Raw genomic sequence first — 271642 nt, 5'->3', positions numbered from 1 at the left:
TGTCTCTCTCCCCTCACCCTGTACTTTTATCCAGCCCTATTCAACAATCAGAACAAGGCAAGCTCCAGTCACAGTTAGTGCCCAGGATCCACTCTGGCCCCCTTTCTGGCTCTCGGTCATGTTTCCTGCTCACTGGACATTCTTGATCTTGGTTACCAGGATTGCTCCTTGGAACTCTTTAGGAGAGTTTACTTGGACTTACCTCTCAGGATATGCCCACTCCTGGATGCTTTGGGAATACGATGCCCCATCTCTGTCCACGAGGACCCAAACCCTAGCAGCAGATGGCCCACTCATGGTGGGGAACAGCTGGTTTGGACATTTGATTTGGGCCTTCTCTCTAATAATAATCCCTCCTGCCCTTGCCCCTTCTAACCTGGTATTTAGTCTTGTGCTTGTGAGACTGTTTCTCAAGTCATCATCCCCGGCTTTGGCCCCATGTTTAACACCTAAAACTCACCTAACTTTGCAGGGCTCAGTCTTCTTTAGTTAGACCTAACCTTTTTGGAACCCTGCTATGGTGGGATTTATATTGTGCCTTCAGGATAACATGATTGTAGATTAATAATGAGAATGTTTTCTCAAAGGAATAGAAAAACTCAATGTATAATGTTATTTTCTTGATAGCATTTAAAGATGCCATTAAAACAAGTTCTATCATACATTGAAATTTGAATGCCTTTTTTCTGAAGTTTAATACAAGAGCATAGAGATTTATTCTTAACATACAACAAAAACACTTGAAAACCCTAAAATACGAGTTAAAAAATAGCAGGAAACAGAAGTTATGTGTGAATTTCCTGTCATGCTAAATTACTATAAACATTTGCCTGTTTGGGTCAGAATTTTCTCATTTCTTGTCTTTCCAGCTGCAGCAAAAACCCTCCAGAGAACCATGTTTACAGCTGTAGTCATTCTGGATCTTAACAGTAAGAATCAGTGATCCTGTTCAGTGAGTAACAGTTCGTATGGTGCTCATAACATGAACAGGCTCTGAAGCTGGCGGCCAAGAGGAGTTCAGAGGTTAGTGGTGTGAATGGTTTAATGAAAGATGACATGTCACAAAATCCTTCAAGTCCAGCTGGTGGTATAAGAAATCCAACTGGAGAATTAAGCTTACCAGGAGTATGAAAACTGGGTTCATTTAGGTTTACCATGATTGAATAAAAGTATAGGGTTCTTTGTTCTAGCATGAAAGAAATTAATTTTTGTAGTAAATGAATCTACTTATAAAGTGAATTGAGGACTATTCTTTTGAGTGCCAAGGAAATTTTTAATTTCCCATCAAAAATGGAGAAAAGGTCTTAAGAGTGGAAAAGCAGTATTTATCCCCTTATATTAAAGGTTTGAAACACTTTTGACTTTTCCCAGGCAAGCACTTTCCTTAGTGCATTTTGCCATAAGAGGGTGCTCTGGGATAATACTTTTCAGCAAAGCCGCTGTCTTTTCTACTTGGCTACCTGAAAAAAAGCAAATGTATAGGCTTGTTAATTCTATTCATTCAGATACACTAACCTTCCAGAGGTGTCAATTTAAGTTAAAAAGATGGGGAAAAAATAGTGAAAACTATTTAAAATATAAATAACCAGTGTCTGACTCATAAGGAAAAGACAAACATTGGAGAATAGTTTGTGTAGACTCTTATTTTCATTTTTAAGAAATGAGAATCATAATAAGCCAAAGTTGCACCCAAATTCTGCCGGATGGGGAATGAAAGTCATATTTTTAGGGATTAGCGTATGCTCTTTTAGTTTAGTTCTTTTTGTGACATTACTTTCAGTCTTTGGCCAATGCTGTGGGAATACATTGTAGTTGACACTGCTTTCTTACAAAGTTCTGTCAGTGTTTCTGTAATTAACCTATCCTTAGGGCAGGAGGTTAGGAACAGAGAATTCCACAGTAGTTTCACTGTTACCTCTGCCACACTTATTGGTCAGTTCTTAGGTTCTACTCTTGCCTCCCTAAGTGTAGGGAAGAAACTCAATTCTGTTTTTACAGTTCGGAAGGGAGAATGAGCGGCAATCACCATAGCTATTCTAAGCACAGAATGCTGTGAGGGACTACTAACTAGTCAAGGTCACCAACAGGACTTTTAGAGAGATGGCTACAACATCTAGTGGCCAGAACAGAGAATTCTCATTGTTTTGGTCAAAAGAACTCACTGGGTTCTACCACATGGTGTCTGAAGATGTTGGCTTCTTTCTGCCTGGATAGCAAATGGCCCTGGTATATAGTAGAGGAATAGGGAGAAATATTATACTTTTGCTTATGAAAAAATAGTTCTCTCTATATATTCTCTAAACTCATTTCCTTAGGCATAACTAGGTGAGGCTTATTTAATCATCTCTATGACCATTTAACTCTCTACACACAAAAGGGAAATTTGGCTAAGTATTTATATAGTATTACTTGGAAGATTTTGAGAATAATGTCTAGTTACTGTCCTCTTTATGCATGGTATTGATTAAAAAAACAAAATATACCCATATCAAGATCTATATTTTATTTTATTTTTTAACACCCATATTGTAGTATAATTCCTGTACAGTAAACTATACAATAACATCTATATTTTAAAAATACATTTTAAAAAAATATGTGTTAAGTTCTGCTTCCCAGAATCAGTTACTTTTTTTTTTTTTTAGAGATAATATAGAGAAAAGAGAAAAAGAAATTTCTGGGTAAAAGCAAATGTATATAAGCTTTTTTCCCCTTTATTTTAAGATTTAAAATAGTATTTTCCTTGTTCTTTCTACTTGTGGGAAATCTCTGCCCCTTCAAAATTTTCTTAGATTCTTGATTATAGTAGAATATCTCAAGGAAAGGACTTTCTTTAAGAGTCTAATATTAAAAACCCTAAGAGGTTATCAAATGACCAAGAGCTAAAACAGAAAGAAAGGAAATGTTCTCTAAGATTTTTTGTCACTGCCTTCCCATCTATAAATTTAAAAATTTTAAGATTTAGAGTAAGCCATACTCCACATATCTGATAGTTGTCTCATACATTTTGTGGGCTGATAAAGCACCAGAAGGGGGATGTGCAATCACTATGCTGGCCCTGACCTGCACACACATTTTTTTTCCATTAATCTTTTGCACAGAACAGATGCTCTGGGTGCAGCTTTAGGCTAGAAGAATGTCCAAAATATGTGGGTGTGAATTTGGCTAAAGAGTTAATTGAATGAGGAGCACAGATACCAGCCTGGTAACAGGTCACATTTTAATGAGAAACGCACATTCAGCATGGCATTGTGTTTTTGAGAGAGGTGATTCCCAGTCACGGAGAATATAAGGGAGAAACAGGCATTCATGTGGGACTGCTTTAAAACAGAGTTCTTGTATATCCTGGCTGGTGGGGCAGAACTCACTAGTAACCCTTGGGAAATGAGATAATGGAATTTTGCTAGGAATAATTGAGTTTTTTAAATCATCAGTCATAATTCCTTAAAAAGAAAAAACCCTCTACAATTGAATAAAGACTTCAAAATTATAACTGGCTATGCTAGAAAAAAAAATCTTTCTAATGTTGTCCCATTCACATGCTGAGAACTGTGAATATACAGAGAAACAGAATTTTCCTTATTCCACTTAAAAAAAAAGATTAGTTAAGAAAACGAAGTGACCAAAGAATATCTACCTTTACATGTTAAAGAGTGAAATATAAAAGTCTCTTAGATACATGTTATACTAGAAGTGGTTCTATTTTCTCTCAAGAACTCTGTGTGTGTGTGTGTGGTGTGTGTGTGTGTGTGTGTTTTGAACCATCTGGGATAATTTCTAAGTACATAAGCAACATAATTGACGTTATTTTTTAAGAATGAGAGAACTATAGAAATACTAGACTCAATCACTTTTTAAATAGGAATAGAGTTCTATTTGATAGTGTTAACAAATAAACATTTAATTTTATGTCATTATTAAGGCTAGTCATAGATGACATACAAAAACAGCAGTGGAAAGTGGCTTTTAAAAAAGTAAACACACTAATGAAGGTATTATATCTGAGGTAAGGAAGGTGACAGTATTTTCTACTTTCTGTTGGTCAATTTTATAATTCAGAATATCAGCCCCTTCTTTCAGAAGAGCTAGGATGATGAGAGGACATGAAATTAGGACATCAAGGAAGAATGAAAGAATCTTAGTGTTGTTTAGTCTGAAGAAGGCAAAACTAGAAAAGTCAAGAGGAGGAAGAAGGATCAGGCTTCTTCTCGAAGGGCCCTCCAAGTTCAATTTTGTTCAGTAAATGGAAAAAATAAGGATTGGTCAAATTTTGATTCAATATATGTATTTTTGAAGTATAGTCAGTTTACAATGTTGTGTCAGTTTCTGGTGTACAGCATAATAGTTCAGTCACACATATACCTCAAGAGTTAAACGACATTAAACAAGTCACAAAAATTACTAAACATAAGGGAAAAATTGACTACACTAAAATTGTGTCAAAAGACAACATAAAAAAGCAGAAAAGACTAGACACAGAATGGAAGAAAACTTTTGCAAAACAAAGAAAGAAGACAACCCTACAGAAAAAGAGCAAAACATGTGAAGGGCATTTCACTGTTTCATAATAAAGGATATCCAGATGGTTGATAAAATTTATGAAAAAGGTGCTCAACTTCATTTCATAGCCTCAGGGCTATGTAGATTAGTGGGATGCCTTTACACACACACCAGACTTGCAAAAATTAGTAAGTTTGACAATATCAAGGGTTGGCCTGGATAAAGAGCAGCTGGATCTCTCCAGTGTAAATTGGCAAACTGCTTCTTTGTAAATTAGTTTGCATTATCAAGTTAAGTTGATGGTACTCATATCCTATGACATAACAATTCTACTCCTAGGAATATACTGTGAGCTTATGTTTTTGAGAGTGGATCTAAGAGAAGAGCTATCTATAAATAAGGTATTATCTAGAGTTATCAGATTGATATTTTGAAATATTTTAGAAGATAAATTCATATTCAAGACTAATTTAGTATGGGCTTATATTTATGATTCATTTATTACCTGAATTCTTATGAGGGTTGGTGATTGGTAAAATTGTAAAATAGGCCAAAAAATTAATTTTGGCTTTCTGGCCCTCTCCTCTCTTGATTTTATCTCCTTGCCCAAATCCCGCATCTCATTTCTAAATTATTTTACAAAGACGATAGCTGCTCTCTTGGCTTAAGGGATTAACTCTCCCAGGAATTTGTATTTTCAGAGAGTTTTTTTTTAGAAGACTGAAAGGATTTAAAGTCTCCAATAAAATCTCAGATAATGGAATTTAAGCTATGTTTTAAAAATGTGGAGCAATTTTCCACAAGCTAGTTCACTTGTAAGGTTTTGTGAGTAACAATCAGCCTCTGCTTGCAGAAGGCCCACCAAAGAAGAAACCCTGTCTAGCTTGGAGTTTGGTTTCTTTTGAAATTGACAAAGATTTAAAGCACCTTGCTTGAAGTTTTTGCTGTGTGAGAGGTGAAATCTCTACTAACTCAATGAATTGTAAATAGAGGTACACTTCTTAGTTGTCCATGTATGAGATGGCTATTTTCAGTTCAGTCAAATGAAATATAACCAGCTGCTAAAATATGAAACTTTAAGTATGAAGTCCTTCATAAAAGAAACTGAAAAAAATCATAGTCTTGCCTGGAATGGAATGAGTTTCTTTGACTTATAAAGTATAAATTGTTAAGATCACTAGTTTGCCAAAGGTAGAAAAGATGTGTTATTATGCATAAAACTTCTGTTGAAGTTGCAGTGCATTTAAAAAAATAATTATCCTCAAGATTGGATCATCTCCTTGGATGGAAACAATCATTAGAGAATACTAAATACCTAACTGATCAAGTAGGTAATTTGTGGAGCTGTGCTTGCAGCTAACAGAAGAATTTTAAATAAGTTGGACTTTATTCTAACTGTTATTCACAATTCATTACATGACAGTAATTGGTAATCCACTTCAAAATTGTTGGTGAAAATAATTGCTCCTACATTGGTTTAAGTGTTAGCTCAATAATACAAACAAGTGATAAAATACATACAGTTGACCCTTGAACAACACAGTTTTGAACTTCGTGGGTCCACTTACACACGGATTTTTTTCAACAACTAAATATTACAGTACTTCGCAATCTGAGGTTGGTTGAATCCACAGATGTAGAACTGCAGATACAGAGGAATTTTGGATACTGAGGGCTATTAGTTAAATGTAGCTTTTCTACTGCACAGAGTGTCAGCACCCCTAACCAATGGGTTGTTCAAGTGTTAATGTAGATTCACACACACACATACACACACACACTCTCTTTCTCTCTTGAATTTCATTAGTTCCTTTTCTGAGTGGTAAAGTATACCTGTAATAGATTTCAAAATTGTTGCTAGAGTATTTTGATGCATTTTTGTTTGTTTCAGAGTTGCCACAGTTAATATTTTATTTTCTATTCCTATTATCTAACTTTTATGGATATAAATGAGCTAGAGTTATAGTATGAATGATGAATGTTAAAGGATTCCCATTCCTACTACTTTATCTTCCTTGTCTCAGCCTATGCATATGGCCTCATGGGGATTTCCCTTTAATCAGTTGACAGGGAAAGAGAAATCTCAGGCCTGGTTTATAGATGATTCTGAACAATATGCAGGTGCCACTTAAAAATGGACAGCTACAGTACTATAGCCCCTTTTGGGACATCCCTGAAGGATAATGATGGAAGGAAATTCTCCCAGTGGACAGAACATTAAGCAGCACACCTGCTTGTTCATTTTTCTTGGAAGGAAAAATGGCCAGATGTATGATTATGCACTATTCATGGGCTGTGGCCAATGGCTTGATGGGATGGTCAGAGACTTGGAAGGACCACGATTAGAAAAATGATGACAAAGAAATTTGGGGAATAAGTATGTGGATAGACTTCTCTGAATGATTGAAAAAGTATGATGTTATTTGGTTTTATGTGGCCGTTTAGCAAAGTATGTCCTCAGTAGAGGAGGTTTTTAATAATCAAGTAGATAGAATGACCCATTCTGCGGAGACCAGTCAGCCTCCTTCCCCAGCCACCTTTGTCATTGCCCAATGAGCTCATGAACAAAGTGGCCATAGTGGCAGGGATGGAGGTTATGCTTGGACTCAGTGACATAGACTTGTACTCAGCACAGCTGATCTGGCTATGGCCACTGCAGAGTGCTCAATCTGATAATAGTAGAGACCTACACTGAGTCCCTGATATGGCATCATTCCCTGGGGGGATCAGCCAACTACCTGCTGGCAGATTAATTATACTGGACCACTTCCATCATGGAAGGGGCAGTAATTTGTACTTAGTGGAATAGACACTCTGGGTTTGGATTTGCCTTCCTTGCATGCAATGCGTCAGCCAAAAATATCGTTCATAGACTTATAGAATACTTTATCCACTGTCTCGGTATTCCACACAGCATTGCTTCTGATCAGGGAACTCAATTTACAACAAATGGAGTGTGACAATGGGCCATGCTTGTGGAATTCACTGATTTTATCATGTTTCCCATCATCCTGAAGCAGCTGGCTTCATAGAATGGTGGAATGGCCTTTTGAAGGCTCAGTTATTGTGCTAACTAGGTGGCAATATCTTGTAGGACTAGGACAGGGTTCTCCAGTAGGCTCTATATGCTCTGTACATTCTGCTGTTCTCCCATAGCCAAGATTCATGGGGTGGAAACGAGGGTGACACCGTTTGCTAGTTCCCGTAGTGAGCCATTAGCAAAATTTTTTCTTCCTGTCCTTGTGACTTCATATTCTGCTGGCCTAAAGGTCTTAGTTTTAAATGGAAGAATGCCTTTACCAGGAGACACAACAATGAATCCATTGAATTGAAAGTTAAGACTGCAACCTAGCCTGTTTGGGCTCCTCATGCCTCTAAACAGGCAAAGAAAGGAGTTACTGTACTGACTGGGAGATTGATCTTGATGACCAAGGGGAAATTGGACCACTACTTCACAATGGAGGTAAGGAAGGGTATGTGTGGAATACAGGAGATCTCTTAGAGTGTCTCTTATTTTACCATGTCCTGAGATCAAAGTTGATGGAAAAGTGCAAAAACCCAATTCAGGCAGGACTAGTAATGACCCAGACCCTTTAGGAATGGGTTTGAGTTACTCATCTGGTAAAGAACTATGGCCAGCTGAAGTGCTTGCAGAATACAAAGGAAATACAGAATAGGGAGTGGAAGAATGTGTTATAAATACCAACTCTGACCACACGGCATAACAAGAACTGTGATTGTTATGAGTATTTCTTCCTTATTTTTAGGAATATGTGTGTGTGTATTTGTAGTCAATATCTTTGGTTTTCTTCCCTCTCTTATCCTTTTATCATATAACATAAGATATATTGACTTTACATCCTAATATTCAACTTATACAATATTAATAAGAGTGAACATCACCGAAGGACTTTGTATCTTCTTCTGGAGAAAGGGTTAGTGCTTTTTCAGTTCAATGAAGGATAGTTGTACCATGTTAGGTGAAAGTATAACCTTATTGTTATGTATTGAATGTTTGTGTCCTCCCAAAATTCATATGTTGAAACCCTGCCTCCCCAGTGTGATGGTATTGGGAGATGGGGCCTTTGGGAGGTAGGATTAGATGGGGTCAAGATGACAGAGCCCTCAGGAATGGGATTAGTGTCCTTATAAGAGTCATAAGAGAGCTTCCTTCCCTTCCCTACTTCCTGCCATGTGAGGATACAAGAAATCAGCAGTCTATAACCAGAAGAGTTGCCAGAAGAGCAGTCTCACCAGACTTGAGCATACTTGGCACCCTGATCTCAGACTTCTAAACTTCAGAACTGTGAGAGGTAAATTTCTGTTGTTTATAAGCCACCCAATCTATGGTACTTTGTTATGGCAGCCTGAACTAAGATATTTGTTATTATTTCTATTTAGATATTAAGTGTGGCTTAGAGTGCCAAATTGACAAGAGGTGGAAGTGTGATGATTAACTTTATGTATCAACTTCGCTAGTCTATGGTGCCCAGATGTTTGGTCAAGTACCAGTTTAGATGTTGCTATGAAGATATTTTTTAGATGTGATTAACATTTAAGTCAGTAGTTTGAGTAAAGCAGATTACCTTCCATAAAGTGGGTTGCTGAGCAACACACAGAGTAAATTCCATTTTTATTAAAAATTTGTATTCAAACATATACACATCTATAAAAGAGTAGTCATGGAAAAAGTTCTGGGAATAATGCACACCAAACCAACAGTGATTACCTCTGGGGAATGGGACAGGGGTTGAGGTGAGGAAAGTGGTATATCTTTTCTTTTAATTTTATTTTGATGTCTGTAGTTAAATTTTCTCAATAAGAATGTATTTCTGATGTTTCTCCTTTATTCCAGAGGAAGGTCTTACTTTTCTTTATTTTGATTTTAATTTGGGTAAGAGGATCAGTTATCAGCCTGACACATTTTTGTTTCCCAATATTCACCTTCAACTGTATGCTAGAACTAATGCAATGCTCTGTGTGTCAAAGCACAGCTATATTATGACTATCTTCCCTCCAACCTGCAGGCTATGCAAGTATGTGGAATAAGACTAAGGTAACTGTTTTAGATTCCATATTTTACAATAACAAAATTTAGTAACACAAATTATTGAAGATGTGAGAGATTTTTTGTGAATAAAGATGGCTTTTTATTGGTAGTGTGCTTGCAGCATTGCAATTTGGGTTCCCCAGGCAGCAGACTGTGAGACACAGCTTAGTATATAGGATGTTAATTAAGCTGTTCCCTTGGGATCAAAACTTACTGAAACATGGGGAAGAAAGCAGAGGGGTAAGTCCAGCTGTGATGCGCACAAACCATAGTCTCAGCCGACTCCACAAAGAGCTCTTTAGCTAGAATGGCCCTTCAGGGTTGTCCCAAGTTGGCCTTAGATGGCTAAGTCTTTATACTCCCACATCAACCAGTCATTGGATATGGACCAATGGTTGTCACTATTGTCATAATTATTGATACCTTTATTATTATTTTCACCTAGTTGGCAGATGTCTTGAAAACAACATGGCATTATTTCCCAAGCTTTGTTTTTTTTTTAAGCATGAAGAAGAGTTAGCACAAGTGGGAAAGAATATTATAACATTTCTGTTGAGCATACATTATATCAAGTTTATTCTGAAAAAGTTTTAAATTTTAGGTTGTTTTCCTCTGGTATGAGTGCTAATTCCTTTCACATGTTAAGGGGAATTTTATTCCTCCCTTTTCATTTTATAATCTATAATTCAGTGTTATTCGATGATTCCTAAGGAACGCTCTTTCCTGGTTTATTGAGAAAAAAGCTAGGTCCAGATTTTAAATTCATTCCCTTGACAAATGTAATCCCATCATAAATCATAACAATAAGTGAAAAATTGACTTCTGTTCTAGTAAAAAAATAGTCACATGAGAGTATTATGTTAATGCTGTTGACATTTGGTTTTGTACATTTGACCGTTATGCTGATGAAAAATACCTGTTAACTGGGAAAAAAATAGACTAACACTTACTGAGTACTTTACCAAGTAGTTTACCTGTGTTATCTCATGTAAGTATCATATTAATCTTCCAAGGTAGATACTTTTATTGTCTCTTTTACAGATGATGAAACTGAAGATGAGAAAATTAAGTTGATTATGGCCAAACATTTAGTCAAATGCTAGCATAGGAATTAGAACCTAGGATTACTGGACTGTAAGATTCATACTTTTAATCATTCCACTTTACTAACATGAAGAACTGATTTGAGTCCATTTCTCTCAGTTTTTTGCTTACTGAAAACATACTGTGAACCCAACACAGCCCAGGACTGGAAGGATTTCAAAATAATCAAGGGGAGAGTTTCCTATACCTTAATAGTTTATTTACTGTTTTTTCTGTTGTCATGCATACCACATGAAGTATTACTTTCCCCTCTCTGAACTCTCGTTTCTAAAATTTGACTTGTGCACTAGAATCTCTTCAACTGTGTTAAAAAATCCTTAACAAAAGACATAGTTTTTCCTATGTTCTTCATACCTTCTTGAAAGATGATTTAGTACTTTGTTCAGTACAATAGGAGACTGAAGAATGGCATATTAGTGGTGACTTATTTCACTATTGCATATAATTCTAGGTAACTTAATAATTCTTCAATTACTTATTATTTTATTCTTTAAAAACTCACAGTTGAGAATAATTGATCAGTAATGAACTAATTTCGAGGATGATTACATAGCAAAATAATTCAAAATGTGAGAAAAATAAGATCTCTAAGATTTCATAGTTTATCTTAGATTTTAAAGGGTCCATTGGATCTGTATGGTAACTGCAAGATATAATGAGTTTTAGCCTACAAAATAAAAAAGCAAAATTTCTCTTTGTTTTCTTTGAAGACCTCTAAAATAAATTAAAAGTCAATCTTCTTAGAGGAAAACCTCTAAGAAAAATTAATTCTTATGAATAGAACTGCTCAAAAGAGAAATTAAAAAAAAAAGAGTCCAATGGACACTGACATTATACCAAGGTTATATTTTGAAACAATTTTATGAGATATATTCTATTATTTCCATCTTACAAATCAAAAAACTTAAGTGTTTAAATTAAGAAACTTGCAGTCAGTCCAACTCCACAACCTGTAATCATAATTACTTACTATTCTATAATAGTTCCCCTAGCCTCTTATATTATCCTATAGTTTTCCTTCAAAAATGATATATACCTGCAGCATTTTTACCATAGTATAGGGATAGAAACTATATTTTGCTGACCACAGTATATCATTGCATATAGTATAGTACCTAGCAGAGTCAGTGCAGTGACTATCAATTGAATTGAATAAGTGGACAGTTATTTAAATCGTGCTTAGCATCCAATCAGTTAGCATGGGCAAAGGTATCTAAAAACTTTATATATTCTGCATATATTATGTTAAGAACAAGTTGCAGTCAATGGGAAAAGATCAAGGTATAGCCCTCAAGAAACATTTGTTTGTTTGTTTATTTATTTATTTATTATTTAAAAAAATTTCTTCTTCTTCTTCTTCTCCTTCCTTTTTTTTTTTTTTTTTTTTTTTTGCAGAGGGAGGTCATTAGGTTTATTTATGTAGTTTTTTGATGGAGGTACTGGGGATTGAACCCAGGACCTTGTGCATGCTAAGCTCTGTGACTTGAACTATATCCTTCCCCAAGAAACCTTTGATGTAGGTAGGATTTAGGGCAGGAAGCAAAGACAGGGGCATAAAAAGGGTTAATAATTACACAGGTGGGAAGGTATAGATGATTGATCTATAGAGAGCTTGCTTCATCACCCCCAAGGAACTTCACAGCTTCACATGAAGGAGTCATCATAGAGGGTTCCTTTTTGTCCAGAACAGAGAAAATGTTCCCACATAGAAAGAAAAATTTATGCCTTCTTTTTTTTTTCCAATCCCTCATCTCTTCTAGGAAGTTATTTCAACCTAAATCTTATATAATCAATTTAAATAGACATCTTCCTTGAGAATAGAAATTGATGGTGAATATTCATATATAGGCTTTGAGGATCATTATTAAGTCACTTTCTCATCTTCTTTTCTCCAGGCTGTATTATTGTTTAAAAATTTTCATCATAAATTTTATTTCCTAGCCTCCAGTCATAATTCTGCTTTCCTCAGACTTATCTCCAAATTTCCAGGTTTCTTTTAAATTGTGAAGTTGAGATTTGAACATGGTTCTTATAATAGGATCATTGTTTAACTATTTCTGCCTATTTTCCTTTTTCTTCTTTTTCTCTTTTTTCCCCCTATGTTGACCATGCAAAACAATTCTTTTTTTTCCCCTATGTTTTACTATATTGACATATTAGAGTCAATTTTTCCTCTAATTGATAGTAATATAGAATTAACTTTGCACAAGTCACATCTCTTCTGTGGAAAATTGAACCATGACTTCTGATAGTCATGCCCCTGTGTGGTATTTTCCTCTTGACTCTGGGCTGGCCCTGAGATCTACTTTAACCAATAGAATGCAGAGGAGGTGACACTGTGCTCATTCCAGGCTTAAGCATTAAGAAGACCTAGCAACTTTCTGGGATGAAGCCAAATGCCATGTAATATATCTAGCCTGAGACTGCTGTGCTGTGAGCAGTTGTCCTCCACATGGCCTCTCCACAAGCCCAGCCTAGCCACATGGAGAGGCCATGTGGAGGAGACCAAATCCCTGGCCAACAGCCCTAGCTGACCATGCCAGCTACACCAACTTGACTGCCTGTGAGTGAGGCCATCTTGGAAGTAGACTGATTCTCTAGTCATAGTTGTGCCACCCCATCTGAAGCCACATGGAGCAATGACAAGCTATCCTTGCCAAGCCTTGTCCAAACTGCAGAATTGTAGGCAAATAAACAGCTTTTTAAAGCCACTGTTTTTCATGGTAATTTGTTAAATAGCAAGAGATAATTGAAATATACTCTCTCTGCAAGACTTTTTTCATCTGTAAAATGAATTAATTGAACAAGGTAATTTCCACATAGTATAAACCCTCCATTAGAGGGTCCACCTTGTTCAACACACTGCCATTCAACTTCAGCCCTATGTTGGTTGTGTAGACTCTTCATACTAATTTGTGACTGGTCTTGATGAAAGTTTTTCTTTTCTGTTTCTTAGACCCAAGTCTTTAACTTGCCAGAGTCATACTAAATACTGATTTTGTCCTCCAGTGTGCTGAAACTGCTCTCAGCTTGGTGGTGTGTCCATTTTATGAGCTTGCTTTCTACTTCATCATTTTCTCATCATTTTCTTCAGCAGTCTCACAGCTGCATTCTCACAGCTGGACTGGCTGATTCACTGTCTTTTCTTGGCCCTCAGAAAATTCTACTGGCATAGTTTCTAGGATTCAGCATCCTGAAACTTGCCTTTCCCACCATTTTGCTGTTTCTGGCTTAAGAATACTCCTAAATGGGTCACTTTTCCAAGATGTATCATGCCTATTCTTGTGATTTTTTTGTGTGTGTGAATAATGTGTGCTATTAGAAACTTAATGAGAAAAATACTTCTCTTTTTTGGTGGAGTCTTGGCTCATAATATTTCTGAAGCAATCATCATCAGTTAATTATGCCTCAAGACTTCTGTGATATGGATGTGAAGCTAGTAATTTTTTTTCACATCACGTCTCAATATTACAGCACATCTGCTCTCCCTGAGCTGCACTCATTCCAGGAGCAACATATTTCTTAGTAAATATTGTCCAGTCATTTTTGAAGGACCTTTAAGCCTGGAGAGTATTAAAGTAATTGATTCTCAGCATTTTTTAAACTACTTTCAATTTTAGCCACTGCTGGCCATCTGTTTATTCATTTCAGAAAGTGTTCCAAACATAGCCTAGAGTCATCATGAGTAATCTTAACAGGCTCAGTGGAGCATATGCTGTAACCCCAGTCTTCCCAGGATTTCAAAGTGCTTTAGGAAAGAACTGCATGCCACATTAGGGCCCACTTATCCTGTCTCATAGATGATATACTCAGAATATCTAGGAGTTAAACATATTATCTGAAGCAAGAACAAAATAGAAGAATTGATGTATGGGTCAGGCAGCCTGTAAGGTTAACAAAACACGGATTCCCATGATGTAAGGTGACTAGTTCCAGGGCAGAAGGCCACTGTTTCCCTTCCCCACTAACCCTTTCAAATTGGAAGAGCACTCATTGTCACAGGCTCCTTAAATACATGCATAAAGCTCTGAAGTAATTGGATTTACCTGATGTTCTGTTTTCCTCCTGCTGGACATTTTTCTTTCCTATCTAACATCCTTTCTTTACAGAAATTGCCTCTTCTCTACTTCCTGTGATTATGGGCTACATTTCCCAGGGGCTCATTCATTTGGCCACAGTAATGGCACATGAACCAGGCTTGGCCATTCATAATAACCTTTTCTAAGCACTATGATTGGTTCAGGAGTGGGAATTGATCTAAGCGGGACCAATCAGAGACCTTCACTGAACTGATAGATGGATGATGGTAGAGAGGATTCCTTCTACAGAAGCTGCTAGATTAGGATATAGCATGGAGCCACACATGGTAATCTTTTCATGGAGTCTGTCTTACATTAAGAGAAAACTAACACACAGGAGCAGAGTGGAGAAACAGAAAATGAAAGGTGCTGATATTGGTCTGATCTCTGGGTACAATTGTATTTAAACTTTTCAGACAGCCTGGTTATTTGCCCTTTTGCTTCAACTCATTTAAATTGAGTTTGTCTCATTTGCAATCAAGAATCATAATTAATAGCAACCTAATCTTTAAGGAAAATTTATGCAACCTTAAAAATACCTTTCTTATCCAGCAATCCTACTTTTGGGTATATAGCCAAAGGAAATGAAATCATTATCTAGAAGAAATATCTGTATTTCCATGTTTGTTGCAACATTATTTACACTAGCCATGGTATGGAAATAAGCTAAATGTCCATCAACAGGTGACTGGATCAAGAAAATGTCTCTCTCTCTCTCTTTTTTTTCTCTCTACACACACACACACACAGACACAGCGAGAGGAATATTACTCAGCCATAAAAAAGGAAATCCTGCCATTTGGGACCACATAGAAGAATCGAAAAAAGACAAATACTGCCTGGTACCACTTATATGTGGAATCTTAAAAATAAGGTCAGACTCACAGTAACAGAAAGTAGAATGGTGGTTACCAGAGGCTAAGGAGTTGGGGGGAAAAGGGAGATATTGATCAAAGGGTAAAAACTTTCAGTTATAAGATGGTTAAGTTCTGAAGACCTAATGTACAGCATGGTGACTATACCTAGTAATAATGTGTTGTATACTTGGAATTTGCTAAAAGAGTAGATCTCAGCTGTTCTTACTACACACACAAAAGGTAACTATGAGAGGTGATGAATATGTTAATGACTTTGATCATGTTAATCATTCCCCAGTGTATACATACATCAAAACATCATGTTGTATACCTTAAGTAAATACAATTTTTATCTGTCATTCATAAATAGTTAAAATTCAGATACAGTTTAACTGAAAATCACTAATCAAAGTGAAAAGACAAAATTCAAGCAAAAGAAGTGGGAAAGGAAAAAGTAGAAGGGAAGAGACATTCTTAAACTTGGAAAATCTTGGAGGATTATGGCAGTTTTCTTTGTAAAGATAAAAGCGTATAATTACACAGCTGGCAGTTAGAGATGAACTAAAATCAAGTTTACTGATCATCTGTGCTTAGAAGTGTCCTTTTACCACTTCTAACACACCCATCAGAAAGTGGCTTATGCTCAGTGGACTCATCACATTATCAGCACATCTTGAAATCAAAATCACCTATCTCCCAGTCATTCCTCAAGAGGTACATGCCAGAGTTCCTTAATTCTAGTTACTTCTCTGGGTCCTATATTTCTAATATTTCAGGCTAAAGAGAAGCTAGAACTATATTCCTTGAGCTAAAACCTCCCAGTTGGTAACAGTACATTTTTTTGAAAGAAGATTAGGATGGAGAATCTTGTTAAACAAGGCTCTAGCTATCTGGATTAAGGAAATCACTTCCAGCTGTGGCACTCTTGCCTTATGAAAAATTACCAGATTATATGAAAATTCCATTCTGGATTTTTTTTTCTAAAATTTTAACAACTGTCATTTCTATTTCCAAGAAGGCTTTTTTTTTTTTAAATAATTGGAAGTTTGAACCCTTTTACCAGCCACCCCCTATTTCCTCCCACTCAGCCCTTGGCAACCAATCAATTTTTTACTATGTGTTTCTATGAATTTCATATTTTACAATATCAGAATGGAATACATAGATATAGATATATATATGTAAAATTTCATATTTTACAATATTGGAATGGAATACACATATGTCACATAGGAATATACCTATGTCACATTTTCTTTACCCATTCATCTGTTGAAGGACACTTAGGTTGTTTCCATACCTTATCTATTATTAATAATGCTGCATGGGAGTATAGGTATCTCTTCAAGATAATAGTTTTATTTCCTTTGGATACGTACCCAGAAGTGGGATTGCTGAATCTTATGGTAGTTCTAGTTTTAATTTTTGAGGAACCTCCAGCCTGTTTTCTGTAGTGGCTGTACCAGTTTATATTCCTAACAACAGTGCACAGGTGTTCCCTTTTCTACACATTCTCACCAACACTTGTTACCTTTTGACTTTTGGATAGAAGCCTCTCTAACAGATGTGAGGTGATATTGCCCATATTGTGGTTTTGATTTGAATTTCCCTGATGATTAGTTATGACAATCATTTTTTCACATACCCATTGGCCATTTGTATGTCTTCTCTGGAAAAATGTCCTTTCAGGTGTGTTTGTATTTTATATTTTAAGATATTTTAAACACATTTTGGAAGTACAACAAATACACATACATTCATACTAGATAGGGCTGGAGACTTCTGGCAAAATAGGAGGAAGTATTAACTAAAACATGCATTGCATTTGGACTCAATCTTATTCTCTAAAAAATTAACAAGCACATTAGAGAAGCTAGTAAAAATGATTCTTTTGATAAATACTTAGCTAAATTAATAAAATATGATTGAATGCCTGTGTACAACAGATCATGCCAAATATTGAGAATAAGAAGATGAAAATGATTTGATTCTTTGCCTTAAAGGATTTAGTAAGGGGATAGATTTGATTTCCCAGAAAAGCAAGAACTAATACTTCTTCCACTGGGCTCTCATTACACCTATCTCTATTACAGCACATGTAATTATTTCTTTAGGGATCCATGTCCTCTTTTAGAATAAATATTTTACAATGGGCCAATTGACTGTCTTATTCATTTTTATATTTTTAGTGCCAAATACTGTTCCTGGCACAAAAGGTATTTAATAAAAGCTTATGTTGATGCAACTCGTGAAATATACAACTCAAACTGACTTTAAAAATGAAGAAGTGTGTTAGTTCATGTAAGAACAACTCCAGTGGCAGGCAGGGTGGATCCAGTGGTTTCAATACGTTATTAAAGACAGAAGATCTTGATATTGCTCTGTTCTGTTCTAATCCTCAGGCCGGTTCCTTTTGGTGTTGGAGGATGGCAACTGGAGCAATTAGGCTACATGCAAATTTAGCACGTGACATGGGAGAGAGAGAGCAAGAGGGAGAGAGAGGGAGAAGGAAAGACAGAGACACTCCTAAGCTTCTTTTTTAGAAGAGATGAAAAACTTTCCCAGAAGCATCTAGAAAACTTCTTCTCCTATTTCTTTCGTTGGAATTCAGTCACATATCATTACCCCTCATAAGAGGGATGGGATTCCTTTTAGATTAGAGTTTCTCAGCCTTGGCACTATTGGCATTTTGGGCTGGATAATTCTTTGTTGTGGAGGACTCTTCTGTGCATTGCAGGTTGTTTAGCAGCATCCCTAGCCTTGACCCCCAACCAGTTATGACAACCAGAATGTCTCTAGACTTTGCCAGATGTCTCATGGTAGGCAAAATCACCCTGAATGAAAACCACTGGTTTAGATAATTTAAGATTACTCCAAAAGCTGAGATTGGATCAGCTTTGTATAAGGCAGATGGGGACACAGACTTGAACCTATCAGTGTATTGTCATGAAGGTAATGGATCTCATGAGGTAATCGACTAACAATGTCCACTATGCTTGTTGAACATAGAGGCATGACAGATTCAGTGTGCAATTTAAAATTTAGCTTTCTTCCATCTCACATGTCCCCAAAACTAATTTCTAGAAAGTTCAGTAAAATCAGAAGTAAAAAAATGAACTTGTGTTAGAGGGATTGGGTCTTCTCTCTTAGCAATTTCTTACAAAAGTAAAACTGAGTCAGGCCACTTTAAGTTGAAAATTACCGACACCCAATCCCAACTGCTTATGCAAAAATGGAACTCACTGGCTCATAATAATAATCATAGCCAGATGTTATCAAGTGCTTTTCATATAACAGGAATTGTTCTCAATACTTTCCATGTATTAACAGATCTAATTCTGGTAACAATTCCATGAGATCTTTACTATTATTTTCATAAGGAAACTAAAGCACAGGGAAGTTAAGGAACCAGTAACCAGCCAGTAAATGATCACAATTTGTAGGTACTATTGGAGCCCCAAGGAGGAATTGATTAATTCTGACCTGGGTATAATAAGAAGATCTCATATAGAAGGGGCGTATTTACTTTGCTTGGAAGGAAGGGTAAAACATTTATATAATTAGGTTGTAATTATGTTGAAGGTAGAATAGAGAGGAGAAAAATTAAATTCCCTCTCTGTGTGTTATGCTCACTCTGGGGTATACTCTGGCAAAAACTCTAGATCCCAAAAGGTAGAGCTCTACTCAGTTTACTAGTCCCCACCTAATTCCCTCATAGGCACACTCATAGCGCTGATGTGGCTGGTTCAGGATAGATTCTGATGTTAACTGCAAAGTACTTGGAAGTAGCACTCTGACTTTCAACCCTTCTTGTAAAGGTTGGCTCATGAGTCTACACTCCTTCTACCTTCACAGTGAGTGTCTTCTAAAGGGTCTCCTTGCCCTTTTCTGTAATCTGACTTCAATCAGGGTTAGAGTCATCACAAATACCCTTGCAGATTGTGTACTATACAATTTCAGGTGCACCACTTACGGAAAACTATTAAATATCTGCAAGAAACCATAAACCTATGATTTTTCAACCGTGATACAACTCCTGGGGCCTCTGAGCCCACACTGCAGGAAACATGCTGAGAAAATTTCAAATCTCCAAGAAGGACCTAGTTTCCAGTACTGACTTCAGATGTGGCCACAGGGGATAATATTTAAAGAGACACCCCCCTCCCCCCCGTATGGCAGAATCAGAGGTGATCAGAAGGGCAAACCAAGGGACTTACTCTTTGCCAGGGCAGGGGATCTTTGCAGTTCTGCTCATTAGGATTTGACAGTTGCTGTGGACCAGTGACTACTGTATATTTCCCATTCTTTCCTTTTCTGGCTTGGAGTTTTTATTCTGGTTATCTTGTCTTTGCCATACCACAGCATATTGGCTCTCTTATGAGTCACTACTCCAAAAGAAGCCACATCCAGACATGATGGAGAGGACTGCTCAGTACTCAGAGATGTTGAACTCTGAGATGGATGTGGTAACTGGGTGGGACATTGGATGGGTTTCCCATGGGAAGGAGGTGAGTGTGTTTTTATGTATCAGAAGGGTAAGTATCAGTACTTGGGTGGCCAAAGAGGTGTTCTGTAGAAGAGCCTGCTAATTGGCCTATGATATCCATTCCCTCAGTCTTTCTTTTATTAATAGAACGTCCAGTTTTTAGTGGGGCACATGGCTATCAAGCTAGAAACAACATTTTCCAGTTGCCTCTGAAGGTAGGCCATATAACTAAATTCTGGCCAATGGGATATGAAAGGAGATGATCCTTGTCCTTAAGAAATCTTTACTTTTCTTTTTATCTTTTCACACTAGCTGCGATGTGGTGGTGAATCAGATTTGTGCAGTAGAGAGCTTTGTTTAGTAAAGTTCTTTGCTGGGGTTGGCAACTTTTCTTAAAGGGCCTGATAAGAGATATTTTGACTTACAGGCCATAGGGTCTCTGTCACACTACTCAATTCTGCCATCATAGCTCAAAATAGCCATAGATAATACATAATTGAGCATGGCTGTTCTAATACAACTTTTTTTTTTTTTACAAAAACAGGCGACCACCTTACTGATTGTAGTTTCTCTACCCCTGCTCTAGTGAAACAATAATATAGGTGAAATCTGGGTCCTTGGATGACCTATGGAAGAAAGCCACCCTACACTCCACATCATCTCCCAGCTCAGATTTTTATGTGAAGGAGAAATAATTCTTTATTCCTAAGTCACTATTATGTTGGATTCTGTTAAGGTGTTCAATCCCATGTCTTAATGCAACTATATCTTATTGTGAGGAATCGCTAAATATTTATAATCATGATCTACTAGAAGTATTATTATTTTATTTTAATCACTTATCTATTTCTAGCAAAAGGAGCAATGATTTGGAAAATAACCTTCTCAAAAATTCCATGGTAAATCTGGATGGTACTGAGAAATGCTCCCATTTCCGTTGATTCTGAAGATGCCAGTTAGGAGTAGTAACTAAAGATAAAGTTTTTTGTTTTTGTTTTTAACTTGAAATCTTTATGAAAGTGCTTAGGATACGGCAAATGACCTCTGAGCCACTTATTTACTAGTGAGGATATAATGAATAACATTTCATTAAATGCACCGTAGTTCAGGTTCTTACCTGCAATTCTGGTTAAACATAATATCCTAAAGGCAGCATACTTGTAAAGGAAATTCCAATATGTTGCATAACATTCACATTTTACCCATCATTCAAGGCCTTGTATTCACTTTTAACTTCTCTAATCACCTTCTTTATTCATAATCAATATGAAATTGAGAGTAACTTCATGTTGCTGACAGCCCACTGTTTTCTCGAGAGCAAGTTAATCAAAACAAAAGAATTTGTCACTTTGAAAGAGAAAATTTACTAAATGAAGCAGGAATGGTTCTAAGTATTTTTGAGAAAGTTTGCATCATTTGTTCATATTAAAAAGATCTTCAGAGTATTCTTTTTATTTGCCCTCTCTTTTTAGTGAAGGCATCTGTGTGTACTCAGTTCTTATATCTGTAGTAAGTAGCAAATTCATTCATTTACCTATTTTCATCTTTTGGCTCCATAGTTTTAAAAGTGCAAAGTGATGCTTATAATACCAGTTTGGAGTTTTGCTGCAGTAGGTGTGGTTGCCTTAAAAAAGCTTTTTTGGTATAGCGAATGTCATGTTCCCTATTTGTGTGTTATTTTCTACACATATTCAAGGCAGCACCCCCTGAGACAGCTGTGACAATAATGCCCCACCATGACAACAGAGGAACAGTGCCAAAGCTCAGCAAAACAAAATTCACTTGGCAGGGGAGAGAGAATAGCAGCTTTTCACAGCTCTTTGGAAATGCTAATAAGGTCTCAACCTTGAACCATGCTTACTTTTTATCTGGGAAACTCTTTCCAGTTATGATACCATCTGTGTAAGTAGAAGGAAGAGATTCCAAGTTGGGAGTTTCTACAGTAGCAGATTTATGAGAAGGGCTAGTCCAAGAGCCAGGTGCTTCCTTTCTACCTTGGAGAACACTATTTGGGGACATTTTAAAGTCCATAGTCAACTTCTTTGGGTCATTAAACTTAAGACAGTCTGGAGCTTGGCAGGCATCACCACCAGGGGTGGTGTTATGTTAAAGTGGATGAAATACATTTAGAATGTGTAAACAGCTGACTCAGAGCTCAGATTTTTTTCTCATGAATAGCTTTTTTAAGCTTCCCTGCCCTTTTTGTCCCATGTTGCATAGTTGGAGAAAAATATTATTGTTATTTGATGGCTCAATTTAAAGATCCACACTAATGAAATTCAGCCTTCACACTCCCGCCCTCCCTTCAATATCTGGCACTAATCTTTTAAATAAGTAGTCAGAGGAATACTGTTTTATGGGTGTGTTTAAACTGGTCATGGTGTTATATCCCAACAACCCATGAGGCTTGAAACTAGGTTGTTGGGTGGAAACTTTCCCCTTCCTTTCTCTGCCTCATCCTCATTGGAATAATTAGATGGATGATGTTTTCTTTCTGTGATTTATCTGTTTTCAGTGGCATAAATCCCATGAAGAGATGGGCTATTAAGAATTCCAAAAGTCAACACTTTAAATATATCTGTTTGAAAATTTTATTCCCTTTTTGCTGTTTGTAAAAGACTAAGAACCTTGAAGAATAAACTGTAACACTCCTTTTAATCATTTTTAGAGTTAATAATTTATAGCCCCTAAATTATATAAGCTAACACTGTTTAATATAAAGACAGATATTACAGGATCATGGGAAACCCGAGTTGTTTCATTGCATAGCAAAGGTCATCTATTGGTTATGATTAGCTATCTTAAAATTTATCTTTTCCAACAGAAGAAACAATATTATTAGCAGGCTCCTTTGAATGCTTATTGTTACTATTCTTTAGTAGTGGGCGTTGGGTAACATTTTCCTCTATATTATTTTCATGCATACTCAAATAATAAGAAAAGCAGATGAGATAAAAACAATATAGGAATATTATTTATATGTCTATGCAAAAGAACAAGGCTTAAATAAATATTTTGTGATAAATTAGTAATGTGAATAATAATATGTAATCACTCAGTCTCCATAATAAAATGTTTTTTTCATAATAAAATGTTTGTATATTTATACTGATTTTCAAATTAAAGTGATTTAAGGAACAAACATACTTCCATAATAAAATCATTTTTCAGTATTTCAGCAAACCAAAATACATGTGTATATCTATATGTAAGTAAAATAATGCTTATTGTAGAAAATTTGAAAGAATTTCACCTAAAATTTTATCAGAGATAAAAACAAATATTTTGTTATATATCTTTCCAGTCTTTTTAAAGAAATGCACACAACCATTTTTTCTTTTACGAAATTTATTGTTTTTACAAAATTCGTATCAAAATCTATATAAATATAACAATGTTTTACTATCTACTTTTCCTCTCACCATATATTTTATACATTTTACTATTTATTTAGCTATTACTTGGTAATATAATTTTAAAGCTTAATCAGGTGAACATGCTACAACTTACTTATCAAAATTTCTATTGTTGAACATTTAGACTGGGCTCAATTTTTCCTTTTTTATATAAACATTCAGCCACATACCACTGAATATAAATCTTTAGATGTATCTTTGTTATTTTCTTAGGATAACTTATTAAATTTAAGACTAATGGGTCCAAAGTTTATAGTCACCTCAGTATTAATGAAATAATTTAAAAACTTATTTTCAAGTCAGTAGTTTCTTTCAGTTCCTATATGTGAGAAGGAAATTCTCTAACTCAGTAATTTTTTTTAATGGTAAAGATAGTTTTGACTTGTCCAACAAACGAAACTTGATCAGTGGCTGTGTGTATGTGATTTTGTAAGCATTGCAAAATGTATTTGGGGAACAGATTGGCTTGCACCTTCTCTCCTGCACTCCTGCATGAGTGCCCCATTGCTTCATTCATAGCAACCCGTTTGCAGCTCTAGGGTTTCCATTATCAGTTCCATAATTTGGGCAGGGTTTTGGGTGGAGGTAGACCAAAGATAGACTAGGAATTAATACCTTGTCAGGCAAGAAGGACTCGAGTAAATGGTTAGAATTGAGGTTGGGCAGAGTGGGTCTGAGAACCAAAGTAGATATTTTAATCTACTTTAATGAATACTAATCAGCTGGCTGAGTAAAAATCTCCTCTTGATATGCCAAGATACAATGGCTTGTGCAAACATTTGATAAACCTTTCTCCAGTATTGGATACAGTTTAGTCATTAAGAGTGGTCCTGGGAACAGATTGCATGGTTATATTCCTCCTCAATTGTTTACCCTTCCCCAACATGCCCCCAAATGCAGCTATGTCAATCAAATTAATTATTAAAAATACTTATTTCAGAAGTGGTAGTGTTTTGAGTTCAAATTAACCCAAAGGTAGTGGGCAAGAAAAAATTAATTTTTAATAAATAACTTTTATGCATTGAACAAAGCCAGAAGGTCTAAGAGCTGTTTTGTGCTTGCACTGCTACTATGGAACAATGGGAGACTTTTTTAAAAAGGAATAGAGGACCAGCCCACTGAGAAAATGTTGTTACCTAAGACAGTCTTTTTTCCATCTAAAACCAAAGAGTAGGCATAAATAATCTCTCCTCCCAAATTAAAGCAGAAGTCAGAAGGATAACTGAAATCTTGTGAGTCAGAGTTTATCAGAGGTGATATGGTCAGAGATGAGCCCAGCGAGGGAGAGGTATATTAGGACCAAACAGATGTAGTCACTGTTGTCACTGATCCAGTGATCCTCTGGCCAAGATTTTAAAAAAGCGAGTACCAAAAAGTACTCTTATAAGAAATACTGGTTGAAATACCCTGTGTACCCCTCCTTTGTCCTTCTCCTGTGATAACCACTGTCCTAAATTTAGTGTTTATCATCCCATAAAATATTTTAACATAAAATATTTATATGTGTTGACAGTTGTTTCTCTCATACATTTATTTAAACTGCTGTCTAGTGTACCATCCTTTTTATATATACCAGTTTACCTATTATTCTCTTGGTGGATGTTTAGGTTTTATACTTGATGTGTTTCTTTGTGTACATGTCTGAGAGCTTTTCTATAGTATAAACCAACAAGTGAGATGTATCTTTAACTTAAATATTACCAAATTGCTCTGTTATGTCAATTATAGTGCATTAGAGTTCCTATTTTTTCCACCTCTTCAGTATCACTGGGTATTATCAGACTTCTTAATTTATGCCAGTCTGATGGCCTCTCATTCACTGTTTAAATTTACATTTCTCTGACTACTAGTGATATTGAACATCTCATCAGATTTACTGATCATTCTTCTAAATCCCATATTTTTTTCTAACAGTCTCAAAGTTTTGCTTTTCATATTTAAAATTTTAAACTTTCTGTAACTGGTGTGTGTGCGCGCGTGTGTATGGTGTAAGTTTTTTCTAGATATAAAACTATTTATACATGTTCTTACATGTTTTTACAGTGCAAATAGAGTCATATCTTTCCAGGGTTTTTCCCCTCTTTTTACATTTTAATGATTCTGAAATTGCCAATTGCCAACAGAGTTGTCCATCAAAAGAAATTTTTATGTAGTTACCATATATGTGTACTTGGAAACTTAGCCCTGTATAGAAATTCTTATCATCTGATTGTCACATTGGTTGAGTAGTACCATACATTATGGTATATTTGCATAGTACCATAAATATTTAAATTTAAATTTGAATCCCTCAGTGTAACTTAAAATAATTTCTAAAGCATAGCACTTTAATATACCATTGAAAAGTTATTGTGTATTCAAAAGGACATGAATATAGATCTATGAGATACATATTTTTAAATGAGGGAATAAAAGTTTGTTATTCTAAGACTGGCTTGCTGTCTATGTTTTCTTTTTTTTTAAATTTTTTTTGGGGGTCGAGGAAGGAGTTAATTAGATTTGTTTGTTTGTTATTTTAATGGAGGTACTGGGAATTGAAACCAGGACCTTGTGCATGCTAAGCATATGCTCTACCACTGAGCTATACCCTGCCCCCTATATTTTCTTGATTAGCAAAATTCACATGCTTGGTTCCAAGAAGGGGAGCCACACACAAATATTGTTTCATTTTGGTACTTTGACATGTGCCAAAAGATTATGTATCATGGGCCCGACAATGCAGTTAAAGGCAGTGGAAATTGCCAAATATAGGAGAGATTTGAATGACTGATTCACACATCACGAAAGACTCAGGCACTAAATTTATTTCAAAATTTTCTGGATAATAGTCAAGGAAAGCTGTCTGACTTTTACAGTTATATGTAATTTAACTAAGAAAATAAAAACAAATGCAGAGTACAGACTATATCCCAGCTTTCTTTAATTAATGTGCTCTGAAATTATCCTATTAATCCTAACAGTGGTAAAGAGGATCAGTAAGTGTTATGCCAAATGGAGGTCACTGTTTGATACCACATATCAAGTTGTTTGTAAGAAGTATTTTTGGGAATGGAGATACACTTCAGTGATAAATATGTGTGCTTAGCATGCATGAGGTCCTGGGTTCAATTCTCAGTACCTCCATTAAGAAAAAAGTGATTTGGAAGTTTTGAAATAGATAAAATCTCAAACTTTGTAATATTGTATAATGAAGTAGAATGAAGTAGAATATGAATAAATATATGCTATTTGTCAGTGAGTAAAACATTTCTGTGTACATTTAGTATATTGCTCTATTTTCATGCCCTTTTGAACACACAGTAACCTTTCAATGCTATATTAAAGTATAATCTTTTTGAAATTATTTTAAATGACACCGAGGGTCCTGAATCTAAATTTAAATATTTATGATGATTTGTAAATAACTGAAAAACACCCTGCATCATATTGATATTCTGTTTGAGAATTTATGGCCTTTTAGAATCAAAGAATTTGAAATGTCTTTTCCAGGTGTGGATCAAGACTCCTCTGTCTGTTACTTCTTTTTCTTGGGGAGATTTGTTGTGTTCTAATTAAGTGAGATTAACCACATACTCTAAGCCAGGACCAAGAGAACTACAGGAAAGGGATATAGGCACTATATTTATCTTAGAACAGAGGAGAGACTATAAAAAGAACTGAATTAGACTTGGTGAAGTCAGCTTGGGTGCCTGAACTCTGGTGTTATTTGGGAAAGGAATGACCCAGGCTTTTAGAAATGTATTGAAGTAATTATTCTTGAGACTTTCAGAGCAAGATCATACCTTCTTGGGTTGGGGGTGGTAATTTCCATGATGACAGTGGAAATTTGTCATTTTGGAAACTTAGTCATCTTGGAAGAAGTGGTTTCTGGGATTGGAAATTAAGCAGGACTTGGGTGAGCTTTAGACAGGATGAAGAGAGAACTCTTCTCTCACTGGACCTTGTGGCATTTTTTCTGGGTTTTTCTGCATGCACACGTCAGTGGTGGGGGTGAGCCAATATTTCCCACGTGAATGCAGTTGATAACTAGCATGGTTGTACTCTGAGGGTTCCTTGTGTTGGCTTCTGGTCCCTGGGATTTGAGAGGAGCCACATCCTATAGCAGTTGTAAATTACTTCCTACGCTGGTGATTCAAATATTGGTGTGCATCTTTATCTCCTGGGGACACATCTGAGACCCACTTCTAGAAATTCTAATTAAGTATAAAATGGGGCCCTTAATTTTGTTTGTAACAGATACTCCAGATAATTCAAATGCATTTAGTTTACAATTTAACAGATAATCTTAGGCTCTCTTCCAGTTGGTTACTTTTGATCCTTTGTTGAAGCCTTGTTATAGGGGGTAGTCTGCTGTGATGAATTACCAGAAGGGCCTGTTGCATGCTTCAAATGTTGTGGCAAAGAGGAAGGTGATGCTGCACCTCCAAGACCAGAGCAGGGGAAGCATTGATGGTGACCATCTGAAGAAAGCTATGCTTAGTAGAATGGCTCTCACATTAGGGGCATCATGAGAAGCAGCAGCCTTAGTCAGGCCTCTGGGGAAGTGGCAAGGTTGAAGTCGCAAGGGTTTTTCAGGGGAAGAAATAAGAGGAAATAATTTGGAGTCAAGCATCCAGCCAATCTGGGATAAAAGCGTTCAAGATCACACAGTGACTTCCAAAAGAAGAAAAGACCACCATTTCTTCTTCCCCATCCACCCCTAGATGTAAGTAGCCAAAAGAGACTTCAATTTCCCATAAGGGTGACAAACCGAAAAAGAAGACAGAGCTCAACATTGCTGCTACTGGAAACTATTCTTATCCGCCAGGCTTCCTTGGCAGATCCCAGTTGTGTAGGTGGTCTTGGGGACTTTCTCCAGTCTGTGTGTTTGGTTCCTATCCCCCAACTCCTTCCTAAACATCCTCACTTCCCAGTGACTAAAAACCTCAGTGTCACCTCTAGAGGGCGCCTGGGTCTGTTCCAAAGCCTTCAGTGGCCTAAGTAGTTTGGGATTCCATTTATCTTCTAAGAAATTCCTTTTCTGGGGTTACACAAGAGAGGCAGGCCTGTGGAGTCCTAATTGATGTCCTGCTCTCTCTGTCTTCTTCAGTAACAGCTCAGGGCCAGATTCCTTCTCTCTTTCTTGGCTCAGGAAACATTCTTGAATTTTCCATCAGGTACCCCCTTCCTGGCACTACACCTGCACTGCAGGGTGTTGATGGTAGAGCCCATCAGTTTCTCTTGCCAGACCCATTCTCAGGAGTCTAGAGGTCTGGGCAACAGCCCTAATTACCTCTTTCTGTGTTACTCTAAGTAGTATACAGGACCACAGAGGTAGACTGGGCTCAGGTACTGCGGTAGGAGTGGATCACAGAGAACCCTAATGTAGATTTGCAAACCAAACCTTGAAAATCACCCCCAGGAGTCACCACTAATATCAATTTCCAGGCAAGAATAAGTGAAGAAAAAGTTCTTCTATGTGAACCCCAAAGAAAGTCAGTTTTGACCTTTTGTCCTCAGTAGATTATTTGCTTGAAATAAGAAATGTTCACATGGAATAGCTGCCATTAATATGGGTGACCTAAAGGTTAATATAGCCCAGGGAATGCTTTTCATTGTTTTGTATTGTTTGTTTCCCTTTTGTGAAATTCTGTGGCCAGGGAACTGCATAGTTCCAGTATGCGGTCCAGTAGCACATTACTAATTGCATTCTTTAAAATACAGATTTATGTTGGTTTGTTTGGCCATACCAGGAGAGAAACCAGTGTAGGGGGTTGTAAAGTGTCAAGGTTATAAACTTCATGGGGCTTTCAGACAAATGAGGAATTTTTATTAATTCTTTAAATGCAAATGTCTAGTAATGTCTCCACTTGTCACACCCCCTGCAGCGCTCTAGTTAGGAAAAGACTGCAACCTGCTCAGTTGGGGGCCAAGTGGAGGGAAAAAAAATCTGATTATTCAGAGGCGCTCCATTGTCAAAGTATATGGCTGAATTAAAAAGACCCTCTTTCTCCCCTTACTCCTCTCCTAAAAGGACACGTATCAAATACAGATGCAAAACAGAAGAATCCCTCTCATTTGTAGCCCCTGGCAGGACACATTTTGGAATGAAATCAGCAAGTAACTTGGCAGGCACCCAAGATATCAGGTAAATTGTTAACTATCTGACTATTCTTTTACAACACTAAAATTGAGTGTGATATTAAAGCAAAACCTTTTTATTTTAAACTAATTGTTTATAGTCCTATTTTAGATGGCCCTAAATAATCCTTCCTAAGAACTTAAAAAAACATACTTTTCTTTTTCTCCTTTTGTACAATAGCACCAAAAGTCTAAACTAGACTAACAAATCAACATGTATCAATCATCTTCACATTTCTATCAAGGTTATATTGGATTACCATGAAAAAGACCCTAAATCTATCTTCTTATGACCAAATCATCATGGGATGAACTTTTCACACTTTAGCATGTTACCTGTAGCCAAGTATTGTTCCTAACTTGTGTTTTTGTTTATAGTGCATACAGTACAGGTTTGATGGCTAAAGAAGGGGGAGATTGCTTTGTACCAATAGTTCTCAACCTGTGAGCTGAGGACTCTTAACCTGGGGAATTAGAGGCAGGGTTTTCCAATCAGCATGTGAGACAGTGCTGTCTGTAGATCAATAAATAACAGCTCTTACGTGGTTGGGTGCCATATTGGGTTTTGCTCACTTTTGTGTCTTCAGTGGCTGCTTTAGTGCCTAGGACATATTATGCATTCTGTAAATTCATAAATAAAGGAGATAATGACCATGATTTTCCTAACATGCATAAATGTTATATAAAGCACAAATTAATTTAAAAAGCATTACTAAATTCATATTTTGTCACCATGATTTTCTAATTGTAGTAAGCTATTCATAATATAAAATTTACCATTTTAACCATTTTTAAGTGGACAGTTCCATGGCATTAGTCATCATGTTTTCTTAATAACTACTAAGAGCACAAAGAGTAACCTGAGGGATTCTAACTAAACCTAAAAGGGGTCCCTATACTTACAAAAGTTGGAAACCACTTGTATTCAATTTCCCTGTTGGGAACTCGGCCAATATTGACTGTTTCTAGTGTCATAGATTTCACTTCTTCAAGGTGTGGCATGTTTTCATGTTTGGGCCAATAGAAGTGTTAAAAAGTTCTTGCTTGTATTAAGTTGAAATTAGTCTGCCTGTATTTTCCTTTTGGTCTTACTGATTCTAGTTGAAAGAAGCAGAATCAATACATTATGCCTTCTTCCAAGGAACAGCCCTTATTTATTGTAAGCTTTTGGGGTTTTTTTCTTTTTTCTTTTAGAGCAACTCATTACAGTCTTGATTAAATTTAACCAAAATTCTTCCTATTGAAATTTAAAATTAAAGACTTAAAATTTTTTCTATCAATTCTGGGCTTTAAAAGACATGGACAGTAAGATAAAAAACATGTAGGTTGGACAGTCTGGGTGTGAATTCCTCACACCCCAAGAATCAAGCCCTAGTGGCACAGCTCAGACCTTTGCTTATGCAGGGCAGGCCTTACCCAAGACAGAGCCTCACTCACTTCCCTAGTTAGTACTAATGAAGCACGTACTGGGCTACCCTAGACCTTCCTGCTCTTCTTCACAACCAGCCAAGGACAGAAGAGACTTGGTTTTCCCCTTGCTATCCTATGTGTGCCGCCTTTTAAAAACATCTTGAACCCAAAGCTATCACTATAATTTATTTTCCCTCATTTTCCTCCTACTCTTCTGTTTTCCTTGTCATCACATATTTGGGATATTAAAAAACATTATTTCTTTCTCTCACCTATTTTCTTCTCCTACCATTCTCTTTTCTCCCCACTATTTTGCCTTGTGTCCCGTGGCCTACAGAGTTTCTTCTGTGATTTGTTTGCCAACAATAATGTCTTTCTGAATTATCCATCTTAATTAAGAGTGAATGTCAGTGTTAAACCAGACTCCTGGCTTCATGTTTTGATGAAGAATTATTATACTCGGAACACAGTGGGTCTAGTGCTAGGTCACACTCCAATGAATGCTGAAGCAAGGTTGATTATTGAGTGAAAGACAAAATAACAAAACAAGCTAGTTGAAGCTGCCAGTCCATACTTGGCTGCCTTTTGTGTTTCCCTGATTACCAGCACCAGAATTAGCTATGAGTGGGAGACCATGCTTTCTTTTTCCAACTCCCACATGGCTCACATGGACATGTCTAAAGGATCCCTAAGTCCAAAATAATTTGCAATGAATACAAATACTTCAATTCTAATTCTGACCTTTAATTAAGTCTATCAAGCAATTTTGTACTTGATGGTTAAATAAAGCATATGGGAACCAATATCTAAATTTAACTTTTTGACTTGCTTCCAGAAGTCAGTTCCTGGAAAAGATCTTGACAATTTAGCTCTTTGGTTGTTATTTTCATGAGTGATCCTTTGGCAAAACTTATTAATAACATGGTATGGAATCAATAGGAGGTATCTGGTTGTCTTTTCTCCCATCTCAAAAAACCACTTATGTTCAATTGGAACTTGTCAGTATCCCTTTAATTCTTTTGGGACTTGTTCTAAAGAATTACATGAAAGAACTGATGAAGACCCACTAGTTCTAGCTATGACTTCAGAGTTGAATTTAGCTAAACCAACCCAATTGGGCCATCAGTTCTAAGGCCAATATAGGTCTAATAACTGATCTGTCTCCTTTTCACTAGGACAGGAAATAATCTTATCATTTCTTACCAATAAGAAAACATTTCTGACTGATCTTGAACAGAAAACAGGAATTCTTTTGGTCATTATCCTATGGTGATTATCTAAATACATATCTAATGATAGGTTCCAGAGAATTTTAGGACTGGAAGAAAGCCCTCAGGTAATATGGTCTGTTTTCACAATAGTCCTTTATGTCCAGGTTAAAGAGTCTAAGTCTGCTCTTGGTGATTGTTTTCTCACCATGTTAAGTGGCATTTTCTCTTCAAGAGTTGATAGTGTTAAGCTCCTGTCTTGGAAGCAGAAAACATTCCTCTTCTTTTTCCTGAAGGCACTTGGAATGTGTCTACAGTACAATATATGGGCTTCTTATCCATTACATATGGAAGGAACATTACTACCCTGCCATTAATAGAGCAAATCCTCCAAAGGACAATTTCTTCAAAAACGAGAGTCATGGGGGAAAAAGTAAGGGGAAGGGGAGGTACTGCTACAGATGAAAGGAGACCTGAAAGCCATATTAGCCAACTGAACTCTGTGGGCCTGGGTTAGATCCTGATTTGAGCAAAATAATTGTAAAAAGATACTTTTGACACAACTGGAAAATTTGACCATGAAATGATTGTTAGTTTTGTTAGATATGATCATTGTGTTCAGATTTTGTTTTTAAAAAAAGTTGTTTACTGTTAGGGAGACAAACTGAAGTATTTATTGGTGAAATGAAAATATATTTGGGATTTGCTTTAAAATGATCTGGAAAAATAAGATAAAATAAGGTTGTATAAATGCTAATTTTTTTGTTTTCTTTTTTAATTGAAGTATAGTCAGTTTACAATGTTGTGTCAATTTCTGGTGTACAGCATGATGTTTCAGTCAAACATATACATACATATATCATTTTCATATTCTTTTTCATTATAGATTACTACAAGATATTGAATATAGCTCCCTGTGCTATATAGAAGAAACTCGTTTATCTATTTTATATATAGTACTTTGTATCTGCAAATCTCGAACTCCCAGTTTATCCCTTCCCACCCCCTTTTCCCCTGGTAACCATGTTTGTTTTCTCTGTCTGTGCGTCTGTTTCTGTTTTGTAAATAAGTTCATTTGTGACTTTTTTTTTTCAGTTTCCACATATGAGTGATATCATATGGTATTTTTCTTTCTCTTTCAAATGGCTTACTTCACTTAGAATGACAGTCTCCAGGTCCATCCATATAGCTGCAAATGGCATTATTTTATTCTTTTTTATGGCTGAGTAGTATTCCATTGTATAAATATACCACAGCTTCTTTATCCAGTCATCTGTCAATGGACATTAGGTTGTTTCCATGTCTTGGCTCTTGTAAATAGTGCTGCTATGAGCATTGGGGTGCATGTATCTTTTCAAATTAGTGTTCCCTCTGGATACATAGGTTATATAAATGCTGATTATTGACAATGTGTGTGTACATAGAGATTCATTAGATTACTTAGTTTAATTTGTGTATTTATCAAATTTATTTTGAGAATTTATCAAAATACAAAGTTTTTTTTTTAAGGAGAGATAGAGTATTTCCTTTATTTTTCCCACTATTATTATTATTCTAGTAGCAGAGAGGAAATATTCAATCTGGGTCTTACCCATATTGTTTGCAATAATGATAAAATAATACAAAACTTAATCACTAAGTTAAATAACTGCAATGGCTGGTTATTTTCATTTTTTTAGTGCTAACTACTGTATTTCAGGTGCTTTACAAATGTATCATTTAATTAATAACTCTGTTAAGTATGTTATGTTGGTTTCCTTTTGCAGTTGAAGAAGTTGAGATTCAGAGAGCTTAAAGAACTAGTACAAGGTTAATGAAGCAGCAGGTGTTGGAGCCTGATGGACCCATCTGTCTCATTCCAAAGCTCATGTTCTTTGCACTACCATCCTACCTCTCATCCAGCTTGTAGTTTGGGGTCGTGTTGACTAGAGGCAGCCAGGTCAATAGGCTAACTAGGAGTGATTCTCTTAAAACATAATCCAGAAAACCTCCCAAAGATTTCCCATCTCACAGAGAGTGAAATCCAAAATGTTTATAGAATCTACAGGGCCTTGCTTGATCATCTCCTTCCCTGCTACCCCATTTCATCTCATCTCTTTCAACTCTCCCTTTTACTTATTCTGCTGCAGCCACATTGGCATCTTCAGAGCTTTTCTTTAAATGTACAGAGCATCCTCCTTAGGCCCTTCACTTAGTGTTTTCTCTGCCTGAAATGCTCTTTTCCTGGATATCAAGGGTTTACTTTTTCCCCCCTCCCCTCATTTCCTTCAGTCTTTGCTCAGATGTCTTCTTGTCAGAGAGGACTTCCCTGACCATTTAAATTGAATAGCACTCCCACTGAAGTTTTCTCTTTTCCTCTTTACCCTTTTTAAAATTTTTCTTCAGAGGGCTTATCACTACCTGGCATTATTATGTACTTATTTGTTTGTCTGTTCCTCATTATTAGAGCGTAAACCCAGTGAGGACAGGGACTTTGTCCATTTATTCATTGCTGTATCTCTTAGATTTAGAACAGTGCCTGGCATATAGTAGTTGCTCAATAATATTTGTTATGACCGAATGACTCTGAGCCTCATCAGCACAGTAATCTGAGTCACCAGGTCACACATATCATGTCCAGTAGCTAGGCAATCTATGGGACTGAAATGGAATCACTGATAAAGTCCAGTAGCACCCTCTGATGTCCTGTTTTATGATGTGGACATTGTGGAAAGGTTAATATTCCAGATCCATCTTTTCCCAGCTGCCTGACTATGAGCAAATTTCTTCACTCTTTTTAGTCTAATTTCCTCATGTGTAAAATGATATAATTATTAGATAATTACATGATTATTAGATACTCATGTAGACATGTAGACTACTCAACAATTTGTGCAGTTCAAATCTTCTTTTTATGGTAAATCGGAAGTTCCTCCCTCAACCCCTCTCCCCCCCAAATTCTTTGCTTTCATAATTCCTGATCTCTGATCAGGCAGCCAAAAGCTCTGAAAGGCCTTTGGCTGGAAACTGAGGATTTATTAAAGCCAATGTGCTCTCCCTTTTGTTTGAGCATGTAGATGACATGAAATAACCTCTCTGATTTATTAAATTAGCTTTTTCATGGTGGTTTATGCTGCCAGATGATCACTTCCCATTTCGATAAAAATCACTTCATAATGGGAATTAGACGGTACAAGATGACAGTGATCTCTACTGGATTAGTCACAGTCTTTTTTTTTTTTTTAAACTAAAAATCTCTAGCATGCCAAAAGTTTGCACAAAGACTTATTTTTATAATTTTCTAGGACTTAATAAATTAGTCATTGTTATGAGATAACCTCAAAACATGAAATTATCCTAGCTAGGAGGTAAAAAAATAATTAAAAATGGAATAAAAGTGTGGATGCATTGGTAAAAATATTTTTTAACCCTATGTAGTATTTTTTTTCAAGTTTGAGTGGAAAATAGTGTAACCACAGGAATGTACGTTAACAAAAGCAATAAGCTAATTAAATAACACAAATGTTGTATTGTCTGGGTATTAATGCTTGAAGGTCATGTCTTATTTTAGGGAATTTATTAAGGGAGGATTATTTGACAGGAATCTTTTTGTTCTACAAGTTATGTGCAGGTTAAGATAATCAACAGTTCTTTTTCTCCTTTTTTTCTATAAGAACAATAAAGAAGAGAAATATCTGCAACGTATAATTCTTGCTTGTTATATTATGGTATTTGACTCACAGGCTCTTGGGAAGAGAAGTAAGAAGAGAAGAGGAGAGGAGAGGAGAAGAGGAAGACACTCACTGGGCATTAGGCCGGGGTTAGTGTTCTAGTCAGTTGGCTGTAGTAAAGGAGTCTGAGCCTTGCACAGGTTTCTGGGGTTTAATACCTAACAGAGCAGGAAGCAAATGAACACTGAGCCATGTGGCACCTTTTTCCTGTCATCTTTAAACAAACATAGCAACAGTCCAAAAGCACAAAGGTGGATCTGGCATATAGAGCTGGGTTTCCTGGTGACTTTATCTCTGTCTTGGCATTTGCTGTGTTTACAGTCTAAGTAGCAGATATGAGGTAATGAAGCAAAGGAGGGAAGTACAAAATAATGACCATAACACAGAGGTACTGTTTACTTTGAGCTCTTTTGGACGGTAGAGGAGGGATGGAGTAGTCAGCTGTATTGCATCTGTCTTGGGTTCATCTGTGGCCCAGGCTTGCTCTATTCAACAGCCCATAGTTACCTGGTATTGCACCATAGCTACTGGAGGGCAGTGAGGGCTGGAAAAAGCATGTGATGTAATCATGCTTTCAGGGAAACCTGTCAGGACTAGAGACGATAGGTGGGTGCCAAGAACTCCTTGGTATTAGGCATGAAGAAGGCGCTTAATAAATCTTTGAAGTAACTTGGCTCTAGTCACAGACTCCATTCTTTTACCAGTATAACCCAGGGTGTTGAGGGTCTTTGTTAGGAGAACTCAGAAATATTAAAAGCTGCTTTTGTGTATGTGTTCCCGTTTCATCTCGGGGTGGTAGTAGGGGAGGTGGTTGTGGAGGAAAGGCCAAGAACACATTCAAAGACATGGGCTAAAAGAGAGTCGGTTGGTCCATGTCCTGCTTCAAAGACCCAAATGACAGAGTCAAGGGGCAGCTTTGAGTGTGACTGTGGTATGTTCCTTTAGCTTCTCTACTTTAATTTTTTTTAGGGCCGTTTGCAAGTTTAATTAAAAGAGGTTTTTTGAAAAGAACTATGAGATATGATCTATGCAAACAATATGTATATTCAGTGAAGAAAATGCTATGAGCCACTCTTTGACAGAGTTATTGCAGAATTACTCTAAGAAGTGTTAACTAACTCCTGAGGTGACGCAGAACATCACCGTGTAGAAGAGCTTTGCCACTAGGGAGAGCCATGGCTGAAGGGAGCAACAGGGAGCCTAGGACTAAAGAGACCGTGGTCCCCACCAGACAAGAGTAATTCAGTCTGATTATCCCAAAGTCTGAAGTAAATCAAATAATGAAACAGTTTGAGAGCAGAGACCAGAATTAAAGCTATCTCTGAAGATGCCAAATGTAATGTGAGAACAGGCAGCTCTGAGTGGCTCTGTCACTAGGTAGTAGCAGGGCAAAGAGTATATTTACAGGGCAAAGAATGAAGAAAGAGGCAGAGACCACAAAAAGATTTTGTGCAAGGAGATGTAACTGAACCCAGGAATAGTAAAATCAGAGAGTTCACGTGTCACTGGAAATTTCCCAGTGAGCACCACAGCCAGGTTAAGTCCTGTTGAGTTCAGGGAAATAAATTTTTACTAACTGGCAATGACCAGGCAGTTAGCTGTTTTCAACTTTGCCAAATTCAGTCCTTTGCTAACAGTGTGAACCAGGATTAAAACAGAATACAGCCGGCTCTCCCTATCTGTGGGTTCTGTAGCTATAGATTCAACCAACTGAGGATCAAAAACATTTGGAAAATTAATCCCAGAAAGTTTCAAAAAGCAAAGCTTAAATTTGTTGCACACTGGCAACTGTTAACATAGATAGTATTCATAACTACTTACATAGCATTTGCATTGTATCAGGCATTTAGTAATCGAAAGATGTGACAATGAGTGTGTATAAGTCCATGAATGACTGAAGAATTGTGCTGAACACTGGAATTTGACACAACATTGTAAAATGATTATAAATCAATAAAAAGTTAAAAAAATAAAATAAAAAAATAAAAATGAGTGGTAGAGATAAAAAAAAATAAAGTATATGGGAGGAATGGAGGATGTCTGTTGGTTTTATGCAAACACCACACGATTTTATGTAAGGAACTTGAATGTCTGTGGATATTGGTATGTTCATGGGTTCCTGGAAACAATTCTTTGCAGATACCAAGGGATGACTATATTTGTTTCCATACTGTCTTTTCCAATTTGAACACTAATGTCATTACTTCCTAATTTCCAGTTTTATGATTTTCTCCATTCCCCACTAGGACTAGTCAGCCAAAGAATACTTACTTAACAGACAACAGGAGAATACCATGCATAGCAACTGAAGATGTATTATGGAACAACATCATGGCCCCATAAAATCAACAAGGAAAATCCTAGTATATACCCAATAATGACTTCTCATTTTAAACTATAGCTTATTTCAAGTAATCCTTGTGTTCTAGAAAACAATGCCTGCTCATCTTTCTGTAGATCTGTAGGAAGCCTTGGCATGAGAATGTAGGAAAAATTCTCCAAGCCAAGTTACTATATAATATCAAGAATAATATTTCACTATGTGAGACATTGTTGTGTTATTGGAAAACAGAAGTGGCTGCTTTTCAGGGTCACTGCTTGCTCATACCCTCTCCCCACCTCAACCCTCTGCTAAGAGTCCCTAGAGGGGCCAAGTGGGACTTTAAGTAGGAAAAGCATTTGCACAAAGTGAAAAATCTCTAAATGTCAAGGCTGAGGTGAGGAGGACTAGAGAAGAAAGAAGAGAGCCTAAGCTAGCAAGGTGGGGGCTATCACCATGTTCTGAACTCTGTGAACTTCTAGTGTGCTGTGAGTAATCTGGGAGAACAGATGGGGATGGGCTGGGGGAAGGAGAGCAGCAGGGACCAGAGGACAAGTCTGAACAGCAGCAGGAATTGTGAACCCAGCCTAACGACCTTTCTACTCTCTGTTTTTATGAGTTCAGCTTTTTTAGATTCCGCATATAAGTGATACAAAATATTTGTCTTTGTCCAGCTTATCTCACTAAGCCTAATGCTCTCAAGGTCCATGTATGTTGTGCAAATGGTAGGATTTCCTTCCTTCTCATGGCTGAATAATAGTCCACTATATATAGTAGAATACACACACACACACACACACACACACACACATATATATATACACATACACAGCACATCTTCTTTCTTTATCCGTTCATCCACTGACAGACACTTAGGTTGTTTCTGCAACTTGGCTACTGTGAGTATCCTATGGTAAACATGGGAGTGCAGATATCTTTTCCACATCCTGTTTTCATTTCCTAGGACTTTCCCAAGGCCTCGAATGTTTCCTCTTGTCCTCTTGAGCCTCTGCCATTGCCTTTGCCTGGCTGGCTTGCTGGTCCCAGGAGGATGAGGGACATACAGAGTAGAGCCACCCACCTGACGCACAGACCTACAGATAGAAACAGAGATGCCTAGATTAAGCCCCAGACAATCTGCAGATGTGAGCGAAAATAAATTATTGTTGTTTTATGCCACTGAGTCTCCTGAATGTTATGTGGCAAAAGCAACATCTATTTACCTATGACTTCCAAATATAAATCTTTAGCCTGTGGCTTTTCTTCTTTTGTGCTCCAGATTTGTATATCCAGATGACTGCTTGGCGTCTCCACTTGATGTCTAATAGGCATCTCAAACCAAAAAAATCTAAGATGGAACTCTTTATTTTCATCCCTAAATCTGCCTTTTCCCATCTCAGTAAATACCATCATCTTCTACTTGTTCAAGCCAAAAAACTAGAGTCACTCTTTTTTTTTTTAACATTTTTTTAATTGAGTTACAGTCATTTTACAATGTTGTGTCAAATTCCAGTGTAGAGCACAATTTTTCAGTTATACATGAACATACATATATTCATTGTCACATTTTTTTTTGCTGTGAGCTACCACAAGACCTTGTATATATTTCCCTGTGCTGTACAGTATAGTCTTGTTTATCTATTTTACATTTTGAAATCCCAGTCTGTCCCTTCCCACCCCACACCCCCTTGGCAACCAGGAGACATTCTTGAGTCTCCTTTTCTTCACTTTCTACATTTAATCCATTAGCAAGCTCTGTGGGGTTTCCCACAGAGTATTGCATATAAATACAGCCATTTTTCTCATCTCCATTGACCTATCATCTCTTGACTGGAAATAACCAATAATCTTTTTTTTTAATTGAAGTATAGTTGATGTATAATATTATATAAATTATAGGTATACAATGTAGTGATTCACAATTTTTAAAGGTTATATTCCATTTATAGTTATTATGAAATACTTGCTATATTCCCTGTGTTGTGTAGTGTATCCTTGTAGCTTATTTTATACCTAATAGTTTGTACCAATATATATATATTTGTACCTACTCCTATATTGCCCCTCTCCCTCTTTCTCCTCACTGGCAACTACTAGTTTGTTCTCTATATCTGGGAGTCTGCCTCTTTTTTGTTATATTCACTAGTTTGTTGTATTTTTTAGATTCCACATATGATATCATACAGTATTTGTCTTTCTCTGTCTGATTTGTTTCACTTAACCATAAGGCCCTCCAAGTCCATCTATGTTGCTGCAAGTGGCAAAGTTTCATTCTTTTTGATGGCTGAGTATAATTCCATTATATGTGTATACATGTGTGTGTGTAGCATATTTTCTTTCTTCATTCATCTGTTGATGGACACTTTTGTTGCTTCCCTATCATAATGCTGCTATGAACATTGGGGTGCATGTATCTTTTTGAGTTAGTGTTTTTGTTTTTGTTTCAGATATATACCCAGGAGTGGAATTGCTGGGTCATATGGTATTTTGTTTTTTTTTAGTTTTTTAAGAATTCTACATACTGTTGTAAAATTTCAATAACCTTTTAATTGGTATTTCTGCTTTCACTTTTATCCTTTGTCGATCTATTCCTCCACATATCAGCCAGAGGCATCTTTTAAAAGAGTAAATCAGATTCCTTCTTCCCTCCAACTGCTATTCATTATTACCTGGAATAAAATTCAAACTCTTGCAAGGGTCTCATGTTCTGGCCCCTGCTTTCCTCTGAAGACCTCATTTTGTACCACTCTCTAGCCTGACTGGCTGTTTGCACTTTGAACTCTCTCAACATATTCTGCCCTGGGGGACACTATACTGGATATTTCCTTTAATGAGAATGCTTTGTCTCATTTACTTCTATGGCTGCCACTTCCTCACTATATAGTTATCAGTCTAAATATTACCTCCTCAGAGAGGCCTTCCATGACCATTTTGTCTTAGGAAGTGAGCCACCCCCACCATCATATCTGCTAGGTGGCGTGCAGACTGGATTTTGCTGCCCCAAACCCTTCAGTGGCGGCCCTGTTGCCCAGCTGCTGTGAGTGCCGTTAGCGGACAGTCGTCAGCGGTCAGCCCCTTCAGGGACTGCTTCAGCTGCAGAGAGCAAGGTCAGAGCCCGTGCTAGGTAGCTCACATCCAGAGAGGTGTCTGACGGCCTGGTCACCTTAGACCGACTCAGGACAGCCCCAGAGGATCAGCCTCCTCCAGCTGTCCTTGTGGTGTGGACTGAGGCTGTCACTGGGCCTGATTTGTAGTGCAGCTTCTCCTTCTCCCACTTCTGGTCCTGTCTTCTCCCTTCCACAGATGTTGACCTCAAGAAATCTCCTTAGTAAACTATGTTCTACATGTTAAATTCTACATCAGTGTTGTTTTCTCAACACCAGGAAAAGTGTAATTTCCTTCATAGTGTTTAAAACCATTTGAAATTGTTTCACTGATTGGTTTGTAAGTTTGTTAATAAACGAAACTACTAGACTGTAACTTATATGCACACAGAGACCTGTCTGACTTCTTCTCTATTGCATCCCCAGTCGTTATCATCATAATAGCAAACATTTAGTATTTATTATACTCTAGGTACTGTTCTAAATACTTTTCCTGTGTTAATTCACTTCGTCCTCACAAAACCCTGTGAGGTAGGTACCATATTTCCCCCATTTTATAGATTGGGAGTATAAAGTACAGAAAGGTTATTTGGCTAGCCCAGGACCACACAACAAAGTGAACCAGCATTTGAATCCAGGCAATCAGGGTTTAGATTCTGTGTACTTAAGCACTCTGTTATGCTGGGTTTCTTTGTAGCTTCTGTACAAGAAATGTTGAATGATTGAATAAATAAGGAAAAGGAGGTAGTTGAATATGCTTTTTAAATTTGGAGATACCACCTATTTATTCATTTGACAAATATTTCCTGTATGCCAGGCAGTTTGGTGTGCATAGGACATATAATATGAATAAAACAGATATGATCCCTGCCCTCAAAGAGCTTGTACAATCTAATGGTAGAGACTAGACTAAGTGAGAAAGTGAGTAAATATGTTATTATGATGTGTTACCTCCCCTCTTTCTAAGGTGGTAGTGGAATTACTATTGTTACTATCCAAGATGTTTGGTTTCCTTTTAAGGCAATCAGTTCCATAGAGTGTACTGTTAGATAATGGGACCACAATGGTGCCATTTCCTACACTCAGCGATTTTTTTTAAAAAAGACTGTAGGGAAGTCATCATTTCCCAGTCTTAGTAGGGAGAAGAGAATGGAGATGCTGAAACTGTTACTGACGATGGTGCTTAGCTGTAGGAAGAGTTACCAGGTTCATTGTCTCAGGAGTCAATTCCTGAGTCCTTCTAGCAAATGATCCAGAGGACCAGAAGGAAGAGAGAGACTCAGGGAGAGCCAGAGCAGTTGGCTGCCTCTGCAGACTGAGGAAGCACATGTTAAGGAAGAAGTGCTATGGTATGATGACTAAGAGCACAGACTCGGGGGCTCAGACCTTGTGCTCTTGCTCTGTCACTTACTGCCTGTGATACAAGGGCATAATTGCTCACTTGGGCTTCCTCTTCCTCATGTGTAAAATGGGAATATAATAGCACTTGCCTTAGAGGTTAGCATCAAGCTGTTGTGAAGATATTGCCTATAAAGCAGATCTCAGTGATAGTGGTATTTGGATTTCAGGGAAGTTAGGGCATCATAGTCATCCCAGTCATAAACTACAATGTAGAGTCTATCCCTTCTGCCTAGTTGAATTCAAAAGTGGAGAATTGCTGACAGATCCAGTTCTAATCACCTTCTCTATAATGTCTCCCACAATCTCTCATTCAGGGCTTCCTCAGCACTACTTACTTGTGGTTCATTAACAGCACTTACCCCAGTGTGACAATCATTGCTAGTTTGTATTGTCTCCCCAATCAGATTTTTGGTTGCTAGTATTTGAATTGCGTAAGTCTTCTCCCTCTTCCACCTCTCAATTGTTGGAGTAAGGGCACAGGAACTCTATATTGAGGGAAATGCATACTCAGTCTGTGACACCGTAAAGAAGTGGTTTCTCTTTCTAGAGTGTAATAAGGTCATGTTATTGAAGTCACTGTTTTTCACTCCTAGTAACAGTAGCCTAAGTTTATCAGTTGAAGCTGCTTAGGGACACTTCTTAATGATGAGATCAATTTTTTCTTTGCCTAGAGAAAAAGTGGAGCAACTTCTTTTATTTTTCTGTTTATTCTTTCCCCTTTCTTTATAGAGAAAGAAATAGGCAAAGAGGAGATAAGCAGGAAGTGAGTCTTCCTAAAAAGAATCACAAGTGAGAATGAAATTTGCAGAGAAAATTCCAACGGGGGTGACTTGGAGGATGCAGTTGGGCCTAGAAAAGGACACAGGAGCATTTGGTTTCAGGACTCTGAAAAGACTGAAGACTGCTTACAACAGCCATAAGAGGTCATAGATGTAAAATTCCTTAAAAATTTCCAGATCACAAACAATTGTCTCAGTGCTTTGGAATAGCAATGCTTTGTGTTGAGAATCTTCAAACTCCTGAAATGTCATTGCCCAAAGCCTGTCTCCCTGTAGGATCAGCTTGTAGTTCATGATAAAAAAAAAAAAGGCAGAAAATTTGTAGAGTTCACTACTAGAGGCCTTGATCTATTAAGTGTACAAAGCACACAAGGATGGTGCTGAAGCTTTGACATAAGTGGAGGAACTTGAATTCTTTTGCAGCTGGAATGTGCTGGAACTTCCCAGCAGCTTGAAAGAATGACTAGAATTTCTTTTTCGATTATGGTCACTGTTATTTCTCACAGAGGCAAGTGACTCTTCCCAAGCTGCCATGACTGAAGAGGATGAGCCCCCAGCAGACTTGTGGGGAGCAAAGCTGGCCAGCGTGCCATGGCTTGAGCACACGGGGTCCCTGTGTTTCTTGCAAATGGGTGTTAGGCAGAGCTGTTGTAAATCTTTAAAGCCAACAGGAAAATTAATGAGAACTGCACAAAGCAGGACCTTGTCAGCTCCATAATGGGTGGTGGGAGGAAGAATTCTGCTGCTTCCCCCCAGGCACTTAGTGTAACTCAAAAAATGCCTGCTTTGTAGTTATTAGCCAATTTTAACAGCTTTCCACTCTGAAGAATTTAGTAATTTATTGCTTTCAGTTCACCCAGGGGAAAACAGTATTCAATACAATCAAGATGATGGGGTCTATTGAGTTGAATTTTCCTGTTAGTGATAAGAAAAGAATATTTCTCTTAAATCATTTAGGGCATTGAGTGCTCCATAAAGAATCTCTACAGTGAGAATATAGAGCAGGGATTATTGTATCTTCTGAAAGGCCTCCCGCACTAGAATGTAAACTCTATAAGAGAAAGGATTTTGTTTTGTTTACCATTATATCCCTTGTACCCAGAACAATGCCCACTGCATAGGAGGGTCATAAGAAATATCTGTCTTCAAAATGCTGTCTTGAGGATTAATTAAGGTAAGGATTGTAATGGTGTTTAGCACTCTGAAAATGCTGGTTCTACCCCTACAGTCCATAAATCATGTTGTTTCAGTAAGGAATTTACATAACAGATGACCTACTCAGTAGGAAAGTAAGCGAGGCAAGCATCTATTTATTGTCATAAAAATAGATTTTAAGGAACTCTGCATGATGCAGGGTACTTATTGTTTTGTTTTTACACATGTGTTAATTTTACTTTCTGCTTCAAAAGGAAAACATATTTCATAAAGATATTGAATCAAAGTTTTGAAAAATCAACTGTGGCCAATAAGAGGCTTTAAACACCACCTCTCAGATAACTTTTACCTAATCCTCGTAGGATAACATTTGGGGGCAAGTGAAAACTTGCAGGAATATTTCCTAAAGTTAGTCTTTCCTGAGACATTTGGTGAGACTTGTAAAATTTTGGAGGATGCAAATTAATTATACTTGTAAATACTGCATTGAAAACAATGTATTCAGTGTGTTTTTGCTTCCAACTGCTTAGTACAACATTTATCAAAGGCAGAGAACACACTGATAAAAATATCCAGTTGTGTATTCTCAATTGTTATAAAAAGCTCTCAAGGATGCTGAAGGTCACTGCCGGGCAAATCTCCATGTGTAAGAGGTTGCAGGATATACATGTGTGTAATGAGTGTTTCTGAGGTTGAGGAATTCTATTTGCTATAAGGCAAATTGTGTACATTTCCTTGATTTTTCTCCCCATATGTATGAAGGAAGATGTTATCCTAGATTTTATTTTTCACCTACAGGAGTGGGAAAGAAAAATGTGGGGTCTGTGTGGATTATTATTTTATTTGTGGCTTGAATCCTTATTTCTGAGAGAAGGTAAATTATGAGATTCCCAATGCTTTCCTTTCCCAATGTCACTGCTTTTTACCTTTCTCCTTACTTGTTAAGCCTCTGAATGGGTTATAGTTGAGCATGTGAGCAGAACTGGCACTGCCTAAAGGGAAATTAGGAAGCTGCCTAAGTGGCCTGATTTATGAGGCATTGAAAAGCACAGCTGACCAAAAATATCTCCTCCACTGGCCTGCCATCAGTGCCTGAAATTTCCATGATAAGAATCACTCATTTAAAGTTTTCTGTAGACATGCATGGTTTATTTGAGTCTATAAAACATTATGTTCCAGAGAAAGAGGAAAATGGGAAAGTATCTCATTAGAATGATTTATTTTATCTTATCAATCTAGCAATCTCTTGGTCAAGAGTAGCATCTTGACAAGTGAGTATACTGTTTAAGGCTGGTAGGGAAGTTGGGAGTTCAGAGTTTTGTGTAGCATCTTCGTGTAGACTCTGAGCAGTGTGAAGTCAATAAGCACCTGAGAGGGGTTTGCCTAAAATGGACCGAGGAGCTAAATATCGAAGACAAATTTAGGTGTTTTACAATTCGGTTTCAGGCCATGTTAAGAAGTAGGGTACATAATAGTTGGAAGAATCTCCTTTCAATTCCCCTTTTCTACCATCTTAGTTCCTGGGTAACTATAATAAGACTCATGATTTGGTTATCCATAAAATAATATTTGTGATGAAGACCAGGTAGATTTATGACCAGAGGGAGATACATTTGCAGAAAAAGAACTAATAATAATTCTGACTTTGTTGAGACTATTCTGTAAGAGTGTCTAGAACAGTGTTTCTCAATGTCTTGTCTATAGACCATCTGTATCTGAGTCACCACTGGTGCTCATTAAATTGTCACTTCCTGGTCCTCACCCAGACGTTCTGAAAGAGACATTCTGAGGTAGGAGCTTGAGACTCTGCGCTTTAACAAGCATGTCTGCTGATTTTTATGCACATTATTTGAGAATCATTGGTTTGGAGGCTTCAGTAGATCACAGAGGTTAAAAATATGAATTATAAATGTAGGTAAATCAGGGTTTAAAATCCCAGCTTTGCTGCTTGTTTGGTGACCTTGGACAAGGTATTTAACCTCTGGTCCTCAATTTCTGCTTACTAACAGTACCATCTTCACAAGGTTATTAAGTGAGGTCTGAGGAGATAAATCATGTAAAGCTTAGCACAGCACCTTGCAGCCAATAAGGGCAAAAGTGATAACCATTATTAAGATGAGTATACTTATTGGAAAAGACTCCAAGGCAATGCTTACTGGTATTAAATAATCTGTTGACTATGTACTTTGTAAAACATAAATTTAAAATTATATTTCAATATATGGTAAAACCAATTGGTTTCCTAATTTCTTAATTACCATTACCTAAGGTTTCTCTGTTGCTTTAACTTCTTTAGCTTTTCTGGCTCCTAAAACATAACTAACAGCAAAAGAATTGGATGGATAAATTTTGTAACAAATATTAGGAACCATCTCATATAAATCATGATATCTAGCAATGGAAGAATTGGTTGAGTATGTTCTACTTTGAAATATTTTGCATATTCTTACGAGAACAGACAACCTGGTTTCTTTCCCAGCTCTTGCTTTCCTTTATTCTCTTATATCTTTACCCCTTGTTTCTTGCCTCCTGCTCTCTCTCCTTGGGTGGCAAAGTGCCTACATTCTCTATTTTTTTCTGTTTCCTTGTCTCTTTCTGGTGTAATTCCTTCTCATTCATCTTGCAAGCAGAATTGCTCTAAGCAGCAAAATTCAGAGCTGAGAGAATTGATTTGAAATGCTATTGAATTGCATATGAGCTTATTCAGGTTCATTATTGATAAATGCAAAAGTGGACCTTATGCCTAAATAGATCTCAGAAAATCAGACCAAGAGGAAAAGAGCAATGATAAAAATAGACTCTTATTATTTCATCTTAGTATAATGGTAAACAGTTTTACCCTAATGTCAACGTAATAATGAGAAAGATAGTAGAAAATTATGTAATCGCAGGATAGAATTATGGGATACATTATAATTTGGAGTGTGGAGAAGGAAAACTGGGAGAAATGCTGACCTTCAGGTTCCCTCAACTACAGATGAAAAGGAACAGGTGCAGTTGGCATCATCTCACATGGATTCCTTTCTAAATGTCCCTTTTAGTGGTTGAAATGTGAACTCTGGGAGTTAAGATGTGGTTCAAACCCAGACTTCACATTCATTAGCTGTGTGTTCTTGGACATTCATTTAGTCTCTCTGTGCCACAGTTTCCTTATCTGGGAAATGGGAATAATAATAGCATGCACTATAGGGGTGCTTAGGAGGATCAAATAAGAATAGCACATGTAAAGCACATAGAAAATTGCCCTCTTGTAATAAACTCTTAATTATTGATTACTATTGATGTTATTATCTTATCTTTTAATTCATCAAACTTGAAATCTTTGATGGTGTCCTGGCTGAGGAGGAGGTGTCCAGGAAGTTTCTGGGCAGACTATTTTGCTCACACTGAAAATTTGCTGATGGTGGTTATTTTTCTTTCTGGAAAGCAGGACTCTCTGCCTGGCTGCCACCCCCTTTTTTCAGATAAATGCATTATGATTTGATCATCCATAAATCTTGGATATTCTTGGATTTATAAATTAATTCATTACTAATGATCACACTTTGGAAGTTACCCACCTATGACTACTTATTAAGGAAGTAGCAATGTATTCAGCATTTACTAAAGCCCTCTCTTAACAGAACATGCATCTCAATTCTGGAAATACCTATTTTGGCTCAGTGCATATTTCTTTCTCTCTCATAATTAGCATTCTTCTTTTATCGTTATTCAGCATGTATGAACTGACTAATATTAAAGCTGAGAATTTGTCATTTAAAATATTGCAGGTCTTAAACACAGTCAGTAATGCTCAAAAAGTAGAGAAATGTTTAAATCTCTGTGGTGGAAGTGTAGGAAAGCCAGGAGCAAGGGCATCGTTTTTCAAAAAGTGTTCTCAGACAAGTCATTCTCTGAGAAATTAAAAAAAAAAAATCAGTCATGCAAGGCACACCCCTTTACTTCTGTTCCATTTTTATCATACCAATCTCCTTTGCAAAACTGAGGTTGTTCATAAATATTTTCCTTCCAAGCTGTGGGAAATAAGTTGTGAGTAACTTTGGCTCTTTGATAAAGTTAGGTTAGGGGACTGCTTATCATTGAAACAATGAACACAAAAGCAATTCAGTCCTGGGGCCTCTGACAAAACTCTTAGCAGCCAAGGCAGTGCTCACGCTCCCTGTTCTCAGGCATTCCAGGGGAGTGGCACAGGGACAGCCTGCACAAGGAATTCTCAAGGTTCTTTTTCCCACCCTTCAGAGTTGATAAGTCTCTAATCATTTAGAAAAGGATTTGTTCTGCAATAACCCAGAGTATCCCAAAAACCTATGTTTACCCGTAACAGGCCTTGCTCTCTGTGTAACATAGCCAGATGAACACTGCTTTTTGGACTCATGGTCACATCCCCACAGATTTCACCTCATTTAGTAGACACTATTAAAAGATTATCCTATTATTGAGAATTTCCATTGCATCAAAGACTAAATATTAGTAACATTCCTCTATGGAGAAAGTGATGTAATAAGAGGGCATAGAGTGGGCTGACCTCAGGCAAATTATACAGATAGGTATGTAGAGATTATGCAGCTGATCTGCTGACTGATAAAGCCCAAAGTACAAGGAGTTAAAGCTCTGAGGGCAGAGACTCTCCCACTAGCTCTTGAAGGAAGTATTCATGTTCATCTGAAGCCATAGATGGAAGTTTTATATATTCTGTTGCCTTGGTATCATGATGGTTATTTTGAAAGCTGTCAAGGATGAGAAAGTGTACAGAAGTGTGGTGGAATGGTGGAATGGGAATGGGGTCATGGGATGGCTTGCTCACACTTCATTTTGTTGTTTACTTTTACAAATGGGAAACATAGGGTTTCTTTCTTTCTTTCTTCTTTTCTTTCTTTCTTTCTTTTCTTTCTTTCTTTCTTTTCTTTCTTTCTTTCTTTTCTTTCTTTCTCCCCCCCCCCACTTTGGAAGCCAATAATGCTCTTAGGAATTTAAAACTGCAGTGGAAGAGCTGTAAGTGATTTCAGAATTAAGACATTAAGAAATGATTATAACAATGACCACCTTTTTGGAATGTTGCCAGAAAAGGTGTTGACAGAGTACTGAAGGAAGATTCTAATCAAAAGGACAGGAAAGAATGTACGGGCCTAGCAATTTGGTAAATTAGCTAAATTAAACTTTCAGTTACGATTTTGCTTGAATATGCTTTAAAAACAATGGATTAAATTTTGATTGGTTTAAAAAAAAGAAACAAAAGCAGTACGTGATCAGTGAAAGAAAATCAAGCAATGCAGACATGTGCAAAATAAATGGTGATGTAAAAGGTGATCTTTCATACCTTCTGAAATGCTGTACATATTGTAAATGTGTTTGGGGCTGGGGGCTAATACTGTATGTACTGTTCTGTAATTTTCTTTCCCTAAATAATACATTAGGAGCATCTTTCTATTCTTTAAAAAAAATAGACATTATTTGTATTCTTCTTTTTGATGGGTAATAATTATTTTTTATAAAGTGAAATGGGAAAAGAAGGCAACTTGGTGATTTTGAAGCTTAAGAAAATCCTATATTATATGTATTTAAAATATTTTCTTGATATGATATACTTACCAACATATCTTGTAAGTTGCTTGTAAATGTGCCTACAAGATAGCATTTCATCTACCAGATAGGAATTGGTTAGAAGCTGAGAGACATGCTACAGGTTATAAAAGCAGATTTCACAAGAGTACATATAGTATAATTCCAATTCTGTAAAAGGTATGTCTATGCATAGAAAACAGTCTAGCAGCATTGAAACTCAAATGCTAACAGCTGTTATCACAGAATGGTTGGAATATAGATTTTTTTCTCATTATGGATTTCTATATTTTCAACAATGAACTTTTATTACTTTTTAAATTAGTTGAAAAGTTAATGTAATATATAACATGCAATGCATCTGATGAAAAAAGTTCACATCCAATGGCTATAGAAACTAAATTCATCTGAGTTAGTTTCCACTGCATCCCCAAACCCCAGAAATATAGAGTAGAAACACCAGGCCCTTGTTTGATTTTCTTAATTTAAGGAATTAGATTTGAGTTCCCTCATTAAGAGACAGTAATCTTTTCAAAGAGTTGATCAGGAATTGAGGCAAAAATCAGGAGATCATATTCCTTTATTACATATATAAAAAAAATTAACAGCAATATATATATATTTTTGTAAGTCCACAGGACCTCAGGAAAAATATTTTCTGTATGTGAAGTTAATCTTATGGCACTGTGGTTCACGTTTTGTATATTCAAGTACAAAAGAAATGGTATATATAGTGGTTATTTATGCATGGGTACAGAAGAGGAAAAACAATGAAAAACTGTAGGTGAACTATCACATACACTGTGTCAAAAAGTGAGTAAATAGAATGGCCATATACTGTTCATAAAGACAAGGAGGAAACTGTTTCAATATTCAGGTTTAAATACTAAACATAAAAATAAAACAAATTCTGTGTCTAAAATAATTTTTGAAATGTATACAAGTGCATTACAAATAAATGAGCTTTTTAACATTTAAAGTCCATTTCCTCTTCATCCAAGCATATTTCGACACTTATAACTCTTTTCACTTATTTTAAAGTCTCTTCTTGTTTTTCATAAAAAGTTTCATCGTGGCCAGTATATGTGGAATCTAACCTCTAGCCTGAAGCTGAGACTTCATGCAAACATATTCTCCTTTCAGGTTGCATCTTCACATAGTTTCTCCAGGTGTTCAAGGTTAAATAGTACAACTTCCTTTATATGGTTACTTTTTTCCACATGTAGTGGCAGTGCTTCTGTTTCAGCAGGTTTTCTTACGTGCCCTTTTATTTTCTTTCTGTCAACAGCAATCTCTAAACTTTCACAACACAAGTGGTAGGTAGTAAAGTGCTTTTTACAATGAAATACTATATACATATGGAGAGGTTCCATTTAACACCCCATAGACCAAAGTTCACACACTTCACACAAGAGAAGGCTCTTTTCAAGAAACACCTTTTCTGATAGTAGGGTTGGGAATTCCTTAAAATCTCATTAATTACTTCAAGTAGCACAAATGTAAATAACGTAATCTGAAGCTGGGAGGAGTCCTTGTTAGATGCTTTGCCCTTAATGGATTACTGCTAAATATCATACTGCTATTTAAATGCTCTTAATAGTGATGACTTTTAGAATCAATTCCATAGAAAACAGGTATCAGTATAGGATTTTTCATTCCTCTTTGTGAAACAAACTGTATTTAAACAGGGGCCCAAAAGAGATAGATTAGACAGGCCCATGCATTGGAACATTTCTATATATTTTGGCACTTAAAGAAAATTCCAGTTTCATTTTTGAAGTCTCCTTTCCATTAAGTTTGTGTTTTGTACATAGAGAAGTGCCATTATGTGTTATACACATTTATTGCTACTTGCACTCTCTTTTCAAAATATCCATGACTTTTCTTCCAAGAGATGGTTTCCAGTGCTGGACAAAACTTTTCATATTCACAACTAGTTTGCCTGTTCTTACATCCTCATGTCCTGCTACAAGGTACTCCAGACCTAAAAGAGAACAAAATCAGGGGCCATTAGTATAGTAATTTGAAAGGGAGGAGATGTGACTTCAGCAGCTTTATATATATATGTTTTATGGGTTTTTTTTAAAATTCATCTTTGAAATAGGGAGTCATGGGCAGTAACAGCTGATATTTAGTAAATATTTATTATGTGCTAAGTGATTTAAATGTATTATTTCATCTTGAAAATTACCCTATGAAATACATATTGTTTTTCTCCTCTCCTTATTTTACAAATGAAGAAACTGAGACTTGGCTAGATTAAGAAACTTGTTTAGTGTTTCCGGGTAAGAAACAGCACTCTGACTCAAGCTCAGGCCTGTCTGATTGTAGAGCTTTTACTCTTTACTATACCACCCTCTATGGTAAAGAAGTGAGAATTCTATGAGTACTTAACTTGCTGCTATATATCAGTATTTCTTGGAGACTCACTATGTGTGCTAGTGTACATTAAGGAGGATTTTATAAAAGTGAAACAACCATTTGGGAAAATATACTGGAAGAGAGTTATGGATTATACAAAATAACACATTTCCTATTTAACGTCAATGTGATTTTGGAATATAGGATATAGGAATATAGGAATATACTTTAAAAAAAATGATGAGGCTTGACCAGACCTTGTGCTGATTCTATAATTCAAAATTCTTTTCAGGCTTCAAGTAAAAAATTTTGGCTAACACACACAAAACAAAAGGACAGTCTCATTATCTATACATTAATAAAAAGAAATATGATAATATTCCTCAGTTGATGTTTCTAGTAATATTGATATTGGTATTTTGAAACAATTTTCTGTAATATTATAGGATAGAGCAAATAAGTAATTATTTTTATAAAATAAAACTTTCCCATATAAGATAAAGAAACATTTACTTTAAAACTCACATTAAGAGAAAGCACGATTATGTTAAAATTCAATTGAAAAGTATAAATTTAAACTCATGGTTTAATATATATATTCTTGTTCATTCACTGAAATGGTTTTAAAAATGTCATCCCAGTAAGAATGAACACCTGTAACAAACATAATGTGGTCCCTAATAACATATCTCACTAAAAACAAAACAAAACAAGCCTTCTTAGAGAAATGCTTATTCTAGGCCCACAGCAGGAAAATACAAGATTAGCATGGGCAATATCTTATTGTTCTAAAAAACAAAGAAGCTTTCAAAGGTTAATGGGGATCATTTAAAAGGACACAGGAACCATCAGGAGAGGGTTAATAACTTGTCAAAGTCGTGATCATTTGAGCACCAAGATTATAATAAATATGTATGTTGAAACATACTGAATCAACAAAAATCCAAAGTTCCAAAATGATACTCAAAAAAGAGAAATACAGAGAAAAATTAACTTGTCATCTTGAGATGGCTGTTTAAACCATTCTTTTCTTTGGAAGTTGGAAATTAAAAGGAAAGAATTTAGCATTTATCCTGCTTTTATAATGGGAACTATATTTCATGGTAACCTACTAGCCCAAGTTGGGAGAGAAAGTCCCTTTACAGAATAATGTCAACTAATAAATGAAAAGAATTTGATGAAATTAGAAAAATAGTATTTCTTAAACTCTAGTGAAATTATTCATTCAGGAAGGGATTGCCAATTGGTGATAAAATCATTAAATGAATGGTTAATAGGAAACTGGATATTTGCATAGTGACTAAGTAACTCACTCTCATCATTTTCTAGTCTCAAAAGGGAAAACAGAACTGCCCAATGGAGATCAGACTATCATCACTCTAATCCAAGAGTCAAGTTTAGCAACCCTTATGGTGGGTCATCCAGGTGCTATGTGTCTTGTGATGTAATTTAGCATGTATTACACAACAATATATATAATGAATTCTTGCTAAAATGTTATCTTGAGTCTATCAAGCTTTTCTTTAAAGATTATATGAAATATAGGAAGTAGAGTGACAAGCTAAATGACACCACAAAGAACCAACCAGACAAATGTAGAAGGTAGGATAATTTATAGAGCACCTGGCCTGGTTTCTTCAACAACAATAATTTCTTCAACACTAAAAAGAAACTGCTTCAATAAGAGATTTGAAGGACTTAAAAGCCATATACAGTGTGTGATCCTGGATTGAATACTGGCAAGGACAAACTAGCTCTAAAGAACATTTTGGGATCAGTTGGGAAATTGGAATATGATCTGAGTAATAGAGTATATGAAAATAAACTAAAATTAAAGGTAAAGAGCATTAACTGAATAAAGTAGGTTAAGGAATGGAGCATATACTATGAATTCATTTTGGTTAAAAAAATACGATAAACATATGCACAGAGAAAGATCTGGAAGGATTTGCACTAAGATGTTAACAGAGATGATCTCTGGAGGATAAAAGTGTAAAATTTAAAAATTGCCCCTAAATGTCTATAATGTACATGTATTTCTTCTATAATAATAAAAGGGTCATTTTAAAGATTGTTAAAAGAAATCAGTCCTAAACTTAAAAATAGCTATGATGGTGTTTTCAAAAAAAGAGACAGGGGAAAAAAAAGGAAAATAGTGACATGGGTTTCAAACACTGGAGAGCACAAATGTAAGATGGATTGTAAAGTATTTAAATTCTTTAAAGAATAACCGTAGCTTCTCCATGAAAAAGAATCCCAATATTTGACTGACAGATTAGTTAAAACACAGTGATCTTGATATTGTTTATATAATCTCTAAAATAATAAAAGCCTCATTTGAAAATCCAATAAGTAATTTTTAGGAAAATTTCAGTGTTAAGTCTAGTATTTTAAATGAGTTTACTTCTAATTATAAACAGAACAAATATCACAGGAGTTTGCCATTACTTTAAAGTATAAATACAAATTAAACTACTAAACATAATGCTCACTAAATCTATAAATTATGGAATAGCATCATGTCAAAAATTACGTGGAAAACAATGTTACCTGTTGCATCATCACTAATTAGCATTTACATTTTATTTTCCTATCTCTGTGCTTTTGACATCTACCTTATGACAAGTTTGAGGGCACAAAGTTTACTTTGTATCCATAGAAAAAGAAAATATAATACTTTAGTGCTAGTCTTGATGTGCTAAAATATATGATTGATGAATGAGTAACTATATGTATTAATGTAGGAATGAATGAATTTTCAGGGAAGCCAGCTAGATTACTCCTTTTCAAAAGTAACAAAGGAAGCAAGTTGGTGTGTAAGGTTTCAGAGTTTTCTTATCAGCTTTTTTGGCCTTAGCTATTGAACTTGTGAAAATGGAAAAACAAAGTGAAATGAAAGAGTGTCTGGTTTTGCTTTGGCAGGTTCCAGTCTTTTCATCAAAGTGAATAAACATGTTTTCAAGAATTCTTTGAATAACTGTGCTTATGTTTTCACTTGTGATGAACTCAGTTGATTCTTTTACTCTGTTTGGCAGAAACCTGATTAGGAAGTATAGTTCACTTCCTGGAGGGTGGCTCAGATGGTCAAACCTTTTGTTTTTAAGGTCTTACTAAAAAACTGGGTGGATTTCATTCTTTATTGTTTTTTTTTCCTTTTGCCAAGATAGTATAAGTGCTTATAAGAAGACCCCCTAGACAGAGGTCATTGGGAAACAGACTTAAATTAATGAATGACTCTCAGTCTCTGGTATTTAAAATACAAGGTTCTGATTACTTCATTTGTTCTTTGGAAACATATTTATTATTTAAAATATCTTTTTATTTTCCTTATTAAGATTTAAATTAATTAAATAGAATACAGAGAGGTATAAAAGAGTTTGAGAGATTAGATTAGTAAACGGTCAAAAAAGTCAAGAGTTTTACACCACTGTTTAAATTGTTTAGGTTAAGGGGGATATTTTATTGATAGTTTCTCTCTTTCTCTCACTCACTCAGTTACCTGTTTGCTTCTCTCAAATTGATTAACCAAAGACTGTAAGTGACTTCTTCTTAACGTAATTGTGGTTTTCTGGACTTAAATTTGAAAAGAATTAAATCCAGAACACAAATTTTGCACCTGTTTCAGCAGTGCCATTAAGACACAGATGGCAACTACATAAACAACAACATAGAGAGGATTTTAAAAATATATTATTTGTTTTACTAGAACTTATTATCTGGGTACTATATTACTATTATTTGGGTACTAATGGTAGGTACTAGAGATAGTACGATCAAAAATCTAAATCCCATCCTCAAATTTAATGAGGGAGACAGAGAGATAAGCAACTTATGACTCATTATGAAGAGTAAACTTGCAGAGTGAACAGGTCAGAATCCCATGCTTACTTGCTTGTCTCCATGTTTGCCGTAACATGTTAAAGAGCAAATTTCCCTCCACTCCAAGTTTCTCTAAGAGTCTGTAGTTCTTGTTGTTGTTGTTGTTTGTTTGTCTTTGCTGTTTCTAATTTGAAACCACAATGATTGTTTGATGAAAAACAAGATGATGAGAACTTGAGAGTTGTTTTCTATCCAGAAGAAACAGATGCTTCTCACACAATAGTGAAAATGAATTCAGTATTATTTGCACAGATGGGATTTTACATTTGACTTCCTTTGGGAGAAAGTTCTACCCAGGGCACTGTAACAGGACCTAGCTTTCCAATAAAATGTCAGTGGCAGATAAATTCATGAAAGTGCTTTCTTTGCTACTGGGACCTGCAATCAGTCTGAGACTTCTCTTTTAGGACAGAGAATATTATATTGCTAGATTTTAAAATATTTTACTTTTTAGAGCATGTAAAAGAGAAGAAAAGTTTTGATGTCAGTTCAAAGAATTCCATTTGGATTTTTCCCCAGAATTCACATGGCAAAAAGGAGAGATGCTCTTGCTGAGTTTATTTAGGTTGTGGCTCAGAGAATGTAAGATAAGGAGCAAATCAGCAGAGACACAGTAGATATCAAGCTAGGAAAGTCTAATGCTCACCAGGATTGAGGATTGGACAAGTACAGCCTCTGTTAGTCCATGATTCTGGATATAATGTCCGCTTTCCTCGTAAAATTTTCAATTTGGTAGATTTTAAGACTTTTTTAATCTTCACATTGACCTCAGCATGAGATCCTTTATCATGAGCTGATAAAATCTTTATTTTTAGCACTGTAACGACACAATTCCAAAAGTCAAAATGCATAGAATTTCATATTATCATTTGAACTTTGAACAACTTAAAGATGCATTTCAGAGTAAAATGGAAAAGTGAACTAATGATTATAATGTGAAAATTTGCTTTAAAAATCATTAGGAGATTAAGAGGTACAAACAACTATGTATAAAATAAATAAGCTACAAGGATATATTGTATAACACAGTGAATATAGCTAACATATCATAATAACTACAAATGGAATATACCCTTTAAAAATTGTGAATCATTAGTTGTACATCTGAAACTTACATAATATTGTACATCAACTACATATACCTCAATAAAAAGAAAGAAAATCATTAGGCTCATTGATTTTTGCACTGATTTCATCTCATTATCTATATTACCTATTCTCTTCTTTCTTATACATTTTCAACTGCTGTTTCTTTCCATGTCACTCTAAGAGAATATCAGCCATTTGCCTACTGCAAATAAATCTTAAACACATTTAGCTATCAAACCTAAATAGAAAAAAGATGCACAGGAAGTATAATTGTTATCCTGGTTTTTATCTGGATTTTTACTATATTATACTCTTATAACTAGCTTTGTGTGATGTTATGACAAGGAGCACAATGTTATTGCCAAAATATATTTTACATATTTAAAGAGATTAACTAATATTATTGATCACTTAATTTTCTTTCCTTGGTGTGAAATGAAAACTGGCTGAGGTTAAGGAGGCTGTCCTTTTATGTGATAGCAGAGCTTCAGTTTTCTATATGACTCATGATTCTATTATGCTCTTTCATCTATGAAATGGATGTGGATAGAGATTAAGTAATGGAACAAAATGGGGTGGGGAAGAAAGTAGACCTAAGGAACATAGAATGCAATGTTCTATATTATTAGGAGAGTTCTTACTGGCTCATTTATATGTTGGTGGAGGACTGTGTGTAATAAGAGAACCCTATCTTGGCTACTGCCATATCCTGAGAATATGACTGTTAGGCAGCTGCCTTGTCTTTATAGATTCACCAAATTTTTGACTTCTAAGGGATCTTAAGAGCTCATCTAGTCTTGTTTTATGTATGAAGAAAATAGTTTTAAGAAATTAAGTGAACTGCCCAAGTTTGTATGGCTAGTTGGTTACAAGTAGAGTTTGGACTAGAACCCCACAGATAAATGCATGAAGGGTACATAGCATAGTGCCTCGCATGTGCCCAATGCTCAATAAATGTTCACTAGTATTTTTTACTAGACTGTAAGCTCAGAGAGAACAAGGACTTTATCTATTCACTACTATAGCTCAATAAATATTTGCTAAAAGAATAAAATGAACCAAGTATTTTTTCTATTAAGTCAGAGAATGGGGAGGGGGAAACCATTCTGTCCAAGTCTATAGGTGTATTGCACTTAGTAAGACCAAGGTATTTCATGACATCATTAAAAGCATTTAAGTTCTCTTAAGCAGAGAGTAATGCAGTTGAATTAAAAGATTCTAATGTGGCTGTTGGTAAATTCAGTCAGAGAGCTACTGAATCTATGTGATAATGAAAACCAGTTGATATTTCTGCTGAACTGCCTGACTTTGGACTAACTTGTCTTTTTTTAAAATTTCTTTTAATAGTACATACTATTCCCTCTAAATTGATTTTTCTTTATTATACATTTCAAATTTTTTGCTTCTATTATTTAGCCAAATTGGCAGGTGAGGGGAGGGAGATATGCACATAATTTTAGATAAGATTTATGAGGTTTTTAATATTTACTTTTTTATCTTTTATGAGATTAAATACAGTATTATCAAGGACCTAAACACTTGGTTTCAGAAATCATGACTTAAAAATTTCTCTTCATTGTAATGTATATTTCAAGCTGTATAAATTATGGAATAATAAAAAGACTCAGACACTAGTCAATAATACATTGGCAAGATAAGGTATCTTTCATACACTTAATAATAAACATAAAGCCATTTAGAATTTGAAGATAGCAACACTCTCTGCTTGGGGCACTGACATTTTCATTTGTCCATACACTTTATTTTCCTGATATTTGAGAGGTAGAGGAGTCTAGAGTATATAGAGAGAGCAGGGAAGAGACTCAGGCAGAGAGCTAGTCTCAGTGCCTCCCAAATATATTTCCTCTTTTTCCTCCTATCACTTACTGAGCAGCTGAGCTTTTGAAAAAAATCTCACTTTTTGGGGAAGGTGGCATCATCCCTATTTTACAGATGAGAAAGTTGAAGATGAAACCTCTGGAGAGGTTAAGTTACCCACCTAATAAATCAGAAATAAAACTCATGTAGGTCTGAGCCCAAAGCCTGAGCTTTTTAAATTAATTAATTAATTAATTATTAGTTTTTAAAAAATTAATAGACTTTAGTTTTTAGAGCCATTTCAGGTTCACAGCAGAATTAAGCAGAAAATACAGAGAGTTTGCACATAGCCCTCCCCACCCACACATATATACTCCCCTATCCTCAACATCCCTCATCAGTGTGGCATATTTGGTGCAATCGATGAACCAACATGGACACATTATTATTAATCGAAGTCCATAGTTTACATTAGGGTTCACTCTTGATACTGTACATTCTATGGGTTTTGACAAATGCATAATGATATGCAGCGACCACTGTAGTATCATACAGAATAATTTTATTACCCTAAAAAGCCCCTGTGCTCTAGCTGTTCATTCCTCCCTCCCTCCCTTTCCCCAAGCCCCTGGAAACCACGATCTTTTTATTTTTTCTGTAGCTTTGCCCAAAGCCTGACCTTTTAATTGCTGTGAAATATACTGCTTTAAACTGATTTCTGCTTAGTGTTACTACAGGATAAACTGGCACAGGAATCATTTAAGTGTCTAGAGACTTCCCTTTTAGATTACTTAAAATAAGAAGCATCCATAAGAAAGATGATGTTTCATGATTTTTCCCCCTTTTTGTTGTTTGCCTCTTTTCCATATAGTAGGATAACCTTGCCTTTCCTCTAAAAGTCTCTTGCTCTCAACAGAACATTCAACACCATTTCTATTAGAAAAATCTAGGTCAAGACCAGAATACTGTGTTTACTATTATTATATAAGACTAGTGCTTTGATTTATTGAGAATGTCACAGACCAGGCCACTCATTTCCTAAAAAACTCTTTGTACTTAGTTTGAATAGATTCTTAAAAGCATTCAAGGACTCCAAACTCACCATATGAATATTTCATTCCACAGAATGCCTTGGAGTTTCCTAACACCTGTTCCTTACACTCACATTTACCTACAGAAAGTAAATGAAAAGTATTGTTAGTTGTTTAGAAAAAAAAGTGGAAAAAAAAAGAAAAGAAAAGAAATAAGTAACACCAGGTGGCATAACTCTTTAAGGCTTGAGTTATTCATACAATATAATTCATAAATACTAAGAAACCATGGAAAGTTACTCAAAAGAAATAGAGTCATCTTTTTGAATTGAATTAGTTATCATCCAATAAAGTATTGACCTAAGAAAATACAGAAATGTAGAAACAATGATATATTTTAATGCTTATAATTGATGTTATGATAAATATAGTCTGGTATTAATATCCCATGCTAATGGAAAGGAACAACTGAATGGATACCCTATAGGAAAGACAATTGTCTTTTTACTATTAATGTTCATCATAATAAACGTTAAATAAAATAAAATAATTGAGCAATCCTTTGAAGGTAATGCTATATTCAATTTTAAAAATATTTGTTAAGCACCTGTTATGTGCAGGACATGGTGCTATCTATGTACTTCAGGGTATATAAAGATGAGCAAGATACAATTCTAGCCTGAAGGCTTATAATTCAGTAAAGTGAATAAAGCAAGTGTGTAAACAGTGATAAGTTTTCTAGGACAGGTACAATATGCTCGGGTAAGAGGGCCACATGTCTGGAAAGATGGAAAAAAGGCTTCATGGCTGATTGAAATGGACTTTGAATAATTAGGATATTTTCTCCCAGCAGTTAAAATTATGTACTATAATTATTACATATGAAAGATTTGCCAGACCCTTGTGGAAGACTTTCAGAACGCCTTTGTACATAGTCTATAACAGCAACCTTATACTTATTTATGTATCTGTTTCCTCTCCAGACTGTGATCCTTGAGGACAATGGTTATGTTTTATTCATCTTTATATTCTTAGAGCCCAGAATAGATAGCATTTTCAGTCTTACTGATTTAATAATTAGATATAATTTTAGCCCTTCTCTAACCCCTCTTCTCCTGCCTTCACACATTGCATTTTATAAGCATTGAGTGGGATAGCAGTAGGTAACTTTCACTGAGGAGCACTCACTATGTACCAGACCCTGTTTTAAGTGTTTTACATTTATTTACTCTTCTAAGATTTTAACAAGTAGAAATTTGACAGGAATACAGAGATAAAAGTATGAGCACAGAAATGTAAGAGAGAAAGGGCAGATGTGTTCATGGAATATTCAGTCACTCTGTTTGTCCTGGATACAGACTGAGTTGAGAATAGTGGAAGGTATCATGGAGGACCCTAGTTGATAAGCAGTTTGGGCCTGAATTTAATATGTTAGATAAAGGGGGATTTTCAAAGCTATCAGCTAAAAGAAGTTACATGAATTTAAAAAATCATATATATATATGAAATAATATGTATATATATATATTACATATATATATGTGTGTGTGTGTGTGTGTGTATATATGAAAATTAATCAGGCATTACTGTACCAAAACTAATGGAATGGAAAAAAAATGGAGGCAAGGACCCGTTAGAGGCTAGTGAAACTGGTAACACAGTTAACTAAATTGAGTACCAACTATAAGCCATAAACTTTGTAAGGAATTTTATCCATGTGATTTTATTTAATATTTATAATAAGCTTATCAAATAGGTATTATTAATAAATGAAAAGAATGAAGGCTCAGAGAAGTTAATTAGCTTGTCCATGGCAGCATAGCTGACAAGTAGAAAAGCCAGATTTTAAGCCTCGGTTTGAAAGAATCTGAAGCCTCTGATCTTTCCACTCTACTGTCTTTCTAAGGCTGATGGAATGTGGGTCTGAGAGGTGGTCATGGTGTAGATAGGAAGACATATCAAGGGATGCTGCAGAGTTAGGGTCTACAAATCCTGTCAATGAATTGGATAAGGGCAAGGGAAGAGGAAGCATAAAAATGTACCTGAAGCCAAGGTGACAGAGAGGATTGTAGTTTCACTAACAGAAATTGGGAAGTTAGGAGAAGTAGAGCATTTTAGGGGTGTATAATTTAAGGTTTTTAAGGTAGTAATTGTCTAACTTAATTATTGAAAAGATACTGAGTAGCTCATAGGCGAAAAAGCCAAAGAACCAGAACTCTGAAAGGACAAAAAGCGAGAGCGCTCCAGAGTCTCTTTTATGATTTTGCCATTGGAGTCACGAACTCTAATCATTTTCAGACTTTGTCATGTTCAGCTCAAGGTTTAAATTCCAGGGGGAGAGCATCTGATTGCATCTCCAAGACTGTATTAAGTGGGGGAAGAGTGGTTCCCCAAAGAAGAATTGGATTGAGCTACCACAGAAATAGCAGGAAAAAAGGGGAAATGGATCTGATCAGGCAAAAAAAAACAACAGAGCTCTAGTACAAGGAGAATATAATGAATTAGAGATGCTAACAAATATTTGAGTGGAAATGAGTATGATTCTGGTGAGATCAGGTAGAGGGACATAGTGATGTGGAAACTATTGACATATTGACTCAACCTAAAGTTTCCTGAGAATCATCCTCAGAGAATGAGATTTGCAAGTGGAAACTCCCAGGGGAATTAAAAAGTAAGAAAGATACATCAAAGGTGCTTAAAGTGAGTTGTTGTGATTTGTTCAGTAATACTGCTTACCATCTAAACAAAGCAGAGGATTTCTCATTTGGAAATTGTTGTAACCTAAGTGAATATCCCTCAGCCTTTCATGATTCCACCAAAGCAGGAGAGTATGGTAACTACCATGGTATGAAACCTAATGTTTGGAATTTGCAGATATTATTATAGATAAACAACAAGGTCCTACTGTATAGTACAGGGAATTATATTCAATACCTTGTAATAGCCTATAATGAAAAAGAATATGAAAAGGAATATATTATATGTATATATATGTAACTAAATCACTATGCTGTACACCAGAAAATAACACAACATTGTAAACCAGCTAAACTTTAATTAAAAAAAAGCTTAATGGAACTCCAAATGGCAGATCTTATTCCTCAACATGATGTTCTTCTCTTTAGTCCTTCAGTCTATGAGAACATGAATAGGTCTGTTATTTGAAGATCTTTCCTTGGCTGCTTTCCAATGCTCCCTTTTCATATGTTAAGAAATCAGTCATTAAAATTTGCTTTTGAATAAATCTTTGTTGATTAGGCTTCAGCCCAGATGTGTTTTCTTAAAAGAAATCTGGAAGGCGATGAAAATCTGTTTAGTTTTACTGGGTTATTAGAATATTTCAAAAAAAAAAAAAGAGAGAGAAGCATTGTTTACAATTCTGTGGTAATAGCTGAAGCCAGTTTTGTTGTAGAGGAAGTGAAATTTTACATCGGATGTTCTCTACCCCACAAGAAGTGGTAGAAATTAAGAGTGTCTTGGTATAGTGCATTATACTTCTAGTTATGGAAACTTATGGCAGGTAAATAGGTAGGTAGGTACATAGATTTGAAAATGAACCACAGTGCTTAGAAAACAGATTATCACATTTTTTGTTAAAGAAAGTGCCCAGGGGTACTAATCTATACCCAATTGGAATATTGCTGTTTAGCAGGAAACTGAATAACGTCTTCCTCAGTCCAGAGCTCATCTAGATGAATTTCAGAGACTCTCTGGGGACACGATAGACCTAACAGCTGCCGTGGATGTGAGAGGCTGGAGTAGGACTGATGGCAGCACGTTATGTTCTTCATTGGTGTGCTGCCAGCTCCCTACAAACATGATGATTGGCTTAATGAAAGTTCTATGGTACTAGAACTTTGCTTTTTTACCGATTTGGCTTTGTAGACAAAGTTAGAGAATTCTGAAAACTGTTGTGTTAGAAAAATAGAAGAAATCTTCCAAAAGTGGTTATTAAAGTTAACATCATAGAATTCAGACTCTGTAGCATTAAGGCGCAAAATTAATGGGAAAGAGTCTTCTTTTTCATATGCTAAAAAGATAAATACAACAACTTCATATTACCTTATCTTTCCCACCTCTTTTCCTGTTGCAAATTTAACTGAAACCATTAGGAAAATGATCATAAGATTAAGTGAAGAAACCATGATACAGAACTGCAATACCAGTGTTCCTCAAATTTGAGTTCTTGATTCTTGAAAGATCCATAAGTTCTTGGTGAGAATGTATTAAAATTATGGTTTCTTACTCTGTTCCAGCCACTCTGGCCTTGCTGTTTCCTGAATAAGCCAGGCCTAGTCTCACCACAGGGCTTTTGCACTTGCTGTATCTTCTGCCTAAATTCTCCTCTGTTAGCTGTATTGCTCACTCCCTTACCATTTTCAGAGTTTTTTCTCAAAAATCCTTTCATAGGACTTTTCTTATCACCCCATTTAAAAGTATGTCTGTCTCAAGCACTTATTATCCTCTGCTTTATTTCTCCATTATACTAAACATCATTAAATACTTCGCTTGTTTCTTAACTGTCTTCCTGTACATGAATGTAAGCTCTTTGGAGGCTGGGATTTTTGTCTGTTCAATTACTAAATTTACAGCACTGGCACATAGTATGGGTACTCAATAAATATTTGTTAGATGAATGAATTCATAAAGAACTCCTACAAACTAGTAAGAAAATTAAATAGGAAATTCACAGAAAAGGAAACCTGAATGGCCAAGAAACTGTAAAAAATTACTAATTAGGAAAATGCAACTTAAAAATGGTAAGATCTCATTTCATATCCATCAGATTGGCAAAAACTTCGAGGTTTGATGACATTAATTTTAGAAGTCCAATAGACAGTAAGTAAGTTAAACTGCCTGAGTTAGTAAGTTAAAATAGTGTTTGGCCCCTTGTATGTGCTATATAAACATTTGTTAAGTAAACACAAAGTATTAGTGAGGATGTAGAGCAACAGGATGCCATTTTTTGCTGATGAAATGCAAATTTCTACAACCACATGAGAGAGCTATTTGGTAATAAGTGGTAAATTTGACAATAAGAACACTTGTGACCCAACAGTAGGTCACAGTAGGTTATGCCCTAGAACAAGGGTCAGGAAACATTGTTTTAAAAGAAACAGATGGTAAATATTTCAGGCTTTGTGGGCCAAGGGGCAAAATTAAAGATTTTATGTAGGTATTTATATAACCATTTAAAGTGTAACCATTTAAACCTTAGAACAGGTAGCTTGTAGCCTACAGAAAAACAGATGGCAGGCCACATTTGGCCTGAGGCCGTAGTTTGCCAGCCCCTGCTCTAGTGAAACTCCTCAAGTATACAAAGTCACATGTAAGAGAACATTCATGGTAGCATTATATATAATAGTGGAAAATTGGAGATTGGAAATAACCTAAATGGCAAACAATGTGAGAATAAGAAATCTCGTATTCTATAATAAAATGGATAAATGTAAAAAAAAAGTAAGTATTTAAGTCAAAAAATTTTAAAAAGGTAGGTAAGTTATCATGTGCCTGAGATTTTAAAAACATTATATAAGGGGGAGGGTATAGCTCAAGTGGTAGAGCACATTCTCAGCATACACAAGGTCGTGGGTCAATCCCCAGTACCTCCTCTAAAAAGCCTAATTACCTCCCCCCACCAAAAATTTTAAAAGAACTTAAAGCATTATGTAAATATATAAATTATAAACTCTTTAGTGTATATATATAGTAAAATAGTAAAAATATGAAAATGAATGATGAGCACCAAAATTCAGGTTAGTGGTTATTCTGTGGAGTAAGGGAGGCTAGTGAGTTTGTAGACTGGTATACCAGGGGCTTCAAATGTATCTATAACATCTTATAATTTAAGTGAAAATATGAGACAATTATAGCAAAACCCAAGATTTGAAACATAAGATTTGAAACATTAGAACATATGATATGGGTGTCCATATCATATTTTTGGCATTTGTAATGTTTAATAATAAGGAATATTTTAAAACTTACTGTAAGTTTAATTTGGATGATTTGGTGAGGATTTTACAACAAGATGCTGACACTAAGATTTCATGCCCACATTTGTGTTTGTGCTAAGAGTAAGCTGGTGCTAAATAAAACTACTTGATTTTCTGTGAGAGAAGAATAGAGGAAGGCTGAACATAGAAATTATGTATCCACACCAATATCACAGCATTCTCCTCAAATGATGAAACAGAGAAATATCACAGGAAAATTGAATCAGAAGAAATTGTACTATAGACCAGGTAACCTCAAAGAACCATATTTATGTAGTAAACAGTGTTTTGGCTTCAGTAAAAATAATTTTTTATATTCAATTAATATTATTAATTTGAAATTTACTAGTTTTCGACTTATATTTGTTTGTAAAATTATTTTTGTTTTCTAGTGTAAAAAAGCTAAATATAAGGTGTTCACAGCTAACTTTTGCATTGTACATATTGAGTTACACTAGGTCTGTAAGAATATTTTTCCTTTAAATGTGTCTGTACATTCCCATAGAGTTAGCTCTCATCTGTGTAAAACATTATGCTTTAGAGACAGGGAAACACACCAAAGTATTAAGAGTGGAAACAACGAGATTTGGGTATATTTTTAACTGTGATGTTTTGCATTTTCCAAATTTTCTATACTAATTATATGTTACTCTAACGATCAGAAAATAAAGAAAAGCTTGTTAAAATACTCTTTTAGCTATATTTAACAGTTTTATACTTATGCGGAATCACTACTTTGTTAACCTCAGAACTAAAGAGTTCTTATAAGATCCAAAATCTGTTCTCTGGTTTGTTGTGAATCACCATTACTGAAGACCAGACAGTGGAAATATGATACCTGGTTCTATCATCTCACCTGAATGTCGAAGTGCCGAAAATCCTTGCTCATCCTCCCACTCCCAGGTTGGTTCACTCTTATTGTGTATGGAATGGAAGTCAGGAATTTCATGATACCAGTCTATGTCTGTGCTGCTAATAAAGTAGAAAATGATGAAAAACTTATTAAGGATTTCTTAGAACTTGAATGAAATGAATATACTTATAGAGATTTAAGCCTTATCAGCTACATTCCAATTTTTTCACTTTTCAGAAATAAAGAGTGTTGTAAGGGCCTACTGTTAAAAATAATCATTTATTTTGCAAAGTGAGCCAGACCATCTCTAGAATCTTGCAAGAACAAATAACTTGACCCTGCAATTTGACAAAAATTCTTTGAAGAGATGTGTAGATACATCTTTGCTCCACTAGTGGCATGCAAGGTTTTGCAAATCACTACCAGATCTTCAAAAGAATCTGAAAGACACATAGATAAGAGCAAGAGCCATGCACATTCACCTGCTAATGCAGTCTCCTGTGAGAGGGTCGCAGCTCCCTGCACAGTCACAGGGCCTGCAGCCGTAGTCTCCGAAGCCCCAGTATCCCACCATACACCTGTCACAGTGTGGCCCTGCCACCCCAGGCTTGCAAGGGCAGTCACCATTGCTGGGGTCACAGAAGGTCACTGAGCTGAAAGGAAGGACAGCTGATCCAACTGGATGACAGGAACACACTACAACAGAGAAGACACACAAGGACTGATGAGTGACTAGATTATCTGTGGAGATTAAGCCCAGCAATCCCACACTGACTTTCCTTCACCACACAGCATATCTCTGAGGCTCCTCCTGTACCCACTTGTTGTGCTCAGAGAATAAAACCTAATTAAATTAGAGATAAGAAGATATCATTAGAAAAGCACATCTGCTGCAAATGAACCACATACTTTATTTTAAAATTAAGGGCATTAAATATGAATGGCTTTTGTTTGGGGTGATGAGAATGAATCAGCAAAGAAAAAAAAGAAGGAGCAGTTAGTAAGGAAGGAAAAAAATCATGAGTGTGTGGTGTTCTGGAAGCCAAACAACGAAAATTTCAAGGAGGTGGACAACATCAACTATGTTAAATGCTGATAGGTCCAAGAAGATGAGGAACAGGATGAACTATTGCACTAGACAACATGAAGGCCATTGATGTCCTTGGCAGGAATACTTTCAGTGTAATAGTGAGTGGCGAGCCTCACTGAAGAAAACTCAGGAGAGAGTGAGAGGAGAGGAGCTGAGCATGAGAACAGATAGCTCTGTTGAGGAGCTTTTCTGTAAGGGCACGGAAGTGTGGTGGTAGCTAAAACTGAATAGGGAGATGACCTGATGTGAAGGTTTGAGTCTTTGTCTTGTCTGTTTTAAGATGGATCTATTACAGCATGTTCAATACTTTATGTTAATGGAAATGATCCAGTAGAAAGAGAAAAATTAATGACTAAAAGAGAGATGGGAGAATTTTTAAAGGGATACATGAGTAAGGAAGAAAGGATGGGATCTGGTGTAGAAGAGGAGGTGTTGGCCTTGGGTAGGAGGGTGATTAGTTCATAGTAACAGGATGGAGGCTAGAGCATGTGGACAGAGACACAGGGAAGTGGATAAAAGCAGTGGTAGGAGCTGGTGGGATTTTTCTTCTGATTGCTTATATTTTCTGGATGAAATAGAAAGTGAGGTCATCAGGTGAGAGAGGTGAAGAGTGGGAGTGGAAGAAGTATAATCGTCAGGCCACATGGAGGCCACCTTTTGAGGTTAGTAGTCATGAATTTATAGTGACACCAGATAAAACGATTGGTAGGTTCTCTAGTCCTGTACAACTAAGAGAGTTCAGGTAGATACAGGAAGAAAGCTTGATTTCATTTGCATAGTGCTGTGGACTGAATGTTTGTGTCCCCCACAATGTGTATGTTGAAGCCTAATCCTCAATGTGATGGTGTTTAGAGGTGGGTCCTTTGGGAAGTTTGGATACAGTCTGGAGGAGATGAGATTGGTGTCATCATGAGGGGATGAAGAGTGCAGAGCTCTCTTCTTTGTGAAGGATGTTAGGCAACAACAGAAGTTGGCAGGCTGCAACCCAGAAGAGAGCTCTACCAGACCCGAACTATGCTGGTACTTATCTTAGACTTCCAGCCTCCAGAGCTGTGAGAAATAAGTGTTTGCTGTTTAAGTCACCCGGTCTATGGTATTTTGTTGGAGCAGCCTGTATGGGCTAAGACAGTTGCTCAGATTAGAATCTATAATCAGCCATTTCTGCATGTCTTTTCTATTAATTGAATTCTTCCCCTCAGCCCTCTCCCAGGTCCTGCAATCGCCTACCACTCACAGTTTGACAATCCCCAACACTTTCTTTGTTCCTGGAACAGCAAAAATAGCTGAACAAAGTAAAAAAAAAAAAAAAGTGCTTTTTGGGTATATCGCAAATTTGTGTAACCTAACTTCAGTTGGGTCCTCAGCTGGGTCCCCTACCTGATACTCATTAACCCTATTTATTCAATTTTACCTGACCTTAAAAAAAAATTCCTTACAGTGGCTGTCCCAAAATTTCTTCAGGTTTTTTAATTCACTCTAACCACTTGGTCTGAAGATTTTAATTCACTGATAAGGTCCTCTAGATAATCTTTTCTCTATCTCAAAAATCTCTGTCTTTATCTTTCCATTCTTCTTTCTGAGAATCAAATGAGAAAGCTGGATTTGATCTTGCTTTATGGCCTTGACTCTCACAAGCTCTGTGATCTTGAGCAAGAAATTTAACTTTTCTGAACGTCAGTTTCTCGATTTGGGTATTTACATCTCATGAAGACTTCATGAGGATGAAACTATTGTAAATGAAATTATTTCAGCAACGTGCATAGCACAGAGTCTGACACTTACCAAGCCGACTCTACCTGTGGAGTCTTCTCAACTAACATTTTAGGTCCCACTCCCTCCTTTATCCCCCTGGAAACTGATTTTATTAATTACTTTATTTGTCATTAAAAGCTTCATTTGATTTCAGTCTGGCTTCGGATCATTTACTAACTGTGTGACATTTGACAAGATACCCAGCCTCTCATTATCACAGTCTTGTTGTTTCTAAAATGGAAAAGAGAGTAATATCCAGCCTCCTACAGTTGTTGTAAGGATGAAAGGAGACCATGTATGTAAAGCACTTATTGTAGTGTCCGGCACATGGTTAATTAATAGTGAATTAACTAATGAATTCAATAGCTAATTCTTGTAGAGGTGTAAGGTGTCTGCTTGCATAAGTTATGGTGTCAGTTCATGAGGAACTCATAGCTTGTGAGGGAAAGAGAGAAATAAACAAAAAATTTCCATATACCGTGATTAGAGGTTTATAAGAGCACAGAGGAAGAGAGCACAGGCTGATGGAATCACATAGGATTCACAAAGGAGGGATCATTCTGATGAGCTGTAAAATAAGGACAATCTGCACATGCCTATTTCTGTATTTACCAAATTTATTTCACTTGGCTACTCACTTTTTACTCCCAATCCTACTAATTTCTCCAAGAATTAGTGTTCCTGGACCCTTCAGGAAATGCTTTTTTGATCTGGTATTCTTTTTCCTCCTTTAAATCTCATCTTCATCAAGGAATTGCTTTCTTACTTATTCAGAGGCCATGATGTACACTGGACATTAATATTGCTGAAATATTAGGTACATATAAAAATAGCTATACAAGATGGATGAACTCAATGATATATGTTGTCCATGTCCACAATGCCTAAAACTCAGCCCAACAAATCAATCAAAATCCTTCCCACACTGAACGCCAACTGCTAATTATGCTCACAGTCAAATTTAGTGAGATGCTTCTTGCTAAGACCACAGTCACAACACTCACATCCTACAAATACTGAATACGATAGTACTTCACAAAGTTCTTCACCCACAGAGCTTATCCTGAAAGATGAGTAGGAGTTTACAAGTTGAAAAGGAGGGGAAGATATGCAGTTGCTTATTCTAGCCTGTCTTTAGATACTCTCCCCATTGAATTTCTTTTTTTTAAATTTTATTTATTTATTTATTTATTTATTTTTGGTGGGGGGAGGTAATTTTGGAGGAGGTACTGGGGATTGAACCCAGGACCTTGTGTATGCTAAGTATGTGCTCTACCACTTGAGCTATACCGTCCCCCACTCCCTTTTTTTTTTTTTTAACTTTATTTGCCAGTTGAATTTCTTTTAAATAATTTTAAAAAATGTAATTGTGGTAAAAAAACACATACCATAAAATTTACCATCTTAACCATTTTTTAAATATATATTTTTAATTGAAGTATAGTCAGTTTACAATGTTGTTTCAATTTCTGGTGTACAGCACAATGCTTCAGTCATACATGAATATACATGTATTTGTTTTCATGTGCTTTTTCACCATAAATTCACACCATACACAAAAATAAACTCAAAATAGCTGAAAGACTTAAACATCTTAACCATTTTAAGTGTACAGTTCCTCTCCATTGCATTTTATGTTTCTGCATTGTATGTGGAAGCTCTTCCTGCTTCCTGAAAATGTGAAGCTCTCTCATGCCTCAGTGCTCCTGGCTGTGCCTGCATTGCCTTTACTTTTATATGCTTCCTTGTCCCACACCCTCCAGTTAACTACTCTATCCTCTATGCTGCCTCTGTTCTTTGTATATATTTCTGTTTTGTGTGTATCACAGTACATCATTATTATTTGTTTATGTGCCTGTCTCTCTTATTACTAGACTCTGAAGTCACTGACAGAAGGATCTTTATCTTCTTATTTTTGTTTCCTAGGCTCCCAGTGTCTGGTACATAGTAGATGCCCAAATAAGCACTTATGGATTTGACCTGAAGGCTGTGGGGATCATATGTGAAAGGGCACGGCCTATTTGGGGAATGAGAAGTTTAGTGTGTCTAGAGTGTACGTTGAGTGGAAACCAGCTGAAGCTGATGAGGTAGAAAAAAAGCTGTAGTGTTAGGTTTGGAGCCGATTGTGGATAGGCCTAACCAAGAAGTTGAATTTTATCTTATGGGTATAAAGAATCATAAGAAGTAAAACATTAAAAAAAAAACAGAATTATGACATGGTTATAATTTAATTTTGAATGTTACTTTGGTGGTATTGTGTGAAATAGACTAGAGTAGGAAGAGACTGATGGCAAGAAAACCAAAGAAATGACAGAGAATGAGGAATTGGACCAATACAATATATGTAGGAATGGGAGAAAAAGTTGGATGTGAAAAACTTTTTTTTTTTTTAGATTGGATTGATAGGATTTGGAGACCATCTGGGTGAGTAGGTAGAATGCATTGTTGAGGGACAAACAGAAACTGAGGAAGATTTTAAGGTTTCTAGTTTATGAAAGTGAATAGCTAGTGACATTACTCGCAAAGATTTAGAATACAGGGCTAGAGTAGGTTGGGGCAGGTAGATCCATGTAGGGGTGGAGATAGGCAAGGGAGGGAGAAGAAAATGAGTTCAGGGTTAGACATATTAAGTCTGAGATGCCTGAAGGATACACTAGTAAGTTATAATAGGCAGCCAGAAATAATAATCTGAAGCATAGGTGGAAGATTGGAGTCACAAATACAGTTTTTTTTAATTGATAATAGGCAAGTAATAATGTCTAACAGGAGGATATTGGTGACTTGTGAGAGAGAACAGGAGCTGAAGAAATGCAGGTACTGATGGTGTACTACTCTGTTTAGGTCTCTGTGTCTCTTTTTTTTAAATCTATAATCACTAAAACAGTGGTTCCCAAACCAGGAGAAATGTGAAAAATTTGCATAAGTTCCTTACATCTTATCTCTGTGACACACACCCTTTCTCTCCCCTCTTATGCTCTCCTTGGTTGAGAACCACAACAATAAATAAGAGTATGGAATGTTGCTTATTTTTTTTTTAAACAAAAGGTATAAATTATCTTTTTAGGAAGAATCTCATTTATTTGTTCACTCAACCAATATGTGTTAGTTAATAACTCTAATGTTTGTGAAGCATTTGTAGTTTACAAAACACAATTACCCCTTAGTCAAATATTTAAGGGCCTTTACAGTATGGCCGTAGTCTACATTTACAGTCTTTCCTCTCTAGTTGCCTATAACCCTGCACTTGCCTATAGCCCTTATTCTAATTGAATAAGATGAATTCTTGCAGATGGCCTTTATTCTAATTAAGTGGAACCCCAATCTTTCCTGTTTCTGTACCTTTATTAATTTCAACAGGGAACTCTTTCCTCCTAAATCTGTCTTTCAAAATTCTACATGTCCTTTAAGATCTATTCAAGTGTCAGCCCTAAGGTTTGTCTCTGGAAGGTGTAGAGTTAGGGTCAAAGAGATTCAACAATTTGAAGAAGTGGAAGTTCTCAAGGTAGGAGATCTGTTTGCATCTTTCTTGTAAAGATAGAAATTCTGACATTGAAATGTACTGCTATTCAGGAAAGAGTGAGATGCAGCATGCTTCCCTCTTCCACCCTCTCCCACCTCACCAAGTATGAAGCCCAAGGCAGCCATTCCAGTTACCCATCTAAGGGACAAGTTTACCTTCTTTTATAAGTCATTTCTTATTCCAATTCAGTTAAACATGATTCATCCTTTATTTGAAACCCTCTAGTGGTTTAAAAATAATGTTTCTCTTCTTATAGCTCTGATCACTTCTACTTTGCATTTCAGATGTTTTACTTTGCTCTGTGAAACCAGTCTGTAAATTCCTTGAAGGTGTACATGGATCTCACTCACCTATCCCCTGAAGTGTTTAATGGAGGCAGACTTCTTAGCTAAATTTTTACCTTTATGAGTCCCACATTTCTACTTTACCAGGTTGTATTGAGGATTAAATGAGACACACACAGTGTCCCTAGCACTTAAAAAGCAATTAGCAAATAGAAGATTATGGCTGCTAAAAAAAGACTGTTTCATTGAATTAAAAGGCAGTGATGAAAAAGCTATTTACAAAGGGCAGTGGAGAAAAACACCATAATGGATGTTGTTTGAAAGGATAATGGTGTGGGTGTTTTGTCTAAGCAGCATTTATTTATCCATTCACCTATTCAACAGACATTTAATGTGTATCTGCTATGTGCTAAATACTGAGCAAACTCCTGGGGATCAATTTTAATAAGATAGTCTTGGCTCTTAAAGAGATCCATAATTTAGAAGAATAATTATTACAAGATTTTAAAAAACTTACCTAACTCAATGAAAGAAGTAAAGATTTTGCCTCTAACCATTGAATTTCTCAGGAGACCAGTTTTATTTCAGTTCATAGAGTTATGGTGATTGCATTAAATCCCTCTGATTTCTTTCTTTTGGTTGGATTTCATTATGAAAACATCAGACATTTTCTCTTGAGATAGAAAAGCAGTTTTGACTTGTCATTTGTTTTTGACTAATAAATAATTTGGAGAGATTATATAATATGTAACATATATGTATCAAAATGCTTTGTAAAAAAATGCTTTGTGAAGACTTTAAATTAAATCTCGTAATCTAATATAAACATTTCATCATTCTGAGGTGACTAAACCAATAGTTACTGTATCACTCAGTTAAGTCAACTTGGTTTTTTACAGCAGATAGGGGAGCCAGAAGAAAGACAATGTAGGGCTCCCATCTAATTTATTATACGGTATTCCACCACCACCACCATTATCTTTTGCTCTAGTAGAAAATGGAGTCCTTTCTAGGATTTGACCTCTCTGTACTGTCATATATTTTAAAACTCACACATTATTTCAGGAATGGCCAGAGAAGAATGTAATTCTGTCACATGTGCTAGTGGATTTCTGTCAATGTGACTTTTCACATAATTACAAGATAAAAATACCATTTGGAAACTATGCAGAACTAGCTCCAGGCAGAAGGCCCTGACACCTTTCATGGCATACTTTTTTCAGACTGCACACTAAGGCTTGCCTTGCATACCTATCTTCTGAAGTTTGTATAGCAGGCAATATTTGACACACGTAATCCACATTTCTTATTTTCTTCCAAAATGCAAATATATTTTTTTCTTACTTGAGGGAAAAAAGGTTCTTCTTAGATTCTAGTTCAGGTTCTGATTCTCCAACATATGTTTCTTACTAGTTGTTGATTCTAAAATGCAACCCAAGCACTTAATTTTTATGCATTCATTATGATGAATGTCAAAGTTAGAACCCAATTGAAGTAACATAAATCCTTGACTTCAGCTTTGTCTTCCTCTTGTTAAGCATAAAACCTAATAGTAAAGATTGAACTAATATCATATACTATTATTCTTAACTTAATTATTTTTTTCATTATAATTTTTGGTGTATTCAGCTGTGGTGATTGTTCTTGACAGCCAAGATGGTGTTTTGGGTGGTAGCCAGATATATTTAGAAGCTACATGGCCTGTCTGGGTAGCAAATCATTCATTACTAGAGTAATTATTAGAACTACCCTCTAAAAGAAAATTTGCCCTAGGCTGCTCTCCCATGACCATATTGGAAAAACAAAATTACTAAAATTGTCATTTTAATTCCTAAATATTGTCACAAGATTTTTAAAATAATTAAAACAACTTATTTTAAGTAGTATATTCTGTACCGGTATGTCCTGTTACAAGAAAACCTGACATAGTAATACAAAACTTTCAGAAAAGATGGGATAGAGGAAATGGGTACTGTACAAAAGATTTTACAACAGTTTTCCTTCAAATGATAAATTTAGATAATTGCTGAATGTTGTAAAATTTTATTTAGAGATACACGGTTGTGGCATTATATCTATTATGTGAAGTACTGTCCCCCCATAAGGTATTTACAGAAAGGATTTAGTATATGAGGCTGCTTTTCCCCCAGGAAACATAACTGTTAATGAAACAATAGAACATGTTTTTAAATAAACCTGTGTATCTGTGAGGTTCTGAAACTAATAATTGTTTCAATCACAAAGGCTGACAATAAATACAGCTGTTTGGAAATCACCTGTAATATCTCTTAGGAAGACGTAAAATAAAACAAAGGCAATATAACTGAGTTGGTAAGGTACAAACTTAGGAGTCAGACTAGGAGAGTTCAAATTCTTGATAATGAGGCTTACTCCTTATATGACTCTGTGAAATTAACACCCTCAAATCTCAATTTTCTCATCAATGAAGGAAGAGCAATAATACCTATGCCATAGGGTTTTTTGTGAGAGAATTAAATGAGATAATGTATGCATGTAGCAATGTTTCACAATTTAGTGGCACCAAATGCTCAGATAATAACCGTTATTATTATCTGGTTGAAACATATTAGTTTTTAAATGTCCATCATTCATTCATTCATTCATCACAGCTTCACCAAAGAGTTCTTGAACTCTAGGGTTAACATGAACCATACTAGGGGCTGAAGATACAAAGATAAATACAGAGTCATATCTCTTCACGGAGGAAAGAAAGACATGCAAATGAAAATTACGAGGCAGTAAATGTTAGAACAGAGGTAGTCCAAGGTGCACGGAAACATAGAAGAAAGAATAACAGCTGCCTCATTGCAAATATAGGTTATTTTTAAGGGAAATTAATGATCTAACTGGCTTTCAGAATAGGATGAAATTCCTTGCTTTGCATCTGGGAGAAATTTGGTGGCAAACAGCTTTCCTGACTAACCTAAGTCCTATAGAATTGGGTTACTCTCTTGTTCCTTTATTTGGTTAAGAAAATTAATCAGCTATTACTCTCATTTTGTGGATCAAAGTATGTTGAGAAAAAGTAGGGTGTTATCTATGGTCCTGCTGCTTATAGGGAGGTACCCTGCAATGTAATGCAGGATAAGAGTCACAGCTGTCAATCCACTTGAACATAATAGGTATGTGAATATGGGTACAAAATGGCCAGGAACATAATGGAAGAGTTACGGCTTCCTTTATCTTGATGGGGTTGCTAAAGCCTTTGGTGGTGGAGTCACAGGAAACCACTGCTGTCTTTTCATCTTTATTCTTACCTTCATTAATGCTCTAGGAGTCTGCACATCTTTCACTCAGAGAGTAATCCACGATGCCAAGCATGGGGTAGGAACAACCTGCTGATTTCAGTGTCTCACATTTTCTAAATTGCCAAGACTCCTTATTATCACCTGATGGCTCTAGCATTTGCTATTTAGTTAGTAAAAGCTACACTGGGAGCAAAATATCCTGAAAGTATCTGTTCCTGATTTAGCTTTTCTAAAAACAGAACTCAAAGTTCAAGGCTCTCCACTGGGAAAGAAGCTGCTATTGAGCCCTTTCACCAGGGCTCAGCGGCCACTCCTTCAGCAGTGCCTCCCAGCCTCCCAACATTGTTTTCTCCTGAAAAGGCCGAGACTCTACAGAATTTCTGATGGGGAATTTTTAATATCAAAGCCATCTTGAAAGCTGCCCAGTTTTCTGCCAAATTTCTTAGAAGGAAAGGGAGATGACTTTGAGATGCAGCTTCAAACAGAAAGGAGACAGTATGAACTGTTATTACTATATTAAGTGTGAAATTAAATGTTAGATAAAATGAAGTCTTCTACCTTTTTTGGGTACTGTTTTCTCCTTTCCTTCTACTATCAACTTTTTTTTTTTTTTTGGCTAGTGGATGAATAGCTATAAAAAAAATAAAGGAAAAAATTGTAAATGCACTTTACTCTGTCAAAGACAATTTGATTTACCTCTCTACTCTCCTAAGGAGCATTTTTCTTTGCATCCTTAAATGTTATATACATTGTGTTAAAAAATAGCTAGTTCCACAATATTCAAATTATATGTTAATTTAAAAATTACACTAGAATAAATTTAATAAGAAAATAATCTAAATTAAGATGTGCCTTTCAGTTACTGAAATACAATGTCTTCTTAGTTGTACATCCCACACAAAAGAAAGAGATCAATTTATGCTTGAAATCTAGTCATTCCTGCCTCTATTGAATGCTTTTAAAAAATAAATATTAGGTATTTCCTATCTGTCTTCTATAAACTTTCAAATGAGTAATGCAAATAAATACCAAAGTCATGCCTGTTATTTTTAATGCTTTACTACGTGACCACTGCTCAGACCCTCAATTTGATTTCTATATCATTCCTTTCCTATTTACTAGTTGTAACTAAGCCAGTTACTATTTAGTCCTGGGTGTATCTAAGAGATCAGCCAAATAGCCAATTTTATATTCCTGAGTTGCCACTTCAGTTAAAACTGAAGAAAGTACTTTTGAGTGTACAGAAAAATTTTATTATGAGAAAACTTTTTGGTATAATTTTGGACACCATATTTTACTTGGGAGAATTTGGTAATATTATGCTCCATTATCTCTTTGTTTAAGACAGCCTTCTATGTTCCCAGTCCACTCAGGCACCATCCATCTAGGCACTTAGTCAGGAACTGAAGTACCTCTAGCTCCTTTTTCCTTTGGGGAAAGAACCCCTATTGACTCCATTTTTATCTCCATTGAACCGATGAGCTAGACCCTGCTATAATCTGTCATGGTACCCTTTTCTTCTTAATACTTAGTGCAGTTTTTAATTACATATTTACTTGGATAAATTTATTTATAGCCTGTTCCCATGGGGTAGGGACTTCTGTTTTGTTGTATATATCGTGAGTAGGATAGGCCCACCACGTGGTAGGCACTGAGTAAATCTGTGCTGAGTTTAAAAAAAAAATGGGTTAATTATAGTCACTTAATAAATATCTCTTAATGATTGATAGTGTTCTGGCCTCAAGTGTAATCTCTTTATGATTTTCCACCTCACTGCTGTCTCTATAGCACATTGTGAAGGTTTAGAAGGTAGGAGAGCCTTTTCATTACTGTATCCCCAAAACCTAGGACATGCCTGACCCATTTTCAGGACTTAATCTCTGTTGAATAAATGTGCCTCTCAATGAGTGACAACCAGGAAATGATTTTATATTTTGATGAACCTCCTAAAAGGCTCACTTTATTTATTTTAGTATCCTAGTACCACAACACTGCAACACTAAGAAACAAATAGAACAAATAGGGGGGCGGGGGGTGGAAAGGGACACACTGGGATTTCAAAATGTAGAATAGATGGATGGTATTGTGCTGTGTAGCACAGGGAAATATATGCAGGATCTTGTTGTGGCTCACAGCGAAAGAAAAATGTGACAATGAATGTGTATATGTTCATGTGTGGCTGAGAAATTGTGCTCTACACTGGAATTTGACACAACTTTGTAAAATGACTATAACTCAATAATACATAAATAAATAAAAATAAAAATAAAATTCCAGATTCCTTAAAAAAAAAAGAATAAAAGTCCTAATTAAACTAAAAAAAAAAGGAACAAATAGAACAAATAAACAAACATAACAAATGCACAGAAAACTGAAATGGTCAAACAGAACAGAATATTCTGGATCTTCCTAGTGCAAGACTGTTCCCTACATGAGTGCAAGACTATTTCCTGCCTTCAGTGCTTCACTCAATTGAGTATTATTATTTATTATTTGTAATAAAAGTTCTATATTCTAACTCCATGGGACATTCCCCACCCATAAATGCCTATCACTGGCAGCAAATCTTTTTTCTCATTAGTCAATTTTCAATTCCTTTCCTCCAATTATATCTAATTATGACTCTTTGTTCTAGGAAAGTTAAATTATTCTTTGCCACTCCCTATGTCCCCTTATACCTGTTGAGTATGTGTAGAATGTTGTATTCTCCCTGAGCAGTCTCCTAGTTGATCTGAGAATATTTATCCTCTTTCATATTTATTCATTAGATTCTCTCTTTTCCTGATTGTTCTGTTGATCTATCTGAAACACTCTCCATTTACCTCCGCTTTTCTTATAATACGATTCCTTAAGACAGATGCAGTTCTTTAGTTTCAAACTTCACATGGCTAGTTATCAGTAGGCAAATGCCTTAAATTACTTAAAACCAAATGCCATAATCTAAAAAGTCTAGGTCCTTTAAAAATTATTTTTGGTTGTTTTTATATAAAATATACATATAAAATTTCTGATTATTTGTGCTCTTTTACTCATTTTGTTTTCATCAACTAGGTCACAGTGTGGAATCAAGTTGTTTGGATCTTTATAGGTCTTTGGATCAAAGTCTTGGGGTCAGACAAACCTGGGTTCGAATCCCGGCCTCTGACCAGCTGTCTGAACTTGGACAAATTATATAAGCACTTTAAGCCTTGGTGTCCTCATTTGTAAAATACAAAAACACCACCTAACTCATAAAGATTGCTAAATGAGATAACTTATATAAACTGCCCAGCACAGTGTCTGGCCTATAGAAGCCCCTCAACAAATGCTAGCTCTCTTTGTAATCCACCTAATTTTGTTTAGACTTTCTGAGAGTTTTGATATTTTATAATCAGTTGCTTGATTATTTAATGCTTGTCCTCCTTAAGGGCAGAATGGTATGTTACCTGTTTATTCAGTGAATTACACTTTTTGTTCTGGAGACATTTTAGAGAATTTCATGACTTTTTACACTTCTGCTCCCAAATTTGACTAACCTTTATTATTCATCAATTCATAAAATATCTCCTTTTAGGTATTTTAATGTTTAATCTTTTTAAAGGATAGTCCTCATATGAATATTACATTATGATACATGTATTTTATCCATCTCTTTTACTTCTTAATCTTCTGGTTTTATATGCTGTTTTTTTAAAAACTGAGATTAAAGTTTCCCAACTCTTATTGCCAAGTCACTGGTTCTATTTAAAGTTTGCTTTTCAAAAACAGTTACTTCATATTGATTCTATGCTGAAATCATTCACAGTTGCTTCCAAAATAAAACAAAGATGTCTATGTTGTTTATATGACATAAAATGAACTCATGTGGCTTTGCTAAAATTATAATTTTAAAGAGAAAATCCCACTAAGCTACTACTGGAAGAAATGTCAGTGATCCTTAGGGAACAGTTCTTTTCTGAGATGGACTAGAATGAACTTGGACATTTACAGGCAAAAGAACGGAAAATGGAAGGTGTCATTGTGATACAGTATTCTCGATTTAATTAATTTAAAAATTTTACTTCAAAGAATTTGAAGATAAAGAATGAAAAAATTGTTAAATAGAGGTACAAGCATTATATCTCTCTGACAGGGAATGAATTCTTCTTTCCTTTCCATTTGCTGATTTTCTTTAAATATGGAGAGAGACTATGCAATAGTTAAAAATATGTCTTGACATAAAAGTTAATAGGTTTATTGTAAAGTTACTAACTGGCTGTTCCCTAAAAAAAGAGCCAATTCTGTTCTACAAAGCATTTTTTCAAACTAAGTGTCCCACTAAAGTAAGGGAAATTTTCTGTAGAAAAGTGTCATGGAACAGCTGGTAATATTCCATAAAACTAATCAATTTCCTATCCATTGAAATTTAACATATACTTTGGTGTTAAAAGGATGGGGAAGTGGGGATTGGACTTGATGAAGAATTAGACTAAATGATTATTTAAATCATTTTAAAACACACAACATACTTATAGTAGTTTAATGCTATGTTCTGGAATATGTAAATATGGAAGCAAAAGTAAATTGTCAATGTAGTAGTAAGCTAATTTTATTATAAATTCCAAACTCATTATAATAATTCACTTTAAAGTATGACATATTTATGGTAAATGAATCTGTATACTAAATAAATAAGAGGGAGTTCTCTGAATGGAATTGCTAGGTATTTATTTTGAAACTGTTACATGAAAAACAGACATTCTATAATAAATGCTGGCAGAAATTTTCTTGGTGAAAAGCAGAGGTTCTGAGTTAGACATTCTTAAGTGGGAGAAGATAACTGAATGAATGCTTACCAGCATTTATATCTATCATTGAGTCAGGAAAAACAAGTCTAGCCAGAGTTTTAGTAATTCTTTAGGATTTTCCGTCAAAGATATGGCTAATTCAGTGAGTAGATTAACTTATATTAGCTCACAGTCTTTCGTCCAAGAATGAAAGTGAACAGAGTTCACTCTAGAAACAGGAATAGTATGTGTAGTGGTTCTCAAATGCTAGCCTGGAGACCAAAAGGCTGACTCACAATCACCAATGATGCTTTAAAAAAAAAAAATATGGTTTGTGTCTCCATCCTTGTTTGAGATTCTGACTCAATAGATCTAGGGCAGGGCTGTGAGATTTCATATTTCAACAGGTTTTCCCAAGTGATTCTGATCTACATAATAGGTTTGGGAACCATTGATTAGGTAGTAACAGTGCTTGAGATCAGAGAAGGAGAATGTGAAAGTGGAGGCAAGATTTCACACAAAGAAATCATTCCACTTTTGGTTTAGAGTCTATCTGAGTCTGAGTTCCTGATTTAAAAAAAAAAAAAAAAAGACCTGGTAGCTTGAAATTGGCCAATGCTACAAATCAGGGTGTTTCCCCCACTAGAAAGCTAGTATGCCACTGTCCAGTAGGATTATTCTCACATTTTTAATGTACCTGCTATAGGAAAATCTACTTAGATTACAGAGTACCAAAGGCATATAAGTGACTTTAAGATTTCTAGTGAGTTACTCTAGAAGAGACTAATCTCTTAGAACAAAGAGACAGTATTCTTCCAAGTGCCTCAGTACACAGTGATAATTATATTTCTCATTTTACTTCTGTATTGTAATTTTAGCCATTTATTCTGCTCTCAGCCCTAGTTTCAGCTGGAGAGATTCACATTGTCCCTTGTGTTTACAGACCTTAAATGCACTGTCCTTAAAAAAATTTTTTTCTGAGTGGTATAAATAAATTCAGTTTCAATGGTCTATCTCCACTAGTCTTAAAAAAAACAAACAACATCCCTAAAATCCTCAGAAGTAATTTCTTGGCTATGAAAATGTGTAGTTGATTGTTTGAGTCCCACAGTTGACTCTGGTTAAGGTTAAAGTAAAGAGGAAGTGAGAACAGAGATGATTTCATTGCTCATGGGGATAAATCTATTGGCTAGTAGATTTGGTTTAGGGCCTCGCTTATTCAGGTTTGATGAATTTATGACTATTAACTAAAAGTGTATACATAAAGACCATGGTATTTAGCATGGTGCTTGTCAGGAGGGAAAAATAGCCTAAAACATCAATGGGGCCAATAAATCCTTGGCTTATTTGGCAGGGAACTGGCTACCTAACTGAACAGAGTTCCAAGAATAATGTCACCAATATTTGTTGAATGAATTAATGTGCCCAGGTAAGTTTCTATTAAATGTATGGTAGATTCTGTGAGGAAGAAAAATATCAATTTATTCCCTTTTCTAAATCATCTCATTAAAGGGAACAAAGGCCATCACTGATTAGAAGGTAGGACAAACTTTGTATTTTATCACTTTAAGAGGAAAAATTAAAAACAACCACCAAAGAAGTATTGAAGGTATCTCTTCAAGGAAGTCTCTCCATAATTCCCCTCACATGACCCCCCCCTTAAAGCACTTGGTGTATTGCTTTCATTGCATTTTCCTCATATAATGGGAGATAATAATATTACCTACATCAAAGTGCTTTTGTGAAAGTTAAATGAGCTTTTATATATATATTATATATATATACACAATATATATATAGTATAATATATATACAATATATATATTATATCATCATCATCACCACAGTGTATTGAAATGATCTATTACTATAAATTTCTCCCCATCTAGAATGTAAGGTCCTTTAGGGGTGATCTTTTCATCTATACAGACCTAGTGCTTACCACAATGCCTGCCACAGAGAAGACACTCAATTTTAGCTAAATTGAGCTATGATTCATATACTTCTAGTAAATTTTGTCTGGCCTGCTGTTTCAGGTTTTAAGTAGTTTCAACTCCTGAGAAGACATAAACTAGGAAATAAGGGAAAGAAGGGTTTTGATTCATCATTGCTGGCAGTCCAATAGAGTAGATTGCCCAGGCCTATTTAATACTATATTTGTCATTATTTCACTGATAGAAATGTAAGGTTTATTATTTCCTAGATATACAGTTGTAGGCTTTAGCACTTGGAAATGAGAAACAAACATACAGAAGAAATTGTCTAGGATACATCTTTGTGACTCTTCATATAGGTTTGGCTACTATACAGCAGCAGTATTTCCAGTGTGTTCCGTAGAACACTGGTCCCACAAGATACTCTGTAAGAAATGCATTCTCTGGTTAAATCTGAAAGACATGCTTCAAAGCTCTATAGGTATTTTACAGTGAATACTAGCATATTAAAGGCTCTGAGAAAAAAAAAGTCTCTGAGAAATCCTTAAGTAAAGAAACATTTGATTAATTCACCATTTTCTGAATTTGAAGGCTGTAGAAAAATTTCCCCTTATTTAATCCCTATTAATATCTAATGGAGTTAGTGTTCCATGAAATCAAATTTGAAATGCTATACCATAGAAACAAACTTTCCCAGATTTCCATTTTTTCTCAGTAAATCTCTATGTAATTCATTTCAAAAATCTATATGCGTACAAAGAGAGATGCTAACTTTGATTAATTTGGATGCTAAGGGAATAGTAGGATAGTCTGTCTGGCTAACTAATTTTTAAAAATTAATTGTCAAATAAGTGCCAAATGCATTTAACTCTTGCTGAAAGTATTCTTCAGCATTCTCAAACTTTAATGCAGTCACCTGAGAATTTTGGTAAAGTACATTTTTTATTCAGTAGGTCTGGGGTGGGATCAGACGTTCTGCAATTGCTAAAGAGCAACTGGATGATGCCAATGCAGCTGGTTTTTGGATCACACACTGAGTATCAGGTTACTTTTATGCCTTAGTAAGCACAGTAGAATAAATATAATAAAATTGTTATTTTGAATAACATTTTACATGTTGTTGATGGAACCACACACTGAGATAGTTTAAATTTTTAGAAATATCCACTTGTTTTCTTGATACTACCTTCCTCATAAAAGTAAAGCAGGAACCAGTGGATAGAAAAGTTGTAGCCATAGCAATAACTCTATCAGCACTTAGCGTGAAATGTGGTGCACTGTGGGTACTTAATAAATGTTAAGTACATTAACCTATTTGTTATAAAGTTTATTATTGGCCTTGGTAACTCTAAAAGTGATAGAGAGACACATCTGCTAAGGAAGGAGTTAATGATATGAAAATGAAAATACTACTAAGTAAAAATAAAAATGCTGCCAAACATATTGCCAATCAAATAATATATTATGGAAAATATTTAGGGAGAGAGAAAAACTGAATGTTCTAACAAGTGGTGGGATCTATCTATGGCTCAGAAAAGGGAAGGGAAGAACCGGAGTAATATTTTGGAAGAAGGTGCTAGTAAGAAAATCCATGCTAGGGAAATGGACACAGGCATCTCTGCCCCAGACATATGCTGAAACAGTTATAAAGTGAATGGGGATATGCCTTCCTTGCGCAGTCTACTCAGGATCAGGGCATGTCTGGAGAAGGGAAAAAGGAAATACAGATTTTCCATACTAATCCATCCACCTCCTACAAATTATGCTAAAAGGACTAAATTGGTACCAGTTATTTTCAATTTCCCTACATGGTGCATTAAATATTGAATAAATATTTTTAACTAGCAGTGATTATTAGCAATATGAATTATTAGTAGTAGTTCCTGGCTTCAAGTCTTTCAATACCTCAGGTGCAGGAGAGTCCCATGACAATTTAAGGAGTCGAGAAACAAATCCAGACAAATATGTTAACAATTACCTTATAATGTTTTGGGGGGGTTGGGGAATGTATTAATGTTGTCTTGATGGAATTTTCTTTGAAATGGTTTTTGGTGCCTTTGGTCTTCTGACACTTGGGTATTGCCTATAAATATCAACTTGGTAGGGCCCATGCAATTATAGTGAATGATACTTATTGACTGATTATCAACTACTCGTGGATAGTTCAGTTTACTCCATCTCACTGACTGAGATGTCCAAGATAAGGACACCTCCAGCCAACCACCCATCTTTTCTACTTCTATCATCCTCGCACTCCTTTTTTGTTCTCCCCCTCTTTTTTTTGCCTCTATAGCCATTCTGAAATTTTTTGAGTTCTTGAATATGCTATATTCTTTCTTCCTTCTGTTCCTTTTTAGCACCAGTTATTCTGTCTGCTGAGATTATCCCTACCCATGTTATGTTGATTCCTATTAAACTCCAGGTCTCAGGTCTTAAGTTAAAAAAAAAAAATCAACTCTTGTTAATTGCCGCTCCTATAAGCTCCCCTGTACATTCTCCAACACAATATTGGTCATACTTGTGTGATCTAACACACACACACACACATAAATACACACATACATACATTTATACACACACACACTCATACATACACAAATAAAAGCCCTGTAAAAGGATGTCTCTCTTGTTCACAGTTATAATTCCCAGGAATTAGCACACCTAGAACACAGTAGTGTTCAATTAAGAATTTGTTGAATGAAAGAATAAGTTTTAAAGACATCCTAATTTTGCTTAAGTCTATTGATCTTGGAAGAACTTTCAGATATTTTCATGGGCTAAAAAATAACAAAAAGTTATGTGTTTTGTTAGTTCTAGCTACATTTTCACATTTTGCTTATGTTTTTATAGAGCTGTAGTTTGGAGACCAAAACCTATAAAACCTTTTCAGCACAAGTCCCTAGAAAAGCTATATAAGTAGTGGAGTCACTTTTAAAATAATCTCTTCTTTCATGCTCTTTTTATGAAATTCTGAATCCATGACCTCTCTAAGATTTAAAAAGCTAGAGCTGGCAACCTTTTTACATTTTGTAAGAATATGAGCCATAGCTTGAACATAGAACAGTAACAAAAACCAAAGCATAACAAAAATAAATATAAGGTATTTATTTTGGCTCCATGTCTGCCAATAAACCTTTTCTATTTCTCTTTTTATTGGTAAGACTTAGACATTAAAAAAAAAAAATCTCTGTTCTAATCCTTTGTGCATTTACTTATCTTACGATTTTACAAAGCTGAGCAATTTAAAATTTGATTAGTAAAGTAAAATGCATTGAATAATATGCAGTGCTTTCAAACAAATCTGAACATTAATCAGTAAAATATATTGGAAATTAATGAAACATTCCTAATTAAATCACTGCAATGGCTCCCTATGCCTAGCATACAAGGCCCTGTAAAATCTAGCCTCAATCAATGTTTAATTTTCTCTCACTATTCCCCTAGGTCTTCTACTTGTTACTCTGATGAAAGTGACTAGCTGTTTGCTACACCAGCACACAGTAGATGCTTAGTTAAATATTAGAAACTGGGTTTGCTTTAACCGATGTGAAATTTGGGGGGCCTTAATCTAGACCAGTGTTTCTCAAACTTTAGCTTGCATCAGAACCACCTGGAGGGCTTATAAAACTCAGATTTCTGTGGGTGGGCCACAGAATTTCTGTTTCAGATGGTCTGGGTTAGAGCCTGAGGATCTGCATTTCTAACACATTTCCCAGATGATACTGATGCTGATAGCTCAGGGATCACACTTTGAGAATCACTGGTTTGCCTGTTAACTTCAACTGAACCTGAATGCTAACAGTGCAAATTCAATTTGATTTGAGCTGCTTTTGTACAACACAAGAATGATCCTCTGAAAACTAAGTCAGATTATGCTACTCTTCTGCTCAAAAACCTGTGCTGGTCCATCATTTCACTCCAAGTAAAAGCTGCTGTGCTTTCAGTGGCCTACAGTCCATACTATTTGCCTCAAACCTCTAGTCTCAACTCCTGGTACCTCCAAGTCACATTCTGTTGCAGCCACTCTGACCTCTTTGTTTTTATTTTGACACATTAGGCACCTTCCTGTCTTAAGACATTTGCTCTAGGCATTCCATTTGCCTAGAATACTCTTCTCCAGTTAAATATTTGGGCAACTTTTTTTTTTTTACTGTCTTCAAATTTTTGCTCAGATCTCACCTTCCTAGTAATGAGGCCTACCCTTATCATTCTATTCAGTACTGCATCTTGTGTATGATCTCATTTGTGTGTGGAATCTAAAAAACCAAACTCATAGGAATAGAGAACAGATTGGCGGTTTCCAGAGGTGAGGAGTGGGAGATTGTTGGGGCAAAATGGGTAGCGATAAGTAAAAAAAATAAACTTCCAATAAATAAGTTTTGGAGATGTAATGTACAACATGACAACTATAATTAATGCCATACTGTATATTTGAAAGTGGCTAAGAGAGTAGAACTTAAAAGTCCTCATCACAAGAAAAAGAAAATTGTGACTATGTGATATGACAGATGCTAACTAAACTTATTGTGGTGATCATTTCAGAATTATACATGTATCAAGTGATTATGTTGTACACCTTAAATCTATACAATGCTATACACCAATTATTTCTCAATAAAACTGGGAGGAAAATGAAAAATGCTGCATCTTTTTAAAAATTTTTTTCTTTATTTATTTTTAATTTTGACGGGAGGGAGGTAATTTTCTTTCTTTCTTTTCTTAATGGAGGTACTGGGGAATAAACCCAGGACCTTGTGCATTTTAGGAATGTACTCTACCACTAAGCTATATCCTTCCCTCCAAAATATGCTGCATCTTGTCACTCCTCATTCTAAATCTCTGGCACCTTGGATGCCTCTTAGCTTGTTTTATTTGTATTTCTTTGGTGATAATAGCACTTATCACATTCTAACATACTCCGTACTTCACTTATTAATTATATTTATTGTCTGTCTTCTCTGCTAGAATATAGAGTGCAGAGGTCTTTGTTTTATTCCCAGGTGTATCGTAAGCCCTTGGCATATGTATAATAGGCACTCAATATATATCCACTGAATGAATAAATGAACAAAGGAATGAATATGTTAGGTAATGGTGCTTGTACAACATACTGTTTCAAGTCATTGCTATATAATAGTATCTTTTTGAAAATGTTGCCTGTTGTCATACAAGATAATTTATCTAAGTTACTCAATGACAAGTTAATTTCCTTTCCTGTTTTATCAGCTTGATAGTTCATTCTTATTGGCTTGGTAGTTCATTCTTATTTTTAGACATTTCTACCAGGGATTTGAGGATATGGAATACACACATGCATTTAAATATATCCTGTACAAAAATGATGTTACAGCTGAGTATGTTCTAGATTGAAGCAATTTCACAAGCAGACCCTTCAGTCAGCACACAGAGTTAAGGAGCCTATATTCTGGTCCCTAAGGTACTTCGAATTTTAAAGAAGTAATTATCTTTGACATAAGGTATTTTTAGTCAATAAAGAGTAGAAACTCTATAGTGTTGCTTCCCACCATCTATCTTATAAGACAACAACAATTATTATAATACGAGTTTTCATTTCTTGAGGGCTTACTATATAACGGGCAATGTGCTAAACACTCCACATACTTTATCTTACATAGCTCTCATTACAACCTTGTGGGGAGAAAGAAATCAGAGTCCAAAGAGCTTCAAGAGCTGGCATAGGATTACACAGCCTCAAGGGGCTGGAAGGCTTCTAGTCTAAATCTGTTTGAAACCTATTAAAATGAAACTCTGAGTATAAACAAGAGCAGGAGTTAAACAAAATTCTTACAGAAATATTGTGACCCAAATCCAAATTTGGAGCTCAGTTTTGAAAGTAAGCTCTTCCACATTCTATCTTCCACAGTCTAAGAGAGAAAGCTTGTAACAAGTAAGCCCACTCTTATTTCATGTAGCTATCTCCTGCCGTATGTTAAAGCTATGTATTTTCAAGTGCCAGAGAATTTTTCCTTCAAATTAAGAACAAACCCAAGATTTTAAATGATTTTTTCCCATTTATCTCTCCTTTCCTGACACTGTTTTTGAGCTAGAGCATGGAGTCCTTGGTTGGGAAAGAAAGGATATGATTTCCATCTCCATTAACAGGCCTGAGTAGTTTCTGTCATCTAATAATTTTCTGGGGGAGTGTAATAGCTCAGTGGTAGAGTGTGTGCTTAGCATGCACAAGGTCCTGGGTTCAATCCCCAGTACCTCCATTAAAAAATAAATAAATAATAAAAACTAAAAATACAAACAAAAATGAATGATAATTTTCTGAGTTGACATGCATGTGAATGCTCATCTAGTTAGATGAACTATTCATCCACATTGGACTTTTACTTAAGCTCTGCATACACCCATATGTTTATAGTCACATGTTTCAGATAATGTCTCATTAACTGAGCAGATCTTTTAAAACTCTACTCTTTTTTCAAATAAACTTTTTCTTGGAGTTGCACTAGCAAAAAAGCAGAACCCATTATGTAAGAGTTTAGTATTTTGGGGGAGAGTAGGGAATTATTGTTATGTTCTAAATTCGTTTATGATACAGTGGCATATTAGAGCAGAGTCAACCAAAGTGCATTCACAATGAAACCAGAACCTGTCATTTCTTAGGTGTTCGAGTTCACTGCTGAGATGGAAACTAGAATGTTCCAATTGCATAAAAACACTTTTTATTTCATCAACTTGAGTGCATTTATTATCTACGTTCTACTCATATATGTTGGTCGTAAGATAATCTTAAATACCCCTCCCTCTTCATTATTCTTTCTTCTCTTTTATTACTCATCTTGTTTTCCAAAATATGGTGCTATAGGAAACAATTTTACTTCATGGAGAGTGAGAAAGGAGATTGCTTGTATGAATGCTATACTGTTTCCACTTAACAGATTGAAAATTTTTGCCCCTTCTCAGTGAACAAATTAATTGATGTGTGTGAGTGGATTGGCTGAGAATTTTATGACCTCTCTCCCTTGGGCCAGCAAATGAAGGATGGAGAGTCATCTTTATTGTACAAATCAACCTTCTCCCCCCCAGTAACCATAAGTTCACTTACATTTGCAAGCATCTGGTGCAGAGAAAGGTCTCCGGAGGTCCCGGTAGAAGCCTGGTTTACAACGCTGGCAATGCTGACCTTCCGTGTTGTGCTGACAGTCATTGCAGACACCACCACTGCGATTCCCTGATGCCTCCCACACATTAATGTCAAAGTGACAGGCATCAGCATGCCCATTGCACTTACAGGCTAGAAAAAAGAAGCATGGGAGAAAAAAAATTAAAAATAAAACGACAGGTTCTCTAATACTCAGGCAGTTAAGGGTAGAGCAAGCTGATTGCTAATTTTTAAAAATTTAGTTTTTTGAATAGTGTACATTTTCACAGTACAAGAATCCAAACAATATACATTTTTAGTATACACTATGAACCCTAGTCTCCCATCCCCATTCACCCTGTTTCTTTTGGCCTTCAGTAGCTTCTTTCCTTCCTTCCATTCTTCCTTCCCTGCTTCCCTCCCTCTCTCCTTCATCTGAGCCTGGAAGGAACCTGCTGGTGGACAGAGGTTAGTAACTTGGCTGGTAGATTGAGTTACCTTTCATGAAGTACTATTCCTCAGTTATTGTTGTACTGGTGAGTATGAGGTAGTCTCCTATAGAAGCCTTAATTTTCTTATTGAAGAGGCCTGCACTGTTTCTTATGTAACAATTTCTCAAAGGCATTCCTAAGATTATCAGTCAGTAGAACCAAATGACAAGTCTCTGTGTTCCATATATATTTAGATATGCAGTTGGTTTCTGTGGAAAGGGCCAGAGTGGCACTCTAGGAATTCTGGAGAAATTCTTTAGATTCTCTTGATGAGTGATTTAGAATATGAATCCGGTCTTTCTTCTGGAGGTCAACTGTATTTGAAAATGTCTGTGCTATTGTTTTTCATTGTTTCCTTGATGTGTTATGATATTTTGACCAGATTCATAATCTTTAAAAAGCACTTTATAAGATAATTTAAGATTTATGCTTAGAGGAAATCCTTTAAGTGTCCTAGAAACTAAAATAAATCAGTTCTGATTCCAAATTATGTATAGGAAGTGACTTTTCACAATTTTACCCACTGTACTTCCTTTAAATCCCAGTAAAATTGAAGTTTGTGAGTGTAAACAGTGTTATGGGCATGTGTATTTCTCTTTTCATGTGTATTTCATTTTGAATTGCAAAGGGAAAAAATGGCTCAGGTTTCCATATTTTTCACCCTTCTATCTAATCTCCAACCTCAAACCCAAAGTTAGCTGTGGTAATGTGGTCTCATTCTTGACAAACTGGCTTAATTTCAAATCTAACTTGTCATTTCAAGTATCATAAGTGAAAAGAAAGGCATTATGGTATTATGGAACAAAGCATTTAATTTGGAGTCTGAAGACTTGGGATCAAGTCCTCACTCTATTATTTACTAACTTTGGCAAGTTACTTAATCTTATTGACCCTCAATTTCCTTATCTCTAAAATGGGATTAACACCACCTGCTGTAGAGGGTTGTTTTGAATTCAAGATAGTTATTTTCATGATTATAATTCAATATCTCAACGATGAAGGTAACTGCACACCCTAATCCTCAGTAGCTCTTGTGTCCAGTCATGTTTTTATTATGTCAAAGTCTCAAGGAGGGTGCTTAGATCCACAAAGTATCCAAATGGGCAACACATTCCTTGCAAAATGGTCATATTGGCAACTTTGCAAGCAGTAATTGTTTCTAGTGGCTGGCTGATGTCACAGTGGGCAGTGCAATGGGCTATGTTTGTGTAGGTTACAGTGTCTGTCACCCATCACTTAATATTGTGTTTCTAGAGACATCAAGGAGTACACAGATAAGTTTACTTTACGAAGAAGGCTTTGAGTCTGTGCGCTTGGTACTTACTTCTGCACTCTTTTGGAGACCCTGTTTTGCCATCAGCTGCCTCCCAGGGACGGTCATTGTATAAAGGTGCACAGTGTTGGCAGTGGGTGCCTGCTGTGTTGTGCTTACACATACACTTTCCGTGTACCTGCAAACAAAAATAAGTAAGACCTATGAGTACAAACAATGCTAGGAAGGAACATTCTCCCCACAACTTGGTCTCATTGGTTGACTTTAGCCATGTGACATTCATTTACTTTTCCGAAGAAGTTAGTCATCAAGTTGAGAGATCCTTTTTTTAGTTTGCCTTGTGGTTTATTCAAAAGATTATGTAATATTTTTTCTTGGCTATAGGATAAGTGACCCTAATGAGCAATTCTGAGGTACTGGCCAGGCATTTACTTAAATTTTTAAAACTTAAAAGATTTTTTTTTCTTTACACAAGGCAATACATCTTCACTACAGAGAATTTAGAAATCTGTAACCCTATCATAAACTGACATCATTATCAACACTTGAAACATGCATTTCCAGTACTTTAAAAATAGAATTACATTTAAAACTTTTTTTCATGTAATAATATATTGAGATCATCTTTCCATTTCATTAAATATCCTTGTACAACACATATTTTAATGGCTTCCTTGTATGGTGTACAATTCGTTTGCCCAATCACCTATTTTTTGTTATTTAGGCTTTAAATATTTTTACATGCTTTATTTTAATTTTATAATGAATATCCTTGTAGCGAACTATTTGTGTACATCTTTATTTGAAATGTGTTTTCTAGAAGTAAAACTGAACAGTCAACTTTTGTATATTTTAAGGCTTTAAAGACATTTTGTCATAATGACTGGGCATTTTCTTTTAATCCCACAATTCAGAATAGTTGAGGGTTTTGGGGGGGGTTGCCTTATTTATTTATTTATTTATATTGAGCTATAGTCAGTTTACAATGTTGTGTCAATTTCTGGTGTACAGCACAATTTTTCAGTTATACATGAATATACATATATTCATTTTCATATTCTTTTTCACCATGAGCTACTACAATATCTTGAATATATTTCCCTGTGCTATACATGTAAGTTGAGGGTTTTTTAAAACAGTATTTCTCACATGGAGGAATACTTTAGTGGAATTATCTGGGATCCGGGAGTTTTGTAAGAATTTTAATATTTTTGTATTATCTCACCAATGATTTCTAAAAATTAATATTTGGAATCATCTGGAATACTTGCTAATAACTAAGTATTGCCATGTATACCAGTACCAAGATGCATTTTTTGACACATAATGTCATGACTATACAAATGAAAGGTTTATAAAGTAGCTCAGAATGAGGTCCCCAAATTTGGATCTATGAGGTGTTATTTTTTTTTTCTTGAGAAACAGTATAAAAGGTAAATCAACATAAAGGTAATAAATTATATCAACCTGTCAACAAATATTTAATAAATATCTACGAGAGAGTCACTATATTAGGCAATGCTTGGTACAAAAAGCATTACGAAACATGATTTCTATCTTTAAGCAAAGTATAATGTAGCTGGAGAAAAAAGATTTTCATAGATAAAAATAACAGATAAACAAGATAATAAATAAATACCTAGGAAACAAAATGATACTGGAATTTAAAAGATGCAGAAATCACCATAGGCTGCCAGTTGTTCAGGGCTTTATGAGAAAGATGGGTTTTTTAGCGGGTCCTCATAGATGGGCAGTATTTTTGACAGGCAGAAGGCAAGAGACATTCCAGGAAGAGGAAACAAAATTAACCAATTTGTGGTGTTAGGAGGCTTGGGAAAATCTGTGGACAAAGTTTATTTCAATACATCTAAAATATTCTGACTGCAGTGATAAGTGAACTACTAAAAACAATAGGTACTTAGAGTGGCCAGAAACAAAATGAGTCCTTAGAGTTCAACAAAAGTGGAAATAGCCAATGTGCAACAGTACATTGATGTACTACCGCTTGACCTAACTTAACACTTGAGTAAGCTGTGTTGTCTTAACCCAGGACTTCCTTTCTCTTTTCATTCTCTTGGTGTATACGTCTTTGGTTCCACTGGTATTGGCACCCTGAAAATAGCATATGTATGATCCAAGTGTGTTATATGACTCCTGTGGACCTTATCACACAAAAAGTTCAAGTGCAGGAATAACTCTGAGCTTGGATGAGCCATCTTGCTAAATTTAAGTTTTATGTATTATGATGTAAGGTTTTTTGTACTTAATGAAAATTGATTATAGCTATCCTTTTAGTTCTCAATGATTAGTCAGGATATAAACTTTTTTAAATGGCAGAATTGGCTCCTTAGAGTACAATGATGTTGCAAAAATTTTTGTTGATTTTCTTTATATAGACACTCAACCATCATAGATTCATTTTATTGGTTTTTCTCTTGGAATGCCCAAGAGTGAGGTGAGTTATAGTTAACATTTTCTTGGGTTTCTCTTTGTGACTGTCTCTGCTAGGAGCCATTTTTATGTGAAGTCCCATGGAGTTGTAAGAGTTTACTATGCATTGCTATTCATGTGTCCAAGCAAGAGCTAAAAACAAATTTGTACTTAAATTTGGAGATCTGCAGGAATTCAACTTCTACTGCTGTGTAAGAATGAGGCCTTTTTATTCTAGCTGTTAGATATCTGGATGTATATTCTGGTAGAAATGCTCCAATCCAACTGCTTTTTATTGAATCTTTTAAATTCAACATTCCTTATCATCATGAAAAAAAAACCCAGAAATTCTAACAAGTAACTTATGCTGGGTAAGATTCTTTAAAGGCTTTTAGTAAAAGATGGCTAATTCTTTGTTTACTTGTACTAGATGCTGATTTCAAACAAAATGGAGTCTTTTGAAAAACTGAATAGGACAAATCTTCCAAAGTTGAAGAATTTAGTAAATTGAAGTCATACTTATGTAGCTGATAGAAGTTGGCAGCATAATGAAGATTACTGGAAAAGCAGTTTTGTAATTGTCTAAATTCTATACCTTGTTAAAAAAAAAAGGCCAAAAACCAAAAACCAAACCACCACATACAAAACACCCAGAATACAAATATTTGATAGAATTAGAGTCAAAATTCCTAGAATAAACCATCCCTAATCCATCACTGTTGTTGAGGAGATTATATGGAATACTCTCTGAGGAGGGCATCAGAAACACTGTTAAGAAGTTAAGAAACTAAATATAGTAAAGACCAAGGTCAATGACTGCTATCTGTATAAAACTCTTAAGTGTGGTGCCTGAGGCTGTGTCTTGACGAGTACATAGGATTTTCCTTAGGGAGCAAATTCAAGAGGATAAAAACCCCAAAGGAATATTCTGGGAAGAGTCAATAAATAAACCAGAGGGCATATGTTAAATAAGTAGGTTCTATCTAAATCATGGAATACATTAAATAGCTTAAGGATGCTGAATTTATCCTGTAGATACTGAAGATCTATTTGAGATTTTAGAAGTAAGGAAATGATTGAAAAGTACATTAAATATACTTTATTTTCCTCTTCTTTCAAAAAATTTCCTTCTACCTCCTATCTTGTCTATTAGGTTCTTTCTTCCCCTTCCTCCTTTATTAGTTTTTTTTTTTGAGTCAATATTGTTTAATAGATAAAAACAGGGTTTTTATTCAGACAACCTGTTTCAATGCTTGCTGTGTCTTTTGTATTATTTATTTTCAATATTTTTCTACCCTAGCTTATACTTTACAATAGCCAGTGGCAGTCACATGTATTTTCTGATAATGTTCAGAATTTTAAAAGGTTGTTAATTCTTACTTTATTGCCTTTTTGCATCCTTCCTACTTTTTTTATTGAAGTCAATTTACAACGTGTCAATTTCTAGTATACAGCATAATGTTTCAGTCATACATATACACGCATATATTCCTTTTCAAATCTTCCTATGTCCTTTTTAAACAACTATTTATTGAATACTGTATAAAGACAGATCCTGCAAATTATTGTTAGTTTTCTTTAGGGGACCTAAACTATCATCGTAAGTCAGTTTATCAGGTTTGGTCTTGGAATGCCCAAGGCCTGTATGTAATTTTACCCAACTCCTAGGTTAGTCCTGGTCCACAAATTCCAGGCCTCAGAAGGCCACAGACATTTGGGGAAACCTCATCAAACATTCACATGTATCACAAGATAATGTGGACAGGTCAGTTCCCTGTGAAGTAAGGATTTCAGAGCATTCCCTCATTCCCACATACTGTGGATTGGGATGAACCCCTGGGGTCTGAAAGATGCTAGCCCAGCAAATATTTCTGCACACAGGAAAATTCAAGGAGCTGTCATTTGGGAATTACCAAAAATAGCTGTAAATCATTACCTAGACCATTTGAAACAAGAAATCCTTCCTCAGCGATACAACCGTTAACTGTTCAAGCTTGAAAGATCACCCACTATTTGATGCTCGTGAAAAATGTGCAAGTAAAACTAGGTCTTCATTGGGAAAAAAAAAAACCAGAACAACAGTAAGAGGAGACTTTAGTAACAAGTTAATCATAGCTCTTGTTTGGTACACAAACATCAGCTAGATAAAGAGCAGGAAAATGGGATTCTGTATTGAAGGCTTTGTTGGAGAAGAGTAGTGTCTAGCTGTGTAATTAGAAAATGAGAAATCTATTTTAACAACAAATCTACAACTCCTGATTATCCAAGAGGTATACCTCGCATTTTTGATATTCTATGAATTTCATAAACCCCTCTATTATACTGAGTATGACTCTGTTGATCTCAAAAGTTTTCCTACCTATAGCTAATAGTATTATTTTTTACTAATATTAACCTACTTGCAAGTCATTTTTTAGCATATTTATCTTACAGGGAGGGAATCATACAAATGTTGAACTGGTAATTTAAGGAATTTACTGGAATAGGTTGCTCTTTATTACCTGTGCAGTTTGGCAACAAATATATTAGGGGCAAATAGACACAGCAGAGAAAACACCACTTCTTCATATTTGAGGCTATATAGAGATAAAAAGAATCTAGGTGGGGGCAAAATGAGAAAATTATTATCTTTCAAATCCATCATTGGAAGACTTGTGCTTAGAAAATCTGATTTTTAATTATTCTTTTTGGTGGCATAAGGCCTTCTAGTAGTCAGCAACCATAGCGTTGAGGAAATTTGCCATGGCAGAAGGTTATAAGAATCTGGTCATTGGCAGTGTCAAGCATATGGGTTGGACAATCACTTAGCAAGATATTGTAGACTATCTGAACATCAGACAGAGATTGGCTTTGACAAATTTTAAGGTCCTTCTAGTCTTAAGGTTCTGTGATTTTTAAGGCCTGCTTTTCTGTATTTTGAATACTGACTGCTTGGTTGTAGGCAACTACCCATAATCCTTTCTGCACTACCAGATAAGACTTAAATGTCATCTGGCTGGGTCCTGTTGGTGATATGGTTCCTGCCAATGCAGGATGTTTCCAAATGATGTGAAAATCAAACAAGGGAGAGCTAGGAGAATATCTCTTCCTTCTTGCAGGCACTACCTGATGTGGCATAAGTGAAAAAATAAATAAATGTTAATAGTCTTTGAAGATAGATTTGTATTTGTCAATAATGACTATGCATAAACTAAAATGAGTAGTATTATTTCTAATTTTTCTTATGTTTTTCTCCTTTTGTACTGCATTTTCCCCATTACTTGTGATTAAAGTAATCATAGACTCTCATTCTAGCAACTGCCTTCAAAAGAAAGGTATATTTCATCATCTAGTGATGCTCACTCACCACAGACATTCATCATCGTGGAATCACCAAAGTGAATAATCAATCTGGTTGGCTAAAGCTTTGGAGGACTCAAATTAACTGAATTCTTTTATGAATATCTGATAAAATTTGCCTCTCAACTGTTTTCCGAGAAAGAAACAACTATTGTTTATGTCCTACTAAAATTTATAGTGAAAGTATGTGGAAAAGAAAGATTTTATAGTTAAGTTTTCGGAAATTCTTGAATTTCATAAACTGAGCAATTTCCTTGTGCTCTTGTGCCATTGTTATTTACATATACATGATTTTATTTTCATTGTTTACCATTCAACTTTGACTTCCAATAGAAAATGAATATCTTTTCCTACCATCATTGGACCTTTAAAAAATGTTTGTGAAAAGAGGATACAAACAGTGCTTATTCTATGAACCTAAGTAAAATGCCCACTTAGAGGCAGCTGCAGCAATTCACAGACTTCCATTTAGCTATGACAAATAATTTAGAAAGTGGAACAATGCTTTGCAGTAACTTAAGACAAAATGTAAAGGCAAAAAACTGATTAATTTCTAAAGAGATAGTATGTCTTTCAAAAGAAAACTTCTAAAAGAATGAACTTCTTAAGCATGAAAAGAGATAAATTCAAATAATGGCCTAGCCTGTTAGAACCTGCGCCTCTTAAGCAGGACAAAAACATGCACAACAATGCTACAGCACAAACCTTTGAATAGAAAGCATTATGAGGAAAACATGTCTTTTCATTAACGAATAAAATATTCCTTTACCCCCACTAAAAGTTTGCATGGTTTAATTTAACAGAAGAAGTGGGGGTTCTATGGTGAATATGAAGCATAATTATTGAGTTTGGTAAAAGGGGACTTGGAACATACTGTCAGAATGGGGTAAAATAGGTTGAAGGCTGAGTATTCCAAACCCTTGCTCAATAATATATATAGCAAGAATGTAAGCAATTGAAAAGCTCTACAATCTATTCTTTGGTCTGTACTTGAACACTAGAGAAAAGAAGCCTTGTAAGAAAGCATGGGCAATAAAGATAGGTGTAGAGCAGAAACAATTATGATTAAAGAATGAAAATCAGCCATGAGAGACTTTTCTCTTCCCAGGCAGCCTGTTGTCTGAAATGCTTCCTATTGGGACTCATTTCTTTAGCTCCTGAATGGCGTTTTTAGTTCAAGAGTTCCCTACAAAAATGCACTTAAGCTCAGAAGGGGTAAATCCTTAAATTATTAGCAACAAACATATCAGCAGAGATTATAACCATCTGTTCTCAACCCTAGAACTGTACTCAGAGTTGCCTAAAGGAGGAAGAGGCTTCTTGGTGGAGGGAAAGGGACTGTCTAAAAGGGAGGGGGAAGGAGCCAAAGACAACTATGCCTAGGTCACTATTTTGCCAAGAACCTTGCTCTGGCTGACAGACCTGAAAGAAAACCAAAACTAAAACCGAAAAACAAACAAAACAAAAAAACCCATGCATGGAGCCAATGCAGATTTCATAAGAAAACTGCATTTTAGTACATTGTATGGCAATCATGTGTTTATATGCTTCTCTCAGCTAGATTGTAAGCTTTTACAGGGAAGAAACCGTGGCTTAAATTTCTCCGAATACCCAGTAACTGGCATATAATAGATTTTCAATCAGTATGTGTTAATTTTTTCACTTAGCCAATACATATTCAATGGAGCATTGAGAACCTTAGTTACTGAGTTTTAAAACTTCCCAAGAAGGCAGGGTGCTAATTATGCTTTTGAAGTGGGAATGGTGTACTTTTTTTTTTTTTAAATAGAGGTATAGTCAGTTTACAATGTTGTGTCAATTTCTGTGAAGCACAATGCTTCAGTCATATATGAATATGCATATATTCATTTTCATATTCTTTTTCACCATCAGCTACTACAAGATATTGAATATAGTTCCCTGTGCTAAACAGTATAAACTTGTATATCTATTTTATATATATTAGTATCTACAAATCTTGAACTCCCAGTTTATCCCTTTCCACCCACTTCTCCCCTGGTAACCATAAATTTGTTTTCTATGTCTGTGAGTCTGTTTCCATTTTGTAAATAAGTTCATTTGTCTTTTTGGATTTTACATATAAGTGGTATCATATGATATTTGGCTTTCTCTTTCTGGCTTACTTCACTTAAAATGACAGTCTCTAGGGCCATCCATGTTGCTGCAAATGGCATTATTTTACCATTTTCATGGCTGAGTAGTATTCCATTGTATAAATATACCCCTTCTTTATCCAGTCATCTGTTGATGGACATTTAGGTTGTTTCTATGTCCTGGCTATTGTAAATAATGCTGCTATGAACACTGGGGTGCTGATGTCTTTCTGAATTAAGGTTTCCTCTGGATATATGCCCAGGAGTGGGATTGCTGGATCATATGGTAAGTCTATTTTCAGTCTTTTGAGGAATCTCCGTACTATTTTCCACAATGGCTGCACCAAACTGCAGGGAATGGTGTGCTTTTAATTGTTTGTCACAGAGCAGGATTTTGGGTAGAGTAGGATTGAAGGACATTTAGCTTTGTACAGAGTGCTTCTGGGCATAGCATATTGGTAAATAAGATGTTATGTATAGTGGTCATCTATAGTTCTGGGAGAGCTACTGTAAGCCCAAGGAGCATCGATTAGTCAGGGAGGGAAATGGGAATAATAAAGACAAAGAAGATGATGACGATGATAAATAATAACAATAATTCTAGTAGTTAATACTGATTAACACTTACTATGTACCAGACACTGTTCTAGACATTGCATAAACATTAATTCATTGGATTTACACAAGAAACTCTATAAGGTAGGTATAATTATTACTGCCATTTCACAAATAAGGAAACTGTAGCCCAAAAGAGTTTAAGTAATTTACCCAAGGTCACAAAGCCAATAAGTGGTGGAGCTATTTGAATTCTAGCAGTCTGATTCCAGAGTCACCATCTTAACCCTTAAACTAAACTATTATAAGACCCTGGGGAATAGGATTTTTGAGGGACCTACTTTGGGCAAATCTCTTCAGTGTGTTACTTAAATAAATTTGGTATGTTTCAAACCAGTTTGTTTTTCTTTTTTTTTTTTAAGAGAGCTAATTTCATTTTATTTTATTCTTTAATTTTTCATTTTTTCTTAATTGAAGTATAAAGCCAGTTTGTTCTTGAAGAGCTCTTCAGGACAAAGGCTGGTTTAGACTCAAAGTGAGCCATTTCAAGGGTACTCTGTTTTTGAGTAGATTATTTGTCCAATGCCTCTGGCAGAAACCTAGCAGTTTTGGAGATAGGTGAATATAGGAAGATTGGCCCCCATTTCCCACACCTGGCATGAATAAGTTCAGGGCATCTACGGGTAGATAATACTTTTAAATTCTGATTGGTTAGTTCAGTGTACAATCTATCTGTACACTGAAAATTCTGATGCCTCCTAGGGGCATTTCTGGGCCACTGCAAGTGTTAACAAGTCTTAACTTATCAAGAAACTCCCCTGAATAAATTTGCAAATGGAGATAGCAGGAATGTAAATGAATTCTAATTAAGGAGTTGCTCTTTGCGGATAGCACCTCCCTTTTGCTTTTTGCTTTCCCCATTAGATATGATCTGGTAAGGATAGATAGTAATATCATATAGTGTGATGACTTACAGTTAGTTTTAATTTAGGCTATAAAGAATGGTAGGTGAGAGCACTGTGCACAACCTAATGATTCAGGTCAATTTTTAGATTCAAGTTGCTGGCTTATATCCATTTTCCCATGTACAAAATTTTCTCATGTACAAAGCTTTGACTTATATAACTAAATGGCAGTTTTTCTGTGTCATTTTACATGCTATTTAGCATAAGAAATCAGGAGTTGAAGGAGTATTCAGAAGCATACATACACATACACAAAATTTCCAAATGTTATCAAATCTGTGTACTCCATATTGTGGGCATTAATTCCAAGAATGCTTAAAGATGTGTTTCAGCAGATCTTTATTTTATAGTATTACAGCTGGAACTAACAACTAAAATCAAGTTTTGTGTTTTTCCTTTCAGTATATATCATGGCCCTTCTGTGAAATTAGATGATTGATTAAAATAAAAAACAAAACAAAGCAAAAACAAACTCTCCAAACCCACCCATCTGCAAAAGGAAGGCAGAAATTGATCCAGGGTAGAGAAAAGCATTTGGGGCCTTTCAAATAAATTTCAAAACACTCTTAAGTTAAAAAATATTGTTAATAAAATAACTTAATTTAAAAAGCCAAGTAAAAGGTTTTAAAATATTCCCGTGGTTTTAAAATGTATTATTAGCTCAACAATGTTTTTTATAAGTGAGTATTTTAGTTTAAATTTTAGGTTCTTTGGTAAATTTTAGGTAAGATTCTCTCCTGTCCTTCAGAGTGATGATTTCCTAGAACAAAGAAAATCTCTTTCTGTGAGTCCAGGGATAGGGACTACTTTTACTTATAACAGTGGGTTTAAAAGATTCAAATGTAGCATATTTTGAGAAACCACATTAACAGAATATCCTTTCTTTGCATATTTCCTTAATTAACAAATAATATTCTTTCTGATGAGTAAAACTGTGATAGACTTTGAAATGTACCACCCTCCCCCTGCCAAAAAAAGACTAAGTGTCAGGTTAGTATACTTTTCTGGGTTATCTCTGCCTTTTATTATCAGTGAACTATTTTACAACTCTGTAAGTTGTAGAAAATTAATAATAATGCAAATAATTCTTGCCCATAGAAATGCAAATCAGTTGTATCTGGCAGTGCCTATTTTGCACCTCTGTGAATATATTTCTTTATTTGTCTATGTATGTATGGTTCTTCGAATTTTTCTTGGAAGGAATGTCTTCTTATTGGTCCCTCATTAATTACTGAGTTTAGTAAAATTGTTGACACAAGTTTATTTTATATCTGTTAACGAGTCATGACTTTACTCTTTAAAAATGTATCCTTTCTGCCATTTCTTATCCTCCATGTTACTGAAGTTCTTCTATCTAGACTACTTGAGGATATACTTCTAAAAGTGGAATTCCAACATGCTTTAAATTAAATGGGTTTTGAATGTCTTAAATCTTTACAAGATTAATTATACTCGCTTCCTTTTTTCAGTATCATCAGGCATGTTATCTTTCCTGTGGGGACTGTAATAAATATTTTTGCTGTAAAGGTACAAATAGCATTAAACTAAAAATTGTGATGCCCAGGGGGCTTATGAAGATTACATTTAAATAAGATCATACTATACTAACTTATGTAATTTTTTTTCTTATCAGTACTTCATTACACAGAACTGTTTTTAATTTGCTTTTTGTTTCCAGTGGATTTTAAGAATTATTTCTGACTACTGGGCTTTTAAAAATGATGTCTCTCCAACAGATATATTTATTTGAATATATCCTACAAGTGAATAGAGTTAGGTTACATGCGTAATCTAGTTTCAGATTGGCACATGTACAATGGCAATAAAGTAAGGTACTCTGACTTTACGACATTTATTTCAGTGTATCTAAGGCTTCCTTGCTTCATAATATCAAATTAGCTCCTTTTCTCCTCAATAACAGCTACAGTTTCTTCAAGATTTAGAGCAAGAGAATATGGAAAAATATTAAATTCTTGCTTCAGTTCTTGTTCATAGGCAGACTTTGACTTTCCTTATAATACTGTACAAGAAACTAACTTAGTATACAGCTAAGGCATTTGAAATTTCTTCCAAGACAAACTGCTACCTGGTTGCTGTGTTGAGTTACTGGGACAGCTGCTACATAGCCACTGGACCCCCTCCATCTCTGCTCTTCGTTTGATTTCACTTAATCTTGTTTTCATAATTTCACTTTGCATGTGTCTTTTTATATTTAAACTTTTCCAAGGTCACAACACAAATCAGTGGCAAAACAGGGAACAGAATTTCCAAGAGTCTGAAAATATTACAAGCTCTGTCTTAGAACAGTGATGTCATCAGGAAGATTTTTTTTCCTTCCCACAAACACCTAAAATAACTTCTTATGATAAAATCTCTTGAGGGAGAAATGAATCATATCAATTTCAACTTTTTAGTACTTATTTAATTTGAATAATTTGAGGAAGAAATAGCCAAAGTGAATTAACAATAAATAACTTCTCAAAAAATATGTAACTTCTCATGTTGTTAAAACTATTAACACAACAACCATCAGCCAAGAACCTGAGAAACTAAGTGGAGGTGAAAGCTAGGAGAACTCATTTTGTAAGCAACTCATCTGTCAAGCAGCATTTGACAAGAGAATGAAGGAAGGTCTGGTGGGGTTTTGTTCAACGTCTTTTAGGATTTAGATGGGTTTTTATAATTAGTTGGGACCAGGTAAATTCTATTAGAAATGCTCTGGGGGATTATTAAGTACTTTTCACCCCGTTGACATTAACTTGCTCAGTGTGTTCACATAGCTTCTGGTTATTTTAAAGGAAAATACCTTGTCACAGACTATTTTGCATTCTCTTACAAAGTTTTTTTTCTTTTTTTTAATTCATTCTAGTTCACATTTCCCACTGTTTTCCTTTTTTCTTGACAGCTCTGTTTAACTGTCACTCAGTACTCTATACAGTGCAGAGGGTGTTACAAAAGTTGACTTGTTTAAGATAAATGAGCCCCTGATTGTAGTACAAGAAGCCAGTTGCTAGGGCATGTTTTCTTCCACAGTCTTTTGTTGTTGAATTAATTCATTCAGATGCTCCTTTTCATATTGGAAAATTGTTTCTGGGTGAATCTTATAAAACATAGTTTTCACTATTGAGTATGTTCATATGAAAGATCAAGGTGGAAATACTGATTTATTAAAAAACTTATGCTCGTTTGGCAACTTTTCAAAATGCAGAGTCATTACCAAATCCGTGATCACGTGTGTATGTCCAGAAACAGCTGCCACAGCTATTGAAAGGATTGGTTTGATTTTCTTCAATACACATCCATCCAAAGCTATTGCTTTTTAAAACAGTCAGTTTAATGAATGGGATTTGAAAAAGAATATATTCGTTTTGTAAAATCCCTTTATAACCAGCCATGGGTTGGTTGGTTTGTTTTTTAGCTACTGATCTTTTTCTTATTGAGATTGTATTCATATAGCATAAAATTCATCATTTTAACAATTTTAAAGCATACAATTCAGTGCTTTTTTAGTATGTTCAAAAAATTATGCAGTCATTGCCATCATCTAATTCCAGAGAATTTCCATTTGCCCATTAAGCAATCACTCCCCATTCCTCCTTGAGCTTCAACTCCTGGCAACCACTAACCTACTTTATCTTCACAGATTTGCCTTTTCTGGACTTTCATATAAAAGGAATAATATAATATGTGGCCTTTTGTGTCTGGTTTCTCTCACTTAGCATAATGTTTTCAAGGTTCATTAATGTAGCAGGTGACAGTTCTGCATTCCTTTTTATGATTAGATAATACTCCATTGTATGGATATTCCACATTTTGTTTACTCATTCATCAGCTGATGGACACTGGGTTGTTTCCACTTTTTGGCTACTATGAGTAATGCTGCTATAAACATTCATGTACAATGTTTTGTGTAGACAAATGTTTTCAGTTCACTTGGGGAGATACTGAGGAGTAGAATTGCTGGGTCATATGATAACTGTATGTTAAACTTTTTGAAGAACTGCCAGACAACAGCAATACCATTTTACATTCCCACCAGCAATGTATGAGGGTTCTAATTTCTCCACCTCCTTGTCAACACTTGTTATTATCTGTCTTTTTGGTTATAGTCATCCTAGTGGATGTGAAGCAGTATCTCACTGTGGCTTTGATTTGCATTTCTCTAATAACTGAGGATGTCAAACATCTTTTCATGTGCTTATTGGCCATTTGCATATCTTCTTTGGAAAAATATTTATTTAAGCCTTTGCCTATTTTTAAACTGTGTTCTTTTCTTAGCATTATTTGGATAAATGTGACATAAAGAGAATAAATTTTGGAATTACATACATGGGGTTTCCAATCCCTGATCTCAATAATCTTGGGTAAGTAAGTTCCTTAATAACAACACATAGTTTCCTACCTATAAAGACAATAGTACTGGCTCCATGTATTTGAGGAGTAAAAGAGAAAATGTATCTAATGTGTGATATAATCAATCAAGAACAATAATTATTGTTGAGTTTTTAACATTATTATCTGAAATGAATCTCTTATTCTTTAAATGCCATTGATCAATTCATCCATATACTGACCCAGGATTTTTTTTAACCCGTTATACATTAGACATTGTGACTATTCCAGCATTTGCCATTAAAGAACCAGATAGTTTAGTAGATAGGGAAAGCTGAATATGTAAGCAAATAATTACAATACAGTGAGGTAAACATTTTAATCATGAGACGTACAGGGGACTCTTGGAGCTCTGAGGAATGATTGGGGGTTTATGTCAAGCCCACTAATCACTTGTTTGATGAAATAGGCTGTAATTCTTTGCTTTGCATTTTAGTTAAGTTAGGTGGCAAAGTGTAATCCCACATAGTTAAATTCCCTTTTTATTACCTATGAGAATTGAATTAAATTACAAATGAGAATTAGAAGATAAATGTGCTACAACTATGATCTTTAGCCTCTATTCAGCATATGGAAACACTAGGATCCCATGTTCCCTTTCATTATAAGGGCTACCAGGGCCTTATCTGGAAAACAATGAAACCACTGCCCTTCAGTAATTCTGAGAGTTGACTGAGCCAGCTAAATATGCCTGGTACTGGTGCCCTTAGAGATGCATAAATAAAAGGCAAAGGACACTTAACCAGTGTTTAATTTGACAAATTTCATAATTGTTTGTATTATATATAAAATATTTAATGATGGAAAAAGTAATTATTTTTCCATTTCCATATACAACATATTGTGGTTTATTATGAGTTAACAAATAATATAGCCCTTCTATATTCTGTGCATATACTATTTTATTCCATTAAATATTTACATTGCTAAGATATCATATGACTATAGTTCCAATTATAGTATTAAGGTTCTGAGTGCCAAGACTGAGATCTTGTTTTCTTCACTATTTGAAATGGCTGTGAATTTTCTCTGTCTTGTGGAATAATTATGATATATAGATGTGTGTGTGTGTGTGTGTGTGTGTGTGTGTGTGTATTTTAACCTTATGTGTCTGGTCTAAGAACTAAAATTCTCCTCATAAGAGGGAATAGGACTTAAATTACAGCTTATCTTCTACTGAATGCAATTGTTTTAAGACAAATTGAAGTATATTTCCAGCTCTTTCAAAATTGGCAGGACACAAATGAAATACCATTGAGATATGAGACTTGAGGTTGTGAACCAGAAGTCAGATATCTGTAACCTCAGCTTTTCTCTTTCCATGTAGCTTCTCCCTCCACTCACTCCATTTTATTAGCAGTTAAACTGGGAGACTAGGCTTTCCAGACCCACAGATCTGACTCCAGACTCCCAGCTATCCATAGGATGGATCCCCAAAATCTACTAAACTGAAAAGGAAATATTCATAAGAAAATTTGCAAAGTGAGATATGCCTTGAATATCTGAGGAGTATTTTATAATAAGAAAAATGTCAAATTTAAGTTGTTGCTTCCCAGTTTATAGAACTAGCAGCTTAAACATGTTAAAGAGACTCCTTTTTGTACCTTTAGAGTACAAAATTTCTTCCCAATTTTGAGCTAAATTATACATGTGATTCACTTTCTGCAAAGCATATTCATGAAAAGTTGAATGTACAAATATTATACTAGTTGGAGAATCAACCTTACTTACCTACTGGTTTATATTTTACTTTCAGAGATGTCAACTCTCATACCAACATTTTAGCTTTTTCAGGTATTTTTTAGGGTTTTTGGATTTTTTGGTTTTTTTCTTTTCAGGTGTTTTTATCCTTTAATCTCTTTGTGAAGTAGTCAAAGGCCTCTAAACAAATACTTAAATGTTCTGGAGGAACCCTTGAAAGGAACCCCACAGGAAATTCTTTTCCTGGGTGCAAAAATTAGCTTTTAATGCCTCTAGTTCTGAAGTCTTCTGTTTTACTAATTGTCAAATAGAAAGAGTAATCTCAGGCAACTTTTGCCATTAAAAGAGAGTGTGTCTTACTGTCTAGAGAGAAAATAAGGTTAGATTCATTGGAAGTCTTATGGTCAAAACACGAGTATTTCCCAGCCATGAACATATTTTACTGGCTTGCCCTTCAACTAGGAAACACAAGGCAGTAAATGAAGTATGAAAAACATTCTGTACAGCTTCTGTGGTATCTGTAGTTACTCAGTGTTAAAGGACTACTGGCAAAGCTATACCTTACTAACATAGGGACATTGAAATAAGGTTAGACCTTGAAATGAATTGAGAATAGTCTCACACTAACTGTATCATTGGCAGTTTATATTTTGTTAGTATTAGGAATGCAACATTGTGCCCCCTTCAGTGATAGGATTACCCATTCCTCCAGATCCAATGTGACAAATGAAATGATTGGGACTGCTGCTGCCTTTCATTAGCAGTGAAAATGATTTTGGGCTAGAGTTGGAAGTAAAGAATGGTAGATCCAGAAATATGTCTGCCTAATAAAACCAAAAATATACTTATCAAAGATGATTTATACCCCCCAAAATAGTCATTTCTAAATTATTTCCTTTGTAGATTTTCCAAACTTATTGCTTTTATTCTTTCTTTCTTCCCTTTGGGCGATTTCACTAATTATTGAATAGAAGAGAAGAGAAAATCAATGATAATTTCAGGTTCCACATTAAAATGTAGATGACTTGGATAGATAACCTAATCCTATAAAAACAGTCTTTATAATGAGAGTATTTTTCTTGGTAGCAAAATGGGGGTGGAGGTGAGGTACAGTAGTAAGAACTCTGAATGTAATTGCTATCACCGTGACATCAAGCAAGTAAATTAATCTCTCTGTACTTCAATTTCCCGTTTCTGCAGAATAGAAATAAAAATACTTATCTTCCAGAGTTGTAGTAAGGATCAAGTGAAATAATGCATGGGAAAGGGCTTTACACAGTATACAATGGTGAACCTTTGGTGAGAGGAATAGTCTTTGCTCTCTCACTTCCCTCTTTGCTCAGTTTAGATTCCATGGTCCATGATGATAGTTAATTGCTTAAGCCCACCCTCACCTCCCCGACCCTCCTGTCCTTTCTCCTTTCTTTTTGACTCTGTTCTTGGCATAATATCAACCCTGTATAGAGTAAGTTTTCAACAGCACAACAACAACAAAAAGAGAATGGGCTTCGGTGTCTGACAGTGAATTTAACCCGTGCTCTACCCTTTATTAACTTTTGAGAAGTCAGTTAGCATTCCCAAGCTTCAGTTCCTGGTCTAAGAAAGAAAGTGATGATGCGACATCATCCAATTGTTGTGAAAATTGAATTCAATAACATTTGTAGCATGACGCACAAGACCTTTTTCACCATAAGCATCTAATAAGTGGAACTATTATTGGTAGTATTTATAATCCACAACAATTATTTTTTTCTATGCTGAGAAGACCGGACATTAATTTGCAGGTGTTCCTTTCCAAACAAACATCTATGTTTGCTATATCCAAATATTTTAAAATTCTGACTTAATAGTCTCATTTATTGTTTTTAACTTTAAAACCTTTGTTTTGAACCCCTGTTCTTTTCCTTAATACCTTGAAGAGCCAAGAACTTTCTAATTATTACATTTGGCTTATTCACAGTACAGTAAAGAATTTTTAAAAAGAAGATGAAAACTATGGTCTTAAACCTGTCCTGAATTTATAAAACATGACGTATAAAATGTGCAAATATAAATACGTGGATAAAGGTATTCAAATTCAGCTGAGAAAAACTTTTGTAATGAAACTATATGAGTAATTCTAAAACCTGCCTTACACAACTAGGTAGCTAAGGAACATTTTCCTCAAACCTCACTAAATGGTTCCACAGGTTTCTATGTTTACTTTTAGATTTAGAACACATCAGTCAAAACATTGACACTCTTTTATATTGAGTTTCTGATTACAAAAGAAAAATCCACCTTAACCTTAGTGTGCCTCAAGGCCTTTAAACAATTCTCCATACTATTCTAAGGCCTTTGTGTTATCCAATGGATTATATTTTAGTAAAACAATGGAACGTTCCATGTTCCTTATTACCATTCATCATCCAATGGCTGTAAAATCACCAGCTGCTGGGAGAAAGAGAACTAAATTAGTCCTCCCCAGCTGCAAAGAGATAAAGCTCAAGATCTCGTCACATAATTTCTGGGCTCCCAGAAGACTGGAGTCAAAGTACAGTTTTCCTTGACACAAAGCCTCTAGCCTTGTAAACATGTCAAACAGCACATACACCCTGATATATTCTTGTTGTTATTGGGGAAGAAGCATATGTGGGGAAAGTAGTAGTAAAGGCTGAGATAATACAATATAACATCAGCAATGTAAATAGTGGCTACCATATGCCAGGCACTGGCTGTCATATTTTTAATCCTCACAGTAACCATTTAATGTACATATTATTCTCATTTTCTTAGAAAACTGAGGTTCATTGAGACTGAGTAACTTAGTAAATGCTGTGGTGAGTCAAATCCAGATCTATTTGACTCCAAGGCTAGGGTCTTAATCACTGTGCTGTTCTGCCTTCCAGTGACATGAGCAAATAAGGAAAAACTGAACTGGTGAAGGATTTATCCATTTATGGAATAGATCTGGGAGGAGGGGGAAACATGGAAAAGGTGGTACTACTTTAAAAGACACAGGACGGGTGTTTAAAGGTAAATGAGGCTGTGGACTTGTACCCTACTTCATGCCTTTTCCTACTCCCCTCTCCCAAAGGAAAAAAAAGGCCCTAAAAATCTTACATAGCTTAAGAAACAGACTATCGTTTCCATTAACTTCCCTAGTTCTCTATCAAACATTTGAGCCCATAAAACCAGATTTCATTAATTAATTTCTCACCCTCACAGCATTAGCTGCAGGTGATACGGCACAGGCTGTAAAGCAATAGCTCACAAACCTCAGCAAGCATTGGAATCGCCTGAGGGCTTGTTAAACACAGATTCCCGGGCCCCAGCTCTAAAGTTTCTGATTCAGTAGGTCTGGGGTAGGGCCTGAGAATCTGCTGTTGTAATAAGTTCCCAGGTAACCCTGATGCTGCTGGTTCAGAGACCACACTTTGAGAATGACTGCTATAAAGAAAAACTATACCAGAGAGAGTCAGATTTATACACACGTACCTATGACAAGCTGACAAATAAAAGAATAGTTTCTTAAGAGGCTACCTTCCGTTCTGCAGGCACAGCTTTATGAATCTAGTTATCTATAGCTGCATATGTATAATGAATGGTGTTCACAGGTAAACAAACATGAGAAGAAAATTGATCTTATGGCCATTATCTTGATGGGGTAAAATATTATGCTTTTAATGTGCAATTTGCTCAGCTAAGCTATCCTAAGGATGAGAATATCCCTTTCAGAAGAGGCATCTGTATCCAAATTTAATACCAACTCTTTATAATCAAGAAAAAATGTACATAAAAATAAAATGCACCTGAGTAGGAATGGGAAAAGTCTGAAACCAGAACCATACACATTTCCAGTTGTAAGCCTCTGCTCATCCAATTGCTTATGGCTTTTTTTTTTTTTTAAGAGAACGGAGATAGCAAGAAGTCTCATTAAGCTGGATCCGTGGAAGCCAGCATGGCCCTGGCCACTTATCTGTTTCTTACCCCTTACCTGGCATGAGCTCCATGTTTGACTTGGTCTTGCCTAGTTTTGGTATATGCTATAGTTACAGCACTAGGGGCTACCACCACTGCTGCAGAAGCTGAAATCAATATGAAATCTGGGGAGCAGGATGTCACAAGACAAGCATTATTTTAAGAAGAAATTCAAAAGGAGCCTGAGCTTAGTATGGAAATGAGGTTTCCATCCCACAGGAGCTTTTGGATGGAGACTTCTTATTCTAACATCCTTTTGAAATGGAAAAACACTTAATATATAACCCCCTTTACTTGGTTATCCAGATCCTCTTTTTAGGTTGATAGTTTCTTTCTTTCTTTTTTTTTTTTCTGGAGGGGGGCAGTGTGTCTACAGTAACTTTACTGAAACACAGAAACCAGGCTGCAATAAGTTTACATGATTAGAGCAGATGGAGGTTACCTTCACCTTACCTGAGTGAAGTCTGAGCCCAGCTGGCAGCACCAAAACCAAAGCCCAGAGCACCCTCTTCCCTGGTACTGCCCTGCATTGCCTGACTTGTGATATGAAATGAGTGGCTGCACAACCATGCTGAAAGAAAATATGAGGTTCCACTGGGCAGAGGCAACATTTCAACAGGAGACAATTAATTGTTGAAGAGGATGCTAAAATAAAGTGCAGTTACCTACTTTCCACTATTCCTTGCCAAGAGAGGTGACAGTATAGGGTGAGCAGTAAATGATGTTCTTCATTCTTCAAGTAACTAAATCCTAACAGGATGCGGTAGATGGTCAATCCAGCAGTAGAACAGGATGAAAATCTAAGTTAGTTATAGATCTTTCTAAGGAAAAGAACAACAGTGATAAAGGAAAAGAGAGGAACCTTAAAATGTCTTCAAGTATTAAAAAGGAGAGCCTCCTTTCTTTCTTCTTATATAAGGCAGGAAACAGCATCTTTTATTTCCCTTGCTGCACTGGCAGCAGACTCACTGGTTTTCATAGAACGTGATTTCTGTAATTTAGTCTGTTGATAAGGCTGCTCAATCATGGGAGGAAAAACAGGCTGACCATTAATGTTAGAAATTAGGTATTCTCACGAAGCCTCTAATATGGGCTACTTCACATGCTGGTTCCACAGAGGAACCCCCAACACCATAAGGTGTGTCAGTTAAAGCTTCTGCAATATTACAATAGAGTGATTGGCAGATTTGGGGGGGTCCTGATTTTCTTGCACATGTAAACTCTTTCAGAAAATCTGGAAATATAAGGATGGGGAAGAGTTTAGAGCCACAGAGTTCCAGACACCAGCCACGGATCATCGGCCTCTGTCCCATTTCACTCCATGTTCTTTTCTGAGAAACACATCGCCAAGGGTTAAGCACTGTGGTTGAAAGAAATGACTCGCTTACCACGTTTCACCCTCCCTCATCCTCCATGTGACTCTTACAACTGTGGAGCTGAAGTCAGGACAATTGTCTCTGTTCCCTCTCATCAGGGAACTCACTTGGTGATACTTGGTGGATGTCACGAGCAAGGTAGCCCAGTTGACCAAGATGTCACTGAGATATGGCTGACCTTTGTCATGTAGATGGAGAACTCTTTGGTCAGCCACTACACCTGTTCAGGCTCTCGCCCTGTGAAACAAAACATGCCAGTTTTGTCAGGGAGAAGCCCTTCTTCTTGAGGTTGGAGACCAGCTGAATCCTTACGCTAATGATATAAGTCAGCCATGCCTTTCACTTCTTGCAACCATTGTTTTTGCAAATCTGGGCTGGTCAGAATGGTCGAGGTAATCAGGGTTCCACTGAGAATACATGAGATCTTCAAATGTGACTACACCCTTTTGGCTTCATCAGCATCTTTGCAGGACCACAGTGAAGGCTCCCACATGCTTACTATGTAAGCCCATATTCTTGGCATAGGATTGCCAGAGGCAAACTTTAGCGCTCTCTTTAATGAAGTGGCACAGAGTCCAGACATCACTGTTTCCATCACCATTGGTAAAGCCTTGGTAGGCTGGAAGAAGACTGTATAGAATAACTGTATTTTAATAGTTGTATTTTAAGACTTTTGCCATCAGCAGACTAGGTCAGAGAGGTGCACTGGGGTAGCTCTGCCTTCCTGCTGGTACTGATAATTTCTTGCTTCAGTTCATCTACAATCATCTTGCCTTCCAAGTCCCAGATCTTGATATTGGGGCCTGTGGTGATACAGAGCCAGCAGTGGTTGGGCTGGAACACAGGGCATTGATGTCCCCATCATCTAGCATACAAAGGTGCTTACTTTTGTTGAGGTGCCACAGCATGGCCTCACCATCCTTGCCTCTAGAAACACAGAGGGATCCATCTGGAGAGACAGTCACAGTGTTCAGGTAGCCCATGTAGATAATATGGTTGGTCTTCAGCTTGTAGTTTGCCAGGTTCTGTACCTTCACCAGCTTGTCCTGGGCACAGGAGACGAAGACAGGATCGCTGCTACTGGGTGAGAAGTGGACGCAAGACAGCCACTCCCAGTGCCTCTCACCCTGGACAGTATATTTACATACATCCAGAATATATAATAGAAACTCCTGGAATTTTCTCTTCAGCCTTAGAAAGTGTTGCTAACTCTTTGAAAGTTTACATTCAGAATATTTACTTAAAAAAAACCCTTTTGCTTTTTAAATGCATACTCACAAATGTTTTATAAAGGCTTTTGAGAACTCTGGTAACTTGGTTATCAGAGCTGTTCAGGTTGCCTCATAGGTCATTCACACCACAAATATTGCCTATAATGGGCCATGTTATTGGAGCCTCTAGGCTTGTGTCTGTCCTTTTGCTCAGGAATCTATCATGAAATGATCCTATAAGGCTTGATTTATAAGAGAGAGTTGAGGAAACAGAAGGCCAGCTTCTTGGTCCATTTGGGCTGCTAGAACAAAGTACCATAGACCAGGTGGATTATAAACAACAGAAATTTATTTCTCACAGTTTTGGAGGCTGGAAGTCTGAGATCAGGGTGTGAACATGGTCAGTTTCTGGTGAGAGCCTTCTTCCAGGTTGTAAACTGCAGACTTCTCACTATGTTCTCATATGGCAGAAAGAGTGCTAGCTAGCTTTCTGACCTCTTAAAAGCACTAATCCCACTCATGAGGGCTCTACTCTCATGACCTAATTATTTCCCAAAGGCTCCACCTCCACATAACATCACAATGGAATTAGGGTTTCAACCTATGAATTTGGGCGGTGTGGGAGTGAGGGGAACACAAACATTCAGTCCATTGCAGCCTGCAGGCTCTCCTTTCACTAATTCACTTAAATAGAATGGCAGAAATGTGTTAGTACCTTCCCTCACACAAACTTTCTTGTTTACAGTCTAGTTGGTTGACATGTTTCTAGAATGTCTGGATTATTTTCTATTTGAATAATACCTGAACCCAATTAACTTAGAAATAACAAATTATTCCAATCTTTATTTGAAACAATATTGGTTCAAAAATCCATTAATGAGTAGAAACCAATAGGTGTTTGTTGAATGAATACTGTGCTTTCTTCAACTTGGGAACCCAAGCTTCACTTCTAGAAGCAATAGCATTGTTTCTATTTTTGTTACTTCCTGGCTGCTGTCCTAGTCACTTTAGTTACCCCAGCACTGCCCTGCACCCCAGCAACCCAGCCCAGCTAACACAGACTGTCCTGCTGGCTGCTGGTTCATGGTCCATCATGGCCCTATCCTCTATCAGGACTGGGAGAAAGAAGACAAATGAGGAAAGAAGTCTACTCTTCAGGGAGTGAAGTAAGAATATTCTGAGGCCTTTTAAATTGTATTTATTTATTTTTGGTTTGGTTTGATCAGAAATATCAGAGCAAAATATAAAATTAAGGAATTGGCATGCTCTCCTTCTTGCCTAATCCCCATCCATAGCTCTGGATGCTTCCCAACAAGGTACTTTCTGTATGAGTCACTTGATATCTTTTTTGGAAGAAGGTGAGGTGAGGACAAACAATGACAGTAATTTTCATCATCTCCCTAATCCTATGTTGCTATCACCCAAGGAAACACATACTGAACACCTACTTCTAGTTCAGGTAATGCACTAGGTCCTGAGGATACAAAGATCACATAGTCCCCGTTCTGAAGGAGTTTGTGATCTCCTGGGAGATGCAAACAAGTAAAAGTTCAGAGGAAAGCACAGTGAGAAGTGTGAACCTAGAGGAAAGAGAGTTTAACTCTGCCCTAGGGTGGGAGGCCACTCGTCACAGAGAATTATTATTTCTATTGGCTGGCCAGCAAAAGATACCAGGCATTAAGTTGAGATTCTTACTTTTTCCATTTTAAAATCTGCTCAACAATGGTACCCATTTACTGTCAAAGCTGGTTTCTGTGTGATAATGCCACTAATATGATTATGCCAACCTCTCCTACTGCTCACCTTACACTTTATATCTGAAAGTCATGGTACTAAAAATTGGCAAGGATGTTTTCCAAGGAATCTGGTTATCATGCTTGACTATTTATAATTCTAAAATTGAAGATTAAAAAACAAGTCAATAGGTACTTTATAGGATGAGCATGGAGTCAGAGGAGTGAATCAGCAGAGGAAGAAACAAGAAGCACTATGTAAGGACAGACCCACTCTAAGGGAACTTAGACTACCAATGCCCAAAGCTGAAGGTAACTTATGGTTTGCCTTTCGTAAGTGAGGACTTGTTTTACATACCACATGGTACGTTCCAGGGGCCTTGACAGGTCTGAAGCCATCAACAGGTACACACTGATCAGCGTGGCCGTTACAGAAGCAGCTGCCCTTGACAATGAAATCATAGATTGCATAGTGCGTAAAATGTTGAGGCTTTGTGTTAAGGTCGTTTCTCTGACAGGGACAAGACTGTCGTTTAAGCAGCTGCACACGGAGATTGGTGATCTTCAGCTGCTCCTGTACTTTGGCACTGTAAGGGTTCTCCACATCATATGGTGGTGACAAAGCTCTGAAAATAACCTGTAAAGAAAAAGAAAATTCTATGCATAAATAGGACCATGTGCAAACCCTGAACTCTTTGCCCTGTACAGTCTTGGTTTGATTTATACCTTTTGTCATCTACAAGTGATAAGATAACAAGAGGTTTTTAGACTTTGATCACACCTGGGGAAGAGCTGCCTGTTATCCCAAGGAACAGATTTTATGCTGCCTGTTTGGATGTAGAAAAATATAAATTGAATAACCAGCAGAGATCTAACTCTTGGGATGAAGGCAACATGAAGAGACCTTGGGGGAAGAACATTCTAGGCAGAAAGAATAGCAAATTTAAAGGACTTGAAGTGGAATCAAGCTTGGCTTAGTCAAGGAAGAACAAGGCCAGCGTGAGTGGAGTCCAGGAGACAAGGGGTCAGTGTTTGGAGAGGAGGACAGAGCCAGGGTATGACGGATCATGAATAGAAAGCCCTTTAAAGGCCAAGATAGCGTTATTCTACTTGTAGTGAGAAGCCACTGGGAGGTAACAGGCAGAGAAGTGATATGATCTGATACACATTTTTTAAAAAGGTAAGTCTCTCTCACTTCTGTGAAGATAATGGGATTATAAAGAATAAAGAATAGAAGCAGGAAGACCAGTTAGGAAGCAACTGCAAAATCAAGATCTAGGCACTTATATTTCTAAATAAATGTGACCCTTTCAAAGACTCATTAGTTATTAATTGGGACCACTTTTGTTACGAAAATTTTTGGTTCTCCTTTTCTGTATCTGCCTTGCAAGCTTGTGGTATATACTGGGGATATCTTTACTAGTAGTAAATATACAATCCTTTGAGGATAGATTCAACTTCTGAAATAGTCAAAAGTCACTTAAGTCCAAATGCAGTGAGTGAAGTGCCTCAACTAAGTAACTCAAGTTAGTTGATAGCACTTTTGGTTAAATGCAAGGTATAATAAAGTGATGAGACTTTTTATTGTGCAGGTTATAGACAGACTCTAAAGGCAATTTAAGGCTTTAGTTCTGAGGGGGAAACCAGAGGCAGGAATGCTCAGAAGGGACAGACTTGGGGGGTAGGATATAGCTCAAGTGATAGAGTGCATGCCTAGCATGCACAAGGTCCTGGGTTCAATCCCCAGTACCTCCTCTAAAAATAAATACATAAATGAACCTAATTACCCCCACCCCCCCCAAAAGGAAGGGACAGATTTGGGGCACATGTTTACACATTATATGGGACTAATAAAAAGGCCCCTCAGTTGAGGTGGTGCAAAATTCTCTAGTAGATCTGTTACTATGGAAGAGTAGAGATTGGTGGAAAAGGAAATCTCCAATGAATATAAATATATTATAACATTAAACAGTATTGTAAGGAGGCCAACACTAAGTTATACCTCATTATGCAGTTTAAAAAAAAGATAAAACCTCAATCTCATTGATTTATGCAATAAGAAACACAAAGCTCCTCTGAAAAGTTCTTAAGCATCTATTGGCTTTTAAAAAATATGTTAAAAACCTATTCACAAAAAACCAGAAATATTTTGGTAACCGCATACCATCATCCCTTCGCATCTAGGGAACTGGTTCCAGGACCCTCATGAATACCAAAATTCGTGAATGCTCAAGTCCCTCAGTTGGCCCTCTGTATATGTTAATATGGAACCCACAGACATGGAGGGCCGATTGTAGTATGAAAGTGAAGTAAATTATTACAAAATAGCCTATGTATAAACTGCCGTTTAGAGAGAATGTATCTAAAAGTAACTTTCCAGAAAAAAAATTCTTTAAGGAATACTTTGGATAGAAACATTTCATTTTACAAATAGATTTTGCATCAAAAGTGTGAAAAGACAGGAATCTACTGTGTCAGATCAAATCTTCAGGTCTACTGGTATAGAATTGTCCTCAATGAAATATAACTTTGGGGGAGAGTGATAGTTCAACAGACACTAGGCCTCCTAAAGCCAATTCTCCATCTAGCAGCCAGAGTGATTCTCTATAAACAGAAGTTGGCTTATGTCACTCCCTTGCTTAAATTCACCCCCACCCAAAGATCTCCCATTTCTCTCAGAATAAAATACAGAGTTCTTATAACGGCCCTGCTTTGGTTTTTTTCTAAGTGCTTATTACCACCTGCACATAATAGTTGTAGTTGTTTAATGTTTTATGTCTTCCCAGCCTTGAGGGGAGTCACTGATACATCCCAGGACAGTGCCTGGCACAGAGTAGGTATTCAATAAATTTCTGGTAAATGAATTGATTAATTATAACATTGTTCTTGGCATTCAAATAATAAGTAAGAATTTCAAATAACTTCCTTTTACAGGATCCTAAGTAGATTAACATAATGAATTTATATCATAGCACCAAAAGGGGACAGGTATTAAAGCAATAGTTTTAAAGACTGAATTATTAACTGGTATCTTCCTATCTAGCTAATTTTGAACTTGCAAAACTCAGAAAAAGTTGTATCTTAAACAATATTCTGCCTCATTTATTCACATGTAAAGTGGTGGAAAGTATCATAGAATAAAATTTTCCAACAAATAATATGTCACCTATTGGAAAGTCAATATAGAAGTAATGTATCTTTATTTTAACAACAGCCTAAATCAGAACATGTTTTTATATTTTGAATTAGTAAAAGTTAAAAAAAAACCCCACTGAATCCATTGTGAGCTTACATGGGTTTATTTTCCAAATGACTCACAAACACTGTCATTATGTTAGACATCTATGAAGACCTGTTGCTCTAAATAAGATCAGTGATGTAGTTACCTCACATGTATCAACCACAGTAGTGTAAGGACACGGAAAAGGGTAACCAGGGCTAACTAAATAAGCATTCCACTGGAAAGTCTATGGCATGCTACACTGTCACCCACCCTTCCTTTTCCTGAACATTCGTGGCAACTGGTCGCTTTCTCTCTTCCTGGCACATATTTACCCTTGACATTTATCCTAGTCCCCTCTCACTCCCTCCCCGTGAGAATTGTTCAGCACATGCAAGGCTAGAGGAAGATCTGTCAAGGTTTGTAGGAACTTAGAAACTCTTTTGCTTCCTGAACCCAGACTGTGGAAGCTGAATGGCAGCTCTGTGCTTGGAGTGCATGACACCACAGTTGGCACGCTGGTATCAGCAGGGAAGGGACATCATGATCCCTGAGGCTGCATGCTGGAAGTGAGACAGCAGAGTGCCACAATCACAAAAGTGAACGGGAATTTAAACCATGAAATCTTTTTTCCAGAAAGGAGACGCCTTAATCTGATACCCTGGGAAATGGATCTGTCCTGCATCAGGAAACAAAGAGTATGCCAATCCAGATGCTTCAAGCTTCTGGCAGGTCGCCTTTTGGGTTCCACCCAGTTTTTCTTCAAACATCCCCAGTAGAAGTCTGTATGGCACTACTAAAATGAAGGAAGAAAAAGTATAGAAACCCTCCATATAGTATCAGCCTCTTTTGTTTTTGTCCCCATCAGGGACAGGATGTACCTATGGGCCCATCACTCTTCCTCTGTCTGTGATTGCTTCTGAAGACACACTCCTAACAAGACGTAGTTAAAAAGCCAGTGGGGGACGAGGACCAAGCCCACTTTAATGTTTCCAGCTTGTTAGTGCTATTGGCAAGGACTTCATGATCTTATTTTTTAAATTAAGAAATTTGATTATGTTTAGTGATTACTACTATGCTCATTACAGAAAAATCTGTCACTCGAAATGTAGAAGACATTAAGAAACTGCAATTTGATCCACCTCAAAGACAACCAGGGATACCAGCTTGATATTTTTCCATCTAAACTTCTGTATATATATACATGTAGAATATAATGTAAACAGCTTTGTTTCAACTTACAGAACCTTGTGAATATTTTTCCAAGCCATAAAAAAAAAACTCATCAGTGGTTCTCAAAATGTGGCCCCCACACCAACATCACCAGTATCAACCTGGGAACTTGTTAGAAATGCAAATTCTTGGACCCTACATCAGATTGACAGAATCAAAAACTCTAGAAGTGGGGCCCAGCAATCTGTGTTTCAACAAGCCTTCCAGGCAATTCTGATGCACAATAAAGTTTGAGAAACATTGGTACATATTTAAAAACCTGGTTAGAAGTCTATTGTGTGGATATGACAATTTATTTAGCCAGGCTGCTATTGTTAGGTATCTGGGTTGTTTCCAACTTTTCAGTGTAACCAATTACAATGTACAATCTTGTAGCTAAAATATGGAAGTTTATAATAATACCTTGACATATTTCCAAATGTGAAAATCAAGGGTTAAAGGAAATGCATACTTTTAAAACCTATCTGAGCTTCTTAAATGAGTCATGGGCCCTTTCCTACCTAATCTTTGGAATCTTCACATTTCTCTGGTCTTGCATCACTCTCTAAGCCTGGAATCCCTCAAACTTTGCCTAAGGGTCCAGATTCTTGGCTTATGTTCTGCCATTTCTTATGCCTTAGTATAACAAAGACATCTTTTCAAAGTTCTGAACAGGTTAGAATCACCTATATGTTCTTTCTTTTCTAGAATACTTACAAAAAAACTCTCAATAATATAGTGTTAGTAAAATAGCATTCTATATTGTTATTTAAGCTAAGTGTTATTTAAGTTCTGAGATGAAAATTTCAACAGAATACTAGCACAGTGTGAACAGAGTAAGAAGTAAATATTAGATACATAATAGTCAAGGAATTCTCTCAGTATTGAACTCATAGCTTACGTATTGCTTCATACCTAAAATTTTGTTGCCTGTGTTGAATCATAATAATTCAAGAAACTTAGTTATCATATCAAAAAAACTTCTTAGCTGCTAGCTTGAGGAGTATTTCAGGTCCAAGTTGATTACCCATCTCATGGGTTCCCCTGGCGCTTGTTCTTTCCATGACAGCATTTTTACACTAGTACATTGTTATTGCCTATTTACTTGTCTGTATCTCACATTAGACTCTGCTCAGTGGGCAAGGACCTTGTTTGTCTGGTTAACAGCTGTGTCCCGCAGCATGTCCCACAGTCTTTGGCATGTTGTAGCATTTCATAATTATGTTGAATGAATAAATGAATGAACTATTTCTCCAAATAGCATTTTTAAAAAGGAGAAGCCAAGTAGGGGATAGAGTTTAGAAAAGTAAAGAAAAGCAAGATAGTCTTACCACAGTTCTGAACTCTTATGAGAGTATGTGAACACACATGCATTTATATACTTATGTAAAAATACGTAATTTACTTTAAATGGCTTTATGGATTCCTTCTCTCCAGTAGCACATAAGATCTTTCATGTTTTCCAGAAAAAATCAGACAGGCATGAGCAAGCAAGCACTCAAACACAATACAGATACTTGATATTTCCCATGGTTTATGGTCTAGTTTTCTTATTTACTAAAAATAGAAGCTTCAGTATTCTAACTGTGTCATTTAATGGTTTTTGAAATCCTAGACATGCTCATGTTCTCAAAAAAAACAGCTTTTGGTTTCAATGATTTTCTCTGTTTTTCTATGTCATTTTTGCTTTTGTCTTTCTTACTTTCTTCTGCTTCCTTTGGGTTTAATTTTTTTTCTTTTATTAGCTTCTTAAAATAAAACTGTACATCACTGATTTGAAATCTTTTTTTTCCTCCTAAGTACTTCTTCAGTTGTGGCTCATAAATTTTGATATGTTTTCATTTTTAGTTGAGCTTAAATGCTTTCTGATTTTCCTTTTGACTTCTTGACCCATGGGTTATTCAAAAATATGTTACTTAATTTCCAATTATTTAGGGATTTCCCAGATACATTCCTGTTGATTTCAAAGTAATTCTTTTGTGGTGAGAAAATATAATTTGTGTGATTTGAATCTTTTTCACTTATTGGTACTCGTTTTATAGCCTATCTTGATAAATGTTCCTGTGCTCTTGAAAAGACTGTGTATGCTACTGTTGTTGGTGAACTGTTATATAAATGTTAATCAGATCAAGCTGGTTGACAGTGTTACTCAAATCTTCTATATCTTTAGTGATTTTATCTACTTGTTCTGTCAATTTCAAAGAGAAAGTTGTTAAAATCTCCAGCTATAATTATCCATTTATCTATTTCTTCTTGCAGTTTTTGCTTCATGGATTTTGAAGCCTTATTATTAAGTGCATAAACATTTAGGGTTATTATATCCTTGCAATGAATTGCTTCCTTAATCAGTATGAAATGTCCTTCTTTATTTCTGGTAATTTTCTTTGATCTGAAATCTTTGTTAGGTAATAATATAGCCACTATCAAAAGCTTTTGATTAGTGTAGGCATGGTATATCTTTTTCTATTCTTCTCCTTTTAACTTATTTATGTCTTAATATTTAAAGTGGATTTCTTGTAAGCAGCATAGTTGTGTCTTTAAAAAATTTTTATTCAATCTGATAATCTCTGCCTTTAATTGGAGTATTTAGATCTTTTAAATTTAATGTGATTATTGATATGGTTCTGTTTATTCTACAATCTTGATTTTTAAAAAAAATCTATCTCTCTTTTTTTTCTATCTTCTGTTGGATTGAGTATTTTAGGGTCCTTTTTATTTCCATTTTTGTTTATTAGTTATAACTCTTAAAAATGGTGATTGCTTTAGGGTTTATAGTATACATCTTTTTTATTGAAGTATAGTTGATTTAGAATATTGTGTTAATTTCAGGTATACCTAAAAGTGATTCAATCTAGTTACATATATATATTTTTTTCCCACTTCTTTTCATTATAGTTTATTACAAGAATTTAATATAGTTCCCTGTGCTATACAGTAGGTCCTTGTTGTTTATCTATTTTATATATAGTACTGTATATCTGTTAATCACAAACTCTTAATTTATCCCTCCCCCTGCTTTCCTTTTTGGTAACTATAAGTTTGTTTTGTATGTCTGTGAGTCTCTTTCTGTTTTGTAAATAAATTCATTTATATCATTTTTTTATGTTCCACATGTAAGTGATATCATATGATATTTGTCTTTGTCTGAATGACTCCACTTAGTATGCTAATCTCTAGGTCCATCCACGTTACTACAAATGGAATTATTTCATTCTTTTTATGGCTAAGTAATATTCCACTGTGTATATACATATATATCACATCTTCTTTATCCATTCATCTGAAGATGGACACTTAGGTTGTTTCCATGTCTTGGCTATCGTAAATAGTGCTGCTAGGAATGTTAGGGTGTATGTATCTTTTCAAATTAGCATTTTTGTCTTTTCCAGATATATGCCCAGGAGTGGGATTACTGGATCATAAGGAAAATCTATTTTTATTCTTTTAAGGTATCTCCATACTGTTCTCCTTAGTGGCTGCACCACTATAAATTTCCACCAACAGTGTAGGAAGGTTCCCTTTTCTCCACACCCTCTCCAGTATTTATTATTTGTAGACTTTGGTTGATGGCCATTCTGACCAGTGTGAGATGATATCTTATTATAGTGTTGTTTTGCATTTCTTTAATAATTAGCAATGTTGAGCATCTTTTCATGTCCTCTTGGCCATCTGTATGTCCTTTTTGGAGAAATGTCTGTTTTGGTCTTCTGCCGATTGTTAGATTGAGTTGTCTGGTTTTTTTTGATATTGAGCTATATGAGCTGTTTGTGCATTTTAGAAATTAAGCCCTTGTAGGTTATATGATTTGCAAATATTTTCTCCCAGTCTTTAGACTGTCTTTTCATTTTATTTATGGTTATCTTTGCTGTACAAAAGCTTATAAGTTTAATTAGGTCCCATCTCTCTATTTTTGCTTTTGCCTTAAGAGACTGACCTAAGAAAACATTGCTACAATTTCTGTCTCAGAATGTTTTCTCTGTGTTCTCTTCTAGGAGTTTTATGGTGTCATGTCTTATATTTAAGTCTTTAAGCCATTTTAAGTTTATTTTTGTGTATGGTTTGAGGGAGTGTTTTAACTTCATTGATTTGCATATGGCTGTCCAGTTTTCCCAACATAACTTGCCAAAGTGATTGTCTTTTCTCTGCTATGTAGTCTTACTTTCTTTGTTGAAGATTAATTGACCATAGGTGTGTGGGTTTATTTCTGGGCTCTCTATTCTGTTGCATTGATCTCTGTCTGTTTTTGTGCCAATACCATGCTGTTTTGATTACTGTAACTTTGTGGTATTGTATGAATTCTGGAAGGGTTATGCCTCCAGCTTTGTTTTTTTCCCTCAGGATTGCTTTGGCAATTCTGGGTCTTTTGTGGTTCCATATAAATTTTAGGTTTATTCTAGTTCTGTGAAAAATGTCATGGGTAATTTGATAGTGACTGCATTAAATATGTAGACTGCTTTGGGTAGTATGGCCACTTTAACTATATTAATTTTTCCAATCCAAGAGCATGGGTTAGCTTTCCATTTCCTTGAATCATCTTTGACTTAACACAGTCTATATTTAAGTAATATTTACCACTTCACATATAGTATAAGAAACTTACAACAGTATAATCCCATTTACTACCTCCAACCTTGTGCTACTGTTGTCATATATTTGACTTCTATGTGTATGATAAATTCCACAATACATTGTTAATATTTTTGCTCTCAAAAGTCAATTATCGTTTAAAGATATTTTAAAGATAAGAAAAAATATTTTAAATGTAGCCACCTATTTTCCCTTTTTGATGATTTTCATTATTTTTTGTAGATCCAGATACCCATCTGGTTTCATTTTTCTTCTGCCTGAAGGACTTCTTTTAACATAATGCAGGTCTGCCAGTAAAAAACTTTTTCTTTTTTTTTTTTTGCTTTTCTATGCCTGAAAAAGTCTTTATTTCTTCTTCATTTTTGAAAGATATTTTTGCTGGGTATAGAATTGTAGGTTGACTTTTTTTTTTCTCCTGTCAGTACTTTCAGGATTCTGCTCGCTGTCTTTTGTCTACATTATTTCTGTCAAAAAGCTGCCAGTCTTGTATTTGTTCTTCTGTACATAATGCATTACTAGCTTTTTCTTCTGGCTGCTTTTTAAGTTTTCTCTTTAGTATTCATTGTTAAACTATTTGATTATGGTATGTCTTGGGGTAGTTTTCTTCTTTTTTCATATGTTTAAGTTTTGTTGTGCTTCTTGGATCTGTGGATTTATAGCAATTGAATTTAGAAAAATTTCAGCCATTATTTGTTAATTATTTTTCTGTTCCCCTCCTCTCTCTTCTCTCCTTTGTAGACTCCAATTGCATATATATTAGATTGTTTGGAGTTGTTCCACAGCTGACTGATGTATTTATTTAAATTGCTGATTTATTTATTTATTTTTCTACGTTTTTTCCTCCTGTGTCTCATATTGGGTCGTTTCTATTGCTATATATTGAACTTCACAAATCTTCTCTTCTGTAGTATCTAACCTACTAATTATATTCAATGTATTTTTCACCTGAGACATTGTGTTTTTCAACAGTGGAAGTTCAATTTGGATATTTGCTATATTTTCCATGCTCTGCTTAATGTGGTCAGTCTTTACATTCTTAAACATAAGGAACATAGTTATGTTAACTGTTTAATGTCCATTACTACTAATTCTATCATTTATTTGTGTCATTTCTAGATCTGTTTCTATTGATTTATTTTTCTATTCATTATGAGTTGTATTTTTCTGGGGGGTTTTTTGTTGTGTTTTTTTTTTTTGGTTTTTTGGTTTTTTTGCATGGCTTCATTGGCTGCAGGACATTTTAAATTTTGCCTTGTTGAGTGCTAGATATTTTTATATTCTTGAGCTTTTTTCTGGGATGCAGTTAAGGTACTTGGAAATAGCTGAATCCTTTTGAAGCTTGCTTTTAAGTTTTGTTAGCTGGAACCAATTACATCCTTTAGTATGAAGGGCTGGTATAGGACTAGTTCTGCCATTTTACTGAGGCAGTACCCTTCTAATTACTCTACTGATGCATTACAAAGTTGAATTACAAGGTTTTCAACTCTAGCTGACTCGTCCTAGTCCTACATGACCTCTGAGGATTTGCTCCCTCTGTTCTTTAGGATGGTTTTTCTCTGGCTTCAGGTAGTTTTCTTACACACATGTGTTGATAAGTACTCTGCTGAAGACTGGAGGGGGATCATCTGTCAGTCTTTGGAAGTCTCTCCAAGTGCAATTCTCTCTTCTCTGGTACTCAGTCCTGCAAATTCTAGCCACCTTGGCCTTCTCTGACTCTTAGCGCCTAAATTCAGGAAATCCATTAGGCTCCTCCTAGATTCCTCCTCCCTGTACCCCAGTCTGGGAACTAGGCAATAAGCTGGGGCAGTCACAAGGCTCACCTCATTTGTTTCTGCTCTCTTTAGGATCACTATCCTCTGCTACCTGATGTCCAGTACCTGAAAACTTCATGTATTTTGTCTATTTTTTTTTTTTTTTAGTTGTTTCAGGCAGCAGGTTTAGTCTGGTTTTTGTTATTGCATTTTGGCTGAGAGCTGAACTCTGAAAAAACCAAGACAGCTTAATTGCATGAAATACAGTTTATAAAACTATAACTGGACTAAGCCCTTATTGTTTACTTTACTTTATTCTTTATTTTGGGTTTTTTTTGGGGGGGTAATTAGGTTTGTTTATTTATTTATTTATTTTAAAGGGAGTTACTGGGGATTGAACCCAGGACTTCCTGCATGCTAAGCACACACTCTACCACTGAGCTATACCCTCTCAGCCCTTATTTTTGTATAAAAATATTATAGAAATGACATACTGGAAGTTTCATAATAAATCTAGAAGTATGGTTACATTTATTAGATAAGAAGGCTTAAAAAACAAATGAGTTTTCTTGCTGGGCATGTCAAACTAAAAAATATGAAAAATAATTTAAAACAAACATCTAAACTTCATAAGGTTAGTCAATAATTCTATTTTAGTATTTTGCATATTTTAACAGGCAGATAAATCCTCATTATAACTTTCTTTATAATTTTTGATACTTATTATAATCTTCTAACTTACAGTTTTATGTTTATGCTTCAATGTGTCTTTGTATTCCATCTGATACTGTGTCTGATAGATTCTCAACAGTACATATTGAGAGAGTCAATACAGAATCATGTTAAGACATTTATTTTAATTTTCTGACATAAGAATAATAATATAAATATAATAAAATATTATTTATATACTGTAAATCTTAGTCATAAGAGAATATACTAAGCACATAGTACTTCACGAGAAACTTTATCATACAAAATGTCTTAGTTGTTTGCTAATTCTTTACCACTTTAAAAGTTTTACTTAAAAATTTTACTTTATAGGAAAAATGGATTTACTATTAATTCATATTAAAATACTTTTTGAGTGCCAAATTTGAATAATGTATTTTCAGTAGTAAGTTTACACCAACTGCAAGAATGAGAAAAACACATTTAGGGAGGAATCCCTGCTACTTTTTGGTCAATACAGTCTCATAAAAAGATAAATCACCTCCATAGCAAAAACTAACTCTATATTAGAAAAATAATCACACTTCTTCCCTACTCTACTTAAGCCTGATTAGAATAACATCTGTATTGAGAAATATTTCCAGTTACATTTTATAAAGTCATCATTTGTTTTATGGGGTGTTTACAAGTTATTTACAAATAGCATCTGGTTAGTTCCATTGAGTCTTGTTACTATACATTGACAGCTGTTCTGTTTATTGTTAGATTGATGACACACCTAAGACCTAAACATAGAAATTGATATATCTGTCTCCATTTCTATTGTTTATCAAGCTATCTTAAAACTCCAAACTCTCATACTTTTTAAAGTCCTAATATTTAGTGGGATTCACACACTCTGATTTTGTATTGTCACCTCACTAACAAGAAAGACTACATGTCAATTGACTTCTGAAACTAGTTGCTGGCACTGTTTAAGTTGAAGTTTAAGGAATTTGAGAAGAAAAGCTCAAAGAACATAGACTCTTCAAGTACATATACCTCAATATGGTCTTGAAACCAGCTTTCTGCTTTCCTGAGTAGGTAACCTTTGAGAAAGCATGTGAAGTGTCAGGCTTTTAGAGGGTTGCAGCAAGTGGGAGTTCTGGTTTCATGGAGAGAGGAGGCTGGACAAGGAAAAGATAGCATAATTAACAGGTGGGCGTCTGTGGTGGAGCAGCTGGTTGGTTTAATTTTAGAACATTTGTCCTTGTCTGCGCCACTTTAAGTGGAGCACCTACTTGTCTCAGAGAAGTGTGTCTGTCTTTGGGCAGCGCCAAAATCCTTCTGCTTACACTCTGGAGCATTAAGTACCCTGTTTCATCAGATAGCCCACTTTTTAAAGTGGGAGAGTCTTATCTACTCAACTAGTCCTTCTAAGATAGGACAATATAACCTAATAAAGCTCTCCATGGAGCAAGCTGAGGAATGCAGTGCACTCAAGTGACTTACTTGTACTATAATAACCTCGATTTGTAAGTACACAAAAGCCTCTTTGCATGTTTCAAGGGTATATTTACAGTTTTAAAATGATGAAAAGGCAGCTTTTTAAATATCTCCGGGGGAAGAGAAATGACAGAACTGCAAGAAGGAACAAGAAACAACATAGAAGACCAAAATAAAGAAAGATTGGGGCTATAAATATATTTTTTAAAATTATCCAATATATTTGGAATCCTAGCTTTTCCTTTGCCCTCAGTACTTGGAGTCATAGGATTTAAGTGTCAGAGAGTCTTTAGCAATCTATGATCTAGTCCGACTAGAGGAAACTGAGGCACAGAGTGCTTAAAGTGATTTGCCAAAGGTCAATCAATAGGTTTGTGACAGAACTATGACTACAACCCAGTTTCCTGACTTCCAATCTAATGATTTTTTTCAGTATATTCCACTTTAAACTTGTTTTCCAGCTAGTCATTTCTGAATTAAAGTTAAATTTTAAATGGATGATTAAAGAAAATATTATATATGATTTATCTCACCTCCACTTATGATCCTAATAATGGATGGCAGTAACTGTACTACCTTTATTTTATTAATGGATGTGACTAACTGTCCCCCTCATAAAAATTATGATACCTACTCCTGTTTGGCTTACAGGGATGTGGTGAAGATTTTTAAAAAGACATCAGATATAGAAACACCTGAAAAATCACTGCTCTTTGTAAATAAACTTGATTGGTGAATAGCCTTTTATTGAGGACTTGCCTTTTTTGTTGGCATATCAACCTTCTTTGGGACTGAGCCCTATTAGTAAATGCAGCCCAGTGGCTAGGATTCATTGACAGATCCCTCAGATGCTGATTGTATGTCAACCTGTGTAACTTCCCAGTATTTCACCTGTTTCTTGTCACCATATTTGGCTCATAGTTTGGAATACCCTCTGCTTCATCTTGGATCATTAATACTTTCTGTTTGCTTGTCTAGACTGGAAATTGCATGTATGATCTCTATGCTTTCACTGCCCATCCCTCCCAACTCTTGCTCCCTCTCTTTGTACTCAACTTTATATACTCCAGTTATACTGAACTCCTTTCTGTTCCTAGAAAGCTCCATGGTGTCTCTCCCTTCCCCTTCCCGACTTTTGCCCATACAATTCCCCTGCCTGGAATACTTTTCACACCTCTTTGCCACTGTCACCCACTGCTTGACCCCCTTACTTGGCCAGCTGATACCTATCTTTTAGGTGTCATCTTAGATGTCACTATTTGGTAAGCTTTCTTCATCATTCCTCTCCACTGCAAGCCAAATGAGATGTTCTTCCAATGTGTTACTTCAAGTACCTGTTATTTCTTCCAGAATTAAAACTTAACCATGTCTATTTGAATTGATATATTTGTCTCTAGACTGTGAGCCCCATGACTGCAGAGGGCCTTGTCGGCTTGCCCACCATATAGCCAATGCTTGGCATGTATAAGAGTTAAACATATTTGTTGAAGGATCATACTCATGCTTAATAATGATTTACATGTCACAAACTGCTTTTATCTTTATTTATCTAATTTCATACTTACAGTAAACCTGTGGTATGGTATTATTCATTCCCATTTTTCAGATACAGAAACCCTGAGAAGATGTTAATTAATTTGTCCAAACTCATCTAGCTAGTAAGCGGCAGAGCTAGTGCTGAACCCAGGTTGTTGGAGTTCAAGTTCAGCATTATTACCATCACATCATAGCTAACTTTGTTTGGTTATAGGATAGTTGATAGTCTTACACAGGTGATCAGGAGAGAGAAATTATTGGCACTTCTCTTCAGGAGAATAAATCTGGTAAAGAGAAGAGCCTGGACCATGGTGGAGGCAGTGGGGGCAGGGTGGGACAGAACAGCCATATGTGAGAGGCCAAGAAATGAATAGCAGAACAAAAACTAAGAACTAAAGGCTAAGCTTTAGGGGCCACTCATAATTAGAGGTCAGAAGGAAGGAGATGAGCCAGAAATAATACCAAAAAAGGATCAGTGACCAATGTGGAAAAATAGGGAAAATTCATCTTCCTAGAAGCCAAAGGAAGTGAGAATGCAAAGAAAGAAAATGTGATTAATAATGGCAAATTCAATTCAGGAGGCAAGAAAGAAGTTGAGAAAAAAATGAGGGTGGCTCACAGAAGACTTTTGGGGGCCTAGATGGGATAGGGGACAGTTTGTAAAGGTTTCAAGAAAATAAGGAACAAAGAAATGGAAGCAAGAAAGAAATTATTGAAGAATTTTGGCAGTTTGTTTATTCATTCATCAGTTGATAGACATTTGGGTTGTTTACAGATTTTGGCTATTATGAATAAAAGTGCTACGGACACTCACACAGAAGTCATTGTGAGAACCTAAGTTATTTTTCATGGGCACTTAGGAGAGGAATTGTTAGGTAGTATGGTAAGAGCATGTTTAACGTTACTAGGAACTGCTAGACTGTTTCCTAAGGTGATTGTACCGTTTTGCATTTCCACTAGCAATGTATGATGAAAGTTTTAGTTGCTACAGATTATCATCAACACTTGGTATTGTCAGTCTTCTTAACGTTAGCCTTGATAGTGAATGTGAACATCTCTCCCTGTGGTTTTAATGCATATTTCCCTGTTGACTAATGGTGTTGAGCATCTCTTCATGTGTTTGACATACATCTTCTTTGGTGAAGTATCTGTTCAAATCTTTTGCCCATTTTTTATTCTTGTTTTTCTTCTTGTTGAATTATAAGAGTTCTTTACAAATTTTGATATATAAATATATATTCAGATATATGATTGGCAAATATTTTCTTCCAGCTTACAGTTTGTCTTTTCATTTTCTTAATAGTATCTTAAAGATAAAAGTTTTTAATTTTTATAAAATTCAGTTATCAATATTTTCTTTTTGTGATTTGTGCTTTTTGTGTCCCATCTAAGAAATTTTTGCCTAACTCAAGGCCATAAATATTTTCTCCTATGTTTTCTTTTAGAAGTTTTATCATTTTAGCTCTTACATTTAGGTATACAGTTCATTTCAAATTAACTTTTCTATATGGTGTGAAATAAGTGTTGAGAACTAAGTTAAGTGTTCTTTTCTCTTTCTTTCTTTCTTTTTTTTTTTTTTTTTGCGTATGGATGTCCAATTATTCCAGCCCTGTTTGTTGAAAAGGCTACTTTTTCTTCATTGAATCACCTTGACAGCTTTGTTTGGTATAGTTTTCTTCATGTTTCTTTTGCCTGAAGTTTATTGATCTTACTAGATCTGTGGATTTATAGTTTCCATCAAGTTTAGAAAAACTTTGCCTGTTATTCCTTACAAAAATTATTCTGGTCCTCTGCTTCTTCTTTTACCCCACCTACATGAATGTTAGATCACTTAATATTGTTCCACAGTTCACAAATGCTCTTTTAAACTTTTTTTTTGGTGGGGGGAGGTAATTAGGTTCACTAATGCTCTTTTCATTCAATTTTCTTTTCTCTATGTGCTTTACTAATTTACAGTTTCCACTGCTTATGCTGTCAGGTTCACCAGTCTTTCCTTCCACACTATCTAAACTGCTGTTAATCCCTTGCAGTATATTTTCATTTCAGAAATTGCATTTTTCATCTTTAGAAGTTCAATTTGGATTTTTAAATACCTTTTATTTCTATCTTAAACATGTTTGTGTTTTCTTGAACATATGGGATATATTTATAATATCTATTTTAATGCCTTTGTCTGCTCATTCTACCAGCTGTGTCATTTCTGGGTGTGTTTCTATTAATTGATTTTTCTTCTGGTCAGGAGTCATAGTCTCATGGTTGTTAATTCTGATCGAACATTGGACATTCTGAATTTTATGTTGTTGGTTGCTGGATGTTGATGCATTTTTCTAAGAAGAGTTAAATTTTTTTCTGATATGCAGTTAATTTACTTGGGATCAGTTTAATCTTTTTAAGGGTCGTTTCAATTTTTTGTTAGGGTGAATCCCGTCTAGTCTTTACTCTAGGGCTAATTTAAACCCACTAGTAAGGCTATCTGAGAACACTTATAAGGACTCTTCCCAGTGCCTATGAATTATGAGGTCTTTCCACTTTGGGTGGTAGGAACATGAACTATTCTCAGCCTTGTGGGAATACTAGGAATTGTTCAGCTAGTTACTATATTCTGGTGCTTCCTTCCCCATTCTTGGAGAGTTTTAGTTCACATGTAAGCAGCTTAGTATTCAGCCAAAGATTTGAGGAGACTTTTCAACAGACCTGTAGACTTCTCTCTCTTTATGCAGCTTCCTCTTCTCCAGTATTCTGCCCCACAAATTCTAGCTGCCTTGGCCTCCTTGAGCATTGATCTGTCTCCACAAGTTAAGTGAGACCATTGTACTTTGGATTCCTCTCCCTTTGCCATGCCTTCGAAATGCCCCATCAGTAAGCTGGGCAGTCACAGGGCTTGTCATGTTTGTTCCCCTTCTCTCAGAGATCAGTCATGTGCTGCCTGTTGGCCAGTGTCAGAAATAATTATCACTTTTTTTTTCTGGTGTACTATCTTTTTTTTTTTTTTTAACATGGGAAGGTAACTCCTATAGCAGTTAATCCTTCACAAGGAGAAGCAGAAATCCTATTTCAAATTGCTGACTTTTAAGATGTGCAACTTCTGGAGTGTCAGAAATGAGACAAAAAGAAAAACCTATCTGATTTTAAGAAGATCAGTTTGAATTTGTAAATGTAATTATTCTTTCTTTCTTATCCCTTTCCTACCCATCTCCCTTTCCTCCCTAAAGGGTAGTGGATTCTACTTGAGATTTTCTCCTTGAGCAAATGAATGTTGCAAATGACATGCTTTCTTTAACTGGCCGTATTTGGAGGCATCCTCAGTTATTTAAGTAGCAGAGACCATGGTGTTGCAGGTATCTTTTTTTTTTTTTTCAGAGTAGATGAAATTACAGCAGCTCTGGGTAGCTATTTCACTTACTGAATTAAAAGTTCCTAGGGTTTCACTTTGGCCCTGCTATTATTCAACATGATCAGAATAAAGCTGTTTATACTCTTCTATGCCTCATTCACTTACTTGTAATATTGAGGTACTTTAATGCAGTAAAATTATGCATCTGGTAAAAGTGAATTTTCCTGCAGCACAGCAATAGAGATATTCCTTTAAATGAAGTACACTAAAAGAATCATTCTTGGATCTCCAATTTACTTACAAAACCTAGCCATATTAAAAAAAGATAAACCATAAAAAATCAGTTATTAACATCCAGAAGAATTCCCTAAATCTACCTAATTACATCTACATTTCTATAGTTCTTGTCTCTTATCCCTCTCTTTAAGAATAAGATGACTCTTAAACACTAACAAGACCAAATGCCAGTAAAATTATCCATTGTGGCAAAATTTTCACGTTATTTTTTTCATGTTAAAGGCTTTAAAATTTTATTCCCCCCTGTTTATCCTCTCAATTAATCTTCCCTATAAAATGCATATATGCATATAAGTTAAAAATAGACATGTTCTCTAACTGGGTAACATAAGAAACCACATTTGGCCATTAGCCTGACTTTAAAACTAGCTTTCTTGTTGAACATTTTTGTGCCTGTTGGACGATTTCCATAAAGCAAACCTACACTAGAACGTGCTTTCACCATTTCATTCAAGAGACTTAATCAGGAGCAACCAAAATGTCCTGGTTAAGGTTTAAAAAGTATATCAGACTTTAAACAATGTTACCCTAGTGGAGAGATCCTAGCTACCAAACAAATAGACTTCAAAGGGACCTCCTGACTTTCCCTAAACCACAGACAAATATTTGCTATTACTGTTGTAATGGGTAGCATAGGGCTACTTTGTCCTTCACTTGTAGGAGACCTTGAAGATAGGTGTTAATTGCCATGAAAAGTTTTCTCAGTAGAGATAACTCTCATATACATTTTCCCATTAAGTTCTAGTCTAACATATAGGTTAGTTGCAAGAGATGAATTAAGGAAGACAACTGAACGCTGAATTAGAAGGAAAGATTTGCAGAAATAAAAGCCAGTAAACTAACTTAAAGGATAAAAAGTAGATAATATTTTCTCTACTTTGACCTACATGTAGTGAAGTACAACCAGTTCAGCTGAAAGACTGGTATCCCTAATTTATATGATTCTTAGAGATAGAAAACAATCAATACTGTAAAATTAGTCTATGTTTCCTTCTTGCTTCAGAGTAGAGATTTACAGTGAAGAGCTGGAAGTACAGAATCTTTCAGGGTGTTTAAGCCATTGGGCTTGTAGAGCATGAAAGCCCATAATAGAAATTCTGACCTCCAAAGAGAAACAAATTAAACCTCATTTAGTTTCTAAAAATGTTTCTTTCTCATACTTTAGATAAGAAAAAGACATTTCCAACCTGGATAGATTGCAAGCTTGGCTAAAATAAATCCTAATTGTGTCTCTTATCGGTAGTGTCATTTTTGTTTCTGAGTGATGACAAAGCCATGATTAAATAAGATAAAATCCCAAGTCTATGTGACATTAAGCTTTTTAATAAAAGAAGCATTTATTTATTAATTCAACTTTTTTTTTTATTGAGGAGATTCTTTGTATCAGGCACTATGCTAGGTACTCTGGATACAAAACTGAATAAGAAAATCAATTATGCATTGGATTTCAGTTGTTCCTTAATTCTTGAAAATTGACTGAGTGCTGTCAAACGCAGTGTTAGAAAACAGCTGAAAATATTTTTTAAAGCAGAAGAGAACATAAGGCCATTTAACCCAAATTTCTCAATGCATGAAGTTCCTCTAGAACAGCTGATACTGATCCATTCTCAGTTAGATCCCACACCCTTGTCAGGCAGCATGTTTCATTTTTTGATGGTTCAAATTATCAAAAAGTTTTTCTGTGTTAAGCTAGGATCTGTCCTCTGTAACTTCCAATACTGATCTTGGAGCTATACAAAGTAAGTCTACTTTATCTTCAATAAAGAAGTCCTTCAAATATTTAAGGGTAGCCATCAACTTCCATTCTCCAGGTAAAATATATACAATGTCTCATATCACATAGTTTCTAGACCATTTACCACTCTGGCTAGGTAGCAAATGACTTCTGTTTTATTTTTGTGTATGTGTGTGCAAGCCACTGATGACACTATTTTCCAGACACTTCCCCCTCTGTAAGATGTCAAATAAATTCCAGCCTCTACTGCTGAACATTGCTTTTCCAATTCTTTTTCAATCCAAATGCATTTCAAAGGTTTTTCTGTGGCCTAAGGAATATCCACATTTTAAAAGAATGATAGTATTTCAGTACAGTTATTTGGGAAGAAATGGAGTTGATAAGCAGAGACAGTGTATGATAAGAAAAGAAATGAGTTCACTATGAGAATATTATTTATGTAGCCTCCTGAGCATTCGTCTACAATCACGGCAGAACAGTCAAGTTTCAATATTATTATATTTGGAGGTGGGGAAGGGGAGGAAAGAGTCACTTCTATATCTGAATAGAATGTAGTGATATTATCTGCATATTTCCATAGCACCTGTCATTGTATTATTTAGTTCATGAGAAAATAATATTTCTGGTTATACACCAACTAAACTGACAGGCAAACTGGCAGGTAAGGCTGTGGTAAGAGCCTCAGGGGAAGGCTGCAGCAGCCTAAATATCCAGTAGCTACATGTGAACAGAATCAGTTCCTCCTATCTCCATGAGCAGTTGAAGTGATGGAGGTGACTGGCTGGACACTGACTAGGAGGTTAAAATGGCCTGTGAGGATGAAAGTACCTGCTAGACCATCCAGAAGAAGCTAAATCCTTTCTTAAGTGGACTTTTAAAAAAGGAGAACTAAAAAGGAGCAGAAATAATACATCACCAAAGTCCTGGCCCATCAATTTTCATGTGTGCCTGGTGCATGTTTTATAAAGTTATTGGAAAACAGGTGTTTTCTACCTGTTCTGGTTACTGTATTTCAAATTGTTAACCTTTTCAACATGTTATAACTTCCTAACTTGAACAGGACTACAAGAGATACTATTTCAAGCATATTATTTTATAAGACCATTAATTTCAACAACAAACCTACCTTACAAAATCATGAAGAATATCTATTTTTAACAAAACAATAAAGGCAAGCTTAAATAGGGAATCCAGACAAGAGCCAGGAACTAAACTTTGCTCGCTCACTCTGAGTTCACTACAGAGCAACCTCTTACTAAAATCACTTGGAAATTCCTCCTTGAGTCTGAAATATCAACAAGGTGTAGGTGGATACATTTTTTTCAGTCTTTGATAAGAAATTTTACTTTAAACTCATACTTGTGTCTTACCATAACTTTGCCATCTAAAAAATCTTTAAAAATCTAGTTCCTTATCTTCTACTTGACATTCATGATACAGTTTTAAAAAGATGTAGTCACAATAGGTATGCAGAACTAAATGTGGAATGAAGAGACATGAATTGTTCTTTGTCTATCCTAATTTGTTTATTTTTCTCTAAATCTAACTCCTTCTAGTCTATTTTTGCCTGTTTGTGAAGGTGACTGGGCTACTGCTTTAATAAAAATATATATAATTCTTTATATTCACTTTTCTGCTATTAAATGGCCAAGACTGATGTTCTCTAGATAAATATCTATCCAAAAGCACTAAGCAAAAATGTAGACCCCCAATGCTCTTCAAAAACACTGACAGTTAACCAATGTTTGTATGGGATGTCCCTAACTTACAAGTGGTTCATGTTCTTAAAATTATCTGTGAGTCAGTTGCCTGGGCTTTAGAATGCATTTTATGTCTTTTTTTGTTTACTACTGTATCCCCAGAGCCTGGAATAGTGCTAGACACATAGTGGGCATCCAGATATTAGAATGACTGATGAACTGGCCCAAAAGTTCCCTTCACTAATAATGTAATTGAATTATATTATTATTAATAATGAGCATTGATACAGTACTTAGTTAGCCATTTATAAAACACATTTATATGTGTCTTATTTTACTCTTTCTCATATTGATTCAATTTACAAATGAAGAGTCTAAGACCTCTAAATTAAAGAGAGCCTTTTAAGCTACTTGAGAGGTTCAGGTGTGAGTGAGGGAGCTTGAATTAAAGTGGTGACAGTGGAGGCAAGAACCAACTTAGACACAGAGCCACCAGAACGTGGTGATGGACCTGATGTGAGACTCCAACTCCTACACTTATGCACTGCATCTAGTAATATAAACTATAGATAAAATATCATCTACTAATACAAAATAAAGACCCAGAGAGTAGGGACTCATTTCTTTTTCTTCTGTTACCTCTTTCTTTGGCAGTTATGTGACTTCCTTATGTTTAGAGGTTAAAAAGAAGGACCACTCACCTTGTGAGAAATGAGATCTCCCCAAAAAGATTGTACCAAAGCTGAGGGCTCCTGCCTAGCTGGCAGGAAGACTGACATGACTATCTAAGCAGTATCCAACCTGAGACCTCTGCTATTGGAGTAGTTTGGATGTAAAGAATTTTCTTAAGTCATTACCCACTCTACAGCATAATCCACGTATTCAGAGGTAGATGAGACATTAAAGAGTTCTGAGACAAACCTCCAAATCTGTACATAAATCCTCTCAGTAACATCTCTTAAAGGGGATCATTCAGCCTTTGCTGAAACATTTCATGGGATGAGAAACTCAAGGGAGCGCAGTTTGTCTTTTGGATACATCCAGTTTTTAAGAAAATCTTTCTTTGGTCAAACTCTTGCCTTCTGAAAGCATCAGAGTCCATTTAATCCCTCTTCAAACATCTGAAGAATGCTAGCAATTCCTGAACATCCATAAATCCTCTCTCATAGGCGAAATATCCCAAGTAAATTGTTCATTATATAATGAGGTTTCTAATTGATCTCACTAGTTCTGCTCAGCTTTCTCTAAATAGGAATATCTTGACCTGAACATAATATTCTAGCTATGCTTTGACTAGAGAACACAATAGAGGGGCTATTCTCTTTTGTTTGGAGCATTCTTCTTCTATTAATGCAGCCTAAGATTGCATTAGCTTTTTTGGCAATCATGATGTACTGTTGACTCACATTGAGATTACAGTCAACTGAAACCCTCAGGTCCTTTTCACATGAATGGCTGATAAGTTACACCTCTTTAATAGTAGTACAGCTGATTTTTGAAAAGAGGAATTTATCACTATTAAGTTTAATATCATATAAGTTTTGCTTAAGAATCTTTCACATTGCTCCCTGAGTTGTCTTTCTTAAACAGTTCTGAATATGTTATCCTTACCCAGAACTATTGATTGATCTCTGCTACCCACAGGATCAATTCCAAAATACTTTGCACACTGGGCCCTATATAATCCAACCTGAACCTCCAGAGTTAGCCTCATCTTCCCCACCGCTCTCTTTTCCCCACCCCACACCACTCCATACTCTCCAACCATGCTGAGGGTTGACTGTCTCCATATATGTGCAGTTCTCCATGGAATTCCCTCCTCCACCTTTCAATTACTACTTATACTTTGAAAGAGAGCAATTTAAAAGTCCCAATCAGATTGTGAACTCCCTGAAGGCAGGCATATACTACAATGAAGTTCACGTAATAGGAAGGAGACATAGTTTACAAGTTTTACATTTTTAAGTTGTTTTTGTTTGTTCTGTCAAAGGAAAGAATATTTAAACCTCTTTCTTTGAACTTAATTTCTCCTCCCAACTCTAGAAATGCAGGTGAGTAGGATTTGGCTTACTTGAAAGAGCAGTTCTTAGGGAGAGGGAGTAAGAAGCTTGGCAGTTTTACTCTGCAGAAGTTTACTACTTCTACTCTGCAGAAGTTTGCGCAGAGGCAGTGTCACAAGGTGATTGTTTTCCAGAATCACAAAACAACCACTCTTGCTCCTGACACAGCATTGTGAGAAGCCCAGCTGGAAGCACTGCAGGAGCAGAAGCCTAAGGTCCTCTGTCAGGTCCTTTTCAATGATAATGATGAAAAACTAAACAAAATCCCCCAAGATACCTTTACATGCACCTTCCACTGTTTTCCAAGAGGTGTTGATTTATTGAACCTTTCCATCTACACTGGAATTTTTTGTGCCAGGCCTTAGCAGACTTAGAGCCTGTGGTTTTAGTTTGCAAAGGGATGTAAGATATAACATTGTTCTTGTTGAGAAATTGTACTATCAACTATCTGCCTTAGGATCTGTCATCCTAAATGGCTAACTTAACATTTAGCAATGTCAAACAGACTGTTTAGTGTGTCTGCACACCAAGTGCTTTGCATAAAAATGTTTCAAACAACAAAGAGCAATAAATAGTTACTATTGATAATATTAACAATACTAATGCCTCAGAGTTCATTTATTTGATAAATAGCTATGTAATAGGTTAGGGAATATGTTAGATGCTGGGTAGTGTTTCTTCAAGTGTGGTCATGGACCATCTTAACGAGCTTGTGAGACAATGTGAATGATGCCATGATAGAGGTGAACACAAGCTAAGAGTACACAATGTGTGATGCACATACATAGTGCACCTAACCCAGAATTTTAGGAAGAGGTGAAGTTTAAGAAGAGTCCTTAAGGATGAGTAGAAATTATCTATCCTTTCATCCATCCAACCAAAAAATATTTGAGTGACAACTTAGCTAAGGGGACAGGAGGTAGGAGAGGAGTGTCTCAGGAGAAGGAGTGTCTCAGGAGAAGGAAGCTTGTATGCAAAGGTCAGAGGATGAGAAAGAGCCTGGCACCTTGAGGTAATACACGTAGTTCAATAGGTATGGCTGGAGGCTGGGGTGTAAGAGGCAGTCATGAGAGTTGGGGCAGCCGGCAATCAGAAAGGGCCTAGCCTGCCACATGAAAGAATGTGGACTATGTTATGAGGAAACTGGAGAGTCACTGAAGGGTTTTAAGCAGAGAAGTGACATTCTGAATTTTATAAAGATCTGTCAGAGTATGGTATAGAGAATAGATTGGGGAGCAAGCAAAACAGACTAGAGAGAACCTTCAGGAGAATATTGCAATAATGCATAGAAATGAAAAATAATGGTGTTTTGCACCACCATTTGTAGCCATAGGGATGGAGAAGAGCATATGTACTCAAGAGAGACTCCAGTATCAGAATGGGACAAGCCGTGGTGAATGACTGAGGCTGGCTGAAGGAGAGAAAGGAATTGAGAATGGATCTCAGTTTTTGCCGTGACGGGCCTTTCTGGATTAGGCAGTGATGCCATTCATTCAGGTTTTTATTTTCTCAGTGAGGTAACTGGCAAGCTCTTTGGCTGAGAGCAAGCAAGGGGTGAGTGGAGGGGTTTTAGGGAGAGGAGAAGACACTTTTGAAACAGTCACTACAGGAATGAAAGAGAGTTGAGGAAAAAAGAATTTTTCCAGGGGTGTTTGAGGGCGAACTTCAGGGTGGAAAACATAAATTTGTAGAGGCATCTCTCAGCACAATTGTGTTATTATTTTTTCCCATGAGACTTCATCTGTTTAGCTGAAGGAGAAAGAAGGCAAACAGAAGGACTAGAATCGGGATGTGATGGAAAGACAAGGGGGCAATGGAGTTGAGAGAACTAAGAGAAGAGTCCAGAGAGAAAATCCTGGGAGCAGGCGAAGTATTATATCCATTTTTGCAGACAAATAGGTATTTGGGGGCCAGAGAAGAGATAAAAGAAGTGTTCTAATAAGACATAACTAGATTATTGGAGGAAAGAAATGAAAAGTAGAAAAAAATGGCCAGAAGTAACAAATAGGAATTGATAGAGTGTGTGGGAAGGAAGGGAGCTAGGGATTTGGGGAGCAGGAGTTGACAATTACCTGTTTTTTTGTTTTTTGCAAACTACACATCTTCACTACACCCCATCCCCTAGAAAGGATCCCCCAGTGGGCTTATGCTCTTCTGAACTTCGATAATCATCAGAGAGGGAGCTATTGTTGTAACAGGATGAGTGTAGTGTCCAACCCCTTTGTTGGGATAGGAAACGTGGGTTGTTGGAGAGTGAGGTCCCTAGTTCTTCTGATAGAGCACTGGTTTGACAGGACCTCCATTGCCCTTTTCCTTTTATTGGGAGGTGGGGGTGGGGTTAAATGACTATTCATTGAGACATAGGATACAAGAGAAATGTAGGCATCAATTACTGGAGGAACTGATGGAAAACTTTGAAGACCTCAGAAAGGTCAGGTTGAAATAAAATAAAAAGAAACAAATTCTTAATGGAGATTGCAGTATAAGAGAGTGATTACATTTTCTCTCCTCAATTTCAAAACATTGAAGCCTTTTTCAGTAGCCACGAAAAGATATAGTCGTAGTAAAAATGATGTCATGCAGAAAGTATCCGAATGTTTTTCATAATTTTTATGTTTTGTTTTAGGAATAGTGATTATGGAGTGTAAAGTAACATCAGCAAACATAGCTGACGCCTGGGAAGACTCCTGCTCCTCAATCAGTTGCAGGAAGGATAGGAAGAGAAGTGAAATATCACATGAAAAGAAGGTTGGTGTTTTGTTTTTGTTTGTTTGTTAACAAGACAAACCATCCAGGAAGAGTTTGTTTCTTAGAGATAAAGTGAGATGTATGCAAAATGCCAAACATAGAAACTGGCACATTCTACTGTGATCTCTAAAAAATGGTTTTCTCTTCTCCTTAATAGAACAATTAAACATTAATACAGTAAACATTAGGTAAAACATTAATTTTTTTGAGATTGTGAAAACATAAATACTTTTACTTAAGTGGAATTAATTGCACAGCACCCTTGTCTAAGGTAGATGTTCTTCATCACATTCTGCAAATCAAGTATCACAATACACTAAGCAGAAAATATGTGTACGATGCTGTATTTTAATTTCATTTCCAATACTGTGATAGCTCACAGGCATTCCAAAAAATGACTTTTAAAAATCACTCCAAAAAACTGCTCCTATAGCTGAAATTTTGAGTCAAAAAGGATTAAAAGTTGGATGAATCAAGATAAAATGGAATGTGAACCACTTATAATCTGAAAGCCCCTAAAATCAACATTTCTCTTTCAGCATATTTTCAAAGGTATCTTTCTCCTTCAATACTGTTTCTTCTCCCTTTTCTGTCATCATTCTTTATCTGACCAGTGCTTTCCCTTCTCCCTATTTGTTTTGGTTCATCTTTTGAAAACCTAAAATTGTCTCATGCCTTTCCTCTTACTTGTCATTTTAAAACTTGTACCCAGTGTTTTGATTTTGGCAACTCAATGTTACTCGAATTCATGCTCTTGCTTAATTAAACAACCACTGGACCAACAGATTGGTAAGACTGGTTTTCAAATAAGCCTTGGCAGTTGCAAAAGTGTTTTTGGTAATGGCAGCTTCGATGGAGTAACTTTGATCCTCCCCTGGGTTCAGTTCTTGGACTTTCCTCTTTTCCATCCACACCCACTCCCTTGATGATCTCATCCAGTTTCATGGCTTTAAATATCATCTCTACACTGATTACTCCCAAATTTATATTATTTAGTTCAGACCCCTCCTCTGAACTTTAAACTCACAGATCCAACTGCCTACTCAGTATTTCCACCTGGACGTCTCACAGGCAACTCATACCTAACATGTCCAAATATGAGCTCCTGGAATTCCTCCAAATCTGCTCCCCTAGAGTCTTCTCCATCTCAGTAATTGGCTATCCCATTCCTCCAGGTGCTCAGGCTAAAAACATCCTTACTTCTTCCTTTTTCTCACACCCTGCATTCAACCTGTCAGCAAACACTGTTGGCTCCATCCATAAAATTGACCCAGAACCCAACCACTTTTCACCATTTCCACTGCTACCTTTTGTCCATGAAACATCAGATCTAGCCTGAATTATTGTAAGAGCATTCTAGCTGGTCTCCCTGCTTCCTGCTTTGGTCTTTCCTTAACACACAAACCAGAACAATCTTATTAAAAATAAATTGATCATATTGCCCCTCTGCTTAAAACCTCCAATGGCTTCCAATATCATTCAGAATAAAAACCAGTGACTTTATAACTTATGGTCCAAATTGGGACCATTCTGAGAGTGAAAGGGGATGCTAAGAATAAGTAACAGCCTCTAAGTAAGTGATCTAGGTATAAATTTGGGCCATCCTGGTCACCCACTTATGACGCTCCACATAATCTCCCCATTATCTCTCTGACCTCTGACCTCACCTGTTATACTGCACCTCAACCCCTCTGCTTCAGCACCAGTCTCCTCACTGTCCTAATGGCATGAGGCAGACTTCCTCAGAGCCTTCACTCTTTCCCTAGATATGCCCTTGGCTCACTTCTGATTCCCTTCAGGTCTTTTATTCAAAGATCCCAGTGAGGCTTTCCTTGGGAGTGCTGTCTAAACATTTAAAACCTCCTCCCCACTTCCTAGCCCCCTTCCCTGCTTTGTTTCTTTATTTACACTTATTACTATCTAACATTCCATATATATTGCTTAGTTACTGTATTTAGTGCCTTACATTTAGAATGTAAGCTCAAAGGGCAGGAATTTTTGACTTTTTGCTCCTAAAATAGTTGGCACATAGAAGACACTGTATAAATATTTGTAAGAAGAATGAACAAATCATGACTAGTTTAAAGGGATACTTAGGAGATGTGTAACATCCAACACAATTAATAAACAGTATTATCATTTTATAGTTATTTTCCTATAATTCAATTCAACAATGTATTTTGGAAATTTATGCCTTGTGAGGATCTGTACTAGATGCAGAGGTTGGGGGTCTGGGAGCCACAGAATGAATACAATGAGAGAAGAGACAAAGTTGCTCAAGAAGTGAACACTATAGGAGTAGAAGAGATAGGGAACATGATATTATAGTTACATGTGAGTGACGCAGAGTTCATGGCAGTAAAGAGGAGGGAGAGATTACATCACTGAGTTTTCAGACATTTCTGATTACTGATCAGCAGCAATAACTTCCATATTCTCCAGCATGATTCATTTTTCTCATCTTCTAGAGCTCCCAGCCCCTAATACCCCCATCCTGGTATGTGTTCTCCATTCCTTGGTAGGAAGCTGCCTTGTATGCCTACATATAACTGACCTTCAGATGCCTGCTCCTCATTGTCCAGCCTTAATTTTTCAACATGAATCATCGGTTACTAACTCGGCATTTTGCAATATGATCTCTCAAAGTTTCCAGAATATTTTTACCAAGTAAATATTGGCAAAGCTAAACCATCAAATTGAACAAGCAAAGCAAGCAGATGCTAAACAGATTTTTTTTAATAGCTAGAAAGAAGGTATTTTGGGAGGAAAAAAATCGACCCTTTGAAATCAATAAATCAAAGTTTATTGATTTAATCTCTGATTTTGTTGTAATTTTTATGTAGCTTCTTTGAATAATTTCATTTGATAAAAACCACTCTATGGATTTTCCTTAAACTAAAGGCTTTGTGTGTGTGTCTGTCTGTCTGTCTGCCTGTGTGTGCTAAGTCTTTAGCCCCACCTCGGCCAGAAGGGAGTAGCCTCAAGGGTGTGGATAATTGAAGCACTCTAAACAAATATATACAACATCTTATTTTCAAGTAAGTTCAACAAAATTATAGCTGAGCATATGCTTCAAAGCAGAACATTAATACGTTAAATGACAAACTTAGAAAAATTACTTAAAACAGTTACCAACTAGATAAAATTTATTTCCCCTCCTCTCAGCAAACAAACCCATCAAATAAAAGGTATGCTAAATGGTACTGAAGAATGGTGATACTCATTCCCATATAGTTTATTTTAAATGATCTTGGGTAACATTAAGTGCAAAGAGTCTTTGTTATTTATAACATTTCTAATATAAAAAATTTAAGTTTATTATGCAAAGTTCACACAACCATATTATAATTTATCAATTAAGCTATAGGTTTTACAGGTTAGTAATTACCAGAGCAATTTATGTTTTTTTAAATTTTGGAGTTATAATAAAACCTAATCATATAAATCATTTTAAGGCAAGCTAATCATCCCAGCTCTGGCATAGGTTAGCTCTTTACTTATTTATTCTGACCAAGTTACTCTGACTCACTAAGTCTCAGTTACTTTGTCTGTAAAATGGGGTCAATACTGGTACCCAACTAACAGGGTTCTTGTGAAAACAAGGGATGCAGAGCACTCCACAGAATGCAGTAGATAGCAGCTGCTACCACGACTCATGACCATTGCTACTGAAAAATAGGCATGAGCAGATTTCAAAGACTGGAGAATAAAGGTAGCTAACTGAAGAGTAGTGTTTAGGAAACATTCCTACTTATGTATTACTTTGTTTTATCTTTTTGATTTAAAAATCCTAAATATTGCCTAGCATATTATACATGTAAATACCTGTAAAAACCTGATTAATTAATTATCATTTTCTGCACATTTGTGCTACATTAACATCACAAGGTATTGAAATGTAATTCTTTCAATGGCCTAAAGAGACAAACAAATACTCAGATCTTGAAAGGCATTTTATTTGCACAACATACTTGGAGAATTAATCATGCACTATCTCATATTATTTAATAAATCAGTCCACAAATTATCACATTTAATCTCTTACCAAGTAGACTGAAAGGACTGCAAAGGACAGGAACGTATATAGTTTTTTATCTTTCACACTACATGACTTGGCACAAAGGAATTTCAAACTAGTGTAGTGGAAATAGCACTGGGCTAGAAGTCAGGAAACACAGATTTCAGCTGAGTACTTGTAGACAAGTCACTTAACTCTCTTCAGGCTTCAGATTACTCATCAGTCATGTGCTTTTCCATTGATGACATTCAGGTTCCTTTTCAAATGCCCTCATTCTAAGAAACACTAGCAAGAAGGATTTTTTTTTTAACCAGTGTTTGTCATTTTAATACAATTTCATTTTTCCATATATACAAATTGAAAGACATAGGATCCTTAATTATAGGTTCTGTTCATTCGTGAAAACTTGCCAGGAACTCAGAGTTCTTGTCACTGTCTGTTCATCAAACACAAATCCTTCCATCTGTTTTAAAAACAGCAAGCCCTTTCCTGCCAGCATTCTCCACCCCACTCCGTTTTATTTTCTCCTTAGTACTTACCACACTCTGGCATACTGTATACTTTACCTAGTTATTTGTTTCCTATCTCCCCCTTTCCCACTTCCACGCCAAGTACCAGGCCTGTCTGTGCCTTTTTTAAATTGAGGTATATTGAAAATTAAGAATTGTATGTATTTAAGATGTGCAATTTGATGATTTGATACACAAATATATTGTGAAATAATCACCATAGTTAAGCTAATTAACATACCCGTCACCTCAGATAGTAACCACTTTTTTGCATGTATGGTGAGAACACTTAAGATCCACCCTTTTAGCAAATTTCAAGTATACAATAAAGTATTGTAAACTATAGTCGTATGTGTTGTACATTAGATCTCCAGAACTTATTCCTCTTGCATAACTGAAACTTTGTACCCCTGCAACAACATCTCTCCCTGTCTGTGCCTTTACCAGGATTTGGGGAACACCTAATACCTTTACCCCAGTATTTCCCAAGTTGTACTTCATGGATTTCTAAAGTTTGAAAAATAGTAATTGGAGTTCTGCAAAAAGAGGGGTGCATGGGTAAATAAATCTGGGAATGTCACATCCTATATACTTCCCACTGGGAGATACAAGACACATAATGAGAATATTTATATGTTAGATGGACATATCTGACGACTTGGCCATGAAGCTAGTAGCACTCTCTAAGGCTCTGAAAGTCCAAAGAAATATTTTCAAATGAAAATGGGAACAAATTAAGTCAGACATATTTATGGTAGCCTGAGTAATAGGGTAATACCTAGAGACTAGAGAACTCCTAAGAAGTCTTATATAGAATGGAGAAAGATGCAGGTCCGTAATATCATAAGTAAAGAATAAATGAAATCTGAGACTACTTATATGCTAGATTAATTGGCTTATTTTTCTGATCACTCAATTTCCAGAGATAGTGATTAAGGACATAGAGTTGTACAGCAAAATTAATTTGTAGCTCAGCACTAATTTATATTCCCAAGAGACATAGGAGAGGTAGGTAGTAATCATTTCCAGGAAGGTTTTCTCTGGTCCTTATCTTCAAAGAAGACTCTCTTCTGCTCTCTAACTCAGGAGAGAAAGATTCGTTCCTAAACCTATCTCTGAATGGAAGAAATTCTATGATGGTTTAATGCACACATGCAAACAATGCTCTACAGAGAACCAGGTGGCACTTGATGTTTTTCTTGCTGTTGAAATTTAAGTTGGCTGAAATAATAACTATGATAAGTCTTTTTTAACTAGATATAAAAGGTGACTATATTGAAAGAGCTAACGTAAATTTTAGTCTCTGCTTCAAATTTGATGTAAGCATTGATGACAATAAGTAGTTTGGCTTTAAAGAAGACAAGATTTTGCTCTGCTATCAGTTAAATGTATGTTACTTCAGTCTTCTCTGATTGCTGGCCATTGTAATACATTCAAAGTGATATTTGCTAAGCAAGCATGTCTGCCATCTGGTTACTGAAACTGTATTGTTGCTACTTCATAGATACACATGGCCCAGTAGCACTGAGATGTAGGGAACTGATACAAGCCCGTGGATCAATTCCAAAGCAATTTGAGAGTTCAAGCCATTCATTTGTTTGCAACACAAAGTATTCTCCACAGAAGAAAACAATGAGTCTAACTTATCTGTCTCTTTCCTGTCCTGGTATCTTTAAAAATGTCCATCATGACAGGGTGCACAGGGATTTACAATATTAAGCCAACTTTAGGGAAGAATGCAAAGAAGAAGAAGAAGAATGGAAAGTAGTCTGTGTGCTGCTTGTGCCACGTCCTATTTGGTTCCAGTGCCTGCAGAAGAAGCTGGATAATATGGCAAACGTCCATATGTGTCTATAATAGTAGGGAGAAGAAGTTCCCAAACCAGTTTTTTCATCAAGTCCCTGGCAAGTTCCCCTCTCCCTCAAACCAAAGGCAGAACTAGTAGCACAGAGCCTGACACTAAATAGGGGCTCAAAAAATGTTTACCAAATATAATCCTCTGGGAAGTCTGTGAATAGTAATATAAATGACTGCTAGAATACATTGTAATACATGCATTGTATGGATGCCTAACACCTGGTCCAGGCTCTCTCAATTTTGGTACTATTGACATTTTAAACTAATAATTCTTTGTTGGGAGTGGGAGGGGTGCTGTCTTATACACTGTAGGAAGTATGATGGCATCCATGGCTTTCACCCACTAGATGCCAATAATGTCCCCCCCCGAAAAAAATGTCTCCAGACATTACCAAATGTCCCTGGGGGTGGTGGTTGACAGCATCACCCCTAGCTGAGAACCACTTGTCTAGTCTGTATGTTCTTGTCATCTACCAGAATTAGAAATATTATACTCTCTCTTCTCTTTTTTTTTCTGCATTGATATTTCTTGATCTCATGTTGAAAGTATTTTGTTTTCTTAATCTGCTTTCACCCAATTTTCTCTAAATTCCATGTTTTCATATATCTTGGTAAGGAGAGCTTTCTAGGTACATCCATACAAGTTAAGAAGACATGTTTCCCCCTTAGGGGAGGGGAAATACGAAATAAAGATTAAACATTCCATACAGAAATTGGACTAATAGCTGAGGAGGCTGTTTTACAGAATGAGATTGGGGTGGTGTTGGGCCCAGGATAGACCCAAGACCCTAAGCTGGAACTAATGTGTCTGTGAGTCCAAAAAGAATTTCAGCGGCTTAAAAGAAACGACCTTCATTTGTTTGCTATGCACCATTGTAATCTTAACAATAAAACTCCTCTGTTATACAAAAAGTATCCTTCTGACAAACATTTTTTTTCTCCCTTGGCTTTGTTTTTATTTACTTCCTATTTATGTTAACAGTTTCAGGAAGATACCAGCACGGGCTCCAGGAACAGGCTGTCTCAGTAAATCCTGCCCCTTCAGAAGCACAGTGAGTAGTCCTGCTGACTGTAGAAATCAGCAGCCTTTTAAACCTCTAAGTAAAATGATGATGTTAAGTATCTATTCTTTCTTACAATGAAAAAACTTAAAATCTTAGAATTCCAACTTAAACTCAGCCAGTGGGCAACCTACTTGAAAATGACTGCACATCCACGTCTAAGAGTGAAAATAATTTATGACAAATAAAGCTCATGAAAAATTCTAATTTCATTCATGTTGCTACAAGTATACTGTCATGCTTTTAAAAAAATGTGGGCTGGTAACATTTTTCTACCTTATTTACAGCATAGAGTTAAAACGTGTGCCCTTACCTCTCCTCCAGTGCATGGTAAAGGACTGGAGTATCTGGAAGTGCACATAGCTCCCTTCTTGACAACATCATCTTCCAGGCCAAATGTAGCTGAGCAATTAGTTGCAAAGTACTTGTAAGGCTTCCATGTCTTCCCAAAATCCTGGGACCGGTCTAGCACCATGGCTGCCGGCCTGGGGGACTTGAAGACCATAATTAGATGAGTGAAGTAGAATTCAGTTTCCAGGTCTAACTGGATCTTTTCCCTGTGCACATCCTCAGCAGACTGCCACCACGTGCGAGGAAACCTGAAGGATGAGTCTGCCATGGCAGCTGGCAGATGAGCCAGGTGAGGCTGGGCAGCGTTGCATTTGTCACATTTGGGCTGCTGACAAGTCAGATCAGTGTTCTCACTGTAGAAGCAGTACAGTTCAGTGGCATTCTGACCACAGGTAGTGTCTGCCCAGAGTTTTCTCCCTAAAGCCAAATTTCCCATTCGAGGGTTACAGGCTTTTTCACAGTGGGCACTCACTCCAGCCACTCCACTCAGTCCTAGAAAAGGGAAAGCATATGTAATTTAAGACAAACCCATTTGGAAAGCTCTTTTGTCCACCTAGCCCATCTTCAACAGTCAAGTTATCCCCATAGAACCTGAGACTTCCAGTAAAGAGGAAATTCTACCAAATTTGAGCATAAATACTGTTCTGCATTTATACCCTTTGTATATGCAAGTGTGTGTGCACATATGTATGTTTCATGTTCAGCTGTAAAATTCACAGAAAAGAAAAGAAAATCACTTCCGGTAAAGGGCAAGAGGAAGGAAAGTGGAAACACTGAGGTAAAGATAATGGGCCTAAACCTTTTCAAATACTTTACTTTCTAAACAGTCTCTATATTTGAAATACACTCATTTGTTTTTGAAGTCATGACTTAAATAATACCAAAAACCAATAATGTTGTTTAAGATCACTCAAGTTAGCCTTTCAAATATAATTTGAGTCCTTAGCATTATCTAACATGTTCATGAGAATGCATTAAGGAGAAAATGTAAAATTCTACGACATTTTTAAGACAGAAAAATGAAGAGACAAATTTCCTAGAAAAGCAATATGAGATATTTAACCAATATACAATAGGATCTCATTTAGGAAAGCAAAGCTAGAGACCACTGGAGCTCAGATGTGCAATATCTATTTTTTTAATATTAAGTAAATATAACTAAGGAAAACCCCTCTAAACTGCCAAATGACAGCAAAGCTTATTTAACATGCTCTCTGCCTCTGGAGTGCTTCTACCTACGACAGGTTATATAGTAGTTACCTGTTTGCTTAACAGGAGAATGTTTACAGTCTGGCAGCGACTAACAGCACCTTTAAACATTATCTGTGAACTAACACTTTCTTGAAGAAACATGCACTTCCACCCAAAGGTCCAACAGACGTTAATGTATCAAAATTACTTAAAATGATAAATATTATCCACGTATTAACATCCTGACTACATAATATAATCCTTTATTTTGGGCTTGTCATTTTAATTATGAATACCTTAAGCAAAATCATCTATTTTAAAAAGTTAAAACAGAGAGGGGAAAAGGAAAAGGAAGTCAAACCCCAAATTCTGGCTAATGGAACATTTCTGCTTCTTAAGAGGGAGCACCTCTGAACTGTTATCACTGTACTGCTGGAGAAGCCAAATGACAGCTTAGACTAAAAGAGAGATGTTTCACATACTCAGTGACTATTGCGAGCCTCCCATAGCCTTGTAACCAAAAGAAAGGGCTTCCTTAAGCATATTTTTAAAATGTCAAATTCAAGTGTGCCTTATGCCTGGACTCTGCAGCTTTTCTGATTAGCTGGGGCAACAGCTGCTTGTGGCCAGGATCACCTAAACACAGTGTACTATGACTCATCTGTAAAGCATTTCAGGGAAAATCATATACTGCCCATACAAGTATTTTTGACTTGAAACACTTGCCTTGTGATATTTATTTACTACCTTTTGATTGCTTGCATGTTTTTGCCATAACATGGTTTGAAAATGGAAAAGTTTATTAAACTTCACTTTGTTGCTGGGGGAGCATGCTTAAGTGCACGCAGGGGTGCATGAGCAGCAAGAATTAAAGTAAAAGCTTAGACCTTTAATGGCTCCTTGGGAAAACCACTGAGTAATTTTAGATGCCTCCTAAAGTAAGAAGAAAAGATTGGAACCAGATAAATAATTGGTGGACACAATACTTGGAAATCCCTAAAGAAGCAACCATCCAAGTAAAGCAAGGATGCTTCTAAGAATCTGACTGATTTGGGATGCAGATTCTAAAGACTGGTTTTTACTTCATGCCAGCGTCTCAGGAGGCAGAGTGGAAGAAGCTGAAGGGAAGGGAGAAGCGCGCCAGTGCTCTCTGCACCAGTCCGTCCCTCCAGCCCACTCTCCTTTCTGGAGCAAGCGAGTTAGATTCGTTGGAGAGACCGAGTGGCCAAAGAGCCCCTCACTTTCTTTCCCCCTTACACACTGAACTCCACTTTCGCCTTACTGGAAACCAGGTGACCCAGGAGAGGGAGGGAGAGGAGCTGAAGGGGCTCCCGAATTTAGAAACAGCGAGCTAGGAACGGGTGACCAAGGGCTGCCGGGGGAAGATGGGATGGGAGTGGGAGGGAGAGCGCATCTGACGACGCCTCTGCCGGTCGTCCAGTTACTGAGACAGGAAGCAGACCCGCCTCCGACCTCCCGCGGAGCCTCGGCCAGGGTACCAGTTCCCCAGGGGCAGCAAGCCAAGTCTGTGCAACCCAGGGTGATCACCACCAGCCCCGGGTCTCACTAAGTTCCAGCCACTGCCCCAGGGAGAAGACACTCCCCCCGCCCCAGGTGTCCCTACCTGGCTCCCTAGTACCCAGCATGAGGTTGGGGACGATGGCGATCGCTCTCAACAAGAGAGCGGCCCGGCCCACGCGCGCCCAGGGTCGCTGGGCCACCCCTCCCCATCATTCCTCAGGCCATGAAGTGCCGGGGGATGGCGAGCTTGGTCCTTTGTTCCCTCACAAAGTGGAAAGGCAGTTTCTTACAAACCCAAACCGTGAAAGAAACCAAGGTCGGGCTGTCTCCGGCAGGGCGCACCCAGGATATCGGGTTATCCAAGGGCATGTGTATCGCAGTTGCAAAAATAATCAACAGTATTTTAAATTGCGGAGACGCGGGGAAAGGAGGCGGAACATGGCCACTCATTTCATCCTCGGGAGCTGAGCTCGGCGCTCTCAGCCCGCACTCCCCTGCACCCCCGCGTCCCGAGGTGGGGAACAGAAGGAGCGAGGGAAGGGAGGTGGGGGCCCGGCAGCGTCACCACCCACCTGCGGCCACCGCGGAGCAGCCCCAGAGCAGCAGCAGCCGCGCGCAGCTCCCCATGGCCGGGAAGAGCCGGGAGGACCCGGGCCGGGCGGGTACTGGAGGGAGCCGAGCCCTCGCGGCTGTAGGATGAAGCGCCAACAGTCCTCGAGAGGAACCGGGGCTTTTTATTTCTTCCTCCTCCTGGGGCGCCAAGCTCCGTCAGTGGGCGCTGGCGGCTGGGAGCCGCAGGCTGGGGCCGCGCCGGGCGGTGGGGTGACCCTTGCGCACCGGCCTGGAGGGGCCCGGGCACCTCGGGGGCGGCAGGAACCCCGGGACCATAGCCGGCCCTGCCGCGCTACCCAGCGGAGCGGTCCTGCAGGTTCCTCCGCCGCTAGCCCGGGGCTCGGCGCCCGCAGCAGCCGCTGAACTTTGCGAGACCTTTCACTTCCCGGCCGCCGCCGCCGCCGCCACCGCCTCCTGGGCGTCCTCCTCGGCTTTTACCACCTCCTGCTGCTGCGTCTCGGTCCCGTCCTTCTCCATGGGCAGTTCCATGGGATGCATTTTTATTGCACCGACACGGCGGCGCTCCGGTGCCAGCCCTCCTCCCCTCGCACCTCCACCCCTTCCTCCTGCCCGCCCCCAGCACTCTCTTGACAGCCCTGGCGCTGTAGCCCGCGCGTTCGGGTCGCCGCCGCCGCCCAGGGAGGGATCCTCTCGCCGGATCCGTGGCCCCCGCTGCCTGGCTGCCAGCGCGACCAGTCCGCCTCAGCCCGCGAGCGCGCCCGTCACCTCGGCCCAAGGCTTCCCTCTTGCCCCTCCCGGCTCTTGCCCTCCATCTCCCTGCGTGACCCCCCTGGAGCCCTCCAGCACCCACAGGCCTCCTCTGGGAAGCAGTCTCCCACCTTCTCCCGGAACATTCCAGAGAGCAGTCGACTCCCTCTCGATCAGGTCAGGGCCTGCCAAGGGGCTTAAAAAACCGCGAAACAGGCTAACGCCTACTTCTCACATCCCCCAGCAAAAGAAAGCCCTCCTTCTTCCCCCTCCACCCCTTCACCAGGCGTCTCAAGATGCAGGGGTACCCCCCCAAATAATAAAAGCAGCATAAACTTGAAGGAAAAAGAAGACTCAGGGGTGGAACCCCTTAGCCAGCCCGGGGTCACGGGCAAGGGAGAGCGCGCTACCTGCTAGGTGGCATTCGCCAGTTCTCTGCGGACTTTTCGGGGTGGGGGAGGGCATCCTGGCTAAACAATCAATGCTTACATTCTCCGGGGTGTATCCATTTTGATGTCAAAGGTGTTCTCTAATTAAAACTCAAGGTGCTAAAAGAAAAGGGTCACAGGATTAGCTAGTGTGCAGTTTAAGAACATCTTTGTCTTGGGGCAAGGGCACGACAAAGAGAACCTCTTTGGTCCTTCCAAGCACTCTCATTCCATACGGAGTGTGTTGTGCTGGGAAACAATTAAGTTGTGAAATAACTTGTGGGGAACAATTCAGTAGCAAGGCAGGCAGCTAATTGTGGACAGGATTGCTCAGGGCTGCTACTTATGGAAGACGATTACATAAAATTTGAGTCTGGGACTTTTGAAAGGTCTATGAAAATACAATCCTACGTACACAGCCAGAGAAACTGGCGAAAGTTAACTAGAAAGAAATGTTTATTGCAGTGTTCATTTTGTGCCTTTAAGTATTTTTTCCAGAAAATTAAATACTTTACAGATACTGTTGTGTTGTGTTACTGATGACAACAATTCAGAGCTTTGGGGCACATGTAGGCATTATTTATGACTCATCTGTGGATATATAAAAAGTTTGTATCTTCTAGGAGGGACTGGGATGAGGTCAGCATCATCCATTTGGGAGACACTAAAATTATTCTGGCCACTTCTGGGAAGTGACAAAAGGTATAAGGAAGCAATTTATGTAACACTTAGGAAACTGTACCTTTTGAATTTTCAAATATTGGCAATGTTAGGGCTTTCTTCATATCTTATAGATATGCTCCCTATGGAGTCAATCAAACATCTCTCCAAATTACTCTTCTTACCATATAAATGGAAATTATAACAACCAAGGTCTCTTAGTACCAATATTAACCTAGCATTTTAGTACCAATGACCGAAGCAAATTTTAAAAAAGAAATAAAATGTATATTTATTATTGACTTCTGAGTCTACTGTATTGAGGCAGAACTACTCCATTTCTCATTACAAATTTCAAAGACATTTAGTGTCTGTACCAATCCTGCCTTGATAGTATACTTCCTTGATTGCTCTGTAACTGGTTCCTGTTTCCTTTAACAAGACAGTAAGTTCCTTAATGATCAAGCAGTTTTTTATAGTCTATACAAAACATTATTATTGTTTTCTTTTATTCTTAACTGAGAACACCTGCTAGATATATAGTAAATTTTCATTAAATGTTTGTTTCTTTCTGAGTTATATTATAACTATTCCTGCATACTAAGAACAAGGATTAAGAAGAAACAGAGAAATCAGAATGGTCCCCCATATTCTAAAGGAATGTGCACACTTACACTAATATTTTATATATGAAGCAGCTCAGGAGAGAAAAAGTGGTTAGCATTATAATAAATTTCATTTGGTTCTATAGTCTAATTTACTTATAAATTCTATTTTCATTTGAAGAAGCTCTTCAGGAAAAGTTTACCTACCTAAGGGAAATCTTGCTCAGTGATAAGCATATAATGCCTATGATTAAACATTTTTGAAAATTTCAGTAATGAATTCAGAATTTTAAAAAAATTTATGAAGAGTAGGAAACAACATGCTAAGCACACACTCTACCGCTGAGCTATACCTTCCCACTGAATTCAGAATTTTTAAAAAATTTATGAAGAGTAGGAAACTTAGCATACCCATGGGATTTTGATAACAAGTTTCCAGAAGCCACATAATTGATGAATTAAATCTAGAATATTTCTGAGAACTTCAAAGAAAGCTGAAAGGGCTTTTAAGAACTAAAATAGATGGCAAAAAGTCCTTGCACCAAAGACCTTATTCATGAGAGAGCTCTTTAGGTCTTCACTTAAATTATTCATGCAGTGTTAATAAGTTTGTTTATTCTGTTATCCTAGAACATAGCATGTTAGAAGTAACAGAGTAGGGTGAAGCAGGATCCTGTTAAAACAAGGAATGAGTTGAGGTAACTTGCTAATAAGGAGGATGGTAGAACTATAAAAAGTAGCCATAAGAACCAAAAACCAAATGACTATCTGAGGTCTTTTAGTTCAGAGGCAAAGCACCAAGAGGCTGTAAAGGTGTCACTCTATTATAACTTAGTACAATAAGTGAGATTTCTAATGGATCATGGGATATTCAGCATCAAAAGGAACCTTAGGGGTCCTTGAGGCCAACTTCTCACCCTATCAGAACTCCTTCCACAAAATCTCTGTCCAGAGGTCATCTAGTTTCTGTTCTAGAAGTCTTAGTAAACAAAAGCCTCAGAAGTAGCCCTTTTCATTTTAGGTAGTGTTTTGTTTAACTGTGAATTCTCTCGTCTTAAAATTCTACTTACATTTATAGTTTAGTTATCCACAACAATACAGACTAGGTCCAATTTCTTTTCCAATAGGTATTTGAAGATTTAAAGACAGATTTTATTGCTCCTCCTAACTGTTCTCTTCTCCAAGTTTTTATTTAATCACCCATGTATGTAGCACGATTTCCAAACCTTTAATCATTTTAATCATCACTTTTCAAATATACTATAGTCTGTCAATGTTACTCTTAAACTGTGCACCTAAAACTCAACTCCAGGTTTGTCTGGATTGGTGTGGAATAAAATAGAACTAGTAGTGCCTTTAACTTAAGTCTAGGGCTTATATTTCTATAGCCTAAAAATGTATTAGAAGCTTTATGATGTTGGCTGATATTATGCTTGAAGCAAACTAAAATCCCCTTTTTACATACTGATGTCTTAAAGAGTCATTAATAAAATGTAAAATATATGTTGTTTAACCAGAAGGAAAGAATTCCATTTAAATACATCATAGGCAGTGAGTATTCAATAAATATTAACGAAAAAATCAACAAATTCAAATTGTTAAATTTGAAAAATGGTTAATTTTTTAAAACTGTTAGTCCTGGATGGGATAAGTATCTACTTCTGTGGAAAATCTGATTCTTCAACAACACTGTGTACATTGGTATTACTATACACTTCCAAGGAAAAGAGGGACTTTGAAATAGTGTATTTTTAGTATGCCTAGTATCTTTCATCCATGGAACTATAAACATTATCTCATTTATCCTGGAAGCATCAATGTGTAGAAAGGAACAGTAATAGTTTTGCACATTTTTAGAGAGGGAAAGTGATGTGAAAGATGTAAATGCCAAATTTAGATCATTCAGTAAGTATACACTGGGATAGTACATGAGTTTCCAGATTTTTAAAAAGTCATTGCTTAGCCATCAATTTTTCTCAATGAGTGCAATCTTGTCTCTTTTTGAACTGGAAAACTGTTAGGAGAAAATGAAATGGAGATTGTTTCCATTGAAATAATCCTATATTTTATTTGCTACCTGGTCTATGCCCTTCAAATGCCCTTTAAAAACATCATCTTGGGAATTCCCTTAAGCTTTAATCTAAGCCTCCTGCCACTGGCACTGTGTTTCTTATTTCATCTGCTTCCTGGCTACAGCTGCTCATTCCTAGGAAGGGAGTATGTGCCTTTGAAAATACATGTGCTCTTCCAGAAAGGTAAGCAGTACTTTCCTTTAAAAAAAAATGCACGCATGCTCTCTTATCTTCAAATTAATTATATGGAGTCTAGGAAGTTCAAACAAACAAGAACAGTTCTGTTGTTATTACAGAGATAGCTACTCTGGACAGCACTGTATTGACACAAATTTTAAACACTTTCTCTTCTAAATGCTCTTAGTTAAAACTTTCTATACATATTGCTATTTCTGACATTGCTGAAAAGATGCTCAGAGACAAATAACTACTTTTTTAAATGCAGGGAAATAGATATAGAAACAGTTACCAAAGGCCTCATGGGGATAAAGGAACAGTAAGCAATATAGATAATTCCTTTTATTTATAAATAAATTTATTTATATTTTTTATATAGTAGTGCAGTAATTAGAAGCATGGACTATGGGATCTGACTCCCCAGGTTTGAAGCCTGGCTCTGCCAACTGCTACCTGTGTGACTGTGGGCAAGGTATTGAACCTCTCGGTGGAAAAATTTCCTTATCTGCCATGTGTGAATAATAATAGTATCTAATTAATTAGGTTATTATGAATATTAAATAAGTTAGTATTTATGAAATGGTAGGAAAGAGCAAGACACATAGGAAGCACTGTAAGTTTTGTTAAATATACAAAATAGTAAAATTCAAATCCATCAAGTATGTACAATCTCTTTTGACCTATCCTAGAATTCCGTCATCAAGTTATACAAGGATATTTCATAAGCAGAAACTAGATTGTTGCCCTGGCTTAATCTTAAATGCTGTTTCAGCTGTGTAAAAGGCATTACACAGGAGATGAAAGTATGAAGCAACAGTTTTTTTCTAACTAGAGGGAGAGGGGGATTGGCCCTGATGGAGCAGCTACAATTTACCAGGCATAAGGTTGAATACTTTATAATTCTCACAGCAACTCTCTGAGGCTAGGTTTCCCTTGATGAGAAAACTGAAGCTCAAGGAAGTTAAATATCACCAAGATCACACAGCTAAGTAAACCGACAAGTGAGTATTTGAACCCCAGTGTGTCTGCACAGTATTCTTTCTGTTTCCTCTTTCAAGAGAGGTAGCATAGCAATACAGTTAAAGAAAGGATTCAAAACTAATTTTCCAATTTCCTCATTGGTAAATACACTCAAAGAATGTTTTCTACCTTAGCAATCACAGTTTAACCCAGGGAACCATGAATTTAACCACCACCTACCTTGCTTACTCCCAGACATCATTTGTGAGCTTCAGGGCTGTCAATGGATAGCTCCGCTTAGACATTTCAAGTTCAAAACATTTAAGGCTAAACTCACCGTCTTTCTTCCCTAGCATGTTACTCCTCCTATATTCCTTATCTTGGTAAAGGATCTACTGGATCAATGCAAAATAAGTAGTATTTTCCAAACTTCTGCTGAATAGTCACGTTCAGTGAGATATACTAAGTTTTCTGAGGAAAAAAAGAGTTCTGTTGTCACATGTATCAGTATTAGGTTAAACAAAGTTAAATAGGACTTCTCAGAATCTTTAATATACTAAGTTCATTGCAAATCTTTAAGAAATTGACATGATATTATATTGGATAAGATTGCATTCAGTTTCATGGATGCAACTCAATAGCTTAACCAAATTGAGATGGATTTTCTTCACATGACAAGAAGTCAGGAGGTAGACAGTACATTACAAGCACAGCTGCTCAAGGAAGTCATCATGACTTGCATGGTTTACTTCCTCATGGTTGCAGGAATCCCCTGTTCTAGGCAAGAGACATGGAAAGAGAGAAGGAAAAAAGATATATGCCAGCTGAGTCTTAAAAACTTTCCCAGCAGCTTCATCCACCTGCCTATGTCTAATTGTCCTGATCTGGGTTATGTGGCCTTTCCAGACCATGAGGAAGTCTGAGGAGGTGAGAATTTTAGCTGGACATATTGCCACCCTTAAAAAATCAGGCTTCTAATAGAAGAGGAGGTTGAATGTCAGGTAGATGTACTGTATATGTCATCAAAAATTAGTAATTTCACCAATGTATCTGGCCCAAGCACCTATTAACACATTCCATGGCTCCCCATCATTGACAGATGGAATTCATGCTGCTTGCCTTGGCACCCAAACCTTCTATGATGTACCAGTTCCTGCCACAGGTCTCTGGCTCCACTCAGAGTGAACTACCTGCCGTCTCTGAGATGACAACAGGGCTTCATGCCTTTTGTTTCCACACACTCTGTCCCTTTGCCTCCTCTTCTCACCTCCTTCTGGCTAATTCTGGCAGGTTCTCGGAAGTGTAGTTCGGACAGTAACAATAATAGCTATGACACTTTTCTCTCTTACTTTCTTCTCTTCCAACAGGGTTAGTTGCCCCTCTGTCATCCCATGGGTCACTTCATTATCCTCAATTTTAGTTTTTTCTTATATATTGAGTGGGGGAAAAACTGAAAGAAAAATTGTATTTATACCTAACTATGGGAAATATACATAGGAAAAAGTCATGAATATATCAGAATATTAGACATTACTGTTTCTCTAACTCCTAAACTTTCAGCAATATCATGTAACTGTTATGATCACATTTTTATTTTAAAAATGTAACAACTTAAGGAAGAATATGATAAAGTGCTATCTGATTAGTGACATATGAAGTAGGTGGTCTGCAGCAGGTGAAACACTGTGGGCTCAGGAGGTTCGAAGAGCTACATGGAGGATGTGGACATAATTGAGCCCTAACAATTGGATTTGTTTGTGTGAATGTGGTGGCCGGTGTGGATGGGCCTTGCTTTTTAATGGCCAGATGTGAATATATAAAGTGCCTCCCAGGAGAGTGAGTGGACTCTATTAGGAGAGGGATTCATGGGGTCAGTAGGAGGTGAGAAGGAAAAAGTATATTAGGACTACTTCATGCTTCTGTAAGTCCAGCTGATCTGTGTTGGAAAATTATGTGACTACAGCCCTTACTATCTAGACATGGCATATAATAGATCAGAAAAGAGAAGACCTGGAAGGAGGGTTAAGAGGTACTTTATGAGAAGACCTGGATATAAACCAAGATGATGATAGGGAAAGTGGAAAGAGAGAGAGAAATTGAAGGAAAAAAACAAAAAGCCAAGGAACTGACCAGGCTTTATAATTGATCTTGGGATTGACAGAAGACAGGAAGAAGTTAGAATGACTTGGTGGCTCTGAATCTGGTTAGTTGAAAAAAATGATGATCTTTTTTAGGTATAAGAGAATCAGGAAATTTAGTTGGTTTATGAGGTGGGGTGATAGGCAATGGCCTTGTACAGGTTAATTTAGAGAGACTAGCAGAGCAGTCAAGTCTCCAGACAGAGTTAAGAATCATTTACATAAAGATAACAATTGAAACAATAAGCAATGAACAATAAATTGAAATCTCTTAAGAGAAGCACACTGTTTTAGAAACATTTTCTATCAGTATCGTATCTACCTAATTCATAATTATCATGATAAAGCATAGGAAGAGACTTTGGAAGTTTTTTATGCCATCCTCTTTTTGACATGGGAAAACTGAGGTCTGCTGAGATTGTCTATTTACAACCTGTCATTCCGTAAGCTGCAGTCTACTCAAGGTTATACAGCTCATTAGGATTAGTGGCTGAGTTGGGATTGAGCCTTCTGTGTCCAGAACTCTTAAGTCAGCAATCGAGAGCACAACAGTTCTACTCAATTTTTCTAGCTCTTTAGCTTAAAGAAACTATTGTTCAAAAAATTAGAAAGCCAACTTTAAAAGCCCATAATCTCCTAAAGAAGCAATTTTATTAAAAAAAAACTTTGTCTGTAAGTGGGGTTTCAAGATAAATAATATAGGACAATATATTGAAGCTACTAATTAAGCTAAGTGTGCTTCTAGTTTGGTTTTACCTTATAGATCTTAATTTCACTAGATTTTTTAAAATTTTAAATTTGCACTGTAATTTCAAACACAAACACTTTTCTGAATATTTTTATTTCAAATTTCACAAGATTAAAATGCAATTTAGAGGGCACATCTATGCCACAATTTGCTTTAACCCTAAATTGAGTATCATAGACCTCATAATAGAAGAGAGATTCAGTTACCAGGAACATCAGAGAACCTCATTGAATAATGTCGAACTGGAACACTATCCTCAGAGCTCAAGGTAACAGCTTCAGGGTATTAATATATCTCCAAAACCTGTAACTGAGTGGTGAAAGAAATGGAAGGCCATTGTCACTCAAGTTTACAATAAAAATAATTTCATTTATATTCCTGCAGAATTCAACATATCACCTCCAATGTTCTACTTTAAACTTTCTCTACTTGTAAATGCTATTTACTCACAGAAATAGTGCCTATTAAACTTGAGGAATGAAGCCTTAAAGCCGAAGTTAATACAAAATTATTACAAAAATAATCATTGCTCTGGTGAAGCCTAAGTACTTTTTCATACATGCAGTTAGTCTCTAACATAACTATAGATATTCCTTCATCATGAAGGAATCATTTCCCCACTTTCTTCCCTCTAGGAATGTTTAAATGAATGCAAGTCTTATTGCCAACAGAGAAGAAGGAATCTTCTTTTGAAATGATTGATTGTTAGAATACATGATATTCCTATTATGGACAGAACTCTGTTTTTGATAATGAAAGCATATAGAACAATATTAACACTTTTGAAGCAATATTGGAATTTATATTAAATAGAATCCTTAAACAATAGGAGATTTCCCAGTTTACTAATGACCCTATAGGAAATTTGGTATGTGGAACTATTGATTCTCTGGCTTCCTACCCACCCAGCATGTGAAAAGAAGGAGGTACAGATTATCTCTTACTCTGTTAAAAAAAAATCAAAACCTGCAGCCTTGAGGTAGTAAATAGCTAAAGCCAATAGTTTTCAATTCTTTTCTCATTGGTCCTAGGTGGGAATAGTACTTTTCAATATACAAAGAGAGTCAAATACACTATGGTTTCCTAGTATGTACCTTTTTTTGGAGACAAAAGGATATTTAATTGCCCCTTTATGGACTCAAAATGTCCTGCAATCAGTAAACAAATATCTTGAATATGCATATAATCAAAAGGAATAAGTAAATGGAAATTAAAACTCCTGTATGCAAATCTGGATGAGCCTGTCCTGATGTGTTTACTCTTGATAGGATTTTTTCCCCCACTATTGTAGTCAATTACAATAACTAGTGTTTACTGGGGACTTAATGTAGGGCAGACCCTGTGCTAAACACACTACATACACTATCACTTTCTGTCCTCACAGTCACACTAGGGAGAGACCTTCAATCATCATCCTCACTTTACAGATGAGAACTGAGACTTGACAGCTGAGCTCAGACCATAACCCAAGCCATTGTTCTCCAAAACCCATGAACAAAACCACGATGTCCATCACGAGTCTTTGGGAAACATGGAAAAGCAGCAAGAAGGGCAAACCCATCATTCCAAGAAACCAGTTTTCATTTTGGTATATTTCTTTCTCATCATATTTCTATCCATACAAGTTTTGTTCCATACTCTTTCACTTATTATTATTTATTAGAAATTCTTCCAAAGTATCAATTTTCATTGCCATTAACTATTCCAGGCAGTGGACATACCTTGTTCAACTTAATACCACATTTATTTGGACACTTGGGCTATTCAGACTTTTGCTATTATAAATAATATATTTTACATATAATATAAATAATGTAATTGTAAATAATACTTTATAGCTATCTATGTGAATTAAATATTCTCTTAGTCTGGAATTATGTTTTTATAATCATGAGAATGGAAATACTAGGTCAAATACATACATTTAAAGGAAACATTAAATACATTTAAGGCCACATTGCCAAATTTCTTTTCCAAAAGGGTTTTATTAATTTGTACTACTACTGCTAATATGGTACCTATTTCACCTCACCCATACCAGCACTGTATATTATACTTCAGAAATATAAATTTCCTAATTCAGTATGTAAAAAATGACACTTTTATTTGCATTTCTTTTACTAGATTACATGTAAAATTGAATGTTTTTCTGTTTGCTAATCAGTTTTATTTCACCCTTTTCACTAGATTCCTAAGATGGAAGCTTAGATTATTGATTTTAGATCTTTCTTCTTTTCTAACATATGCATTTAATGCTGTAAATTTTCCTCTAAGAAATTGATTTTCCTGTGCCCCACAAATTTTGATAAATTATACTTCTATTTTTCTTTATTTCAAAATATCTTGAAATTTCTCTTGAGATTTCTTCTTTGGCCCATGGGTAATTTAGAGGTATGTTGTTTAATTTCCAAATATTTGGAGATTTCCAGTTATCTTTCTGCTATTTGTTTCTTGTTTAATTCATTGTGGTCTGAAAACATCCCTTGTTTGATTTCTGTTCTTTTAAGTTTGTTAACGTGTGTTTTATGCCCAGGATATAGTCTATCTTAGTGTATATTTCTCATGGGTTTGAGAAGGACGTGTATTCTGCTATTGTTGGATGGAGTATACTATAAGTGTTAACGCAATCAAATTGACTGGTCTGTTCATGTCATCTATACTCTTACTGTTTTCACCCTTTTCAAATTATACTCCCTTTTTGCAACTAGTGAACAAAACAACAGAAGAGAAAAGTAAGTAAAAAACTGAATTGTGCTTAAAGCTTATAATGTAGGAAACAGATTTCCACGCATGCTTTTCATGAAGTTGGGTGAGAGGGTGAACCAGAAACCAAGAAGAAAGTGTTGAAAGGAAACACCAATCACATAACTAGTTTGAGATTTTTCCATATTCTAAATGATACTTTCATGCCTATTTTTTTAAAAAGCTTATTTTACCTTTTTTCTTCTTGAGAATTCACAATTTTTAATTAAAAAGTTATATTTTTACATTTTTTATTGATTCATAATCATTTTACAGTGTTGTGTCAAATTCCAGTGTTCAGCACAATTTTTCACTCATTCATGGACATATACACACTCATTGTCACATTTTTTATTATAACTCTTAAAAAGAGCATCTAATCTCTTGTTTTGAACGGACCCTGTTTTCACTGTAAAATGCCACAAAATCACGTTTATAGAGTTGTAAAGGTAACTGTAGTACAGAAAGTTTGGCTGATTACATAATGTTATAGTTTTAAGAGCTCCTTCAAAAGCAATCAGACTATTTGGAAAACCTTTTTCATAATAAATGTGTCCTTCCTCTAAAATGTAAACACTGAGCCAATCTTAGAAGCAAACACTGACTGCATACTTATATCAAGTTAGTTGTAAGTATTTTAGTTATAACAATGCAAAAACGTGAAGCATAAGTTTACTTTTTAACTCCAGCCCTGTTCAAAGATCACTTATTGGCCTTTGAAGGAACAGGTGGCATGTCTGTTATAGTTTAACAAGTGGCCTTTGGGTGAGGTATAGTCATTCAGATACCTCTGGATGCTTTGGATGCTCTCATGTGTGGCAGGGTACACTTGCTAAAACATTCTCCTCTCTAGATTTGGAAACCTAGAGTCTGTATCTTAGGCACTAGACTGGTATTCCAGACTTACCTTCTGAGTCACAGATGAAAAATGCCATATTCCAACTGAGATAGCAATTCCTTTGCCAAGAAATGACATTCTTTATTTCCTAATGTTGATGTAAATATTTCCAGTTCTTGATATATAAGATAGTGTTTCTGTTTGCAGTATACATATACCTGAGCATTCATCCTTTTGATAACAGACTTTATAGGGATTTTTTAAAAATCAGAGATACCGTTAATTATATTAGGCTCCCCAAAGAATCCCAGATTCACTTCAAATACCAGCAGCTCAGTTCTGTTCTACTACTCACATTTGTTGAGGTGGGTTAAATTGGAATCATATTACACTTAGAGTTAATTTTAGGAGTATTTACTTCTTTAGGGAATTGAGTCTACATTTTTATGAATGTGGTATAAGTCTCAATGTATTTAGGTCCTCTTTTAGACATTTTGATAGAGTTCTATAATTTTCTTCATAAAAATCTTGTCGATCTTAATTAGACTTATTCCTAGACACTATATACTGGTTATTTTTACAAATGATATTTTTAAAGTAATATTTTAAAAAAATCTTTGTTGCTGGTATATTGGAACGTAATTGTTTTTTGTATATTGATCTTACATCTAGCAACCTTACTAAATTCTTAGTTCTGATAATTTTTAGTCTTTTGGATTTTTCTGTATCAACAGTCATATCATATGCATATACATATGGTTTATTTCCAGTCCTTATAACTTTTGTTTGTTTTTCTTTGCTAATTATACTAGCTAGAACACTTAGTACACTTTGAATAGTCACAATACTGGAAGACAGGTGATTTCTCTTATTATCTTGTGAAGTAAGCAATGTGTTTAAAAGGTTATTTTTAACTCAGCATTAGGTGTTTTGCACTGAGAGAAATCAAACTGTCTAATCTGCCCTATTGCTAAGTTCATATTCAACCTTTAATCATTTCCCATATCTTTGCCTACATTTTCTACTAGGTGAATTGCTGTCTATGTACTTTTTAAGGCCATGTTTTAAATTCACTTTTCTCATTTCTAGTGGTATGGTTTTGTGAAATTGAATATTAATTGTGAAATTAATACCTTACTAAGAAATTATCTTTCTCTTTACACTCAAATTGATTTTTTAATATTCATGGTTTCCAGGAAAAACTTAATTAAAAAATGAAATTACTTTCAAAGACAATGAGATGACTATGAGTCTACCTAGCCTGTTAGTGAAATGTTCTTTATATCTTACTACAATGTTTCCAATACTTCCTAACCTGCAGGTTGCCTTGTTGCACATCAGAGACACCATTCACATTACTGTCTCTGTGAATGGCATTCCCTGGAATTGTGCAGTGCACAACTTGCAAGGCTGATGAGGTGGCCTTGCCTATGTATTTAACTCTTCTAATTAGGACTCTGGGGTCTCTCTCAAACGAGTAGTGATGAATCTGCAAATGTCTGACTACAAAAATAAACCTGAGGGGGGGAGGTTATAGCTCAAATGGTAGAGTGCACGCTTAGCATGCGTGCAGTCCTGGGTTCAATCCCCAGTACCTCCTCTAAGAATAGATAAATAAACAAACCTACTTACCCCCACCAAAAAAAACTTAAAAACAAACAAACAAACAAACAAACAAACCTGAATGTGTGTCAAAAAGATTCTTTGGCTATAAGCAGAAAAATATTATGTCTGGGAGACATGTTACTATAATATAGCTTTAGTAGAACAATCTCCTCTTTCTACCCCAAATCGATATTAAAATTCAATGTTCTTAAACTTTAGTATTGTGTAATTAAGTAAACTGTCATTTCTGTTTATAGAAATACAATTAGGTTGAAGTAAAAAAAATGAGAAGAGCTGGGAAGAATTGCTTGGGAGAAAGAATCAACATAAAACTAGTATAATTACAAATCTCACTAAATAATATTTGTGATTAGATAATGATAATGGTAAGGTGGTAATGATAATAATGGATACTAGCTGTTTGGCTTAGTTCCAACTTTAAACTGCATTGTGGCTTACCTTCTGCTATAAAAAATTCTTGAGAGAGAGATGGGATTACATAGCATAGCTGCCACCTTCTCACTAAGAATTGTCAGTTCTAATGATATATGCCAAAAAATATGGTGACACTAGATTTTCAGTTTTTTGAACTCCTATCTCATGCCCAAGCAAGGTCATAGTTAATTTTATCTGATTGAAACCATAAAGTTCTCTTTAGAAAGGCAGGTCTTTAGTTATACACTAAAAACGGCAAAGACTATAGCCAATTCATTTTTGTAGCTGTACATCTAGAGCTTCAAGGTATATATATTTCACTCACTCATTCATGAGTGGAAATATTTCACTCACTCATCCATTCAGTATTGGATAGCATAGTTCTAGACTTCACAGCGGGTAATGCCAAAAAGGGAAAAATATGTGCTGAGTGCAAAGTAAGTGCATGCAAGTAGGTTGCACTATCAGAAAAAAAGCATTAGATGGAGCCAAAAAAGGACTGTAGATCAGTCATGACCTTCTTAGAAAAGGATGCAGTTTGGATGCTTGGACACATTTACAAATAATGATGCTAGCTTAGGAGCTAAACAGAAGACAAAAATAGAAGCCACAGGTTTTAAGAAAAAGCTGTGAACAGTTAAGAGCTGGAAAGCAACTTAAGTTAAAAAATAAAAACAGTCTGCCCTGGCAATGTACAAGGCATATTAGGCTTTTCACTACTGTGAGGTGACCAGGGACAGTAACTGTATTAGTTCATCTTTATATCACCAGTGCCGGGCACAGAATAAGTTCTCAATAAATGTTTGTTGAAAATGGAAGAAGAGTGATCAATTAGATAGCTATGTGACCTAATTTAAGATATCCCAACTCACCAATGTCACATGTAGTTAAAGAAAGCCTGTTTCTGAGTTTTTGTGGGTGTGGTTCACTACAGGCATTGGTGACACATCAGGAAAGACAGCAAACAGACTGAGAACAAGCTGCAAAAAGTGAACTCACTGTAAACAGCATGGGTGGGCCTGGTAGGTCAGTTCTCATACAAGCACATTCATTCTAGGAAGTTCTCATATGACTAAGAAGCTAACAGCAATCGAACAGATTTAATCATTAAACAAATAGGAAATGTCAAATAGGTAATGGAAAATGTTGAAGGAAGATAGAAGGAAACATATTTAGATACTTTTATAACCTCCTGCCTTTCATTCCCTTTCACATACTTCTCTCCTTCTTTTCCCCTCACCCACTTCCACCTTACCCCTGCCCTACAAGGCAGGGGTGTTTCCCTGTAATCCATTCAAGAGCACCATCTTTGAAGGTAACTTGCCCGAGATTACCTAAGAAGAGACAGAGCCAGGATTTGAAAAATTGGACTCCAGAGCTCCTGGCTATTATCATTCAAACTAGATTATGCAGTAGTTATATGGCAGGTAGAAAGCAAAATGCCTTAAAGTTGTTCTGCTCCCCACCCCCTCCACCTCTATTCTGTCATTAAGCAGAAATTATTCCTCAACTCAATCAAATATTCCAACTTTGCTTACCAGAAAAGCCACCTAAACATTTCTAAATTACCCAACAATATAAAACAAGAAAACACCAAAGATCCAGAAATTCTCTGGTATAAAAAATACAGGTGGTGGTGGTGGTTGAAGGGAGGGTACAGCTCAGTGGCAGAGTGCATGCTTAGCATGCAGGAGGAAAAATAAAGGTGGGAGGGGACAAGGTGAGCATTTACCTGCCCACTTAACCTCATTCATAAAATGAGAGTAATAATAACATGTATTTTGTAGGTTTCCATAAGATTAAATAAATTAATTAAAGCACTTAGAATGATGCTTGCACATGATAAGCATTTAATAAAGATTAACTATTACTTATCTTTTTCCTATCAGGGGCAGTGGATTGTTTTTTCTAAATTTTTTCTACAAAACATTTCAGTGTCACTACAGATTTCAGTTCCTGTAGCACAAGAATGTGATTTGTAGCATGTACACATATTTTTTAAAACTCTGTACAACTCACTTGGATACTCCATGTTGTACTACAACATAACTTACTATTTTAATGAGGAATTCATATTCCTTTAAAAAGTGAATTAAAAGATTTACTGAGCATGCTGCAAAGGCAGACTAGTGAGATGGCAAGAGCCCAGACTGTGGCACTCTAACTCTAGAAGAATTCCAGATCTTCCACTCACTAGCAGAGTGACTTCGGGCAAATTCTCTACCCTTTGTATGCCTTGGTTTCCTCATCTGTAAATTAGGATGGTGATAGTATCTACTTCATAAATTTGTTATGAGGATTAAATGAACCATTACATGTAAAGTTCTAGGATTATGCCTTGCACATAGTATGCACTTGTGTGAGTTACTATTTCTTTTATACTTTTTCCATATAGTTGAAAAAATATACTTTGACAATTGATTTGTTAAAATTCAACAATAAAGTGTTCATAGGGAAACATTCAAATGTCCCTACTTTAAATGTCTAGAATATATTTAGCATGTGGTTGAAATTCAAGCCTTTTTAACTATCTCTCTAATTTTAGTATAATCATTGCTCTAATTCTAGTTTAATCCTTAAATACTTAGTTCAGAGTAGTTGACTTCTATTGCCTCAGCCTGTTACTTTCCTCAAAACCCATGCATAGGTTTAAACTTGTTCATACAATTTTATAGCACATTTCCTTACTAACAAAGCAAACTGTTATAGTAAATGTGAGAAATGCTTAGAATATTTTCTTTTTATACAGACTCTGCGAAACATCATATGTCTTAGGGCTCAAAAATTAAACAAAATCATATACATATTTTTAATTTTTATGTTTAACTACTGTTTATGAAATATTGAAATTAACAACAGGCTCAAATCAAGCAGAGAAATATGCTAGTGACTCATCACATTTTAATGCTACTTAATTTTTAGGCTTCCTGTGTGAATTAGTTAAGAGATACAGCAATTTAAGTAATAATGACTAAAACCTTTTCTATTTCCTGCTTAATTTCCTTCTAAAGGAAAGTATTGGGTTTTAAATATTACTCAGACGTTCCCTAAATAAAGAAAACCAAGGAATTAGAATTCTCTTAACAAGCATATCTTCTAAGGCTATGACTTTCAGATGAAGGAAAAAGTGAATAGAAAAAAGTAACTTTATAAGTTTGTAAAGGATAGGTCTATGTAGATCTAGAGTTTTAAAAAGTTCAGTCACATATTGTCTGGGTCATGTTGATAGAATTTTATTTTGTGAATTCTCCAGTCTTGTCCCAATGTCTGACATCATTTACATACCTGCACACCAGGAATAAGTGGCATTAAGGCAGCACAACGCTGATAACCTCTCCTTGGGAAATAAGATGAATAAAGAATATTTGCCACTTGGGTCATTCCTTGGAAAATATCAGAGGTATAATAGGAAAGGAAAACTACAAAAGCATTTTTTTAAAAAAATTAACCTATAGAGAAATCAAAGTAATCAGCTTTCTTTTTTTCTTTTTTGTAATTATGGAAAACTTTATACTCATATTACTAAGGGCGTAGATAACATTTTCTTTAACTACAGCTATGTCCTCTTATAGAACTGAATATTTTAAAATAGTATGTACAAAATTTTAAAACTCTACTTATCTAAAACCAATTGTTCAAAAACTTGTGCCTTTCTTTGCTTCCATTTCATGATTTGTAAGGAATTAGCTTCAGCACTCTTTTTAGAGCATAGGTTGAAAAGGCATTTTAATTTCCATCTCAGGGTAATTTTAAAACCACATCAATTATTTTTCATGTGCAGCTGTTTTTTATCCACAAATTATTGCTCTAGGCATTTTTACTTAACCACACATTTTAGAAGAGAAAGAATGAAGGGGAACCAGCTAATCTACAAATGTTTCACCAACAGTTGATCAGACCACAAAAAGTGAACAGGGGAGTTATGAAATTTTTTTATAAATAAGAACTGATCACTAATAGTCCAAACACTGAATATATAATCCACTTTACTTGCATGTAACTATCACTAGAATTGATTCCTGATTTACTTTCCCCCTATTATTCATTTAATAAGTATTTATTTATTTGGTTCTCAAGAGGTTTACAACTGACTGGGAATACAATAATTGCACATGAAACAAAAAGAGAATAATATAAAGCAATAAAACACACCAGAGAGTGGGATGCCCAGGAAAAGAAGGGAAAAAAGCTGAATGGAGATGATAAAATTTGGATAAGCTAAAGAGGGACAGGGAAGACATTCTCCAAAGACACTAGTGAAGGTTTAAAGTGAATAAGAAATATTTGGGATACAGTGGGTAGGCGTGTCATAGGAGCAGGGTACACAGAGGTGAACAGAGTAATAGAATTTAGCACTGGACGGAAGCTTAGATATCATCTTTCTAAATGTACAAAAATCTCTTTTGTAGCATCTCTGGATGATAGCCATTTATCATCTAACCCATCTGTTAAACATATTTCTTGTTTGTTTGGTTAGCAAAACACTATGCTCCAGGTACTGTTCCAAAGACTCCACAAACATTAACTCAAGGGGTCTCATACCAGCCCTAAGACAGAGGTATGATCATCATCCCTACTACTTTACAGATGAGTAAGTGAGGCAAGGATAAGAAATTTGCCTCCAATCACACAGTTGGTGAGTTCTAGGATGGCTGTTCTAGGATCCACATGCAGACAGTCTGGCTGCAGAGTCCATGTTCTCACCAGGTGTTCACCCTTTCCCTTCCACTGTTGGCCAGATCAAATGATTAGACATGAGGTTGAAAAGCTTCTAAAATTTTTCTTATATTTCAGCATTATTTGTGATGTACGCTTGTCTCATAAAAATTTAGATTTAATGCAGAGAACACTGTGGAACTCTCAGGATCCGGGTATAGATCTTCCTTGGCTTACGATGGGATTACATTTTAATAAACTCTTTGTAAGCTGAGAATATCTTAAGTCAAAATGCACTTAATACAATTAACTTACTGAACTTAGTGGCTTAGCCTAGCTTAACTTAAATGTGCTTAGAACACTTACATTAGCCTACAGTTGGGTAAAATCATCTAACACAAAGCCTACTTTATAATAAAGTGTTGAATATTTCATGTAATTTATTGAACACTGCACTGAAAGTGAAAACAGACAAGTTGTCTGTGTCAAGAAGAGTTGTAAGTGTATACGTTGTTGATACTCATGACTCATTATAGTTGACCTATTAACTTTTGAAAGTCTTTAAACAACCTAGTGACTCAGGATACCAGAAAATATATAGACCACGGGACCACTTCAGAGGTAGAATTTTCTCTACGAATATGAAGAATGTTTAAAGTTAGGAATTCTTCTTGGTAATCTTTAAAAATCTCAATGCTACTTGGGGAATGGAGACTGTCAGGACTGAGACAGGCTTTGTATCCCAAAGCCAGATTCACGTAATCCTAAACATTGGAATTGCTCACTCATTTATTTAGTCAGTACTGACTGAGTTCTCTCAATGTACTAGGCATTCTCTCAAAAACTGGGGATTCTGTGGGAAGTAAAACCACCCAGGTTCCTGCTCTCATGACACTTAACAGTCTTTGGGAGTGAGGGGTGCAAGTCGGATTTAATCGGGAGTGTAACATATATTCTGTTTGGCGAAAAATATACTATATTGGATTTCCATCTACCCCCAATTACTTCTATCGTGTTAAAAAGAAGGAAAAAAGACTACAGGACCTTGAGACATGCTTACAACTCAGTGAAAAGAAGATACAACCTGAGCCAGAAAGAAAGCCTACTTTTCTAAAGAGCAGCATAAGGAAGTGGAGCCAGCTTTTAGGAACACCTGAGTCTAATACTAGTTATCTTCCAGCAGTTCTCACTGAACTTCTCCCCAAGCTGAGAAATTCTAAACTGTAAAACATGCTAATTATTTTTGAAGTGTCAATAATGATGGTAAAATAAACACTTAAATTCAGTATGTGGTATTATCATATAAAAACAAAATATTGTATCATAGAACCAGAAACTGACAGAATGATCAAATGTTACTACAAGATTTTGGCTATAGAACTAGAAATACAAGTCTGTTGATTATCTACTATGACTCATATAAGATAACTTGTGCCAATGAAAATATTGGTCATTCAATTAAACACTTATGATAATAGTTTTTATAAAGAGAAGTCAGATGTTTCTGAGTTCTAAAGCTAGAGAGAAATAGTTAAATCAATAACTGAAAATTTACATATTTTATTGGCTAAATGATTAAAATTTAGTTGTAAAAATACAAGTTTTTCTCCATAGAGTTAAAATGTTTATACCAATCATTTTCTTTAAGAAAACATTCTAAGGGCATCGTCAATTGTAAAGAATGATCAGAATTCAGGCTTTTTGCTTTAAGGAAACAGAACTCTGAGTTTTTATTTAATTGCCCAAATAAAACAGCTGCCATACAGCCCTTTATACCTCTGATAAAGGCCGTATATTCTTTTATGTCTATTATGGTTGTGAAAGTTTTTGGTGGTCAAATAATTAGAATTCAAGATAGATTCTGCTCTCTTATGGCAGGTTCCATCGTCCACATGTAATTTCACAGTGGGTGCTATAACCAGCTAGGTTTGTACGCGGCCATTGCACCAAACCAGGACTCTAAAATACTCTTGGTTTACTTTCTCATGGCCTTGCACATGTAGTAGGGTTGCATAGTAGGAGAAAAATAAACTCTGGGACAATTCTCATGGCATTAATATAATCTCTATTGAGTAAAGCCGCAATTTTTAAAAATTGGCCTTATTTATCTGTTGTACCTATGGCCTAAGTAGTTTAAATAAAAGGGTTGTCATGATAAAGGAGGGTCCTTTTTGTCATTCAGCACCTGATATTGGTAGATTTAAACTGTGACTAACAGAACCAAAGTCCCTGGAAAGAGGAAGCCTTTTGAATAAGGAAATAATCTGGAACAGAGAAGATAAAGAGATTTCAAGCTTACAGGATTCTGAATATCTTTACACTATGTAGTGACATTTCATTAACTTACATTCATCAAATCAACTACTATCACCTTGTTTGGACTAAATATTACTTCTGAAATATTTATGATGCAAGAAAATCAATAATAAAGTAATTCTTTCCAGTTAGAATATATATAATGAAACCAGTTGGACAAATAAGCATAAGGAAATATTTTTAATTTGCAGAGCAATTCCTGGGATTTAGTTTGCTGTGCAGGGAAGAACAAGCTTCCAAATAAATATTTTAGCAAATATATATCGTATTACATACATATAGTATTACATTTATATATAGTATTGTGTATATATATAGTACAGTTTTACAAATATATATAGTATTACATATTTTTAATTTAACAAATATATATAGTGTTGACTTTCAGTTAAATATTCTGATAGGAAGTTTACATTTTCTGTTTGGTCAAAATTATACTATATTGGATTTCTGTCTACCCCCAATTACTTCTTTTGTTTTTCTTTTAACATTTTTTAAATTGAGTTATAGTCATTTTACAATGTTGTGTCAATTTCCAGTGTAGAGCACAATTTTTCAGTTATACATGAACATAGATATATTCAATGTCACATTCTTCTTCGCTGTGAGCTTCCACAAGATCTTGTATATATTTCCCTGTGCTATGCAGTATAATCTTGTTTATCTATTCTACATATGCCTGTCAGTATCTACAAATTTCGAACTCCCAGTCTGTCCCTTCCCACCCCCCGCCTTGGCAACCACAAGTTTGTATTCTATGTCTGTGAGTCTGTTTCTGTTTTGTATTTATGTTCTTCTTCTTTTTTTTTTTTTAGGTTCCACATATGAGCGATCTCATATGGTATTTTTCTTTCTCTTCCTGGCTTACTTCACTTAGAATGACATTCTCCAGGGATATCCATGTTGCTACAAATGGCATTATGTTGTCTTTTTATGGCTGAATAGTATTCCACTGTATAAATATGCCACCTCTTCTTTATCCAGTCATCTGTCAGTGGACATTTAGGCTATTTCCATGTCTTGACTATTGTAAATAGTGCTGCTATGAACATTGGGGTGCAGATGACATTTTAAAGTAGGGTTCCTTTTGGATATACTCCCAGGAGCGGGATTCCTGGGTCATATGGTAAGTCTATTCCTAGTCTTTTGAGGAATCTCCATACTGTTTTCTACAGTGGCTGCACCAAACTGCATTCCCACCAGCAGCGTAGGAGGGTTCCCTTTTCTCCACAGCCTCTCCAGCATTTGTCATTTGTGGACTTTTGAATGATGGCCATTCTGGCTGGTGTGAGGTGATACTTCATTGTCGTTTTGATTTGCATTTCTCTGATATAGTGATATTGAGCATTTTTTCATGTACCTAGTGATCATTTGTATGTCTTCCTTGGAGAATTACTTGTTTAGGTCTTCTGCCCATTTTTGGATTGGGTTGTTTGTTTTTTTCTTATTAAGTCATATGAGCTGCTTATATATTCTGGAGATCAAGCCTTTGTCAGTTTCATCTTTTGCAAAAATTTTCTCCCATTCCTTAGGTTGCCGTTTTGTTTTGTTTATGGTTTCCTTTGCTGTGCAGAAGCCTGTAAGTTTAATTAGGTCCCATTTGTTTATTCTTGCTTTTATTTCTATTGCTTGGGTAGACTGCCCTAGGAGAACATAGCTGAGATGTATGTCAGATAATGTTTTGCCTATGTTTTTTTCTAGGAGGTTTATTGTATCTTGTCTTATGTTTAAGTCTTCTTCTATTGTGTTAAGAAGAAGGAGAAAAAACTGCAAGACCTTGAGATACGCTTATAACTCAATGAAATTCCTATCAGAATATTTAAGAAAAGAAAAAAATGTAATAAAAGTATTATACATATATATATATGTATACACACACACACACACTTTGGTATTTATAAGCCAAATATTCCCAAAGTAGGTATTACCCACATTTGGTTAATACCTGAATTTACAGGGTTTGTTTTTATGCTATTCATTCACACGATCAAATAGTTAAGCCCTCATCATGTGCGCAGGCCTCAGCTGCACACTCTGGTTATGGCCAGAATAAAAGCAGAGTTTAAGAAGCTAGGGAAAACCACGTGGGGAAGTGCTTCTGCCTGTCTCAAGCATGGGATCCCAATCTGTGGTCTATGCATGAGCTTTAAGGAGGTCTGCAAATCTGCAGAAACTGTATGAAAATTTTTTATGTGTTTATATGAAAATTTTCAGAGTCCATGATTTTCATAATTATCAAAGTCCTTATCCCTCTAAAAAGATAACCATTATTGATTTAAGGAGTCCTTATTCACGGAAGATCCAGTGCTCCAATAAAATGCAATACAATTTTGTATTAAAAGATCTGAAATGACATCCTGTCCCCAATGACCACAAATTTGAGCTTTGAGATTAGAGTCACAAGTTTTACCTCAGAAACTCTTCAAATAGCTAGCTACCATTTGAAAGAAAAGCCGTTTTTAAGTGTAATGTTATACATATTGATAATATTAAACATTTCTTCTGTTAAAGTCTCTTACATCCTTTGTTCAACTAACAATATTTTTGCAACTGTACTATGTGTAGTAGATGTTGAGGATAAAACTATGAACCAAAACAGACATGTCCCTCACCTTCCAGGATGGGTTAACACTGTCATTTTTGCTCATTCTCTGTAACAACTGAAGGAAAAAATGTATAGGACATACTCAAGTTCATCTAATTTGAACTAGAAGTGCTGATATTAAACTAAATGAATGAAGTAAAGTGACATCTAGTGTTGGTTAAGTGGCAGTGAAATATGTGTAAGGACCCTGTAGTTTTAACTTATTCTTTGGAAATAATGTTAAACTGCTGGGCCAACTCTTAAAAGCATAGTTTGTTTTCATTATTTTTTTTTAATCTTTTAGAGTAATTTAAAATAATCTGAATTGTGTCAATAAAATTTATTTTACTTTCATTAAAAAAATCTCAAAGCACTGAGAGAAGTATTGTAGAGAGAACAAAATAACACTCGTATCTCTCACTCAGTTTTTGCATTTTGCTTTATTTCCTTTAGATAGTTTAAAAGTAATACATAATAGATGCATTTGATGCCCTATGAATTCTTTCCTGATTTCATTTTTATATTTTTCTCCTCATAACTAACCACCATCGGGTTTATTATTTCTGTAACTGTTTATGTATTTATTACATATTTATATACCTATAAAATTTATAATACTGCATTTTTTCACACTTGCTAGAAATGATAACATACTATATGAATCCTCTTCAGATGGCTATCTCTAGTTCAACATTATGCTTTTCAGATTTATTCATATTGATCATTAGCTCTATTCATTTGTTTTAACTGCTACATGGTAGAAATCCATCGACTGAATTATACCACCATTTATTTATTTTACAGTTAATGGACATTTGGGTTGTTTCCAGTGTCTTGCTCTTTTAAACCATGCTACAGTGAACACTCTTGGATGTGACACACGTTTGAGAGTTTCTCTAGGCTGTATGCCGAGAAAGTAGTGCTCAGGCATATACTTTTAAGACTTCTATAGATACTGAGAATTTGCTCTCCACAGTAGATGTACCAATTTACAGCCTTACCAGCAGCATCAGAGAATTATGGTTAGGCTTTGTAATTTCTGACAATCTGCTTGGTGTAAAATGCTATTTCATTGTTATTCAATTTGCATTTCCCTGGTTAGTAGTAAAAAACGGAGCTTCTTTTAAAAATACGTTTTTACCACTCAAGTTTCTACATTGAATTGCCTATACCTCTGTTGGGTTGCTCTTATTTACCTTATTGAATTGTTGGAGTTCTTTACATACTCTTGATACAAGTACTTTGTAGGTTCAATGCAAGTATTTTTTTTTTAATCAGTGCAAATATTGTTATGGCTCAGTTCTTCGCTGTGTTCATAGGATCTTTTCTTTTAATGTAATCAAATTATCACTCTTTTTATAGCTTAAGAAGTCCTTCATTAAGCTTTTCTCCTTTATTTTCTTATAGAATGTTTAAGGTTTTGATTTCCATATTTAGGCTTCTATGTTGCTAACTTTTGTATATTGTGTGAGGTAGGGAAACTTGTTTTCTTTTTTCTTATGGATAATAATTGTCCCAGCATTATTTATTGAAGAAACTACGTCTTCCTCATTGTTCACTGTAGAAGTTAGTTGTGGCAAATTTCTCTTGTATAGTGATACTTGAATAGGACCTTGAGTTTTCTCCATTGAGTGTGTCTACTGATATACTCTACCTGTGGGCTTTTCCCTGCTTGTACTCTGAGCCTGGTTTGCCATCTGCCTGAGAAATATTGGTCAGGAACATTCTTAATGTTCCCAGACTGTGTCTGTGTTCTCACCACTAGTTTTTTTTTTTCTTCTTGCAGTCCATATCCTTGTTTGCATTCCTATTCTGGGTTCTGAGTTAGTGAACAACCACCCCAGTTTGTCCAGGATTGAAGAGTTTCCCCAGTGCAGGACTTTAAGTGCGAAAACTGGGACAGTCCCCGGCAAGCTGGGAGGGGATGGTTGGCCACTTTAGTTCTCACCTCCAGTTTCAGCTTCCTCCAGTGTTGACACTTTGACCCTTTAGTTCAGTGTTATCTCTGTGCTTGATGATCATCTTCACATTGAACTTATTTTTGTTGAGCACCTACTATACCAGAGGCTGTGTGAAGCATTTTCACATGTAGTATCCCATTGAATAGTCACAGCAGCTCTGTATGTCTTTCTTTTCTACAGGAGGAGAATTGTATTTAACTGGCAAAGACCACAAAATTAGTGACACAAAAGAGTGAAACCCAAGCCTCAAGACTAAAAATATTTTACTTGTACTAAACTTACTTTCATCCTAGCCTGAGGAAAACAAAGCTGTAATTGCATACATAGGGTCTACACCTGTACTAACTGAACTTCTGGATGGAACCCCATTATGCCTAGCCTCTCACTGTCCATACATTTTCAGTGAAATATTATTCCTGGTGCATTTGATAGTACAGGAAGTCAACTTATGTTATAAGGCAAAAGTCACAGTTCCATTTGTTATGCAACAGTACAAACATCTCAAATGTTTCATTGGGATAAAAACTAAGAAAGATAAACATGAATATTGTAACATGCCACATCAGATTGTATCCCTCCTGTCAAAATGTCACTGCATGGATGTGGGATCTTTTCATTTTAATGACTCTACTTTATCAGTCTTTCCCTTTTTATAGCTTATTTAAGAAATCTTTCATTAAATTTTTCTCTTTCACTTTCTCCAAATCCCAAATGTTATTTGTAGATTATTAATGCAAAATGTTGCTTGTATAATATTAGTTCCCTAAATATTAGTAGGAGTTAGGTGAAAGAGAAAATGATCCAATTAGTTTGGGAAACAAATTTTTTTTCTCAGTCTTTATTGTGCTACCTTGCACTGTAACTTCCCCACACAGAGACAGTGTAGCATCTTTCAAGTGATTTGACCATGAAACCTTTTTGTTTTGTTTCCTCACTTTTTTTGTGCTTTGGAATATACAAAGGGAAATTCTGCTGTAACAGCAGGATTTCCCCCAGAGGGCAGCAGATTCCCTTGGCACATAGCCAATCACCTTTTCATTGAACAGATTGACAAGGGTCCTGGCTCATGTTCTATTATTATTCAGATCATGGATGAAAAATTTCTAGTTCCTATAGCAGAAATAGGCATTGAAACTTAGTTTAAGGCTGATAATAAAACGAATATGTGGCACTGAGATGTAATACTCAAAAACAAACCAACTGAGTCTCTGGTTGACCACAGTTACATCACTGGAGTGTAAAGGTCAGATAATAGATCACGTCTTTTCCTTCTTGTCTTCCTTCTTATCTTCTATCAAACTATGAATATTAATCAAATATTCCAGAAGGAATAAAATGAAGTATTAGAATTAGTTCTTTTCCCAAGGAGCTTACTAAAAGATTGGGGAGATATTTACATAAGGCTAAGTATGTTAGTTCATTAACTTTCACGCCTGGCTACAATTTAGAATCACCTGCGAGCACTTTTAAACAATAAATAATGCCCAGATCCTACCTCAGAACAATTAAATTTGAATCTGTGTTCAGTCTTGGGCATGGCATTAAAACAATATATTCTCAGATGATTTGATAAATAGCCAGAGTTGAGAACTACTGTATTAAGATAATCAAATGCTTTAGGGAGGTGGTTTCTGATCTTTTCAAAGAGGAGAATAAATTTAGGCTTCTTTCCCTAAAAGAAATGTTTCAAATATGGAAGAATACAAAAAGAAAATAGTCACTCTTACATTCTCTGTCCAAAGGTAACCTTTGTCAACATCTTTATTTTTTCTTAGCCATCAGGATTGCATACAACAGAATTAAACAAAAACTCCACATCTTATAGTTCCTAAACTTAAACTCAGAAGACATATCCTAGTCTTAGAGCAAATAACATCTCTTTTTCCCTCCAAAAATTTGTCAAAATTCGCTTTCATTAACAAATAGCCTAGAATATTCCAGATAGAGCCACTGGACCCATGGAGGCTTCATATGACAAAAATGAATCCTGTTCATTTGCTTCCTGAATAGACCTAAGAGATTATCTGTGCTAAGACTAACTGGTTGAGACAGAGGAGGAGAGAGCAAGAGATCAAGAAAATATGAATGGATATATATCTTCCATTTGCAAAGAGATAAGGAACAAGCACCTGCCTAGATGGCTGGAATGAGAAGTGCAGGCTATAGTCATGTATTGGAGGTTTTCTTTATGCAAAATTAACTGGTTTACAATGGGAAGTGAATGCATGGAAATTTGTCTCATTAAGTTTTCCTTTTAAAATCCTACTATAGAATCACAGATAATTTTAAAACATCAAATATATAGCATCCGCCTTCCAATTACACATTCAGATGTTGTACTCATTGCCATATGTATTATCCTCACATATTAACTAAGTTGTCTTTTATCACTATAGTAATTATCTTTTATTTTATCAATGATATACTAAGTTACTAAAAAATTCAGTCTACCGCATAAACCGAGTTGGGCTCCAATGATTAATTTTTAGTGGTCTTTTACCCAACTTTAACAATCTTTATCTTAATATAAAATGAGAACAAGAGGAAGTCAGATGGTTTAGTGGCTCATTTTCTTTATGTCAGATGAGAAATAGAGAAATCATGATGGCTTCATGGCTCTTAGCTCATGGCTCAGAAAAAAGTGGCTGAGCCAGTAGTTTTGCTGGTTTCAATCTAAGACTGTGATCCACCTAAGCAATATTCCTGGGCTCAGTTTTCTTGTTTGGAAATAGAACTGAAAGAGAGTTTTTTAAACTTTTTTTTTTTGCAAATATGTAACATATAAACTGATTTCTGAATATTTGGGAAAAAACAGAAAAATATAAAAATAACCCTCAATCTTAACTCAGATAAAGCCAAATATTAACATTTTGATGTATTTCTCTCTAGAAAGAGGAAAAAAGAAAAAGACTGGTGAGCACATATGTATCTATACAAATTGGGAATGAGATATAACCAGATGTGCAGGTGAAGTCAACAAACAGAATGCTTATTAATTTATGAAAATAAATAAAAACAAGATATAAATTATTCTTAGGAAAATATAAATTACATTAATTGACTCAAGAATAAACAGTAGAAAACCTGAAATAGATCTATAATTATGAAAAAAACTGAAACTACTTGCAGAAACTTCTTCCAGGAGGTAGGTATCATTACAGTCCTCATTTCACAGAATGAAGAGGCTTCACGTCAAAGAATTAGCAGAGCTGGGACTTGTCAATGGTTTCTATTATCGCACTCACCATACTTTCAGTAGGTCTAGACCTCAATGAGAAAAGACTCGGCAGGGAATTCATTTAACAATCAGTAACCCAGCACCTACGATGTGCTTGGCACTGTTTTGGGTGCCAGGGATCCAAAGCTGAATACATACGCCATGGTCCCTGTTTTCAAGTAGCTTCTTGTTGAGTCAAGACAGACAAATAATTATACAGCCTGTAATGCAACATGTTAACTGCTATAACAGAGGGAGAAAAAAAGTGTTGCTGGATCCCAGAGGAAGGAGTGATGCCATGGAAGACAGGGAAGGAAAGGATCATAGTCAATGTACCATGTGGGCTCCCAGGCTCTGGAAAGGTCGACAGAGAAGGGAGAGAAGGGCATTCCCTGGAGAGGGAACAGCATGTGCTGAGGCAAAACACTATAGATAAGCTACATGTTGACTTTGCCATTAAATCACTCTTTAAAAACAATGCAGACATTATGCTGCTTTTAACAGAAGGCATCTTGTCCTGCTTCTATCGTGACAAAACCTGCTGTTAGTTCATGTTAAAATGGTAGTGATATTTGGCAGAAATCTACTGTATTCTTCCTTAATGAGTTGTCAAGATTCTGCCATGCCATTTGTCTTCTAAACAAGTTATTATGAAGGCTGTCAGTAAAGAGTAAAGATGAGGATAAGCAGTATATTCACTAGTCAGCAGGGGGCTGAGAATCTGTTCATTCAGAATCAGCAGGAGGCCGTGGGAAAATGTCTGTTCTTTAAGCAAGCCTGTGAAGGACTACCATTCAAAAGAGCGGGTAGGTTTGTAAGAAGCTAAGAAAGTCTTCCTCCAATGTAAACTCCCAGGAGTCTTCTGTGAGTCTTCTGTCTGCTTACAGGCAGAGAATGAAATAAAGAATAGCAGATATTCTGATACAAGAATGATCTTAATTTTGACCACCTACCAAAAACCTAATTTGGACACTGATAGGTGAATCTGATACTATACAGAAAGGTCATGCATATTGGTAATTAAGTCGACAATCACATAGGTCAAAATAATTCGCACTCAGTCTGCAGTATAGAAATTTTATTGTCTTATTTAGAGCTTTTAACTATGTGTGGAATTAAGAATTATGATTGATTGTATTCATTTGTTTATTTTCCCTGAGGTTCTTACAGTTTGGATTAGAAGTGCTAAGGAGCAAAGTTTGGAGAAAGACAGGTCCTGGCTCTGAGACTTATTCCTTGTGGGACTTTGTGCAAGTTACTTAGCAACTCTAGATAACAATAGCTTCTTCACAGAATGGCTGTAAGGATTGAATGAGATAATATATGAAAAATGTTGGCACATAGTGCTCAGTAAATGGCAGTCATAATGCTGCTGCTGCTGGCTTAAGTATTATTATCATGTAGATCCACAAAAAGTCTATAGAGTTTCTCCCAAACATAATAAATTCCTATAAGGAGAAGAAAACTTTTTTGTCTAAATAATTATGGACAAGTAAATTATATTTTGAATAAAAATATTTTCTGCTGATAAATTTTTTCCTTTTTTTTCTGCTGATAAAAATCTTTTGTATTGTCAATAATAAAATCTGATGTGTTATCTGTAATCGGATAGAAAGAGTCAGTTGTAGTTCCCCTTCTTAATTTATCACATTTCTTTTTTTTTTAAGTTTGCATTAAATGTTTATGAGAGGAATAAAAAGCTGAATGAAAGACAGAAAGGATAAGAACCAGCACAACTAAAATAGTAATAGGTTCTTTAGTAATTGTATCACAATTCTAATTGCCCTACTATACTTTGAGAATCAAGACACAAATGCTAAACAGCATCATTGCAAAATCTTTTTACAGTGTATGGTTTAAAATAATTATATTTTACCACCTAATGTCCTCAACATACATAGAAAACTGAAAGGTTTAATCTGTAAGCAATTTACTGTAACTTAAACTGAAAAGATTTTCTGTCCTTTATTTGGGAAGATGAAGGGTTACTCTCCTTTAATTGAAACCATAGTTACAACTCAAGGGATATTCTTTATTTTAATATTCAGTTTATTCCAGTTATTAATTTAAACTAGCAGAGACTAATAGTATATTAAAGCTGGAAAGGTCCTTAAAATGATGTATTTCAATCCCTTAATTTAACTAATGCAAAACCAAGGCCTACAGAGGTCAAGGGACCTCACCAAATATCAATGGTACCCAGTGTAATATTAAAAAAATTTTTAATATCTTTAGAATTTTAGAATTGCAGCAATTATAAATAATATAACCTGATAATTGATAGAAATAAATAATAGAGCTAATTTGGTATGGAATAAACCTGACTTTTAAAAATCTTAACTGGTTCTCAGACCTAAGGATAAGTATCAGCTATTTTGAACTTTGTGAGTAGCATTAAGTGCCTCATTTCTACCATTTCTACAGTTCCTCAAATAATAGCCCACAGTATTTCTGTAATACATGGACATGTTCTTCAGTGCCTCAAAAGTTGAAGTGCTACTCAAAGTACATCATCTTAGGCATTAAATAGAAGTGGATATAAAATCATACTTGGTTTTGGGAAATTTCACATTTCCTGGCATACAATTAATATATCCCTCAAATATTTGCCTATATTGTTTTGTTCACTGTAACTACAATATACTGGCCAACAAGATCGAATAAAACACTTTTTATAACAAAGGATACTCTTTGCGTCTGACAATAACACAGAATGGCTATTTTCCTGTAAGCCAGTTGATGTCACTCTATAAAATATGCAGTAATTATGATAAAAACTAGACTTCTTAACCTTATACTTCAACAATTTTTCACTCATACACATTCAGTCATGCATGTAAAGCTGTCATTTCCAATCTAGACTATTTCTGATTAGTCTTAGCTATTCTGAAGCAATGCCAATCAGAGTGATTATGTTATCACTGTTGTGGCAATTAAATGCTCTGTTTGTTTACTACTGAAAGCATGACTGATTTGATACATAGTTAAGTCACAAATAGTTCTGTGTCTGATATTAATGAATGCCCATAATGCATTTTTCCAGTTATTTCTTCACAGTTAAAATGACACAGTTTACAATGAAAATTCTTCCTTTTTGTATCAGTGGTTCTCAACTAGGGGCAGCTTTGCCTCCCAGGGACATTTGGCAATGTTTAGAGACATTTTTGATTGTCACGACTAGGAGGAGGAGGGATGCTATGGCATCTAATGGGTAGAGGCCAGGGATGCTGCTAAATGTCCTACAATATATAGGACAGATCCCCCTACCCCTGCACCCCAATGAAGAATTATTTGATCCAAAATGTCAGTAGTGAAAAAGTTCTGCATATTGATGGTGATGATGGTTGTACAACAGGGTGAATGTACTTAATGCCAATAAACTATACCCTTAAAATTAGTTAACACGGTAAATTTTGTTATGTATATTTTGCCACAATTAAAAAAAGTCAACAATGCTGAGTCTGTGAGCTTTAAATCACTGAGAGTCCTTTTGCAAGGAATGTATTTCAGTTCTTCTAGGAAGGCCAAAAGACTGTATCTGATAAAATGACATTAATGAAGCAAACAACTTTACTTTCCTCTTGCAAATTGTATTTTGTTCTCTCTTGACTTGCTTCCAAATTTCTTTCATCCACTAGTGAATGATTCCAAACAATAATTTCCTCACCAACATGCATACTTCTACAATAAAAATGAAAGCAGAAGCTGTAATTAGGTGGGTTTTTTCCTTGGCTTAGGCTAGTTTGACTTGAGTTTCAGTTACATGCAAGCAAAAGTATTAACAAATATAAGAGGCAGCAAAGAAATTTGGACAAACACAGAAAGTAAAAAAATTAAGTCCATAGGCTGCATGATGAAAAAAGAAGAACAAAAGTGAGAAGCAACATGCCTCCCAAAACACTAAAGATAGAAGTAAAAATTTATTTTCTTTTTCTGGTGTTAGTCACAAAGGAAGGTAAATGCAGGCATCCACTCAACAGCGTTCCATCAAACGAGTCTATCAAAGCGTAGACTCCAGCCTCAACCTAGCTTCTTGAAATTCACATTCCCACTACTTTAAATATCACACCTGTGTTCAGAGTTGAACCCAGTAATAATTAGTCACTTCACTTATATACTATTTCAATTTTGAAAATATTTTTATTGGTACTCCCTCTTCCCCAATTTAGTCAATGGTAATTAAAACATTTCTTATTGGAATAACGTATATTATTGACAGCTCTTTCTGAAGCTGGATTAGAGCATATCAGCAAAGGCGTAGCCCTTCAAACCTCTTTTTTATTGAAGTAGAGTTGATTTACAATGTTGTGTTAGTTTTAGGTGTGTAGTAAAGTGATTCAATAACGTGTGCAAATATATTTTTTTTCCTCAGATTCTTTTCCATTATAGGTTGTTATAAGATATTGAATATCGTTCCCTGTGCTATACAGTAGGTCCTTGTTTGTCTATTTTACATATGGTAGTATGTCTTTGTTAATCCCAACCTCTTAGTTTATCCCTCCCCCCATCCCTTTCCCCTTTGATAACCATAAGTTTGTTTTCTATGCCTGTGATTGTGTTTTTGTTTTGTAAATAAGTTCATTTGTATCATTTTTTCAGATTCCACATAAAAGTGATAGCATATGATATTTGTCTTTCTCTTTCTGGCTTTCTTCACTTAATATGATAATCTCTGGGTACATCCAAGTTGCTGCAAATGGCATTATTTCATTCTTTTTTATGGCTGAGTAATATTCTGTTATATATATATTCCACAGCTTCTTTATCCAGTCATCTGTCAATGGACATTTAGGTTGTTTCTGTATCTTACCTATTGTAAATAGTGCTGCTATGAACATTGGGGTGCATGCATCTTTTGGAGTTAGTTTTCTCTGGATATATGCCCAGAAGTGGGAGTGATGGATCATATGGTAACTCTATTTTCAGTTTTTTAGGGAACCTCCATACTGTTTTCCATAGTGACTGCCCAATTTATATTCTTACCAACAGGTAAGAGTAAGTGTAGGAGGGTTCCCTTTTCTCTACACCCTCTCCAGCATTTATTATTTATAGACTTTTTGATGATAGCCATTCTGACTGATGTGAGGTGATACCTCACTGTAGTTTTGCTTTGCATTTCTCTGATAACTAGCGATTTTGAGCATCTTTTTATATGCCTATTTGTCATCTGTTTGTCTTCTTTGAAGAAATGTCTGTTTAGGTCCAAAAGTTTTGATATTAATACAAGTGAAAATGAAGCTCTAAAACTGGAACACAATGCTTAGAACCAAAAATCCTTTCTCATGTATAACATACCCACATCGTAAAAATAAATATCTCACCTAACTTTTACTAAAATTACTCTATCTTGGTTCTGTAACAGCAAATTAGAAAAAAAAGATTCTGATAATCTGTCAAAATTAGAGTTTTAGACATATATGTAGAGAAATTCTTGTCACAACATTTTAATCTATTAAAGGGATGGGGAGGAGAAAATATTGTAATGACATTGGATATAAGATAAAATTAAATCAAATGAAAAGCAGAAACTATAAAGAAACTATAAAGATTAGTGAATTGAAAACATTAAAACCAAAATTCTCTGTATGGCAGAAGATACCATAAGCAAAATCAAAGGGCAAGCCACAGTCTGGGACTGTTTCACAGACGCACACAAGTCAACACCTGGGGAACTTTATAAAGTAGGTCCCATTCCCAGAGATTCTGATTTTAAGTGAATGAAGTTGCAGCTGAGATGCCTAGAGTTTTAAAAGTTCCCCCAAGTAACTCTAATGTACAGCCAAGGTTGAGAACCATTGGTCTAGATGAGGAAAGTTGCAATGCATATAACCTATGAAATATTTTTACCCACAATTATAAAGGAATCTTATAAGTCAATGAGAATAAATAAATAAACCAATATGAAATTGGACAAAGGATTTAAACAGGCAAATAACTAAAGAGAAAACTCAGACCAATAAGCATACAAAAAGATGCTCAATCTTCTAGTAGCCCAGGAAATAGAAATTCAAATGAGATGCCAGTTCACACTAAGGAGGATGCTAATGCTGTGAAGCAATAAGAACTTTAATGGTCCATAAAAACCGACAACATAACGCCATTTGCAGCAACATGGATGCTCCTGGAGAATGTCATTCTAAATGAAGTAAGCCAGAAAGAGAAAGAAAAATAACATATGAGATCGCTCATATGTGGAATCTAAAAAACAAAAACTAAAACAACAACAACAACAAAAGCATAAATACAAAACAGAAATAGACTCACAGACATAGAATACAAACTTGTGGTTGCCAAGGGGGCTGAGGGTGGGAAGGGATAGACGGGATTTCAAAATTGAGGAATAGATAAACAAGATTATACTGTATAGCACAGGGAGATATACACAAAATCTTACGGTAGCTCACAGAGAAAAAAATGTGACAATATATATATGTTCATGTATAACTGAAAAATTGTGCTGAACACTGGAATTTGACACAACATTGTAAAATGATTATAAATCAATAAAAATGTTTAAAAAAAGAACTTTAATGGTGCTAATAGGAGTATAAATTTGTACAACACTCTGATGGTTAATTTGATGTGTCATCTTGGCTAGATTATGGTATTGGGTTGCTTGGTCAAAAATCAGCCTAGATGTTGCTGTGAAAGGATATTTTTAGGTGTGATTAGCATTAAAATCAGTAGACTTTGAGCAAAGCAAATTACCCTGTCTAATGTGGGTGGGCTTCACCCAATCAGTTGAAGAACTTAAGAGCAAAGACTGAGGTTTCTCGAATAAGCATTTTGCCCCAGTGTTGCCCTGTCTATATTTTCTGAACTGCTCTGTAGATTTCAGGCCCATGACTGCAACATCAACTCGTACCTGAATCTCTAATCTACTGGCCTGGCCCACAAATTTTGGACTTGTCAGCCCCCACAATCTTTAAACCAATTTCATAAAATCTCTCTGTCTTTCTCCGTCTCTCTCTCTATATATTATATATATGACATGATCTGTGTGTGTGTATGTGTGTGTGTGTGTGTGCATGTTTGTGTATACACATATAACTTCTTGGTTCTGTTTCTCTGGAGAACCATAACTAATACAATCCACTTTGAAGAACAGTTTGGTAATATCTGGAAAAGCTGAAGACGAACAAGTTCTAGAAAAGTTGAACGTAAGCATAGCCAATTTCAGGTTTAGGTACATAGCCTGCAGTCCCTCTCAAAGGAGGAGCACTGGCATTTTGGTCAGGAGGTGTAGAATGAGACGAAGAAATGAAACTTCTACATGTGAAAGAGTATGGGGCAGGGTGGGAAACAAATATGGCAAAATGCTAAAATGTTTTAACTCAGAGATGGAGTGTGTTTCATGTTGCCATATTATTTTCTCCACTTTTTCTATATGTTTGAAATATTCTATAATTTTAATAAAAACAATCAAAGTGGAAAAGACAATTTGCTCAGCAGAGAGCAGGGATGGATGAGGGGAGGGTTTAAAAAGAAAGCAAATAATACTTAAGAGAATCCCGAGACTTTCAGAAGTCCCTTTGTGCACAAAACTTCCTTTGATTTCAGAGTTGGCTCACTCATCATTAACTGGCAAAGGAGATAATACACATTTGGCAAATTAACAAGACATCACTGATCGTCATAAACTTCATTTACTTAGTTAAGGCAGTGTTGGCCAAGTTTCTCTATTGTAAAGTCACTATTTTCTCTTTTCCTAGAAGTTTTTGAGGATCACCTTGGAAAATATTATAAAATAAATGGTTGACTTGATATAATATCAGTAGAATCCTTTGATGGTTGTTGTAAATGGGTTTTACAAGAAGCTGAAAGAAGATAGCACACAGCAAGGAAAAACTTGACTGGGACAGAGGTAGGAAAAAATAGATAAGAGATGTGGCTTATTGCCTCTAGTGCAATAGTTCAAGATTTTTCTATGCTGCCTTCCTTTTTTTGTCTTCAAAGTGTTTTTCCTTCTTCCTCTTGCTAACTAGGTCTGGCTAGGTCCAAGTGGGCAGGAAACAAGCCTCTACTTGTTAATCATTGTATCCCTAGAACTTATAACAGAGCCAGTGATACACAGACATTAGTTGAAGAAAATGAATCAAAGGGGAGAGAAGAAAAGGAAAAGGAAAAGAGGGGAGAAAAAAAAAGGAAATAACTGACTATAACAAGTGATCAGTATATTCCTTAATATTTATTTTATCTTCCACAAACTTAATATTAAGAGCTGCATTGATTTAGAATGTTTTCTCTTTCTTAAAATATTTTTTTCTAAAGCTAAATTTTTTAAACTTGGTATCACTCTAAATTTACATTTTTTTTCTGTTGATTAGTTGCTTTAAATAAAGTTTTACCATGCTTGCTTTAATCCATAGGAATTAATTTTGAATGCTGAAATGTCTAATTCCCTAGGAGATAAAATGGGCAAAACTCTTGACTATCCTTAAAATATATACTGCAATGTATTAGACAACTATATTCTTCTCTTTCCTTGTTTGTAGGAAATTTATGCTACAGCATTTAGGTATGATAGAGCATCATGTTGGCCACTTACTAGCAATTGATTCAGGAAAAATAAAGTTTATATGCTATGCTTGCAACATTTCTATAAATTTGAGATTATTAAAAAAATTAACTTCCCTTCCATGAAAGTAATTAATGTCCTAAGGGCTAGAAAAAGCATATACAATTCATTTATTATAGGTGGAAGCAAAAAGAAAAAAAGCCACATAGTCACCATTGGCAAAGTTTTCCTTCTCTGAAGGTATCAATCTAAATTAACTAGGGGGTAGTGTATAGCTCAGTGGTATAGCACGTGCTTAACATGCACAAGGTCCTGGGTTCAATCCCCAGTACCTCCATTTAAATAGATGAATAAATAATTAAATAAATAAACCTAATTACCTCCCCTTGCCAAAAAGGAATAAAGTTTAAATTACAACTAGAAAGAGCAGTGATACCTTATGCTTAACAAATGTGGCATCTTCAGTGGAGCTCTCTGAAGAAGAGAAACAAGCATGAAGACTGCGGTTTCAAGGTTTTATTGCTTTCCTCACCTATAATTCTATACTATAGCATGCCTGTGGGGTAATCCAAATCAGAGCTGAGTTAACTGTCATTTTTTTCAATGTGTTTATTCATTCACTTGATATTGCCAAACTGAAACACTACCTTGGGTGTCATCGAATTGAGTGAAGGACTCGGGCCGCACAGTGCAGGTGGAGCCCACAGGCAGAAGGGTCAGCAGCATAACTAGCATCCCATGGACAGACATGTGTGGGCTTGGTGTGGCTAGATGCTTCAAGCGTTGTGCTCCAGAAGGGCAACCTTGCCTGCCCCCTCCTTGTGAGAAGAACCTAGCATGTGGAGGAAAACTGGTCTGAGCTTGGAAGCCAGCTGCTCAGGGTTGTTTCCACACCAGTGCTGGGACCACCAGATGCCCAGCTCTGCTAGCACTTGGAACTTCTGTGGAGGGCAAGGGACCCACCAAACCCAGCAAGCTTATTGCCAAGCAACTCAGAAAGAGCCACAGGGATGGTCCTGCAGACACTCTTGTTTGTCTCACCACAGTCAAGATTTATCAGTAACCAAATATTGAATTTTTGTTTGCCTTGCACCCAAGGACTTTATAGTAGGATGTCAAATACAGCTACACAAATACTACAGTGAAGGATAATCTGTAATATGTGCTATATGAGTAGTACCAGTATTACTAACAGAGTTTTTATGCCTTCTCATATTTTTGGTCTCAGGTTAAAAATCATCTCCTCAGAAAAGGCTTCTCTGATTCCAGAGGGACATCAATTCACTAAACACACATTTGCTGTGTTACTGATTGCTTTTGAAAGTTTCATTATATACAAGTTTCATTAAAGTCATATTGCCACAGCTGTTTTCCTCCAAGAACTTATCAGTTCAGCTCAGTTAATTACAAATTTTGAGTGTATTTCATATGAGGATGCCTAGCACTCCTTGAGGGTGGACTTCCCATCAAAAAGGGTTTACTATCTTCTGTTTTGCAAACTGGAGCTTTGCCTCTACCCTTGCCACTCATTGACAATGAAACCATTGCAGTGAGCTGTCTGAAAAACCTGTTTTATGTATTTGGTGGTTTTCAGTATATTTTTCACTTGGAAAACTGATCTTTAGACAAATCTAGGCAAAATTGAACTTCCTTACCTAAGTTGGTTTCATTTACTACCCTACCATTAATTACTCTATCTCCTTTCCCAGTTCATTTCCTTTTAGCACCTAGTAATTGTAATTGTTTCTTTACTTTCTGGTGTGTTTCCCCCCCATATTGTTCCTTCCTTTTGGAACAGTGGCATCCACAGCCCCTAGAATAATAACTGGCACATTGTGACACAATACTTATTTGTTGAATAAATGAATGAAAATTTCAAAGAGGAAAAGATGTCTTTTAGTGTATTAACTATTTTAGTTCCCCCAAACCTTAGAAGGTTGTTGGCCCCACTTTACAAATGAAGAACTCTAAGTCAGAAAGGCCGTAGTAGCTTAGCCACTCTTTCCCTTTTTGAATTGATGAGGATGAGGAGGGAGATCTTGGAAGCCACGTGTTGAGGAAGAAATTTTGGTTCCTAGGTCAACACTTGGAGAAGAGCCACATGTTGATCAGTAACACCTGTTTTGGACCTCACTTGAGTGAAAAATAAACTATTAATAAAGATACAAGGACTTATCTTTAATATATTGAGCAATGGTCTGTAATAGAATGTAAAAGAGAGAAAAGTGAACAATAGATGTGTAGGACAAGCAAGATTACTAAAGAAACACAAAAGCATCTAAATATGCTCACTACTGTTAAATATTTTACAGTGAAGTCAGGGAATTATGATATACACAAATGAAGAAAACTTTTAAAGCTGTAGGCAGTAAGTGCCAAATTAGTGGTGCACCAATAAGTGCTACTTAAGCAACTGGAATCCCTTTGCCATTTCTGGGGCAGGGGAGAATTTATACAGAAGGAGACCAGTTCAGAACAAGAAGATTAGCTGGATTACAGATTAAAAAGGAAATTGTCAGTGTCATCTTAAATTACTGTGAATAGAATTTGTCAGATCTAGTAAGAGTTTCAAAAGATACATTAACAGAACACACGCACTTAGTAAATTTAGTAATAGATAACGTTATAAAGACTCCATCATCACACCATCGTGCCTCCATAAAAGCAAATAATTCCAGTTATAACATTCTGCTTTCAGTTTATTCTATTATTCTAAGTGAGGCGTGTGGACACCCTGCTTCTCTTTGTTTTTGGTTTTACTATATATGTTTTTAGACTGTTTGAACTGGTGCAAGTTCTTCCAGTCCAAGTCTATCAATTGAGTTACTCAATTATTCATTCAAGACAGTTTCTATTATGTAGTAGGGAGTCTATTATGGGCTAGTGAATGAAATGTAATAGCAACAAATGAACAAAATGAACAAATGAACAAAATATTTTTTTCTCTAAAATAGAGGATAGTTAGTGTTAAAACAGGATAGTTGGTGTAGAGCCCAAGTGACAGAATAACTAAGGATGTGGGGAAATTTAAGAGAAATCTTCGGATCTAAAGTGCCCATTTGAACTGGATCATGAAGGTAAGAATTTTCCAAGCAAAGCAAACAGGAGAAGGGATTTCTAGATGAAGAGAATATCATGTGTAAGTACACAGAGTTGTAAAAAAGCAGAGCCTGTGAGTCAAAGGCGAGCCTTGTGGTTTGTGGGACAGAATGGACAGAGAGAAAGCTGGAAAGAAATTTTGGCAAAGAGTTCATTTTATGGGACCCAACAAAGGTAGAGTAGAATGTCAGAACTTCTTTTTGTTTTGGAGGAGGGGAGGTTAGAGACACCTCTGACAACAAGGTGGGTAACACATGAAACGGCAAAATAACAAGCTTATTTTTCAAAATCAATTCACTGGAAATACTTGAGGATGAGGGAAGAGAGAGGAGACTGTATGGCACAGGAGACTGTGGGAGAAGTTCTATGAGGTTTGATTTTGTTTTGTTTGTGTTCTGAGAACAGTGAAGTCCCCATTCGTACAGATAACTTTCAAGCGCCTGTGTGGATTAGAAGTTTTACTCAAAATTCACCACTGCCACCCTGTGGAAGTACGGCAAAGAACATAACTGAGTGTAAAGTCAATATTTAATACTGACCATCTACTTGAGGAGTTCCTAGGCTTTTTACTGCCAAAGGCTTTTATTATCTACCCTCCCCCAAAATTGAATTTATGATTTATGAAATTAAATAACATCATTTATTGACAATTTTCTTTGCCCTTTGTATAAATCAGATACATATGTAAATGCCAATCAGAGCTTCTGATCCCTGATAATCAACCAGTATTTGTATTTTGAGCTGATTTTATTCTAATCAAAAGAAAAGAAGCATGAGGTTTTAATCAGTCTTATATAGTTTCCATTAGACACATGTGTAATTTGCAAAGTGATCCAATTCTGTGGCTTGTACTTATAATCCATTGGTTTTCAACAGGGGGCAGTTGTGCCCTCCAGGGTACACTGGGCAATGTCTAGAGACATTTTTGATTGTTACAACTTGGAGGGGTAGGTGCAACTGGCATTTAGTTGGGAGAGGCCAGGGATCCTGCTCTAATACATATATCCCACAATACACAGGACAGAACCCACAACAAGAAGTGTCTGGCCCAAAATGTCAGTAGTACTGAGGTTGAAAACTCTGATCTAGTCCAATCCCTTCACTGTGTAAATGAAGAAAATGAAACCCAGAATAGTTAAGTGGCTTTTCCTTTTATTTGGAAAAATTAGTTTAATTTTAAATTAGGCAATGCATTCAAGAAATCCCAAAATAGAACACATAAAAAGGTACACAGGACTTGAACAGACATTTCTCCAAAGAAGATATTCAAGTGACCAATAAGCACCTAAAAAGATGCTCGACAACATTAGTCATTAGGGAAATGCAAATCAAAACCACAAGGAGATGGTTTATTATTATTATTAGGATTACTAGGATGACTGTAATATTTTTAAATGATAAATAAGTGTTGGTGAGAATGTGGAGAAATTGGAACTCTCATACATTGCTAGTGGGAATATAAAATGGTGCAGGCATTGTGGAAAACAGTTTGGTAGTTCCTCAAAAAGTTAAACATAGAATTACCATATGACCCAGAAATTCGACTCTTAGGGATGTATCCAAAGAAATGAAAACAGATACTCAAACAAATACTTGTACATGAATGTTCATAGTAGCACTATTCACAATAGCTTAAGGTGAAAACAACTCAAATGTCCATCGACAAAAACACGGATAAACAAAATGTGAGATATATAGGTAAATACATATGAATATTACTCGGCCATTAAAGGAATGAAGTACTGTTACATGCTACAATGTGGATGAACCTCAAAATATTATGCTAAATGAAGGAAGTCAGGCATCAAAGGCCACATATTGTATAATTCCATTTACATGAAACATCCAAAACAGGTAAAAAAAAGCAGAGGCAGAAAGTAGGTTGGTGGTTGCCAGGGGCTAGGGGGAGGGGGAAAAAGGAGTGACTGCTTAGTAAGTACAGGATTTTCTTTTGTGTGATTTAAAAGTTTTGGAACTACATAGAGGTGGTGGTTGCAACAACACTGTGAAAGTACTAGATGCCACTGAGTTGTATGTTAATTTTATGTTATACAAATTTCACATTAATAAAAAGAAAATTTTAAAAAATGTATACAGTGAAAAGCCTATCTTTGCTTTCAGTTCAGTTCCTACCACATCTATAAGTAACCAGTGTTCTTAGTATCACAGGGCTCCTCCTATATATTGATATATATGCAAATGGACATAGTGTTATCCCCTCTCTCTTTTTTTTCATGCAGAGGTAGAATGTCATATAACTTATTCTGTGCCAAGATTTTCTCAGCAATTTATCTCAGAGATGTCTGTGACATGGATACTCTTGAACACAGGCCAGTTATTTGGCAAAAAGTTCCTCAATCTGGTTTGACTGGTATTTCCTGATTAAAAGATTCAGATTATGTACCTTTGGTAAGAATACCACAGAAATGCATCTTCTCATTGCATCGTACTAAGTAGCATACAATTTTGATTTGTTCTGTTGTTAACAATGGTCATATAATCATTGGATTAAGGTGGTGCCTGCCAGGTTTCTCCACAATAAAATTATTTCTTCCCTTTGTAATTAGTTAGCAATCAATCCTATAATATGTGCTAGTAAATACACTATAATGATGTTTTCAGTGACATCTTCTGCTATCTTATATACTGCCATTTTTATCTGACCTTGTGTATATGAATAAATGTTGTGTCCACTCAGATTTTCTCAGTCTCACCTGTCTCCCGGGTCCTGCCTCGGCTGGGACTGACTACTCAATGGGGTCCCAGGTTCATCCACCTGAAGCTCCTCCAACCATGCTAAGCTGTAAGGCCTGGGACCTGATTTCCTCAGCTATGCCCAGGTACCACAACCCTTGGTGTGGAGGAGTTAAGCCTGTCCAGAGATGCTCTATGTGGCCAAGCAACTGGCTGTTTTCTGTGAAGGGGCAGTGGCCAGCTTGGTAATGTAAAACCTGGCATTTTGTTTTCATTCCTCCCTGTCTTGCCTTGTAGCTTCACTCTTACTGCCTTGGGATTGTGCCGGCCAATAAATCATTCACACTGAAAATTTTTACTCAGCGTCTATTTTACAGGGATCATGGGTCTGACACCATGTAGGAATTTCTCTTTGATCAGTGTAATAGAAACAACTGCTTTTCCTGAATGATTTTTTAAAAATATTATAGATACTATATCATGTAACCAATCATATTTCTCTCTTTGTTAGGACTCTATACAAATGTGTAGCTCGTCTCTAGTCAAGGCATGAGGCAATATAGTGTAGATGTCTGAATTCTAATCTTGTTTCTTAAATTTTTTTCTTTCTTTTAAATTGAAGTATAGTTGGTTTACAATGTTTTGTTAGTTTCTGGTGTATAGCATAGTGGTTCAGTTATACATATATATATTCCTTTTCATATTTCTTTTCATTATAAGCTATTACAAGGTATTGAATATAGTTCCCTGTACTATAGAGTAGGACCTTGTTGTCTATTTTATATTTAGTAGTTAGTATCTGCAAATCTGAACTCTCAATTTATCCCTCCACCACCCCTCTTCCCCCCACCCCAGTAACAACAAGCTTGTTCTCTATGTCCGTGAGTCTGTTTCTATTTTGTAAATAAGTTCATTTGTGTCATTTTTAAAGATTCCACATGTAAGTGATATCATGTGGTATTTTTCTTTCTCTTTTTGGCTTACTTCACTTAGAATGACAATCTCCAGGTCCATCCGTGTTGTTGCAGATAGCATTATTTTACTCTTTTCAATGGCTGAGTAGTATTCCATCATAGATATATAGATATAGATATATATAGATACAGTTATAGATATAGATACACCACATCTTCTTTATCCATTCATCTGTTGATGGGCATTTAGGTTGTTTCCATGTCTTGGCTATTGTAAATAGTGCTGCTATGAACATTGGGGTGCATGCATCTTTTCAAATTAGAGTTCCTCTGGATATATGCCCAGGAGTGGGATTGCTGGATCATATGGTAAGTCTATTTTTAATATTTAAAGGAATCTCCATATTGTTTTCCATAAAGGCTGTACCAAACTACATTCACACCAATAATTTAGGAGGGTTCCCTTTTCTCCATAACCTCTCCAGCATTTATCATTTGTGGATTTTTTAATGATGGTCATTCTGACTGGTGTGTGGTGATACCTCTTGTAGTTTTAATTTGCATTTTTCTGATATGAATTCTAATCTTATACCTGGTTCTATTATTTTCTTTCTATCCTTCATTACTTCATTATTTCTTCTGTTTGTGTTTTTTTTAATACAGTTTCAAATCAATGGTAGAATAAAGCAGAAGATAAAAAGTGTGTAGCTTAATATAATGAGAAAAGAACTCAAAAGAAAGACAGAGGCTATTCTGGGTCTATCTCTAATTCATGATATGACCACGCTGTCATCATCTACAAAATTAGAGGTTTAGTCTAGGTATCTGTAGGGTTCTGTCCTAAGTTTAAAATTCAATGATTCACCAATGCCGACTTAAGAACTGGAGCACACTTGGCTCCTAACCACAATATCAGGTTTCCTTTGAGGTAGGATTCTCTTTCTACAATGGTAGAAAAGAGATTTGGATTCTAACCTAGGTGTAGTGCCTATATGATTGAGGAAATTAATATATTTTGAGTCTTAATTTCTTCATTTGACAAAAATACCGTATCTCCTAGGTTTGACATAATATGTATAACACTTCTACCAGACAGAGGCACTCAATCTTGCCTACCTCCCTGCCCCTCACTCCTTAAATCTACTCTGGTCATAACTGATTCTGACCATAATCATAGAAAAAAAATGTTGAGATTAGGAGAATAAAGAAAATAAAAGGAACTGCTCATCAATTTCAAAAGTAACTTTCTAAATTCTTTCTCTTCTTGCATTTTTATTTGTGGTTTTATTTATTTATTTATTTATTTAAGGGAGAGCCAGCATTGTGTAAAGGAAAAATCTTAGGCTTTGGAGGCATTTCACCTTCCACTTTCCAAAGTCTTACCCACTACTCCAGAATGCCTCAATATACAACATTTAGATCTCAATTCCAAATTCATCTCCTTAGGGCCGCAAAAACAAACCAAAACAAACAAACAAAAAAGCCCACTAAAAAAACCCCAGTACTACAAGGTGTGTATTCTCCAATAACTGCATTTAGCATTCCAGATCATTGAGGTGAAAGTCTGTACTCGAGAAAAACAAGTGAAATTCTGATCAATATCATTACATTGGAAGGATTAATCGTGATTGCGCAAACATCCCCCACGTCCTGAATTATGAATACAGTATAAATACTGTAGCGGGTCTTTGCTCGCAATGCAAAAGCAAAAGATGTACAGGAAGACCACCGCACCATATTTTAGACACCACCTGATCTCATCTGAAATATACTCTGTACTTGAGTCTCTTCGATGCGTTTCAACTCCCTTAACCTATCTAGTTTTGCTTTTCCCACTTCCTCTTTAGTGGGATAAAATGAGCATTACAGAATACAGAGCAGTCAGATAGAAGAGGACCTGGGCAGAGGGGCCACCAAAGCATAGAATCTGTAGGAAAGTGAGGAAGAAACTGGAGAGCTCCGAACTCGTTCTCACAGATGTACAACAAAGGAAACACCCATCAGCCAAGCTGGAGAGAAATCACGCTCTACAGGGTACAGAGCGAACCCTCGAAGCAGGTGAGCAAACTCAGGCGGACCTCACTGCCTGAGCAGCCTAACAAGTACCCTCCCGCGGCGGCCGAGCGGCGGAAGGTTTCCCACAGCTCCTTGCGCCTCCAGGAAGGCGCGCAAGCGCGCAGCGCCGCTGGTTGCCGGGACACACGGCGTAGCCACCTTCTCCAATCAGCACGCATCTCTTTCCGCCCAATCACAGAGGCCGAGAGAGCCGTGGTCGGAGGTGAAAGGTCACGCTGCTATTTGGCGGCCATTTCTCTTGAAGCTCCGCGGCTGGCGACATACGGCAGCCGCTCCAGTCAGGAGGGTCGAACGACAGCTGAGTCGGCGGCGAATAGCCTCCAGCATTTGCCCACTACTGCATCAGCATCGCGATGGTAAGGAGAAAGGGAACGGCCGGAGTCGCTAGAGAGCGCGAAAGAGAGCGGGTGACCAGCCTCGTCGGGCCTGATTCGCGCGTTTCCCATTCATCCGCGTGAGGCGCCTCGCACCGGGCGGCCTGCCGCTTTCTCTCTTTCTGGGTTTCTGAGCCGCGCCCTCCTTCCGATGCTCTCCCTTCCCCCTCATCTTTCTTTGAACTCGAGCCTGAGGCGTTTTTGCTGCCTGGGGCCACAGGTTCAGGGTAAAAATGAAGCGGTTTTTCACGTCCCACATATTACAGTCCAAAATCTGCTTTCATCCCGTGATGTTGGGAGGCCTCACAGCCCTTTGGGATACACAGCCCAGACTTTGAGCATTCATTTGTTAGTTTAGCAAATATTTATTAAAACTCCTGCTACCTGCTAGGGCCAGGTAATGTTCTAGGCGCTAGGAATATAAGGTGAAAAGTACTGATGCGGACCCTGCTCTAGGTTAACTGAATCTGTGTAGGAGACAAACATTAATAAAATAACGAAGAATATGTAACTTCAGTAATGTTAAATGCTAAGAAGGAAGCAAACAGGATGCTGTGAGTGGGCGCTGTGGTACATTAGAAGAGTGGCTAGTGTGGCATCCCTGGGAGGAGGGATTTAACCAGAAACGTGAACGATATGAAATATAGCCCTTTAAAGAGCAGAAAGAAGAGTGTGTACAAGAAACACAGGGAACATGAACATAGAGCCTAAGGAAAGAAGGACTGGCCAGTTGGAGGAATTGCGAGAAAGCCACAGCTGCTTGCAAGAATAGTGGTAATGAAATATGGTCGGGCAAGATCTCTTAGGCCATATAAGGAGGTCTGGATTCTACTTCAAGTGTAATTGGGAGCCATCAAAAGATTTTAAGCAGAGATAGGGCATGATAAAATAATACTTTCAGTGTGGCTAGTAAGTTGGAAAAAGACAAGAGTGAAAACTAGAGATATATTTGAGATTGTTCTAAATATGCTTATCTTAGAGGGGTTTAATAGCCAAGTTCTTGGTTCCTTTCTTTGGGATGATGTGAACAGATGAGGGAAGGAAAAAAAGTCTGAATTCACTGGGGATACTATCGGTTTCCTGAACAAGCAACCATTAAATGGTTGCCCATATGTAAGAGACACTGCTAAGTCAAGTGAAACTCAGTCCTAACTCCTGGAATTCAAAATGAAGTACTGTCAAGCGTGATCTGCCCCTTCCTCCTTCTGTAACCTCATACAAAACTAACTTATGTGTCCCTGATATCACCTTGTTAATTCACTCTTTCCTGCTTTTAAGTAGGTAGCCTCCTCTGCCTATAACAGCCCTTTTCCCTCTGGAAATACTTCTCATCCTTTAAAACAGAGGCATTACTTTGGGCAACTCTTCCTTTTCTCTTAACCCTGGGTTGTTTGGTACTCTTGTAGCACATCTCCTGTTACTACATTGGAAAATAATTGTCTATTTGTGTATGTTTTGACCCTCCCTCTTGCACTGGGGGCTTTTTGAGTACAGGTGTTTTTTTTGGGGGGGGGTTGTTTGTTTTTTTTAAAACTGCCTTTACCTTTGTTTCTTTATAGCCTGGAACAGTGAGTGATGGTATAGTAGGTTTTCAGTGTTTCTTAAGTGAACAGTGAATACTTTTTGTGAGTCTTAATGGAGTGAAGATTAAATTGACTGAGTATTTAAATTTCTCTGATGCTCTTCAACAAGTAAAAGTGAAAATTATGTAATAAAGCTAGAGGGAGTCAGAGTCAAGAGTGCTTCATTTGGATACCATAAAATATTGGTGATTTGGTAGAGAAGAGAGTAGGTAATGGAAGCCAAGCTAAAAAAAATAATTGGATTTTGTGTGTGTGTGTGTGTGTGTGTGCTTTGTTCTTTGTACAGAGTTTGCCCCTCAACCCCAAACCTTTCCTCAACGGATTAACAGGAAAGCCAGTAATGGTGAAACTTAAGTGGGGAATGGAGTACAAAGGCTACCTGGTGTCTGTAGATGGCTATATGAACATGCAGGTAAGCTGAAGAGTTATAAATTACGATTATTAAATTATATTTATTTTTTGACACCTTATTCTTCGAAGGTTTAGTGTGACTTACAAGTATATAATTTAGCTGACAAACGTAAAGCAAAATTCAGGAATAAAGTCAAGGCCAGGGAGATATTATAATTGTGATGAAGTGTTTATGAAGACATGTTAAGCCAAAGTTGAGTCACAGATTTGACTCTTAGTGGTTAAAGTAAGAAGAACTGAGACATTTGATTCACAATGCCATAAGAGAACTTTTGCTCTTAGTTTGAGGAAAAAGCAAAACTTTTCCTAGCACTTAGCTCTGAGGGAGAATTTGAGTGAAATTCTTAAGTCTTTGATGAATGATGAATTCACAACATCAAAGTAATTTGATGAAAGCAATTCCTGAGGGAGAAGACAGACTGACCAAAGGAATTGATGAACTGACTACATGTCTGTTAAACTAGCTTCTGTAAATGTTTCAGCCAGGTGGTTGTTTTTTTTTTTTTTTTTAGCATTGTGGTAAAATATATATTACAGAATTTATCACTTTAACCTTTTCAAGTGTGCAGCTCAGTGGCATTAACTACATTCACATTGTTGTGCATACATCACAATTACCCATTTCCAGAACTTTTTCATTATACCAAAGTGAAACTCTGTACACATTAAACAGTAACTCCCCATGCCCCCATTCCCTGGTATACACTATTCTTTTTGTCTTTATTCTGGGTATCTCGTATAAGTGGAATCTTATTTGTCCTCTTGTGTCTGGCATGTTCATTTAGTATGATGTTTTCAAGGTTCATCCATGTTGTAGCATGTATCAGAGTTTTATGGTTGAAATAATATTCCATTGTGTATAGTTGTCCCTCGGTATCCTTAGGGGACTGGTTGCAGGACCTATCTGGAACATGGTATACTGAAATCCACAGATACCGAGTCCATAGTTGGCCTTCCATATCTGTGGTTCTGCATCAGTTCTTCTGTGCAGTTCAAGCCCATGTTGTTTGAGGGTCAACTATATATATTGCATTTTAACCCATTCTTCTCCTGGTGGATATTTGGATTGTTTCCACCTTCTGGCTGTTGTGAATAATGCAGTGGACATAGGTGTACAAATACCTGTTAGAGTCTCTGCTTTAAGTTCTTTTGGATCTGTATCCAGAAATGGAATTGCCAGATCTTACAGTAATTCTTTGTACAATTTTTTGAGGAACTGCCAGACTTTTCCACAGCAGCTGCACCATTTTACACTCCATGTACAAGGAATCCAATTTCTTAACATGCTCACCAACACTTGTTATTTTCTTTTTTTAACTATAGTCATCCTAATGAGTGTGAAGTGGTATCTTATTGTTTCAATTTGCATTTCCTTAATGATTAGTGATTTTGAGATCTTTTTTGTGTTTATTAGTTGATTACGTATCTTTTGAAAAATACCTGTTCATGTCTTCAGCCCATTTTAAAATTGGGGTGTTTAGTTGTTGTTATTGTTGTTGTTGCTTGATTATAATAGTGTCCAGCCAGGTTTTGAGGGAACAGTTTGAGGTTATATTTTGCTGAAGCTTAGGCATTTATGTGACTAATTAATGGCTGATAAATGAACTTTAAAGCTTGCCTAAATAGGTGGTCAGTCCAGTCATGATTCCAGGTATTCTGTTTTAGTAGTGTTTGTAGGCTCAAAGCTGAGATTTTTCCTTAAGTTAAGAGTTTGCCACCTGAACAGATGACACTCAGATCCTTCAAGTTCTTATAGAGCATGGTTTTGGCCTGGAAAATCCTCTAAGCAAGAATCTTTTACTTAGGCCATAGAAAAATCTGAAGACTGTACCTATTGTGCTGAAAGTGTTGCAAACTTAGATAGTGGTGATAATTACACAATTTTATAAGTATACTAAAAACCACTGACTTGTATACTTTAAAAGAGAATTTTTGCTATAGGAATTATATCTCATTAAAAGAAAGGAAGAACAAATGCCCATCAAATGTTTGGTTTTACAAGTAATGTAGCTTCCTAGTGAGCCTACCATTTTTACAAAATGTATCTCAGAGTAACTAACATTATGATGCTTTTGAGTTTGTTTTTTTGCTTAGTCAGTATTTATTGAGAGCCCATTACGTGCCTGGCATTGTGAATACACCAGTAAACAAAACAAAAGTCCCTGCCTTCAAGAAGATTATGTTTTAGTGGTGGGAGATGGTAATATAATGTGATGTGATATCAGGTAATGATAGATGCTTTGAAGAAAAAGCAGAAACCGAGAATGGAGTGACAAAAATATGCATATTAGATAGGGTAGCCAGGGAAAGCCTCTCTTGAGAAAGCAAAGTTAAGCAGAGACCAGAATGAATTAGCAGCTGAAGATATTTGCGAAAAGAGCATCCCAGTTTGAGGGAACAGCAAGTTGCAAAGGCTTTGTGGCAGATACATGCTTTTTCTGTTCAAGGCATGGCAAGAAGGCCAGGGCAGAGTGAGTTAAGGGACGAATGATAGAAAGGTTGGAATGGTAGTCAAGGAAGGCCTTTTAAGAGATTGTAAGAACTTTGAATTTTATTTAAAATGTGGTAGTATACAAACAGCTCATATAACTCGGTAACAAAAAAAAAAAACCCACCAAAAAACAAACAATGCAATCAAAATGAGCAGGAGACCTAAATAGACATTTCTCCAAAGAAGAAAGGCAAATGAAAAGATGCTCAACATCACTAATTATTTAGAGATATGCAAATCAAAATTACAGTGAGGTATCACCTCACACCAGTCAGAATGGCCGTCATGAAAAAGTCTACATATAATAAATGCTGGAGAGGGTGCAAGGAAAAGAGAACCCTTCTACACTGTTGGTGGGAATGTAAATTGGTACAGCCTCTATGAAGAACAGTATGGAGATTCTTTAAAAAACTAAAAATGGAGTTACCATGTGAACTAGCAATCCCACCCCAGACATAGATCCAAAAAAGATGAAAACTCTTAACTCAAAAGGTACATGCACCCCATGTTCATAACATCACTGTTTATAATTGGCAAGACATGGAAGCAATCTAAGTGTCCATCGATAGATGATGAATGGATAAAGAAGATGTGGTGTGTGTTTACACACACACACACACACACACACACACACACACAATGGAATACTACTCAGCCATACAAAATAATGAAATAAAGCCATTTGCAGCAATATGGACGGACCTAGAGATTATCATACTAAGTGAATTCAGACAGAAAAAGACAAATATTATGTATCATTTATATATGGAATCTAAAAAATAATACAGATGAACTTATTTATAAAGCAAAAGTAGACTCATAGATGTAGGAAACAAACATGGTTACCAAAGGGAATGGGGAAGATAAATTACAAGTATGGGATCAACAGATACACACCACTATAAATAAAATAAACAAGGATTTACTGTATAGTACAGGGTACTATATTCAATATCTTGTAATAACCTATAATGGAAAAGAATCGGAAAAAGTATATATATATAATTGAATCACTTTGCTGTACATCTGAAACTAATGCAATATTGTAAATCAGCTATAGTTCAATTTTTAAAAATGTAATGAAGGCCTTTGGAGAATTATATGATTTAGAAACCAATTAAATGTTGGTGAACATCTGCTGAAAATAATCACTTTTTTAAAAAAAATTAGTTGATGTTACAAGTTTTGGTGTTTGTTTGTTTTTTAAATGGGGGTACTAGGGATTGAATCCAGGACCTTGTGCATGCTAAGCATGCGCTCTATCACTGAGCTATACCCACCCACAAAATTAGTTGATGTTAATACATTATTTCTGAGAGCTATTACATAGAAAACTGATTATCTCAGTAGCCACGTTTTTTCAGACAAAGCCATATCCTTTGGGTACAAGAAGTTACTTTCTTTTCTCTACAGGGGAAAGAATAATGTCCAGTACCATTTATTAATTCACTAACATGTTTTAAATGCCTCACCTCACATCTTCTCTAAGCCCCCTTTTTCTTTCTCTTTGCCCACTTGCCTAGTTACTGAAGGAAACTTCCTTCTTTCCTATCTCTCCTGTTTTCTTTTGTGAGTCTCAGTAGTGCTGATCATAATTTTTAAAAACTGCAAGTAAAGTTTATTACCTATGTATAGAAAGAAAGCTAAACATTTTGATGTAAAATGAAATAATAAAGTTCTCTGAAATAACTGTGAAGTTCACTCTTAATTGTTTAACCTCAAGAACTTGTTCTTTCCTGTTTATTAGCACATAATTTTAAAAAATTCTTACTCAGTTCTTTGGTTTGGTTGTTGACTAATATAAAAGTGTTTGGTATTTTAGCCATAGCTTTTGTATCCATTGGGTTCCTCAAAATGATATAATGCTATTACTCCAAGAAAAGTTGATACCTGGTTCTTTAGAACTGAGTTATTCACAGCTTATTCGTAAATTGGAGACTCTTCCTCAACATGTTGTTTACCATTTAATAGAAAGAAATAGTATGTTACTGAGAAACTTAAAAAATTGTGTTGAAATGAACTTTATTATATATTAGTTCTATATCCATCAATGTAAAACTTTAGTGAATATTTATATGAAACCAAAAAGTACTACAATGGTAATAGAAAGCTGATCTTCTAATTATTATTTATTGATAAATGTGAGTGTTGGTACCAAAAGGTCTCATAATAAGTCCTCTCACCAGTATTAGGTGTGTAATAGTATTTTCCTCCTATATGATTATATTAATACATTTTCTTTTTATTTAAAGCTTGCAAACACAGAAGAATACATAGATGGAGCGTTGTCTGGACACCTGGGTGAAGTTTTAATAAGGTAACAAAACAGTAATAGTATATATAAGGAGTTATTGGTGAGCATTAGAAATACTTGTTTAAATAAACTAATTAGTGCCCCAACCTCAGAATTACTTTTAAAAAAAATCACTATTAATTTAATATAATATTCTACTACTAGACTTTAAGAGTCTTGAAATCATTAAACTTGACAAAGCAGATTTAAGTATTTTGGAGCTATTCATTAAGATTTTTTTTCTAGTGTTGAAATTAAACTTCCTAGCTCTTAACTGTACCTTTTTCAGTGGTTTTAGACACAAGAGCTTGGTTTTAAATTTTAGGTGGGTCTGGCTGCTGTTAGGGATTTTTGTATTATATTTATTTTCTACCACTAGCTTCACACCTCCAAATTGTAGTCATTATTCCCTTTGGAAGATTATACAGATATCATTGTATAACAACCACATGGTAGAAAAATGAGTACCATGTGCTTTTTAACAAAATAAATTTTTTTAAAACGAGAAATAAATGATATGTTATAAATTTAGCATTCGTATTTTTGAAATGAAAAAGTCTAGTAATAGTAATATATGGTTTCTGGTTGGAACAACAAAATGGACTGTTTTTCTGTTTACAGGTGTAATAATGTCCTTTATATCAGGGGTGTTGAAGAAGAGGAAGAAGATGGGGAAATGAGAGAATAGCGTCTTTTGGGGGGAATTTTTTTATATATATTTGTAGACAATAAAGATTTGTTTGTTTTTCATCTTGACTGCGAGCTGTTCATATTCAGATATTTGCATGCAGAGTTCAGATGTTGAAAGAACTGAAAGATTATTCACAGAACTAATGGTTTAAAAGCTATCTAGCTTTATTCAAGTTGGTTTTCATATAAGCCCAATGCTGTATTTTTTTTTCTATAAGGGACATTTTTATGCTTTATAAATGTTTATGAAGATGAACTTAAGCCCTTATCTGTAATTACATATTAACTGAAACTTAAAAGCAACCATTCTTTTAAAGTTATTTTTGAGCCACTTTTGACATACATAAAGTTAAATATTTTCACAGAATTAATATAGATTGTATTATTTTCCTTAGTAGTCAAAAAAATTACATGTTAATTCTATATCATTTGTAAGCTAAATGATGTACATATTATAGCTAAAATTGAAACATTACCTGAAAATTAAAATGATTTTGAATATAGAACATAACAAATTGTGAACTGATATTTAGACTGAAGGCATATGGTTTGTTCACTTAAAAGAATTAAGTTTTCTGAACAGAACTCCTTAATATGAATTAAAAAACAATCTCAAATGTTTGGAGAACATAACCTGTTGGTTTTCATCTAAGTTTTAAACTCCACAAAACCTGTATTTTAGAGGTGTACATTGTTAAAATGTATACTCCACAGTAATAAAATGTACACTATGAACTTCCCTGTGGGCTGGTTGAAAAAGAGATCTTTTAAAGTCTCATGTAGTCAGAGAATGTCATTATTACACTTAAATGGTCATTCACCATATGGTTACATCAATAAAGTAACTTTGGATTTGTATCTCCAACTGGGACAATAGAAAGTATAGATGTAAAAGTTTAGCTATATAAAATAATGGTTAGGATAGATAATAAAAGTCTTCAACAAAAGGAAATAACTCCTATTTCCAATCCTAAGGACCTTTTAGAATAAGGGCCTGTCTTCTTAAATTGGTTAGGCTTCCATATGGGGCAGAATAATGCCATTATTAAAAAGCAAAATCTATAAAATATTCCTTAAGCATTCTGGTAAATGTCTTACTGCTCCTATTCAAGTGAAGAAATATTCTTCCTCCAGTGATTTTGTTTTCGTATCCTTGACTAAAAGTAGTTCATGTTTGTTACCAGATGGAGGTTTTGAACGATAAATAAGTCGTCTTCCCAGCTGAAACAAAAGAAAAAATATTTGATATTCTTCACATAACCATTTTCTATTGAAGTATAACTAAAATACTAATATTAACTTCGATTTCTCCAAAGAATAATATAGTTTAAAATAGCAAATAATTACAATTACAAAGGTATTGAAAACCTAATGTATGTCCACTGTAGGCAGAGTTAACAAATGGAGTGTCATAGTATGCAGAAGACAGAGCAGTTAGGTTTTATGGGGAAGTGGGAGGATTTAGGTAAAGTCATCAAATAGCTTATATTTCATATATGGTAAGCCTAGAAAAACACCATGTTTGAGGCCAACATCTCATTTCTCAGTACTGCTACAGCTAGTTTCTCCTCCATTGGTTAGATCACTTTTCCTCTCCTGAGCACCAGTTGACTGACATTTAAAAATCCTGTTAAACAAAAACTTGAGAAAACCATGTACTATCTTCTTAAGTACTAGTAATCCTTTTGGCTTTTGGAGGTGTTCCCACCAGGAGAGGCTTAGGGACACCAGGGATGCACCCCTATTCTTTCTCTCTGGGGCATATACTCAAGTATATCACTCTGATTTTTCTTTTTTAGTCTCCGCCCCCTTTTTTTTGTTTTGCTTTTATATCTGATTTATGTAAATTAAATGGATAAGAAAACTATTATATTCAATTGGACTTAAAATTTGATGGGACATCTCCATTGTGTCTCAAAAGGGGCACCAACCCTGTGTGTGACTGTCCCCTGCATTGCAGACTGGTATTCCTGGCTCCAGGGAACTAAATAACAATAGGAATCCTCCCCTTCATTATACAACAAAAATGTCCCTTGAGGACTGGAATCCTTAAATTCCTTTTCTAAGTCAGTTTTATTTTCACTATCAATGGTTTCCTTTGATATCCTTGATCATTAATTTCTGTCTAAGAAAATTGCCAGTGATGAAGTATCCTACCTAACTGGGTAAAAACTTCTGTCAGAGATCATACATTGTTGACTTATCAACATTTAAAAAAAAATTTTTCTTCCAGATTTAGTTTTCATTCTCATTTTTAGTCTGTTAATTCAATACACATTTATTAAGTGTCGACAATGTGCCAGACATTGGGAATACTAAGGTCGTAAAACTCATTCATGGTCTAGAAGGAAAGATGGATGTATTCAAAAATAATCACTTTAATTTGGTGGGTTTAGTGAATAATAGTATATATACACCTAGCAAGGTGATGAATAGTTAATTCTCTCTTGGGAGGAGAGGACAAGACAGGTCTTCATAGGTAGAGCTGACTAGATAAGTACAGACCTTTAAAAATGAAATGCTTGTTTAAATAAAATGAAAGTAATCATCACTTTTTGATGTAGTACGTATTAACAGTTACCATACTTCAGAACTTTAAGTACTTAACCTCAAAGTTTGGTTGTAAGGCACACAATAAGCATTCACTATAAGTTAGCTATGCTTGTGGTAAGAATCAATGTCCACGTTAGCTTTGTAGATAATTATGAAATTGCCTCCCTGGAATATATTTCAGACTCTAACTCAGAGGAGGAAGAGTGGCATATAGAAACAAAAGACCCTTCACACCCTGGGGGAGTCACCGACCACATGCATTTGATGACTGCCCAGTGCTAAACTTCTTATTGAACAGGTAATCTTGCAATATGAAAAACCTTGACTTCTGGTCAGATTCTGCTGTTAAATCTGAAGTGACTCTGGGTAAATCATTTTAAATTTCAACTATAAATCTCATTTTTACAATATGAGGATTAGAAAATCCAGTTATATATGTAATTCAGTTATTATTTTTTTAATTCTCTAGTTTCATGCACCTGGAGGTAAAGAAAAAGAGGAGAGAGGAGAGGTTTCTTTTACTAAAAAAATGAGTCTAATGGAGAACTGTAGACCCAGTAATTTGAATTATTCTGAAATTATCAATGAACTAGAGAGTAGTCAGTTGAAGCTGTCAGCAATCTTACCGAAGTTCAACTTGGATAAATTAGATTAATTAGGTATTTTGTTTTAATAACACAGAAACACACATTGATGTAGCTGGACTTACTAATAACAAAACACAAACCTTTTTCTTTGGCTGTGCTACTGCTCTTTCCAGAGCAGCTTTTAGCCTTTCCTCCTGGTGTTTTTGTTTTTCTTTCATTTTCTCTTCACGCAATCTGTCGAGAGGAAGACATTGTTCTAACTATAAATTACAGGAAGTAAAAAAGACTTATTATATCATTACTATTTGGTAAAGAATTAATCTGAATATTATAAGATCTCATTTAAGTTTAAATAAAAATAAGACTTCATCTTCACCCATAACTGTGGAGTTTGAATATTCAGGTGAAATCTCAACAACAAATCCTGTTTGTGTTGAAATGGAAAGAAAGTGCATGTCACCATTTTGGAATAAGTAAAATCTACCCAGATCTTGGTTTAAAACAGGCACCTCAGCAAAGCCTTCTTGTCATTCCACTTAGAGTTCAGTACTTCACTGTTAATCTGTATGACAGCCACTTGAATTAACTTCCAGCAGCTTCCTCTCTTTTTAAACCTTTTTTTTGAAGTATAACGTGCAGAAAAGTATACAAATCACATGTGTATATAGTTCAATGGATTACCATGAAAATGTACTTTCCAGTAAATCTCTGAATGTTATCCTCAAATTAAGACCAAGAAATACTATTTGTCTTTGTTCTATTTAGGATTGTTGTGAGGGTAAAATTAGATGACCTGTACAAACTGCCTAGTCCACTGCCTGGTGCAGAATGATCACTCAACAAGTGATAGTTACTTAATGGATGTGTATAATTATCAGTGTAACATTCACTGAACATTTTTTAATGCAAAATTAGCTGTTAGGTACCTCCAAACCATGAGACAATCCACTAAAATTCTCCTTTTGTTAAGAATAATAAATAATTGGAATTAGATTCTTGTTTCACTACTGGAAATAGTGGTAATTACAGTTCAGTGAGAATATATTTACTACTGTGAAAAAAATGCTGTTGGTGTAATTAGTCACAGGTCATCTTACGGAAGGAGTGATCTTTCATTTATTATTTCTTTAAAAATTTGCTTTATATTCAGTAAAATTCCATCAGGGTCACCTTAATATATTATAAACTTTGATTTTATATGGGGGAAACAGTATCCCCCCACCCCAGTAAAGTAGTAAGCAGTAACAAACAGGCTAATTTTAACGGCTAATATTTGAGTGCTTAATTATATGCCAAGCATGCTTTAGTACTTTTACATAGATTATTTAATTTAATCCTCACAACAATCCTATGGGATAAGTACCATTATTACTGCTATTTGACAGATAAGGAAATTGAAGCTTTAGACAGGTTATGTGGCCTGACTAAGGCCCCAAGCTACTCAAAGATGTGGGGACCTGGAGGGGGGCGGGTGAGGGTGGTGGTATGTGCTCCAGAGATGATAATCGTTATGAGATTGTCTTGAGGAATAAACAAGTTAACAAGTAAATGCTATGTATGTAAGTGTTGGCAGTTAGGAACTGAGGAAAACCCTCATTACATGGCTCTGACTTTCAAACAATTCTTTGGTTGTTTCTTGACTTAAAAGATTGAGTCTCCTTATAGTTTTCCAGTGAAGTGCTCCTAATTTTGTGCTTTAGGTCGTTCACCACAAGTGTTGTCCTCCTTCCATGTGATAGTTCTTTGAAAATTTTCATGTAAGTGGTGAATATTCATTCTGAAAATTCACTTTTTCGGGCTAGAAGGACCCTTCGCGCATCCCAAACTATGTCAGTTGCCCCTGGCACACTCCTTCCTTCACAATGCTCATTTTACCATTGATAACGGCATATTTATTTCTTAAGCATACTTGATGAATTTGTCTCCACACTAAATAATAGCTCTATGAGGAGGGCAGAGCTGGGTTTGGGTCTGCTGTGTCTCTGTATAACAGAGACACGGCAGAGCTGGGTTTGGTTCTGCTGTGTCTCTGTATAACAGAGACTTGCCATATAACAGAGACCAACTCAATGTTTGTGGGATCCAAGCAAAAACAGCTTCTTAGTAAGTCTTTCACTACACTGATATCATAAGATTGTGACTGTACTTCTGCCGTCGTTCTTTCTGTTTCATCCTCTCAATTGCCTCCACATTTTCTTTGGGAATGGATTCAATGAGATCACTCAATTCCACCAGGCGAGACTCGACTTTTACCAGCTTTTGAACTGGGTTGAGGCTGCCGACCTCAGCATCTCCAATGCAGACTTTATACACTTGATTAATTTTTTTACTAAGAGAGTCTATCAGCTTTTCCTGAGATTAAGAAGAAAGGAGCAGAAAACATTTCATTACTATGTGCTTGTTCATTTCAATAAATGTAAAATTCCATTTTACTGTACTATAGTGAAAAGGCTGTTATGTGCTACTGTTTTCCTTTTTTCAAAGAAAAACTTTAAAACAACATAGAACAGTGAGAAAATGCAACAGTGAATTTACATCATAATTTATAGTCAGATCATTACTGTAGTAACACTTTGGATTATTTTCTCTAAAAATATTTCAGTCTAGACATAACAAGTAATTTAATATGACAGACTGTCTTTTTGCTTGAATGTTTATGTTTTTGTGTATCAGAAGTCCATTCAAGTAGAAGCAACATACATGTTTCAATTTTTTTTTTTGGTCACTCCAATGCATTTCCTTGCAGCACAGTGTGTGAGCCCGCCTTTTTTTTTGCACTTACTACTCTAATTACTAAAACTCCATTCCTGTATGATAGTTATTTGCATACATGCCTTATTTTCTTTCCCTCCTAGACTGTAAGCACCTGGAAGGCAGGAGCTTTTTCTTAGACTTATATCTAGAACAGCGCCTTGCGTGTAACTGTGCACTTAATAAATGTTTGCTGAATAAATGAATGCATTCTCTGAGAGGAAAAAAAAGTTACAAGTAAACAGAGTCCCAGGCTGGCCTACAAAACCTTCTGAGGAGTTTTCACTCTCTCCATTGGGAAGCCATTGCAGTATTCTAATCTAAGCAGAGGCTTAAACCAAACCTTGTTTAATCCCTGTACCTGGCCACTGCGCCTTTTTAACTGTTGGTAGAGTTGCTCAAGCTTGTAGGTAACATGTTTCGGGACCATAAAAAAACACTCTTCCTGTTTCTCCATTGTGTACCCGGCATTCGCAGATAAAAGGATCTCAATAAACTGCTGGGCAAAGTAAGTTGCTCTCCAGGTAGCATCCTGCCCCCATGCCTGCGTCTGCTCAAGAAGATGATAATCACCATAAAGCCAAAGACAAATAATACTCTACAGATGTGGCTCCAGGAGCCATGGGGAACCCCTTCTGAAACCACAGACGCCTTCCAGAGCCACCAGCACTTAATTACAAGTCAAGCTTGTCTCTCCCACCTCCTAGTATAACAAGCTTTCTGATGGTCCTATTTACCATAAAGCCCCCCCTTTTCTCTCCTAAACTAACACTTATTGTATTTCCTATTTATATTTAAAGCATGCCTCTTTTAGGAAATTTGGAGAAGTACAAAATAACATAAAAGGAAAAAGTTAAAAAAAAAAAAGCAAAAGCCCTATTTGCCATTAAGCTGCTTTTTCCTCTCCCTTTCTAAATAACACCTATTATATTCCCTGTTTATATTAATAACACACTCCTTTTAGAAACTTTAGATATACAGAAAAATAAAAAAGGAAAAAAATAAAAGTAACTCATGGGGCTAAAATATTGTACATTGGATGAAAAAAAATTAGTACAATGTGAGTCATTTATATATTCTGAGAGAATATCTTTAATATGAGAATGATTAGTAGTTGATGGATGTTTTTGGAGGAGACCTCTTGAACTCTTAAAAAGAGCTTTAGAGATGGATGGGCAGCATCCTTTCAGGATGTCTTGTTTTCTTTTTAAGTTCCCTCTGTCAAACAAAAGAGGAAAATATAAGGGGACATAACTTTCTTAAGATAAGAACAGTGTAAGAAATAGGATTGGGGAGTGAGGTTAAAGAAAATACCCTTGTATGAAAACGAGATTGAGGACCTGGCCCAACAGATCAGAAGGACAAAGTAAAAAAGGAGCTCAACGCCCAGGCCTACTGATGACAGTGAAGTATCAGTCCCATCCTTGGAGCTGCCACCAGATGGCAGGCCTAGCCCAGAGCACCTTGGAGGAGGGGCAGCCAAGAGAGGCTGTAAGGAGGAGGAGCTGCTGCTTGGTGATGTGCTGTGGGATAGGATTGTGGAAGACTCTGAATACTGGGTAAGAACTCGATGTCTTCAGCAATGAATGGGAAGTGATCTACCCAGAGCAAAGTTTAGGAGGAATAACTATCAAATTGGATAGAGGATGGGGGAAGATATTTAGATGACATTTAAAGTCCTTTCCAACTCAAGGACAATGTAATTTTAATCCATGTCACATTCTGCTGAGTGCTGACTATAAACAACTCTCCCAGTTGAACTTGATTAGCTCCCCATACCAACGAACAGTAAATCCAGAGATGAGGACATTCTGTAAATTGAGCAAGAGAATAGCTTACATTCCATTTCACGTTCAGTGAAAATGAACCATCAGCTGCACAAAACATGTGAATTTCACAAACGTAATGTTGAGAGAAAAAAACATGCATTACATGATTCCATTTTTATAAAGTTAAAAAAATGTAAACTAATTGGTGCTGAAGGATAATGGTCATCTTGGGTGTATGGCAGAGACTGGAAGGGGGCTTGAGGGAGGCTTCTGGGGGTAGTACATGGTGTGTTCACTTTGGGGGGATTTCCTTGAGAGATAAACTTAACACTTTGTGCACTTTTCAAATTACAGTTAAATTTAAAGCTGTATTTTAAAAGTAAAATATTGAATCGAGGAAAAATGTTTTTAGAGGATTAGGTACAGTTAAGAGTGTGGAAGTTTTAAAAGAATGAAATGTTTATTTTATAGTTATAGCTTCAAAGTAACTATGATAATATCAAAATTAGGCACAGCTATGCTTATTTACTCATACAGGATTATGTTTTGCACATTTCAATACATAAAAGAATGGAGGTGGGTAAGCAGGAAAATTCTAAAAAAGAATACTTTCCTGCTGCCAGTTTTCCTGCTGTGCCTCCCCTTTGTCTGTCCCAGCATTTCACATCTCTAGGAGACACTATGAATTATTAGCCCTATTTTCCCAGAGTGGAATACATGAATGCCAGAATTACACATGTAACCAAAACATCTCAAAGATTATCTGACATACATTTTTGATTGTATTTTAAAAAGTAATTTTCACATCAATTCTATCTTCTCCGTTTAGAGATCTGGTTGCCTCTTTTGCCACTTTTTTCATAGCCACCCTAAGTTTGCATGAAAGGGACATGGTTGAGGGCACAAGAAGATACCACTGATATTTACCTGACATTTTTCATGTTGTTCAGCTTCAGAATAATTGAAAACAGAATTCAAGGGTGGAAACAACCCAAGTGTCCATCAGCAGATGGATGGAGAAACAAATTGTGGTATGAAAATACAATGGAATATTATTCAGCCATAAAAAAGAATGAAATTCTGAAGCATGCTATAACATGGATGGACCCTGAAAACATACTAAGGGAAATAAGCCAGATACAAAAGGCGAGGTACTATATGATTCCATATGTATGAGGCACCTAAAATAGGCAAATTTATAGATAAAGTAGAAGAGAGGTTACCAGAGGCTGGAAGATGGAATGGGAAATTACTGTTTAATGGGTACAGTTTGTATGTGAAATGACGAAAAACTCTGTAAATATAGTGGTGATGGGTATACAATATTGCAAACATACTTAGTGTAATTGAACTGAACACTTCAAATGGCTAAATGGTAAATTTTGTGTTATATATGTTTTACCACAATAAAAAAGAACAGTTTAAAAAAAAAAAAGCATTGAAGAACTGAAAGGTGGCTGTCATCATGCTTCTTGCCCTAGCAGTGCATAACCCTGTCCTTTCCACTCTAGGAAATGTGTGTTCTGAAGGAGCCATAAACAGTTTTGCTTTCTGTGACCCTGCCCACCTCTGGGTAGAGGAGCACAGTTGTCTTCTGTTAGAGCTCCCCTAAATCTACCTCTGTCTGAAAATCAAGTTCATAACCATAAGTGTGATATTAGCTTCACATATGAATTTTTAATTTATTTCATTTGAGGTTTTCACAAGGGAACCAATGATAACGAGTTTGTTATGGGTCTTAAAACTAACCTAACCGTTCATTCAACAAACATTTATTGAGCACCTGCTTTATGAGGACACTGTATTAGCTAACTAGAAAAGGGTAAGACAGTCCCTGCCCTCTAGGGATTTGTATCCAGGTGGGTGAGACCAACAAGTAAATAGAAATAAGCACAGTGTATGTCACAGGTGCTCTGATGATGAATCTTTGCCGGCCCCAAAGAGGCCACAAACGATTACAAGTTAGGCAGATATTCATGTTGATTCAGTGCTTCCCTTGTTAATTATTTGCTCCTTAAATTAATACCAAAATGATCACAGGCAGTGATCTGTATAGACTTCATATGTATAGTAATATGTATATTGACTAAAAGAAATGTTTTTATAGGGAGGAAATCTCAACATGATACTTTATAACATTTTAAGGGAACTCCAGTGCCAATTTGAATGCTTTCTATCTACTGTGTAAGTTGACTATTATATATTGACAAGGTAATTCCAAGCTAGTTTTCTGCCTCTACCATCAACCTGGGACTTGTGTGTCTTAATTTCCCTATTCCAATGCTTAGTACACAGAGAGTGGAAACTATTACTGTCATGAGCCAAATATAGGCAAAGAATGATTACCTGAGCATCTGAATTAAATTCTCCAAAACTGAATAGCCTGGACCTTAGTTCCAGCTCTGCTGCTTTTTCCTCTTCTCTTACACAGTTAGCCTTAAGCATTTCCTTGTGCTCCAAAAGAAACTCTATGTTGGTATTTCTATTGCAAAAGAAGAAAGAGACCCTTGAAGGTAATTTGTGGTTTAGTGAAATAAACCATCAGTCAGGAGCTTCCAACACTCTCTTCAGATCATATGTCAACATCTTATGACTAGCAAGCCAAAAGATGTTGCCAAAGTCCAAGCAACTTTTCAGGTTAAAATGAGAAAAATAAATGCACAGATGCGTTTAAACTTCCATCAGGAAGCATTTTCTTCCCTTCCCCTTCTTTTGTGGTTCCACTGAGTCCCCCACATAGAAAGCGGCAGAGCTGAGGTGTTGGGAACCCAAGTTGTGACGTGACCTATTATGTCAAGGTTTTCAAACCTGGCTGATAATCAGAATATCTGCGGAGCCAGTGGGAAAAGTAGAGACCCTGGACTCCTTACCTAGAGATTCTAGTATAGATCTTCTAGAGATTAAGTCTGATGTAGATCCCCTTTTCCTGCCCAACCATACCCACCGCATCCCTCCAAATCATATTGTCAGGAGGACTGGGGGAGAGGAGACAAGGATTAAAAGGATGTGGTAATCGTAATGGGTAGCTGTAAGGTTATGATTGTAGGTTTTTAACTTCTGAATAAGTTAATTTGTTCTGAACTTCAGTGTAGTTTGACTATTTAAATAGATTGCCATCTTTTGGTCCAGAAGACTTCCCAAAAAGGTTCTACACATTTTTATAATGAATAGATATAAAGACCTATTCTTTGTGACTCAAAGCTATTTTCCAAAATTGTAATGATATAAAATTTTAGATTGGAAGGAATTCTGTGAGTTATCAAATCCAGCCTCTTTCCCAACAGATAGCCGTTTTATAACAGCCCTGATATATTGATATTTACATTATAAAATTATATTTAAGTCACAAAAAAACTGAGAGTCACAGCTGAGGAAAATGCATTTATTAGCATTATCATCCAAAGCATAATTTGATTAGCCAGATGATAAGGTGAAAACTGCATTGAATAAATTAAGGCAGTAGGTGACATTTCAGTTCTTTTTAATCCTTTAAATTGCCTTTTATTATTGCTAGCTAGGGAAATATTTTGACAAATGAAAGGAAGTAGGGACTAAAACTAAAGCGAGCCTATTCTGTGTAAATATAACTTCTACCTTTTACACTCTGCAATGTAAATTGTTATTAATTAAAATCCCATCCTAAATCCAAAGAGACCACAAGATAGGACCAAGCATAAATGAGTTGGACTCTATCTCTGTTTAGAAATTAGTTAATAGGATAAGTCTATTTGTTGTTAACAACTTACATTTTATCCTGTATAAGTCTTTCTCTTTTATTTACATCTTCAAGATTTTCATCTACATCTTGGGAATATTGGACCAAAGTAAGATTCTGCTCTTCCAGCTCTGTGAGGACTTGAAGTAATTCTTCTGGTTCTTTGAAATAAAGTTCTGGCTCCTAATCAATCAATAATGAAGAATATAATTCACTTAAAACTATGCTACCCATGCACTTGTGACTTATCTAGAAGACAATAGGGAGTAAAGGAATACCATTCTGATTATGAGGGAGACATAGGCAGAGAGTGACAGAAGCCTATTTCCACATGAGAGCTGGCCTTCAGGAAGAGAACATTTTGGGTGTTGGAGGGAGATGAAGGTTAGAGAAGGAGAAAAGGAAGAAGATGAGGAAAAGAGAAATAAGGGATGGAGCAGAAGAGGCAGGACAGGAAAAGGGAAAGGTGGGTCTAGGGAAGGGCAAGGGAGAAGGAATAGAAGAATGAGAAAGATAGGAAGCTAAGTGAATGTCATTTTCTCCCCAAATTTTAATGATTTTACATTTTCCAAAATTTTAAGTATAATCTTTTATTACAATAAGTAAATTTAATTTTTAAAAAAGATGACTTAGATATTTGCATACTCGTGTTCATATTTACTATAGACAGGAGCTGGAAGCAACCTAAATGTCCATGGATGGATGGATGGATAAAGAAAATGTAGTATATGAATTCAGCCTTAAAAAAGGAGGAAATCCTGTCATATGCTACACAACATGGATGAACCTGGAGAACATGAGGCTAAGTGAAGTAAACCAGTCACAAAAAGACAAATACTGTGTGATTCTACTTTTATGAGGTATCTAAATTAATCAAACTGTTAGAAACAGAAAATAATTGCCAGGGTCTAGAGTGAGTTATTCATTGGGTGTAGAGTTTCAGTTTTGCAAGATGAAAACATTCTAGAGATCCATTGCACAACAATGCGCTTATAGTTAACACTACAGTACCGTAGATTTGAAAATGGTTAAGATGGTAAATTTTGGTTTTTTTCCACAATAAAAAAAAAAAAGATGACTTGGGTGAGGTATGTATATATAACAATGGGTGGTGTTTTTTAAGTGTCTTTTGTTTCTGCAGTGTATTTAAGGTGGGGTTAACTCAAAGTCAGTCTTGTAGCCATAAAGGGCTGTTTTGTTGAAGGTCAGTTTATCTCACAGTCCAGCTACCCAATATGTCTCAAGTCCCAGTAAAATGCTAAGCAATCAGAAAATGGTTATTTTTACAGGAAGATTGTAGATAATGTATATCTCCTAAATTATTACCTTCTTATGACATTTATTTGTCATAAAATGTCTGATGACAAAGATGAACTATATATATATAACCGGAGAACAGTATCAAAATCATATTTTCTTCTGGAAAGTTATGGAATATTTAGAATAAGACATTTTAATTTCAAAATAAGAAATGAGCATCTATACTTTTCACCAAACACAATATTTAAATCAAGAAAGATAATCTGGTTACCAGATCATAGTCCATATCATCATCTAAAAAGAATTCCAAACTGTCTTCTGAACTGATACTTTCAGTTTGGCTGTAAAAGAAAAAAGAAAAAGAAAATGCCTGATTTCTGAGCCATTTTCTGTCAACAGATTTGCTTTTATTTCTAAATTGACTTTGGAACCTAACTATAACATAGTTCTTTTCAATAGCCTGTTTAGCCTTTCAGGGAACTACTGGTTACAGGAATCCATGGATTCCATGAGTATACAAAAGAAAATCAGATTCAGTCTTAGACAAGGGTGACCTCTGCAAAAAATGAGACCACAAGGAAGGGCTATACATGGTACCAATTGTTTGAGTTGCATCTATAAAGCAGGGTCATTTTTTAAGAAAACAAACACATGAAAACCTACATTGCTACATCTGCTTTGTCTCTTTTAAGGCAATCTTCTTGAGAAACTAAACATGAGCTCTAGTGCTCAAAACAAAGCTTGTACCTTGAGTCATGCATTTTTTGTCTTTTTAAAAGCAGATTTCATCTTTTAAAATATCTTCTGATCAGGTTGAGGAAATGTTGGTTGAAGGGTGGGTGGGGTGGGTGATGAGTTACACCCTTAAAGAATAATTACATGGCTTGCAAAGTGGCTCTGGAAAAATCCTTTAAGAAGGATAAATTGAAAATGTTTGCAATATTAAAAGGGCAGGGACTAGGGAGAGAGGATGGTGGCTGTTGGTGTCATCTAGGTGAGTTACACTTTCAAGTAGAGGGTAGTGATGATGGGAAAAGTGACTAAAGGGGTGATGTAGGGAGGAGGATCTAGAGATTCATGAAAGAAGGAAATAGGAACCAAGAGTAGAAGGAGCACTCCTGGGGTCAAAAGAGAAGAGACAAAGATGACTCCAATGTTTGTAGTCTTTGAGCCTGGAATAATGGAGGTGGCACTAACAGGAAAGTGGTTTAAGGGTGGGTTAAGAAAAAGATTAAGATTTGCTAAGATTTGCTTCATTCATGTTGAGTTTGAGGGGACAAAATAACTACCCGGAGCTGCCATTTAAGCAATGGGAAATAAGTTGTGGGAAAACTAAGAAAGGACCATAGCAGTAAGTGGTATTTGGGAAACATCCCTTGAGAAAGCACGTGGTATTACATCCACCCCACTCTTCTTGGGTTCAGTGGTAACATTTTCTAATCACTCTTTCCCCATCTCTGATATTCTTGCTACCCTTTTGGGTTTCTTTTCTAAGGAAATATTTGAGGTTGCTCAATCCTCTTCCCCTCTCATTCTACCCATTCTTTCAGAGTGATCTCATCCTCTCTCATGGATTCGACCACTACTAATATACTAATGCCTCTCACATCTCTCTTTCTCTTGAACTCTAGACTTCAATGTCCAAATTTCAACTGGACATCAGTATCCACCTGAGTGTCCCACAAGGAGCTAAAATGAACACATCCAAAATCATACTCCTTATTTTCCTCTCAGGCCTGGTCCGCTTACTGTGTTCCTCGTATCATTGAATGACATCATACACCCAGTTGCCACACTAGAAATTTGGGAGTCATTGTGACTACTCTGCTTTCCTCACAGCTCCCCTGAAGTGTGGGCAGAGCCTGTTGGTGCCACTTCCCTGATGTCTCGCAGTCTTTCCTTCTTTGTTCCCACTGCCACTGCCTGGCTGAGGCAGTCCATTCTCTCTCATCTGACGGATTGTGACAACAGGCTCCTAAGTGGCCCCTCTACCTCTGTCCATTTTATTCTCTAAAATACTACCATAATCCAGTTTTTAAAAATGCATATCTGCTTGGGTCTCCGTCACACTCTGGCTTAAAACCCTCAGTGGCTCCCTGGGGCACTTGGAACAAAGCACAGACTCTGTAGGAGGGCACTGCCACTTCCCTGCTCATGATACTATACTGATTTACCCCTCAAGCTTCACCCATGTTTACCCTGTGACCCAGACAATCTGAACAGAGCCAAGCTCTGCCACCCCTGTGCCAGGAGGCCCTTCCCTCTTCCAGAATGTATCTTCATGACTCCTCTCCTCTGACCAGACACAGCTTAGATCTGCCTGATCTGGAGAGCGTTCACTGATCCTGCCCTTGCTCTCTCACTCCGTCACCCTTGTCTGGGCTGAGTCCTTTGCATGCCTGTGGCACTCTGTGCTTAACCTTCCAATGGCATTATCATATTGTATTGTGACTGACTAATTCCTTGTCTGTCTGCCTCATGAGATGGTAAGCTCTTTGAGGGCAGTGACTGTCCTTTATTTATTGTTGGGCCTACAGGGCATTCAATAAATATGCGTTGAGTAAATGAAAAACATTGAGAGCGGTGAGCTTTCTGAGAGAGCGAATGTGATGTTTTCATATTACTGTATGTATCAATAGAAGCAGAAAAGGCATTTGGCAAAATTCAATACTCGTGATTAAAAAAAAAACTCTAAAAAAAATCAGAATAGAGAGGATTTCCTTAACTTGATAGAGTATCTACAGCTACAAAAATCCTACAGGTGACATTTTATTTAATGACAAAAACCTGAATCCTCTCCAGACTGGGGACAAGGCAAGGATGTCTTCCCACTACTCTGATTCAATGTAGGAAGTTCTACCCACTGCAATAAGGCAAAAAAAGAAAATAAAAGGCATACAGATCATAAAAGAAGAAATAAAACTGTTTTCAGATAGCATGGTGATCTACAGAGAAAATCCAAAGGAATCTAAAAACCCCAAAAGAACAAAAACAAAATTTCCAGAACTAATAAATGAGCTCAGCAAGGTCAGATTATACAAGATAAAAATACAGCAATCAATTATATTTCTATATACTAGCCATGAACACAAGGACACTGAAATTAAATACATGATACAATTTACAATTACTCAAAAAGGAAAAATAGAAAAGAAATACTTAAATGTAAATCTAACAAAATACTTAAAGGACATATATGCTGAAAACTTTTCAAGGCTGATGAAAGAAATTAAAGAAAATGTAAGTAAATGAACATTCTATGCCTATGGATTGGAAGAGTTAACGTAGTAAGGACTCCCCAAATTGATATTACAGGTTTGTATTAGTTTCCTTGGGCTACTGTAACAAAGTGCCACAAACAGGATGGCTTAAAACAACAAAAACATATTCTTTCACAGTTCTGGAGGACAGAAATCTAAAATCAAGGTGTCAGCAAGGCCACACTCCCTCTGAAGTCTCCAGGGAAGACTCTGTTCTATGCTTTTCTCTTAGTTCCTTGTATTGTCAGCCATCCTTGGTGTTCCTTGGCTGGCAGATGCATCACTCCAATCTTTGCTTCTATCATCACATGGCATTCTCCCTGCATCTCTGTGTCTCTCTCTTCTTTTCTTAGAAGGACACCAGTCAGATTGAATTAAAGACCCAGCTTAATGACCTCATCTTAATTTGATTGTATCTACAAAGATCCTATTTCCACATAAGGTCACATTCATAGATACCATGAGTTAAAACTTTAACGAATCTTTTTGGAAGATATAATTCAACCCATAACAAAGTTTAACACAATTCCTATAATAATTCAAGCAAGATTTTTTTGTAGTTATAGACAAGATTATTCTAGAATTTGTATGAAAAGACCAGGAAACTGGAATAGTTAACACAATTTTGAAAAAGAGGAATAAAGTACGAAGAATCAGTCAACCTGATTTCAAGACTAATAGCTATAGTAATCAAGACCATGTGGTATTGGTAAAGGGATAGCCAAGCAGACCAATGGAACAGAAAAGAGAATCCAAAAATGAACAAATATGCCTAACTGATTTTTGATACAAGTGCAAAAGCAATTCAGTGCAAAGCCATTTCAACAAATGGTGCTAGAACAGTTGACATCCAAAGGCAAGACAACAACAACCCACAATCTAAATATCACCTCTTATACAAAAACTTATCCCAAATGGACCACAGACTTAGATGTAAAACTATAAAACTTTTAGAAGAAAACATGAAAAAAATCTTTGGATCTAGGGCTGGGCAAAGAGTTTTAGACTTGACATTAAAAGTGTAATTCATAAAAGAAAAATCTGATAAATTGGACATCATCAAAATTTAAAACTTTTGCTCAATAAAATACCCTGTTAAGAGAATGAAAGGAAAATGTACAAACTGGAAGAAAATATTTGCAAACCACGTATCCACAAAGGAATATTATTTAAATATGTGAAAAATTCTCAAAATTCAACAGTAAAAAACAAAAGCAGACAATCCAGTTAGAAAATGAGCAAAAGACATGAACAGACATTTCACCGAAGAGGATATAAAGGTGTAAACAAGCACACGAAAGGGTGTTCAACACCATTAGCTTTTAGAGAAATGCAAATTAAAAAACACAATAAGATATACACATCTATCAGAATAACTAAAATAAAAAAATAGTGAAAATACCAAATGCTGGTGAGGATGCAGGGAAACTGGATTCCTCATACATTGCTGGTGGGAACATGAAATGGTACAACTACTCTGGAAAACACTTTGGCAGTCTCTTTAAAAACTAAACATGTGTCTACCATCCAACTCAGCAGTTGTACTCGAGGCATTTGTTCCAGAGAAGTGAAAACTATGTTCACACAATAAGTTGTACAAATATATTTATAGCAACTTTATTCCTTATAGCCCTAAGTTGGAAGCAATCCAGGTATTCTTCAGTGAGTGAAGAGTTAATAATACTACTCAGCAACAAAAAGGAACCACCTATCGATAGACCCAACAGCTTGGATGAATGTTCAGAGAATTATGCTTAGTAAAACATACAAATCTCAAAAGTTTACATACTGTATGATTCCATTTATATAACATTCTTGAAATGACAAACATCATAGAAATGGAGAACAGGTCAGTGGCTGCCAGGGGTTTATAGGAGGTGGATGGAGGGAAGTGGATGTGACTATGAAGGAGCAACATGAGGAATCCTTTTGATGATGTTCTGTATTTGATTGTATCTTGATTGTATTAATGTCAATGTCCTGGTTGTGCTATTATACTACAATTTTGCAAGATGTTACCATTGGAAGAAACTGGACCTCTTTGTGGTTTTCCTTACAACTACATGTGAATCTACAATGACCTGAAAATAAAAACTTAATTAAAAACACAACAAGAGTGACTCCTAAATGCCACAGAAGCAGAGTGATCCCAGGGCCATTGGAATTCAGAGCATGGTGTCTATATTGACTTTTGTCGTGGATACTATGGTGCTGGTCCAGATCCTGTCTTTGAGGCCGGTGTACCTGTCCTGGTCATGAATATTATTTTCTTAAAGCTCCCCTGGAGTAGCCAAGGTTGAGAACTACCAATTAATGAAATAATGAGTATAAATGCGTCAACAATCAAGTAAGGGAAGAAACAAAGAAACGAAAAATGATTTATAGTCCTATTGCAGCAATCTTGAATGACATAGTAAAATTGCAAACACACAAGTCAGCAGAGTAGACTATAAACAATATGGCAGTGGTTTCTGAGGGACAAAGAGCCAACATGCAGTGGGCAGGCAGTTTCTGCAAATAGCAGTTGCAGGCCATCTCAGAATGCAGGGAGGCCTGGAGAGCTTGGTTGCCTCAGGAACATACAGAAACTATAACCACTACCTCCCTCCAGCATCTGTTACGATGGGTGTCGATATGTGGTATGTATGGTAAAGATAGGCTAAAAGAGCTATCTGCTAAAAAAAAATAATTCACAGTTTCTAAGATAGTTAATCAAGTATGTACTGTACATTGTTAAGGATGATTTCTTATTCTCTAGGGTAAGAGTGGTCTTCTTGCGTGATTTTGCTGTTCAGAATGTCCAGGTGAAGTCCATGTCATTGGTGATGGTGGAGGTGAAAAGAAAAAACATGTAATTAGAAATGAGTCCTTGTTGCTTGGCATAAGATGTTTATTTTTCTGCATTGATATACCCATTACTTTAAAAAAATGATTATTAGAATGATAATATAGAAAGTGGAGCTCTTTTATTCTACTGAAATTTGGTTCCAAGCATAAGAATAAAATCAAAGGCTATGTATGGCGGGGTTGGGGGTGGTGCATGCCTATTGTCAAAAAAACATGGCACAACTCTTAAAGCTCACAAACCAGAGATGTAAATTGTGAAATATAAACCATAGTTCTGTTTTTACCTAATTATACATATTTCTAATCATAGATTTTTAAAAATCAAGGTAAAACCTACCATGGTCACATTCAAGTCGGTCACACACTTGTTTCCCTGACACCTACATACCCTGGTTCCCCTGTACTAGTATCTGGCCCTGATCCTGGTCTGAAACTGAGAAGTGGGCAAAACTGGTCTAGGATCTCTGCATCTGCTGGCCCCCAGCTCCCCCAAGGCCATGCCTTCTCATGCTCGCACTCTGGTGACTTCCAACCACCCTTCCTGCTGTTGTCTTGAAACCATGGCAGGCCTCACTCTCTCCACCCTCTACCTGGGAAGCTACTACTTTTTCAGAATTCAGCTCAAATGTGACCTCATCTTAAAGACTTCTAAATGCCTCAGGCTGAGATCACATTTTTAGCTTTTGCCCCCAGGCCCCTCACTATCACTGCTGTATCACTTGTCCCATTGTATTGTACTGTATAGAACTATGTCCTGTTCATTTTTGTGTATACTCAGAGTCTTGAAAAGTGCCTGATACATTGTATGCCTCCAATATATATATGGTGAGTGGGGGAAGGAAGGAAAGAAAATGGATGAAGAACCGGTGGATTCTACCACTGACATAAATTACCATCTTAGCTTCTAAGTTGATACCAGAATGCATAATTAACTAAAAGATCTTGTTAAAGGATGTTATTTAAGCTGACTGACTTCTATAGTCGAGATTTTAAAGAGAGGAAAACATTAACCCCACCATCCACTCCCTCCACTCCCCTCCCCAACATCCTACTCCAGATCCTCTAACAGACAAAGTAATATGTCAAATAATTTGGGTCCAAATAAGCCTCCCAATCTGAAAGAATTTACTTTCTCAATCAGCTGGCCAAGTGCACGAGACATAAAACTCATACCAGGGTTGTTTCTGGGGAGACAAATTGCTCTGTTGAACTTTGCCCTCAGTATTAAATACCTCCAATGGCTGACAGTAGGGTAAAGGAGAAAAGAAGTCTCCAGAAGTCAGCCTGCATCAGGGGTCACAAACTTGGACTACAGGGTGGGGCAGGTTGAGACTGAAGGAGTTCTTGGAGTTGATTATGGACATAGTAGAGCTTCCTGAGTTTCCCCCAGTTACTTCCCTGAGTCACTGGCCAATGGCAGTCACCTGGTTGCCATTGACCTGGTTTGCTGGGCCCTGGGAATGGTCCATCAGTACCAGAAGGCAGGCATGAACCAGAGGAATGAGGATGTCCAGCCAGAAAGGACCTTGAATAATGACCTAGTCAGCCGGACAACTCATGCCAAGTCCTCTGCCCGTAACTTCTCTGCCTATTCTGTCTACTCACCCCCTCTCTGAGTTTTGTAATAATGTCGAGAGAGAGAAATAGAAGTCTTAGCTCACCAGGATTTAAGGTGATGTGGACACTATCCTCTGTTTTTCAGGTTAGCTTATAGGTCCTGGATCTACACTTTTGAGATGGGCACCATCTTTGGCTTTACTTTTGTGAGTAATGTCCCAGATCTCTAGTGTTACCTTGGCTACCTCTTCCCAGAGAGGAGTCTTCATTTTCTGAAAATGATGTTGTCCTGGATTCCACAATACTGGCCTCTTTTCTCCTTGCACTTAAGTCTAGAATGGAAAATAAAGAAGTTGGGAGTGGGGAAGGGAACACTTCTGAGAATGAAGGCTTTGTTTCAGGATGAAGGTAGAGTTGTGAAAAATTCTAGGGACAGAGATATAAGATGGGGATGTCATAATCAGAAAATATATTTATGCAGATGACCATGGCTGGTCTCTGGAGCAGGCATGAGGGATGAGAACGGACCTGTAGGGCCCGAGGAGGTCTCTGCTTCCCACACCAGTCTGTCATAATCTCTAAAGTCCCAGTGTTAGCCATTGACTCCTCTGGACTGAGACTCACTGCTTTCTGTATATCCCCTAGTCAGAAGACAAGTCTAGGAGTGCTGAGTCTGAAGCTGTTAATGTAAAACTTCTCAGTTTTCCTTCCCATGTGTTTTCTCTCTTGTCACACATCATGTATCGTGTTTATTAACCCAGTGTCATCACTGTGCTTGATAACTTTACACACATGGTCTGGTTTAATCATAACTCAGCACAATGAGAGACACAAGGGAACTGAGCAGGGCAGCCACCCCTGATGTGCTGACAAATGCATAACCACTGGCTCTCTGGGGAAAAGATTTCCCCTGAATTGTAATTTGCCCATTTCGGTGGTGTAAATGCTCTGACCCTGGAGGCTTAGGATCCACTCTCAGCTGAAGTCTCTGTAGATCTTCAGAACCCTCTTTCCATGTGGCTTTCTCCTCCTCCAGTGCTCTGCTCTGGGAACTCCAGCCACCATGACCTCCCTACCCCAAGCTCTGTCTTTTCAATTCATGGGGCCTATTGAGCATCCTTCTGCACACTGCGTCCTGGAAATGCTTCCCAGGCAGTATGCGGAGGTCAGCGCAGGGCTCATCCCATCTGTTTCTCCTCTCTTAGGGATGACTTTGTTTTGCTCCTTGATGTCTGATGTCTGAAAACTGTTGCCTCATACATTTTTCAGATTTTTCAGGCAAGAGGGCAAGTCTGGTCTTTGTCACCCCAATGTTGCTGCAAGTATAAGTCTTCTTTGATTTGTGACCCTACTTTCATCACTTATGAAATTCTTATATATAATAGGATCTAATTCTGGTGCATTGAGCTGATTTCCGAATGCCAGTCCCACCTCGTTTTAATTTCTGAGACTGTGATAATACATTATGTAACATCTTAAAGGATAAGTGACACCTTCCTATCACCTTCTTACTTCAAAAGTATTTCTCTTTCTAGATGCACCTTCTAGAATCATTGTGCAAAGTTCTCCCTAACCCAACACCCAACTCCTTGACAAAATTTTGGTAACATTTTTACTATAATTCCATAAATCTTATACATTAATTTCAGAAAAAATTGACAGCTTTACAAAAATCAGTCTTCCTGTCTAAAAACATGACATAGTTCTCATTTGTCATATCTCTAGGTCACACAATTAAGGTTTTTGCTTTCCTGAATTTAATTTCCTTGTATATTTTATAATTAATAAAATTAGTCTATTTAGCTTAATGTATTAGGTTAGTAATGTATAATTGACTTTGTGTCCATTTACTCTACAGAACACTTTAATAAGTCAAATCATTTTTCAGGTTTTTTTATTGGGGGAGGTATGTAGGTATGCTGTTATATTTATCTAAAAATAATATATTTCCTATTTCTCCATGTATGTATTTTTATTGCTTTATATCTGAAATAAGCTTAAGTTTCCAAAAATAATTTAATAATTCCAAAATAAATAAAATTCCTAATTTTTAATCAGAGATGGTGGAATAGTGGGATTGTTCAGGTTCTGCTTAAAATGAAAATTGACTAATAAAAAACAAACACTTAAGCAGACTATTTTAGAATTAGGGATATTTACTTGATTGAAATTAACAATATGGGACTTACTTGTCATTATACTTGGAAGCCTGACATTCACATTTTCTTTATTCTTTGACACCTTTTTCAGTGCTTGCTGTATTTGCCATTGTTTTGGAGACAGTTTCAGCAGAAAAAATCCATATTTCATGTACTCTCTAAGGAGGAATTCTGTTTTTGCTATTTCACTACTCAAAAGAAACAAAGATAGGATTAGACATATCAGTGTGAAAGCATGTCCATTTTTAAAAAAGGTTTTACAAAATTCATTCTCTTGAGCATGTATTTGAGTGATAATTTGGTTAACAATTATTATAAATATGGCCGTTAAAATATGAGTTTCAGTAAGCTGTGAGACGAGAAGCAAGAAACCTGTAGGAATGTTATTTGAATAAAACATGCCCAAGGATATGCACCCAGAGAATAGACTGATGTTAGTGTCACTGGGCAAGGGCTCGCTGCCCAACAAGCATAGAAGCCAATATTGCAGTACTGGCTTTTGAGAAAAGAAAGAGGTTTACTGCAAGGTCAACCGGCAAGGAGACAGGAGGCAAGGCTCTCAAATTTGTCTCTGTTTCCGTCAGCCCCTCAATAAAGCTCGCTCTTTTCTCAAAAGCCAGTGCCATTGTATTCTGTGTGCATCAGGCAGCATGCCCTTGCCTGGAACAATTCTGGTGACCATGAAGGGACATAGGTCTTGTGACTGCCTGCCTGAGATGCAGTAGCCCCCAGTGGAGCATGGGCCACAGACCCAGAATGGCCACATAGACCAAACTTATCTAGGGGGTCACCTGTTGGGTTCCTGCTTCCCAAGCCTGGCACTCCAGGTTCCTGGGCACTTCTTTCACTTTTGAGAAAAGAACCACTCCTGGATCAGATGTCTATGGGATGAGTTACCTCATTAAATCTCACCTGTGCCTGTCTAATAGCCTTGTTGCCATTGCAGGTTAGAGGCCCACCTTGAGGAGATTTTTGTTGGGTTAGAGTCCTGAACTCTGGGTTTGAGTCCCAGGCCTTTGGATTTGACTCTCTGACTGTTTTGTTAGGATTGGCTGGTAGCAGTTGGCTTTCGGATGACTATAGAAAACTTCATTAAAGAGGACATTAATGAGGGTCCTCTGACTCAGGAGAGAAAAGACATCGCTATTGGTCCCTGACTAGAAACCTCACCTTACAGAGGTGTGGGTATTTTTTTCTCACCTGTGCCTAAGGTGATTGCCTGATGGTATTGATACAGGTGTGTATCCTTAATGGCATCAGGCCAGATTACCTTGTTGGAGTGGAATGAGGGAGTGGAAAGCAAAAAAATCCTTCCCCCTACCAGGAGAACACACCCTGTGCTTGGATTAAAGGAATTCTATACAATTAGACACATTTTTGTTTTCCCCACTGAGAATTTTAACCCCCTCTTGTTTGAGCCAAACTAGCAGGGAGTTAGCATTGAACTGCTTTCCCCCGTGTGCTGACAAGCTAACCTAGACGCCTGGGCAATTTCCAGGTGGAATACATTCAGCCTAAGGCCTCCATACAGCCCTGCCTTTAGCATCACCACCAATATTTGTACCACCCGGCCCCAGCAAGCTTTCCTTTTTAACACACAGCGGGGAAGCTATTAGGAGCCTCTGACCAAATTGGCTAGTCTTGAAACTGTGGGGATGGACTACTTGGCAGCACCCATGACTTTTAGGCCATGGTTCTTGGCAATCACTTCTACTAGAAAGCTTTTCAGTGTTCCCTAAGTGAACTCTCACATCCAAGCTGGGCATCTTTGACTCCTTGGTGGCTTCTCCAGGGAATTCTTACAGCCAAGTTGTGAATAGTCACTACTGCTGACTTCTTTCAAGAAACCAAACTAGGAGATGGAATTGGTTCCTAAATTCTAAGGTTCTTGCTTTCTCTCTCATACCTCCTGAGTCTGTTTGATTTCCCCCTGCTGTTTTGAGGGAGTGAGGGAGGGCCACTTTCTAGAGGTTTGCAATCCGTAAACTGTTTTTGGCTCTTGGGTTTGAAACCAGGGGTACTGACTAAGCCTTTGACTCAGGAGTTGCTTGCACATGCATCCTCTCCCTCTCCCTCTCCCTCTCCGAACGTCCATGCTCAGAGGGGCAGGCTCACCCCTCAGGACCAGCACTAAGGTGGAGAGTGGTTGAGGGCAAGACTCTAGTGCACCCAGGTGCTTCCTATGAAGGAACAAAGTGCGCTCTAAGCCCCAGATTGGCAACCCCTTGTGCTTCCCTTCGTCTCCCATGAACACAAGGTTTTTCAGGTGCAGCCAACATTGCAGCATCCCGCATTCCTCGAGTTTCTCATTAGGCCAATGTGGGGCCCAACCCATGGAGGCTGGGAAGAGGCGGCAGACATTTGCTAAAGGCAGTTGTTCCAGGGCCTCCTGTATTTCTGCCAGCCAGGAAGTAGACTGCTCTGAGCACTATGACGGAGGAAAGCCAGTCAGCCAACAGCAGAGCTTCGACTTCACTGATGGCTTGTTTTCCTTCAGAGGATGGACTCCCGCGGGGAGAACTCTCGGCTGTCCTACCATCAGCTCTGCCTTGCCCTGTGCTTCTCAACTTTCCTCAGGAGAAAAGGCAGGTATAAGGTGTGGGATTGCAGCATTTAACCTTGACTGGTTTTTCTAAGTTATTTTGTACTTTTTTTTTTTTAGCAGTGAGACCACACCAGGTCTTTGTATCAGCATAAGAACTTGCAGAAGAGATATAAAATTATGGTTTAGAGGGAAGACCCTCAGAAAAAGCCTGTCTTGCCTGAGTCAGAGCCTAATGATGAGCTGGACTTAATACATCTGGCTCCCTAGGCGCCTCCTGCAGTTCCCCCAGATGTGAAGGGGGTATTCCTGTATGTAGGGCTGAGGCTCCCACCACCAGCCCTCCTAGAGCTGCAGCCAGCCCTAGCCTCATGCCCTCCTTACCAGAGAGTCAAAAGGGATCGCTCTCCCCTCCCAGAACATGCCAGGGCATTCAGTACAGTCTGAGAAGCCCTCTGCCTCAGGCCGGGCAAGATCCCTTAAGATAGTTCCTGCATGTCTAGATGACCAAGATTAGCCCAAGGGATTTGCATATGTGCACCTCTCCTTTTCTACCCATGATCTATATAATTGGAAAAATAGATCTTTAAAGCCCAACTTTCTGTATAGGTCTGACTGCCCTCTTGCCTTGTTGGGACAAGATCTACTAACAAAATTAACTTTCTCACCAGACATTAAAGTACTCTCAGATCAGGCCTGTGCCCTCCAAGCTGCACTGTTAACAACTGGGAGACAAGTCCCTGAGGAAATTCTACAAAAGGTAAGAGCAGATGTTGAAGATATACATTCGGTGGTGCCAAATCCTTATACTTTCACTTCTAATAAAACTAAGGAAGCTTCAGACCCAAATACAACCCTCACTTAAACTTTCTAGCAGACTGGGGATATAAAGTCTCCAAGGGAAAAGTACAAGTTTCTCAACCAACTGTGAAATATCTAGGATTTGAGTTATCTAAAGGACAAAGAAACTTACTGCTGGATGGAAGGGAAACATTTGCTCGGATAGCTGTACCCACTGCCAAAAGGCAGTTGGGAGGGTTCTTAGGAATGGCTGCGTTTTGTTGTATTTGGATTCTTAACTTTGGACTCATGGCCAAACCCCTCTCTGAAGCTTTTAAAGGAAACAACAATGAGCCTTTGAGCTGTACCGTGCAATGCCATTGGCATCCCGTACCGTACAAACAATTGATGAAATCTATGCTAGCAGACCTGACCTGATTGATGAGCCTTCAGAAAATCCAGGTATGGAAGTGTTTATGAATGAGAGCAGCTTCAGGAACGGGGATTCTCGAAGGCCATAAATACAGTGGTAACTCTCATCAGGAAGTCTTAGAAGCAGAAATCCTCCCTCCAGGTACCTCTGCCCAGAAGGCAGAGCTCACTGTCCTCATTAGAGCCCTATACCTAGGAGCTAAGAAAAAGGTAACCACCTATACTGATTCCAAGTATGCCTTCTCTGTTGTACATGCACATAGGGCCAGATGAAAGAGAAGTCTAGTAACATCAGGAAGGAAAAATATTAAACACGCAAAGGAGATACTGGCCTTATTAGACTCTGCTATTATGTCAGAAGAAGTAGCCATAGTACATTGCCCGAGCCACCAGAGGACTGATAGTTCCATAGATAAGGAAATAATTTGGCTGATTAGGCCACAAAATGGGTGTCCAGAACCAAAAACCCTAATCCTACAGCCCTAGCACTCATTCTAAGTGTGAACCTATCCCTGTTTAAGCCTCAGAATTTGGCAATGAATCTAGAGAGAGCAGAGGAATGGGGATTTCATGTTGACGCTGGACACTTAGATGGTGATCATTATCAAACAACCAAACAAGGCTGAATGTATAATAAACAGGGACTGGGGCTTCTACCTGAGCGTTTAATGGAAAGAATTAATACTCGTCTACATCAAGGAATCCATTATGGGAGGGATGCATACAAAAGTTTATTTTCGGTCTACAAATGAAAAGACCATCCAAAAGGTAATACAAAATTGCGGGATCTGTACCAGAAGCAATACTAAAACCCACGTTCTACCACCGCTGTATTTTTAGATTGAAAGCCTCTCAGATGTGCTACAAAGAACAGGGTTAAAATGACTAGAATTGCAGTTTCCAACCAAAAGCTTCAGAACCAGTTCCCTTTCTCTCTGTAAACAGATTTCCAGCTCTCCCAGTAGCAGAGGACCTCTGTAGGTCATTCCAAGCCCATAAAGAGAGAGAAGGAAAAATACATAGCAGGCGCTTGCATTCTTTGCTCTGTTACCAGCCTGTTTTGAATGACCTTTTGCACCTTTCTGGGGTGACAAGGTATATCAACAAGAAGCAAGTTCTCTACCACAAGGCTATTTGGAGGGGTTAACTGAGTGGCCACTGTGCGTAATTACAGTACTTTATGCAAACACAGAGGCTGCTACTCTGGTTCTATAAATAGAGCAGAATCTTCTAATTACATCTCAGAGGGAAGGAGGGAAGAAGGGAAGGGGAACACCTCTTGGAGCACCTTGAACGTTAGGCTCCTGACATAGCAAAGGCTGCTGTAGCTGGAATGTGAGACACACGTGTTGTTAGTAGCAATTGGTTTCAAAGTAAAACACCATCCAGGTCATTTGCCTAATTTTAGACAAATTATTATCTTCCTTCTCAAAATGTGTAGGATGTAAGTCTAGGACTTGGCTTTAGAAAAGAGAAACATCAAGTCCTCAAGAAGAAAAAACAAGTTTCAGCATGACTTGCTACCAAGACTAAGTGTCTCCTGAATCGTGAAATTACTGTCTAAGGATGTTGATGTTAGGAAGCTTCTTGAGATAGTTAAAAGCAGATCACGTGACTCACTTCTCCACAGAAGAAAATATCCAGATTTGAAAAAGAGAGTAGCAAGTTACAATAATTTTATCTCAACTACTGCTCCTGTAATGTTTGTCATTATAAATCCCAGTTTTTAATATCAATGTCAGTTTCAACCAAGTGGAAGTATAAATATAACAAATACTGCCAATTGTAATTGTAAGATGACTGTAAAAATGTAAAAAAAAAAAATCCCTGTTGCAGAGATGTTAAAATGGGGGAGGTAAAGTGCCTTAGAATGAAGGAAAAAAAAGACACTTAGAAAATAATTTGTTTACTGCTAACACTGGTTTCCTTCTTTGCAACTAATTTCTTAGCTTCTATATCGACAAGTTAGAGAAAGTTTTCCACCAGAGGTCACTGGGTCCTGGTACCCAGGTGGAGACAATCCTTGATTGACAGGTTACTTATTTTTAAAATGTGTTCAGACTTATGAAGTCATTAACTGATCAGGATTATTCCCACTTGGGTCTTGCCAGGCACAAACAGGTTCCAGTGAGGCAGGGACACTTGATAAAGGAAAAGATGGCTCCTAGCCTCACCTTTTCACCGACTGTATCTCCATACTCGCTTTCTTGAGCTCTGCTGTCATTTGAAGTTTGTTTATCGTTTCTTGCGCTGCACTGAAAAGTAGCAGAGAGCTGTTAGTTTATTTTGCGTTGTGTTGTGTTCTGAGAAACTAGAAAGAAGAAAGAGGGAAGGAAAAAGCCATCTGGCCAGAGTGAAAAAAAAAACAACGGACATTTTAAGAGCGTCTGCAGATCTCTGGTCATTTTCTCGAAGGAACTCTTCAAAGGCCATTGCATCTTCTTGGAGCTTTTTTTCTGCTTTCATGAATTGCCTTTCCTTCATTATTGTGTGTTTTTCATACTTTTTAATAGTATTTCTTTTGGTTGACAGAGCAAACTAGGAATATTGAATAAACAGAAGTGTGTCAAGAACATTATTCAACATTTCAAGCACATTTCAACAGTCTCAGAACAAAGAGAAAAAAAAACTTGTATAGCATGTGATCATTTGTATTAGAAATGATAGTATGCCAAATCTTAGGGCTATGGCCTTTATTTCATGAAGGCATTTTATTTGGGGGATAGAAGGGAGAGGAATGCCTATCTTTCATTTTTATGAAGAGGCTCAATATTGTTGCAGAATGGGCCCAAAAATAAAAAATAGCTATGTGTCCCCTCAGGTTCTATCCTAAAAAGAAAAAGGAAAAAAAGGTTTCATGTCTCTCCAAAGAGCAGGTCCACTTAGTAGTATTATCCACAGTGCCCCTCTAGTACTTTCTGGGCTTTGGGAAATTGGGCCATCTGCAGCCACAGAGGTCCACCAGCAGGAAGAGCTGTGGGAGAATAGGGTTCCAGTGATGTAGTCCTCCAAGCCAGCCCAAGGGTTGGGGTGTTCAGCCTCAAAGAGCCCTATTTTTTAGAACCCCCAATACAACTTTGACATCTAGCTTCTAATTTTTTAGTACATAATGTAAGGATCCACTTGGGTTTTTAATGCCATGCATGAAAAAAAATTATAAACAAAGGCACATACATTCTAATATAAATGAATTAAAATAATGTAAATGAGATAACTTTAGATAAACAACAATCAATGATTAGATACTCCAAGTTTATAGCCAAAAATATTTCATCCATCACTTTATTGCCAAATAGTTACTGAGGGCCTACTGTGTGCCTGGTCTAAGTGGTGCTCATAGAGCAGTGAACAAAATAAAATTGCTTTTGTGAGGTGTACATTCTAGTAGAGGATGGAGTCAATTAAAGAGGAGTAAGTGGTCCAGTAGGCAGGGAGTTGTCGCTATGTACAGCCCAGGAAAGCTTCCCTGATATGATGAAAAATAAACAGAATGGAAGGAAGTAGGGAGCAAAGCATGCAGAGATCTGAGGGAGGAATGTCCTTCCTGGAAGGGAAAACCTCCTGTACAAAGGAGACAGAAGCTTGATTGGTGTGTCTCAGAAACAGCAAGGAGGCCAGTGTGGCTGGAGCAGAGTGAGCAAGGTGGAGAGTGGTTAGGAAGGAGGTCAGAGAGAGCACAAGCCATGGACCGGAAAAGTCACCAAGGGTCTTCAGCAGAGGATGGGCAGGTGTGGAACAGACTACAGAGAAGCAAAAGTGGAAGCAGAAAGGAAGCGGGTATAGCTCAGTGGTAGAGCAAATGCTTAGCATGCTCAAGGTGCTGGGTTCAATCCACATTACCTCTATTTTAAAAAGAAAAAAAAAGTTTCCAAAAAAAGAAAAAGTGGAAGCAGGAGACCAGTGTTCAGAAACCAGAACAATAATTCATGCAAGAGTGATTGGTAGCATGGACTATAGTGGCAACAGTGGAGGTTATGAGAAGTAATGAGATGACAGCTGTATTTGGAAAAATATATATTCACGAAGGATACTTGGATGTGGTGGGTAAGGAGGAGTTGAGGATAACTTCAATATTTTTGGCCTAAGCAACTGGAATAAATGGAATGGCTATTTATGGAGACAGGGAGCAATGCCTGAGATTCAGACTTGTAGGGGCAAGGAAGGGTGTAGCCGGGGCAGCTTGGAAATGCGACGTCTGAGGCCTCCAGAGTATCTAAGTAGAAATGTTAATAACTGCACTTCCATTTGTTGAGTCTGGAGTTCAGGAAAGAAGATCAACTTGGAATTTGTTAATTCAGAAATGGAATTTAAAGCCTGAGGCCTGGAGGAGGGTAGATAGAGTGAAGTGAAGTGTGAGCCCTGGGGCCTTCCAACATTTGGAGATCAGGGCGAAGAGGAGCAAGAAAACTGTGAGGGAGTGAGCTGCCAGTGCTGTGGAAGAACCAAGACATAGTGGGTCCTGGAAACCAGCTGAAGAAAGTGTTTCAAGAAAGGGAGGGTGATCACATGGGCCAACTGCTGCTTGACCATTTGAATTTGGCAATAGACGTACAGTTGCTGGAATGATGAGGACAAACCCAACTGAAGTGGGCTTAGAAGAGGACGGATCTTTAGGGCAGGAGGGACGATGGATCTGGGGCATGTAACAGAAAAATAAAATGTCCAGTGAAAATTTGGCAGCACTATGCAAGAAGTCTTCTACTCGGCTTAAAGGGAGAAAAATTATTTTAACTACCTCGAGCATAAACCTGTCTCTCTGGTCATTAATAAATTCATGGACAGTCCTTTTTGTATCTGCACCTTTAAAGAAAATTAAAACAGACTTAGGTTTAGTTCATTCTCCCTTAGAGATATTGTATAAAATAAAAGCTGTGTCATTAAATTAATGCATACAGTATGTATCTGACTTTAAAAAATACCATACCTTCAGGTAACTTTTTTTCCCTAGCCACTCAAAAGTTAACTTTAATAATATTTACAACCATTTATTTTATGTCCATCTTACTCCAGAAATTTCATTAGACACTTTAAATACGTAATTTAATCCTATTAATAGCCCTGGGAAGGTTTTTATTACTATCCACATCCTGTATGTAAGGTCCTGCAGCTCAGAGATGTCAAGATTCTTGTCCAAGATCACACAGCTAACAAGTGGCAGAAGGGGCATATGACCCCTAAGCCTGTGCTAAGTAAGAGTGAATTATTTTAAATCTAACGTTTTTGTCGATCTAGACAGAAAACTGAAGTCCTAAGGCAAAGAGTATTTGGGGCTCACAAACCAAATGTCTGGCAGGAAAGGAGAAGAAGACAGCTAGCATTGCCATCTGGCCATAGAAAAGACCAAGTTTCCTTTCAAGCTTTTTTTCGTTCTGGAAGTTATACATAGGCTATATTTCAATACATAAGGTTCACTTCCTGAAAAACCAACAGATTGTGGTGTAGAAAAAAAAATCTCTTAATAACAATGTAAACAGAAGTAGAAATAAAATAGTATTTCCCAAATAACCAGTGAGGCTGTGCTGTGCTCAGAAGAACCACAGTCTCCTTGGGGTTGTGTTCTGTCTCCACCTCTTTCTCACTGTGGGAATGTGAATAAATTCCTTACCCACTCCACGCCTTGTCTGTAAAATGAGGACAGTGGTTGCGGTAGATTATATCACTGTTCCCAAATATTTTATGCTTTCTCTGTAAGAAGCTTCTCAGTCTCACCTCCATTGATATCAGCCTTGACCATTGACTTAGTCAGGCTCCTCGGCTTGGTGTGGAAGGAACCTGCGTTGCTTCCAAGCAGAAGTTTCAAGAACCACCACCAACTGTCTCTTTCTCCCTCTGCCATAATTCCTGCATCCTTCAGTGCAGGACTCAGTGGAAAGCACCAGATTCAAAAGCGAAAGAGAACTAAACCTGTTGTTGTCTGCCACTGAAAGTGAGGCGTGGTCTATTACCACCACATTAATTAGTTGAAGTGGAGCGTGACTATTTCTTTTCACCTTGTGGTGGGTCGTGGTACGAGAAGGAAATGAAGAAACATGTTATAAAATGCATGGTAATTTCTTAATGATTGTTAGCTGCTGTTATTTGAAAAATACAACTGGAATGAGTAATCAGCTTACTTTCCAAGTCAATAGTAATAGCCACCATGATTATTGTAATCCTTAGTAAATAGTCTGTGATGGTGGGTAACAGGCAACAAGCTTTGGAGTCAGACGGGCATTGGTTTGAATTCTTTATCCACTTAGTGACCTTAATGGTTGAATGTGACTCATCCTCACTGAGCCATTTTCATCAGAGGAAGAGAGGAGGCAAAACATCTAACAGCATTTTGTTGAGCATTAAATAACATACATGAAATTGGATAGCACATAGTTTTCTTTTTACTACTTAAATTTTTTTGTTGTAGAAATCAATATTCATAAAAGTAGTCATAGAATGAGCCCCCATGAACCTATCACCTACTTTAACATTAGCACAATTTACCAATCTTGTGTCCTCTTTTGCCATTCCTCATTTTTCCCATCATTGGGATATTTTTAAGCAAATCCAAGCCATTGTTATCATTTTACCCATAAATACTTTAGTGTGTAACTCTATCAGATCTAAAAAGTTTTAAAAGATAGCCATATGCCACTAACATCTGAAACAAAATGATAGTATCATCATTATACCAAGTATATATTCCATAGTATCATCTTATATCAAGTCTTGGTTCAAATTTCCCCAGTTGTCTCATAAATAACTTTTTAGAATTAAAAAAAATTAAAATCTAAACAAAGATCAGTTTGTTTTGTATGACTCCTAAAGTCTGTTTTATCTGTAACAGCCATCTCCCCTTCTACCACCCACCCCCCACTACCTTTTTTTTTTCAATGCCATGTATTCATTTAAGAAACCAGGGCAATTTCCCTGTAGAATTTTACACATAATAGATTTTGCATCCTCATAGTGTTATTTAACACAATCCTCAATCTCCCATATTTACCTGATTAGGTTCAGGTTCAATTTACTTAAAAATTTTTTATAGAAAAAAGAATGGACATGTTTACTGCAGCTTTCATTTGATCACTTATGATGGGTCAGAAAAATTGAAATAAGTTTCAATATCCAAAAAAAATCCTATACTGTCAATTTACTAAATATTATCACCATACTCACCATCTCAGGCTGTTTAAACACGGTCTGTCTGGCTGAGTTGATGCCATTTTATTCTTCAACTCGAAATAGATCAGTAAATGGACTCAAAATAGACTGAGTTTCCCATTTTGTCTGTTCTGTCAGGCAGCTCTTTTGACCAAGGGACCATGTATATTAAAGCTCTCCCCAAAGCACCAGTGCTCCTCGACACCAAAGCACCTCATCACTCCAGGGATGTGAAGACCAGTCTGAGGGATGGATCTGAATCTATAGAGAAAACCTATCCAGTGGTTTTGCAAAACCACAGTCAGGCTGCTGGCTGCGTGGAGGTGGAAACAGCACTTCTATCATGTGGCCTAACTGACGTGTCCATGCCAGTTATCAGTGTGATCTCTTTGCTGGCAATCTAGCAGACTGCCACTGCTGCACACACAAATAAAATAACCTAGGCTTCCAAAGTAGGGATCGTTTGCTCATTTTACTATCAAGTGGGCTTGTCTTCAATCAGAATTCAGGCAGGAAATGTGAGGTTGGGGAATGAGGATTTCACTCAGGTCAACTCCTGATTGGAAACAAAGTCTGAGGGGGGACTTCTTTCTTTTAAATGAAAACGTCCAAATTGCTTATCTGCGTAATCAGCAGAAACTACAGCCTGACTTCCGTGGCCTCAAATGGCCTTGGATAATACCTAACAATTTTACTGTTTCCTTTTTAAGAGTCTAACATATGTCATATACTCTTTCCTCCCCCCGCTAGTTTTATTAAAAAATAATCGACATACGTGTCATTTATTCTTAAGAGACCAGGAACCCCTCCTTGAACCAGCAGTGGTGTTGAATGGGGTCATCTGAAAAGCCATGCTTCCTAGTCATCTTAGAACTGGTAGAGTGGCACGGAGTTTTGAAGTTAGCAACTTTGGATAGAACTCTTTCTAAAACACATCACGTGTAATTTCAAATGCTCTTGATGACTTAGGATTCACCATTCAACAATGTGAACTATGAAGCCCGAGACTGACGCTAGATAGACCCTAGAGCAGTGCTCCAGTCAGTGAGATCACTGAATTGCCCAGCATTTGCCTCTCTTTCATACAATTACAGTGCAGAATATGCACCTCCAGGATCTTCTAAATATGTTAATGTGGCTTCCCTCTTCCTCCTTAATCACTGAATTCAAAGTCTTTCCTAAGTGGCTCTCTTACTCTCCAAAGTTGTTTTTTTTTTTCTTCACAATTTGGGGAAGTATATGGACTTTTGGAGACAGAAGTTTCTGTTTTTGTTTTTTTAAGTTACCACAGCAAATCCTGTGCCATCAGTGTGTGTTCATCTTTCCTTCCTTCCTTTTAATTTTCAGTTTAAAAATTTGGACAAGACACATTTAGGGGAAGATTTTATGACTCCATCATCCTAGCCTTAATCACTTTAACCTTGTTAGCTTCAAACTGATGTCAGTCTTCTTTATAGGCACTTCATGATCTGATAAGTAGGAAACGCCGATGACATTTTGATGACCAGATTGTCTTCTTTCATAGAGCAAGAACGAATAGCTTGTCGTATTTTAACAGGTTGCCTTCAGAGGTCATTAAAACAGGTTATGTTTTTTTCAACAACAGGCAAACTTGTTTACTTCTGTGAGTTTCCTGATTCTGGGTATGTGAGTTCTATGGCCTGGACCATCAAGGCTCCTCTTTAGAAAGTTTCTATATTTCTACATCTAGAATTTAGTGTTAGTGGCCAGAGCTAGTACCTCTAATAACTGTATCATTTTGGCAGTGACTTTCTTCTGTAGAACCATGAAAATGAGTTAACAGTCTGTTTCTTGGAAAAAGTATGTTTTCTTATTTAAAATAGATTTTCCCCCAACTCTCAACCTCCATTTACAAAGACCCCCATATTATAGGACAGCATACTTTGTTTTCCTCCTCCAAAATAGCCCCCAATCCTGACCTTAACAGCAATTATTGAAAACAGTATTCTTGCACAAACAGTAGTTTAGACTTACCGTCTAATCTGAGAATAAGAGTGGGATCTAGCCCAAATTTGTCAATTGAGGAACCAGCTGTGTCTGTGTAGGTTGCTATTTGGCCCAGGTGTGAACGGCTCTTCATTCGGGATGAAAAAGTAGACTTTTGGTAGACTTTCATGCTGCGATTCATATATTTTTCCTGCCCAAGTGAAAAAGTTAAAAAGACTTTCTAATGGACCAAAATCATGTTGTCTTAAAAGAGTGATCGTGTATAAAAGTATCGTTTGCAACAAGCCCTTTCCTTGTGACTAATGCATCAAACAAGCATCTTCAAGTCCTCATGTCTAAAAGGATTGTGCTTAGTTTTCAGTTCCTTTTCGTATGAGGCTGAGCACAAAGATAAAAACATTTGCCCTTGACTAAACATGGGCACATCATAAGCAGGAAACTGGAAAATGTAGTTTTGTCTTAATTTTTACAATCTTGCTCAAAATTTAAGTAACTTAAGAGATTCCACTGATTTGAAAGGACTGGTTCTCTGGAATTGAAAACTTGACCTCCTCAGTAGATGTAAAAAAAAAAAACCAAGCTTCCCGTTTCTCGTCTTTTCTCAATTTAATTTTGGATACTTTCAATCTATAGAACCCTGGCAAAAAACCATCGCCTCACAGCTGAATCAGTTATTAAGCATTTCCAGATATTTTCCTCATTCTAATTAGAATTTTTAAAATGTCCTGTAATCAGCCTTTACTTCTAGGAATAAGGAAAGCAAACCTCATGAAATCCAAACCATGTGATGTAAGGTCTGATCATATAAGCAGTGAATTAACTGCATAGCTGGAGAGTTGGCTGCATCCCTGATTTAACTTCATACCAGATAATTCTAAAACACCACTTCCTCCTCTGTTTTCATTCCATCTTCCTCCCCAGTACACATATATACATTCTCTTATCTGTATCTGCCTGACAAAGTTTGACTTATTCTTAACAGTTCATCTCCTGTTATCTCCTCAGTAAAGTCTCTGCTCACACACACACACACACAAACACACACACACCCCCTCCGCATCACGGCCACCAACAAATATGAGCGCCTCTTTCTCTGCATGTCCTTTGTATTCCTTTGTATTTCATCGACTCTGAGATGCCATTTATTATAAGATACACTGTTATTTTATGCACTGCCGGTGCTGTATGATGTCCCATTCTGTGTAACTGAATCCCAATTTCAGAAATGTGAAAATGTGAGGAATGTGAGTGTTAGAACTGAGGAAGCAAGGGTTTATCGTATTTGTTCTACTGGATTGTAGTGGGGTATCTGTCTTCCCCCAATAGGCGGTGAGGTCTCTACCACAGGCTGGATGCTCTCCTATCTCGAGTGTTTACACCATCTCCCAGCATAGTGGGCAGCACACACTCTGACATCTGACTCCATGCCATCTATTAGAAGGGAAGGGTAATTAGGTTTGTTTATTAATTTTTTTAATGGAGGTACTGGGGATTGAACCCAGGACCTCGTGCATGCTAAGCGTGTGCTCTACCACTGAGCTATACCCTCTCCCCCCACTCCAACTCTGTGTCTCAACCCAGCAAAGTTCATAAAAAATGATAGATAAGGGGTTTGGTTCTAACATTAATTGGGGTTTAGATTTTAATCTAAACTTACCTTTTTCTTTGCTGCCATTTCATTTTCTTTGAAAAGAAAGAGATCTTTGAAAAAAATCTTAAATGGCTTGTCCTGTTTGACTGGCTCATCTTTTGCTTTCTCTGTTAAAAAAAAAATAGATAAAGGAAAACTTCTATTATCTGACCTGTTGTCCAGAACAGCAAGGCTCCCACCACCCAGGGGAAAGTAGATAGGACTTGTGGGTCTCTGAGGAGGAGGCTGCAGGCATCCTCACCTCCCCAGCAAAGTGGGAATATAGGACCTATATCTTGGGGACAGGAGCCACAGCTCCCCTGTTTCCCACAGGTAAAGAAAGGATCCAGTGCCTGAAACAGTACGAGATGGCTGAACACACGACATCCAACGTGGGACAGATGAGACTGACAGTTTATTAGTCATTTATACTCACAGCCCAGGGTAGGAGGATGCCTCGGGCTGCACAGGGCCACATCACATGTGCACTTGGGTGCACAGTGAGCCAGAACAGGGTTGTGGAAGGCAAGCTTTGTAGTAACAAGAGGGTGGGGTGCCCTCTGTTTCCTACAGGAGCATGTGATTGACTTGTAGGAGTAATTTTACCAGCTGGCAGGGAAGTGAAACCCATTAGGTTGAAGAGCAGTGTAGCTGGTCCAGCCGATTTGATGGGGGAACTGGCTGGGTTGGGGGGACCTTCCCGCTTGATAGTGGTTATATCTGGCAAGAGCAGGAGGACTTCCAGTTAGGCCTTTGGAGCCCTCTGAGCAGATGTCAAGGCAGCACATGAAATTTTAGGCCTTGTAATACATGAGCAGAGACAGCTGAGAGTGGGTCTAGGCAGCTGGGCTATGAAACAGCAGGATTGTGAAAATGCATAGGCAACATGCTGGGCTCAGGAGGGGCCACCAGAAGTCAAGGATCCAAAGGGACCTGGGGCTGAGTGGCATTGCCAGAGTCTGTTGACCTGCACGCTGTACCATCACTCCCAGGCCAGAGCTGATCTCCAGACATCCCAGATGCGGACAGTGATGTCTTCCAGAGGGCGAGTCATTGGTGGGCTGGACCCTCTTTCCCAACTAACCTTTTCTCTCAAGGAGAACCCTACAAAATTAGACTTCTTCCCGTCCCATATGGCTTAACATCTTGAATGCCAGAGTTTAAATTCCTACTGAATTGGAATATTTACCCATATTAGATATCTTTTTCAAAAGCATGACTTTTAATGTTTCCATCATATAGATATATTCATCTCTGAACCCTCACTACATAGGCTGACAAATAAGAGGCACTAAAAGGTTACAGAATTGAATCAACAAACTGCATAAAATAATATTAAGAAATATTAGAGAAGACCTAAATAAATGGAGAGATAAGTCACTTTCAGGGAGAGAAAGACATGATTTCATAAAAATGCCAATTTTTCACAATTGCTGAATGGATTCATAGTAATGCAGATAGATTGCTCACAGGTTTGTTTGGTTTTTTTAAATAGAACTTGATAAGTAAATCTTAAAATTTACAAGAAGAATAAAGAGATAAGAATGGTCAAACCCTGCTAAAGAAGAAAAGCAGGGAGGGAGCTATTGCCCTGCTATACATCAAAATTCATTATGAAACTATAGTAATAAATGTAGAAAGACAGATTTATTAATGGATAGAATGGAAATCTCAGAAACATATTCACACATGGGGAAATGAGAGGCTGTCAATGGAGGAGCTGGAAAAAATTATTATTCTTATAGAAAAAAGATGAAATTGGATTTTCATCTCCCATCACATACAAAAATCAACTACAGTTGAATAAGGACAAAGCTATCAAAAATAAATCTTTAAAACTAATAGTAGAACATACAAGTTAATATTGTTAAGGTCTTGGGATAGGGGAGGATTTCTTAAACAACACAAAAAGTATTAACTATAGAAGAAAAGTTGGATATATTTGATGATGTTAAGGACTTTGTTCATAAAAAGACTCCATAAACAAAGTGAAAAAATAAAGCTAGGAGAAGATATTTGCATAATACATAACTGACAGTATTGAGATCTACCAAATTTACCATAGTACAAATAGTAAGAAAAGCACTAGCAACCCAGTAGAAAAGCAGAAAAAAGAATTAAACAGCTATTTTGCAGAAGAAACACATGTGGCCAGTAAACATATGTAGAACTGTTCAACTTCATTGGTTATCAGGGAAATGCAAATAAAGACCAGAATGATATCCCAGTTTCACCCATTTGATTGGCAAGACATTTAAAAGTCTGATAATACCAAGTGTTTGGGAAGGTTAGGATTCCACTAAATCTCTGACAGTTTGCTGTGATTGGGCCCAACTAACTTGGAAAACACTTTGATATTATCATCTACAATTGAATATCCACGTAACATAAGATTCAGCGATTTGATTCCTAGGTACACGTATACGTAAGAGAAGCTCTCTTGAATGTACCAGGAGATGTATACAAGACTGTTTATTAGCAGCTATGGTGTTTTTTGTTTTTTGCTTTGTTGACTGAAGAGATTTAATTTCCTCTCCTTTATATTTATTTACCTTTCTAATTTTTTTCCCGTTTTTAATTGAAGTATAGTCACTTTACAATGTTGTGTCAATTTCTGGTGTGCAGCACAATACTTTAGTTATATAGGAGCATACATATATTCGTTTTCATATTCTTTTTCACCATAAATTACTACAAAATGTTGAATATAGTTCCCTGTGCTATACAGTATAAACTTGTTTATCAATTTATATATATTAGTATCTGCAAATCTTTACATACAGAGACCAAGTCTAATCTCATGTGCCGCGTTCTCCCTTTCCTGCTGCCCAACCCACTGTACGAGTCACAAAGCAAGCACTCATCAATTGGTTTCTTCTTTACCTCCAGAAGTCAGTGATATCGGCAAAAAATGGGATGTCATTTTGTCTCCTGGCCCTGTCCAAAGAAAAAGAAATACATTTAAAAAAAAATCTGCAAACAGTACATAAAGCTGCTAAATTCAGCTGCTGATGACTCCCAAATCAGCTTTATTGCTTTTAAAAGCAGTGCACACACAAACTCTTTGACCCAACAATTCCATGTCTAGGAAGTTGTCCCAAGGAAATAATTGGATAAATGGGCAAAAAGGAACGTACAATAATGTTTGTTGATATGTTCATAAATAGGGAGTTGATTAAATAACTATGTGTACTTATAAAATGGACTGTCCTGGGGCCCTTAAAATGCTGCTGTGGTCACCATGTACCTCTGTCCACAATATAAGTGAAAAAACAAAGTATTTCGAAAGAGTAGGAAGAGTATGAATAAACACACACACAAAATTGGAGAAGTGTTTGAAAATTTGTTCACCAAACATCACTAGTGGGTATCTCTGGTTTGGAGCAATCTCTGCTTTCACTTTTATCAGGTTTGGGATTAGGGTTAGGTGAAAGAGGCACTCACCTTTCCTGCAAAATTTAAGGAAGTGCCCCCCGAAACTCAATTATTAAAGTAAATAACATGTTAATGCAATTTTTAAAAAATCAAAATTAATACAGGAAAAAAAATCCATGATGAACAAAATATCAAAGATTTAAACACAGACAGGATCTGCCACTGTACTTTTATGACCCTGAGTCTGTGCCTCACTTGCCGCCCCCTTGTCCCAGCCCACAGATCTTGTCTTTAATTAAAATTTTGATATTTTGTTCATCATGGATTTTTTGGCATCCATTTGGCATCCATCCACCACTGTTCTTGGTGCTAGAGACAGGGCGATTTAAAAAAGAACAAGAATAACAAAAAGACAAGTCATTTTGTCCGTGGAGCCTGTATTTTAATTACTTAGCATCTCTGAGCCTCGGATTCCTATTCCATCAATAGATTCCCAGTCCGCCTCTTAAGGTTTTCATGAGGTTTCAATGAGGTTGTATATGAACAACCAAGTGGGGTGCCTGGAATATAGACTGAACTCAGTAAGTGGGAGTTCTTGTGTGCTTATATTCACTAATCAGCACTTGAGTTTACTTCAGTGACTATAAAAACAAAGATGAAAAGGAGAAAAGAAGTTATGTTAAAGCTTACAAAAGAGAAAAGCTGTGACCCATGAAGATGCCTGTAGCTTAGTTGTTCCTGTGCAGAAGGACAATGACCTCACCTTTTTCTTATCTCCAAACACCTTTCCCCACATTCCCTGCATCTCAGCTTTATCTCATAAATATCCCAAGCCCTGCGCTTTCTGGGAGGTGGATTAGAGGCTTGTTCTCAGGCCTCCTCGCTTGGCTGCCATGTGACTAAACCTTTTCTCTGCTGCAAACCTCAGTGCCTCAGCGTTTGGCTTGCTGTGCATCGGGCAAAGGAGCCTGGTTCAGTAACCAAAGCATCTAAGGAGGGAAGATACTTGGTGTGTTAGAGGACCAGCAGGCAGACAAGTGGAGCTTAAGCACAGTGAAAGAAGGGGAGAGTGTAGCTGAGGTCAAAGGGAGAACAAGGGCCCTGTAGGTCATGTATTCAGTGGAATAAAAATCATTAAATGAATCACTGGCTGCTGAGCTGAGGACAGACTATACAAGAGGTAGAGGGTCCACTAAGGAGATCTGTTGGGAGACTACAGCCTTTGGGAAGCAGGAGATAATGGGGTCTTTTGGGAGGCAGTGGAAGTGACGAAAGTGGTCCAACTCTAGATATATTTGGAAAGTACAGATTACATGACTGGCTGATGGTTTGGATGTGAGGTATGAGATAAAGAGCCCAGAAGTAAAGGATGGAGTTGACTTCAATGGAGACTGAGAAGGCTGTGGGGGAGAGGGTGGTTGGCAAGAGCAAAGGCTCGGTATGGAGCATGTTCAGTTTGAGATCTCTATTAGACATCTAAGGGGACATGGGCATAAAATATATTGTTCTTCCAAGTGAACAGCTGCTGGTTGGTTTAATTAATGCTTGCATTCCTCTAACATTATGCAATTACATGTGGTCACTGTATTATATAAAAGACTGAGTCAGGTCCTTTGATGCATGTCATTGCAGGGGCAGCATGATTGGCACTATTGAAAAGATCCTGGCCTTTGGAGGCAAGTAGTTTTGAATCTTGCCTCTGACTCTTATCAGCTCTTTCTCATAGTACTATCCAATTCAACTCTGCACCTCAGCTGCTACTTCTACCTTTCTTACAGCCTTGTTGCAATTTCCAAGCACAAGTAATATATGCAGTGTGCCTCCTCATGACAGGCTGATAGGGACATAATTGCTTATACTTTCCTCAAAGTAGATATCCAGACCTGTCCTCTTTCTGGTCCACTCTGTCTTGTGATGAGCCACTAGCATTTCAAAAGAATAGCTTTCATATGAAACCCTGAGTTAAAGTTCTTGAAACTGGGTCATTTGAGAGGAATTGACCACAATATTGGTGCAAATCTGGGGAACTTGACCCTCCTTAGGGCAGATTCTTAACGTTCCAATCTTCATAGAAGTGGAGAAAGAGGAATGGGGTTATAATGTCCAAACCTGAAGTCCTAGGCGAACGCCACATAAAATTCACACAAACAGTTATACAGCAGATGTTATTCAAAGCAGTTTGCGTTTGATTTTTCTTGACAACTCTCTCAAAGAAATTGGATTTGCAGATTCTCTCAATGCGAAAGAGAAAGCTTTGTCTCCCATGTGCAAATGAAGATTTAGATAGATTCTCTCAGAATCTTTCCATTTCTTCCCACCTCTTTCCAACCCAGTTGGACAAATACTAGGAGAAAGGGCTGTGAACTGTGTCCTTGGACAACGTGGAGAGACCAGAGCTAGCAATTTTTTGTTTACCCAAAAGCCAGGAGCCACTAGGTCCTTGGCCTGCTCTGTGATCTGCCTCTTTTGATTAGGTCAGAAGCAGACCTTGATGATGAGGAAATTACTTTGGGCTTGACCTTTTAGGCCCTACTGGCGTCAAGCTAGTTATTCTGTGTGAGCTTTTCTGTTGACATTTTTTACCTTTTGCAAACTGAAAAAAAATAACTGGAGGTCAAAAGGAAGGAAGAGTAGGGGAAAGAAATCAGCCAACATGAGTCCCGTGATGTGAAAAAGTACTTTGTAAACTAAGAAGTGCTACAGGGATGCTGGTTATTTCTGAGGAAAAATATGTTATTCTCACCCCTCTGTAATTATTTAACAATGACCATTATCTTTCTTGCTTCTGCAAACTTCTTGTTTGCAGGGGTTTTTCAGGCAATGTTGTCTATATTGGCAATGTTGGACTATATTTGGATACACTCAATTCACCCACAAATATAAATCCCCATGAAGAAAGGTACAATTTCTTTTCTGATCAAGAGCTTATAAACTTTAAGAACATGGTACATTCTGTGAAGTCAGGAGGGAACTTAGTACTATTGGTTGAAATCTAATCTTTAACCTAATTGCACAGCGAGACAAATAGCAGGATTAAAATAAACTAATAGTAATAATAATAATAATTAATAGTAATAATAATGATAATAATAATTGTTATTATTACTTATTTAGAGCCAGACAGTGGGCTAAGTGATTTCCATTTCGTCTTATTTAAAGCTCATAAAATAGAAACAGTTAATCCCTACAAGATGGATGAGAAAACTGAGGCGTTGGGAAATTAGGTAAATTTCCCACGGTCAAATAGCCCATAAGTAACAAAAGTGGGATTAAGGCAACTTTATTGAACAATGTCTTTTTTTCCTACAATTTCACCCCATCCTTTGTACCTTTAAGTGCATAAATCTACAAATATGCCTTTAATTGCAAAATGTAACAGATTCAACCCTTTAGGAGAAATTTTGTAATACAAAGTTTTACTATTCCTCTATAAATTACTGACTTTATGTTTCTACTTTCCACTGTTTCTACTTCTATTATTTGTCCCTATATATTATACTTTTCTTTATAAACTGTGGATAGACATGGGCACACACATCTGTTTGTGACTGCATGTCTGAGCTGTGAGTAGTCTATGGATTTGTTTGTTTGTTTTTCTTTAGGATCTCTTTTACTCACACTATTGGATTATTTCCCAATTTTTTTTCTTTCCTCTCTCTTTTCTACCTGACTGACCTCTCTTTTTTATGGCCATAATATATAGCCAAAGTATATTCTTGTTTATTGTGTTCATCAAAGGGAGTTTTGGCTTTCTGTTCTTCATTTCTAAATGGCTTTAAAATGACCCAAAATTGACATATTTTGCGGTTTTGCTGGCCTTGGCCTTCTCTTACAGTTTGTTATCATTGTCCATAAAGTGTCTTCCTTTTGACTGTAAAGTCTTTGCTAGGCAGGAAGAATGCCTTCCTATCTTTGTATGTCCCACAAGGCCTAACACGGAGCTTCTAATAAAAAGTGTATAAACAAAATAAAATATTTGAGAAACCCAAAACCAAACTGGGTGCCAGCCAGTGTATTCTCAGTAACTGACAGGTGGGAAGAATTGTGGGTAAGAATCACAGACCATCTTCCTTAAATAAGTTTGATTCAGTCTCCAACCTTGGTGGCTAATTGAGGGTCTTTCCCACCAGATACAGTTGGGGTGGGGGATACTGAGCTGAAACCAATTTTACCTTAACGAGTTTGGATCCAAGATCCCTTCACCTTATCCTTCAGGAAGGCATAAGGGAAGATGGGCGAAGGCGCCAACCTATTCTCTAGTCTTGGCTCTATCCTCCCCTGCTCTGGTCCCCCTTCATCTTGGGGACCATCTGGTAGTGCATCCGGGAGCGGAGCTGGCCAACTGAAAAGTGCGAGGCACCCGCCACAGTGCTCGCAGGCCGCGCGGACCCAGGGATAACACCCCCACCTCATCCCTCTCCTCCCGCTTCCCTAGGTTCCCGCTAGGGGCGGCCCTTGCGCCTGTTGGACAGGTTTCTCCCCACTGTGTCCCCTCCTGGGGCTCTGTCCCAGGTTCTGACACCTGCCTCTACCAGGTTTCCCTTGACTGTCACCTCCCGGTGCCCTCGGTGACTCTCTTCCACATGGTCACGTGATTGTCACAGCCCACCTTTCTCCCCGCCACCGACCTGCAGTTTCCTTATTTGTAAAGTAGGGACAGTAATCTCTACTACATTTACCCAGAACGTGACAAAGCGACCAGGAAAGAGGAAATTCCATTATAACATTTATTACTAATCATCATTCTCTTTGATACTTGTATTGCAGCTGCGCGAATCCCTTGAGGTCAGGAAGCTCAGCCCCCGCCCTCGCTCCGCCCTCCCAGGCCAGGGCGGTGCAGCCTGCGGACCTGCCCCCTCCTCCGCGGGCCCTCTGTCCCAGCTCTGCAGCCTGGACGAGACCCGCGGCGCGCTGCAACATGGCGAGCGGCCACCGCCTCCTGCTGGAGAATGCTCGGCAAGTGGTGCTTGTGTGCGCCCGCGGCGAGCGCTTCCTGGCCCGGGACGCGCTGCGCAGCCTGGCGGTGCTGGAGGGCGCCAGCCTAGTGGTGGGCACGTAAGTGGCCTCGTGCTCTGTGGCTGCGGGCGCTCGGGGTCGTCCTGGGGGGGGAGGGGAGGGGGGACGGTTACCTGTCAGCCAAGACCTGGCTTGGCGCTTTTTCTCTAACGTTTGGGCTGTCGCAGGGGAAAGAGGTAACGGCTTTCCACACCCAAGGAGACATTGATTGGCACGCCTGCCTTTTAGGTGCCTGTTGCTAACGTGTTTGAGCACTCAGGGTTGTCATTCAGTTGAAAAAAACGTCCTCGAGCTGCACATCCCACTGGGACACATCAGGATCCTGCCTCTGCTTATAAAAGATAATTGTCCAGCAATCAGAAGGGGTCAGGGTACTCTCCAGTGCTTCTTGAAGTGCAGACCGTGGTAACCTGCCTCAGATGGCTTAAGATCTTTTAAAAAGACAGACATCTGTTTCCCGCCCACCCCTCAACATGACCCCCTATCCCCAGATCTTTTTTCTTCAAGTTTTATTGAGCTATAATTGGCATACAGCACTGTGTAAGTTTAAGGTATACAGCATAATGATTTGTACATGAAGTGATTACTACGATAAGTATAGTGATCATCCATCATCTCATATAGATACAAAGTCAAAGAAATAGAAAAAAGCTTTTTCCACGTGATGAGAACTCTTAGGACTTAGTCTCTAAACAATTTTCATATATAACATACAGCAGTGTTAATTATATTTATCATGCTGTACATTAGCGCCTTAGTACTTACTTATCTTATAACTGGAAGTTTGTACTTTTTGACCACCTTCATCCAATCCTCATCATCCCCTGCTTCCTATCCCCAGGACTTTTGAATCAGCATCTCTGTGGGTGGAGTTCTGAGATCTGAATTTTTACAAAGCACCTCTCCTACCCTCTCCATCTGTTTGCCAAATATTCAGATAGTAAATTAAGATTCAGCCACCAGGAAGAGAGGACATTTTTTGTTATTTTCACGTAACCTTCTGAGAATAAAAGAACAGCCAAAGAGTGGGAATGGGGGTTGGATGCCCATCTGATTTGGAGAGCCCTGTCACCCCAGGATTACACAAGTCTCACCCCTTATCTGAGACTGCTTAAGGTTGTGTAAGAGCCCAGCTTCAAGGGACTGTGTGTGTATTTGTTTTTAATTAGCAAAGAAAGAAAAGATTCCCAGTGTTACTGTCAAACATTTGTTAAAATCAGTTAACAGAATTGCAGGGAGGTAGGAATCTAGGGCTGGTTAATGGCTGTACTCCATGGAGTTCTGAGGATCCAGACCCTACTATCCTGCTCTGTTGAGCACCACCGTCTTCCTGACCAGCACTCCATCATCCAAGGTGGCTGCTCCATCTCTCATTGTGGTGTCTATATTCCAGCCAGTAGGAAGTAGGAAGAGAAAGCAATTGTACTGGCTAGAACTCAGTCACATGGCCACGCCTGGCTGATGGGAGACTCGGAAATGTAGTCTTTATTCTGAGTGGTCATGACTCAAGCTAAAATTTAGGAATTCAGCACTGTGGGAAAAGGGACCATTGATCTTGGGGAGCAACTGACAATCTCTGCTACACGTGATTTGACTTCTTGCTTTGCATGTAGCTAGAGTCACTTTTCCAAAGACAAACTCAAGAAGGAAATACAATAAATATTGACTGACACCAAAAGGCATTGATAACATATTTTAAAATCATTGGTCAAATTTCTCACAATATTTCCCCCTGATTTAGTGATAATTTCTTGATTTTTCTTCAGAGACGGGCTCATAAAAGCCATTGGTCCTGCTGATGCTATCCAAAAACAGTTTTCGGGAGAAACGTTTGAAGAAAGAATTGACTGTTCTGGGAAATGCATCTTGCCAGGTATTAACCTCTTTTTCAGTAAAGCCCTGAAAGGTGTTTTAGTAAGGTAAAGAGGAAGAGTAGTAGCTTGTTTTAAATAGGCTCTCCCAATAATATTAAAATATAATAATTTTTGAATTATTTATTGAATCTCTACTATTAAATGTTTAGCTGCTTTACAAATACATTTTCGTGTTGAATCCTTATAATTGCCCTGGAAGGTATCATTATCTGCACATTACAGATCAGAACACTGATGTTTAGGGGTGGAATATCTTACTGAAGACTGCTAAACAGGTAAAGGGCAAGCTGAAAAGCAGACCCATTTATTCACTCCATCTCTTCCCATGCACATGCTGAAGAGAAACTAGTTGTGTTGAGTTTAAGTTCAAAAGCCACTGGAAGAACTTTGTTAATCCATTGCACAAGGGAGGCAAACAGGGCAACCTGCTGTCTCTAATTCCAGAATATACTCTAAATGTGTAGAGAGTGTGAAACAAAGGACTCATCTCTAGGCAGAAAAAACAAAACCAAGAAACTTGAAAGATTTCACTGAAGTTCATTTGTATCTTCAGAGATTGACAACAGAATCAGTTTATTAACCATTATGTCCTACATTATCTGTGTTTTATGGCTTCATGTGATCATCTGAAACCAGTTTCACAAATTTTGAGTTCTGTGCAAACACAGAGGCCAGGATTTATACTTTTAAATTGTGTGTTGTGTACAGCTGACAGAGTGTCTTACCTTCTGGCTCTTGGGGGTCAGGAGAGAAAGGCAGGATGAAACCTCATGAGAAAAAACAGAATATAGTAGAGAAAGCAGTCCGAATGGAGACTTTTGATTTTATCCCAATCAGAACCACTAGTAAGCCATTTAATCCATAAAGTATTTTGAATGTTCTGGAAGGATATACTTTACTGAATTGTACTTGGATAAACAAAAGTTCTGAGTGATTGCATTATGGCTTCTCTTTAATTAAAATATATTTCTTTCTCACAGAAAGACTCATCTTTCTGGTTTCATATTTCTCGAAGTTCAGGATAGGGATTATATTATTCTTTTTCACACTCAGATTATTCCTTGCTGATAGTCCTCAATTTTGTTCAACTTACAGATTTGACACCCTGTTTTAAAAGTTTGCTTGGTGAGCATGGATTTATTGGGCAAAAGGAGCTGTATTTCTTTAGGGGATATTTTCATCGTGTTGAGTCACCATCCTCCGTTAGAGCCTTGTACACCAGCCAGGCAGCAAAGCTCCCTCCTCCACCCTCCTCCAAGATCGCTGACCACCGTCATGCTTTCCCAAGAGCCGTATGGTATAGTCTGCCTGCTATCTAAGTGCTTTCTATTTCTTAACTTTTAAAATGATTTAATTTATGATTACAGGTTTAGTGGATGCACACACACATCCAGTATGGGCTGGTGAAAGAGTTCATGAGTTTGCAATGAAGGTAACTACAATAAATGATGGCAAATCAAAATAAAGCACAAATACAGACAAGGTTTTTTCTAAAGAGCTTGTAAGCTTTTGGCTTTACAACATATGTCTAGATGTCTTTTTAATGGATATTTTTACTGGCGTGGACTATGAAAAATAAATTACAACAAAATTAACTAATTTATAACTTGGTACGAAATCTTTATACTGTGCACAAGGCTAGCAGTCATTTTAAGTATAATAGTTATCAAAATGTTTTAGCTGCAGAATCCTTTTAAAATCAAGTTGACCTGCTTTGCTCACTAATTTCTCCTCTCTTTCCTTTCCCCCTGGACATCCCCTGGTAGCCTTTGAAGGGGCTCCAGGAAACAGTTTGAAAATCACCATTGAGGTCAAACATGAAAAAATATATTACTAATCCCTAAAATAAAATAAGTTTTATATTCCCATTTTTTTCCAGAAAAGTGAAACATTAAGAAACATAAATTGCAGTCTTTGTCAGCCATGAGTTAGCATAGTCAACCCTCAAATCTCTGTGGAGCCATTTTCACATTGTTTGTTTGTTTTTAGTAGACTATTTTTTAGAGCAGTTTTAGGCTCACAGTAAAATTGAATGGAAGGTACAAGATTTCCTATATATCGCTGCCCTCTCCCCAACCCCCATGTCTCCCCAACCCCCAAACACAGCCTCCTCCATTTTCAACATCCCTGACCAGAGGGGTACATTTGTTACCATGGATGAACCTGCATTGACACATCATTATCACCGAGTCTGTAGTTTTTGTTACTGTTCATTCTTGGTGTTGTGCATTCTCTGGGTTTGGACAAATGTATAATGACATGTATCCACCACTATAGTATCATACAGAGTAATTTTACTGCCCTAAAAATCCTCCGTGCTCAGCTAGTTATCCCTCCCTTCCCCAACCCCTGGCAACAACTGATCTTTTTACTGTCCCCATAGTTTTGCTTTTCCCAGACTGTCATATAGTTGGAATCATACAGTATGTAGCCTTTTCAGATCATATCCTTTACTTAGTAATATACACTTAAGTTTCCTCCGTATCTTTTCTTTACATTGTTTTTTAAAAAGCTGTACATCCTAACAGCTAAACTGGATTATTTCAGAAAAAGAAAAAGTTTCTTTGGATATTGTTTACCTTTCTCAATGAACTAGAGCTGTCTTTAAGACTTTATTAAATCACAGAATTTCAGAGCCAAAAATCAGCCTTAGAGATTTGCTGTCCAATTCTCTCATTCTATGATGCAGATAGTGATGCAGAAAAGGCTGAACCCATCAAGTTTTTTTTTTTTTGAACAAGAAACCATTGAAGATCATGTATTATAAAACCTTTGAAACTCCTCAAAAGCTCGAGTTTGCAGTCAGTTGAACACGACAGAATTAAGAACAGAAGGGAAGGGTATGACTAAGGGAGCCCCCAGGTTGGCACACTTTCCGGCACACTTTCCGGCACACTCCCTGCTGCCCGGAGTAACAGGAATGGTGGCATCCAGAAAAAGCCTTTTTATTTGCTTGAGTGACAAAGGTCAGGCCTGAAACTAGTGGCCAAATACTGAGGCGTGGAAAGACCTTGGATCTCTGAGTGGAGACTTGAATACCTGCAGCGGGATTCCCTAATCAGCTAAGCTTTGCTTTCTCATAGGTGCTGAGGGGTAGGCTAAGATTAGCTGGTATACACAGGGGCTGGCTGAGTCATTAAAATACTGAAATACTTCTGTACCTGTTAGTAAACTGTCACTACCCTGAGACCCCAAGTCTCCACCGCATCTCTGCCACCCCGTGCCCTTCCTGGCACCGCCTCCCAATTCCTCACTTCCTGGCAGAGTAGGGACTTCCAGAACCATAAGCCCTACCATTCTTTGTGATCCATTGGTACCCGTGCCATATCGATTGCTAATCGTTTTGAATATCACCCCTGCCTGCAGCCTCCCTGCATTTTCCAGGCCTAAATGTGAGTGGTGTGTTCAGTTGGCAGGAGCCACATACATGGAAATCCACCAGGCTGGAGGAGGCATCAACTTCACAGTGGAGCACACGCGCCAGGCCTCAGAGGAGGAGCTGTTCATTTCCCTCCAGCAGCGGCTTCAGTGCATGATGAGGGCGGGGACCACGCTGGTGGAGTGCAAGAGTGGATACGGTCTCAGCCTGGACACGGAGCTCAAGATGCTGCGTGTGATTGAGCGAGCCCGGCGGGAGCTGGACATCGGCATCTCCGCCACTTACTGCGGGGCTCACTCAGTGCCAAAGTAACCTCAGTGGAAGGGACCGGGGTTTAACTCGGGGTGTTGAGGACAAGAAGGGGTCATGTGGCACCTAAGTGGGGGCTGTGTTCTCCAGTGGGTGAGGGGGCACTAGCACTTTAGCTCTTGCAGAGAGACCAGGAGAGCCTTTGGAAAGGTGTTCTGAGTCTAATGGTCAGTCACCTTACACTCATGGCTTTAAGAAGGCTGTTTCCACCAGACTCACTTGTTGGCAAGTCCCTTAATGTTGAAAGAAGAAGAAATGTTCAAAAATCCTCTTTTGGTTAACAAAAATTCCCCTTAATAAATCCTTTAAAATGACAGATAGGAATTTAAATAGTTTTCCATGATAGTGAGCTTAAAGGCACTTTAGAAATTAAGAGTAACACCCTGTGGGAGGTAGATCAAATCGTGAAGTCAAGATGACCCGGAATGGTTTTTATTTTTGTTCATCTGTTTATTTAGCAGCAGACATTTTTGTTCGATTGTTGTAAGTGTTTTTTCAGCTTTCCCCTTTCTCTAAAAAGTTCCTCCTGTATGAATTTGCTGTAGAAAATTCTGTCCCCTGCTGCATCTGCATCTTAATCTGTCCTGGAAATACTAGACCAGAAGACCTGCAGTTCCAGAATTAAAAGATCCAAGAGAAATCAAGGACTTGAAAATTCACAAGATGTCTCCAAAGTCTTTGTGCAGTTTTATGCTTACAAAATGATTCAATCATTCAAATAGTTAAACCAGTTAATAAATGAAAACATTAATGAATTAATAATTAAATCATTTAAATTAATTAAAATTTTGTCTACATTTTTTGTGAACTTTGAAAATTTTTAATGTCAATATTTTGTTTACCATCTTTAATCAGAGCAACTAAAAATTAACAAAATTAACATTGAAAATTATTGTGAAAAATGTACAAAACTAAGTAGAAAAGAAACAACTACATACTATTTCAAATGATGTTTGTTGTATGTTTTTAGCATTTATACTTCTGAAATTATTAAGGCTTGAAACTGCATGAAGATTTTGGGGATTGCCTGTCTATGGTAGTCTGGGTTTTTTTTTTTTTGTTGTTGTTGTTTTTTCAGTAGGAAAGACTGACATGGTAGAAAAGTCTCAGGCTTTGGAGGGATTCCAGACCTGGGCTTGAATTTAGCTTAGCTACTTCCAGCTGGGTGATTTGGGGGCATCCTTTAACTCTTCTAAATGTGACTTGTTCATCTGTAAATCAGCTAAATAACACCTTTATTCTGTATGGTTGTCTCGAGAATTAGAAACAGCATGTATAAGTACCTGCCTCCTCATTGTCCACTTCTATCTACCCACCCAGATGGTTTTTGCTGAGTGAGAACCTTCCATATGCCAGATACAAGGCTGAAGTTTTACAGACATTTTTTCCATCTGCCAATGAGCCTCTGAGGTCTGATCTCAATCCCCAGTGATAAAGCCTGAGGCCTAGAATATGCCAGATGACGTCTACATCACATATCCAAAGTTACATAGCCAGCAAGTGGCAGAGCTCTGTGTCTATCTGAGTTCAAAGACCCAGCCCTTTCTCGTATTTAACTACCCAGAATCTTAGAAGGCATTTCAGGGTCTTCTACTGTCCTCTTCCCCCCCCCGTCCCCAGATGATAAGACAGAAAGCCTGAGGCAGGTGCTTCTAGGAATAGTGTGGAGGAAGAAAAAGCTAGGGTGATAGCTGGGGCCCAGATAAGGGGCCCACAATTGGGTTGTCAGGGAAGCATCCAGGATGTCCTCTAAGTGCCCTTGATATGAGGATTCAGTTTTTCAGCCAGGTGGCCTGGCTGGCATGGATGTGCCAGAATGGGCGAGCCAGAGTCTCCAAGTATATGGTCTATGACTACAGAAGTCTGATCAGCACCTCTTCTCTGTAGGCTTGTCCCAGTTGTTGAGTCCCGAGTTAAAGCTTTGATTCTTTCTTTACCTTACCTTTCTGAGGCTCGGGGTCATTTAACCATAGTTTCTCAGGTTCCCCAGGTGTCAAAAAACCCTTTGTCTGATTCTTTTTTTTTAAACTTGCCCATGGTAACCTCATTGTCTTCCCTCAGAGGAAAAACTGCTACCGAAGCCACTGATGACATCATCAGTAACCACCTCCCAAAGCTGAAGGAACTTGGCAGGAGTGGGGAAATACACGTTGACAGTATAGATGTATTCTGTGAGAAGGGCGTCTTTGATCTGGATTCCACCAGAAGGATTCTCCAAAATGGCAAAGATATAGGGTTGCAGATCAACTTCCATGGGGATGAACTCCACCCAATGAAGGCTGCTGAGGTACTTCTGATCTTTTGCTTTTCCTTTGTCAACAGTCGTGCTATGGAAAGCTTAATTGATTTGTTCAGACGAAGCCTTCTGAAAAGATAGAGAATGGAGAAATTTGAACAATGTGCGGTTTGGCCCAGTTGAGCCTTGGACTCCCTGACTTTTCTGCTGACCATTTACTTTTACTGTCACCTCCTGGTGATAAGTAGAAAAGGAAGAACCTTTGTGATCTCACGTACTAAATTCACAACCTGTTTTGATTAGCACACAAAGCTACCCTAGCACAGTCTATTAATTTCACATGCTGGTTCTAGGGTCTTTCTGATGCAGCGTCCAGGTGAATTTTAGTGGAGCACACCATTAATAGCCACAGGATGATTTTCAGATCTACATGTCTTTCCCAGATTCATACATTCATGCTGTCTAGAAACATTTGAGTGCCTACCATGTCCCAGGCACTGTTCTAGGCACTGAGAATTCAGCAGTGAGTAAGACGCACGAAATTCCTACGGTTGGGAGTCTGACTGTCTTTCCTCTAAGCCCTGCAGCTAAATAAACAACTTCGCTGGGGGCATACATATAGATGGAGATACTCCACATGTGACTCGACAACCACATGTCCATTGTTATCTAATATCATGTCCAGATCTTGTCCTGGGTTTCCTGCCCCAGTGAACAACAACATTATCTGTCTATTGCCTACGTCCAAACCCTGGACATAGTTTTGACTCCTCCCACCCCCTCACCTACCACATTCCAACCAACCAGCAAGTCCTCCCAGTTCTCCTCCTCAACATCTCTAGGTCCACTTCTCTTCACCACACTGCCTCATGGCGACCACCTCTGGCTATGACCTGGGTTCCTGCCACACCTCTTCTCCTCGCCCCCAGGCTTGCCTCCACTGTCATCTGCTCCTCTATTCCAGTCCCACAGTGCATCTCATCCTTCCTCATCATTGCTTAAAACCACTTGAAGGCTTACAGTTGCTCTTAGGATGGGTTCTAAACGCTGTACGCGTAGGCTTACCAGGATCTAGTCCTTGCTTGCCTCTCAGCCTTCCTCTTTCTTCCCTCCTCCACCATCTTTACTGTGAACCATTCACAGTAAACTACTTTTGGTGACCTAATACCCCATACAGGTCTGTACCTGCTGCTTCTCCCATTTGAATTCTTCCCTTTGCATGGCTAACTCTGACCCTCCTCCATGTTTCTTCTTAGCAACCACTTCTCTGGAATCCTCCCCAAATGTCTCCAAGACTGGATTATAGTCCCTCCTGGTCCTTATTCCACTGTATTACAATTGCCTCTGTGATCCCTACTGGACTGTGAACACACTGAGGGCTGCACCCACATCTTCTTACACAGTCCTATTCTCTGCAGGTTAGCACAGTGCCTGGCACATCAATGGTCTGTGGCAAGTAAATATTTGTCAAATGTTTGTTCAATGAATGTGAACTGGGTAGTCAATGATATCCTTTGGGCCATAGAGAATGATTGGTGAATTAAATCAATAGAGGTCAATACTGAAGATGAGCAAATCAAATTTGGAAAAGTGAGGATCACTCTAAGATCAAAAAGAAACTCCCACTGGTGAGCATCGTCTGTCCTGTCCTACGGAGTCCCCAGAACCCAGTCATGATGCCCTTCCACCTGAGCCAGCTGCCCACAGGGGCCCCCCTCTTTCCTAGCCTGGTGGGGGCATTGCAGCCTCCCTGGGTCACTGGGTAATGTCAAAAATCAGTCTTCTTTCCTTTCCTCGGAATGCACAACAGATCACCTATCAGCCTTGGGTACTTTGTGTGTGTGTGAAAATTTGTCAAGTTAAGAAGAAATCCAGTTTAATGTGTGTTTCCACTTCAATGCGTTATTATCATAGCCTTACATCTTCTTGGTTGTCTTCTAACAATCTAGCCCAAACTTTTCATCTGGAGAAAAATCAAGTTCAAGTGATAATCTCAAATTAGATGAACGGTTCCATTTGTCTTTTTTTCTCATTAATAATTTTTATTTGACTGCATGTCACATTTCTGAAGTTTGTTTTTTGTTTTCCCTGGGTGCAGTGTCATTGCAGGATACTTTTCTTTCTCATGTTTTTATGATGCTATACTACTAGTATTACTCAGCATTTTATTTGGATTCATAAGGGTCATAAAACTTTCTTTTTTTAGCAAATATCTGAAGATCTCAGTGCGGGTTTAAGAATAGTGTTTGAAGTAGTGCACTAGCTAATTTTCAAATGAATGTCCACAAACCCTTTACCCATTTGAGGTCTGGTGCTCATGAGAGGTAGTTGGCAAGAAATCTTAATGATGGAGTGCTATTTATTTTTGTAGGAAAAACTATTTTATGACACTTCATTGATTTGTTGGTGCTGTTGGTGAAACCTCTCTCTCTGCCCATTCTGCTTAGCTTGGGGCAGAACTGGGAGCCCAGGCAATCAGTCACCTGGAAGAAGTGAGTGATGAAGGCATCGCTGCCATGGCAACAGCCGGATGCTCTGCTGTCCTTCTGCCCACCACGGCCTACATGCTGAGGTAAGGTTGTTCACCACCCCCACAAGAGCAGCAGTTACAAGCTGTGAAAACAGACTTCCAAGATGTCTCAATATTACTTCATCACCCTTACAAATCCCTTAAAAATGCAGGTCAGGAAAACTTAGCTCATATAAGATGCCAATTCTGCTATGATGTTCCTCCCTGAGGAAGGAGATCAGACCCAAATTGCCTTTGAGTGGTGGGATTACTGTGGAGAGATTACTGTAGAGAGTGGAGCTTTCTTTGTTTTTCTTCCTCACTTTTTGGAATTTTCCAATTAAGAAGTCAATATGTATTACTTTTATAGTTAGAAAATAATGATATAGGCTTTATACTTAAAAATATGTATAAGATGTTAGGGACATTTCACAGTATTCTGAATCTGAATATGCTCTTTCCTAAGAGGATGCAAGTGGGTGCCAGAATCCTCCTAAGTCCTGGGAGTGGGAAGAAAGAGGAGATGTCCAAGTATATTTTGTGGCATTGCCCCAGGGATTTGGCTGTGTGCTTTCCATGGATTGAACCCATATAGTCCATCTTCTGTAACTGCTGTCAACTATGAGACCTGGGGTCTCCTGACCCTTTAATTGTACCACTTCCATGACAGCCACCAAGTTTGTGGTCAGAAGGACCAGCATTCAAGAGGCCATTTATTTCCTCTTAGGACTAGGTTCTTTCCTGTATGGTTGGGATACATGTTTCTTTTTTGGTGGGGTGGTAGGGTGGTAGGGCCTTAGGATCATGGTTCTCAACCTAGGGGTGATTTTGCTTCTCAGGGGATACTTGACAGTATCTGGAGACATTTTTGGTTGTCACAGCTAGGGCGTGCCACTGGCATCTTGTGGGTAGAGGTCAGGGATGCTGCTAAACGTCCCACAGTGCACGGAACAACGCCCTACAACAAAGACTTGTCCAGTCCAGGATATGAACTGTGTCGAGGCTGAGGAATGCTGCCTTAGGGATTGAAAAGCCAGGTTCAAGTAACTTTTACAGAAAGGAATAAAGCAGTTGCTCTTCTTGCAGATCTGAGTAGTCATCGAAGTCATCAATCAATACTTAATCTGGTTCATTCTCCATCACCCAAAGAATAAGTTTTTACAGGAAAAAAAAAAAGGATTCCTTTAACTCACCTTGAATCTCTTAAGACAGAGCAAAAATCTGAGACGTGCAGTGTTGGAGGGCAGTTCAGCATTACAAGTCTGAACTCTATCCCTATGCCACCACAAGATGGGTTGAGCATTCTGTTTGGATGACAGGGGGAATGAAAGAGAAGGCCACGCTCTTCCCTCTAGCTTTTCTGTTCCTGTATTTTTCTGATCTCTCCACTAGGAGGAACCTGTGGGGTGAGGGGAACCTACTGGGCCCTGAACTCTCTTGACTCATTTCCAGAATGACTACTGCTTTATGCGACTCGAGGGCTTTCTTTAATCATTATTTTATGCATCTCGGTGTACAATATTTAAAGGTATTCGGGACACATTCACCTTAGTGTATCTGGAGCTCCCTTTATACTTTTACTGCCTCATATATGTATTTTTTTCCTCCTGAAGTCATTTTGGAAAGGGAGCGGGGACATCAGAATGACCTGCAGGGAAATTTTCAGCTCTGCTCTTTCCTCACTGTCTCTCTGCTTCACCCACCTTCTCTCACGCATTGTCCTAGCAGAGAAACAGTATTATAAGTGGTCCTGGAAACTGCCTGTCAGAGACCAGGAATGCTTCAAAGACAAGAATCCCCTCTGCACCCCCAATAATTGATTAATTCTCTCTTCAACCTGTGTGCCGAGGGCCCACTACTGGTCAGGCACTGTTCTAGGCACTGAGGATTCAGCCACAAATAAAACAGAGTGTGGTCCTCAAAGAGCTTACAGTCTAACAGGGAAAGGCAGACAATGCACAAACCAACAAATGAACATATAAAATGTTGGGAGATGCTCGGTACCATGAAAAAAAAATCCAAGTGAGGCAAAAGGAGAGGGTGTTTGCAGGGAGGGTGCTGTGTTTTCAGGGAGGTCAGAGAAGTCTTTCCAAGGAGGGGACATTTGAGCAGAGACCTAGAGGAAGTGAGGGAGCAAGGCACACCAGGGGAAGGAGCAGGGGGACCTAGAAGAGTGTTCTGGACGAATGGATGGTATGTGCGGTGGTAGCGATGCACTGCATGTGTTTGACCAACAACAAGAGTGAGGCCAGAGAGGCATGAGCCAGGCAGGGAGAGGCAGGAGAGGAAGCCAGAAGGAGCAGCAGATCTTGGAGGACCGAGTTCATGGTGCAGACAGGAAGCCCATGGCAAGCCACTGCGTGTTTGGAAAATAACAGTAACATGATCTAACTTACTTTTCTAAAAGATCCCTCTGGTTGTGAGGTAGAGAATATATTTTAGAGAGGTTGAGGATTGAAGTAGAAAACCAGTTAGGATGGTCTTACAAATATCCTTGTAAGAAATGATAGTGACTTGGATCCAAGGTGGTAGCAGGGAGGTATAAATTGAGTTGAATTCAGGATATAGTTTTAAGGTGGAGCCAACAAGACTTTCTGATGGGTTGTATGTGGACTGTGAGAGATGACTCAAGGATGACTCTAATGTATTAGTGCCTGGCACACAGTTTTCACTAATTAGATAGTTTTAGAATGATTGTCTGAATTAATGACCAGGCAAGTTTTATTGAGCCCCATATGTAAGATACCATACTTTTTTTCTACTGAGGCTGCAAAGAAATTCATGTATTTTGAGAATAAAATAAAACAGGAGCGCAGTAAAAATATACTAGTTAAAATTAAAGAATTCCTTTAACAGAACTTAATTAATCAGCTATTAATACCAGGTACAGTGCTGGTACTGGAGATCCAGTGGTGAGTAGGACACACACAGTCCTTCATGGAACTTGCAGTCTAAGCATTTGAAACATGATAAATGAATAGATAGTAAGACTTACAGACATTCTGCAGAGGACTGTCACTTCCAGCTGAGTGACCTGGGAAAGTGAGCGTTGGTGGGTGAGATATGAGCTGGGCATGGGAGTGTGCATGCACTTCAGGGTGAGGTGGGTACTCTAGAGAAGGCGAACAGCAGACTCAGAAATGCACAAATAGAAAACCCCAGTGGCTGGAGTATAGTATTGGGTAGGCAGGGATCAGAAAGGAGGCCCTGAAAGAAAGTTGGGCTCAGTTTGTTGGGGGCTGCAAATTCCAGACTTAGGTGAACTTCATATAAAACATGATTAGAACTAACTCTTTTTTTGGCAGGAAAGTAATTAGGTAACTAAGTGTTTATTTATTTTTTTAAATGGAGGTGCAGGGTGGGGATTGAACCCAGGACCTCATGCATGCTAGGCATGCATTCCACCACTGAGCTGTACCTCCCCCCAACCCCGAATCTAACTCTTACGCTCACAGCTGTAATTCATTGCCATATTCAGTACACCCCTAGAATTTAACATTATCATTCACTCATTCAAGTGAAAATATTAATTAGCCAGAAACAGAGCTGGTCCTGGGACAAATTATAAGAAAGAGAAATAATCCTTTCAGGGATCCGTAGCCTCTGCCGGACTTCCCCAGCAGCAGAGGCAGGTGCTTTACCACTGGCTGAGCAAGGGCACCAACCAATCAAATTGAACATAAGGCCAGAAATAGAGTAGGAGGGGCCACGGTTACCCTCAGTAGCGTTTTTACAAACCACGCCTGGGCAGTACAGGTTTGTAGAGGCTAAATGCTAGTCCACTGTTGCTGTCGTGAAACAATAACTATTGTTTCTAAAATGCAGGAGTATGGGGTGCTGGGGGAGCCAGAGGAGGTGAGGGCCAACAGGGATGACCGAGACGGCTTCCCGGAGGAAGTCTCTCCTTGATCAAACTTTACTCAGGTTCCTCTGAGCCCTTCTCTCCACTAAGCCTCAGTCTTGCCTATGAAGCCTGCAGAATCAGCAGAAATGATTTCTTTCACCCACCTCCTCCAACGTTAGGAGTTTTTTTTTGTTTTTGTTTTTGTTTTTAGCATAGTTTCTAACAGCTGAAGGCTGCATCCCTAGAATGAGCCCAGACCCCCTTAGAGTGCCTGTCTCAGAAAGCCAACCTGCCAGGAAAATTAAGTTTTCCCAGTAAAACCTAGTGATAGGCAGATAGGCCCCTGAGCTTCTTCTTAGAGCTGTTATTTTAAAAAGCTTACAAATTATAAATCCTTTCTCTCCTTTGAGATGTAAATCTTCTACCACCTAGGATCTTCCCAAGGACCTGAGAGCCATCTCTTTGAAAAACAAACCTTCCAGGAGATAACTCTCTAAGGAGTTCCCAGCCTGGTGGACACATTGCCTAACTTAAACCACTGCGTCTTGTCATAAAGATAGAGAAGTTTGTTTCTTCTCCACAGAAGCACCAATTAACCCAGATCATGTTGACGAGTGCCCTCCAGCTTTTTGGAAAATTCCACTTCTGTGATTTCTGTGCCCCACTTCAAGACTCCTTCATTATCCCTTTAAAACTTCCAGTTACCACTGCATAAAGCAAAGTTGAGTTCATTTCACACTGGATTCTTGTCCCTTTTGTAATAATTATTAATGAATAAAATCTGTCCTCACCACTTTAACTGTTGTCTAGCTCTGTTATCTTTGACATAACGTTTGAGTCATGTCTCAAAGAATAAATGATACTTGGCCAAGGAGGTCAGGGAGAAGCCCAATCTAGGAAGAAGCACGAACAGTTTACATATTAGACTCTTGGGCCTTCAAGATTTTAAAGGACCTACAAAAATGTTTGAGACCCTGCCCCCACCCCAAGAAAAAAGGAGAGGGAGAGATATGAATAAAAAATGTTTACATGAAAGTTAATTTAAAAAGCATTATTTAAACCTCATTGTTTGTTTATATTTGGGAGTCGAAGAAAAGTTTATTACATTTGAAAACAATTTTTCTTCCTGCCTTCGCAAGATCTCTGAATATATATATAAAGATGGGCATGATAATCCCAAAGTAAAGAAGTTAGAGCCAAGTGATTTCGAAAACAGAATGGTAAAAGTCAGGACTCCTGGGGTTCTGCCTGACCTCACCACCAACCCCTTAGCCCTGGAGTTTCTGTTTCTGTTTCTTCTTCCTGGACACAAAGGGGTTGGATATCTTAAAATCTTAAGTCTGCGTCCATTCTGAATGTCTCTTCTACAAAAGTTCCACTTCTAGAGACTGACGTCGTTTTTTTCCCTCTCCTTAGACTGAAGCAACCTCGAGCCAGGAAGATGTTAGATGAAGGGGTAATAGTTGCTTTGGGCAGCGATTTCAACCCTAATGCATATTGCTTTTCAATGGTAATTATTTTTAATGTGCCTTTCTGAGCTGTCAAACTTCTACCAAGCATATAACTAACTTAAAAATACTTGACTACCTGTTAAAACGTATCAAAGATCTAAAAATATTTTCCTGTGAAACAAGGAAAAGTATGCAGGCAGCAGTGTAATTGGCTATTTCTACCTCAGGTGAATGCCTCCAGGCATAGGGAGAGGAGAGAAGGTTCTGTTAGGCTTTGATGCAGCCTTGGGCACTGCGGTTTTACAACAGCCTATGTCCCCTCTCAGAATTGCAGAAGCTCAAAGAAGTGTTAGGAAGTTTTAGTAAGAGTGGAGGTGAGCTTCACCTCACACAGTAAGTGGCTTTGAAAAGTTGTAAGCATTACACAGGGAACTATATTCAATTTCTTGTATTCAATTTCTTGTAATAACATAATGGAAAAGATTCTGAAAAGAAAAATATATATGTATGTGTATGTATACCAGTTGCTTTGCTGTACACCTGAAACATTGTAAATCAACTATACTTCAATAAAAAATAAAAATTAAAAAAAATTTTTTAAAGGATAAAAGAAGTTATAAACATGAACTAGACACAGTGGGTAGGTAATCCCTATAACAAAGGAATCTTTTCCAAAGCGTAAGAGCCTCTATGTGTAAATTTAAATTTTCTCATGCTAATTTTAGCCAGCTCCACTTACACCTTTAACAGTCATTGTTTGTTGTGCTGTGTCGAGAAGTGTCCTAGGTAACAGCTGCCATTTTTTACTTTTCTCCAACTTTCTTCTCTTCCCACCTCAGCCAGTGGTCATGCATCTGGCCTGTGTAAACATGAGGATGTCCATGCCCGAGGCCTTGGCCGCTGCCACCATCAATGCCGCTTACGCCCTGGGAAAATCTCACACCCATGGATCTTTGGAAGTTGGCAAACAGGGAGATCTCATTATCATCAGTTCATCCAGGTGAGTGTCCATCAGCTAAGCCAGTTTATTGTCTGCCCACTGGAATATGGAGAGTTGGTTTAAATCCCTTTTCCACTGATTATTAGTGTCAAGCTCAGTGTAAGCTCAGAAGCTACCCAGTATTCTCAGTGTCACCCCTTTTTAACCAAAAAGTCTCCCTACAGGGGCTAAATTGAAGGGTAGACCCACTTTTCTGGTCTTTTCATCTGTCTTCTATCTTTCCTAGATCTCCAGGTTTCTGTTCTGTTTACCTGGACTTTGGACTTGTTGTGCCCTCTGGCACATGTCTTTGTTTTTCTTCTTGGGTTCTGGACTTTTCTACTTGCGCTAGACCACACAGGTCCCAACTCTGGCTTGTCACCCTGGTTTTGACTTATTACCTCTCTGACTCATTCCTACTGGATTCCAATAGCCTTGCTTCAGTTTTCCTGCACTTGGTTTTGTGTTACCCACAGTCTGCTTGCTGCCTCCTGGTCTCTAGTGTTACAATTTGAGTTTCATTGTTCTAAATCTTAAAGTTGTGAATCCTATGGTGCCTGGACCCTAGCATGCCTACCCCAACCTTTAGAGCTCATATAGAAGAAGAGAACGGCTCTATAATTCTGCTCTCCATGAACATAAGCCACTGGCTCTATTGAAAATAATGCTGACGTTACCATTCGTGCATCACTTAACTGATCAAATATTATAAGATCAAAGACTTAACTAATATCATTACAATATTGGATTTATCATAGATGAACTATCATAGTAATCTACCGTTTTTTAAAAAGCCCAAATATCAACCACTAGGTATAAAGAAATTTTTAGAGAATGTATTTTGTAATTAGCATTTACTGACAAAGTGATGATTTTGATTTGTATGCATTAAAGTAATATTTGATTTCTTTCTAGATGGGAGCATTTGATTTACCAGTTTGGAGGCCATCACGAATTAATTGAATATGTTATAGCTAAAGGAAAGGTCATCTACAAAAAATGATAGATCTAGGAAAAGGACAGATTCTTTGACTGTATAAAATAAGTCAATATAGTTATGTTAAAAGTTAAAATACCTTAGTAGTTTAAGAATGAAGTAACTGGAATATATTTCAGTATTTTGTTAATATCCTTGAAAGAACCCAAGAGATTAATTTATTTTAATTTAACATGTGCACCTACATATGTAAACAAGTAAACCAATTGTGATGATAATCTCAAAATATTCAATTATTTCACAAAGATTTGTTATAAATATTCTGAGGATTACTATGACGGAGTATCACAGAAATGCCTTTGTGGGAAAAGCAGATTGGCAATGAGGTAGACATGGCCTAAAATTCCCACTTTGTTTCTGTTTCAGATTTTAGTTCTTATACTATATTTAGTGAAGATTGGGGGATGGTGGGTGATATGCTCCAAACTAAGCTAAAAGTCAGCAGTCTATAATAAACAAATAGTTTTCCTTTTCCACACACAGTCTGCCTCTCTGGTTGCTCTTCGAGTGCCTTAGTGTACTCTGAGGCAGGGTGTCCTTCTATTTCTAATTTCTTCTCAACTCTAGCAATAGAGCTTCACACCAGAGTTCAAGACTCATTTTACACACAACTACAGGGGCCTTCCTGTAATGAATGTATTTTGACCAAATCCAATACTGTAATTTTAATTTTTTTGAATTAAAATTAATTTTTTAACAGAGGTACTAGGGATTGAACTCAGGACCTCGTGCATGCTAAGCATGCG

General features: G+C 37.0%; 4 protein-coding genes and 1 pseudogene across 8 annotated transcripts; 2 read left to right on the top strand and 3 right to left on the bottom strand.

Annotated features, from left to right (window-relative positions):
* Positions 1 to 50820: 50820 nt before the first annotated feature.
* Positions 50821 to 154924, bottom strand: NTN4 (netrin 4). 3 transcript variants are annotated; one of them, XM_072973205.1, is made up of 10 exons: positions 154827 to 154924; positions 150626 to 151155; positions 116889 to 117167; positions 92806 to 92932; positions 90955 to 91143; positions 67768 to 67981; positions 67289 to 67404; positions 60508 to 60576; positions 57145 to 57315; positions 50821 to 52242 (listed from the first exon to the last, which is right to left on the bottom strand). In XM_072973205.1, exons 2-10 carry the CDS (start codon positions 151097 to 151099, stop codon positions 52106 to 52108), a joined length of 1776 nt encoding a protein of 591 aa, XP_072829306.1. In that variant the 5' UTR covers positions 151100 to 151155; positions 154827 to 154924; the 3' UTR covers positions 50821 to 52105. The 3 variants fall into 3 exon arrangements, with proteins under 3 accessions (XP_072829306.1, XP_006197977.1, XP_072829305.1); XM_006197915.3 differs by lacking the exon at positions 154827 to 154924 and adding an exon at positions 153948 to 154820; XM_072973204.1 differs by lacking the exon at positions 154827 to 154924 and adding an exon at positions 153948 to 154820 and having other exon boundaries at positions 67289 to 67401.
* LOC140700356 (small ribosomal subunit protein RACK1-like) lies at positions 114181 to 115889 on the bottom strand (annotated as a pseudogene).
* Positions 154925 to 186436: 31512 nt separating the features above from the next.
* Positions 186437 to 252639, bottom strand: CCDC38 (coiled-coil domain containing 38). Of its 3 annotated transcripts, XM_072973207.1 has the most exons (18): positions 252475 to 252639; positions 247811 to 247864; positions 244955 to 245055; positions 243325 to 243487; positions 238928 to 238992; positions 236567 to 236730; positions 236367 to 236447; positions 230469 to 230626; positions 228516 to 228611; positions 226605 to 226662; positions 220887 to 220956; positions 219387 to 219538; positions 217987 to 218122; positions 214233 to 214421; positions 213267 to 213472; positions 211261 to 211354; positions 209079 to 209201; positions 186437 to 186518 (listed from the first exon to the last, which is right to left on the bottom strand). In XM_072973207.1, the coding sequence occupies exons 2-17, from the start codon at positions 247848 to 247850 to the stop codon at positions 209088 to 209090; spliced, it is 1887 nt and encodes a 628-aa protein (XP_072829308.1). In that variant the 5' UTR covers positions 247851 to 247864; positions 252475 to 252639; the 3' UTR covers positions 186437 to 186518; positions 209079 to 209087. The 3 variants fall into 3 exon arrangements, with proteins under 3 accessions (XP_072829308.1, XP_072829307.1, XP_072829309.1); XM_072973206.1 differs by lacking the exon at positions 186437 to 186518 and having other exon boundaries at positions 208122 to 209201; XM_072973208.1 differs by lacking the exons at positions 186437 to 186518; positions 214233 to 214421 and having other exon boundaries at positions 208122 to 209201.
* Positions 200346 to 208046, top strand: SNRPF (small nuclear ribonucleoprotein polypeptide F). Its single transcript, XM_015248366.3, has 4 exons — positions 200346 to 200494; positions 202382 to 202507; positions 207250 to 207314; positions 207912 to 208046. Exons 1-4 carry the CDS (start codon positions 200492 to 200494, stop codon positions 207976 to 207978), a joined length of 261 nt encoding a protein of 86 aa, XP_015103852.1. The 5' UTR covers positions 200346 to 200491; the 3' UTR covers positions 207979 to 208046.
* AMDHD1 (amidohydrolase domain containing 1) lies at positions 210213 to 271374 on the top strand. The gene is made up of 12 exons (XM_072973210.1): positions 210213 to 210831; positions 232936 to 233027; positions 233652 to 233740; positions 253070 to 253357; positions 255085 to 255191; positions 256560 to 256624; positions 258602 to 258879; positions 260942 to 261167; positions 263564 to 263688; positions 268886 to 268979; positions 269760 to 269920; positions 270815 to 271374. Exons 4-12 carry the CDS (start codon positions 253221 to 253223, stop codon positions 270900 to 270902), a joined length of 1281 nt encoding a protein of 426 aa, XP_072829311.1. The 5' UTR covers positions 210213 to 210831; positions 232936 to 233027; positions 233652 to 233740; positions 253070 to 253220; the 3' UTR covers positions 270903 to 271374.
* The last annotated feature ends 268 nt before the right edge of the window (positions 271375 to 271642 follow it).

Source organism: Vicugna pacos, chromosome 12, assembly GCF_048564905.1.
Source record: "Vicugna pacos chromosome 12, VicPac4, whole genome shotgun sequence".
NCBI classification, from domain to species: domain Eukaryota; kingdom Metazoa; phylum Chordata; class Mammalia; order Artiodactyla; family Camelidae; genus Vicugna; species Vicugna pacos.
This window is presented reverse-complemented; position numbering and strand designations above follow the sequence as displayed.

Coding starts and splice junctions, on each gene's coding strand:
- NTN4 (XM_006197915.3), bottom strand. CDS start 154,002: ATGGGGAGCTGCGCGCGGCTGCTGCTGCTCTGGGGCTGCTCCGCGGTG. Junction 60,577..67,288: donor TTCGGCACTTCGACATTCAG/GTGAGATGATAG, acceptor TACTTTCTGTAG/GTAAATGTGAGTGTAAGGAA. Junction 57,316..60,507: donor TGGAATGAAATATTCATATG/GTGAGTTTGGAG, acceptor GTGTCGTTACAG/TGCTAAAAATAAAGATTTTA.
- SNRPF (XM_015248366.3), top strand. Junction 202,508..207,249: donor ATGGCTATATGAACATGCAG/GTAAGCTGAAGA, acceptor TTTTATTTAAAG/CTTGCAAACACAGAAGAATA. Junction 207,315..207,911: donor CTGGGTGAAGTTTTAATAAG/GTAACAAAACAG, acceptor TTCTGTTTACAG/GTGTAATAATGTCCTTTATA.
- CCDC38 (XM_072973207.1), bottom strand. CDS start 247,850: ATGACATCCCATTTTTTGCCGATATCACTGACTTCTGGAG. Junction 218,123..219,386: donor AGACTTATACAGGATAAAAT/GTAAGTTGTTAA, acceptor CTTTTGCAATAG/AAATACCAACATAGAGTTTC. Junction 213,473..214,232: donor TAAAAAGGCGCAGTGGCCAG/GTACAGGGATTA, acceptor TCTTAATCTCAG/GAAAAGCTGATAGACTCTCT.
- AMDHD1 (XM_072973210.1), top strand. CDS start 253,221: ATGGCGAGCGGCCACCGCCTCCTGCTGGAGAATGCTCGGCAAGTGGTG. Junction 268,980..269,759: donor ATGCATATTGCTTTTCAATG/GTAATTATTTTT, acceptor TTCCCACCTCAG/CCAGTGGTCATGCATCTGGC. Junction 269,921..270,814: donor ATTATCATCAGTTCATCCAG/GTGAGTGTCCAT, acceptor ATTTCTTTCTAG/ATGGGAGCATTTGATTTACC.